The sequence below is a fragment of the Caretta caretta genome, chromosome 2, assembly GCF_965140235.1.
Source record: "Caretta caretta isolate rCarCar2 chromosome 2, rCarCar1.hap1, whole genome shotgun sequence".
NCBI lineage: Eukaryota > Metazoa > Chordata > Testudines > Cheloniidae > Caretta > Caretta caretta.
Window position 1 is genome coordinate 262748792 of NC_134207.1, and position 288358 is coordinate 263037149.

Below are 288358 nucleotides of genomic sequence, written 5' to 3' on the forward strand. Positions count from 1 at the left end.
AGGGGGGCCTGGGCCAGCCCTCACAGGGGGCAGAGAGGGAGTGCAATGCTGAAAATTGTGGGGACCACTGTGATAAGAGGCATATCAGGGCTGCAGCCACGCGTGAGCTTCACAATGCTAGTGTTCCACTGAACTCAAAGGCATAAAAGAGAATGATCCTGCAGGTGCTGAGTGCATCTCCCCTCCGCTGCTTGATGGGGAGCAGACCTTGACCTTAAATGGTGCATAGCCCTAGTATTGGTGTAGGAGCAGGATTTTATAATCGTACTGTGAGAATTAACGTATGATATGATTTCATCCTTCCAGCAACCCTTTTTGAATAGCAGAAAGGAATGACCCTCTGGGACATTGGTAGAAATGCATCTGACAGACTGCCAGTGTCTATACTATGTTAAGGCAGGGACAGACCAGAACAATCCTTATGACTGATTATGGTCACCCTTTTGTTTTAGGATAAGTTATAATGTCTACTATGAAAAGGAGTACTTGTGGCACCTTAGAGACTAACAAATTTATTTGGGCATTAAGGTGCCTAAGAGCATTAAGGCTCTAAGGTGCCACAAGTCCTCCTTTTCTTTTTACGAATACAGACTAACACGGCTGCTACTCTGAAAAATGTCTATGGTTTCCTATATGTATTACAAATTAGGCACTCTAGTTAAATATACATGTCTTGGTTTAGTAAGTAAGAGACAAGATCTTGTATTGTGTCTATGTTAAGGAGATTAGAGGAACGTTGAAGGCCTGGGCCCCTATATGAATTGTTTTGATTATAAGATTTAGGAAGGCTTAATTTACAATGTCTTGCTCAAAAAACTGACACTATGTGTATTCTCAAAGGTCTCTGTAAAAGACTGTTTGTGTGAATGAGGAATGTATGCATCAGGAAAAGATAAGGTGTGAAGGCCATTGTTATAGCCAGATGGTCAAGGAAGGATGAAGAGACTTAACAACACCACAGAACCATCAACGTGCATCCATAATGAAGGAAGGGCAGACTGATGACCCTGAGGTGGAGGCTGGCACCGCTAAAGACAATTGATTAAATCAAAACCAGGTCAGGATGACCCTCTCAGAGGTGTTTTGGAATGTTAACATAGAAAGATACACCAATTAAGATTACAGACCTAAAAGTAAAAAGAAAAGGAGGACTTGTGGCACCTTAGAAACTAACAAATGTATTTGAGTCTCTAAGGTGCCGCAAGTCCTCCTTTTCTTTTTGCGAATACAGACTAACATGGCTGCTACTCTGAGACCTAAAAGTGAAAAGAAAAGGAGTACTTGTGGCACCTAAGAGACAAACAAGCTCACTTCATTGGATGCAATTCTTCAACAAAAAACCTTCAAAAACAGACTCCAACAAGAGACTGCTGAATTGGAATTAATTTGAAAACTGGGTACAATTAACTTAGGCTTGAATAAAGACTGGGAGTGGATGGGTCATTACACAAAGTAAAACTATTTCCCCATGTTTATTTCCCCCCCACTGTTCCTCAGACATTCTTGTTAACTGCTGGAAATGGCCCACCTTGATTATCACTACAAAATGCCCCCCCACCCCCACCCCGCTCTCCTGCTGGTAATAGCTCACCTTACCTGGTCACTCTTGTTACAGTGTGTATGGTAACACCCATTGTTTCATGTTCTCTGTGTATATAAATCTCCCCACTGTATTGTCCATTGAATGCATCCGATGAAGTGAGCTGTAGCTCACAAAAGCTTGTGCTCAAATAAACGTTTTAGTCTGTAAGGTGCCACAAGTCCTCCTGTTCTTTTTGCGGATACAGACTAACACGGCTGCTACTCTGAAACCAATTAAGAAGTAACTGGTCCCAAACTGACACAGCAAAATCCAGACTATCAGAATAGGGTGCTTGGCCATGGGACTTTGGGTTCATCTTGCCACACTCCAGGAGCATCGGAACGCGACCGACAGAGCCCTGCTCCCCTCTGCGACCAATCTGGCTGGCCACTAGATTGATCCAGACTCTGGACTGGTAACTATAAACATCAACTGGCAGGACTGTGTGCATGGTGGGTGGGTGTGATTGAAAAGCATATGCTAACTCTTGTATTCTCAATAAATGCGGCATGCTGCTTTCTCCCCTATAAAGATCCTGTGTGCTTCTTATAAGTATAACATTGGCCCTCTGCAACAGGGGTGAATTTCCCTCTAGAGTAGTTGCCATTGTGTGCCAGCATTAGCAACATAACAGAGCAACATCTTGACCATGACCACAGGCCACAGCTTTCTCTGGCATGCAGCCTTGTCCGGTTGCAACAGATTTGTAGCTATGATGGTTTTGACTCCCTTTTTAAATGGCTAGCCTTGAGCTGCAGCCAGATTCCTCCCATTGCCCATTTTTGAAGAGCATAGCTTTTTCCCTCCCTTTCAATGAAATGTTATCTGGCTTTTAATTCTGGTTAGTGTACGGGCTGTTCCCAGATGAAAGCAGACACTTGTTAGGCAGCTGTGTAAACAGAAAAAAACAATGTTGAGAAGAAAAAAAAACCCAGCCTGCGGATGTGATTTTAGGTGACCTTGGACACTCCAACAGACACATTCTGCTGGGTTATTAGCATGAGTTAGCAAGGTTCTAGCCAATGTGGAAATGCCAGCATTGGTAATGAGGGTGAACACTGGCAAGGAGAGGCAGGATGATGTGTTTAAAGCACAACATGAGAGCTGGACATACATGAGATTTTTTTTTATGTGACTCCTTGCCTCAGTTTCTCCACCTGTAAAATGATGTTCACTGGGGGCATTTTGAGTCTTAACTGAGGGCAAAGATCCAGATCTTCAAAGTTATTTAAGCTCCTAACTTCCAGTTGAGCTGAGCCAAAGTGCTTTGGGATCCTTGAATGGAAGGTGCTAACTATGTACAAAGTGTTATAAATGTTGGCAATTGAAAATAGATGGTTCAATATGACCTTGCATGTACCCTCCCCCTTTCTTCGTAGTGAAATGTGTTATGAGCTGCCTTTCTTTTCAGGGATGAAGCTAGGTCTTTATTTCCTACCTTGCATAGAGCTGGGAGAGGGCTTTCTAAAGATTTCAGCAAGCCATAGGAGGGGGAGGAACCCCCTTCCTACAGTTTGCGTTCTATAGTGATGGTGACTTCTTTGCCACTGCCCACAAGGTGCTTCATCTCCTCCATTGCTTCAAAGCCATCAAACAGCCTAATCCTGCAGGGTGCTGACTCCCTCCACCTATCTCTGTTCTAGAGAATGGCAGGAGCAAATCCTGAGGGACTGCAATTACAATTGACTCTCCAGAAGCCAGGGCAAAGGGGGAATGTCATATACTGTATTTGGAATCACTGTCAGTCTTAAATGCAAGGGGTTTATTGAAGAACACAGCTCTAACTACTGACAAACACATTGTCCTTAGAGGCTAAAATTTATTTGGGCATAAGCTTTCATGGGCTAAAATCCACTTCACCAGATGCATGGAGTGAAAAATACAGTAAGCAGTATATATATCACAGCACATGAAAAGATGGGAGTTGCCTAACCAAGTGGGGGTCACCGCTAACGAGGCCAATGCAATCAAGGTGGATGTCGCCCATTTCCAACAGTTGACAAGAAGGTGTGAGTATCAGCAGAGGAAAAATTACTTTTTGTAGTGACCCATCCACTCCCAGTCTTTATTCAGGCCTAATTTGATAGTGTCCCGTTTGCAAATTAATTCCAGTTCTGCAGTTTCTTGTTGGAGTCTGTTTTGAAGTTTTTTTTCGTGAAGAATGGCCATTTTAAAGTCTGTTATTGAGTATCCAGGGAGGTTGACATGTTCTCCTACTGGTTTTTGAATGTTACAATTCTTGATGTCTGATTTGTGTCCATTTATTCTTTTGCGTAGAGACTGTCCGGTTTGGCCAATATACATGGCAATGTACATGGCCGGGGTGCTGAGTCAGGGCCACACCTTGTGGCTTGGCCCCACTCCAGCGCTCCGGACTGGGCTTAGGGTCAGGGGCTGCACCACGCGGCTCCCAGAAGCCACAGCATGGCCCCGCTCCGGCTCCTATGCGCTCCAATGGCCCCCTCTGGCGCTCCAGTGGGAGCTGAAGGGGCAACACCTGTGGACGGGGCAGCATGCAAAAGAGCCGCCTGGCTGTGCTTCCACCTAGGAGCCTGAGAAGGGACATGCAGTTGCTTCTGGGAGCTGCTTGAGGTAAGCACCACTCAGAGCCTGCACCCCTGAGCCTCTCCCCATGCTCCTGGCCCAGCCCTGATCCCCCTCCCGCTCTCCGAACCCCTCGATCCCAGCACAGAGCACATTCCTGCACCCCAAACCTCTCATCTCCAGCCCCACTCCGGAGCCAGCACCCCCAGCTGGAGCCTCCAATTTTGTGAGCATTCATGGCCAGCCATACAATTTCTATTCCCCGATGTGGCCCTCGGGCCGAAAAGTTTGCCCACTTCTGCCCTAAAGGCTCAATCCTGTTAGGTACTGAGTGCCCTCAACTCTGACTGAGATCACTGGGGACTAAGAGCACCCACTCCCTCGCAAAACTGTCCTCTAAAAGTGAGTTGGTTAAAGCAAAAACTGATCTAATCTTGAGACACAAGTGCCAAAAAACTTTATTGCTGGGGTTACTCCAGTGATTTCAGTGGGATTAATCTGGCAGAAATTGGATTAGTGTAGGTGAGAATCTGCCTTTCAGTATTCTCTCTCTCCTGTCCATGTGCATAAACCCTAATTCAACCCTGCATTGCTCCACTTGGTTTTAATGGCGTAATGCAGTGGTGAATCAAGCCCACAGATTTTTCCCAGCCATCTCTCTTTTCCATCACCTCTCCAGAACACTAGAGAGCTAATGGGGGAATTATGGTAAGCAACGGGCTAGGATTTTCAGCCAAGTAAGCTGATGGCATTTGATTTACTCAAATGCAAAACCTACTTGCTGCACCGACACTTATCGTCTGTTACCACTTTGATCGTTCCTCCTTCTCGGCTAGGAGTGACAGGAGAGCGCAGTCCTTCCCTGCTGGGGCACTTTCCTGTCAGTGCTTGCCATCAGCTCTCATTTTTCATCCTGCAGCACGTGCCTCAGCCTTCCAGTTCTTGGGGACTTAAAAAAAAAATGGATTCACCTTTTTTTTTCTCTCGGGTCTCAGCCAGCTCTGAGCTCAGAGAGAATCATGCTTTGCTAGGGAGCTGTTCTGCTGAACACTGATGTTTCTTGGGCTAGATACTGCCACCCTTACTCACGCAAAGTAATACCTGACTCTGCAAGTACGCCATCTGATAATAATATACTACACTAGGCCAGGTTTTGCCATCAATGTAGAGTTTAGGCCTGATCCTTTATGCTTCAAGCAATAAGCACGGCATTATATAGCCTTAAAGGGGGTCACTTCCTTCCATGTATGAAACAAACCCATTGAAACTATTTCCAATCCTTTCTCTTTTGCTGCCTTTGAATTCACTGGTTTAATGCAACATGTACAGAACACATGCCTGATTGACAGAAATGCCTGACTGTCCCTATGTAGCTATAGTGTCTGGTAGTGTTCACCAAGTTAACAATATTATTTGTTTAAAAGACCGCTGTCATTGTCCTGTGCTTAGTGTGTGTGGGAAAATGAAATGTACCAGTTGTTGGAATCATACTGGCTAAGCCATGTCTTCCCGTCGTCTGTCACTTTATACGCATCTCTTTAATAAAAGACAACTGGCCAAATCCATCTCTCGTGTAATTCACTGAAGTCAAGGCAAATGCATTGGGGTGAATTTGAACAGTTAGTTACCATTTAAAAATTAAAAAATGGTGGAAATACTCCACTTTTTATAACTCCAAACCAAAGCAAATACTATAAATGCTGCAGGCTGCCTGTCCTACTAGGGATTATATTGCTTTGATGGCAGCCAACCTTTCACAATTCTGTATTCGGGATATAATGGCTTCCAGGCTTGTAATGCCAGCACAACCGCCTGTAGCTTCAACCACCAGGGGTTCAGCCTCCAGGTTTGGTCCTACTAAAGGGGCATCTCAACACTGGGCTCTTGGCAAACCACCCTCCAAGTTTTCCGCAGGCAGTAGGGTAATCTCCAGATGTGTTTGTTCTGTTAGTAAATTCGTCTCAGGATTTGCCACCTCAAACATGTGGCTGCTAGTTTAGACTGGAGAAGAAGGGGGTCTACAAGAGTGTGGAAGAGGCCCACCATCTATGTTTTAGGCAAATTCTGCTTAGTTACACTGGTGTAAATCAAGGATAACTCTGCCTTAACAGAGCTACCCACTTCTTAATTAGCTGGAGGACAGTGCAGTGACTGAATGATGGGAATTTGCAGCAGCATAAAGCAGCCTGGAAAGCAATGTCTCTCTAACTGGGGAATAGTGCCTGTGTGAGAAGGTTCCCTATCTGTGCTCAGGCTGGCAGAAATGCTCTGGAGTGCTGGGGATCAGAGTCAGGTCACCTGTTGACTCTCTCCCAGGCACGGTACTTTGGCTGCATTGCTGTCAACAGCAGTGATTTCCTCTTTAGCCCTAATCTGAACCATGACACGGGCAAAGTTTATTTTGGTCGGGTCTGTTTGCACTGTAGACTGCAGTAGACCGAGCAAAATGCAACAAGTACCTATATGTCGCCCCAGAAAGTTACATAATGATTTTTGAAAGAGCACACAAGCCGGTCATTAGCTGCAAACAGCTCCTAAAGTGACCATAGCCAAGGGAAGGAGCAATGGGAGCTATTCCCATTGGGAGGGAGAGTTTTGTACCTAGAAAAGATTTGTAAATGGAAGTAATTCAAGGACCAGATTCTTGGCATAGATCAACATTGATCCATTTGCTTCAGGAGATCAGTGCTGCTTTACCCCCAACAGAAGATCTGGTCCTTAGCAAATATCTTCATTGTAGTTTTAGCCTGCCATAATCTTGGGAAGAAGAGATTTAGTGTTACTCATCACGCATTAGTTCCCCTCCACTGTGATGTCATTTCTGTGAAGAGCAACACAGTGTAGCTTTGTTTCACCTCTGGTAACTTGCCACTGCCCAGATGTGAGACAAAGATCCCAAATGAGCATCAGTGTGGGATTATAGCCCTTAATGTGGCATACAGGACACTCCCTAAAGGATTAATTTGTAAAGGCTATAGCTAATGACAGCATCAAGGATATGCAGCCACTGAAGGTTGGTTCTGATAATGTATCACTTGTAACTTGATGCCCTGCTGGTGACCTTAGTTGACCACTGGACTTTTTATCTCTTAGGTTTTCCTGTACCACCCATCACTGTTGTAAATCAGTGTTGAATGAGTAAATGCTGATGTGCACAGTGAACTTCATAAAATATTCTTTCCTGGTTCTAGGAAGGTTTACCTGATGGGCTTATTTTGTTGTTCGGGTTGGAAGAGTGAGAAAGTAACACTACAGCTGGTCAAAAAATGGAGAAAATAGTGGATTTTTCCACCATGTTTTTCATCAAAATTTTCCAGTCAGCTATAGAACTGATCAAAGTTTGTGAGGAATCATTGGAGGTTTCCAGGATACAGTTTGCGGGTGATCATCATTTTAATGGGAAGGGCAAAGGTAGTAAATGTTTAACAAAGACAATATTCCTCCCAAGTGTTTTCCATGGATTTGAGTTCAACCAGAGGGTCACAAATAACTAAGAGTTTTAAGCAGCCTGAATAAATATAAATTTCCCTGTAATGTCGCTAGATTCTGCTCACTCAGTACCTCCGAAGTCCTATCTCCTCCTAGTTGGCCAGCTGAGGAAAAACAGGAAGGACAAGATCTGAATTTCTAATATAAAACATAAGCAGAAACATTTATATGAAGGAAGGGGGGAAGTTGTTAACTTAAGCTTTTCTCCCCCTTTACTGGTCACCTTTATGCTAAATCAACATTTGGCTTAATGTACTCCTCTATTCCTTTTCTATAACCTGCAAAAAATTGTATTTCTGGCTACACAGAAGATCCATCCAGTGGCTTAACTTTTCAAAAGTGATTTGTATGCATCAGTTTTTGGTTGCTGAACTTGAGCCACCTTGAATGGGTCCAATTTCTAAATCAGGCCCCTTTAATATGTCCCAAGTTAGGTCCCCAAAATCACTAGTCACTTTAGAAAATTTAGGCACATTCCACATTACTTCAGCTCAATGCCTAAAGGAGTTGTAGGAAATGCCTCTTCGCACAAAGAGAGAGAGAGAGAGAGAGAGAGAGAGAGCAGAATCCAGATAACCAGAAGGTCACAGTAAGGCAAAAGTACTTTGCAGGTAATGCACAGTTGGAAAATAATAATCCCAACAATAAATACAAAATGACGGGGTCTAAATTACCTGTTACCACTCAAAAAGTGAGCTTGGTGTCATCGTGAACAGTTCTCTGAAAACATCCGATCAGCGTGAGGTGGGGCAGACAAAAAAGCTAACGTTAGGAACTATTAGGAAAGGGATAGATAATAAAACAAAATATCTCCTAATCCCTCTGTATAAATCCACAGTAAGCCCACACCTTCAATACTGCATGCAGTTCTAGTTGCCCTGTCTCAGAAAAAGATCTGTTGGAATTGGAAAAGGTACAGAAAAGGGCAACAGAAATGATTGGGGTACGGGACAGCTTCCAGATGAGGAGAGAGTAAAAAAGAGTGGGCCTGCTCAGTTTAGAAGAGAGACGACTGAGGGGGGTGTGCTAGAGGTCAATACAATCACGAAGGGGGGGGGGAGGAGAAAGTAAAGAGGGAAGTGTTATTTACCCCTTCACTTAACACACAAACTAGAAGTCAAATGATGAAATTAACGGGCAGCAGATTAAAAAAAAAAAGTTCTTCACACAACACACAGTCAACCTGTGAAAACTCGTTGCCATTGGGATGTTGTGATGACCAAAAGTATAACTAGGTTCAAAAAAGAATGAGATAAGTTCATGGAGGATAGGTCCATCAATGGCTATGAGTCAAGACAGCCAGGGTCACAACCTCCAAATGCCAGAAGCTGGGGATCACAGGGGATGGATCACTCGCAATTGCTCTGTTCTGTTCATTCCCTTTGAAATACCTGGCACTGGCCACTGTCAGAAGGATACTGGGTTGGATGGACTATTGTTCTGGACCCGTGTGTGTTCTTATGTATTTACAGCCATGAAAATATATGGTTGAATTGGCTACCAAATTAGATTTAAAAGTCTCCGCCATGTCTCCCCACCAACATCTTCCAAGTGATCCTTGCCATATAAATATACCACACACTTTGCATACTGTAAACAATATATGGTTTATTCCATTTTATTAGTATTGGAAATTGAATATCCAAAGAGCTGGGGTTTGTTTTGTTGACAAATATGTGTAACATTCTAACTACATTCCAGATGTAACATTTACACTGAAAAATATTTACAGGTTCAATTTCATACACAAAAAGTTTCAAATACAAATACAGTTAATACAAACCCCCCCAGAAACTCTGTGACCGCACAGATTTGTTATGGCCTTTAGTTAAGTTCAAGTATTTTCCAGTGGAATGGAATGCAAGCAACAAGGTAATTTGGCTTCTACCTGGGACATTCCAGGCCCTGAATAAAAAAGATGAGCACTTTATCTGACATGGTTTAGTGAATATATTCAGCATTTAGGATTAAACAAACTACACAACTCAACCCATCTGCTCTGTAAATGAAATGACTAACCGGTAAAAGAAGCGAAGCATTAAACACATACCATATAGTGATCTCTTTCAGGAAGGATGCTGCATGTGAATTAGTTACAATTGTATGAGCAGTCAGACGGTTAGCTCCTGATGGATTTTTACCTAATCTGGGACCCGACTTTTTGCCATATTGCTTAAGATGGTTATGTTTATTGTGCCTCCTAATATTTCTCCTTCCCATAAAAAAATGGGATTTCTTTTTTGAGAGCGGCACAGATTCATTTACGAGGCAGTATTAAATCCCGATAGCCTGGTGCAATGATGACCTCTGAAGGCCTTAGAGGGTATAACCAACAAAAGAGGGAGAACTGCTTGGGACGGCCCCGAGGGATCTGAAAGGAGTAATGGGAGGGCATTCAGCAACATAACATAATAATACTAATGTACATTTCTCCGGGTCAATTCTGTCCCTTGCTTTGGATCCTGCATGCTGCTCCCATGGCAAATAAGGGCTGTAATTGAGTCAAAGGGGCTGGGGAAGAATTCCCCTAGTGTAAGAGCAGCTATAAGTGTGCCTAGGCTACCCAGTGTGGGACTCTTGCTGTGCTGGTTGAGAGTTGAAAGGGAATCCTCCATAGCACTGAGTGCCACAGAGATTTTTGGGTCACGGGTCATCCCAAAGGCTGCTGGAGGGTAGAGAAGCTCTGCAGAGGTGCAACACAGAGCGGGTCTTCTCACCTGCAGGTCTCAAGGTGCTTTACCAAGGGGGGTAAACGTTATCAGCCCCATGTTACAGATAAGGAAACAGAGGGTAAGTGACTCAACCAAGGTCACAGAGATTATCAGTACCATGGTGGGGAACAGAACACAGGTCTCTTGATTCAGTTTTATCACCAACCACTCGGTCACGCCTGCCTTACAGGCTGAATAGCAGGAAAAAAAAATCTCCTAATCACGAATGCTCTAAGACAGTGACATATTCTCTCAAGGGAAGTGGTGGAAGCCCCATGCCCGGGTCTTTGATAAGTTAACATGAGACTGGACAGAGCCCTGGACAATATGCTGCAAGAAATGAGCTAGTACTGGCCCCTGTGGGGCTGGACCAGATGTGACTTCATAGCTCTTTCCCGACTCTAACTTTTATGGGTGAAATGCTCCGCCGTTGAAGTCACTGGCAAGACTCCTATTGACTTGAATGGGGCCAGGATTCTGCAGTCTACTATTATCACATTGCCACTGCCTAGCCATGCAGGCATGCTGTTCAACACTGCAATGCAGATGCATTGGGGTATATGGAAAACATTGGGTTACGTTCTGCCCCATCTTATGTCCCATGCAATTTTGCTGATCGTATGGGTTCACTTGACTGGGGTAGCGAATTAATCAGGACAGAATTTGGACTATTGTGTACAACCCTGACATGCTCGCAACCATCATCTGACCCGTTAAGCTCACGTTGTAGAATGTGGGGTAAGGAGAATCACACAATGAGACATTCAATAGGTACCGAGTGCCCAACTTCCCTACAGTTTGGGTGTTAATTTGGTGTCCCTCCAGCAGAAATACAGATCATTAATCACCCATGGTAACACTAAGAACCTGGCATAGGCTACCTAGAAGGGTCAGGAAATTCAGAGAGGCTTCTGAAATCCCATCTTTAACTCACTCCCTTTTTAACAAGGCATCACAAGCAAGTCCTCATTCATGGCTCTCAAGTCATCTGCTTTTCACCACAGCAAGTGACACCAGGAAACCAAACCAAACGCCCGACACAATCATCTTGGAACAGAAAATGTTTCTACATGGAAAACCTGTATGCCACATATTGGGCTGCCTAAAACAGTGAACTGGAGTCAAGAGGTTGAACATGGGGCTTGAACTGCTGCAGTCTAATCCTCTCTCTGACACTGACCCGCTGGATGCCTTGGGTAAGTGTCTTAACCATGCTGGATAAAGTGGGGTTAATAATAGGTGTGTTGCGGGTTAGTTATCTCTTTGTACAGCATTAGGAGTGGGTGATAAGAGATTATAACTATAGACCACTCAGAAAGGAGGTTATACTAGAACCAACGAGAGAGTATTAACAGCAAAATCCTGCAATCGCTGACAGTCCTTAGCCCCAGGGATGGTGGCTGCAATGGCCCTCACAGACCCAAAGAGGTTGTGCATCCCTTCCTAATATAATAAACAATAAGGGCCGATTATACATTTATTAGACCGAGCTCATGTGATGGACTCTGAGATGTCTGATTTAAAGCTTGTTTCTCTGCCTCCTGGGCAAATGCTCAGCATTAGCCACACTTACAAATAAAGTCAGAGCCAAGGGGCTGGCTCTGTTTCTCCAGCTGGCTATTCTTGGTGCAGCAACAGCAATCAAAGCAGGATTGAATTAAACAACAGCAACCGAGGCACACAGAGCACTCCCTGAAGATTAATGACTAGCTGATGAGGCCAATGGAAACCTGGGGTCAATTACAATCCATCAGGAGTTACACAGGAAATGCTGAGGGATGGAGGCTGTTGTGTGTTTATCCTGGTTATAACAGCAACAATCCAAACTCCCCCTTGCAGCGGAGAGTCACTGCTCTGCTCCAGGGGGACACGTTTCAATGGGCCTGCTGCATTGTGAGTCATCTCTAAGGAAAAAAACATGCAGCATCCGACCCTCAGTCTACTCAGAGCTTCCATCAGAGTCATCATGGGGGGCACAGGGTCAAAGCTAAACCAGGGAGATTCACATAGATGTGAAATATAAACGTCCACCCTGGGCAGCATAATACGTAAACCAATAGCCAGCTGTGGGCCTGACTTCACCACGGCATCTCTCCTCTTCAGAATATGCACCAGAGTCAAGGGATCGGCAGCACACTGAATTTTTAATGGAATCCACCATTATCAAACAACCCCTCTTAGATTTTAGGTATGGCCCAAGTTTAACAGGAATAATTTAACTCCATGCAAAATGCAAAGTCGTTCCATGGAGTAAAGAGAAAGGGCTCAGCCATGAGGAGCAGACAGATATGTTTCTTCCACCCTCACCATGTTGTAAATATTAGGAGCCTTTTGTGCAAAACTCACAGCTAAAGTGAGTTCTTCCCTAAGACAGACACATGGAGTAATCCTGACCTATCCTGTTGAGGAAATCCACTACACCTGCCCTTTAAGAATAAAGCTGCATTCCTTTAAACCAGAGGTGGGCAAACTACGGCCCATGAGCCACATCTGGCTTGTGGGACCCTCCTGCCTGGCCCCTGAGCTCCTGACCCGGGAGGCTAGCCCCTGGCCCCTCCCCTGCTGTTCCCCCTCCCCCTCAGCACGCCATGCCACGCTCTGGGGAGCTGGGCAGCGCAGTTGCAGAGCCACAGACTGACCTGGTACTCTGGGCGGCACGGCTGCAGCACCGCCAGCCACCGGTGCTCCAGGCAGCATGGTAAGGGGGCGGGGGGGTTGGATAGAGGGCAGGGGAGTTTGGGGGTGTGGTCAGGGGTGGCGGTTGGATAGGGGTCAGGGGAGTCAGAGGGTGGGGAACAGGGGGGTTGGATGGGGCAGGGGTCCCAGAGGGGCAGTCAGGAATGGGGGGGGTTGGATGCGGTGGCGGGTCCAGGGGACAGGGAGCAGGGGGTGGTAGATGGGGCAGGAGTTCCAGGGGGGTCATCAGCGGGCAGGGAACAGGGGGGGTTGGATGGGGCAGGAGTCCCCGGGGAGCCGTCAGGGGGTGAGACGCGGGGGGTCAGATAGGAGGCAGGGGCCGGGCCACACCTGGCTATTTGGGGAGACACAGCCTCCCCTAACCGGCCCGCCATACAATTTTGGAAACCCAGTGTGGACCTCAGGCCAAAAAGTTTGCCCACCCCTGCTTTAAACAGAACTGATGGTTTGTGATCAGTCCCTTCGAGTCACTCATTCATTTTCAAAAATCGTACAGAGTAGATTCTGCTTCCAGGAGATGTCCTCCAATGGGAACAGGATCAAACTCTAAATTACGTCATAGATGGCTAAGCAAAATATATTAAATATTTTTGCCAGAAGCTCTCACAAGCTGCTCATTGTATTCCTTTTCAAGCAATCATTTGCTCAGTCACGATCACTGATGATGTTGTAGGGCTTTGGAAAGTGCATTATTAGGTCCTGCCTGAATACAGCACTTCAGCACGAGTTGGCCCATAGGGCTACTTACTTGCTTAAAGTTAAGCACATTTTTAAGTGCTCTGCTCATTCAGAGTCTTTAGAGGTTTATCATGGACTGAGATTTATGGGTCTAATCCTGGAAGCTCTTGAATGCACCCTGCAAAGTCACAGTAGGAATTGAGGACATCTAGGCACCTGGCAGGAACAGGCTCTCCGCGAGAGCAACAGAGCAGAAAATGGGGCAGTTATTCATTTACTTTTTTACTTTAGCTGGTCCAGTGACACCTAGGCCGATAAATCACTCAGCCATGTTCCCAGGGGTCAGGATTACATTTCTGCTCCTTGTTACCAGAGTTCATTCCCAACAAAGCCACTGACACACTCAGTTTTGTACAAGTCAGATACATGATGAAAAAAACACATTGCCAACGTATTTCTTACACAGAGTGTTTGAAAAAGAGAAACCCTTCTGGTTGGAGCCACACTGTGTTTAGGGTCCTAGCCCGGCTTGCCTCACTGACATGAATAGCCTCATGGAAGTCAATGGTGATGTCTAGCCCGGGCTTCTTTTCTTAAGATTTCCCCACTTCTCCCACCATCGGTTCACTTTCTCCCGCAGAACTAGAGCAGACAAGGTGCCAGCGGCCACTGGCATTGTTAAGCACCATGTTGCATAGACTTGGTCTGCATTAGCATTGCATTGTGGGTATCTCCAGTGGTAAACTTTAGCCAAAATAACCTGGTGTAGACAAGTCCAGTGGAACTAGTCGTGTGAGCAAGGCAAGGGGATTTGGTCCTTAAACTGCCTTTTTGTGAATGGTCCCTCTCCTGTCCCCATTAAAGTCAAGCGGGCAGATTCTCAGCTTGGGTCAGATGAAGTAAATGAAGCTGAACCAAGTGACACCAGCTGAGGATCTGGCCCAAGGGCTGGCGATTTGACTTCCAATAGAGGAAGATCAGCCACCATTCTGAGTTGGTGGGTTTTTTGGTGGGGGTGGGAAGTTGTAAAAATCATCGTGTGGTTGATATTACATTATATATATCTGTAGCTCACACAATATTTGTATGTGTGTGTATATATACTTAAATATACATCTCCACACACACGCCGTACACACTATGCATTGATCTATTTGTCTGCAACTATTTCTAAGCTTTTGATTAAAACAAAAGTACTTGATAACAAAAGTTGTCAGCACTGGTCTTCTGATCTCTACCAAGAGTTAACACAGACATTAGAAACTTTGAATTTCATTTTACTGGTTGCTTAAAGGCACTTTTGCTTAAGATGTGCAGTAGCAGTGTTAAAAAACGTCTAACTGCTGCAATTCCCACCAGCTCTGGAACGAATGCTACACTGTAGCATCATTACAATGCAAATTTACTGCAAATGCTATGTAGCAATTGATCCCGGTTGCTTTGCAGTTCAACACTGATTGGGGGAAAGAAAGGATACAACATTTACCTCAACGCTAATCACTCAGGGTGGTGTACATTCTTTAAAATATGGCTACTGTGCTTCTGACTGTCTTCATGTTCTGTTAATGCATGGTTAGAGCTCCTGGCTGCAACCTCTGTTGAGTTCATCTCCAATGACTGCTTGTTAGTGCATGTAAGAATCCAGGCAGGAAACGAGCCAGGCCAGTGGATCGTGGCCATTTATGTAACATCTCACCATTTTCCCCTTTAACAGAGGAATTCAAATTAATTGGAGGAAGGACATTTAGTAATTAAACAGTTCTCAACACAAGTACAGTACTATAGCCTCATGATGCAGGACAGGAGCAGCTCAGGGTAGTCAAGACGATTCTTCTGAATGATCAGCAGAGTCCCCTTCCCACCAGCCAGCTCGCTTGTCAGTCCAGTCTCTGTCGCAGAGAGCTGGCAGTGGATCATCCTGGGCAAACAGCTAGCGAGTGACATAAGAAGAAAGGCTGTTACTCCTGCCCCTAAGCAGTGCCGGGGACGGGGAGGCGGGGAGGGCGGCACCATACAGTGTAGCTCGATGGAGGTTCCCAGAGAGAATATGGACTAGGCAAGAAAGGGAATGTTTTTGTTAACACACCAGAAGACATTATTCAAATGTAATGTTTGAAACAACTCATCCTTCATCTATGTTGACTCCCACATACAAATTGTGCCTGTGCTCTGTGAATTGAATTCTAGACAATGCTGGAAAAAACCATGCCCCTACTTACGTTGCCCTGTCTGTGAGCTACGGTCAAGCACCTAATTATATCCATACAGAAGTCTTTCCATCTTTGCTGCTAGAACTGCCTTTTTCTGAACTGGCTTTGGGCTTAGCACCTTGTTTCTCATGGGCAGTATTGACCCTGTTCTGTTCTACCACAGTCCCACCTGAAGGTGGGCTACTGGTTCTGGAAGGCTGCATGTTGGCCTGAGTAGCATTGTAGCTCTGGAATGCTATGTCTAACTGCTCCTGGGCCACCCTCAAGTGTTTATGAAGGGTGGACAGATCTGGTGGGATGTTCTCGTCTGGGCTTGTGCACTGTTGTTCTTGAGCAACATTAGCCAAGTTCTGCTCATGGGCCAACAAGCTATTTGGAACCTTTGCAGGCTTCTCCGATTTCACGACCAGGTTATACTCGGGAGGACAGGAGATATTCTTCGAGTAGGAATAGTTGTATGGAGGCTGCCTGAAACTATTAATCTTTCTGTTGCGAATGGCATCTCTAATGGTCCCAAATCCCAAGTGGAACATTTCACACATGTTGAGCAACAGACACAGGCAGCTCACAACATACATCACCAGGAGGAAGATGGTCTTCTCTGTTGGCCTTGACACAAAGCAGTCCACAGTGTGAGGGCAAGGGGCTCTGTTGCAGACGAAATACGCTTCCACCTCAAAGCCATAGAGAAAATACTGCCCAACCAAGAAACAAACTTCAAATGAAGCTCTGGCAAGGAGCTGGAAGACGTAAATCTTCATCAGCCCTTCTTGCTGGATGCGTCTCCTACCATCGTGCTTCTGCTGCTCCTTGCTCTTCTTGTTTGCTTTTGCTTTCTCCTCATTTTCCACCGTGTTATCGGAGATCATGGGCTCCTCTTCGTCTGCTTCCAAAGGGTCTTCCAAGTTACGGACAGCCTGCCAGTTCAAAGCAAACTGCTTCTTCTTTTTCTTGAGTACCTTAAGCCTCTTCTCCTCCTCGGAGGACCTAGCGATCCTGTGGATGGCATAGCCCAGGTACATGATGGAAGGGGTTGAGATCATGATGATCTGGAAGACCCAGAACCTGACATGTGACAGCGGTGCAAAGGCATCGTAGCAGACATTGTCACAGCCTGGCTGCTTGGTGTTACATGTGAACTTGCTCTGTTCATCTGAGTATATGGACTCCCCTCCGACAGCTGTCAGGACAATACGGAAGACGATCAGTACGGTGAGCCAGACCTTCCCCACAAAAGTGGAGTGATTGTGAATTTCTTCTAGCAGGCGGGTGAGAAAACTCCAGCTCATGTTGGTCATAAGGGCTAATCATTTATAACCTGCAAGAAAAGCAGGAAGAAAAAACATAACATATAAGTTCATGTAGCTCTATTTGTTCATGGCAACAGACCTCATTATAATAGTGGCATTGGTACGTAGCAGGATGATATCAGAGTGAAGTCATTTTATTCCAGAGATCAGCATCACTATTATGAGAGGCTCAGCATAAGTGAAAAGAAAAGGAGTACTTGTGGCACCTTAGAGACTAACCAATTTATTTGAGCATGAGCTTTCGTGAGCTACAGCTCACTTCATCAGATGTTTACCGTGGAAACTGCAGCAGACTTTATATACACACAGAGAATATGAAACAATACCTCCTCCCACCCCACTGTCCTGCTGGTAATAGCTTATCTAAAGTCATCAACAGGTGGGCCATTTCCAGCACAAATCCAGGTTTTCTCACCCTCCACCCCCCACACAAATTCACTCTCCTGCTGGTGCTAGCCCATCCAAAGTGACAACTCTTTACATAATCAAGTAGGGCTATTTCCTGCATAGATCAAGGTTTTCTCACATCCCCCCCACCCCCATACACACACAAACTCACTCTCCTGCTGGTAATAGCTCATCTAAACTGACCACTCTCCAAGTTTAAATCCAAGTTAAACCAGAACATCTGGGGGGGGGGGGGTAGGAAAAAACAAGAAGAAACAGGCTACCTTGCATAATGACTTAGCCACTCCCAGTCTCTATTTAAGCCTAAATTAATAGTATCCAATTTGCAAATGAATTCCAATTCAGCAGTTTCTCGCTGGAGTCTGGATTTGAAGTTTTTTTGTTTTAAGATAGCGACCTTCATGTCTGTGATTGCGTGACCAGAGAGATTGAAGTGTTCTCCGACTGGTTTATGAATGTTATAATTCTTGACATCTGATTTGTGTCCATTTATTCTTTTACGTAGAGACTGTCCAGATATCTATTCAGGGGACACCATCACAGGGCCTAATAACATCAGCCACGCTATCAGAGGCTCGTTCACCTGCACATCCACCAATGTGATATATGCCATCATGTGCCAGCAATGCCCCTCTGCCATGTACATTGGTCAAACTGGACAGTCTCTACGTAAAAGAATAAATGGACACAAATCAGATGTCAAGAATTATAACATTCATAAACCAGTCGGAGAACACTTCAATCTCTCTGGTCACGCAATCACAGACATGAAGGTCGCTATCTTAAAACAAAAAAACTTCAAATCCAGACTCCAGCGAGAAACTGCTGAATTGGAATTCATTTGCAAATTGGATACTATTAATTTAGGCTTAAATAGAGACTGGGAGTGGCTAAGTCATTATGCAAGGTAGCCTGTTTCTTCTTGTTTTTTCCTACCCCCCCCCCCCCCAGATGTTCTGGTTTAACTTGGATTTAAACTTGGAGAGTGGTCAGTTTAGATGAGCTATTACCAGCAGGAGAGTGAGTTTGTGTGTGTATGGGGGTGGGGGGGATGTGAGAAAACCTTGATCTATGCAGGAAATAGCCCTACTTGATTATGTAAAGAGTTGTCACTTTGGATGGGCTAGCACCAGCAGGAGAGTGAATTTGTGTGGGGGGTGGAGGGTGAGAAAACCTGGATTTGTGCTGGAAATGGCCCACCTGTTGATGACTTTAGATAAGCTATTACCAGCAGGACAGTGGGGTGGGAGGAGGTATTGTTTCATATTCTCTGTGTGTATATAAAGTCTGCTGCAGTTTCCACGGTAAACATCTGATGAAGTGAGCTGTAGCTCACGAAAGCTCATGCTCAAATAAATTGGTTAGTCTCTAAGGTGCCACAAGTACTCCTTTTCTTTTTGCGAATACAGACTAACACGGCTGTTCCTCTGAAATCAGCATAAGTGGAATTTTAATTTGTACATTGCAAGGGACTGAAACAATTAAGAGTTTTACTTTACATCACTATATCCAAGCTCATTGTAAGTAGTTTCCATTATTTGCACAAAGAAGTACAGTACGCTGGATATGTTTAGGCCATGATCTTATAGTGATCTCCCATGGACAAACCCCTTCAGTCAATGGGACTCCGTGTGGGTTGAGAGGTCTGTCCATTCATTGCAGGATCAGGGCCTTATACTATAAACAAACTGATGGCCATTTAGGAATCTCACAATTGTCACTATGCTGCCACCAGTACTTTGAACTTGATGACGTAGGGACAGAGATCTGATTCTCCTACTCCAATAACACAGGTCCCCCTACCACTGGAGCTAAATGCTAACTGAGACTCTCTGTTAGCAATACAGATCCTATGACACAGCTGAAGAGCTATGATTCTATCAGTGGAGTGCCTAACATGCTAGTAGTCAATTACAATATATAAGAGATAGTCAATAGGTGCATAAACACTGAAAGCAGGTATCTGTACACATTACACACACAAAAGCTACACTAAAAGAACATCATTAAGGTTGACAAAAACAATGAGGAGTCTGGTGGCACCTTAAAGACTAACAGATTTATCTGGGCATAAGCTTTGGTGGGTAAGGGTTTTTTACCCATGAAAGCTTATGCCCCAAAAAATCTGTTAGTCTTTAAGGCGCCACTGTACTCCTCGTTGTTTTTGTGGATACAGACTAACATGGCTACCCCCCTGATTATTAAAGTCGCAAAGTCAAGCAGTCAAAGGTAAGGAGATGCCAGAATTAAGGTCGCCTGTGTAACCTTAACGTGGCCCTCTTGTGCATATGCATTAAGACACAGGCTTTAATCAAAAGATCTCATACTATATTTTCCACAGAACCAGGGGTGGTGCTGGGGGCAGGGGGCTTACCAAGGAAATACTGTTTGAATGTAACCAGAGCAATCTATCTATGGCACCTGTAGCAACTGCCATTCTCTGAGTGCCTCATTCTGAAGGCAGAGCAGAGAGAGCAGCAGCTGCTGCCCTGCCCGGGCTGGGGGCAGAGGTGCCCAAGAGCAGTCCCTGGCCTGTCCCCGCCCACTGGGGCATACTGCCCAAGGCAGCTCCCTGAAGGCTCTGTCAGCCCCAGAGTTGGGTCCCCCACCACTTGGGTGGCTCTTACCCATAGTGGCTGTGAGCACTGCGCGGCTCTGGCTTCCAATGGGCCAGGGGACAAGGCCATGGATGGTCTCTACTTGTGTGTTCCTCATTTTCTGGAAGCCCAGTTTGAGACCCTGGAGTCTGATTTGCAGAAGTGCTGAGCACTCACAGTTGCAACTGAAGTCAATGGGCGCGGTGCCTTGAACAAATAAACTGCTGTATAATGCTGAAAAATCAAGTCCTCATCGTCTCACCCAAATTTACATTTTTAATCTGAATCTCTCTGTGCCTCAGCCCTCCATCTGTAAAATGGGGATATCACCACTGCCACACCTCCCAGAGGTGTTGTGAAGATAAATTAATTAATGTTTATGAAGCACTGGATACTACAGTGATGAGCACCATAGAAAATCCCACAAGGAAATTAATAAGAGCAGGATTTGAATAGTGTGTGGTAAATAAGTCATGGGGCTGCACACTGAACAACGAGGCTAAAACAAAATACTGAATAGCGCTGCTCACTAAGTGGGCACTGTCCAGGCTGTTCACTGAATGAGGCAGATGTCCTGTGGAAAAAACAGTATGTGATCATGTCATTAAAGACGGTATCATAATGTGTGCATATGCGGGAACTGAAATAAGGTTGCACAGGCAACCTTAACTCTGGCAGTTCCCGACCTTTGCGTGCTTGACTTTACAACCCTAATAATGTTCTTTTGACAGGTTTTGTTTTTTAAAATGCAAACTGAAAAAAACAGAAATGTCATTATGTGGCGTCATATTGACACCCACCAGCCCTCCGCAGGGTTGGAACCTTTAGATCCATCGCACAGAGCTCTGCCATGTGAGCTAAGGGCGTAGTAGGTTGTCATGCGCTGTGTGGACCAGGCTCACAGAGGGACGAGATGCACACTTTGCCGGTGGGTTTCACAGGTATTGCTGACAGCAGAGGAATGGGGAGACTCAGGAACCTGGGTTCCAGTCCAGGCTCTGGAAGGGCATGTGCTCTAGTGGCTCAGACTCTTCTGTCCGTTCCCCACAAACCTGACCCCTTCTGCCCTGTTCCTCCCACCTGCCCCATCCCTGGCTCCTTGCCCCAGACTCATTCTCCTTGTCTACCCAGTCCCAATCTCTCCCTCTGGGCTAGCTATCCAAGTCCCTGTATCTCCTCCTCCCCACACACCCCTCAAATGTCCCCTATCACTGCAGTACCTGAGCATGCAAGAATTGTTATCCTCACAACACCCCCATGAGGCAGAACAGTGTTCTCATCCCCATTTTACAGATGGGGAACTGAGGCATTGAGAGGCTAAGTGACGTGCCAAAGGTCATGCAGGAAGCCTGTGAAGCAGCAGGGAATTGAACATGGCTCTCCCAAGTCCTAGTCAAGTACCTTAACCACTGGATTGTCTTTCCTTCTCTCCCACATTTCTATCACTGGTTCCCAGACCCAGTCTCTCCCAGCCTGCAGTCCCAGTCTCCTTCCCCAAGCTGTTCCAGCCTCCCCTCCCCACAACTACCAGTCCCAGCCTCCCCACCCAACTAATTCCAGATGCCTCTCCCTCCCCCGCTCTGTCTCAATCTCCTTTCCATTCCAGTCCCAGCCTCCTCTCTCCTCCCCACTCCAGCTCCCAGTCCCAGTCTCCCCTCCATCCTATGGTCCCCAGTCTCCTTGCCCAGCCAGTCCCAGTTTCTCTCCCATCCAGTCCCAATCTCCCCCCCAAATCCCAGCTGCAGTACCATAGATAGATTTCTCTGGTTACATTCAAACAGTATTTCCTTGGTAAACAACCACTGCAAATCCCTCAGGGCAGGGACCCTCTTTGTGTTCTATATTTGTACAGCCCCGAGAGTAGTTGGCTCCTGGTTCACAACTAGGGCACCTAGGCACTGCTGGAATATAAACAATAATCATGGTTGGATGCATGCATCAAACGATGCAAGTACTCAGAACCAGCTGCAGTGAGCTTGGGGACGTCAGTTTATGGTGGTGGCATGCCTGTTGGTTTTAACTTCACTTGCATCAGACCAGTGTCTTGAAACAGGCTGCAAGGTAACAGCGAGTTTTGGGATCCTATATGTAAGCAGAGTCAGGATGAGCTCCACCCTGACATCTGGTGGTGAGGTGTGGCAACTGAAGTTGTGGAAAAGAACTTCAGGGGCTGATCTCATTTGCATAGGCACACCCACCCTGCCTAGAATGAGGCCATAGTTGCCCAAATGGTCACTTTGGCTGCTGTGGGATCCCCCTGTTATCGGGGCAGGAAGAATAAATTGTTATTACCCCGATTATGGGAATCAAGGACAGTGGAACTGTACTTGGCCTTTTGTTATGATGGAGGGACTGGCCATCAACTAAGTAGCACTCGCTAGGCAAAGGACTTGGGTTCCAAAACTCTGTGAATTGAGAGAGAGAGGTAGGCTAGGGATAGGTATTAATAGTTGGTGGTATAGGCCCCCTGGTGAGGGCCTTACATGTTAATTGCACTTCCTTCTCTCCACTGTGGACTATCAGAGCTAATTTTGATTCCATTAGGAGTCTAGTTACAGGCTGCTGAGCTGAATTCACTTTGGGCTAATGGTGCACCAGCACTGAGGCTCCCCTACTACAAGCTGAAATCACAAAAGAGCTAAACTTACTAAGAGCTGAAATCACAGAGCATTGTGTTAAGTAGTGGAGGAGCCTGAAGATATATGGTGGAGCAGTTTGCGGGACGGCGAGCGGAGCGGCTTGAGGAGCAGAGCAGTTTGCAGGATGGCTGGCAGAGCATTGCAGTTTGCGGGACGGCGAGCAGAGCGGCTTGTGGAGCAGAGCAGTTTGTCAGATGCCTAGAGCAGCTCATGGGGCGGCTGGCAGAGCGGAGCTCCATGGAGAGGTGGGGCCATCAGCTTTGGACCACGTAAGGTGCCCCTTAACCCTCCCCCCCCAATCTCCACCCAGGTTGGGAGGTAAAGCTCTGCAGATAAACTTTCGAACTCTGGGGCTGCCCTGACCAGGGACAGAGACTTTTGGGTCATTGGACTTTTGAGACTTTGGGTGATTTTGGGTTGCTGGACTCAAGAACCAAAGGGAAAGGACACGCCCCAGTTTGCTTGGGGTGGGTTTTTTGCTCATGGGTTGTGTTATGAATCCTGTTGGTGGTGTTTCCCCAACATAATGCCACATTGTTCCTCTCTGTTATTAAAAGGCTTTTTGCTACACTCAGACTATGTGCTTGCGAGAGGGGAAGTATTGCCCCTTGGAGGCGCCCAGCGGGGGTGGTATATACTTGTCCCAGGTCACTGGGTTGGGGCTTGAGCCGGTTTTGCATTGTGTTATTGGAATGGATCCCCTAGATAGCGAACCCGGCCCTTGTTGCTGCCAATTCTGACAGGCAGAAGGGTTACATTTTCATTACTATAGGGCAGTGGAGAAAGTGGGTGTGTCAGAGTTCCCCGTATTCTGAACGGACAGCGATCCTACACTATCCTGCTCGCCCGTGCCACTCAGTCAGCAGTTGATACAGGAAAGAATGAATTATGGACCTGATCCCAAGTGGTGCTGCAGGGCTAGAGGATGTTCAACATCCTGCAGAATCCAGCTCTGATTCCTGAAGCCCGTTTTGTAAGCAAGCCAAGAAACATAAAACCAAGCAAACAAGAGCAGGATTATTTTTTCCCCCAGAGTAATGGAGCTTTTGAAAACCCTTTGAAAACCAGGTGCTTAAGAAAGTTTAAATCAAATACAAGCCCTTTAAAGAATCACACATAAAGCAATCACACATAAAGCATGTGAGTATTGTAAGAGGCAGACGACTGGGAAGGAACAATATATTATTATTATACAGATTTGGGGTTAGCATTAGCTTTCTTTTTAATAGGGCTTCCCCACTTTCCCTTTTCAGGGCACAGCTACTCAGACACACAGATAAAGGCAAGTAGACATTACTGCCTGATTTGCAAGCACACCTCATTAGGGTAAGCTCCGGACCTCTACAAGAGTAGTGCCCACAGCATCCACTTTGCTGTGCCCTGCTATTCACACCCCCTTGGTCTGAACTGTGAGGCAGTGTAGATGTCATTTGGTCCGGCACTTTGTGTCCCCCCTTCCCCCCCTGGGTGTTTGGGCCAGAGACAGAGATTGATGAGCCAGCTAGAGCCTCAGTTATCAGCGATGGGTTTCTTAGCTCAGGCAGGAGCAGCCCATGCATCTCAAACCAGAGATTCAATACATTCCGCTGACGACCCACCCAGGGGAGCGGCATAACATCTACATGCCTTCATTGGTGCCTGCAAATAATTGCTCCATAATTATAGTGCAAAATTATTGACAGGCCCAAATTGCAGATGCAACATGGGAAGCTGTTTGTTCTGTTTGCTTTTTATAAATCAGGATCTTCTGAACCTGCTTTTAAAAAAAAAAAATTGAGAGCAAAATGAGATTGCTGTTTTCAGACTCCCAACTACATTACTGCCATTTACAGAAATGTGCTTTGCAAGGAATCCAGTTTGTATGAATTACTCTTGCTCTGCACCAAGCCCCATCAGCATGCTTGGTACCGTCTGCGAACCAAAGGAAGACACTGTCCCTGACCCATGTAGTTTGCATTCTAAAGCAGGGCAGCTATACACATCACACACATTGGGCCTGGCTCGACATCACAGATGTCCAGAGGTGAAAGTAAGCTGGTCTGGTCTGGTACGGCGTACTGGCAAGAGCCAGTATGCCGTGCCGGACCGGACTGGCTTCCCCGGCGGTGATTTAAAGGGCCCGGTGCTCCTGCCACTGCAGGGAGCCCCGGGCCCTTTAAATCACCTCCGGAGCTCCGGCAGTGGGGCTCGGGCGGGGTCTCCCCGCAGTGGCCAGAGCACCGGGCCCTTTAAATCTCCACCTGAGCCTGGCTGTTGGAGCCCCGGGGCTCGGGCAGCTGGGCCCCAGCAGGGATTTAAAATGCTTGGAGCTCTGCGGTCACTCCTGAGCTCCCAGCTGCCTCTGCAGCGGGGTGATTTAAAGGCCCCAGATCTCCCAGCCAGAGCCCCGGGGCTTTTAAATCGCCTCTTCCGGTTGAGGCCACGCCCCCATTCAGGACTCCAGCTACCAGTAAAAAGAAAAGGAGTACTTGTGGCACCTTAGAGACTAGCCAATTTATTTGAGCATGAGCTTTCGTGAGCTACAGCTCACTTCATCGGATGCATACTGTGGAAACTGCAGAAGACATTATATACACAGAGACCATGAAACGATACCTCCTCCCACCCCACTCTCCTGCTGGTAATAGCTTATCTAAAGTGATCACTCTCCTTACAATGTGTATGATAATCAAGGTGGGCCATTTCCAGCACAAATCCAGGTTTTCTCACACCCCCCCTTTTTTTTTTCCAAAAACCACACACACAAACTCACTCTCCTGCTGGTAATAGCTTATCCAAAGTGACCACTCTCCTTACAATGTGTATGAAAATCAAGGTGGGCCATTTCCAGGACAAATCCAGGTTTTCTCACCCCCACCCCCATACACACACAAACTCACTCTCCTGCTGGTAATAGTTCATCCAAAGTGACCACTCTCCCTACAATGTGCATGATAATCAAGGTGAGCCATTTCCAGCACAAATCCAGGTTTTCTCACCCCCCCCCCCCCCAGACTCACTCTCCTGCTGGTAATAGCTCATCCAAACTGACCACTCTCCTTACAATGTGTATGATAATCAAGGTGGGCCATTTCCAGCATAAATCCAAGTTTAACCAGAACGTCGGGGGGGGGGGTAGGAAAAAACAAGGGGAAATAGGCTACCTTGCATAATGACTTAGCCACTCCCAGTCTCTATTTAAGCCTAAATTAATAGTATCCAATTTGCAAATGAATTCCAATTCAGCAGTTTCTCGCTGGAGTCTGGATGTGAAGTTTTTTTGTTTTAAGATAGCGACCTTCATGTCTGTAATTACGTGACCAGAGAGATTGAAGTGTTCTCCGACTTGTTTATGAATGTTATAATTCTTGACATCTGATTTGTGTCCATTTATTCTTTTACGTAGAGACTGTCCAGTTTGACCAATGTACATGGCAGAGGGGCATTGCTGGCACATGATGGCATATATCACATTGGTGGATGTGCAGGTGAACGAGCCTCTGATAGTGTGGCTGATGTTATTAGGCCCTGTGATGGTGTCCCCTGAATAGATATGTGGACACAGTTGGCAACGGGCTTTGTTGCAAGGATAGGTTCCTGGGTTAGTGGTTCTGTTGTGTGGTATGTGGTTGTTGGTGAGTATTTGCTTCAGGTTGGGGGGCTGTCTGTAGGCAAGGACTGGCCTGTCTCCCAAGATTTGTGAGAGTGTTGGGTCATCCTTCAGGGTAGGTTGTAGATCCTTAATAATGCGTTGGAGGGGTTTTAGTTGGGGGCTGAAGGTGACGGCTAGTGGCGTTCTGTTATTTTCTTTGTTAGGCCTCTCCTGTAGTAGGTGATTTCTGGGAACTCTTCTGGCTCTATCAATCTGTTTCTTCACTTCTGCAGGTGGGTATTGTAGTTGTAAGAATGCTTGATAGAGATCTTGTAGGTATTTGTCTCTGTCTGAGGGGTTGGAGCAAATGCGGTTGTATCGCAGAGCTTGGCTGTAGACGATGGATCGTGTGGTGTGGTCAGGGTGAAAGCTGGAGACATGTAGGTAGGAATAGTGGTCAGTAGGTTTCTGGTATAGGGTGGTGTTTATGTGACCATTGTTTATTAGCACTGTAGTGTCCAGGAAGTGGATCTCTTGTGTGGACTGGACCAGGCTGAGGTTGATGGTGAGATGGAAATTGTTGAAATCATGGTGGAATTCCTCAAGGGCTTCTTTTCCATGGGTCTAGATGATGAAGATGTCATCAATATAGCACAAGTAGAGTAGGGGCGTTAGGGGACGAGAGCTGAGGAAGCGTTGTTCTAATTCAGCCATAAAAATGTTGGCATACTGTGGGGCCATGCGGGTACCCATAGCAGTGCTGCTGATCTGAAGGTATACATTGTCCCCAAATGTAAAATAGTTATGGGTAAGGACAAAGTCACAAAGTTCAGCCACCAGGTTGGCCGTGACATTATTGGGGATAGTGTTCCTGACGGCTTGTAGTCCATCTTTGTGTGGAATGTTGGCGTAGAGGGCTTCTACATCCATAGTGGCCAGGATGGTGTTATCAGGAAGATCACCGATGGATTGTAGTTTCCTCAGGAAGTCAGTGGTGTCTCGAAGGTAGCTGGGAGTGCTGGTAGCGTAGGGCCTGAGGAGGGAGTCTACATAGCCAGACAATCCTGCTGTCAGGGTGCCAATGCCTGAGATGATGGGGCGCCCAGGATTTCCAGGTTTATGGATCTTAGGTAGTAGATAGAATATCCCAGGTCAGGGTTCCAGGGGTGTGTCTGTGCGGATTTGTTCTTGTGCTTTTTCAGGAAGTTTCTTGAGCAAATGCTGTAGTTGCTTTTGGTAACTCTCAGTGGGATCATAGGGTAATGGCTTGTAGAAAGTGGTTTTGGAGAGCTGCCGAGCAGCCTCTTGTTCATATTCCGACCTATTCATGATGACAACAGCACCTCCTTTTTCAGCCTTTTTGATTATGTCAGAGTTGTTTCTGAGGCTGTGGATGGGATTGTGTTCTGCACGGCTGAGGTTATGGGGCAAGTGATGCTGCTTTTCCACAATTTCAGCCCGTGCATGTCGGCGGAAGCACTCTATGTAGAAGTCCAGTCTGCTGTTTCGACCTTCAGGAGGAGTCCACCTAGAATCCTGCTTTTTGTCATGTTGGTAGGGAGACCTCTGTGGATTAGTATGTTGTTCAGAGGTATTTTGGAAATATTTCTTGAGTCGGAGACGTCGAAAATAGGATTCTAGGTCACCACAGAACTGTATCATGTTCGTGGGGGTGGAGGGGCAGAAGGAGAGGCCCCGAGATAGGACAGCTTCTTCTGCTGGGCTGAGAGTATAGCTATTAGCAGCAGGAGAGTGAGTTTTTGTGTGTGGTTTTTGGGGAAAAAAAGGGGGGGGGGCGAGAAAACCTGGATTTGTGCTGGAAATGGCCCACCTTGATTATCATACACATTGTAAGGAGAGTGATCACTTTAGATAAGCTATTACCAGCAGGAGAGTGGGGTGGGAGGAGGTATTGTTTCATGGTCTCTGTTTATATAATGTCTGCTGCAGTTTCCACAGTATGCATCCGATGAAGTGAGCTGTAGCTCACGAAAGCTTATGCTCAAATAAATTGGTTAGTCTCTAAGGTGCCACAAGTCCTCCTTTTCTTTTTGCGCATACAGACTAACACGGCTGTTACTCTGAAAGCTACCAGTAAGTCCTTTACGTTACTTTCACCCCTGCAGATGTCACAGATGCACTTCCATCCGTGCAGGTTCTGGCCCCTCAAGCACGAGGAGTGAAATAAATCCTAGCTCCACTGAGCAGTGTGTGCATGTTAATAAAAACACAAAAAGCCCAACCAAGGCAGAACACTCCACCACTTCTCCTGGGGAGATGATGAGAGAAAGAACGAACCCATTTGTAAGAGATGGGAGTTATGTCACTTAAAGCATGACTGGAAGGTGCTCAGAGGTGCGATGAGGAGGGCAGTATAAGAAACTATGCCAAACAGAAGTCAATGGCAAAACTCCCATTGACTTGAAGGGCGCCAGGTAGGTTATCAGAAGATTGTCTAATCCAGAGCTCCCCAACCTGTGAGACATGCCCCCTGTGGGAGGGAGGGGGGCAGCCTTCACAGGGGGCAGAGAGGGATCTCTACCCAAACCCAGTCCACTCCCAGTTCTGCTCTGGTCCCGCCCCCAGCCGAGGCCCCGAAACCTGGCCCCAGCCGAGGCCTCTGGCTGCAGCTCTGTTCCCAGCCCCAGCCCCAGCCCTGCTCCCGCCCCCAGCTGCAGTCCTAGCCTCAGTCTCCTTACCCCTGGCCGTGTCCCCACCTCCCCCCCAAGAGCCGCGGCCCCGCTCCCAGTCCCAACTCGGGGGTGGGGAGGGCATGGACAGGCAAGGGGAGGGGCGCAACCCTTATAAGTCTGGGGACCACTGTTCTAATCTCTTAGCAGAACACATGTCCTTCTGCCCTTCCCCCTGACTCTCGCACACACATTTCTTTTGGAGGACTCTTGTGTTTTTAAAGCCACCAGCTGCCTTCTCATTTCTGCTAAAGACCATATTGGTCTTGAAAGAGTCCAGGACAAAGCGCCAACTACCTGCAAAGCCTATTGAAGGCAATGGGAGCTGCCGGGGCTCAGAAGCATGCAGGATTTTGGTCCTATTTGGATACCCCCATTCAGCCAGCAATACCCCTTAGGCAGAGCTCCCCCATGTAGATCGTTCACACTCCTGGCCAGGAACCATCTGCCTGGAGGGGGCAGTGTATGCAGCTGCTGCTGGCTGTAATGTAGGGCACATTAATGCTGCTGGTCAATGGAATTATGCGAGGGATGAATCCAGCCCATTTCGTTTACTCACCTATTGTATTTAAGGGCCAAATCCTGAGTGTTTTCCTGCAGTAGAACACAATGCATTTTCATGCCTTGCCCCATGCATTTTCAACCAAAGATGACCAAGCGATCCTGCTATACATGATACAAGTAAAACTGATGGACCCAGTTCTGATCTCATGCACACTAGGTTTGCCGTCGAAAGCAGAATCAGGCCCCATTGGTTTTGGTTATTCCTTTCTAGCCAGAGGGATGGCTTGAAATTCTCATCCCCTACCCTGTACATAGATCTGGGCTAGAATCAGCTTTCCAAAAGCTCTTATCATTTTATCTGAATTACTGATGTTTTCCTATAGTCTTCCTTTCTAAGGACCCAGTTCTGGATCATTGAAGTCAATGAGAGCTTTCCCTGAACCATTTGAAATCAGTGCATGTCGGATTGGGACCAATGTGACGTTTTGGGTTTTTTTTTGTTTTTGTTTTTTTGACATCTAAATTCTGTCTCTTTGCAAAGACTCCTCCATTTTTTCTACTGATGTTTCTTAGGATATGAGCCAAATACAACACTGCTGCTCGCTCAACAAACAGCCTTGATTCTACCACAGAAGATAACAATCAGATCCAGGTCTTGAAATATAGTGAAAATTCTTTTACTGTCCAGAGGTCTGGTGTAAAGTCAAATGGAAATTTCCAGTGCTACTATTTTTATACATAATAAGCCCTTTATAAACACAGACCCACCAGTCTTTAAAATCCTACTGGCTGCAAGACTCCTAATAATAATCATCATCTAGCACTTTCCATCAACAGAGCTTTACAAAGGAGGAGAGTGTTGTTATCCTCATTTTCCAGATTGGGGAAACTGAGGCAAAGAGGCAAAACAGTTACCCATGTTTACAAAACAGGTCAGGGGCAGAGACGGGAGTGGAACCCATGTCTCCTGTCTCCCACACCACAAGTCTAGCTGTTGAATCCCAAAGTCTCTCAAAAGCCTTCTTGGTCAAATTGTGCATTTCCAGCCATGAACGTGAACCAACCTAAAAGGGTAGATTGTAAGCTCTTCGGGGCAGGGACCGCCTTTTTGTTCTGTGCTTATACAACACCTAGCCCAATGGAATTCCGATCCATGATTAGGGCTCCAAGACACTCCACTAATACAAGTGTGCACAGGTAGGGGACAGAGCTCTGTTGTGAGTTACTGTGAAATGGTGCTTTATAAGGACTAAGCAGTGGTAATTACATAGTGCTTTTGTTGGACACAAGCGTAATTAAGCTGTAACTCAAGAAAATGCTATCACATTATCCTGTGATAAGAAAAGGAGGACTTGTGGCACCTTAGAGACTAACAAATTTATTTGAGCGTAAGCTTTCGTGAGCTACAGCTCACTTCATCGGATGCATTCAGTGGAAAATACAGTGGGGAGATTTATATACATAGAGAACATGAAACAATGGGTGTTACCATACACACTGTAACCAGAGTGACCAGGTAAGGTGAGCTATTACCAGCAGGAGAGTGGGGGCGGGGCAGGGGAAACCTTTTGTAGTGATAATCAAGGTGGGCCATTTCCAGCAGTTGACAAGTATGTCTGAGGAACAGTGGGGGGGTGGGGAGGGGATAAACATGGGGAAATAGTTTTACTTTGTGTAATGACCCATCCACTCCCAGTCTCTATTCAAGCCTAAGTTAATTGTATCCAGTTTGCAAATTAATTCCAATTCAGCAGTCTCTCGTTGGAGTCTGTTTCTGAAGTTTTTTTGTTGAAGAATTGCCACTTTTAGGTCTGTAATCGTGTGACCAGAGAGATTGAAGTGTTCTCCAACTGGTTTTTGAATGTTATAATTCTTGACGTCTGATTTGTGTCCATTTATTCTTTTATGTAGAGACTGTCCGGTTTGACCAATGTACCTGGCAGAGGGGCATTGCTGGCACATGATGGCATATATCACATTGGTAGATGTGCAGGTGAACGAGCCCCTGATGGGGTGGTTGATGTGATTAGGCCAAATGATGGTGTCCCCTGAATAGATATGTGGACACAGTTGGCAACGGGCTTTGTTGCAAGGATAGGTTCCTGGGTTAGTGGTTCTGTTGTGTGGTGTGTGGTTGCTGGTGAGTATTTGCTTCAGGTTGGGGGGGTGTCTGTAAGCAAGGACTGGCCTGTCTCCCAAGATCTGTGAGAGTGATGGGTCGTCCTTCAGGATAGGTTGTAGATCCTTGATGATACGTTGGACAGGTTTTAGTTGGGGGCTGAAGGTGATGGCTAGTGGCGTTCTGTGTCTCCAACAAGAGACTGCTGAATTGGGCTTAATTTGCAAACTGGATACCATTAATTTAGGCTTGAATAGAGACTGGGAGTGGGGGTCATTACACAAAGTAAAACTATTTCCCTATGTCCCGTCCACCCCTCCCCCCTCAGACGTTCTTGTCAACTGCTGGAAATGGCCCACCTTGATTATCACTACAAAAGTTCTCCCCCCCCCCCCCGCCCACTCTCCTGCTGGTAATAGCTCACCTTAAGTGATCACTCTGGTTACAGTGTGCATGGTAACACCCATTGTTTCATGTTCTCTATGTATATAAAACTCCCCACTGTATTTTCAACTGAATGTATCTGATGAAGTGAGCTGTAGCTCACGAAAGCTTATGCTCAAATAAATTTGTTCGTCTCTAAGGTGCCACAAGTCCTGTTCTTTTTGCAGATACAGACTAACACGGCTGCTACTCTGAAAATTATCCTGTGACAATGCAGAAAGCAACTCATGCCACTTCTGGATTTCCTGAGTTGAACAACAAGAGCAAGAAGGAAAAACACCCCAAATTCATTACATAATTTTTGTTTGCAGCATTGTTGTAGCCATGTCAGTCCCAGGATATTAGAGGGACAAGGTGGGTGAGATAATATCTTTTATAGGGCCAACTTCTGTTGGTGGAAGAGACAAGCTTTTGAGTTTAAACAGAACTCTTGTTCTGGTCTGGTCCGGGAAGGGTACACAGATGTACTCCCCTAGAATATATGTTAACTACTTATGTGTAACAATCTGTTCCACCTTGTATTTAGCTGTAAAACTCTGAGTACCTTTCCCAGACCCAAAGAAGACCTCTGTTGAGCTTGAAAGCTTGTCTCTTCCACCAACAGAAGTTGGTCCAATAAAAGATATCACCTCACCCACCTTATCTCTCTTATATGATTTTTGTCTGCTCTTTAAACTCTAATGGTTAAAATTTTAAGGGCTCTTTAACACAGCATCTAGTTTGGGGTCAATTGTGGGCAAAATTACAAGCTCAGTTATTTGCAGGCATAAATTCCGCGTATTCAGTCAACCTTTAATGGAGGGAGGGTAGGAAGAAACTTCCCTTCTGAGCAGGCTATGTTATAATTGACCACTTCAGGCTTTCTTGCATCTTCCTTCAAAGTACTTAGTGCTGCCCACTGGTGGTGACAGGATACCGAACTAGATGGAGCAGTGGTCTGATCCAGCTCATACTTAGACATTATTTACCTCTGCAATTCATTGCAAGCACAAAATTAGAGGCTACTTCAAAAATCGGGCCCCAGTTTGGATGGTCCAACCTCTTCAGTGACGTGGGCTGCATGCACAGTTGTGTGGCACCTCCGCGGGCCATATACAGAAACAAAACGGCGTCCTCCATGCGGTGTATCCTCGTACGCACCATACATGAGAGGTCACGCCGTGCGGAGGACACCATTTTGTGGTACGGGTCTCTGGCACGTGCCACATTTCACTGCGATGCTCCCTATATTCCAGGTAGCTGCTGCTGTGGGAGCAGATGCCTTGAGGACTGGAGTGAATTGTCCTGTGGGCTGGATGCGGCTGCTGGGCTGCCAGTGGGACTATAGAGTATTGCCTTTTAATTCACTGTTCATTAAATGGGATTCAGACTTTCAGTCAACTGTGGTTTACCATCAAAAATATTCCTCGTGCCCTTCCTCAGTCAAATATACACCCTTCCTAGCAGGGCTGGCTCCAGGCACCAGCTTTCCAAGCAGGTGCTTGGGGTGGCAATTAAAATGGGGTGGCAGCAATTTGGTGGCAGGATTCGACCAATATGGTTACAAGGTCAGACTGCAGAGCAAGGATTTAAGGAATTGATTCTGTTCTCTCTGAAGTCATTGGCAAACTTCCCATTAATGCCAGTGGAAGCAGATTTGGGAGACTTAAACTCTTTTAAATGTTCATAAGCCAAATGGTGTATGTGTGTGTGTGTGGGGGGGGAGATTGCAAAGTAATTGAATTAATTAAGGAATAATGGTTTCTGACCACAGGCAATTAACCCTCTTATTTGATTCCTATAATAGTCAATGTAAACTTTTAACAAACTATTCGGTTATCAGCAAAAATTGAGCCCCGTGTATTTTAAAGCTCCTGCAAACCCTTAACTCCGTATGTAAATGTATGCGGGATTAGGGACTAATTTTGCATGTAGTAGCTTCTTTAATTCCCAGTGCAATACTTTTGCCTCCATCATGCTGGAAGAACCAGGCAAATTCATACATCCCAACAGCCATGTTATAATGCTATGAGTCCACCCACCTTTCCAGGCAAAATAGCTGTGAGTAATATAACCAGCCCAGGAGACAATGAGAAGAGACACTTGGAACATTTGATCTCCAGTTGTAATGCTCAGTTTAATTTGGGGGCGCTTTTTGCAACTGTTCAACCGAGGAAACTATACAGCTGCCAAATATAATTGCGAAGGCTTTAATCATAAGGTTGTTTCTTTAAATATTCCCTTTACATTTTCAAAGAACTTATAAGATAAAACCCAGTTTCCATCGTAGGATATGATCACATCAATTTAGCTTAACAAACAGGACAACAGTCTGAAAATGTCATGTACCATCTTCCAGTGATGCATGCTGTCAAAAAAGAAAAACAGTACGTATTTTCCATATAGGCACCTATGTATCTTCACTGTACAATATAAGAGCCTACGTAGTCCACTCACACTGGACAAAAAGAGTAAGGAACAATTCTGCACTGGTGGGTAGGAGGAATAGATTACATACCTTCCCTACTATTGAACTCAGACTAGATCATCGAATGGTCCCTTCTGGATTTAAAATCTATGAATCAAAAATCAAATTCAGCCTACAAAATGCACACAGAGTAACTGTTTCATTCCTAGATAACTAAACACAGACTGGGGGTCAGATTTTACTCCTTTAGGGCCTAATCAAAACCCATTACAATCAATGGGAATCTTTTCACCAACTTCAATGGACTTTGGATCAAGCCCTTATGTGGGTGAAAAAGTAACTGAGAGCAAGGGCTGGCTTGAGGGTTCAGATTCTCCTCTCGTTTACATCAGTGCAGGCTACACTGTGGGGTCATACAGTGTAACCAAGAAGAGAATTTGGAACTAAAGGGGAACTCTTAAAATAGATGCTAAAATAAGTGAAATAAGACAAATGTTTCTGCTAGCCAGAGTTCTCTCCTGATTTTCCAAGCCAATCTTTTCACCCTCTTGCTCTTTTCCCGTACACAAAGCATTGTACAGTCGTTTAAACTGAAGGGAAAGTGCTATGGAAAAGCTACTCACGGAGACATTGTGTTTCTTGCTGAGGGCTCTCCCAGCAACCAAGGATCAGAAAGTTTCCTGCTATCCGTGTCCTTTTCCTTTCCTTAGACAAACGTACTGACGTCTCCCCAAACCTATACCCTGCCAGTTTGGAAGGAGACTTTATGGTAAGTATTTAAACATCCTGTCGGTCTCCGCCTCTCTGACAGCTAAGCGCCCATCCCCCGAGAATCCTGCCTGTACGAGTCAGGAAAACAGCTAAAAGCAATGTCTCATTTTCCCTCCTCCCCCTTCTCTGATATCTATAGGAAGGTCTCTGAACAAAGACTGAATAGAGCATGTAGGAATGAATTCCAGTGTCCTCATTCACAAGGGACTCCAACGGTGCGAGGAGGTGGAACATGCTACACAAGCAGGAGTAAAAACATTTTAAAAAATCCATTGCCCAGTGCTTTCCTCGGGATACTGCCTGGAATTTCGCTGTGTTTTTCTTAAGCAAGTTAATTGCATAAGTTCATGGCATCAGTAACAGATTTGTGAGATAGAAAGCATGACTAATAAGGAACATATGGAAAACATATGTCGATGAAAGATCCATGTGTGGAAAACAAAAAGACACCTTAATAAGAAAAAACCATTTCAGGCCATTCTGCACTGTGCTAATGACTTAGGCTTCCTCTGAAGTGAGCACTGCATTTGTCTAAAAGCTCACGCTGTTTGAGATCTCAGTATTCAAGCAGAATGCAGACTTTTGCCATTCCCTTTGTAGGCAGTACCAAGGATTCTAGGAGACTTTGAAAACTATGCCTGGCTTCTTGGCTTATTCTCAGAAGTGGGTGGGTGGGGGGAAGGTGGGAAATCAGAGTTTATATGAAATCCAACGCAAAGCTCCAAATTAAAAAGAAACCAAGCACTGTAATCCATCATACTGCCCATCTCAGGGCTACATCCTTTCCCCACTGAAGTCAATGGGACTTTTGCCATTTTGTCTTCAATGGGATCAGGATTTGGTTTCACTATAGTAGCTAAGAATAGACGGAAAGGTAAGGCAGAAAGTTTGCATAGAAGGAGTACTTGTGGCACCTTAGAGACTAACCAATTTATTTAAGCATAAGCTTTCGTGAGCTACAGCTCACTTTATCGGATGCATCCGATGAAGTGAGCTGTAGCTCACGAAAGCTTATGCTCAAATAAATCGGTTAGTCTCTAAGGTGCCACAAGTACTCCTTTTCTTTTTGCAAATACAGACTAACACGGCTGCTACTCTGAAACGTTGCATAGAAGGTAATTCCTGTGCAGAAGACAGGAAGCAACAGTGAGAGTCAACAAAGAATTAGAGAGGGGAAAAGACACTCCAAAATGCAATGCTAGCCAGAGAGGGAGATAAGTAACTATGGGTACGACACAGCTTTGTAAATCCAAGCCTGTGAGATCCAGGCTTGTGGACTCAGTGTTTCCAAGCCTGTGCTTGAGTGTCCACACTGCAACATTACAAAACCCCCAAAGAGATATGAAGGTTCCATTTATGTTAACACATTCTTTAAAAGTAAGAGCACCTTTTGGAACAGTTCAAGGAGATGGCATAGTGGTTTCAACTGATAATATTAACAGTATAATGCACTGTCTAGCATATACGTGCACCACCATCCTCTACTGGATGGTGTTGGAAATTATTGTCTGTTTGTCATAAGCCCTCTACTGCTACCAGGGATTCTCCTTTAGCTCTTCTCAGCACCTGTGGTTTTGCAGCGGGAGGATGCAAAGTCTTACAGCATCTTACTGTGATTTTCATGCAGAAGGTCTCAGAGTCTTTACAGTTAAAATAATATACACACGACACACAGGGATCATTTAACCCATCTCTCAAATGCAGCCATCTCCAGGGACAGGAAGTGAAAAAGAACTCTATATCCAATTGACAATACAGGGGAAATGTGAGGTGCATGAATGTAAATATGACCAGGCCACTGGGGTAAACACACTTAAGTCTGAGAAAAAGTCCATGGGATCTTTCATGATCTTAAGTAGTCATGGCCTTGGGTTTAGGTCTCATCTGGAAGGCAGCACCCCTAGAAGCACATTGTCCCGAAGCATCGTGCTGGGGTATTGGGTCAGTTTCAGAAGGAAGTGGGCCACATACTGAGTCAACCCCCCAAAGCACCTCATGGCTCCTTGGATCACTCATCCAAGTACTTATCAGGCCAGCCGTGCTTAGCTAATGAAACCTAACTGGTGCACAGACCAAGGCTGTAATGGCTACCAGAATCCAGTCTGGATCCCAAAAGAGCCCATGGTCTTGTCTGCAGTTACCTGAATACAGGAGTCTGTGGGCTGATAAATGCTGCAAATCATTGGTGATATGGCCAGTGGTGCCCCCAATAGCTAAGTTGCCAGGGAACAGAAATGAAACAGGCCTAAGCAGCTAGAACAGAATGCTGCTTTGATTCGACAGCCACCGCACTCTTTCTTACAGAGGCAGAAGTGGGGCTACATTCTTTGTACTGAATAGCAATGCTTCAAACAATATAATGACACCTCATGTCTCAACAGGCTCCAAATGGAACCTTTTGTGACAGATCTGACATGCCTGGATAGGAGCTCAGCTGAAAGCAAGAACACGAACAACACGACAAACCCACTTTGCAACATGCCTACAGCCAAATTCTGCCCTTGAGTGCACATGCCTGGTTCCCAATGAAGGCAACATGGGCAACAGCAGAGTGAACTCCCCCCTGCCCTGGGATGACTTGTGTGTGTGTGTGCGTGGACGCGTTTGGCCTGTTATTATGTTTGCTCAGACTGTTGCTGACTTAGCCGTTTCATGGTTATTATATGTTTTGATTGACCACCTCCCAGCGCATCTTGCTTCGATTTCCTTGTGTTTGGGGATTGTGCATCAGACCGTAACATGTCCCCACTGCTCTCCGAATGAGCCTCAGTCCTGAGCTGGAGGGACCAGCTCTAGGGATGAGATGGGAGTTCAGTCCTTGGCCCACATCTTCTGGCACAGCCAGCCAATGTGCTGATCATTGGTAATAATGGTGGCGTTGTGGTACAGTTATAATGGGACACCTATCCACTGGCAGCTGAACAGAAACCCCAAACTCATTTCACACAGACCATCCAATATCTCTCTTCATTTAGTGCTTTGAGATCCTCAGATGAAAGGTATGATTGGCATGCTCCCACTCCCACTAAAGACAATGGCAAAGTGGCCATTAACTCCACTGGGGGCAAGACCCGAGCTGTACACAAGCAAAAAGTATTATTAGTTATTTATTAATAGCCACCAGCTGAGTATGACTTCCAGTCACTACAGATCCTGTTGGAGTTGAAGCAGTGACCTAGAGATGAAAGGCCTAATAGCCTGGCACCAGTCTCCTGTCTTTTCACCAGACTAATAGTGCTCCATCAATTTATACTAAGGGTATATCTACACTAGGAAATTAGGCCGCTTTTATAAAAGTCGATTTTTAGAAACCCATTTTATACAGTCGATTGCGTATGTCCACACTAAGCGCATTAAGTCGGTGGAGTGTGTCCTCACTACCGTGACTAGCATCGACTTACAGAGCGGTGCACTGTGGGTAGCTATCCCACAGTTCCCACAGTCGCCGCTGCCCACTGGAATTCTGGGTTAAGCTCACAATACCTGATGGGGCAAAAACATTGTCACGGGTGGTTTTGGGTACATGTCGTCAGGCCCCCCTCCCTCCCTCCTTCTGTGAAAGGAACGGCAGACAATTGTTTCACGCATTTTTTCCTGGGTTACCCGTGCAGATACCATACCACGGCAAGCATGGAGCCCGCTCAGCTCACTGTATGTCTCCTGGGTGCTGCTGGCAGACGTGGTACTGCATTGCTACATAGCAGCAGCTCCTTGCCTTCGCAGCAGACGGTGCAGTGGGACTGATAGCCGTTGTACGTCTCCTGGGTGCTCCTGGCAGACCTTGGTGAGGTCGATCAGGGGCGCCTGGACAGACATGGCTATCCTCCTCTTAGATCACCAAATGGGAGCCAAAGACTCCAGGTCATTCTCTTCTTTAAGTTTCATCTCATGGAGATTCAGTCCTGCCTGGAATATCATACGAGCTGGAGGCTTCTGCCTCAGGCTGCTCTCTCAGCCAGCAGCACCGCGCGGTCGCACCTACCCCAGCCTACCCCTTGCTCCCATGGCTCATGAAGCCTGGACAGTAGTAAGGAGCAGTTCAGCTATAGGCTGAGCAAGTGCAGAATGGTGATAGAATGTGCCTTTGGATGTTTAAAAGCCCGCTGGTGCTGCTTGCTGACTATGTCAGACCTCAGAGCAACCAACATTCCCATTGTTATTGCTGCTTGCTGTGTGCTCCATAAGATCTGTGAGAATAAGGAGGAGATGTTTATGGTGGGGTGGGAGGTTGAGGCAAATCGCCTGGTGTCCGATTTTGAGCATCCAGACACCAGGGCAATTAGAAGAGCACAGCAAGGTGCGCTGTGCATCAGAGAGGCTTTGAAAGCCAGTTTCATGACTGACCAGGCTTTGGTGTGACAATTGTGTGTGTTTCTCCTTGATGCAAACCCACCCCCTTTGATTATTTTAATTCCCTGTAAGCCAACCACCCTCCCCTCTTCGAAATAAAGTAACTATTGTTTTGAAACCATGCATTCTTTCTTTATTAATTAAAAAAAATGAGATAATGGACAAGGAAGTCCGGATGGGGTTGGGGAGGAGGAAAGGACAAGGCCACATTGCTTACTGAAGCCACACTAAAAATCAAACTCTTTGAATGACAGCCTTCTGTCATTTGGGCCATCCTCTGGAGTGGAGTGGCTGGGTGCCCGGAGTCTCCTGCCCCACATTCTTGGGCCTCTGGGTGAGGAGGCTATGGAACATGGGGAGGAGGGTAGGCAGTTTGTGGTGGGGCAGTGCCCCACCCCCATGTCAGATTGGGCTACAACAGGCCAGAGCGGCTGCACAAGGCGGCAGCCAATCAGGGAGGGCCTGTTAGAGAGCCAATCAGGGCCAGTATTACAGCCAGCCAATCAGGGCTAGGCTAGGCCCTATATAAAGGCTGCCCAGGAAGGGCGCAGGTAGTCTCTCCTAGGCCTTTAGTGTTTGAAGGTCTGTCTCCTGCTGGAGGAAACTAGCAGGCTGGGCTGGGCTGGGCTGGGCTGGGCTGGGCTGGGCTGGGCTGGGCTGGGCTGGGCTGTGCTGTGCTGTGCTGTGCTGTGGGCCCTGGGCCCTGCGAAAAAGGGCCTAGCTGGTGCAAAGGGGCTGTAGGGGAAATGGCCCAGGGAGAGAGATGGACAAAGGGAGAGAAGGAGGGCAGGCAGGAAGGCTGCTGCCAAAGGGTCCCTGGGTCAGGATCCAAAGTAGAGGGTGGGCCTTGGTCCGCCCCTTGCACTTCCACCTGGCCGTTAGGAGTGGCCATCACGGACTGCACCAGACCCCTGCCAAAAGGGGTTAGACTTTGGGGATGTGGTTGGCCATTGTGGCTGGGGTGAAGAGAAGGACTGCTGATAACACCAAACCCCTGGAAGTAGGTGAGTCCAGAGTAGTGGGCACTGCCGGAGGGCAGTATCCTGAAGAGGGTGCTGGGAGCAACGCGGGTCGAGACGCCAATCTAGGGTGAGAGACGGATGGGACACCACCGGCAGAGGGCGCTCTGCATGAACTGAGCTAATTCCCGGAGTCAACAGCAGGAGTGAGTGAGTCCCAACCCCGTCACACTGAATACAGTGGGGGTCTGTGCTCTTGTTGGCTTTCCTGAAGCTCCAACAGATGCTTCATCATGTTCGTTTGCTCCCCCATTAGCCTCAGCATCTCGTCCTGCCTCCGCTCTTAACGCTCACTTAATTCTTTCCTGGCCTCTGCCACTGAATGCCTCCATGCATTAAGCTGTGCCCTATCAGTGCAGGAGGACTGCATGAGCTCGGAAAACATGTCATCGTGAGTGCGGTTTTTTCGCCTTCTAATCTGCGATAACCTCAGGGATGGAGATGATGGGGGGGAGCGTAGAAACATTCTACGTGCTACGATTCGGGGGGGACTGCATGGTCACCTGTGCTGCTGAGTTCGCCATGCTGACCAAACAGGAAATGAAATTCAAAAGTTCCCGGGGGTTTTCCTGTGTACCTGGCTAGTGCATCGGAGTTCAAAGTGCTGTCCAGAGTGGTCACAATGAAGCACTCTCGGATAGCTCCTGGAGGCCAATACCGTCGATTTGTGTCTGCACTACCCCATATTCGACCCAGCAAGGTCCGTTTTAGCACTACTCCCCTTGCCGGGGAGGAGTATAGAAGTCAATTTTAAGAGCCCTTTAAGTTGACGGAAAGGGGTTGGTTGTGTAGACATGTTCACTTTAAAATCAACCTAACGCAGCTAAATTTGACCTAACCCTGTAGTGTAGACCAGGGCTTAGTCTTTCTGTGCAGTACGTGTTGCCATTTACATCTGTGCAAATTGAGTGCAAGATAGGTGTAAAACAAATCAAAATGACAGTGTTTTATAGCCATTTTGTAGTCACATGGCACAAGAATACATGACTACCCAAGGTGCAAGGCAATGGGAAAATCAAGTCGTCATGCTTTCGCTCGATTCATATCACCAAAAGCAACAGGTCTTATGGATACCAGTGATTTTCTGCTTATATCCAGAGATAAGAACTGAGAATGCCAGAAATATGCATACTGCTGTAAACAGTTTGTGTCGTCTTTCGTTCACGGCAGAAAGTAAACACAAAACAATGCAGACCTGATGCCACAAGGCGTCGCTTTTCTAGCCATGAATAAAATGCACAAAGACCGAAACAGTAATAGGCACCTTTTGTCTGTTCAATTCTTCCATGTTCTGGGCTGTAATTAAAGCTTGGAATTAAATAAAAAGGAAAAATAAAAAAGGGACAATGAATGTACTGAAAGAGTGGCTGTCATCTGTCCATCCATCCCGCCACTGTATTTCTAAAGCACCAATCTATAGGTATTTATTTTAGGGTATGTCTTCTATGGGGAAAAAAACAAAGGTGTGTTCTTAGCATGGGTTAGCTAACTCGGGTTAAAATAGCAGTGAAGACACAGCAACTCGGCTTTTAACTCAGGCTGGCAGCTGGAGTTCAACCCCGGTCTGCCTTGGGCTTTAACTCAAGTTGCTAACACAAGTTACAGGTTGAGTTGCCATGTCTTCACTGCTATTTTAACCCATGTTAAGAACACACTTTCTTGCTTGGCAATGAAGAAATACCTTTAGATAACTAAGCACCTTACCTGCTATGGATAACACATAAAAATGGCCATATTGGGTCAGACCAGTGGCTCACCTAGCCAAGTATCCTGTCTTCTGACAGTGGCCAGCGCCAGAGGGAATGAACAGAACAGGGCAACGATTGAATGATCCATCCTCTGTCATCCAGTCCCAGCTTCTGGGAGTCAGAGGTTTAGAGACGCCCAGAGCATGGTGTCAAATCCCTGACCATCTTGGCTAATAGCCATTGGTGGACCTATCCTCCATGAATTTATCCAGTTCTTTATTGAGCCCTTTTATACGTTTGGCTTTCACAACATCCCCTGGCAATGAGTTTCACAGGTTGACTGTGCATTGTATGAAGAACTATTTCCTTACATTTGTTTTAAATTTGCTGCCTATTATTTAATTGGGTGATCCCTGGTCCGTGCGTTATGTGAAGGGGTAAATAACACTTCCCTATTCACTTTCTCCACACCATTCATGATTTTGTAGTCCTCTATAGAATTCCAATTAAACACTAATAGTAATTCAATTACTATTCTCTATGGGAGAAGAATAAAACTAATTCTCTGTCCTGGTATTATGCTAGAGGTCAGAATAATGATCATAATAATCCACTCTGGCCTGAAAATCTATGAATCTCTATATCACGTAGCTCACATTAGAAAAATATATTAATTTTTATAATCTTCTTCTGGATTTTCATTCATTCCAGTTACATGTGTTAAGGACCCTTTCATCAAATCTTCACTCAAATAACAATCCTACTTATCAACTGAAAGCCCATGAAATTTCACCTGTTTGGGGGGGAGTGGGGGAAATTGGATCAGTTTCACAAAATCAAAATGAAATATGAAAAACTCAAGTGTGAAGGTTTGTTTTAATTTAATTTTGACCAAGGCTTAGGTGACAATGGAATTTTATGGCAGTGGAACAGGTATTCTTGAATTCAAACAATTGAGACAAATGGAAAAAATTGCCTAAGATTAGAAATTTCCCTACAGGCATTTTATTCTATCACTGGCCTTTACAGGTATGTCTACACTAACCCCAACTTCTGACTCAGGTTTCAGCCCAAGCTTCCCTTCTGTCCATACACACAGCCTGACTCAGGTCAGCAAGCACTCAGGACCCAAGCTCTAGCACCCTGCTAGGGGGATGGATAAGAGCCCAAGTCCCACTGTGAGTCAAGCCCCGCCATTCTGCAGCCTGGATGAAGGGCATTTTATCTGCCTGGAGAGAGAGACAAGAGAAACTGGTGTTTTTATCGTAACATGCTCTTTGGAAGACTCCCTTGGCAGAGCAAATGTTCTGCACAGAGGCGGCTACTGTCCCTTCCAGGTGCAAAAAGAGGCTAATATTCTGAGGTGTATTAATAGGGGTGTCATATGTAAGATGGGAGGTAATTGTCCTGCTCTACTCAACCCTCGTGAGGCCTCGGCTGCAGTACTGTGTCCAGTTCTGGGTGTCACACTTTAGGGAAGATGTGGACAAATTGGAGAGAGTCCAGAGGAGAGCAACAAAAATGATCAAAGGTTTAGAAAACTTGACCTATGAGGAAAGATTTTTTTTTTATAAAAAGGACATTTTAATCTAGAGAAAAGGAGACTGAGCAAATATGTAAAGGGCTGTTATAATGAGGGCTTGGGTTCAATTGTTCTCCATCTCCAGTGATGGTAGTATAACACCAACAGATCCTGGCGGGATCGAACCGGGGACGTCTGGAGCTTAGTGCGTGAGCCTCTACTGCATGAGCTAAAAGCCAACAGCCTGTTAGCTAAGGCTGTACAGCAGACTCATTTTCTCTCTCTCTCTCTCTCTCTCTCAGTGGTCTCAGTCCCACTAGATGGGACAGAACCCCACACCCAGAAGGTGTGTGGGTTACAAGTAGGACAAGAAGTAATTGGATTAATCTGCAGCAAGGAAGATGGAGGTTGGATATTAGGAAAAACTTTCTAACTCTAAGGGTAGCTAAGATCCAGAACAGGCTTCCAAGACAGATTGTGGAATCCCTGTCATTGGAGGTTTTTAAGGACACTTGGTCCTAGGGGCTGGATATAATGACTTCTTGAGGTCCCTTCCAGCCTTACGTTTCTATGATTCTGTGGTGTACAGTGCCTAGCACAATGACGCCTCGAGGAACTCCCGGAATAGACACAGTAATAATGATATCACAGCACTGACTCATTGTACATGGTGAACATAAATAAATCAAGCACATATTGAGCTAGTCGGACTTCAGCCATAGTCTTGTAAATTTCATGTCCCTCTTTGAAACTGCGGACATGCAGTGCCTTAGTTGAACTCAGGAAACCACAGCTGTTTCTTGGAGGCATTGCTGTTCCAAAAATGGCTTTTCAACAGAGATTTTCTTCGGATGTAAACATGTGCTTTAGGGAACTGCAGTATCTTCCTGAAATACTTCCTACTTTTCCTGAACTCATCTCTTCCTGGCAGTATCCTTATTGTTTCAAGAACTGCTTCTCATGCAAACACAAAGGGGTGTGAATGATTCATAGAGTTTAAGGCCAAAAGGGACTATCGCCAGGGTGGGCAAACTACGGCCCATGGGCCATATCCAGCCCGTCAGACCATTTAATCTGGCCCTCAGCTCCAGCTGGGGAGCGGGGTTGGGGGTTTGCCCCACTCCGGCGCTCCAGCCGGGGAGTGGGGTTGGGGGCTTGCCCCGCTCCACTTGGCTCCCAGGAAGCAGCCGGCATGACCCCCCTCCAGCTCCTGCGTAGTACATGGAGGAGTTGCCAGGCAGCTCTGCGCACTGTCCCGTCTGCAGGCGCCACCCCCAAAGCTCCCATTGGCTGCAGTTCCTGGCCAATGGGAGCTGCAGGGGTGGCGCCTGCGGACGGGACAGTGCGCAGAGCTGCCTGGCTGAGCCTTGGAGCTGGAGGGGGGACATGCTTCCAGAAGCTGCTTGCGGTAAGCACTGCCTGGAGCCGGCACCCCTGATCCTGCCCCCCCATGCCCCAATCCCCTGCCACATTCCTGATCCCCCTCCCACCCTCCGAACCCCTCGATCCCAGCCCAAAGCCCCCTCTTGTACCCCAAACCCTCATCCCCAGCCCCACCCCAGAGCCCTCACTGCCCCCCACACCCCAACCCAGAGCCCCCTCCCACACGATGAACTCCTCATTTCTGCCCCCACCCCAAAAGCCTGCACCCCCAGCCGGAGCCCTCACCCCCTCCCGCACTCCTACCCCCAATTTTGTGAGCATTCATGGCCCGCCATACAATTTCCATACCCCGACGTGCCCCTCAGGCCAAAAAGTTTACCCACTGCTGGACTAACGGGTCTTCTAGTCTGACCTCTTGCATATGACAGGCCATAGAATTTCACCCTGTTACATTTGCATTGAGCCCAATAGCTTGTGTTTGGTATCTTCCAGAGAGGCATCCAGTCTTGTTGTGAAGACATCAAGAGATGGAACATCCACCACTTCCCTTGGTAGTTTCTTCCAGTGGTTAACAATCTGTGCCTAATTTCTCCTTTGAATTTGTCTATCTTTAATTTCCAGCCATTGGTTCTTGTTCTGCCTTGTTTGCTAGATTAAAAAACCCTTTAGTATCCAGTACTTTCTCTTTGGAGGTATTCATACACTAATCAATTCTACTCTTGATCTTCTGATTCATAAGATAGACTGAGCTCCTTAAATCTCTCATTGTAAGACTTTTTTGTGGGTCCTGTATCTCCAGTTTTTAAATATCCTTTAGAAAATGCGGACATCAGAACCGTACACAGTATCCTAGTATTGGTCTGTCCAACGCCACACACACAGGCAAAATCACTACCCTGCCCCTACTCACTACTCCCTTCCTTATACATCCAAGCATAGGTGCTGGAACTAGGGGCGCTGCTGCATCCCCTGGCTTGAAGTGGTTTCCATCATATGCAGGGTTTACAGTTTGGTTCAATGGCTCTCAGCACCCCCCACTATACAAATTGTTCCAGCACCCCTGCATCCAAGGGTTACATTAGCTTTTTGCCACAGCATGGTTCTGGGAACTTATATTCAGTTGCTTGTCTACTCTGACCCATAAGTCCTTTTCAGAGTCCCTGCTTTCCAGGATACAGCCCCCCATTCTGTAGGTCTGGCCTGCAGTCCTCATTCCTAGATGGATGAAACTTGCATTAGGTTTTATTAAAATGCAGTTTGGCCCATCTTGCCAACTGATCCAGATCGCTCTCTGTGCGATTGCCCTGTCCTCATTTATTTACCACTCTGCCAACCTTTATGTCGTTCTCAACTTTTGCCATCAGTTGTTTTATCTTTACTTCCATCTGGCTGGTGACAATGTTGAATAGTATCGGGCATAGCACCAGACCCTGTGGAACCGCACTAGAAACACCCCACTACGGGATTATTCCACATGGACAGCTACTTTTTGAGACTGGCAGTTAGTTTTAAACCATTTAACATGTGGTCTGTTGATACTGTACCGTGCTACTTTTTAATCAGAATGTCATGCGGTACTAAAGTCAAACGCCTTACAAAAGCCTAAATATATTACTTCCATGCAGCTACCTTTGTCAACCAAACTTGTAATCTCATCAGATCTCATGATCTCGTTTACATGTATCTATTAATGATTGCATGCAGAGAGGGAGGGGAAAATATGTTGTGGCAACATAATAAAGAAAAGGTTTTTGTTTGCTGCATAAGATTTGGAGGAGGTTTTGTATTAAGGACTTCTCGGAATGCAGGCCATGGCAACATATGCTCAGTGATGTGTAAGGTGGTAGCCTACAGAGTCTAACTGAATCAGAGCTGGTATGACTTACCTGTCTGGAGGAGAGATGGGTAGTGGAAAAAGCAACTAATAAGTGGTTGGAAAAGAGGCATATGTTAAATTAGGCAACTCCTCCCTCCCCCACTAAGGCCATGTCTACACGTACAGCGTGTCTGGTGAAGACGCTCGATGCCGACAGGAGAGAGCTCTCCAATCGGTATAATAAAACCACCTCCGCCAACAGCAGAAGCGATGACAGCTCTCCCACCGCCATAGCGGTGTGCACACGGTCACTTAGGTGGCTGACACTTATGTCGCTCAGGGTGGTGGTTTATTCACAACCCATAGCGACATAAGCTGTAGCCGCAACCTGAAGCAAATACTCACCAACAACCACATACCACACAACAGAACCACTAACCCAGGAACTTATCCTTGCAACAAAGCCCGTTGCCAATTGTGCCCACATATCTATTCAGGGGACACCATCACAGGGCCTAATAACATCAGCCACACTATCAGAGGCTCGTTCACCTGCACATCCACCAATGTGATATATGCCATCATGTGCCAGTAATGCCCCTCTGCCATGTACATTGGTCAAACTGGACAGTCTCTACGTAAAAGAATAAATGGACACAAATCAGATGTCAAGAATTATAACATTCATAAACCAGTCGGAGAACACTTCAATCTCTCTGGTCACGCAATCACAGACATGAAGGTCGCTATCTTAAAACAAAAAAACTTCAAATCCAGACTCCAGCGAGAAACTTCTGAATTGGAATTCATTTGCAAATTGGATACTATTAATTTAGGCTTAAATAGAGACTGGGAGTGGCTAAGTCATTATGCAAGGTAGCCTGTTTCCTCTTGTTTTTTCCTACCCCCCCCCCCCCCCAGATGTTCTGGTTTAACTTGGATTTAAACTTGGAGAGTGGTCAGTTTAGATGAGCTATTACCAGCAGGAGAGTGAGTTTGTGTGTGTATGGGGGTGGGGGGGATGTGAGAAAACCTGGATCTATGCAGGAAATAGCCCGACTTGATTATGTAAAGAGTTGTCACTTTGGATGGGCTAGCACCAGCAGGAGAGTGAATTTGTGTGGGGGGGTGGAGGGTGAGAAAACCTGGATTTGTGCTGGAAATGGCCCACCTGTTGATCACTTTAGATAAGCTATTACCAGCAGGACAGTGGGGTGGGAGGAGGTATTGTTTCATATTCTCTGTGTGTATATAAAGTCTGCTGCAGTTTCCACGGTATACATCTGATGAAGTAAGCTGTAGCTCACGAAAGCTCATGCTCAAATAAATTGGTTAGTCTCTAAGGTGCCACAAGTACTCCTTTTCTTTTTGCGAATACAGACTAACACGGCTGTTCCTCTGAAACCTGTCATAAGCTGTAGTGTAGACATGGCCTAACGTACAACTTCTTCTGGCCCCCTGATGTGTCAATTACACCAGTTTAAACCACCACAGACCGATTCATTGATGTCTATTTTACACCGCCTCCCATGTCACCTCTGAATCTGGCTCTATGGGCCAGGCTCTCAGTGGGTATCAATCAGTGCACCTCCACTGACTTCAATGAAGTGATGCTGATTTACACCAGCTGAGGATCTGGCCCATTTCTGTCCCTACACCAAGGTAACTCTTTGGTTGATTTTATTTCACTTCCTTCTGTTGGCAACTGCCATTGTAATAAGTTGTCATGATTTTTACATTAGTATGTAGTTCACTTACAAAAATTTGCACTGGAGTTAAACTTGGCAAGCAAAGCCTCCAGCAGGAATGTTTGGAACTTGGCAGGGGAAAATAAAGAAGTGGCGCAGACAAGATCCTGGATTTTAAAAGGAACTTGATGTGCTCTCTGAACGCTGCCTCGGGACAAAGCTATTTAGACAGAGCAAGATACCATCTTGCTGTTACCTAACTGGCCTCCACTGGGCCCTGTTGCTGGGACAAGTTTTCTTGCATTTGCCAGTTTGCCACATAACCTTAAAATGTTCACTCGCTACCCTTGTGAACAACCAGAAAGGGCGCCTAGTCATACAGGTGTAAATGCAGAGTAATTCCCACTGACATCCATAGATTTAGACTAGTGTGTACGAGATCAGAATCAGGCCCAGGTTGTTTAAGCAAAGCGAAGTTTTAGTCTGGGTTAGGCTCTGCCATGTGGACAATTTTATTGACACCGGTGATCACAATTCCTTGCTATAAAATATAAATACTGTGTTATCATGAAGAGGATCATCCAGACACCACTATAAGCAGCAATCGCGTTTGTGAAGAGGGTTATACATTGCATTGGCACTCAGTGCTTAATAGACAGTGCTGCAACCAATTCTGGAGCAGACTATTGTGTGCAGATGTTGCTAAAGCAGCTAACTGACACAAAATTAGGTCAGATTCTTGCTCCCTGTGCAGGTGGGAAGGCACTATGCCACTGGAATTGGTACAGTTCTGCCGCCCGGGGCAGGAGGGCAGGCTGCAGAGAGTGTCCAGGGAAAAGGATTTGACTCCCTGGTGTAGCTCTGTGTAGTTGTGGAGTTTAGCAGGCGCGGACGGGGGTGAGCATGTTTCCGGGGTAGTGACAGTAAGTGCTAATGTAGACAAGGTGCCGACAGCCCCTGGGTGTAGTGAGCACTGAGTAGACCTGCTCTGAGCGGGGCTAGATGACGTGATGGTTAAAACACCGGTGGCTGCCTCTAGCCCCGGCTCCCCTAGCACTCCCAGCAGTGAAGCTGCACCAGTGATAGCAACGGTGGGAAATATTGGACAAAAAGCCTAGTGTAGAGACAGTAACGTCGCCCAAATTCAGGGTAACCCCTGCATATCTTAGCTCCATCCTAAGCCTATCCTTGGGATGACAATCATGATCCCACCCCATCTTGATGGCAGGCTTCTTCGGGGTTCCCAGCTTCAGAAAAGGGGAGCCTTTTTAATCTATGACAGTGGAAAGGAACTTTTCCGCCTTAGCAGTGGTTGCCTTCCCTTCCCAAGGGCCTGGAACTTCACTTGTATAACTGGGCCTTGTGCTGTCAAATCCAATGTGAAAGTCTCCTGCAAGAGTCGTTAAGAGCCAGATTCTCTACTTACTTTCTGCCACTTTGTGCCAGTCATGCAGTGCAAAGGGGCCAGGAACAGTTGGATCTGGCCAGCTGACTTGGGGTAGTTTGCGGAGCCAACACAACTTGCCTCTGACACTCCTCAGACCCAGACCTGGCAAAATTGGTGTGCTGGGGGCAGGAAGGGGTGTGGCTGGAGTGCAGTGTGTTAGCTCCCAGCTGGGAAAAGGTCCTTTGGGGACAACCACCAGCTGGTGCAAATCAGAGCAGCCCCTTATATTGCGAAAGAAGGTGCTGAGAGCTGTTAACTCCCATTGACCTCCTATCAACCTCCTCAATGCAAGTGCAGGGCACTCAGCACCATCCAGGAGGTGCTTGCAACTCACAGGATCAGCCCCTTAGGCCCAGACTGTGCAAGTGGCTCTGTGCAGCAGTCCCCTGAAGTCATTGGGGCTCAGTAGTGGGTGCAGGAGTCTGCCCCATTGCAGGACTGGGGCCTCAGTCATTTATTTTGCCAGTGATTTGGGTATTTCTGAGGAGCACTATCCTGCAGCCTTCAAACTCATGTCAATCCCAGTGAGATCAATTGCTGCTATGGCTGTAGGATCAGCTGCCAATGTAACCCACACACCTTCTGGGTGTGGTGTTCTATCCCATTTAGTGGCACCAAGACCACTTAGAGAGAGAGAGATAAAATGAGTCTGCTCTACAGTCTTTGCTAAGAGGCAGTTGGCTTTTAGCTCATGCAGTAGAGGCTCATGCAATAAGCTCCAGAAGTCCCAGGTTCGATCCTGCCCTCCGACGACCGGGGTCTGTCCGTGTTACACTAAGACTCTGGAGTTCAAGGTATTGTCTATGGAACAAAAATCCCTACCAAGGGATAATGAACCAAAACACTTTACAAGTATTTTGTCTGGCACACAGCTAAACATATATTGTAGGAGAAGCTCAGAAGCCTCCCTGGATAAACAATAATTAGCTATGGTGCATTAAGCTGTCAGGAAGATTTTATACACAGAAGTCTTCTCCCAGCAGGACATACACAATCTGAGGGAGGGTGCTATAGGGTTCATGCTGTGGAATTAAAAGAACAGAACCCCAAAGCGCCAGCAGCATGGCTCCACCGACGCCCGCCCCACCAGCCACATGACCCCACCTGTGCCAGCAGCTGGATGAGTGGAGGGGGTACATGGGGATCATAGAATATCAGGGTTGGAAGGGATCTCAGGAGGTCGTCTAGTCCAACCCCCTGCTCAAAGCAGGACCAATCCCCAACTAAATCGGGGATGGAGGAGGGTGGCACAGGGACACATGGGGACAGGGGCAGATCTGTCCGACTGAATGGGAAAGGCTAGGGATCAGCCAGGGTCTGTATGGGGGAGGCTCCCTAACAGTCCCTCCCGCCCGTCCCCCCAACCCCCCGCAAAAACCCCTGATCCATACTTCTCCCACCCACAGCCAGCAACCCTCCAGGTTCACTGCCAGGCTCCTTCCAGCAATTATTTCCCTCCCCCTCAGCTCTTCCATTACCCCTGACTCCTTCAAGCCTTTGCACTGCTTCTGAGGGGTGCAGGAAATACTTTTCTGTATTGTCGTTTAAATGAATTATTACTCAAGGTTCTGTATTAATACACCTAGTAAGGCATCTATTTGTCAGAAAACATTTCCTGAATCTTTTTGGTTGTCTGTTTCGTTACAGACATACTTGTTGATAGCTATTTTGAAATAAATTACCAAAATAATTGAAACTGGTGTGATTATGTAGTGTTATTTTGACAAATAAAATATGCAGAATTGTGCAGAATTTTAAAATACCGTGCACAGGATTTTTAATGTTTTGGTGCAGAATTCCCCCAGGAGTAGTATGTGCAGTGCCTAGCACAATGGACCCACTGAGCCATTGTGTGACACACGTGAATAGTAATAGTGACCCTCCAAAGGGGACTTGACTAGCTTAGGGGATTGGTGATGGACTGCAGCACCTTATACCTCTATCGTACTGGTCTGAATCCAGTCCAAACTGAAAATAACCAAAAGTCATGGCTATCTGTGGGCTGTTCAATGGCATGTGTCTCAGTTATCAGCCTTTGCTGACTGTCTCAGCAGTGACTACAGCCTGAATGATTCTCTTGTTTCTAGATGTGGTCCATCCATCCCAGGGTGGAAGTGCACCGGAGGAGTAGTACATTGAAACTTGCATTATTTCTGTACCTCAGCCGTACAGATGAGGTGTAGATGTAGCTGTGCTGGTCCCAGGATATTAGAGAGACAAGGTAGGTGAGGTGATATCTTTGATTGGCCCAACGTCTGTTGGGGAGCGAGAGACGCTGACGAAGAGCTCTGTGTGGCTTGCAAAGCTTGTCTCTCTCACCAGCAGACGTTGGGCCAATCAAAGATATTACCTCACCCGCCTTGTCTTCTGTAGATAAACAGAGGACAGCAGCCCCCAGGCCTGTGAATCCCACACCTTCTACTAGCACTGAACTCATTCAAACCCCGAAGTCACCATCAGCTAAACCAAACAGTTTGCGGAATGTGGAGGGGCCCTGGACAGGGCTTTCCCGCTGCCTTTGCAGTGAAGGATAATCAATCACTCCACACGTGCCTAAGAGGAGGTGTCCTTGGAGGGGTTCTAGCCCTCCCTGAGATCTCTTGTCACTGCCCCTGTCACTGCCGTCATCAGAGCACCCTCACTGCTGCCTCTGAATTCCGCAGGGGATCTGGCCTACAGAGATGGCTGTGCTTTGCCATGCGGGAGATCCTCCGTCTGATGACAGCACAAGAGGGCTGGCGTTTGGAGGTGCTGCCCTGAATTTCTGAATGTCACACGGGGCTTTAGCATCAAGCCTGCCCCTCACTTTCAATCTCCCCGCTCAGCATTCTCTCTAGCTTACGTCCCACTCTGTCTCCCCAGGGCTTTGCAATGAGGTTTGCTATGTACAAATAGACTGTATCATGCTAGGGCAGTTCACACTGCTCCTCATCCATGCTGAACAGGTGCTGTTGGAGGGAAGTTAGGATGCCCCTCAGGGATTCAGGGCTGCCTGGGATACACTGAGAAAACCTGCATGTCAGCTCCAAACCCACCAAGAGGCTGCGATACAAGCCCTAGAAAACAGCCATAATATTTGGGGCTGTTTGTTCGTGCTAATACCACACCGTCGACCAGTCTGAGTAATGGGAAAGACTGATGCAGCCTTAAGTAATGATTCTCTTTGACTGCTTGGAAAACTCTTGATTTTGTGGCCATTTGGGTGAGAAACCACTGGGTTTGGCCTTAAAGTCAGAAGACGAAAAGTCAGAGAAAGTGCCATTTTTAAAAAAGTGCTTTACTTAGGAACTCCTTTAGCATTGGTGAGCATCCCTCAAGGGAGTGTGAGGCTCTTAGAGAAGGTAAAATTTCCGTTCTCGCAGAGATAATAATTAAAGATGTATTTGAGCTGCAAAGGGAGGGTGTGAATCCAGACTTCTCCAAAGTGGACGGTGCTGGGAATTTGACTCTGGCCCATCTCCGATAATGATACATACCCACCTCGTGGGCGCATGGTGAGTGATAGTTCATTCATATCGGTAATGTGTAGGGCCCTACCAAATTCACGGCCATGAAAAATATGTCATGGACCATTAAATCAGATCTTCCCTGTGGAGTCTAGCTATTGGAGGGCAGGGGAAGGGGCAGGGCTGGGGGCATCCCAGCCAGGGGCTCCTACCGGGCACTGGGCTCCAGCTGCTAGTCCCGGGCTGGGGAAGGATGGGACGACTTCTTCCCCTGCACGGCTGCTCTTGGCAGGAGATCAGACCCACCTCTGGGTACCTAATTGGCTGCAGGAAGCTCCGTGGCTGCGGCTTTCAGCCCAGCTCTGAAGGCGGCGCAGAAGTGAGGGTGGCAATCCTGTGACACCCTCCTCCCCCATGACTCCCTTTTGGGTTAGGACCCCCCACAGTTACTACACTGTGAAATTTCAGATGTGAACACCTGAAATGGTGAAATTGGCTAATTTTAAAGTCCTATGACTGTGAAATTGACCAAAATGGACCGTGAATTTGGTAGGGCCCTAGTAATGTGCTTTGAGATCCACTGATGAAAGGTGCCTTGGAAATGCAAAGCATTATTATTATTAGAGCAGCAACCTCTCTGGATGCTATGTATTCCTCACCCTTTGTACCTAGCCCAGGGGTGATTTATTGGGTGATGAATCAGACCAGCAGGGGAGATTTTTGGAACCACAGCAGCAGGAGGTGCAGAAATAGCATTTTGCATAGTTTAACTTTGGGGGCACCGTTCCTGCACTGACAATGACTGAAACCTAATTAACTGAAACACCAGATTAACAGGATGCTGGTAATGTCCTCTGTGATAGTAGGATCCAGCGCAATGTAAGAGCTTTAGTTTCGGGCCGGTGGTACACAGCTGCAGCTCCCAGTTATCCAAACTACCCATTATCCAAATGTCTGGATGTTCTTCAAGGCTCTGGGATAATGAGGATTCATGCTAAGAGAACATGATTCAAAGTCCTTAGTCAAAACTTCAAGATCATCTGAATTTAAAAAATCCACAACATAAAAGTTTACCCCATTTTGGGATCCACTTTCTCATGATATCTTTTCACAGTGCAAAAGAGGAAGAGGGTAGAGCAATTAACTCTTTTTAACTAGAGAGAGTGGCCCAAATCAAACCCCCATATCTGCACAGCACCAGTCAACACCACATCATTTGTTGTTTTCAAGTCACTACCTTGCACCCATCAGTACTCTTTCGATGAAACTGAGGAAAGTTTTACTCAGCTCAGAACTCTGTAATTGGCCGCTGGTTCTTTAAAGGGCCCAACCAAAAATCCTGGACCCAAAAATTTTCATAAGTGACTCATGATTTTGGGTGCCCAACTGGAGAACACACAACAGGGGCATGTGTCTGAAAACCAGGCCCCTTTAAAGGTGTATCAAGTTGTACATCCAAAAGCACTCTGAAAACGTGGACCCTAGATCTGGATTTCCTGAACTCTGGGCAAGTTCCCATCAGGATCAGAACCTTGTGTCTCTATTAGAGCTGGTTGGAAAAAGGAATTTCCATTCTGCAGGAGAATCCAACGTGTCTCCATTTGGTTCGTTTTACAATGAAAAGCTGGAATTTCTAAATTTTCCACAGAATGAAAATTCTGAAAAACTTCAATTCAGAACCAACTAAAACATTTCGCTTGGATAATGCCAAAACAAGAAATATTAAATATACTATGTATATGTTATATTGACAATATTTTTAATATTAACTGTCTATACACAATTAACCAAAATGATAAAGTCAAAATGAAACGTTTCAATATTATCAAAACAAGATAGTCAAAATGATTCATTTAGCCTTTTTCCTACCAATAATTTCATCCAAATCATTACAGTCCCATGAAATGTTTCAATTTAGACAAAACTGTATTTTCTGACAGAAAACTGATCCATTGACAATTTTCTGATCAGCTCTAGTCTCTAATGATAACGGCTAGTTTAATCAAAGTTAGTGAAAACTGGTCTCCAGGTGAGAGACATGAAATTCTGAGGTCCCTTAAGAGGGAACATTGTGCACATGGGTGACATACGGAGGGCCTCCAGCAGTTCAGCATAATTGTTCACTCCATTTCTCTCTTTGTCTGTTCCCACTCCAAAGAAAGCACAGTAAAGACAGAGAGAGGCAAAGGCCAAATAAAGTAATTAGTTGCTTTTCAATTTGTTTCCTTTTTCTGAGGCGGCCAAAGAAGGAAAGAGAAAAAATATATGGATACATTCTGTCCCTCCCAAGCACTTTGGTGCAGTCCCTGGAATTAGGGCTGACCTTGGTTCCTCCCGAACAACCCACCATGGCTCCCTGAACCCTCATAACAGGAAATAATAAAATTTCCATCCAGTTTTTCCAGCACTGGCTTTTTTAAAGAATGCTTCTATGAAGTGAGTCCAGAGCCTGAATTGCCGCAGACCTTCCTGAGCTTCATACAAAATCAAAGAAAGCGGATGCTCAACAACAGGGATCATGTAAGATGCGTTTGCTGCACACCTCTTGCTGCTACTCCATGCTCCACTCCCAGTGTAGCAGTAAACATGGCAGAGGCACATTAACGCAAAGGAAGGCAGAGGAGAAGATCGAAGGGCATGGGAAAGAATCGGGAACATTGAAAGGTCAAGCGGCATTGTGAAGAGCCAGACCCCTGGCTGCTCCACAGAGGTGTTTTTCTAACACCTGCAAATGGCCAGCTCTGACACATGGAGCAGAAGATTGGACGAGCACCAAGAAAATGGAGCAGAAACAAAAAGATGGAGAGCAAAGGGATGGAAAGATTCTAAGGTCAACCACAAGCTATGGGCTTGATGTGGGAATCACCGGGTGAGGTTCTGTGGTCAGTGTTATGCAAGAGGTCAGACTAGATCATCAGAATGGTTCCTTCTGGATGTGAAAATGTATGACGAACCGATTCACAGTGTCAGAGGGGAACCAACAAATCAGTAAGATTCCAAGAACCAAAATCAAGGACATCTTGATGACTTTGCATAAATGGTATGATCTACATTTGGCCCAAATCTCGTGTGTCAGGATGTAAGGGGAATTGGTAAGGATCAGCTATGTACAGGATTGCATATCTGGTCAGATGTATTATGGGTTTCCCCACAACCTTCCTCAGAAGCAGGCATTGGGCCACTGACTACCAGCAAGCATTGGCCACTGGTCTGGGCAGACCAGTAACCAGAGCTGATGCTTGTTTATTTGGATTTATACAAGACATTTGTATATGGGCCCTCATCCATATGCTTTGGACACTCTAATTTCAAGATACAGCCAGGGTAACACTCCAGCAGGATTATAATTCAGTATAACCCAGGAAATTTAATAGCTCCAAACACCTCCTTCCCCACCTTCCAATCCCAACCACACTCCTGTTTTCATATGCCTGGGAACACATATATGCCTTGCTGTGGTATGGAAAACTCTCTGTTCCAGGACTGGGAGATATGCGATTCCAAGGGAGCGAGGGAGTGAGTTTACTCTTGCAGTGGATCTAATAAGAGGAGCAGTGGTGATGACACAGGCATTATGCACATTGTCCATCAACAACAGATGGATTAAAGCAGCTGGATGGTCAGACCTGTCTACACACACAAGTTGCACCAGCTAACAATGCGATGTTAAACTGATTTTGTTACACTGATGGGCCAGAGTGAGCTAAACTGAATTAACTTATATTGGTTTAAAACTGGCTAATTCACACAGGATTTAACTAAACTGGTTTAACTAAACCAGGGCACAGAATCATAGGACTGGAAGGGACCTCGAGAGGCCATCTAGTCCAGTCCTCTGCACTTATGGCAGAACTAGGTATTATCTAGACCATCCCAGACAGGTGTTTGTCTAAGTTGCTCTTAAAAATCGCAATGATGGAGATTCCACAACCTCCTGAGGCAATTTATTCCAGTGCTTAACCACCCTGACAGTTAGGAAGTTTTTCCTAATGCCCAACCTAAACTGCCCTTGCTGCAATTTAAGCCCATTGCTTCTTGTCCTATCCTCAGAGGTAAAGGAGAATTTTTTTTTCCTTCTTGTAACGACCTTTTATGTACCTGAAAATTGCTTTCATGTCCCCTCTCAGCCTTCTCTTCTCCAGACCAAACAAACCCAATGTTTTCAATCTTTCCGCATAGGTAGGGTGACCAGACAGCAACTGTGAAAAAACGGGACAAGAGGTGGGGGGGTAATAGGTGCCTATATAAGAAAAAGTCCCAAAAGACGGGACTGTCTCTTTAAAAATGGGACAGCTGCTCACCCTACTCATAGGTTATGTTTTCTAGAAGAGCAACAAAAATGATTAAAGGTCAAGAAAACATGACTATCCTCATCACACAGAAACTGAGTCAGTTTAACATCACACCTTCAGTTAATACACTGGGGTGCAGCTCTGTGTGTTTAGACCTGATCTAACTTTAAGCACCTGCAATATCCATGGTTGCAATTAAGCTAACTAAGCTCTTCGGATCTCTCTGTGCTGCATCTGAGCAGCTCCCAGCACACTGGGGTTGTAGTCTCCTGGTGCTACTGCAATGCACAAGTAAACAAGAAGAATTCAAGAGGGACTTCACAGATAAGGTCCATACTCTTTCCTCAGGTGTGGGCGAACAACTCCCACTGACTCTGCTGGTCCTGGCCCCACCCTCCCAGCCCGTATGTGGGAGACGGGATTCTGGCTGGGCGCAGACCTACCCCTTCCTGCTCGCAAAAGGCGGTTTCTGCTGCCTACAGAGCACCATCCTCCTCGCCCCGGAGTAAGAGGGCACTCGCAAGGTTGAGAGCCAGGCACAGGAAGTGGCAAGGTCTAGTCATGGACAGAGGCCCAGATGCACATCATTCCCCACGCCACTAGCCCTGCACAAGGCGATACAACCTCACCCCTTCTGCACAAGGCCCCACTGCATTCCCCCGTGGCGCAGCCCTGAGGCCCCTCTGCCCCCCCTTCTGCAGCTGCAGAAGCATCGGGCCCACTGGAATCCAACTCCCCACCCCGCTGCTGGAGGAGCCCCGGGCTGGCCCCAGCAGCCCCAGCCTGAGCAGCCCCGGGCTGGCCCCAGCAGCCCCAGCCTGAGCAGCCCCAGGCCGGCCCGAGCAGCCCTGGCCCAGGGTTGGCCCAAGCAGGGCTAGCCCCAGCTGCCCAGGGCCTGGCCTGAGCCATGCCAGTCGACCGACCCAAGCCCCGGGCCAGCCCCAGCCACACCAGCCCGAGCAACCCCGGCCCGGGCTGGCCCCAGCAGCCCGAGCCCTGAGCTGGCCCCAGCCGCACCAGTCCGAGCAGCCCCGGCCCAGCCACGCCAGCCCCAACAGTGCAGGCCTCGGGCTGGCCTGAGCTGCGCTGGACGGAGAATGGGAAAGGCAGCACGCCTCCCCCAGCTGCCCAGGGGAAGAATGCTGAGCTTTTGATATGCGCCATGCAGGTTCCGGGGCGGCTGAGGAGGCGGTATCTGCTACTCCGCTTCCCGGGTTCATCAGCCATGAACCCAGGAAGCTGAGTAGCAGATACCTCAGCTGCCCCGGAACCTGCATGGTGCATAATAATAAACACACACCCACAAATGGCCTCCCGTGGCAGCAGCTGTGCCAGGGAAAACTGAGCCTTCCCTGTCCTATTATACCCGCCGCCTATGGGGATATGGATCCATTACAGCCCCACCCGCGGAGCCTTGGCTCTAGCTCAAGCTATAGCAGCTCATGTTTTCAGCTCTGGAAGTCCCTGGTTTAATCCCCAGTGTCAGCTAAGACGGCGGCCAACACGTGGCACAAGGCATAGCGAATAGGGCCCTCCGTGCGGGGAACCTCACAGAGATTTCCTGGGGTGTACTGTGGGAGGGGGCAACATGAGAATCTGGAATCAAGATTTCAGTCTCTTTTCTCATTCCCAAATTAATCCTAGATATGCCCGCAAACATAAAAATGGGCAGACTACAACAGCCACATCCCAACCCCGGCAAAATCGTCACAGAGGGACAAGGAAGATTTCCAGTGGGAAAATCCCCTGCAAATCAGCACAGACCAGCTTCCTGATGGGAAAAGTCTGTGCATTCCCGGGGTGATGATGGGAGTCTGAGCAGCATGGCCCTGTGCTGGTTTGCTTGTATAAGCAACACGCTGTACTGGCCTTAAGATATGCTAAAGATATGCTAAAGTTTGCTAAAGTTGGCACACCAGGAAGACTTTTTAGCTACTATAAAGTCCATGCCTGCATGGGACCTTCGGTGAACAGGATCAGTGCCTCACACAAAGAAATGCATATTTCAAGAGACTGTTTTGTTAAAAGCCAGGTGTGTTTAGTTCAGATGCCTCGCTCTGTTTGAAAAGAGATTTGAAGAGCAGATAAAGGAGGAACAAGAGAAAGCTCTTGCTGATACATTCTCTGGTACCTTTTCAAACCATCTTCTTCCGTTTAGTTCCCCTCTTAAATGCAGCCAGCTACAGATGACGAGGCGGGAAGATGGAGTAACTATAATGACAACCAATTTACACCTGACAGCATCAAATCTTGAAGTCTTCATTCAGCCGTTGCCCCGGGCAGAACGCTCATTGACGTTAATGGCAATTTCGCTTGAACAAGGACCAAATGGAAACTTAGGCAAGACTTGCAAAAACAGGAATCTAGAGTTAGGCTCCAACATCCATATTCAGGCACCTGAATAAGTGGCCTGAGTTTTAGACGTGCTGTGCGCCCCGTGACCCCAGTGTCAGCGGCTGGGTGGTTGGCATTTTAGAAATCAGGCTGTTTACTCACGTGCCTAAAGTTAGACTCCTGGGCAGGATTTACAGAAGTGCCTAAGTGACCTAGAAGCCAAACTCCAATTGATTGTCAATGAGACTTGTGCTCCCAACTCACTTAGACGCTTTTAAAAATTCCACCCCTCAGGCCGTAGTTAGGCACCTGCTTTCGAAAGCCTCGACTTCAGAGAAGACGTCAGCATTTGGACCACTGTGCACTTCTCACACTAGGGACCCAAACCTGCAGTCTCAATCTGGAAAAATGACCACTGAAGCCAATGGGAGTTTTGGCTGACTGCAGGATCAAGCGCTTCATTTCATAGAGCATCCTGGAAAGGCAGCCACCTCTGAGGTACAATGCAACAGCCAACTGGTTCAGAGAAGGGGACAGAACAGTGGTGGGTGGGGGAAGGCAGGGAGAAAACACTGCACTATCCAGCATCATGATTTATCTAATTATTATTGTCTGGTGCTATATGCTTACATTATAGTCTGATCCCAAGAGACAATTCTTAATGTCATATTAGCAGCGGCAACAACATATGGACATAATTATCAAAGCCGCTAATGTAAGCCTGATTTCAGAAAGGTTAATGTGGCAAGGAAAGGCAGAAAGGAAAGAAGAGCCTTTGCGGAAGAACCTGCCAGTTGACAAGGGTGAACACCAGACATCGTATTTCAGGAGTCCCAAACCAGCTAAATAAGAATGCCAGAGACACAAAGGCAACAGCCAACATGAAATTGCCAGATGCTTAAATCCAACTTCATGCCTTGTTTTTCCACTACTAATAAGGCCTGAATATAGGAAAAAGAAAACCAGAATGTGATAAATGAGGAAACAAATGGGTTGAATGTGCCTTTGCCAACTGCTCTTAAATCTACAAACAACTAAAAATTAAAATAAAAGGAAACATTTACTACAAGCTGCTTCTTATTCTGCAGGCCAGAATCCCTGCTTGATCTTCATGAGTTTCTTCAGGCAGCTTTATTTTAATACATTAACCAAGATTTAGCATTCTTGTGTAGCTTTTGCTACTAAATATTTAAATAGCCTATATTATATATAGATACACACACACACACACACACCCCCATCTTTATGCACATTCAGACAATTACATGCACAACAGCCCTGACAAGGTACAATACCTTCCCCTTCCAATCAAAGAGAGGAGCAGCGTTGGTGAAAGCTGTGCTGTCACTCAGTACATTTGTTAACGGCTGGATGGCAAGTCTGATTTGAAGGAGAGAGCAGACTGCTGTAGAAAATGAACAGCGGGCTTCCTGAAAGTGTTTACATAGATGGATACTGACCCCTCTGACATTGGATAGGTCAGCTGTTCTCAGGTCAGGGCTTACGTATTTTTTTTTTTTTTTTGCATCACACCTCACATCAAGAAGCTATTGATTCCCAGCACCAAGGAGAGGTACAATAAAAATCAGCACATGGATACTGAACTTTTCATCAGCAGATCTTAAAGCGCTTTATAAAAGGTGGGTAAGTATCAAGGCCTGCTTTACAGATGGGGATACGGATGCAAAGAGGCTGCATAGTACCTCACTGTCCCAGGTAGGAATGGACCCTACCACACCCCCTCACCATGGTCATATTGCTTTGCCCAGATAAGTGTAATGATCACCTTTGGAACATCTTTACTGGTTCAGATCTCAGCAGGGTAGGTTCATCTTTCCAAGACACAGACTGAAATCAGGTCATCCAGTTCCTCTGGTAGAGAGACAGATTAGCTATCAGAGAGTTAGTTTACTCTGTGGACAGTTTTGCAGATGACACGTGGAAATCTCGAGGGCCTGTCTGCTCTGCATGGACACTCTAATTCGCAAGGCAGTTTTCAAACAAGACTTGGCTGGGTATATTGGTCAACGTTCCCCCTCCCCACAATGTGCTGTGCCCAGTAGGCTTCCTTACCCATGGCAAATATACTAAGTAGGCTTGATCAACATTGTTTCACGCAAATATTTTTTTCCCGATGGAAAAAGGCCTTTTTTCGAAAATGGAACTTTTCACAAAATTTTTTGACATCTTTGACATTTCCCAGTTTTTGCAAAAGTTTTGTTGACATTTCAAAATTGAAATTTTCATCAAAATTGTCTTTGAAATAGGTATTGAATGTTTCTGTTGATTGAAAGGGTGAATTTTGGTATATGAAGACTGCTCAATAATGATTTTGAATGCAGTTTTCATTTATGGATAATGCAAATGTTTAAAAATGAATTCAAGCATGATTACACTAAAAATATTATTAATCAATACATTGTGAAACTTTCACCACAGATGGGTCCAATTTGAACCGTGTGAAATGGAAACAGTTTTGAAAATTCCCACTGATCAGCTCTATCGCCAAGGAAGATACTGAACATTATACGCTCTGTAAACTTCCTCCTGAAAATGTATTGAAAATTCTGCTGCAAAGGTTGTCTTCCTCTCCCATTACTCTGTTCATATGAATCCATCCCCATCAGGTTCAACCAATGAACACCAATATAAGAACCTAGAGAGAGATCCCTCCTTCTCTTCCGGGAACTTCTTCCTACCTCCTCTTCCACCAGAAATCTCTCTCTATAAGTGTCCCTTGTTCTGTGTCTTGTAGGTTTTTTTGCTCTTGCATAACTTAGGGCCTGCCTCTGCCCCCTACTGAAATCAATGGGAAATCTGCCCATTGGATAAAGCCCTTATGCGTTTTGTTATGTGTAAACAGAATACAGTCCAAACTAGTAATATAAGCACTTGGTGGTTTAAAAGGATCAATTTCAGAAAACAATTAGGAATCAAATCATATGGGAGACAGAATAGAAACAGAAAAATGTTACTGATTTTACTGGGAATTATTTAATAATGTTTTACTAAATGTCCAAAAAGTCACAACCTCACAATTGAGAAAGAATGCTACACTGGTTTAAAAAAAAAATAGGTGGGCTGAGAGGGGAAGAGAAAGCAGCTATAATTAGATATATGAAAAACAAATGGGAAAAGAGGGATGTTGATAGCAATGAATACAAATTACAAGCTAGAAATTGTAGAAAATCGATAAGGAATGCAAAAGGACACTAGGAGAACTCCATAGCCAGCAGAGTTAAGAAAAATTGAAAGAAGTGTGGGGTTTTATTGGGGGATGGGAGGGGGGAGGTGTTGTTGTTTTAGATATATCAGGAAGAAAGGGAATCCTAATAACGGTACTTGTCAAGTACCAGCTGGAAATGGTAGAACTATCAATAATAATGCAGAAAAGGCAGATATGTTCATTAAATATATCTGTTCTGTATTTGGGGAAAGCCAGATGATGTAGTTACATCATACATTGATGAAAAAATATTTTCCATTCCAAATAATAACTAAAGAGGATGTTAAATAGCAGGTACTAAAGAAAGACATTTTTAAAATCAGCAAGCCTTGGTAACATGGAGAAGAGAAATATGGTAATGGAGGGCTCTCTAATTTAGCAGACAATGGTATAACAAGATCCAATGGCTGGAAGTTGAAGCTCGACAAATTCAGACTGAAAATAAGGCACACATTTTAAACAGTGAAGGTAATTAACCACTGGAACAGCTCCTGAAGGGTTCTGGTGGATTCTCCATCACTGTAAATCTTCAGATCGAGAGTGGATGTTTTTTCTAAGAGATATGTTCAGGTTCAACTGCAGCTACTACACTTGAAGCAGGAATTAATTCATGGGAGTCCTATGTCCTGTGTTATACAGGAGGTCAGACTAGATGATCACAGTGGTCCCTTCTGGCTTTAAAGTCTATGCATCTACGAATCTTAGACTGTAAATTCTTTGGGGCAGGGAATTGCTTCCTCTGGGTTTCTAAAGTGCCATGCAAATCAATGGGTCTATATGAAGGAAATCCATTAATAAGAACATTATGCCTATATATCCCAAAGGGCTTCACTGAGGCCAAACACTTACTGGAGTCAATGGGGACCAAATCTTGATAATTATAGTTCATTACCCTGAGGCCTCAACAGAGATTATGGCCCCATTGTGATACACACTACACAAAAACACAAACATGCCCAAAGAGACTGCCCCTGCCCTGAAGAGTTTACTGTCTAATTAACTAGCCAAGAGAGTTATATAACAGAATATTTTTATCCTTATTTTACAGGCGAGGCATGGGAAAATTAAATGACTTGCCCAAGGTCAAATAGAGTCTGTGGCAGAGGCAGGAATAGAATCCAGGTTTCCTGAGTCTGATGTCAGCACCTTCCCGACACGACCATGCTTCCTCTCTTACTCTGCCTTTACTCAGCCAAACTCCCACTGACTTTAATAGCATTTTGCCTAAGTAGGGACTGAATGCTCATTTAATAAAGACTTCAGGATTTGACCAATCATAATCAATTACCACTGGGAAGAATCCTTGTGTGTGCCCTTTGCTTCATTGAACACAAAGGGCACAGATCTATTTCTGTCATCACCACGGGGCATTATTTTTCTATTTGTTTTTTACAACTGCAAGGCCTTTCAAATACCTGCTTGTGCAGTGAGTTTTTGCTTTGACTCACTGGCTTCCCAGTTCACCCTACTTCAGACAAATTTCAACCTCTTCTGCCTAGCTGGAAGCTGGCAGGGTTTTTTGTTCAAGCATGGAAACACGAGCGCATACACCGCACTAAAACAAGCCATTCCGGAGAATGAGCTGTAATAAAAAGCAGAAAAGAAAAAAAAAATCCAGCTGTGAAAACAAAGATTAAAAATGGAGATCCTACCATGTTCATACCTTGGCCTGAGTGCGGAAATGAAGCAAGAACATCAGTGGAAGCCAGTTTTCCCCCCTTTCAACACTATGGGAATTTTTTCATGAATGAACATTTATAAGGCAGAGGGATGTGGTGTGGAGGAAACCAGTCAGCCCTTCCCAAGCTGTTTAAAATTTGTGATGCTTTTGCAACTCAGTGTGGGACAATGCAATGGGGTAGGGGCACAGGTACTATGGGGCTGGGTGCCAGTGTACAGCTCTAAGACAGACAGACAGACAGACAGAGAGAACAAAAGAAAAGGAGGACTTGTGGCACCTTGGAGACTAACAAATGTATTTGAGCATAAGCTTTCGTGAGCTACAGCTCACTTCATCTGATGCATCCACTGAATGCATCCGATGAAGTGAGCTGTAGCTCACGAAAGCTTATGCTCAAATACATTTGTTAGTCTCTAAGGTGCCACAAGTCCTCCTTTTCTTTTGCGAATACAGACTAACACGGCTGCTACTCTGAAACAGAGAGAACAGAGATTCTCCATCTGTTTCATGCTGTGGACCAGTCCTTAAGGCAGAAATCCTCTCAAGACATATCCAAGTGTGCGCACACACATGGGTGCAGGTTAATAATGTGTTATTAGCAGAGCTTGAGCAGTGAACAGCTTGTGTACCCCAGCATCTCTTGCACTAAACTTCACTACTGACCATGCAGCCTTCCTGGGTTCCAACAGATGCATGATCTTAAAGGGACAAACTGGGCACCTCAGAATCCCCGGCCTCCACACTTCTGCAGCAGCTCTCGGGTGCAAGTTATGTAAAAAAACAGTATTAGTTTGGTGTTATGGAGAAAACTGACCGCCATCTTAGTGAGCACGTGTGTGCATTGCCTAGTGCACTGGGAACCCAATCCTCACTGTGGTCTTCAAGTGCTACTGTAATACAAATAAATCAAATAATCGACTCTCTTTCAGGACAATGGCTGCTCCCTCTTGGTTACATTGTGTATCGGTGCTGATAACTTCCGACCCCTGGGGGATCAGATTTTAGTCCCAAATCCTGCAGGAACCCCCATTCTGATCTCAGGTCCTCTTGCTGATTGTTTTGTCTTCATGCACACTGGCTACCCCCTTTCCAATTTTGGTGTGGTCTGCAAATTTGACCATAGCTGAATTCACACCAAAGAAGCAACAGATAAATAAAAGCCTGAAGAAACTGGTTTTACTTTAGTTTGTTACAAAAAGCTCCGAGGAAACCTAAAACAGCGTGGACTGGGCTACAGCTAGCAGAAAGTGTCTCTGGGCTAGATCCTGAGCTGGTATGACTCAAAAGAGTGCCATTCATTTCAACGGAACAATGTAGATTTACACCAGCTGAGGATCTGACCCTCTGAAGACTGAGGGGTGCTTTGTTGTTACAGAAGCTACACAGAAGTGCTCAGTGGAGAGCTGGGGTTTGAAAACGTCTGCAACAGAGAGATTCACCCTGGGCAGGAAAGGGAAGGGTAAGGATGATGTGGGAGGGAGTTCTTGAAAATCCAGTTTTTCAATCTTTGGTTCATCCTTCCTTTAGCTCGTTTATACAAAAGCCTCAGCATGATCCATGTGCCAGTGGATAGTGAAGAAGTAAGAATGGAAACCCCTACGGGTGTCATGTTTTATCACTCCCCTTAGAGAAAAAAAACCTACAGTAATAATCCAAAATGTGACAATCCATGCAATATTTTGGACCAATAATATAGAACAGCACACTACTTTTCAATGTAAGGCCCGTGGGTAGTTAGAAACAGCAGACACCAAAGGCCCCCAGTAACAAGCATTACACCGAGCAGTGATTGCAGTATATAGTATTGGATATTAATAGCACCTGCATCTTTCATTCACTACTACAGTGAATGCTTCATCTGTCATTCATACACGATGGTAAAAACCACATGGCCGTATTAAAAACCCCCATAATGTAACAGCCTGGCCCTTTTATAGCACTTTCCAAGTGAGGAGCTCAAACACAAACGAATTAAGCCCCAAAATGCTTAATAAAGGGACAGGTAATATTATTCCCATTTTACAGATGAAGAAGCAAAGACAAAGGATGACCCCACTGAAGTCAATGGGAGTTTGGCCACTGACATCAATGGTGCCAGGATTTCATCCAGAGCGTATAAGTGATTTTCCAAAGGTATGGCAGGAAGTCAGGCATAGAACCAGGTATAGAGCCCAGGTCTTCTGAAATGCAGGCTAGCACTTTAACTACTAGGCAATGCTCCCATAACATTACATATTATTGTATATTAAGGTAGCACCAAAAGACTCCAACCAACAGCACAGCCCTATCGTGCTAGACGCTGTACAGGCAAATAGTGAGAGACTGTCCCCGTCCCGAAGAACTTATGATTTACCTGGACATGACAGAAGATAGGTGGGAGGAATAGAGTATTACAGTCCGCATTGTACAGATGGGAAACTGAGGCACAGAGTGGCTAAGTGACTTGCCCAAGGTCACTCTGGAAGTCTGTGGCAGAGAAGTGACTGAATCCAGATTTTCTGACACCCCAGTGCTTAAACCATAAACATTGTTTTTTTTAAAGCAGCTACAGCTAACCCACCTGGTTGTAATGCTGCGTACCATACCGAGACTCTCCATTGTTTATCCCCTGCCCATGGCATAGTTTTGCTCTCTCTGTAAGGGTAGTTTTACTGAATGCCACTTGCAACTGATGTTGCTCTCATGTCCTTTGTCTGGGCATCTCTCCTTGAATCCAGGTCTCCCAAGTCCAAGGCTAGGGCTCTTGGGCCATCCTTCCTTTCTATTTAGCGTACCTCCAAAAAACCGCTTAGCATCCTATTTGGCCCTAATACCAGCTACGCCTAAAGGCAAACCGTGTGAATGAGGCCCAGGGCTTCAGCTCTCCACCCAGTTCTCTTGGTAGCTGAGGCAGAGCAGCATTCAGCACAGTTTGCCACGGGTGGAGGGAGCAGTAAGAGTTGAGCAGGGCGAACGGGCCTGGCGTATCGTGTTGTCTTTGCTCGCCGACGCTGATTCATGTTGACATTTTAATGGGGTCCTTACAGATTTGCCGTTGTTAACAATGCTCTGCCTTTCTACTGCCCCTCCATCTCAGGATCGCAGAGGGCTTTACAGAAACTGATGAATTCAGCCACAGTGCATCCCCACGGAGGTGGTAAACCCCCATTTTATAGATGAGGACCCACAGGGACAGATGTTGAGTGACATGCCTGAGGTCACACACAGCCTGGGCCTACTCTTATTAGTGGTCCCAACAAAGAGCAGAGCCATCCTGTGCTAAAAGCTGTACACACACATGATACAGGACAGGCCCTACCCCAAAATGAACTTATGATCTAAACAGACAAGACACAGGGGTGGGAGGGGAGACACAGGCACAGTGAGGTGAGGAGATGTGCTAACGGAAACAGTGGTCAAGTTGGGAACAGAAGCCAGGTTTCAAGTCCCCAGTCCAGCACCCTGTCCATTAGAGCACCCCGTCCCCTCTTGTAGCTGAAACCAGTTTTTCACCAATGACGTCTGTGGAGTTGTTCCCAGTTCCCACCAGTGTATTTTCTCCATCCTCTTCCTTTTTCTCTACCCTCAGTCCCAAACTCCCCCATCTCCTTTTCCTTCTCCTCTCTTGGGTGAGGAACTTTCATGCTGGCCAGCCTTGCCCTTCCACCTGTGCTCCCCGTGGGCGTTCAGTTCTGCACTGCAGCCCCTCTGGGCCAGCTATATTGGCACAAAAATGCTGCCCAGCCCCCGCCCCTGGTGAATTCTCTTCTCTCGGGCAGGAGACGCCTCCTTGGATGCAGCTGTTTCTTTTGTCCTGTCTCCGTCTTTGACACAGATTTTCCATCTGGTTTTACTTTCCATCCACTGACCATTATCCTGCGCGCTTTGAACTCTCCTCCTCCCAACACCGTGGCACACCGCTCGCGCAGGTCCACCCATGCTAACGCCCTCAGGCTTCTCATCTTGGTTACTGCAGGTCCCTTCCCTGGGTCCTCTCCAAGACTCAGCTCTCCAGACGTCACCTCCTTCCCCAAATACCACACTGGCTCTCCAACCATACCAGGAGCAAGTTCACAGTGAATTATTGTTATTGCCCTTGTTCTTTGCCAAATCTCCCATTTGTTCTCTATTCTGCTCATCTAATTCAGATTCCCGCTGCTCCCCTCCAGACGATGTCACCGTGCCTGGTGCAAGGACTTTCTGATCTGCAGATCCTGCCATCTGGAAAGGCCTCCAGCTCCGCTTTATTCCATCACTTCATCTACACCCCCTTTCAAAATGGAGTTGAAAGCATGTTTTCGCCCTTGGCCAACACAGTTACTTTCTGCTCCTCGTTTAATTGCCCATTTGCAATCTCCAAGAAACATTTTCCAAAGCCTAATGGAAAATTAAAGGATCGGTAGAACAGCACCATTGTCATTGCCTTTGAGAATGCAGATTTCATTTCCTGCCTCCATCTGCCAGCCCCTCCTTCCATGCATCAAGTGAGAAAAACCTAGAGCATTTCAGACACTAAATCACTTTGTTTGACTCACAGTGGGGCAGTTCAACTACACCTAGTTCCAGCTATTGAAATGAGGGCAACCTTCTCCAGCCCATGGGAACTGACCCCTTTATTGTCGCCGATGCCTGGGGAAGTTATGATGACATATGAGTATTATTGTCTGTTATTTCTTTCCAGTATTATTTTGCTGAGACTGGAATTCCAAATTACAGGGAGTGGGGGGTGGAGGAGGGGTGATGGCTCAGGGGATTGGTGATGGGATATGAAGAGTCTCACCTCAGTAGAGAGGCCAAAGATTGGATGGAGAACGAACCACTGTTTCACCTCCAGAGCCACCTCAGCCTGTTACGAGAGTGCTCTGTCTACACATATGTCATTAGTTAATTAATTGGAAGTGTGCTAGTAGAGGGTGCTAAAGAATATGAAGCATTCTTGATGGGTTTTGTTGGACCAATAAAGTTGGTGATTGTGCATTGCAAATGGCTTCCTTTATGCAGCTCTTTACAACAGCTCTGTGAGGGAGCAGAGAAACTGGCGCCTGGCACAGCAGGGGTTGAAGAAAACCGATGGGTTCAGCTAGCCCCGCCCCACTATACCTGCAGCCAATGCCAGGACTGCAGGGGGAAGAAAAGAAGGGAGCCTGGCTCAGTTGGGGGCTGACTGGCAAGGAGGCAGGAGCTCTCTGTGTGCCTGAAGGGACGGATCAGCGACCTGACAGCCAGTGCAGCCACTTGGATATTAGGATATTGGATATTAGGAAAAACTTTTTCACTAGGAGGGTGGTGAAACACTGGAATGCGTTACCTAGGGAGGTGGTAGAATCTCCTTCCTTAGAGGTTTTTAAGGTCAGGCTTGACAAAGCCCTGGCTGGGATGATTTAACTGGGAATTGGTCCTGCTTCGAGCAGGGGGTTGGACTAGACGACCTCCTGGGGTCCCTTCCAACCCTGATATTCTATGATTCTATGGTTCTATGACTTGAGGCAAGTAAGTCTTTCCCTGCCAAGGGGAGTCTGCAGATAAGCCCCAACTGTGGGGCAACTGGACTAGTGAGGCCATGCCCCAAACTAATGAGACATGTAGGAAGTAGCCCAGGGAAACTGGTCTTGACCCCCGCCCCAGCCCCTGCCAGAAGGAGACCCATCCCCTCTATTTAGGGGTTGAACTACACAGGGCCCTGGGCTGGGACCCAGTGGAGAGGGAGGGCCCGGGTCTCCCTACCAGCCCCTTTGGCCTGACCGACCAACGATCTAGCCACTAGGCTGCCCAGCCACGAAAGGCCCTATCACAAGGTCTTAAACAAGGTCTGGATGGCAGCATGTCCCATACATCTGCTTGATTGCTGGTGCACCACCCTGGTGCCCCATCTGACTCTGAAGCCACAAAACCAAGGCAGATTATGAACCACCTAACTGCACTCTCCCTGCTCCGTTTGGAAAGAATTCCGATTTACAATTGCTTAACGTGCATCATCTGCCTTTGCACTAGACCTGGGGATTGTCAGCTCCCTAATCTTTCTTGGACATCCGTGCAAACTACCTCTATTAAACCATGGAAGAAAGAACTCCTGTCCAAAGCAACACTAGACTCTCTAGGGTGCAAAACAGATTAGGCATCCCCGGGTGGGTCTGGTTTTGCAAAATGATTCCCTGCTCCTGTTGCAAAGCTGGCACACAATAAAGTGACTCCTGAATTCCTTTCAATGAATGAGTTCAGGGTCTTGTCCCACACAAGGTTATGTCACCTTCCTGGCTGCCGGCAGAGGCACATTCCTGCATCCTCCAACCCCCTTCAGACAATCCCTGCCTATGCTGAAAATATTTATTTTGGCCTGTTCCTTGGAAGCCTCCCATTCTGGGGAGCCATGAGAGGGTGGACTCTTCAACTGTTGCACCCGTCTCCACCCTAGTGCATTACTCAGACGAAGTCACGCCAGCCAAAACCCCACCTTACTGCATGTAGCAGCAATGGCTATTTTCTCCTTTGCAAACTAGAGCGAAACCAGCTCAGAGGTGGATCAGTAAAACCCAACTCCCCTTAAAGCGAGGGTCAGCTTCTCCACTACACCAGCATAAACCTGGACTCACTCCATTGCTGGCAATAAAGTGATTCTGGGTGAGAGCTGGGTGGGAAATGGTTTTCCCGCCCCATGAGATTTCAAAACTTTCCCCGTTCTGCATTGGGACAAAAACCAAGAGCTTTCAAAAAAATGTCACAAAAAGCCGGGAAAAGAGAGACCCATCCCAGAATAGCCTGGTGGTTACAGCACTCACGTGGGATGTGGGAGACACACGTTCCAGTCCCTGTGTCTCCCACATCTCAGGATGGCCTAAAGCCTCAGGCTAGAGGGTCAGTCTCTTTCTCTCTAGCCCAATGGATATGTAAATTATTTATACAAAATGGAACAGCTCCAACAGGGAAGACTGAGAGATGCCCACCCACAATAGCCCATCGCTTGGTGATTGGGGCACTCACCAGGATTGTAATACCTGAGTACCCTTCACTTATGAATCACAATGAACTCAATGCACACTAATAAATGGGACCTCACAACAATCTCTCTGAGTCTTGCCTTCCAGAAGCAACATAGCCCACTGGGGAGGGCATAGAGAGACCCAGGTCATGTCTTTCCTCTGAAGCAGGGACTTGCTCCTGAATCTCCCATATCCCAGGTAAGTGAGCTAACCGCCAGCTTATTGGCTTTTTCTAAAAGAGCTGCTCTAGGAATTATTTCAGGGAAATTCCACAGCCTGTGTTATGCAGGACATCAGACTACATGGTCACAGTGGTCTCTTCTAGCCTTGGAATCTAGCTATTCTGGGGTTTTTCTGTCTCGTCGTCTCTTTCTGGTTTTGACTGTAAATTCTACCCCTGGATCTGAGAACCCTGCCAAGTGAAATTTTTGTCATAACTGCCCCTTTCCCGTGAAAAGTTATGGTTTTGACGCATCAGCATTTTCTGACCCAAAAAAAAAAAATTGTCGAAAAATTCCCAACCAATTTCACTCTGGATTTATATCTGTGTAACCTAGATCAGAACCTGACCTGTAAACTCAAAACAAAACCGGCCCAACAAAAGAACCAAAGAGGAGCCATTCCCCAGCCGGCCACCCAGCCCAACACCAGAGAGCACTCTCGCCTCATCTGTCCAAACAGAGCCTGTGAGCTGTCTCACCTGCCATCACTGCTGCTAGCAGAGATCTCAGAACAACCCACCTGCCCAGATAATGCTGCAAGAAACAGCTGCCGAGAGGGGAATCTCAATGGCGGTTTTGAGGAGAAGCCTAGAGGTACCAGTGAGGAAGGATGATGGACGTGGGAGTGGGGAAGAGCATGGAACCGATGGGTTTTTTGGCAGGAAAAGAACTGGAATGATTCAGTTTTAGGGGGAAGGAGGGAAAACAAGGCTATTTGACCCAGGCAACGCTGTACTCATCACTGACTTAAGCCAAAAAAATTTGAGGGAGCCCCTGGTTACAATGTTGGTGGCATATCACGGCTCAGGGTCCTTTCAGAGCTCTACTCTGCTTCCCAGTTGTTCTATTTCTAGGGTACTAACACCGAGGGGTCTACGTGTGCGGTGCCTGAAATGAGTTTGGCTGACAGAAGTCCACAAATGGACAGGCATTTATACTACTACAGCTACAATGTCCCCCTCCCCAGTTAGACTGAACAGGCCTGTATCTATTGTGTCCTGGTTGCCCAGCTCAGAGTAGAGACCCTCTGGTGGGGCAACATGCATTGCTGCTATTCCTACTATCGCTCTCCTGTAGCTAGACGCCTTCACCCTACAGGATGTTGACTGCAATGGCCGACATCAATGGGCATTGAGGGCGATCTGCACTTCCCAAAATTGGGCCAAAACAGTCTCAAGGGCTGTCTAGGTTGGTACTTCTATTCATCACTGTAGTATCTGAACACCTCGCACTCATTAGTGTGTTTTATCTTCACCACATCCCTGTTAGGTAATGAGCCATTCTCTCATTTTTAAAGATGGAAAAGTGAGGCCTGGCGTAGATTCAGTGATTTGTGTAAGGTCACCCAGGGAGTGTGTGGCTGAGCCAGGAACTGAACTAAACTGAGGTCTCCAATATCTCAGCCCCGTTCCCTGGCCACTAGACCATCCTCTCTCTTAATGCAGGGGATTCCACCACTGCTAAATTATTTTAAAATTCATGATTTAAGGGAAAGTTTAGAATTTAAGACAAACTATTTACACTCTTATGTAAACACATTAAACATTTTGATACAAGTCATAGAATATTGATCTGCACTGTTTTCATTCTCTGGAACAGGGGAATTGCTAAGAAATGGGAATACTGAGGACAGCAATTAAGCTGCTAAGGACATGAGACCACAGAAAGGAGGAGAAAAAGACTGATCTAAATCCTGTTCCAAGCCAACACCTTGGGTTGTGATGTTTACATCTTTGGTCATTTTAGCGCTCCCAGAACATGCACAGCCCAAGCAGCATTAATTTAATTCATCCATACATAAAGTGTTTGAAATTCTGTTCATACACATCTGGGACCCAACAGCTCCGAGAGAAAACCCTCTGCCTCTTCCAGCTCAGTTCTAGCCATGAGCTGACCATCTGGAGAACCCTTCCATTCACAAATGCTTAAATATATATACACACACACACACGCACGCACAGGTGTACACACCAGAAATGTCAGATGCTTTTCAGAGAAGCTGTCTCAGAACTCATAGTAGCACATCAGCAAATCTCAGGTGGTTGAGTTCACGAGAGCAGCAAACTAAAGAGCGAGGACACGAGAGTGTGGGGAGAGCCCCTAGTTAGTGCTCACCATTTGGGTTAGTCACTGCACATCGTTCCAGGCAGAACCTTCCGTTTCCCTTCGGTAGGTCCCATTTGACAGCCTTCGAAGCAGCAGGTTTTAGAAAGCCTTAGTCAGCTCCCACCACATCTGGAAAGTCCAACTCAGCCTTGAACTCCCACTCTAATTCCTTGTGTTTACACTTTGAATCAGTTGGTTACTTATGGAAACTTTAAACTCCATAGCCAGGTCCTTCTGCTCTGGGTCTGGTGGAGACAATTTCAATGATGCACATCTAAAATATGTCTCTGCACCGCACCCCAAAACCTTCCAGTACCAGGCAATGAATCAGTCCCTCTCTTGAATTTGCCTCGATCAGTTAGACCAGTCTGGTCACCAAGACCACATCTAACCTTTAAGTAACGTCTTTTCCCCAGATCTGACAGAGCAGCAATGATCCAGCAGCCTATGTTTAGTGCAGCATCCACACGCTTCCGCCCACCATCCGTATTTCAGAGCCCCTGATTTAGTTGAGGGTGGCTCAGCCGGGCTGCAGCCTCACACTTACACATGCCTTTGGCTCTCCCTTTCGCCCCTTTGTTTAGAAAATGCTTTATGCCGGAGGGTTGTGGTCCGACTGTAGGCACCTCTAGCTGTAGCCAATCAGGGTGCAGCGCCTTGTTTTAATGCAACAATGCTTCATTGAAACTCAGTCTCCCAGCCTTGTGCGTCTTGCACGTTATTCTCAGCACTAGACGCCCTTGGAGAAATAGTTACATCAGGGGGAGAGAAGATACTCTCTTGAACAGCAAGCGAGCAGCACACTGCTGATAAGTGAATCGCTGTGTGTGCCCATTGTCTTCTAAATACAAGCCCTTAACCCTGACATCGCCATCAGATCCACCGTGGATTTGCTTCTTCAGTACAGACAGCTGTAAGATTTCACAACTGAGGAGCACTCTCTGTGTCCTGAATGCCACTGTTCAGACAACATAATGGGTTGTGTGAATTTGCACTATACATCACAGCATGGGACAACACAAAGCTGAAATTCCTCTGCCCATAATAATTATTTCAGGGATAAAGAGGTTCACTTTCTTTTCAGGGGACTAGGAGTTAGAATGACCATCCTGGAAAATGACAGCCACCATTTATCTGCTGGTCGGGTACCCCTCAAGCAACAACAATGTTGGATTGCCCACACTGTCCTCCGCTTCATCGGAGGAAAGGAGAGTTGTGTTGCCAGGCCTATTCCATCCTTGGCCAACAAAGGAGCTGATTGGTTCAACTGTACTAGTGGTTTCAGTAATGCTTGTCCATTAGGAAATGAAATGAAGCTCTCAGACTCATTTCACATCAACCCAGAAATCCGTCATTGGATGGATCACTATCATCCTGCGTTGGATTCTAACCAATGTCCTAGAAAAGTGCTACAACCTGGCAGCTGTAAGGAATGATGCTTATCCCCTCTATAGAGTTTTTCTCCCCTGGATCTTAAAGCGCTCTACAGATGTGGGCAAACACTATGTCACCCCGCACTATGCAGATGGGGAAGCTGTGGGATTGAGAGGTGAAGTGACTTGCTCAGTTCACACAAAAAGGATGTGGCAGAATTGGGAACTGGTGTATATAGCTTGGTATTCTATGTACCTGAGCACATTGCCTTCCTAGAGATCACATGCAGAAGGGCTCAGACAGTGGCAGACAGCCCTTGGAAAGTCATGTTGACGATGGGTACATGAGCCCTGTGGACTAGAGCAGAGGGGGGGGCTAGTAATAAGGCTACACAGAGCTGACAAGGCCTTGCTCCCATGAGGGGAACCTCATGCACTTTTCCAACCTCTCTGGCCCTGTGGCTGGTTCTTGCTATCAGGGGGTGACCTGGTTCATTGCTACACTGACCTACTGTGCAATGCTATTTAAGAAATACATGAGTTCAAGAAGGCTGGTTAAGGCATGGGACAGGGACTCAGGAGAGCTGGGTTCAAGCTCTGGTTCTGCCACCGGCTTCCTGTCTGACCTTGGGTAGCTCACTTCATCTCTTTGTGCCTCAATTCTCCATTTTTTTTCTGGCTTATGTATTTAGACTGGAAACTCTACAGAGCAGGTGGAGGGTGAAGAACCCTGGTGGGACAGTCTGTACAGCGCCTAGCACAATGGGGCCCAGATTTCAGTGGGGGCCTCTAGGCGCTACTATAATAGAAATAGTAATAACTGGAAAACAAACAATTCCGCGGTTGAAGGCCGTGGATGCTATGGCAATGAGTGGAATCACGTAGATTAGCCAGACAAACGAGTCACAAACCTCCCGTACAAATTAGTGCCCCAGCACTACGGCAAATTGACCACACATCCTCCACACCCTCAAAACTTGGGGAGCTCACTTCAGCAATCTGTAAGCACTTCGGGGTGGGGGGGGGGAAAGAACAGTTGCAGCAGAAAGGAAATTGGAACTTTAACATGTGCAGGGGACTTGGTTAACTAGCGCTGTCTGCAGTAAGCTGAGGAAATAGCTGGGCAAAACAACAAGCAATAGCATTGTCCTGGACAGGAAAGAGATGACAATAAAAGTGTGTCTGAGAGGGGTCTGTTTAAATTCAAATTTGATCAGGCATCAGTGTTTTGAAATGTAAACTCTTCTGGTAGCCCACAGATGGGAAGCTTTGGAAAAACACCTAAGCCCAATTGAAGTCAATGGAAAGACTCTTTGGACTTCAGTGGGCATTGGATCAGGTCTTTATTGTCTCTGGTTGTTTAGAAGATGCTTTTCCCTCCCTTTATCTGAAGTAGACACTTGTAAAACTCGGAACTCAGAAAAAGTTGACATGGATTTTAAGACTAACACAGACAAAAGTTTTTTTTTTAAATCTACCCTCAGGCTTTAAGTAAAAGTTCCTTAGTTCTAACTAGCAATAACCAGCCACAGGGCTCAGTTCTAACTGTCTCAAGCAACAGATTAAAACCTGACTGTACAAGTTTAATCGTATATATTAGTACCTAGATACTATGTCAATGAGTGCAGTGAAAATGCATATAACTTCATCTAATTTCTCATATATATTATATATAAGATACATATAACAAATTAGGTTTTTAGACTTGGGGTTCTGGCAGCAAGGACTTCCCCAAGGACCTTAATTGTTGTGTCAGGATCCACAGCAGAATTCGGAGACAACTGAAAAAAGCATCTGTGAACATTTGTTCAAATGAAAACCATGGGCCAGATCTGCAGCTGGTACAAACTGGCAGAGATCCATTGGCATTAATGGAGCTATGCTGCTCACATCATCAGAGGAACTGGCCCCAAGACCTCAGTTTGGAAGGATGTGCTATCCCCCTTTTATGAGTTTTCCATGGCAAGTAATATTTTTGGTTCAGGATTCGCACTGGAAGCACTCAGCAGCCCACGTGGAAATCTCCCCTTTTTCCTTCTCCCATTTGTAAAAGTTTCAGTCTTCAAATCTTGGAGAAAAAAATACCAGCTGATACCAGTGGTCAATTACACACTGCGAAGAGCCAGCAGTCAAAGGGAATAGATCACCGTGTACGGCGAGATGCATGCTGGGCTGAAAAATTCCAAAGGAGCAAGAAAGTAAGGAAAATCACAGCCTGCCCGAGGGTAATTTATGAACAGAAAAAAAAGAGCTAAATTCATTGAGGGCCAGATTTACATGTGTAAGAACAAGGAGAGACGCTGAGTGCTAGTTGCTGAAAATCAGATGCATTCTCTTAATGGGTAACTGAGAGTCAAAGGCTTTTGAAAATCTGCCCACTTATATATGTACCTACATGGGAGCTCTTGGGAGCAGAGTTATTTTGAACATCTGGCCTTGAATATATTATTCAGTAGTCCACCTCTCCTCAAATTAAGAATAGACACACAGACTGGTTGGTTATCTATTCCCTCAGTTTTCCATCTTTTTGAAAACCACCTAAGAAAGCATTTTCTAAAAGTAAATTTGGTGGCTTGCAGAATTATAAAGCACAGTTGCCATGCCCCTTTCCCTAAAATGCCCCTTTCCCTCCATGACTCACCCCAGCCCTATTAAATTGGATTTACTGAAGTAGCTTTGCACAAGGGAAGTTTTTTAACCGTGCTCCTCTTTTCAGGGGAGGACAGTGCCCCATCTAGTGGTAATTTGGGGTTAAATGAGAATAAAGCCTTCGCTCTGGCACTCTGGAACAGCACACATCTACCTAGGAATCTCAGGGAGGGCTCCTTTGCTTCCCTTTGTTTGGGCAGTGGTGTCATTTTACTTCCTCGCTGCTCTAGGCTCTGGGGTGGTTTTGACCACAGTGAGTGAAGAGCCCATTTCTGCATCCCGGAATGGACACTGGAGAGTCGAATCACACCCCTGCTATCCGTCTCTGGTCGGAGCAGAACCTGCATCTCCCTATTTTGTTCAGCTAGCAGGAGAATTTGTGAGTTTGCCAGAAGAGTTAAGACTCTTTGCATATCTCACCCCAGTGCCTGCTGTTATAAAGTCTGTGGTCTTCTCTGACCAGTCCCCATGCCCTCTTCACTTGTATTCCTGGCATGCCAGCTGGGTGGTTTCTTTGCACCCTAGAGGCCATTGCATTCACTTGGCAATAGAGGGGTGTCAGTGGCATGCAGAAGCTTGCAGGGAGAGCTGTCCATGTGGGGCAGGTCAGACAGGGCCCTGCATTGGAATGGAAGGAGCAACTGTAGTTTGCATAGTGCCCCAGTGCACAGCCTGAGCCAGTGACCAACCCCTTCATCTCCTCCCACGTGCCTTCTTCCGTACTGCTCCCTGGGACTGACTCACTCTGCTGTGGCCCCTTGCTAGGCCCTGCTACTCCCTCCCTAACCACCACCCCAGCATTTCAGTTACTCGTCCTCACCGGTGGGTGCCAATTTCGACTCCACTTAGACCACAGCAGCAACTCTGGGAAAGGTTTGTGTTTTCCCCCCACCAAGCTCCCAGCTCCACAAAGCACTTAAGTGTGCACTTAATTTTAAACGCATGCTTAAGGCCATCTCTATTCAGCACAGCTCATAAGTATGCGCTTAAGCCCTGAATAGTGAGGGACTCAAACAGGCACTTAAATAAGCACAAACTTGATTACAGTGCAGGTGATTAACCATTGAGCAGACTACCAAGGGAAGTGGTGGCTTCTCCATCTCTTGATGCCTTCAGATCAAGACTGGATGCCTTGCTGGGAGATATAATTTGGTGAAACACAAGTTATTGGGCTCGACATAGGAGTAACTGGATCCAACTCTCTGGCCTGTGTTATGCAGGAGGACAGACTAGAGGTTCTAACGGTCCCTGCTGTCCCGCAAATCTATGAATTTGTTTATGTAAGTGCTGGGCTGAATCAAGGCCCATGTCAGCTGAGCTTCAGACTATAACCTTCAAGCATCACAATCACAGTACTTCACTTCACCAGAGTACTGCCTTCTTCATCTTCAAAAGTGCTTGACAAACGTCTAATAACAGCTACCACACCTGTGAGGCAGACACCTCTCACTATATTCCTTTTGCCAGCTGCTCGGTTCAAGACTGAGCATTGTAAGATAGGACCTGAGATCTCCACAGGCAGCCCTTCCCCATTAAAGAGGAGAGCTGCCATCTGGCTCTAGACTTCATGCAAACGGTATGCGGGCCTCAGGCTCCTGGCAAGTTGCCATGGCCACAATCTGCAGGGCAAAGTGTGGACTGCAGTGAAATGGGCTGGCTGCCTGTTCTCAAGACGTAGCAAAAAGCTAATACAAGACTGGAGCAGTGTATCACCGAAGTGCTCCGGAAAGAATGCCTCAGTGCTTCCAAGGTTATAATGGCTAGGAAGGAGGTAGATTACTCACTTGGATTATCTGGGAGCAGTGAAAGGAGGAGGAGAAATGCCTATGCATGGAAAGAATCCAGATTCACTCTATGGAAATACCTACGAGCTCTCATTGCTAAGACACCGGCAGAGATTACTACGGTTCAAAAAATGTGGAAATGACCCAGGGAAATACACTGCAAGAGGCAGGAAGCCTGGCTGTCTGGAGGACCCAAGAAGTCATTTCTGGCAACTACAATCGCTGGACTCGATGCAAATCCAGCTTCTGGCCCTAATGTACATATGCACACACCTCCCATCAGGCCAGAGTTGTCCTGGAGGCATGTGTCTAAGACAACCATTTGGTCCACATTTAGATTTCTCTCATTTTCTCCTCAAAGTGAATTCATAGCACCGGGGAGAGATGCTGGACTGATGGCCCTGAGGCGTCGAGAACACGTACAGAACCAGAGATAGCACTGTAATTTTCACCCCGATGCCCTGCCAAAGTGTCTCAACTCTGACCTGCATGGATCCTCTCTCGGGATCAGGGTAGTCTAGGCTCAGTCAGGATGGGAGGGGAGACACTTAAAGCTAGCTGTGGAAGTGCTCATTACACAAGGATTGCGAGAGGCTCAGACACTACATTAATAGGGGCCACATACACACCTATAAGCATCTGCAACTTCCACTTTACTTTTCTTCATGTCACCGCCCTGTGCCTCGGTTTCCCCATCTATAAATGAGGATAACAAAATTTAACTCCACTACAAAGTGCTCTGAGATCTACTGAAGAAAAGTGCTATGTAAAAAAACTAGTACAATCAAAAAAAAAAAACCTTATGGAAAAGGTATTTTTTTCTATTAAATTCTGTCGGTCTTTTCCATGAGGGTTAAAGAGACCAGTACGGAAGTGGTATTTCCTGCTGTAATAAGGTGCATGAGCTCTCATCTCTAAGACCTGCACGGAGCCCGGGGGAGCCAGAGGGTTTAGAAGATAGCTAGCTATTCGTCTGCCAGAAACCGAATAGAGGTCCATCATCTCATTGAACAGTAGTCAATGAACACCCTTCGGCTGGAGACAGACTTCAATTACTGCCAATGCAAACTGGGTTTGCACCAGTGACCTAGAGATTAATTAAATGCTTTGAAAACCCATAATTTGTCTCCCTGAGCAATTCATTCCCTTACACGGTGCCCCGTTTAGCAGTGATCACATATTACAAGGAAAGAAGCACATGATACCTGTTCTGTGCACAACAGGACCGCACGACTTCTTTAAATGTAGGTCACTAGAATCTGACCCAAAGCTCATTAAACTCCTGGATCAGGTCCCTAATACATAACTGAAAAGTCACATTGTTCCTTCCAAAGACAATGTCTGCTAATAAAGGATTTCTTTCCTTAAAGGAAGTTTTAATTGGCATGTAACCAATAGGATTCTACAGAAATGTAGTAGGGTCTATAGAATCAACTCTAAACTCCTACAGAACTGAATAGAGAATGAAAAATATAATAAAGAATAAGATTCCTTCTATAGATTTTGGGAGCCATCCTAAAGAATCCTATAGCTGGGATAGAATTTTCTTTGAATCCTATACAATGTTTTTTAAAAAGGAGGCAGTGTGATCTCGTGGATAGAGCACTGGACTGGGACTCAGCAGATCTGGGGTGTATTCCCGCCTCTGCCACTAGCCTGCTGGGTGACTTGGGCAAGTCACATCACTGCCCTGTGCCTCAGTTTCCTCATCTGTAAATGGGAATAACAATACTTAACTCCAAGGCAAAGTGCTTTGACATCTACTGATGAAAAATGCTATATAAAAACTTTATTAATAAAAGAAACCTTTTGCAAAAAGGTATTATTTTCTATTAAATTCTATAGGTCTTTTCCATGAGGGTTAGAGGAACAAGCTAGGAAGTGGTATCTCCTACTGTAACAGATTGCATGATCTCTGATCTCTGGATTCTTTACAGATGACAGTTTCTAACGTGCATTCCTTACTGCTTAAAAATGCAAAGCGTAAGCTGAGTCCCACAAGGAAAAAATTTCATGACTGAAGGGAAAAAAAGCATTGTAGCTTTAGGAAACGTCATGGTTACCACTCCATAAACCTGGGCATCTTTGGGCTGAGTTTTTCCACCATCTCACATTAGAGAAGATAACATTGGACACTTGCGGGTAGCATGGGCTTATTTTACTTTATGATATGCATGTTTGTATATGTGCGTGCTTACCACTTCTCCAGAGAGCAAATGAACCTAGCACCCAAAGGCACAGATGGGGCGGATTCCAAGGGGCTGGTTTTGAGAGTTGCTCACCATTCAGAGTTCTCATGGTCTTGTGACTGCTCAGCACATCTCAAGATCAAGCCCTAAATACATTCATTGGTCCTGATCTCACGTTGGATGCATGTGGGTCACCCCCGGTGTCTGGACAGAGCCCCAGTGAAGTCAGTGGGGCAGATCTGCAGGTGGTGTAACTCAGCGCAACTCCACAGAGTTACACCAGTTCATACACCAGCTGGGGATCTGGCCCATTGCTTTCAATGGGGCTCAGAATGGGGAAAGGGATCCACTCGTGGATCCAACTCCAGGATCTGTGGCTGATTCTGACCTCCCCTGGGTTTTGCCTCAGAGCAGCTCAATTCGACTGAGTTTCCTCTGCCTTACCCTAGTGCGAGGGAGATGACAAGTTTGTGAGCGATCACACTCACTGGGGCACTTCGATTCCCTCCCCCACATTGATTGGAAAGTGCAGAATTCTTAACAATATCTCGCTGGGGGGAATGAAATCCACAGGGGTTTCTGGGTGGGCTTTGTGCTGCTAGCTCACATGGCCTGCGGCATCTCACCATTTCCACAGGAGAGCCTCTTTTAACACGTTACCCTGCCCAACCCTTTCAGCACTAGGTCCGCTTGCCAATGGCTGTTCTGATGGCCTGAGGCTCCAGGACCTCCCGACCTCTAATCAGAGCTCCAGACACGGACACCCGTGGGCAAAATGGGGCCCACTGAAAGCAGCGGCAGTGGTGGGTCCCCCGCAGTGGGAGGCGGAGGAGGCTGGAGCGGGGGGCACCATAACTGCACTGTGGCAGAGCTGGAGGGTCCAAGGAGCCGGCGGTCAGGCACAAAGCTTCTGCATGGTGGGAGCCGCAAGGTCTGCACAGAACACGGGGAGGGATCCCCAGGGTTTAGAAGCTGAATGTCCAGCTTCGTCCATGGTGTGGGAGAGAGGAAGGGTCTGATGCTAGGATTCAAAGGCCCTCCTTGCAGGGTCCCCCAGGCCCAGATGCCACAAGTGGATTTTCCCTCCATCTCATCCACTTTCCCTCTCAACTCTCTTCCCCCCTGAATAAACCTCTTCCCCACCCCCACCAACGTCTGCGCCTCTGAAATCCCCTCTCCCACTGAGCTCTGTCACTGCATTCTGTGGTGCACCCCCTCCACACACGCACTGCTCTGGGATACCAGCTCTGGCAACACCCCCAACACACGACACTCCCAGCAGAAATGGGATGTGCAGAGGGCTAGGCCCATCCCTGCGCCTGGAAGATGTTATGCGGCACACCCGGACTGGGCCAGCTTCTTGCCTGGGGTAAATCAGCATCGCGCCATGGAAGTCAGTGGAACAATGTCAATTTACGCCAGCTGTCCATCTGGCCCATTGTCTTTAAGGCCACATTGGAGGGATCTGTCCACCACTTTCAAACACAGGAGCGGCCAGTTTTCAGGGGCTGCTTCTTTCAAGCCGTCCAGTCACAGCTGCACTTTGTTATCTCACAGGACCCACAAGGAACAGTTCTTTGTACAGGAAGAGGTGAAACTGTGCAGAGCAGCCACCACATGAATCATGTTATTCAAGGAGGAAAACAAGCTGCTTCTTTAAGCAGCCATTTAGGCTTCTCTGCCAGGGACAATTACGGGCCCTAGTTCAGCAAAACACTTAAGGGCATGCTTAACTTTTATAATAAATAATAATACCTAGCTCAGTTTGCCCAGGGATCTCCAAGTGCTTTACAAAGGAGAGTTGTATCATTATCCCCATTTTACAGATGGGGAAACTGAGGCATAGAACAGTGCAGTGACTTGCCCAGGGTCAGCCATCAGGGCAGTGGCAGAACTGGGAATAGAGCCCAGCTTCTCTGAATCCCAGGCCAGTGCTCTGTCCACCAGACCCCCTGTGCTTAAGTCCCAAGGACTTAAAAGTTAAGCAGATGCTTACGTGTTTTGCTGCACAGGGATGGGCTGCTTGACTGGAGGCAGCAGTGCATGCCAGTGACTCAGGACATTCGGACTCACAAGGACCAGCAGAAAGCTCCTCTAAGGCCCTGTCTGCACAGGGACACTCAGGAAAGTTATGGTGATTCAAAGTGTGCTGGACTCCAGGGGGATGATCTCATTCTAGAGAAGGTGTCCTTTTCTGACTATAACTTATTTTTAACCCTCCCCACTCCAATCCCAGTGCTCTGGGCAGCCCCTGCAGAGCTGGGATCAACAGCATGCAGGGGGCACCGAGCCCCTTGGTAGCTTCTCAGAGTCTCCTCCCACCTACCCCAGCAGCGCTAAAAGCCAGTTCTCTCTCCCTTTGCCAGCAATGCGGGACGCTCTGCTCCTCAGACTGAAGCATTTCAAACCCAACAAGCCGTTACCAGCTAACAGAAAAAGACCTTTGAAAGCTAAGTGCTTCCAGATGCATTTCTAGGTGCGGAAATCTAACGTTACAGAGCTGCTGGGGCCTCTTCCCGGGACCATTCTGTTAACAGACAATTCTGTGGCGAGAGGGTGCTTTCTGTCTGCCTCTCCTCCTGTTTGGTAATAGTTCAGAATTAACTGATCCGCCCTCCTGACCACTCCTGCGGCTTCATTGTCCCTTGCAATCAGTGAAGTCACAATCTGCATTTGTGTCTGAAGTCACTGGAGGTCGTTACTTCTAGCAGGAAAAAAAGACCCAATTTTATAGGGACAGTCCCGACATTTGGGGCTTTTTCTTATACAGTCTCCTATTCCCCCCTCCCCCGCCCCCAATCCTGATTTTTCACACTTGCTCTAAGCAGGGAACAAGTACCAGGCCCAGGGCCTGATCCAAAATCCCTTGAAGTCAATAGGAGTCTTTCCATTGACTTCAGAAAATGCCAGATCAGACCCCAAACACTCAAGGGCTATGGGAGTTGGGGACACTCAGCACTTGCACCTGGAGGACCCACTATACAGCAAAGAAATGGGCCACATTTCTCATGCCCTGCACCTTGTGGAGGTGATTATACCAGGGCAAACTGCGTATAAAATGCTACCAAATTGGAATGGTTGCATTTTGCACTGGTGTAATTGATGGCACAAGGTGCAGAGCAATGGAGAATTGGGCCCTCCGTTCCCATGCAGATGTCCCAATGAGAGATAAAAGGAAGTAAAATAAAGACAGAAGATAGGAGATGTCTGAGCACTGGCAGATCTGGCTCAAGAGGGGGATCGTTTTCAAAGCTCCTGTAGAAGAATCAGCAGCACTTTCAGGCTAAAAGCAGCATAAGAAAAGAAAATCAACATACTGAGAATTCTTGGACTCAGCGCTCTGCAAAACCGTCCCATCCTTCTTGGCTTTGGTATCTTCATTCCCAGCAGGGAAAGAATCACACACTTTCCACGGCTTGTTCCCACTCCCTGCCCACTTCATTGACTCTGCCGGCCCGGGAATTTAGGCAGGAACAGCCGGCAAAGGCAGAGCTTCAAACCGTTTCTTTTCCTCCCCTCCTTCAAATCAATCTCTCTTCCCGCTACACAAGCCTGGAGACTCTAATGCTGGAGCTTGGCTGGGGAAAGTTTCCTGAGAGAGATGGTCCCTCCAATGGGAGCGGGGCATGGGAAGGCTGACTCATGGACTGAGTAAACATCAAGAAGACGTGCTGCAGATTCCTTTCCGGGGGGGGGGACGACGACAAAGGAGTCTTTTTTTCCTTTGCCAATTCCCCCCAAGAGTTTTATTCTGGTCTGAAATTCATCCAGAAAAATGACAACATGACGACTCCAATTACAGCACAGAGCCCTCTGTACCTCAGAAAAAATCAGGCCACTTATCTAGGTGTTGCACTAAGGAAGTAGGGCCAAGTTATTTTAAAAAAAACCCAACAGCGGGGACCTGAAGTTAGGCTCCTACATGCACATTCAAGCACCCAACTAAGGTCTCTGATTTTCCAGAGCCCTCAATGCACAGCAGCTCCTGTTGTGCAGGAACCGGATTTTTCATTTGTGGAGGAATTTTACTATTTTGAAATTTCTTCCATTCTGGAATGGAAACAAAAAACGTCAACATTTTCCCTGAACCAAAATTCCACACGCACAAAAAAAGTTGTATTTGGGTCCATCAGAATGTTTCATTCTGATTTGACACTGGTTTTGTTTTACACCGCCAGATGTCAAATGAAAAATCGAAATGAAAAGCCATTTAGAGAGGGAAAAATCGAAACGGCCCCATTCTTAAATGGGCAAAATGGAACCTAGCGCCCTGATTGAAAGGCTGGTTTTCATTTCCAAATGCGTCATGGTCAAAGGTGACACGTTTCTGTGAAACTTTTCACTTTTATCCAATCAGCATTTTCCGATGGAGAGACATGCCACCCAAAAGTGACCAGCCAGCTCTAGCTCCCACCGAGGCCCCATTCACTTTCCCATGGCTCCATTTTGCACTGTGCAATAGCCAGGGGTTCCCGGCTCCGCTGTTGGCAGACAAGACCTGAGCATTGGAGCCAGGGTAGCCAGTATCTGGAGAGGGAGCATGGAGCCCCAGAGCTGGTGAAGAGGAACAACTCCCCATTGGTTCTACAGCAGGAACCCTGCCCCTTTTCCCCTGTAGCTTTCCATAAGGGGAAAACAAACTTTACATTCCTGTCAGGTCCTGCCTGTGTGGCTGCCTCATGCCATGTGGCAATTGGCCATCTCTGCAAGGAGCAGGGCAGATTTTATCCTCTTGGCATTGACAGAGAGGGATCTCGGTGCTTCACCCTTGCAGCCAGCACTGGGATCACCACAAATTATCAATCACAGCCAATTGTAATGACAGAAACTTTGTCTCTTGGCTCCTAAAACATGCATCTGTACCATCTGGGCTAAAGGAGAATCTCCATCAGCTGTCTGTAGTACTAAGGTTTATATCCTTTCCATGGGCCAGCCTCTCTAGGGCCCACATAATCACCTATGAACTATGGCCCTAATCCTGCAAATGTATCCCAATGGTTAGATCCTTACATCTGCACAGCATCCAACTAACTTCCACGGACCCTGAGTAAGCATAAAGCTCTCTCTGTGTGGATCCTGTTGCAGGATCAGGAACTCAGCCAATACATGATAGCATCCTTGAGCTCTAGCATGTGTTTCCATCCCAGATAACATCAGACAAAGGAAGTCTGTACTGAAAAGCAGGGCCAATGTTGCAGAGATAGTGGATTCTCCATTCCCAGGCACTGTAGTGTCATCATTTACCTCAGAGCAAAGTAGATGTAAAACACTGACTAATCGCTGAACACCCACTCTGCCCAAGTGTAAGTGACTACACAAGTTTCAAGGTGGTGAAGAATCAGTCCCTGCACTCTCAACCGATCTCCCATTGGTTTGTTTGTTCTCTACACAGCAGGAGTCCAAGGATTTTACAGTGCTTTTGACAGCTGCTGGATGACAAATTAGATCTGCTTCTGCCGGAAGCCAAGCCTTGAAGCAGTTGTAAGAACTGACTGCCTTCCTGGCTGCATTCAAACAAAAATATCTTTAGCTTTTGGAAGCTGTTGCACTGCGGAAGGAACCACAGCTGTCATGAAGAGAAAGCAGACACTGTGCGCTACCAAATGTAGCGATGCCAATTACACTGCTCAGTGGGTGCGACCTGGAGAAACTGAGCTAATGTGTTTTCAACAATAGTCACTACATTTGGGGGGCTTCAAATTCTGAGTGCCCAGCTTTTTAAGGGGCCGAATATAGAGAGGTACAAAGCACCTGCAGCTCCCATTGACTTGAACTGGAATTGTGGCCCGTGGTGTTAAAATGAGCTCCCAGTGCTCACAATTAGTAGCTGCATTTGAAAATTTGGGCCTACATATATTTGCAAGAGGTATATAATGATCTGATGACCGCACCCTCATTTCTAGGGTCCATGTCACCAAAAAGCTCCTTTTGGCCACAAATCCTATTTGGCAACACAGATGCTGCAGCTCTCCTAGGGACAGTAACACACACAGTTGTAAGAAGAAATTACGTGGCTTGATCCAGTTGTAAGCAACAAGCATTTGTAATCTGGATGCATCATTTTCCATTTGCACTGCGCGTGGGCTGTGGGCAGCGAACCTCGGACCTCTGGATCTGAATCCATGAGCCTCTACTGCCTGAGTTCCAAGACCCACCTGGGTTAGCCAACGCGATACAGGGCTGTGTAGTGGAATGCTAATCCATATTATGCCACTCAGCCACTAGGAGGCACTGTGTGTAAAATACCTCATTTAAACGAACTTCAGCTATACCTGGCAGAGCACTAAAGGATCTTATGGTGAACACATCTGGTGTGTATAAGCAACGACTGGAGTTAGTCTTATATCTGATACAGAAGCATTTCAGACTCAGCAACTTCTCTGTGGCCTAGCCATCACCAGAGGGGTTAAAGAAGATAGAGTCTCATGGATCACAGGGGCCCTTTTTGGGTTTGTGTACACAGCATTGTAACCCAGGGTCTGTGGGACCCAGGCTCATGAACTCAATGTTTCCAAGCTTGTGCTAGTGCGTCCACACCACACTGGGTTTAAACTGCTGGACCTGGATTTCAGAGGCACAGCGGAACTCAAGGTCTGTCCCCCTGTAGGAGCAGAATTTTATAATTGTACTATGAGAAGTAATGTATGATTTGATTTCATCCTGCCAGCCACCCTTTTTAAATAGCAAAAAGGAATGACCCTCTGGGACTTGGTCCTGCTTCGAGCAGGGGGTTGGACTAGATGACCTTCTGGGGTCCCTTCCAACCCTGATATTCTATGATTCTATGATTCTATGACTATGGGATTCTGTTTCCCATATGCATTACAAATTGGGCCCTTTTAGTTTTTTGTTTTAAGGTTTAGATAGTAAGAGAATCCTGTATTGTGTCTATGTTAAGTAAATTAAAGAAACGTTGAAGGCCTGGGCCTCAATATGAATTGTTTTGGTTATAAAATTTAGCAAGGTTTAATTTACAATATCTTTTCGCTCGATATAAAATACTGCTGTGTGTATTCTCAAAGGTCTCTGTAAAAGATTGTTTGTGTACATAAGAAATGCGTGCATCCAAAAAAAAAAAAAAAAAAAAAAAAAGGTGTAAAGGCCATTGTTAACTAAATGGTCCAAAAAAAAACACTTATCAAAACTTATTAATGCCAAAGAACCATCAACGCACACCCATAATTAAGAAATGGCAGATTGACGACCCTGAGGTGGAAGCTGGCACCCCTAAACACAATTGACTAAATCAAATCCAGGACAGAATGACCCTCTCAGCGGTGTTTTAAAATGTTAACATCAAAAAATAACACCAATTAAGGAGTAACCGGTCGTAAACTGAAACAGCAAAATCCATAAACTTCAACAGCAACAAAACCCTATAAAAACAGGGTGCTTGGCCATGGGACTTTGGGTTCGTCTTGCCACTACTCCAAAAGCATCGGATTGTGACCAACAAAGCCCGGCTCCCCTCTGCGACCAATCTGGCTGGCCACTAAATTAATCCAGACTCTGGACTGGTAACTATAAACATCGACTGGCGGGATTGTGTGCATGGTGGGTGGGTGTGATTGAAAAGCATATGCTAACTGCTGTATTCTCAATAAATGCAGCATGTTGCCTCTCCCCTATAAAAGATCTCGTGTGCTTTGTTTAAGCATAACATTTTTGGTGGAGAATGCAGGCAGTAGGAGGAGGACTTAGAGATCCTTGCTCCAAACCGAAAAATCCTAGGGACATACACCCTCAGCCGTAGCAAGACTGAGCTCAAGAGGAGAACTTAATGTTTCTTGCTCTAATCCTGGGAGGGATTTTTATATTTAGTGTATGAAGCCTCGGTGGTAGTAGTCTGAGTAATACAGAGGGAGGCTAAGCGTCTCTCCCTCTGGCCCAGAGAGGGTTAAAATTGTAAGTCCCAGCACTTTGACGGGTAACAGAAATAAAAAAAAGAAGTTATAAGCCCCGGCACTGGCACGGGCAAACACAAAATCTTAAAATAATTAAAAAATAACAATTGAATATCTTAAATACAAAATATTCAAACGAAAAGAGTCCCCTATGGACAATACGCTGGCAGAGCTAAAAAAGCTGCCGTGTGTGCAAAAGATCACCCCTTTTAAACAGATCTTGCAAAAATTTGGCCACAGCCCATGGACAGAACAAGCAATAGCCAATGTCCACACAATAGCCGATTTAGAAGACAAATTGGCAAAATATTTGTTGATTTATAAACCTTCAAACCCATCAAAAAGGGATCTGGCTGCACTCTGGCTATTATGGGAAGCCTGTAACGAGGCATTCCTCCAGCTGGCCAATTGCCAAGCAAAAAACACCACACTGCGTGAAAAGCTCAGCACAAAAAAGCAAAACGCAAAAAACTGGAAAGCAGTAAGTACGGGAATCCATGGCCAATTAAACGTGCTTAAAAATACTATAAAAACATTAAAAACAAAACAAAAAAATCATAAAACAAATTTAAAAAATTATAAAAAAAACCCCAGGTCCTACAAAGCATAATAAAAAGCCTAATATTAGAGCAGGGTAGAGCTCCTGCAAGCCATAATCGCTGCGAATCAATTATTAAGCAGCCTAGCAGAAGTTAGGGTTTGCAACCCATCAGGTTGCAGCAGTTACAGCAAAAAAATGGAATCAAACACTGTTCAAAAACATCCCAACTTTAAAAAAAAGATAAACACCCCCCAAAAAACAAAAACACCCCTATTTAAAATAATCCGCAAAAAATGTCTACACTACGGGTGCACTCCCACTCCCATAGCCCTGACAGCAGCTATCCAAAGATGCATGGTGACAACCCCCGTAGATGGTGGGGGTAGCACGACCGTTACCACAGTCCCAGTGTCAGCCACTGATTTAAAAGCAATGGCTAATTATTTGGGGACCCTGAACCAAAACACCTTTTCTAAATGGTGCAACAATGCAGTTTTACTGGCAGGCAAAGAAGGGCTAACTACCCCAGAAGTCTATCGATTCATGGGGGTATGTGCAGCCCCGGAAATTAGAGCCACCCTGGATAAAATAGCAGTCATCAATGCCGATGGCCTCCTGGCCCTGATGGAGACATTTGGGAAACAAATAGGCAGGCGTAACTTTATAGCACAAGCTGTAGCCTCCACTCAAAAGCCTAACAAGGACCCTGAAAATTACTTAATCCGATGGGCTCTAATGCAAATAACGGCTGGCCTGGTGGCAATCGAGGGTACCACCTTGATAAATGAGTTAGCATTCAGTGTCCGGTCCTTAAGGGATTGCGCTGCCTCTTTGGCCCTGTATTACTCTGGTAAACTTGCAGTTTGGCAAAATAATCACCCAGCTAACCTGGGGGAACAAATAACCACTCACTCTGGACCGCGACCCACCATTAAAAAAAAAAAGGGTCTCTTATATGGCGGCAATAAAACCTGCAGTTACATATACAGATGAGAGCGCTACAAAAGGGACCATCGGGAACCAGGAAGGATATGCTAGGGGTCGCTCCCAAGGACGAGGGAATAGGGGTAGGCAAAGGGGTTGGGCATACCCAAATCTCCGGCAATATTAGGCCAATGCCTCAAAACAAAAAAACAAACAAACAAAAAAAGCGCTAACTAATAATAAGATCTGCCGACTAGCCTGGTGAACCCTGATGCAGTACGGAGCAAACCGTACACAGTGGAATGGGGGGCAAACATCTGACTTGGTTAAAAAAGCTACAAGGTTACAAAATACCCATAAGGGAGTAGCCTATGTAACCCTCAGTGCACTCCCACCATCAGCACCCCTGCAGCTTCTCCCCGACGCATACCCCCGTCCTGCGGACGAATAGAGAGGCCCGCTAAACAATGAACTTCCACTGTCTGTAGGGGCTAGTCTCTGCCCCAAAGAGTTCTTAGTCTAAACAGACTAGACAGACAAAGGGTGGGAAAACAGCTGCAAAGTGATTTGCCCAGAGTGACACAGTAGGTGAGTAGCAGAGCCAGAAACAGAAGCCAGGCCTTGTGACTTCCAGGCCAGTGCTCCTAACCATTAGAACACACTGCCTGCTGCCTGTATGAGAGACAGCAGATTTCTGAGAGTGCCTGAGTCTAGCAGACTCAAATTTGATAATCTTTAAAGCATAATCTCTTTTTTTCAGCATTATAAGAAAGGATGGAGAGGGACCCACTTGTGAGACAGTCCTGCCCCAACCCAATCTTGGTTAAAGACAAACCCAGTGGATGAAATGGACAAATGGGTGAAAAGGGTATGCCTGGCTAAGGGAGAGTGAAGGACTAGTTGTTTTAGGGACTGTCCTTCTCTCTTTTGCCTCTGAACAGGTACAGATTTGCAAGTGTGTTTAATCAGTTCTGTTACTATGCCCTTAGCCACAGGGCGGAATTTTAGAAATTTGAAATAAATAACGGAAAACCAAGCATATACAGGCATGACCCAACACCGTGATTGAAATGGGAGGCTGAATGTTCAAAGAACACAGGATCTGGCCCTATCCACAGCACGCCCTTCACTGCTCATGATTTGATGCAGCAGAAACTTGGTCCGTTGGAACAGAAGCCATGGGCCAGGGCACGTCTTTTTTTCATTTCTGCTTTGGAGAGAGAGCTGACAAAGCCACAAACACCCCCTAATGCAGGGTTTTCCCAACCAATGCATGAGCACTCGCATTAGAGACCTTTAGTTTTATTTTCACAGTACTGCAAGACAAGCTAAGACCAAATGAATACAATCACCCTCTACTTTTTCCCTTTTGCAGCCACGGCTTATGCAGCCACGGTTGGTCCAAGGAGAACTGGGGAAGGGAGGAGAGGAAAAGAGAATGGGTTTTTGTCTGGGAGAAGGATGATCCAGTGATTAGGGAACTGGTCTTGGGAGACCTGGGTTCAACTCCTGCTCTGCCACTGGTTTCCTGTGTGACCACATGGGCAAGTCACTTAGGCTTGCTGTGCCTCAGTTTCCCATTTGTAAAACTGGGATAATAGCACTGCCCTACCACACTATGCTGTGGATAAACACATTAAAGACCATGAGGTGCTCAGATATGACAGTAATAGGGGCCAGATAGGAACTTTAAATAGATTTAGTTGGAGATTGGTCCTGCTTTGAGCAGGGGGTTGGACTGGATGACCTCCTGGGGTCCCTTCAAGCCCTGATATTCTATGATTCTATGATTTCCAAAAAGCCATTGAGTAATTGACTGAGCACCTGAAATTCTCTTTTTTAAAAATACCCCTAGGCTGGTAGAGTTATTCTGCACCTTGACATTACAACAAATGCAGACTGAATAACTGGTACAACTAATATGCCGTAACCTCGTGGTTATCATCATCTATGCAGTGTTGCCAGTCCACCTCGTAATTTTATTGCTGGTCTCATGAGAATTAATGTTTCTCTTAAAGCTTCAGCTCCTGGAGTCATGTGGTTACATGAGACTCTCAGCTTGCATGTTTTTAAAAACAGTAAATTTCTAGCCCTCATGACAGTGGGGAAAAGCTTATAAATGCAAACCAAGTGCACCCTGAAGGCTCAAAAACCTCAAGGTAAACACAAACTACCCAAAATAGATGATTAAACAGCCCAAGTGATTTTTAAACCAATGCCATGATTTTTGTGGGGCCTGACTCGTGATTCCTGACTGAGGTTGGCAATGCCATATCGATATCACAGTAGCACCTAGGGTATGTCTACACCCTACTGGCAGTGACCTTCCCAGCCCAGGGAGACAGATCATGCTAGCTCCGCTCGAGCGTGCTAAAAATAGCTAGTGGGAATGTTACCGCACAGGTGGTAGTTCAGACTAGCCAGCCAAGCACAGACCCAGGGGTTAGTCGGGCTTGGACTCGAGTGGCTAGTGCTGCAACGGCCACACTGCTACGTTTAGCGCACTCGCACGAGTGAAGCTAGTGCTGGTTTGTCTACCCGGGCTGGGAGGCTGTAAACATATCTCTAGTGCCCCAACCAGGCCAGGTATGTGCGGTACAGGTACATTTACATTCCAGGCCCTGGTGAACTTACTGTCCTAAAGATGTGATACAACAGGTGAGTCTCTCTCTCTCACACACACACTCACACGCAGTTTCTTTGTGCTCTGCAGCTCAACTTCAACAAAGTTACTGAAACCTCCAAGTTTCAAAAGGACATTTTCAAAACCGTTTAATTTTCAAAATTCCTTTCGTTTATAAATGGCACCATTGATATGAAGCCTCGTCAACCGAACAAGAGGAGTTAAAAATAGTTTCACGCACCTGCCCCTGTGGTTTTGCAATCCAGCTTTCCTGCTTTTAAAACTTTGTTTCTTGCCCCAGCTGACGCGTGGGAGAGAGAAAATGGAAAACGTACTGACTATACAGGGTAGGGGAGCCAGACCCGTGATCTTTTTCCATAGAAAATTGCTTGTCATGTTTGAAAGCCAAATTTAGATCCAGATCTCAATTTTGCAAACAGACTTCAGTAAAAAATGTGTAAAGCTTTAAGTTTCAAGCAGAATTAGGCTACTAAATTACTCAGGCACTTTTGAAAATCTTACCCACGTTCTATTTCAGATCTGGATCAAGTTCCCACCCACCCTCATCTTTTTAATGGGCTGAACAAATACAGCAGATCCAAATTTGGGGGTATTCAAAATACAGACTGGCATCTCAATTCTACAGCTGAAGCTCATCTTTAACATAAAGACTTTGAAAGTTGGCATAAGGGAAACCAGAAGGTAAGCCGAGTTTCACTCTTCCCAATCTTGTCCATATCACAAGGGTCAACACCTTGGAATCCCGCAAAGGCAAAGGTTAAAGTGTGAAGTGACCCCTTGCTGTGAAAATCGTATTTTATTCCTGCCTGAGATGCACATTGAGCTGTATATTATTAACCGAATTATGAGGAGTTCCCTACCTTTCACGGAGAGGAAAAAAAAAAAGCTGCTTCGTAGCTGCAGATCTTCACTGCATAGCCGGAAAGTTTGGACAAAATCGCTGCTGCTGGTGGCTTCAGTACTAAAAACAAAAAAAAGGAAAGAAAGACAATTCATCATTCTTTGGGTTCAGGCAGGCAGCTCTCCCCACCAAGCACTATGAGGCATCATTTCAGATTCTGCTCTCAAGGGTCTCATTGTTCCATCTGCAGAACTGCCAAGAATAGTACACATTTTTCAATCAAAGGTTTTGCCCCTTGCTTCATTCACTTCTTCCTGACAGAAATACCACCCCATGGGCATGTGATCATGGGCAGCTACTACAAAGGCACCATAACAAAACACAAAGGCTGGGCACCAGTAAAAGAATATCCTTCTTGCACTTCTGTCAAATGACCTGCAGAGAATGTTATAAAAACACAATATACGTATTGTGGAGCAAAGACAAAGGAGAAGGACAGGAGATCTGGTTTGGTAGGAGTCAGATTCTGAAACCCATACTCCCATTCAGAAGAAGAGAGCAGCTAGACAACTCCAGACTAGAAATAAGGTGCACGTTTTTAAGTGAGGGTAATTAACCATTGAATCAATTTAACTAGGGGTGTGGTGGATTCTCTGTCACTAGGTCTTTAACTCAAGACTGGATGTTTTTCTAAAAGACATATTCTAGCTCATATAGAAGTTATGGGCTTGACTAGGGATTACTGGGTGAGATTCTGGGGACAGTATGTGACAGACTGTACCCTTATGTTCACCAGTTTTACAAGACTATGATAAATTGTATACAGAGTAGGCATTGTGAGGTATCATTTGAAAATTCATAATTTGCTGATCATTATTGTCCTGGTAAAACATGTGTGGCAACATTGTATGTAAAGTTATAAGATTCTATAACATTACTAAGACATGCTCCATGTTTAGAAAAGCTGGCACAAACCAGTTCCTCAGAGAAAAGAGCAAACTGATGCCTCAGCCAGGTGGCAACAAAATCAATTGGACAATCACCCAGTTAAGCAGCCTTTGGCAGGAAGAAGGGTGTGAGTGAGAAAGTTACACCTTGGCAGACAGACTTGCTGTCACCTGACCCCCAGCCTGGAGATGATTCTCAGAGAGGAGAGAAAGATATAAAAATGAGGAACAGAGGATACAAATCACCTCTTTCCCTTCATCTCTACTCATGGCATCAACAACATTTGAAAGATAAAAGGAGCATCGTCAAATTGGGGGAGAGGTCTTGCCTGAAATATCCAGCCAGACTGCTGTGAGACCAGTGGTGAGACCAGTGGTGAGCCAGACCTGTGGTGAGAAAAACCTTTTTGCTTTAAGTCCACTTAGCTTGATAAGTTAGGTATTAATTTGTGTTTTACCTTTTACTTCTTTGTAACCAATTCTGACTTTCATGCCTCATTACTTGTAGTCACTTAAAATCTATCTCTCTGTAGTTAATAAACTTGTTTTATCTAAACTAGTGTGTGTTTGGACTGAAGTGTCTGGAACTTCCATTTGAGATAACAGGGTTTGTGCATATAATTTTCTATTAATGAAACAATGGACTTTCTATGAGCTTTTAGTGCAGGAAAACAGAAGGAAAGAGCTAGGCAGTACAAGATGCACTCTTCTGGGGATATGTCTGGGACTGGGAATTTGCTGGTGTCACTCTGCAGTATAATTCAGGAGCGGGTGGCTAGAAGCAGTTATATAATTCAGGTAGGAGTGATTTTGCATGCTACAGGCGGTGTGCAAACAGACCAAGAGTGGTTATTCTCACAGTGAAGCAGTGTGAAAGGCACCCCAGGTTGAAGGGCTGAGAGGACACAGCTGTTCAACAGTCCAGATTGTACCCTGGGGACTGTCACACTGTGTTATGCAGGTGCTTACATCAGATGGTCAGAATGGCCCCTGCTGGTTTTATAATCTAGGAATATTTTACTCCAATCACTGGGACTCAGTGGTGGTTTTAGAGTTAGTGGGGCCCTGTGTGCAGCTTCATTTTCGTGCCCTCCCGCTCCCCCCAGGACCCAGCCAAGAAAAATAAAGTCAGATCCTTGTCCACCCCAGGTGCAGGTCCAGACCTGGACACAGGCCGTGGGGTGGCAGCTGGGACCATAGGCAAGGGAACTAGGGGTGCTGGCAGGGTTCCAACAGAATTGCCGGCCCCTGGGCAAGGTGTGGGGGCTGGCTCTGGGCCCCTGGAAGAGGTGGGGCCTCGGCCAGAAGAAGCAGGGTGGAGGCTAGCCTCCCCCAGCCAGGGCTTCAGTGCTGGCCGGGCTGCACCCCCGGGGCTCTGGCAGTGATTTAAAGGACCCAGGGCTCCAGCCACTGCTGCCGCCGCAATGGCAGGGGCCAGGTCGCAATGGCAGGGGCCAGGAGCCCTGGGCCATTTTAAATCGCCAGGCCCTGGGGCAGCTGCCCCTTTTGCTTCCCGCACCCCCAACAGCGGCCCTGGGTGCAGGAGGTGCTGCAGCACCCCCACGTTTTATGCAGGGCTCTGCTGCCACCCTGCACCACTTATGTTAAAACATATTGTTAGAAGCACAGAACCTCCCGGGCTCCTGGGGAGACAAGGAGGTGCCCAAGCTCAGCCACAGGGGCTGCAGCCGCCTGCTTCGCAAGGACCCAGCGGCCAGGGGAGGCGAGCAGAGATTAGCCCGTGGAGGCAGCTGGGCACTCACGTGGGTGTTCAGCCCAGGTGGGTCTCTGCCCACTTCTTCAGGGCAGCAGCGGAGCCCGCAGAGCCCCGGGCACCCCAGAGGCAGCGCATGAGCGGAGCCGCCATGGGGCTGGAGAAGGAGACAGGAGACACCAAGATCTTCATGGCCGAGGACAGCTTCGGGTGCCCGCTGGCCAGCCCAGAGAAGCAGGTAGAGACCCATGTGGGCTAAACACCCACCTGAAGGTGTGGGGGGAGGGGGGAATGGCTCCATCGGCGGCCCCCAAGGTAAACCAAGTCCCAAACCATTTAGGGCTTCATCGGTTAAAGCCAACACCTGGCATCCCATTTGGTGGTGCTCAGAACAGATTATGGAGCACCGGAGCTGGGTGCTCTTCGGATAATGTCCTACTCAACAAGCAGCCCGACTCATGCCACAGCAATAACTGTCCATGTTCTAAGGCAGTGTCAATAACACAAGACCCTTAAAACCACAGATCTCAGCACGTCTAGTACAAGGGTGGAAATCTGTTTGACTGTATCCAAGTCAGAGGGAACAGCATTGGTCTTGTGATCTATTCTGGCCGAGTCCAGCCTGTTTATTTGTACTTAGCAATCTTGGTATTTTTGCCTCATGTATTTTTTTCTTGGAGCCCTGCAGTAACTTTTTGCCCTTTTCACCCCTTTTCTCCAAATTCTGCCTAAAACAAACATGACTAGGCTGAACGTGTGCCGAAACATTTAACACTTTGTTTCCCTTAACCCAGCCAGATCAGCACTAGCTCCATGACTTCCTGAAGAGCTGTTTCAATTCTCCCATGTCACACTTCAAAGCTCCCGCTGCGCCAGGTCCTGTCCCACACAGAAAGTCCTGGCCCAGCCTTCCAGTGCCCAAATTCTGGCCAGCAGCTGATAGCATTCAGGTCTCATCAGCACTTCGGTCACTTAAGCAGACGATTGGCTTCATACCTGTGGCTCTGCAGTGTAAAGACAGATTAATCCTCAAGCCACAGGAGCAGCAGCAGCCCTAGGAGAACCAAAGTGAGTGGGCTCTAAATGGCCATGGCAGCAGCTCTGGGGCTGATGTTTCTCTTCCAGGGGAACGGAAAGAAAAACTTAGAGAAACGACAGTTCCACATGAAGATGTGTCCCAAGTGTACCCAGCTTCCAAGGAGACAAGGAGCGCTTGCCATGCTCTTTAATTCAGGCGTAGGCTGGCTATCCTCAACACTGTTCACCTGCCTCTTTTCACATCTGTGGGACTCAGTGAAGCTGCATAGCTCAGTTCGCCCTTTCGATTTCCTTTGTTTCAATGCAAACAGGGTCTTGCGTCATTAGAATTAGCAGATCAGCCACTGCACGAAGCATTTCACACTCCCATTCTAGAGCAAAGGAAATCCTCCATTTCTCCCCAGGACACAATGCAAGCTTCCCCTGTATGCTTCCAATCGCGTGCCTCAGGCCTGACCTGAAAGCACAGCCTCTATGAGTAAGAAGGTAGCTTGCTCTATTGCCCGATCAGTCCATGGCCTCCCAGCTGAGACTCCAGCAAGTGCCAGCTGGCTGGTGAATGTTTTCAGAGATGTGGGAACACTGCTTAATGAAGACTCGGCAATGGTAACTAAGCTGAGTGCATATAAACCCCTGAACAGCAACGAAATGTTAACAGCCTTGGCTCATCACTCTCTTGGGATGGATTTTCAATCAGTGGCTTGAAAGACTCTGTCCTATTAATAAACCCCATTGCAGTGGGTTAGGCTAAACATTGTTATGGATCAGGTCAGTATCAGAGATACTGAACAAGCTGAAGGAAGGCAGACTGGGAGAGATGTGGGGACAGCCTGAACAAGCCCAGTGCATGAGCCTGCAGAAGCTAGAGAAAGGACTTCGGGGTCAGGTGCTGGCTAAAGAGGCTGTAAGCAAAGACATTCACCTCTGTTTTGATTTCTGCAGCATTCAGAGAAGCAGGACTTGGTACATTCCTTGTAAGTCGACAAGATTGCATCAAAGAAAATACCAGGCTCCATTGTCAATTTCTATTCCCAACTGGAATGCTGTTGGGACCACAGACTTTGGCTAGCTGTTCGGGTCAGAAAGCGGTGATAATATTTTAAGTGTCCACTTCTGTCTTGATCAGAGCAGCATTAACAAGGGCTAGTTCTAGTGCCAAGGCATCAGACAGGCGCACATCAAAATACCCTCCAGGGCTGGTCATATTTTGATAAACCTGCTGGTTTTTCTACTAAACAATTTGACTAACCAACTTGGGCGTTTTTTGAGAAAAGTGTCTGTTCTCCACAGAAAGTTTTGATTTTTTGTTGAAAAAACAAATGCCCAAGAAAGAACTAGCCACCTCCATTCAAAGTGACGATAGCCTTGGCTTATAACAAATACACGTATAATGCACACGTAAGGACAAAAAACTGCAAAGGGGGTTTTCTGTATATAGCAGCGCTGGCTGACATTTGAATGTTAATAAAGAAACTAGCAACAATCCAGCACAAATTCCAGTTTGAGCCATCCCATTGGGCTTGGCTGCTCCTAGGGTTTCTTTCTCCAGACTGTTCAGCCCAAACCCACCATCTTCTCTCTGGGGAGTCACTCCCACCTCCCTCACAGCAAGGCTGGAGTGAGTGAGTTATTTTCAACAGCAAGTCAGCAAGGCTCAATCACCAGAGCCAACACCTATTGCCAGGGTGGGTGCGTCAGGCACTGATCCAAATCCCTGCTTCGTGTTGTAATCTATTTCCACTCTTCTCCATAGGTGCAGGGATCTCTTCGCTAACATGAATGGCAGGTTCTGACCATAGAATCATAGAATCATAGAATATCAGGGTTGGAAGGGACTCCTGAAGGTCATCTAGTCCAACCCCCTGCTCGAAGCAGGACCAATTCCCAGTTAAATCATCCCAGCCAGGGCTTTGTCAAGCCTGACCTTAAAAACCTCTAAGGAAGGAGATTCTACCACCTCCCTAGGTAACGCATTCCAGTGTTTCACCACCCTCTTAGTGAAAAAGTTTTTCCTAATATCCAATCTAAACCTCCCCCACTGCAACTTGAGACCATTACTCCTCGTTCTGTCATCTGCTACCATTGAGAACAGTCTAGAGCCATCCTCTTTGGAACCCCCTTTCAGGTAGTTGAAAGCAGCTATCAAATCCCCCCTCATTCTTCTCTTCTGCTGGCTAAACAATCCCAGCTCCCTCAGCCTCTCCTCATAAGTCATGTGTTCTAGACCCCTAATAATTTTTGTTGCCCTTCGCTGGACTCTCTCCAATTTATCCACATCCTTCTTGTAGTGTGGGGCCCAAAACTGGACACAGTACTCCAGATGAGGCCTCACCAATGTCGAATAGAGGGGAACGATCACGTCCCTCGATCTGCTCGCTATGCCCCTACTTATACATCCCAAAATGCCATCGGCCTTCTTGGCAACAAGGGCACACTGCTGACTCATATCCAGCTTCTCGTCCACTGTCACCCCTAGGTCCTTTTCCGCAGAACTGCTGCCTAGCCATTCGGTCCCTAGTCTGTAGCGGTGCATTGGATTCTTCCATCCTAAGTGGAGGACCCTGCACTTATCCTTATTGAACCTCATCAGATTTCTTTTGGCCCAATCCTCCAATTTGTCTAGGTCCTTCTGTATCCTATCCCTCCCCTCCAGCGTATCTACCACTCCTCCCAGTTTAGTATCATCCGCAAATTTGCTGAGAGTGCAATCCACACCATCCTCCAGATGGCGCCTTGACCCCACAATTGCTTATACCCAGTGTTTTCCATCCATTCTTTGTGAATGGTGGTTTGCCAATATGGTTGATACCAATAAACATCCATGAACTATTTTCCAGTGCAAAACTCACAAAGTCCAAGTCTTCAAGTGGCCGGGGTTGTCTCCCTTGAAGTCAAGGATGCAGAGGGGGTTTCTGAAGAGTGCTTTCTGAGGGAGGCTGTCAAGGTTCCTTCCCCACTCTGAACTTTAGGGTACAGATGTGGGGACCTGCATGAAGACCCCCTAAGCTTATTATTATCAGCTTAGGTTAAAAACTTCCCCCAGGTACAAACTTTGCCTTGTCCTTGAACCGTATGCTGCCACCACCAAGCGTCTTACACAAAGACCAGGGAAAGAGCCCACTTGGAGACGTCTTCCCCCAAAATATCCCCCCAAGCCCTACACCCCCTTTCCTGGGGAAGGCTTGATAAGAATCCTCACCAATTTGTACAGGTGAACACAGACCCAAACCCTTGGATCTTAAGAACAATGAAAAAGCAATCAGGTTCTTAAAAGAAGAATTTTAATTAAAGAAAAGGTAAAAGAATCACCTCTGTAAAATCAGGATGGTAAATACCTTACAGGGTAATCAGATTCAAAACATAGAGAATCTCTCTAGGCAAAACCTTAAGTTACAAAAATACACAAAAACAGGAATATACATTCCATCCAGCACAGCTTATTTTACCAGCCATTAAACAAAAGGAAATCTAACACATTTCTAGCTAGATTACTTACTAACTAACAGTTGTAAGGCTGCATTCCAGATCTGTTCCCGGCAAAAGCATCACACAGACAGACAAACGCTTTTTTCCCCCCAGATTTGAAAGTATCTTGTCTCCTCATTGATCATTTTGGTCAGGTGCCAGCGAGGTTATCTTAGCTTCTTAACCCTTTACAGGTGAAAGGGTTTTGCCTCTGGCCAGGAGGGATTTTATAGCACTGTATACAGAAAGGTGGTTACCCTTCCCTTTTTATTTATGACAGAGGCCTTTCTACAATAAAGGGGTGGGATTGTCACCTTGCATCTGCTTCTTCCTGGACCCGCTTCTAATCCTAGGGAGCTGTATGGGAGGAAGGATGCACAAAGACAGAGCCAGAGGTGACATACACTGTGCCACAAGGTTGCATTACCTTTACATCATTTTCTCCTCCAGCTCACCCCCCCATGGGACCTCCTGTAAGAGCAGGGCAGCTGCCAACAGTACACTAGAGCCATGCTGCCTCGGAAGGGGAGATGATGGGGAGGAGGTAACATCAGAGCTGGTCCAGGGCCATGGGGTGGATAGTCCTGCCATCTGCAAGGTGCAACCCCTTTCCAACCATGGACATGCTCCTTCCAGACGAACATTCAAGATGTGGCTGCCATGTGAATGAATTGCAGCTCATGTCACTTTTCATTTACAGACACCACTAGCATAAGCCAAGCTCTCCCCCCGATCCCCAGCACTGGATTAAACCCAACACAAGCGAAGGTCACGTCTACCGAGTGTTTAAATAAATCAGTGCATACGCACTGGGTCAGATCACTGGAAGTATAATTGCTTGCTGACCTCTGCAGGGCAGCCTACCATGTCACAACATAATTAGCAATCCGATATCAAATCGATAAAATATGTTAGATCATACTCCTGGCCAAAGGGAAATGTCCCCAGTGCACACTCTGGATAGCTTTAAAATGATCCCCTTCTACACAATGAAACAACGCAGTCATGGAATTTAGCCACTGTGAACAGCGCTGTTGGATTATTTTGCCATTAACCAGCCTTAAAGATGTGGCCTGCCACCAAAAAGGTACCCAGCAAAATAGACAGAGGACCAATACATACTTAGCTATTTGGTTACCATTTATTCAATATGTTGTTTGCAGAAAAATGATAAACGACAAAAACACCAGATCGTTCATGGGCAAACACTTTTCACAAAGTGATCACTCCATATCTGATCTTTCCATACTTGTCCTCAGGGGAAACCTGCACAACACCTTCAGAGAAGGCAAGCCTGGGAACTTAAATGTATAACTCTGCCATGGACATAACAGAGACACTGGTTTTATGGCTCATTACAACAATTTGTAACATGCCCCAAAGCCTGCTACCTTTAACTATCCACTTCAGACCCTTTATGCATAACAATCTAACCCCCAATTACCCATTTCATTTCAAGTGACCACCTCCCACGTTACCGCTTCTGCTTAACAATCTGTCCCAACCTGTATTTATCTCAAGACTCGTGTACACTAGGAAATTAGGTCGGCATCACTACGTTGCTCAGGAGTGTGAAAAATCCATACCCCTGAGTGGCGTAGTTAATCTGATCTAAGGCCTGGTCTACACTAGGACATTTGGTCAATATAGTTACAGCGCTCAGGGGTGTGAAAAAATCAACACCTCTGAGCAATGCAGTTAAACTGGCCTAACCCCTGGTATAGACAGCACTAGGTCGATGAAAGAATTCTCCCATCAACCTAGCTACCGCCTCTTGGAGAGGTGGAATACGTACACGGATGAGAGACTCCCTCCCCTCGGTGCAGGTAATGTCGACACTGAAGCATTTCAGCTGCGCAGCTATGCCACTGTTGTGTTTTAAGTGTAGACAAGCACTCAGACACTCTGCTTTCTTCCCCAGATCTGAAGAAGAGCTCTCAGTAGCTTGAAAGCTTGTACCTTCAACCAACAGCTGTTGGTCCAATAATTATCTTGCCTACCTTGTATCTCATTTATTCAACACTCAGACAGAGAATATTCACCTGCAAACAAACCAACCAGCACACCTGTCCAATTTTTGTGAATACTAGCATTTGATACACATGCCTGGCCTATTAAATATGTGTAATTAAAGAGTTCACTCAGTTTAACAAAATCACCAAGAACAACATGTCGTGGGTGTTGTAATGATGCTTATACTGTAATAGGGTAACACCATGTTAAACAGAGAGATGATGACTATATTATTGTATAATGTCTTTAAACAAAACCTCATTGTTGTAATGATTCTTTTGTTCCTGATATATATATTGCAAGGATTTGTAACCCCATAAAGACTTCCTAACTAAACAAATCGTATAAAAAAGGTGTCCTGATTAGAATCGCTGCACAGCTGGTGGACACAGCACATGCCAGGCTGTGAAAGAAATTGCAAATGATCTTTAATTATCCGATGAAGGGCCTGGCAGCTAGGGGTAGTCGCCATGGGGGGCCAGGATCAATTTGGTGCAGCACTGCCTGCTAATCAAGATTACTAGGTTTTCCACCACTGCCAAAAATAAATAACACTAAATCCACATGAAGAGCTCAATCCTGAACTGAGGGGAAAACTCCTGTTGATTTGAAATGTGTCCCCAAAACAGACACAGCCGAGGCCGGAAAACACAAATGTACAGACCAGATTCTGAGAGCTTTACTCAGCCTGTTACGAAAACTCCACTGAAGTCAAGGTCCCATCCTGCTCTTGTTTACACTGATGTAAACTCCATGAATTCAGTGAGAGTTTTGCCTGCATCAGGACTGAACAGAAACTTTAGATTAGCACCTGACGGCAGCTTGTAGACAGAGACGGGTTAAGATTTATTGGGGCCCTGGGCACAAAGGACATTGGGGAGACCCCCACACCCCCCACATGGCCCCACCCCCTGCTCCTCTCTTTCCCCCCATGGCCCTGCCTCCTGGCCTGGCCGGAAGTCGGCCTGTGGTAAGAGCTGCCTGGGGAGCCGGGGCTGCTGTGGGGAGCCCTGAACCCTCCACCTGTCCTGGACGACTTGCCCTGGAGGGCAGGGACATGGGCGAGGGGCTGGTCTCGGGCACCCTGGCTCCTCGCCCAGGACAGGTGGAGTGTCCGGGGCTCCCCACAGCTGCCCAGAAGGCACAGAAATAAATATCAGTGAAAATAAATGGTTCAATGCACTAAAAATGTGGCTATCTTAAAGTTTCGTCTTGTCGATAAATTGTTTGGTTTTGAATTAATAACCCTGCTGATCCTTGTGACAGTAGTTTTGGAGCCTGTAGTTTCAGGTGACTGAGTGTAGACAGCTGCAGCTGTCTGTGCACATAACACAGCGTTATGCCAGAGAACTCTGCCTAAGGGCCAAATATTGTAATAGCTGAGACATGAGGTTTTCTATTAAAACAGTGTTGTCTATTGGCAAGTGTTGGAGACTGGGAGTCAGGACTCTTGAGTTCTCTAACTAGCAGTGATACTTGATTCACTTTGTGCTTGGCTGTAGGCAATTCACTTAACCGCTGTGTGTTTCACTATACCCATGTGTAAAACGGGGGGAAGGAGAGGGGCAGTTCTGCATGGGAGAGAGAGGGAAGCAGAGGGGCTGGGGGGGGACCCAGCTCCGTGAGGCAGAGGGAAGGAGAGGGGCTGGAGGGGGGCAGCTCCACCCAGGAGGGAGGGGGAAGGAGAGGGGCTTGGAGGGCAGCTTCACATGGGAGGAATATGCTCAGTGCTCAGCCTACCACAGCTCCCCTCCGGCCTGGCCAGGGCCTGAAGTGGGTGGCGGGACCCCAGGGGGAGGGAGAGGAGGAGCGAGTGTGCAGGGCTGGAGTTCCGACCTACGGGGGGGCCCAATTGGCCGGGGCCCCTGGGCACAGCCCCATGGGCCTGTACGGTAATCTGCCACTGATTGCAGAGGGAGAGGGGAGCCAACTGGTGAGGGTGCTAGTTTGGGACTTAAGAAACCCAGGTTCAATTCTCTGTTCCACCAGTCTTCCCTGGGGCAGGTCACGAAGGGCTTGTCTACACTTAAAATGCCACAGTGGAACAGCTGTTGTATTGTTTCAGTGTAGACGTTACCTACACCATCACTATTAGACGGACACCTGTCACAGATGATCTAGCCTCAGTGTGGGAGGGCTGAACTAGCTGACCTCTCGAGGTCCTTTCCAGCCCTACATTGCTATGATTCTGTGTGCTAGATACAAAGAGTGGGAGTGGAGACCCAGGCACAGAAAGGGAACTAGAATTGGGGTCTCCAGCTGGCAGCCTTATTCATTATTGTGACGTAGAGTGGAATGCTTGGAATGCTTGTGTTGAGGATAAACCCGACCATGATGTGCGTTAGTCAAACACCAGCTATCGGGCCCAATACAGGGGTAACGGGGTAAAATGTAATGGGCTCAGGGATACAAGAAGTCAGACTAGATGATCTAATGGTCCCCTCTGTCCTTAGAAATCCAAGAAAAGTCCAAGGCCAAGCAAACAACATGAAAGGGAAGAGTCGCTGCTCTTAAGGAAGATCCTGGCTTTTGGTCCTGTTGACCTGGGCAGTGGATGCTCCATGACCTGCCTGCTTTTTTATCCCACATTTCTCAGAGATGACCTGGGTCGGACGTAGAGGGAAATTAAACACCAGCAAAACATCCTGCTCCTCGTTCTCTTTGTGTCCCTGGGAGAGAAGGGAAGGGAAATCAACTGAAGGGTTTTTTTGTTCCAGATCTCACAGACGTCCTGCCGTACCAGTTACTGCTGCCGAGAATCTGAACTGCAGACAGCTCATGGCCAGCTGCAGCATTTACAAAGGTGCGGACAAGTGCCAGACAAAGGGAGTCACGGGAGCCTGGATGTGCTGCACGTCTGCCCCTGAGATTCAGGCCTAATACACCAGTCCAACAACATGACTATTGTTAGGGGAAGTACAGGCTGAGCTTCTGGTGTCTTATCCCCTTTAAAAAGAAAAGGAGTACTTGTGGCACCTTAGAGACTAACCAATTTATTTGAGCATAAGCTTTCATGAGCTACAGCTCACTTCATCGGATGCATACTGTGGAAAGTACAGAAGATCTTTTTATACACACAAACCATGAAAAAATGGGTGTTTACCACTACAAAAGGTTTTCTCTCCCCCCACCCCACTCTCCTGCTGGTAATAGCTTATCTAAAGTGATCACTCTCCTTACAATGTATATGATAATCAAGTTGGGCCATTTCCAGCACAAATCCAGGTTTTCTCACCCCCCGCCCCCCAAACCCACTCTCCTGTTGGTAATAGCTTATCTAAAGTGACAAGAACGTCTGGGGGGGCGGGGGGTAGGAAAAAACAAGGGGAAATAGGTTACCTTGCATAATGACTTAGCCACTCCCAGTCTCTATTCAAGCCTAAGTTAATTGTATCCAATTTGCAAATGAATTCCAATTCAACAGTCTCGCTGGAGTCTGGATTTGAAGTTTTTCTGTTGTAATATCGCAACTTTCATGTCTGTAATCACGTGACCAGAGAGATTGAAGTGTTCTCCGACTGGTTTATGAATGTTATAATTCTTGACATCTGATTTGTGTCCATTTATTCTTTTACATAGAGACTGTCCAGTTTGACCAATGTACATGGCAGAGGGGCATTGCTGGCACATGATGGCATATATCACATTGGTGGATGTGCAGGTGAACGAGCCTCTGATAGTGTGGCTGATGTTATTAGGCCCTGTGATGGTGTCCCCTGAATAGATATGTGGGCACAGTTGGCAACGGGCTTTGTTGCAAGGATAGGTTCCTGGGTTAGTGGTTCTGTTGTGTGGTGTATGGTTGTTGGTGAGTATTTGCTTCAGGTTGGGGGGCTGTCCGTAGGCAAGGACAAGTACTCCTTTTCTTTTTGCGAATACAGACTAACACGGCTGTTACTCTGAAACTTATCCCCTTTAGGGACTGCAGTCAAAGCTGAACTCACTGGGTCTACACAGCAGCTACCAATAAAAGGCTAACCAGTTGGTACTTCATGGTGCTGTCTGAGACTCTCAACCATGTCCTTTATCCTTACAGTAGCAAATAGCTGCCCTTGTGTTCTTGTACTATGTGCTGTCCCAGAAATCTCTTGGGGTGGTTGTGCGCCGTTAGCTCTTCAGCAGCAAACAGAATTATTCCAAGATTTGAGCAGACATGGTAACTGTAACTCATTCAAACGCAGATGTAAGCAGGGTCTGAATGAACTCTCCCCTGATAGCTATCTGGGTGGGGAAAGAGACTTCAGGAGCAAATTGTATTTACATGAACACACCTACTCTGCTTAGATAGCCAGGAAATAGAGCACTGTGTTGCTTAAAGTGATCAACTTTGGCTGGTGTTGGGTTACAAATCACTTTAGTACTGAATGCAGGGGCAGTGAAATCTGTTATCAATGTTGTTGTCTTTATTGTATGAGTAAAGGGGAGCAGAATTGTGCTTAATCTATCCCAAATGAGGGGGTTACCCTCAGCTGAAAGGACCTCATTAAGCCAGGGGCTCAAATGCCAGACCCCTGTGAAAGTAAGAGGTGTGAGGACGGTGTCCCAGCCAGAAGATGTGGACTCCCCCTAAGGGTCCCTGGTCTGGTTTAGCCTGTTTCTCCCCATTGTTCAAAGATAGAATTAAACAGACTTCATTAGGAGCCTTTTTGTTATGTTAAGTACTCACGAAGAGCTGAAATCACTTGTAGTGGGGCAGTGTTTCTGTCCAGCCTGCAAAGAGCTAAAAATCACTAAGAGACTGACCTATAGAGGTCACAGCAGAGAGGTAGGTGGCAGTAGAAGGTGACTGACAGGTGGCCAGCGGACACGACCAGCAAAAGTGGTGAATAATCAGCTGGCGGGAGGCAGCGAGAAACAGCAGCTGGCATGGCAGCCAGGCTGCAAGGAGCAGTGGCTGGCAGGGCGGCCAGCAGAGAGGAACAACACCTAGCGGGGTGGTCAGCCAGAGCAAGTGCTCAGATGGCACAGTAAGCCAGGTGTCTTCTTCCTCGGGTGGGAGATGCAGTGACACAGATGCACCTCTGAACCCTGAGTCCTCACTGACTAAGGAAAACCGCTGTGTGTGGGGTATGGTGAGGGACCAGAGGGAGGCACTGTAAAGGAACTTTTGGTTGTAGAACTCAAGAACATGAGGCAGAAGACTCTGCCCCTCACACTCCGGGGTGGGTGTCCTGCTCATAGTTTTAGGTTTATGAATCTTGCTTGCAGCATTTTCCCTAATTAATGTCGGGTGACTTCCCTCCTTTCATTAAAAGTTTCTTTCCTACACTCAGACTCTGTGCTTACCAGTGGGGAAGTATTGCCTCTCAGAGGCGCCCAGGAGTGGTGTGTAATTTTCCCAGGTTACTGGGTGGGGTCTCAAGCCCATTCTGTGTTGTATGGTTGAAAAGGAACCCCTAGATATTGAACCCACCCCAGCTGCTGCCAGCACCATCTGGCAGAATGGTTACACAAACCAAGGCTCTGTCCAATTCAATGAGACTTTACTAGCATGGCAAGTTACACTACTGTTAAAAAGAGACAGACCCCCTTCAGGTATTTGTCAGAGGTGTGCAAGAGCTGCCCAAGGTAGGGTTACATGCTGTGTCTGGGTCTGATCTCCTGCATTCGTGTGTCATCCGCATCCATTCTTCATTTGGTTGCTACATAACGTAACTCTGATGCTTCCTGTGTCTCCCCTTCCTCCCAGCATCAGGCAATATTTTTTCTGATCACTTTCTCATGAGAAGTCTTTCACAATTCCCAGTGTATTGGGTCCACTTATACTATCTGACACCATCTCCTAGTGGTCTTCATTTTAAAGTCATCAACATCTAAATAATCAACTTTCCTAGAAAGTCAATTGTAACTGATGCTGACGCCAAGCAAGCCAATACAAATGTTTATAACCATCCCTGGCATTGGGCTGGCAATTCCGAAACTCCAGGGATCATAACAAACCTGTCCAAGTACGACCTGTCTACATAACAAACCAAGGGCAGATAAAACTGCCGCATGACCTGCTTCAAGCAGAATACGCTACTTACTTCCATCTCCTCCTCTTCTGAACTTTTTAAGCCTATGGATTTACAGGTGAATATATCCATAGACCTTTCTTCGTGCTGCTGTACCTCTTGGCCTTATCGCAGCAGCTCCTACATACTGCAAAGGGCTGATAGCTCTGTCTGTCGCAGATGAAGGTTGGCCAAGAACTGGAGCAGCATGATCATCCCTTGTTCTTCACTCCTTAAGTTTCCTGGGTCTTGATATTCAGATGATTTTGGCCTCACTGCCATTGCTCCATTCTCATAGCACCCTGTGCCCTGCTCCTGCACAGAATCACATGGAAGGCTAAGCGCAGGCTAACAGAATTCCACATATGGATTCAATGCAGGAACCACTGGGAGAAATTCCCTGGCCTATGTTAAGCAGGAAATCAGATGAGATGATCACAGTGTTTCTTCTGGCCTTAAAGCCTATGGCTATGTGTATTTGGCAACACTACCAGTGTGCCACAATCTCTCGCATGGCTTGGCGCACAAAAGAGGAGAGCAAGCGTACTGTTACTGGTGGGGGAGGTGTCAAAGGGGACATTTATTCCACCCTCCTCCAAAACTCACCTTTAAGGGGCTCCAAATTATTGCCAGAAAGGCCAGGATCTGTACAAAGTTATCCAGCATTAAGCAGTGGAACGGCAGCAGATTGCAGCATCTCCATCCTTTATGATAGGTTTCAGAGTAGCAGCCGTGTTAGTCTGTATCCACATGTACTCCTTTTCTTTTTCCATCCTTTATGTAAATCATAAATCACAGCACAATACTGACCCAATAGCCAAATATTACGTGTTTTAACTCTCAGAAGCGGAGATTTTTCCAGGGGTCCAACTAGTCCCTGGACTTCTGGAAGGTCGGTGGTTTTTTAAGTCGTGACATCCAGGGCCTGCCCACTAATCACCCCCTAAATAATGGGACCCGAGAACTGGCTCTGGAGGAGACAGCTGGGCCATAACTGGCTGTGGTGTTGGAAAATCCATGGTAACCACCAGGGCAGACTCTTCCCTTTGCCTCTCTTTGCACCTTCGGCATCCCTCCCCCAAGAACTCCAGTGCAGCGCAGAGTTGCCCTGGGTGGTTGACTCACTTTCTCAGCTGCTGCAGTATAGACCTAGCCTAAGCCTCATCTCCTCAAATCCTGCTCCCATAGCCATGGGTGCTTCCCATGTAGGGTGACCATATTTCCCAAAGGTAAAATGGGACGCCACGTGGGGCTAGCCCCATTTCCCCCACCCCTCGCTTCCCTATACGGGGCTGGCCCGAGCCCTGCCCCTCCCTCCCCATGCAGGTCTGGTGTCTTTGCTTGCCTGAGCCCTGCCTGCCCCCCGCCCGAGCCCTGCCTCCCCCACCAGTGCGGGGCTGGCATCACTGCTCACCCCCCCTTCCCCCACATGTTACTCTGCACTGATCAAGTTGGCAAGAGCAAATGGGACAAAGGCCCACTTTTGCCAAAAAAGTCGGGAGGGCCTGCACAGGGCTTAAAAAAGGGACTGTTCCAACCAAAACGGGACATAGCATCATCCTACTCCAATAAGACTGATCCACTGCCAGCTTTCACAAGTGTCACCATGGGCTTGCCAGCTACATTGTCTCAGAGAGCTGCAGACAGAGAGGCCGTGCAGTGGAGGCCTTGAAAACTAGTATCCCGTACACTGTTCTCTCTCTGTGTGAGAGTGAAACCATGGAAAATGGCTGTTGAAAAGCAGCCAAGGGCAGTAAACCAAAGCTAGTGCAGAATCAGTGAACTGTTATGGGGCTCCATCTCAAATTGATCCCTTGCGACTAAGGGAATCTGGACACGCTATCTGAAGAGCCTGGCTCTCTGTCCTGAAGAGCAGGACCATTTCCCCAAGTCATTGCTTACCAATGATCGTTCACGTGTTGCAGGAGGAGCCAGGAGAGTGGCTGGTCCACTGTGCATGACATGCGCTCGCTCCCTGAGGGGCAGACAGGGGCGGAGGAGGAGAACCAAAGCCAATCACACAGCGGGGAGATTCACTGCCTCCTTCCCCTGCTCCCCCAGGCTCTGCCAAGCTGAGTGGGTGGGGAGCACGAACAGCACTCAGCCCTGGGGCGAGCAGAGGCCCCTGCACTTATGCTGTGATCAATCCTTGGCTGGATAACAGGGAGAGAGCATAGTTAGCAGAGTTTCAATACAGTGTTTAGCCATGGTAACCGTCTGATGCTGGCAGCTTATTGCATGGCATTGGAGAACCACTGAGACCTAGCGGGGCTCGCTGACACCACCAAAAATATCCAGGAAGCACTCAGCAAAGCTCGCTTCCTCTCCGCCCTCCAGAAAAGGTTGTTTCAGGCTCTGCCGCGGCTGGGCTTCACTCTGACTTATAGATCGGTGTCCTGCTGGGCCAAGGTCAGAGGCACTTTGGCTACCCGCGGCACTAACAGGAAACATGACTGCTGTACGGGAGAGGGCTCTCCCAGCCCGGCCATGCCACAGCTCTGAGCCACCGTTCTAATTGGTCAGCAGCCTGGCTGGCTCCAAGCATAGTGTAATGCCACACACCACGTTTGACACCTGAGCCAAAGCCCACACTCATCGGGGGAGAGCCTTTCCATTGATTTCAGTCAGCTCTGGAGCGGGCCCTTGGGTAGTAACCACGGCTGCCAGCCATGCCTCACCCCTGCTAAAGGCCTAGGCTGGGCCACGAGGGCCTTTCTGTAAACTGGCATGCGGCATTTTGCCACATGGGCAGGCTCCCCTGGCTGTGCCCATGGCATCAGGTTGGCAGAGCCTCCTTCCTCTGTGCAACTGGAGACTCCAGAGCAGGGATACTCACACTGAGGCTCGCGAGTCCCAAGTGGCTCTGTAATGCGTCTCCTGCAGCTCTGTGCAGCACATGATATTAAAATGCTCTCTGTGATTGTTCCATCCACTATAGTGCTATATAGTCAATCCATGCACACGCCTCTGGCTCTGTTGGGTAATGCGGATTGCTAATTCGGCTCCTGAACCCTTGAGGTCTGAGTATCATGGCTCTAGTGTGTATGCACCTCACCCCGCTATACACACGCCGCTGGCTCCAGGCTCTCTGTCGGCCGCTAGTGCACTATGGGAGAACTGACCAGCTTTTCCCACAATGCATTGGCGCAGCTGCCCTGTAGCAGCTGAGCTGCTCGTGGATACACACAGTCAGGAGGCGGAAAGACTGTGGGATGGACACAACTCACCATGTGTTTGCTGTAACCAGCTTGGGTGACAGAGGGTCATGGAAAGGTTACAGAAAGACAGCTGGACAGGCAGCGTGGAGCGCCCTTTTGTCCTTGCTGAATGAGAACGCGTGCTGGAGCCATCACCATGACGGGCTCCTCACTCAGACAGCCCACAACAGGAAATGACAAGTGTCCTCAGCAAACAAACAAAAAGCCGGCAAGGAGCTTGGATGGCTTGGGGAGGGGTTGATAATGGGGTCTAGTACCCCTCTAGTCTGGCAGGTTGCTAACTACACTGAAGGCAGTTACCATCCAAAGGCTTTTTGGTACCCTACAAGAAACAGGCAGAGTCATTTCAGTCTGGTTCACAAGGAACAGGTGCCCACAGGATGCCTCAGCAGAGATGCAAAGGATTAAATAGAGGCTAACCTATCCTCTCAGCCCATAGGGCTAGCTTAACAGAGCTAGGCTTTTCCCGCATCCACGTGGGTCCCTGTCCTGCTGACAGACGGGAGGCTTTAGTGTCCAGGCTGGCAATCCGGCACCCTTCACTAGTGGCGCTGGATGCTAGAAAAAGATCTTAAAGACAACAACAATGGTGTTGGGGCAACATAGTCGCTTTCCAAAGACTTTTGCTATACTGGCAATTGAGCTGATTGGGAATTTTTCGACTAAGCTTTTTTTCATCCGAAAATGCAGATTTAATTGAAACTGAAAACGTTTCTGAGAATGTATCAGTTCCAACTGAAAGGTGTCTCAGGTCGAGGATGGAATTTCTGGTCAAAACAAGAGCAAACCTGCCTTAGGATACCAAATAGCCCAGTGGTTAGACCACTCTGCTGGGATTTGGGAGACCCAGGTTTCAATCTGCACTCTGCCTGATTTGGGCCAGGCATTTGAATCTAGATCTCCCAAGTACCAGGTGAATGTCCTAACTAATTGGCCATTCTGGGGTGGGTCTCCCTTGTTTTTTCCATGAAAAGTTTCAGAAGTTTTCATTCTGATGAGAAATGAAACCCAGATGCGGATACCTTGATATTTTTCATGAAACAGAGCTCTTGTTTTAGTCCTCATTGACAGATTACAAATAAATCCCCAGCAAATATTTCCAGCCCCAGCATGCCCTGCTTTTTATGGCACAAGTGCCTCCACACAGCTATGCATATTGCCCTTGCCTAGTAACAACCTAACCCATGCACACGCCTCCATTGGGAAAAAGTGTGATGGTCACCATTTTGGCTGACACCCTGGCAATTTACCTGTGGACCCCCAAAGCTAAAAAGCACAGGCTGCTACAGCTTGAGACCCAGGCTCTCTAACTGGCCCAGCAGCAGCCCCCTATCCTCTGCAGATTGGGCACAGAAGAAACCTTGTATCACACACACATCGGGGGAGGTGGGGTGTCACACGAGCACAAACCGCCATGATCATGTGGCCCGTAGCGCTAGTCAAAAAGTTTTTCATTCAAATGATTTTCTGATGAAAAATGCTCTTCTCACAAAACAAAAAATTTTCAGGGGAAAACTTTAGTTTTGCTGGAAAATTTTCATCAGAAAAACCATAATGATGTTCCCAGCTGACCGCCAGGAAGGTTCACCTCCCGTAAGGGAAATTGACAAAAACTTTCCTGGCCCAGGTTGATCACAGAGACACTCTGCAGCTTAGCCTTCCACCGAGCTCCAGGAGCTGTAAAGGCAGAGAGCTGGAGCTCTCAGCCTTGCTCACTCCTCCGCAGCTTGCGGAGCCAGAGTCTCTGCCTCTCCATCTCTAGAGATTAGAGGGACGGGAAGGGGGAAATGGGGAGATTAGCACCCCACCTCTTTGGCTCCTGGAGCTGCAGGGGAAGGGAAGGGAAGGGAGGCTGAGTAGCCAGGCACTCTGGCCAGGGAAGGTTCTGGTCAGTTTCAGAACTGACATCGACAAGAGCCTTCCAGGAGAAAGGATGAGAAATTCCATTTGGTTCTTCTGAAATGGAATTTCTCTTTAAAATTTCCCACAAAAAATCTCACCTCTGACTTTTCGTCCTAATTCAAAACAATTTTTTTAAGTGAAGTTTTTCCGGAAAAGGGATTTCCTTCTTCCAGCTCGTCCAAAAAGCCCTAAATTAAACACATGCTATAAAGGACAACAATACTGGATGTTTACAGAGCGACTTCCGATCCCAAAGATTCCAACGTGCGTAACAAACTGCGCTTCCCCTACCAATGAAATGCAGCCACCTCTGAGGTGGCATGTGGCAGCATTCAGCTTCAACAACCAGGAAAAGTAATTAGGAGTCCCTGGTTTTGACAAAGCTTACCAAATATGGCATTAAAAAGCAGCTACTCACACCAATGTCTCAGTTCTTAGGCACTTGCAAGGAATTGACTGTTTCTCCTAAGCAGTCTGCTACGAGTGATATTCCCAAGAGTTCTAATGTACCTGGAAAAGTCTGTTCACTGTGGATTCAATTTCTCTTTTCATTAAACACTACAACTGTATAAAGAGCTGCATTATGTAAGATAAAGGATGTTAAGCAAGCCAGATGCAAATTAAACTGACATGTCTGTCATTGGGTGGACTGATATAACGTGGCAGCTGCTTCCCCAACATTCAGGCCCCATCTCTGTCTCCAGCAGGATTCTTCTGCCCCTGATTTTCCTCACTGTGATTAAATGTTGGAGTGTTTTTGTGTGTGTGTGCATGAGAAAGAGCATGCAGGTGTGTGATGTGGGTGTGCATGTAAGTCTGTGGAGTGTTCTGAGTGTGGGTGTGTACACACTGCTGTGCATGCATGGTGTTTGTCAGCAGGAGTGCTGCAGAGAGTGTGTGTGGTGTTCGTGCGGCACACGTGTGGTGCTGAGAGCGCACAGGAGTAGTTTGTAAGCATGACTGTTGTGGTGTGGTAACACAACCTGCTGAATTTGTGTATGCAAGGTGTACTTAGAGCATCCGTGTGGAGTTCACATGCACTAAATGGGGTGCGTATGGTGTTTGTGACAGCATTGTGTAAATGCTTGAATGTTTTGTCTATTAACCCCGCTCAAAAACAGTTTTTCACCCTCGATCTTATGCCAACTTCCCATGTCTCTGCATGGGCCGGCAGAACAGCGGAGGAGAGATTTTGTTAACAATCTACAGTTCCAAGAGAAAATGAGCGAGATCAAACAAGCTGAGAAGTAGTATCTGTCAGAAAACCTGTTCTTTTTGCAGGCAGGCTAGAAGAGGCAGGTTCTTTGGCCAGCTGGAGTGCTGCTTTATGTGCCAATGTGAATACTACTAGCTTGGTGTGGGTCTCTCTCGGCTATAGACACTGCAACTCAATCTCCATCATCATCATCATCATCTTATTCAGGCACTCTCAGCCACGAGTGATGCTGCCATATTTCTGTAGGATTTCCAGAGTCTCAGCTCCTGGAATGTGCTCAGTACCTCTCCCAGAGCCTCTGCTGTACTGTAATGTAACTAATACGGCGCGTTTGAGAGAGAAATCAATTCTCCCCTGGCACCTCGCTTCCCTGTGACTGAGCTTCCCCCTAAAATAGCCATTGACAATGAAGACATCATGAGCCAGTCTCGTCCATGCCCCTGCTGGGTGGTAAAAGTTAGCTGCTATGGCTTGGATCTGTCCCTAGGTTCCATTAGGACTGGGTCGTCCCCATGTTCCTCCCTTAGGGCATGTTACAAATCTGGTCTATTTCAGATGGATTATTCTTACGGTCCTTGTGCCGGTATTTGACCCTCCCTTTGGTTTTTCCCATTCCTCCCTCTGGAGTTGGGAACTGGTCCCTTTGTGGGTAAAGTGCTGGCTACTGGCTTTGTGCCAGTTCTTCTTTTAAAGGCTGACGGCCCGTGGCTGGCTGTTTCATTTGGGGCTTGCATTATACAATCATTGTAATATCGGGCCTAACATTTCACACAGCCCCACAAGGGGGATGGCTCTGGCTTCTCTCACTCCCTGAGCTGAGTACATGGCAGACTCAGTCCCTCTGTGGAGGCTGCAGCATCCTGCGTGGTAGAAAACAGACAGGACTCTGTTATGCTGAATATACAAAGGATTCTTTACTGAAGCTGCGGGACATTGACACTAACTGTTGTCCTCCCTGGCTCTCTACCTCCCAGCCTGACTGACAGAACCTGTGCTACCTACCATTATCACATTCGTTCTCACTAAGTCCCAGCTTGGATCTTGCAATCACAGAAGGGACTGCCACACCACATTAGACTCCTGCCCACCCCGGCACATATTGGACACTACAGAGAGAGGGCCAAGGACTGCACGCTGCTGTCAGACTACGAGAGGTGCTGGTGGGACCTCCATCTTTGGGACAAGGCAGGGTGTAGTGATGTGGGGCGTTGCTGACTTTGGGCCTGACTGAGATGTCCCAGCATGCAACGGATTGGCGACATCACCGCTGACCAGTGCTGGAGCAGGGGGCAATCTGGCAGTGGAGCACGGAAAGTCAGTTTGATTTTTATTCAGTAATGGGCTGCTCTTTTAGGGTCTGAAATGTTCTCAGAGGACAAAGCAAGAGGAATATGAAGTTGAGAGAACAGATGGATAGTGACTAAAACAACTTCCTTTGGGGAAGACTCTCTGCTCCAGGACAGAGCAGGGGTACCAGACTCTGCTAGCACAGTATGCACTGGGATATCTCAGCACAAGGAAATGTCAGCCATCATGGTGCATTATCTGTGTGTGCCTGGAAAAATACAAAATGTGACATTTTAAACAATCATTAAGAAGGCTGCCATAAGTCTAGCTCCCTGGGAGTATGGACGGATCCTTTCTTTGTGCCTCTCTGCAGAGACCAAGAACAATGCCTCTAGGAACAGCTGACAATGCACAACCCCACCACAGCCCACCACACAAATAAATAAATGGCTTAAAGCTACAATTAGATTAAGGTCAATCTGCATAACTAATGGTTTATTCAAACACATTCCGCCCCTTCTGTTCCTAAATTGTCCATGAAGAGATTGCACTTTGTTCAAACTTATTTCTCAAACAAGCACTTTGGAAAATTTTACTCAGAAGCTAAGCAACTTAATATGACGATCTGGGGACTGCGTCTTTACAGTCTGCGGTGTACTGAAAACTGTGTACAAATTGTAGAGCTATCACTTTAAATTTCTAAGGCATTTCCTTGCATTTCCTTTGCAGGCTAGGTGGCTCTTTAACGAACCCAAAGGCAGCACTGTTAAATGCCATTCTCCATTCACCATACAGTGAAACGTTTCTCTTGCCTCATCTAAAAGACCTTTCAGCTCAGCAAGTCGTTCTGTTTCTCTGGTATTTGCAGTACCTGTATATAAAGTGCAGTGAAAAAGTTAGTATGAATTTTCCTGGCATGCGCTCTCCAACCATAAACCAGATTATGGACTGGATGTGCCTGTTACTAGATGCTCATTTTACAGTTGTCGTGACGCTACCAGAAGCAAAAGGATTACTTTTTAGCTGTGATCAGAGTCAGCCTGAAGACAGACAGCCTTGAGTAAGGTGGGGTGAATTGTGCCTGTGTCTGTCTGTCTCTCTTAGCCCTGGTCTACACTAGGACTTTAGGTCGAATTTAGCAGCGTTAAATCGATGTAAACCTGCACCCGTCCACACAATGAAGCCCTTTATTTCGACTTAAAGGGCTCTTAAAATCGATTTCCTTACTCCACCCCTGACAAGTGGATTAGCGCTTAAATCGACGTTGCCGGCTCGAATTTGGGGTACTGTGGACACAATTCGATGGTATTGGCCTCCGGGAGCTATCCCAGAGTGCTCCATTCTGACCGCTCTGGACAGCACTCTCAACTCAGATGCACTGGCCAGGTAGACAGGAAAAGAACCGCGAACTTTTGAATCTCATTTCCTGTTTGGCCAGCGTGGCAAGCTGCAGGTGACCATGCAGACCTCATCAGCACAGGTGACCATGATGGAGTCCCAGAATCGCAAAAGAGCTCCAGCATGGACCGAACGGGAGGTACGGGATCTGATCGCTGTATGGGGAGAGGAATCCGTGCTATCAGAACTCCGTTCCAGTTTTCGAAATGCCAAAACCTTTGTGAAAATCTCCCAGGGCATGAAGGACAGAGGCCATAACAGGGACCCGAAGCAGTGCCGCGTGAAACTGAAGGAGCTGAGGCAAGCCTACCAGAAAACCAGAGAGGCGAACAGCCGCTCTGGGTCAGAGCCCCAAACATGCCGCTTCTATGATGAGCTGCATGCCATTTTAGGGGGTTCAGCCACCACTACCCCAGCCGTGTTGTTTGACTCCTTCAATGGAGATGGAGGCAATACGGAAGCAGGTTTTGGGGACGAAGATGATGATGATGATGAGGAGGTTGTAGATAGCTCACAGCAAGCAAGCGGAGAAACCGGTTTTCCCGACAGCCAGGAACTGTTTCTCACCCTAGACCTGGAGCCAGTACCCCCCAAACCCACCCAAGGCTGCCTCCTGGACCCAGCAGGCGGAGAAGGGACCTCTGGTGAGTGTACCTTTTAAAATACTATACATGGTTTAAAAGCAAGCATGTGAAAGGATTACTTTGCCCTGGCATTTGCGGTTCTCCTAGATGTAGTCCTAAAGCCTTTGCAAAAGGTTTCTGGGGAGGGCAGCCTTATTGCGTCCTTCATGGTTGGACACTTTACCACTCCAGGCCAGTAACACGTACTCGGGAATCATTGTAGAACAAAGCATTGCAGTGTATGTTTGCTGGCATTCAAACAACATCCGTTCTTTATCTCTCTGTGTTATCCTCAGGAGAGTGAGATATAATTCATGGTCACCTGGTTGAAATAGAGTGCTTTTCTTCAGGGGACACTCAGAGGAGCCCATTCCTGCTGGGCTGTTTGCCTGTGGCTAAACAGAAATGTTCCCCGCTGTTAGCCACAGGGAGGGGGGAAGGTTGAGGGGGTAGTCACGCGGTGGGAGGAGGCAAAATGCGACCTTGTAACGAAAGCACATGTGCTATGTATGTAATGTTAACAGCAAGGTTTACCCTGAAAGAGTGTAGCCACTGTTTTATAAAATGTGTCTTTTTAAATACCGCTGTCCCTTTTTTTTTCTCCACCAGCTGCATGTGTTTCAATGATCACAGGATCTTCTCCTTCCCAGAGGCTAGTGAAGCTTAGAAAGAAAAAAAAACGCACTCGCGATGAAATGTTCTCCGAGCTCATGCTGTCCTCCCACACTGACAGAGCACAGACGAATGCGTGGAGGCAAATAATGTCAGAGTGCAGGAAAGCACAAAATGACCGGGAGGAGAGGTGGCGGGCTGAAGAGAGTAAGTGGCGGGCTGAAGAGAGTAAGTGGCGGGCTGAAGACAGGGCTGAAGCTCAAATGTGGCGGCAGCGTGATGAGAGGAGGCAGGATTCAATGCTGAGGCTGCTGCAGGACCAAACCAGTATGCTCCAGTGTATGGTTGAGCTGCAGCAAAGGCAGCTGGAGCACAGACTGCCACTGCAGCCCCTCTGTAACCAACCGCCCTCCTCCCCAAGTTCCATAGCCTCCACACCCAGACGCCCAAGAACGCGGTGGGGGGGCCTCCGGCCAACCAGCCACTCCACCACAGAGGATTGCCCAAAAAAAAAGGAGGCTGTCATTCAATAAATTTTAAAGTTGTAAACTTTTAAAGTGCTGTGCTTAAAGTGCTGTGTGGCATTTTCCTTCCCTCCTCCACCACCCCTCCTGGGCTACCTTGGTAGTCATCCCCCTATTTGTGTGATGAATGAATAAAGAATGCATGAATGTGAAGCAACAATGACTTTATTGCCTCTGCAAGCGGTGATTGAAGGGAGGAGGGGCGGGTGGTTAGCTTACAGGGAAGTAGAGTGAACCAAGGGGCAGGGGGTTTCATCAAGGAGAAACAAACAGAACTTTCACAACGTAGCCTGGCCAGTCATGAAACTGGTTTTCAAAGCTTCTCTGATGCGTACCGCGCCCTCCTGTGCTCTTCTAACCGCCCTGGTGTCTGGCTGCGCGTAACCAGCAGCCACGCAATTTGCCTCAACCTCCCACCCCGCCATAAACGTCTCCCCCTTACTCTCACAGATATTGTGGAGCACACAGCAAGCAGTAATAACAGTGGGAATATTGGTTTCGCTGAGGTCTAAGCGAGTCAGTAAACTGCGCCAGCGCGCCTTTAAACGTCCAAATGCACATTCTACCACCATTCTGCACTTGCTCAGCCTGTAGTTGAACAGCTCCTGACTACTGTCCAGGCTGCCTGTGTACGGCTTCATGAGCCATGGCATTAAGGGGTAGGCTGGGTCCCCAAGGATACATATAGGCATTTCAACATCCCCAACAGTTATTTTCTGGTCTGGGAATAAAGTCCCTTCCTGCAGCTTTTGAAACAGACCAGAGTTCCTGAAGATGCGAGCATCATGCACCTTTCCCGGCCATCCCACGTTGATGTTGGTGAAACGTCCCTTGTGATCCACCAGAGCTTGCAGCACTATTGAAAAGTACCCCTTGCGGTTTATGTACTCGGCGGCTTGGTGCTCCGGTGCCAAGATAGGGATATGGGTTCCGTCTATAGCCCCACCACAGTTAGGGAATCCCATTGCAGCAAAGCCATCCACTATGACCTGCACATTTCCCAGGGTCACTACCCTTGATATCAGCAGATCTTTGATTGCGTGGGCTACTTGCATCACAGCAGCCCCCACAGTAGATTTGCCCACTCCAAATTGATTCCCAACTGACCGGTAGCTGTCTGGCGTTGCAAGCTTCCACAGGGCTATCGCCACTCGCTTCTCAACTGTGAGGGCTGCTCTCATCTTGGTATTCATGCGCCTCAGGGCAGGGGAAAGCAAGTCACAAAGTTCCATGAAAGTGCCCTTACGCATGCGAAAGTTTCGCAGCCACTGGGAATCGTCCCAGACCTGCAACACTATGCGGTCCCACCAGTCTGTGCTTGTTTCCCGAGCCCAGAATCGGCGTTCCACAGCATGAACCTGCCCCATTAGCACCATGATGCATGCATTGGCAGGGCCCATGCTTTCAGAGAAATCTGTGTCCATGTCCTGATCACTCACGTGACCGCGCTGATGTCGCCTCCTCGCCCGGTATCGCTTTGCCAGGTTCTGGTGCTGCATATACTGCTGGATAATGCATGTGGTGTTTAATGTGCTCCGAATTGCCAAAGTGAGCTGAGCGGCCTCCATGCTTGCCTTGGTATGGCGTCCGCACAGAAAAAAGGCATGGAACGATTGTCTGCCGTTGCTCTGACGGAGGGAGGGGCGACTGACGACACGGCTTACAGGGTTGGCTTCAGGGAGCTAAAATCAACAAAGGGGGTGTCTTTACATCAAGGAATATTTCAGGCAGGACTTCACTGAGGGTTCCAATAAGAAATGGTGCACCTAAGTTATCGTTCTTATTGGAACAAGGAGGTTAGCCTGGCCTCTGATTGATACATGGCTAGATTTACCTCGCTGCACCTTCTCTGTGAGTGACTGCAGTGTGACCTAGAGGAATGAGTCCCCTAGACAGGGGAGGAGGCAAATGAGTACAAAACAAATCTGGTCTATTTCTTGTTTTGACCCACTCCATCTATCTTTTACATCTTTGGCTGGCAGCAGACGGTGCAGAAGGACTGCATGCCATCCACATCTCATGGCTGCTCGGCAGAAGATGGTACAGTACAACTGCTAGCCATCCTCATCTCTTGCCTGCCTGGCAGAAGATGGTACAATACGACTACTAGCAATCCTCATCTCTTGCCTGCCTGGCAGAAGATGGTACAGTACGACTGCTAGCAGTCCGTATCGCCTGCCCGCTCACCATAAGACGGTTCAATAGGACTGACTGCAGGACTAAAGAGAATGACCTGGTCAAGTACTCCAAATTTAGTCCCTGCGCCCATGTCTGCCCAGGCGCTCCCAGCTGACGTGGCCAGGAGCACCTCGGACACGACGAGGACGACTACCAATCGTATTGCACCGTCTGCTGCCAGAAGGCAATGGGTTGCTGCTACTGTGCAGCAAAGCCGTACCGCGTCTGCCAGCACCCAGGAGACATAGGGTGACGGTTACCTGAGCGGGCTCCATGCTTGCCGTGGTATGGCGTCTGCACAGGTAACTCAGGAAAAAAGGCGCGAAACGATTGTCTGCCCTTGCTTTCACGGAGGGAGGGAGGGAACGGGGGGCCTGACAATATGTACCCAGAACCACCCGCGACAATGTTTTAGCCCCATCAGGCATTGGGATCTCAACCCAGAATTCCAATGGGCAGCGGAGACTGCGGGAACTGTGGGATAGCTACCCACAGTGCAACGCTCCGGAAGTCGACTCTAGCCTCGGTACTGTGGAAGCGCTCCGCCGAGTTAATGCACTTAGAGCATTTTCTGTGGGGACACACACACTCGAATATATAAAACCGATTTCTAAAAAACCGACTTCTATAAATTCGACCTAATTCCGTAGTGTAGACATACCCTAAGAGAGCAGCCTGCTTTGTCTCTCTTTGGTTTTGGTTCTTGTGTTATTGTTCTGAATTCTAAGAAATAAAGTTATATTTCACTGCAACCTTCCAGTATTTTATGTTTTATCTAATTTCTCTGTGTGTGCGTGGTGAAAATAACACTGTTTATGAGTTGCGTGTGAGATCATGGTCTCTGTATGTATCTTTGCCAAGCTGCAATCTCCATTTTGAAAGTATAAGCCTCCTGTCTTCTTTATTATCCTTTCACTTCCATGTTGGACTGAAACTCTAACTGGGGAACTGGCAAAGGCCTAACAAAAGTGGACTGTTAAATCTGGATGGAACTCTATTAAAAAAGAAAGCACCCTAGACGAACAGCTGGCACCTACCTTTACGGTTGCTACCTTTCTAATTGCTGGTAACTGGACCCCCAAGGCTCCCCCACTCTGCCCCTTCCCCCAAGGCCCCGTTCCCATCACTTGCTCCTCTCCCCCTGCACCCACCTCCGTCACTCGCTGGATTGTCTGCACCTCCCTCGCCCCCTCAGCTGGGCTCCCTCTGCTTCAGGGCTGGGATGGGACCTATTGCGGCCTGACAAGGAGCCTGCCTGCAGGTAGGAGGCAGCCCTGGCTGAGTGGGGCTGGCACAGGTTAATGACCCAGCACCTTTCCCCACCCTGCGGTCACCAGACTTTTGGTATCTGGTCAGTACCAACTGGATGCTGCCAGGTCCCCTTTTTGACCAGACTTTCTGGTCAAAAACCGGGCATCTGGCAACCCTAAATGGCACCCATGCACAGAAGCCAAAACCCGGATGGCTGCAACCCTACCTACCCTGGAGAACTGATTTGTCAGGGAAGAGGTCACCTAGCAATGAGGTGACCTGCCAGAACTCTGGTCAGCTGTTGAGGCCAACCAGGGAGTCACCTGACAGAGCAGGCCGGAAGATTAAAGAGGACCAGAGTGGCTTTAGATGATGGCTCCTCAGCCATTTTTACTCCTTAAGATGAGGGAAGCAACTGCAGGAGCCAGATGAGGCAAGGGAGGTGCAGGACACCCTGCCTCCCTGAACACAGGGGAAGGGTCAGCTGGAGAGGGGAAATGCATGTATGGGGTATTATTTTTGTAACAATCTGTACATTTCTCATACAAGTAAGTAAAGAGCACTAATGTATTAGATGCCTGTACAAAGTAACTGTATATGCCATATGCCCCATGAGACAGCTGAACTGTGTCCCAGAAGACTCATACCTTCGGTGGGATTGTGGGAGAGAGTATGTTTAAATTACAGGAAAAAGAACGAGGAAAAAGAACTTGTGGCACTTTAGAGACTAACAAATTATTCCCCTTGCTTATTTCCCCTCCCCCCCCCCACTGTTACTCACACCTTCTTGTAAACTCTTGGAAATGGGCCATCCTGATTATCACTACAAACATTTTTTTCTCCTGCTGATAATAGGTCACCTTAATTGATCACTCTCGTTATAGTGTGTGTAGCAACACCCATTGTTTCATGTTCTCTGTGTGTGTATATATATATCTTCCTACTTTATTTTTCACTCCATGCATCCAATGAAGTGGGTTTTAGCCCAGGAAAGCTTATGCTATAATAAATTTGTTATAGTCTCTAAGGTGCCACAAGTACGCCTCGTTCTTTTTGCTGATACAGACTAACATGGCTACCACTCTAAATTACAGGAGCAGCACTGGTTCCAGGGGCAGGATAGGGATTGCATGGATGCAACTCTTGGGAGTGGGAAGGTGCTAGACAGAGAGTCTGCACCCAAGCAGTGTGTCTATGACCCCTATGACTGGGCCAGTACCTGGGCTGTGTTCAGACTCCAGAGGCTTGGTCGCCTTCCAACAGTCTGGTGGGTTGCCAGCAGGGGAATTCCGGTTCAGACTTTAGGAACCTAAAGTCCCACTGAAAGTCAAGGGGACTTAGACTTCTAAGGCCAGGAGTACACAAGCAAAGGTTGCTGGCTATACTGGTGAAAGCCATAGCAGTGCACCCTCTTAGTGCAGATGCAGTTTGTACTGGTAAATGGTTCTTTTGCCGGTATAACTTATGCTGGTTCCTGGAGCAAAATAACCCACACCACCAAAAGCATTTTTATGGCCGTAAAACTGTCTCTAGACTAGGGCTTTTGCAAGGCTATAAAAATGTCACAAACACAGATCACACCTCTAAATGTTACTGCTGTATCAGCAAAAGTTTTTACCATACCCTTGGCCTTAGTCACTTAAGTGCTTTTGAAAATGTGGCCCTCTATGAACAATTCTTAGTCAGTAGTTTGATTGCAGACAGCTTGTGACAGGAATTCAGAATTCAAGATGTTTTAACTGGACACAGGTCCCATGACGTTGCGGTTTGCTGAGTGGATGGAGCGTAACGTAACTCTTCGGATCAAGTTGCTAGTGCAAATACTTATGATCACCAATCTGAAATTGGCTCTCTGCATTTCTGCACTATTGACTTGAAAATCTGTTTCTGCAAACATTCCTGCCAGTGAACCCATTCACTAGAATGGTCACGGACAGCAAACACGAATGGAGTATGGACACTGCTAAATCAATTTACATAAGCATTCAAATCAACATTTTTTGAGGAGTTTTTCAGTAGTATACACCCAGCTGTAGCTGCAGTCTTGCCCAATATGTATCCTTAAGTTCTGTGCATAGGCGCGGGAACTAGCAGTGCGGGGGGTGCTGCAGCACCCCCAGGTTTTACACGGGGCTCTGCTCCTGGCCCCATGACCAGGGTCCCGACTGCTGGCCTCACGGTAAGGGCTCTGTGCCTGCCCCTAGCTGTGGCCTCAGCCTGGGCCCCCTTCCCATCCTGTCCGCGTCCTCCCATCCTGAAGCCATGGCCCTGCTCCCGGCCCCAGCTCTAGGGGCGGCAGGGAGCTTAGCCGGGGGCAGTGTGGGGATGCAGCACCTCTACTTTAAAAAGTCTTCCAGAGTCACTGTGTTCTGTGCATCATGATTGGGGCACGTTGGTTCTGACTTACATGCTTTTCACATCTGAAGAGATAAACTTACTGCGTTATCGTCTGACTATTTTCAGTCAATTATACCCCCCAAAATCCTGGCATATAATGGTCTTTTTTCTGTCCTTTTTAAAATCTCTCAGTGGATGCTAAAGTCACCATGTGGTCCACAGTAAAACCCTAAATGTTTGTGGTGTCAAATAAACAATGATCAAAAGTAGACAAATGAAAAACAAAGTTTAAGAGAGATTATATAATGCAGCCTATGATCCGGAGAGAGAAAGTCAGATTGAAAGGAGTGAAGCAAGCATTTGGTGGAAATACACACGGGTTTACAACGGAAGTGCAGATTTTTGCTGAAGGCACAATGTATGCAACCACTTGAAGAATTTTAATTGTGGCTTATTTTGTACATGGGTCTAAGCAGGAGCCAGGAGCTTTTAATACCAAGAAAGCAATTTTGTATGCAATGCCAGCTCAAACAGGAAGCCATCAGAGGGGCCATAATTAGGCAATAAGACACTCCCAGGCAATGGATTTTAGGGGATCTGTTGGACGCCTTGAGTGGTGTTCAGGGACATGAGGCCGAAGGGCATGGGACTTTCAGAGAGCAAGAAGTGCAATTATTTCCAAGGACTACGCTGGCCCAGAGTGCCTGCTTCCTCTTAGCAAGACAGCATAGAAAGAACTCTAAAAGAAATAAAAAACGTTAGAGCTGCCCATTTTAGAGGGGCTAGAAATATAGCTCTCCAACTCACGAATCATGGCAAACCAACTAGAATGTGGCACACCCATTCTCCCACCTCCATATGTGGAACAGTGTCCTGCTTTCAGACTAAAATGCAGTGTAAGTCAAAAGGCATCTTCCAGCTTTCCATTTGCCTGTGTAGATCTGCTGCACTGCTGTCCTGGGTAAAGGACTTCCACAGTGGCATCCGATGCATCATGCACCAAGGGCAGACAATTGTAACCCTGTCCGCTCATCACACTGTCTCACATACAGTTTGGTGGCCTGGGACGGGTTCACGGGGTACAGAAGTGGTTGGGGGAAGGAGGAGTTGCTGGGCACTGCACAGCGGGATTGGAGCAGGATCCAATTTCTCATAGTGGGAGGTAAGAAGCCAATCAAAAACATGCTGCTCCCTCCACATTGTCACACCAAGGGTTACCCTGGGCCCAGCTCTTCTTTGACGGGGGCAGTCTCCTTTTCCAGTCAGTGGCTAGTCAAAGCAGCGTGACTCTGGGGAACCACAGTTACTCTCAGCCAGCTGGATGAGAGTTCAGACCTGCTCCATTTGTGTGTCAGGAGAGGATGGGCCAAATACAGAGAGGAGTCTAAGTTGGCAGAATTCACCCCGCAGACCTTGCCAAGAACGATTTTGCTCTCACAGTGGTGTAGGTCAGGGTAACATCATAAAAGCCAGCGGTGTAACTGGCACCAGGACCTCGGTACACACCTTACCGCAACTTAGACATCACCCCCCTGCCCGCCAACACATTCATCTCTGCATTTGTCCCAGTAAGCCAGCCCAACTCAGCATGACTCGCAGAGAGGGGTGTAGTAGGAAAGGCAGCTAACCGGAGAGTGTAAGAGTACGTGAGGGAGGCCACCCCCTATTGTAACTTACCTGTTCTCTTGCCCCATCCAGTCCATAGAGAATGCAGCCACTCAGCTCAGCTCCCCTGCCCTTGGCTCCCACTGCGTCACTTCTTTTTCAAATCCTTCCTTCGGCTCGCCTGGCTCCACTGCACCAAATTCAAGCCCTCTGCAGTTGCCTTCAGTGCCCTACATAATTCTGCCCCTCGCTACGCCCTGCCGGGCTTACTGCATGGGCCTGCATCCCCATCCGGTCTGCCAGCAATGCCCACTCCAGCGCACTGTCGGTCCACCTCTCCCCTGCCCTTCCTTCCACATCACCCTCTGACCCATGAAACTCCCTTCTCAAGCTGGCCCACAAGGTCGCTGCCCTGCACTCATTAAATCTCTCCCAAAGACCCACCGCCTCCAAGAAATGAGCCGATGATGGGCCGGAGCCAAAGCCCTCTGCAGGCCACGAGAGGCCTTCCATTAACTCCAGTGGGCTTTGGATAAGGCTCTAAGGCATCTGTTTATCTGTTTCATCTCTTCACACTCCAGGGAGCTGACCATTTAGGGACTGAATGCTGACAAGGAGAGGCCTAGAAGCACCAGCAATAAGTCTGGGGGCCGCTGTCGGGGGAGAGGAGCGGGTGATTGCGGAAAGAAGATAGGCACTTACTGACTGTTGACATTCCAGCCTTAATGTTAACTCGAGGTTATTTTTGTACCTACACACAGTGCTGCAGAGCATGCACATTACGAGACAGGCAGACACCCGTATTTACCGCTAATCTTGGCTCAACGAAGCTTCCTGTCGGGGAGACGAGGAACATCTGTGCGGGATCTTGAAGGCAGCACAGCACATCTGTCAAGGTGGTGGCAGCTCCCGGCGGGTTTGCAGCCGGTTTTGCACAGATAAGTACTAACTGATGTTACAAAGTTGCTCCGTTCACCGGGACCGTTTCAATCTGGGCGAACCCTCTTTAACCCTTGTTCTACTCATCACCCTCAGAGACTGCAGTGGTGATCCAGTTGGCAGAGGGGATGTCACACTCACAGCAGAACTCAGCCCTCCCTGCCCTGCAGCCTTGGATAATCATCGCACATCACAGCAGGAGGTGCAACCTGGAGGGGGAAAGACATTGGACATGGGTCTGCTGGACCACTGCACAACACTAGGGGCCAGATTCTTTTCTCCTGTACCCTGGCCTTACTTCAAACAGTCACTCCAGATTTACACCAGTTTAAGTGAGGCTTGGTCTACACTGAAGATTGGCCCCAGTTATAGCCCAGAGGTGTGGCTGCACAAATGCAAGCTACAGAATAGACAGACTACTGTATATTGGACGCTGTGATTTGCACCTGCTTGAAATCAGGATGAGATGCACTGGCTTATATTGGCTTTGCCTGCCTACATCAGAGCAGCCACACTAGTGGCTGAAACCCCCAAGGTGGACAAGGCCTGAGCTCTAGATCTGGACCCATCTCTCTCTGCTCAGGGGCCTGCCAAAATGCTCCTCGTCTAACTCAGTGCTTACGTAATGCTTTGCTGCTTCTCGTATTTTACTGCTGGAGGCAAAGGCCGAACCAGCCAGACAAGTGCAGGATGTACCCCCGGCTCCAGTTTGGCAGGCAGAGTGAGCATGAATAGGTCTGAATGAATGCTTCCCAGACAGCTAGCTGGGAGGGAGGAAGAGACCCTGGGTGTGATTATGTAAATACAGTTTGCTCCTATTTTGCTTAGGTTTGCTATATATTCAGCTGATGGAGCGGTGTTTTGCTCACTGTAATCAACTTGGCTGGTGTTGGATCACAAATTGTCTTAGAACTGGATGCCGGGGTAGTGACATTGTGGTCACCAATGCCCCCCACCCAGGGTGGGAGGTGAACTCTGCAGATGCACCTCTGAACTCTGGGTCTACACTGACCAGGGACAGCAACTGTGAGTGGGGTGTAAAGAAGGGTCGGGCACATGAAGGCTCGGGCACATGAAGGCACATTTTGGGTTGCTGAACTTAAGAACCTGAGGGGAAAAGGGCACTGCCCAACCTACTTGGGGGTGGGTTTTTACTCATGGTTTATGTTTATGAACCCTGTTTGTGGTGTTTTCCCAAATTAATGCCAAGTTACTTCCCTCCTTTTAATAAAAGTTTCTTTTCTACACTCAGACTCTGTGCATGTGAGTGGGGAAGTTTTGCCTCTTAGAGGCACCCAGGGGTGATGTATAAATTTCCCAGATTACTGGGTGGGGGTTTGAGCCGGTTCTGTGTTGGAACGATGGAGAGGAACCCCTAGATATTGAACCCGGCCCTGGTTGCTGCTGGCTCCACCTGGCAGAAGGGTTACAGACCATTTACTGTGAGTCAGTGAGGTGGGAGGAGGAAATCATTCGCCGCACTGTGCATCAGGTCAAAGCCGAGTCTGCGAGAGGGGAGTGATCTAAGCTGGGCTCCTGCGCTCCCGTCGCTGGTCACAGGAGCGACTCTCTGCCACATTCCCGTGCCCAGCCAGCCTTTGAAAAGCAAGGCAGGGACGCAGCCCTTGTGGTTAGCGAGAGCTGCCTTCTCACCCTGGCGCAGGGACACCAGTCGGCATCCTGGCTGAGCCGGGAAAATCCTGACGAGAGGCAGAGCCCAGTGCTCTGAACTCCTGCCCTTTCCACAGCTCTTAGACCAGTCCTGTTCCTTTCCAGCCTCACAGCCACACCTCTCAAACAGGCCCCCACGAGATCCCCCCTCAGCCACAACAGCCTCCTCTCCGTTCTCCCAGTGCACACACACAGACGTTGCCTCCCTTCAACCCATACAAAATACAGCCACTCAGGTCATCTCCCCAGCTCAACCAATTGACCAGGTCCTTCACCACTCCCAGTCCCTCCACTGGCTCCGCATCTGTTAGCCCAGCAATTTTAAGCTTCTGGTCACCCCCACCCTTACAGGTGTGTCCCTCCCTTATCCTTTAACCACCAGCCCACAATGCCGCCGAGCCATATCCCCTAGCGCTCCACCCCCTCTGCACCCCCTGCATTCTCACTCTTGTCGTCTCGCTCGTCATCTTCTCCCACAACTGCCTCTGCAGTCTCGTGTGCATGGTGCAGGCTCACCGCGCTCAGCCACAGAGCCCGTACCCTGCCCACACGCCACGCCCTCTTACAGACCCACTCGTCCTGTGCAGCCCCAGTGAACCTAACTTCTAAAATAACCATCCGATGGAGCGAGCTGTAGCTCACGAAAGCTCATGCTCAGATAAATTGGTTAGTCTCTAAGGTGCCGCAAGTCCTCCTTTTCATCTCGCTTCTCCTTCCCGTACCCTCTGCCTTATACCGTGAGCTCTTCAAGGTGGGACTGTCCCTGCTTCGCTGCCTGGAAAGCACTAGTACACAGTGTACACTATCTCACAAAGCGTGACAACATTTCCTATTTGTGTAACACTAGCACATAGGGGGCCCAGCGAAAATCAGAGCCCCTTGGGGCTAGTGCTGTCCAGACACACAATAAGAGAGAGCTCCTGTCTCAAGAGCTAACACTTAGCGCTTAAGCAATGCTTTTCATCTGTAGGGCTCCAAGTGCTTTACAGAGGTGGAGATCACTAGAGCTGGTTGAAAAAAAAATGCCTGTTATAGGTCAGGGAAATTTTTTGAAAGAATTGTTTTGCCAGATTTCCCCAGGATACGTTTTCCAGGTTTTAACTGGAACTGAAACCTAAACATTTTTTGTTTTTTGAAAACTATTTTGGTAAAAAATAAATGAATACAAAAAAAAAAAACATGGCACCTTAGAGACTAACAAATTTATTTGGGCGTTCAGGGCCCCAGTTCCGAAAACCAACAAAACAGAACCAAATAGCACTCCGGTTCTATTTTGCTGGTTTTCGGAACTGGGGCCCTGAACGCCCAAATAAATTTGTTAGTCTCTAAGGTGCCACGAGTACGCCTCGGTTTTTTTTTTTTTTTTTTGGCTGATGCAGCCTAACACGGCTACCACTCTAAATGAATACAGTTTAGTTTTCAATAAAATACATTGGTCACATTTTTCCCAGTTTTTTAAAAAATAAACTAAAGTGAAAAATATTCCAAGACAATTTTGGTGTAGGTTGAAAACCCATTTTGTGTCAGAAAAATTTCAGGTAGGTCTATTCAATTCTCCCCATTGTACACATGGGGGGACAAGGAAGCAGGGTCAAATGACCCCTTACTGGCCTTGGCTGAGACCTAACCTCTCTGGACCTGATTCTCCGTTACTCTGTGCCTGCATTTGGAAAAGATATCACTCTTGGGGCAGCCATGGACCGACCCAAAAGGCAGCCATGGGGCTGCTCTAGCTTATGCTCCAGCTGCAATAGTTTTCTAGGGATTGTCTGCCACTTTACACTAGCGGAAGCAAAATCTTTCCCTGTCACGTCTCATCTCTTCTCTTCCCCAGCTCAGTCCCTTCACCAGGGGAACTGAGAGAGAGACCGGACTAGCATAGATCTGTTCTGGGAGCCCTACACCAACAGATAGAGCAATAGGTATTACCTGGGAGCCTCTTCCCCGCCTTTATGGCCTCATTACAATGACAGAGCAAAGAGACAGAGTACAAGGGAGAATCGGGTCCTCAGTCTCGGTTACCCAGTCTGTACAATGGGTTTATCAGCCCCAATTAGGCCCCAAGGGCCACAGGTTGAGGGGATCCTCAATTCACTAATTTCCCTGAAGCTCACAGGAAGGGGCAGGAAGATCAGCCATCTCCATGGCACTGCAGCTTGCCACGCTCAGATCGAGGACATTTTAAATACCCTTCCTTACACCCTCCAGAAGTCTGTGCAGCAGATTTAAATGATCCGTAGATCACTCCAGTAGTTAAGAGGACTCTGTCAGGTCACCCTCCCTCCTTTTGTTCGACCCATTTGTCCTAGATGCATAGATTCCAAAGCCAGAAGGGTCCATTGTGATCATCTAGTCCAGTGTTTTTCAAACTTTTTAGGCTGCCTACCTCTTTCCAAATAATGTAGCCCGTTGTGTACCCACATCTGAGATAGGGTCAAATATACCTATGATTAGATTACCAAGTCTTAGTAAATAAAGTGCATTGTCCGCCATCACAGGATTTTTCTCGTGTACCCTGTGACGACAGCTTGCGTACCACTAGGGTCCGTGTACCCCAGTTTGAAAACGACCGATCTAGTCTGACCTCCTGTCTAACACAGGCCAGAGAACTTCCCCCAAAGTAATTGCCAAAGCAGATATTTTAGAAAAACATCCAATCTTGATTTTAAAACGATCAGTGATGCAGAATCCACCATGATGCTTGGTAAATTGTTCCACTGGTTAACTACCCTCACTGTTAAAAATTTACACCTTATTTCCAGTGTGAATATGTTTACCTTCCACCTCCAGCTATTGGATCATATTAGACCTTTCTCTGCTAGATGGAAAAGCCCATTACTAAATATCTGTTCCCCGTGTATATACTTACAAACTGTAATTGAGTCACCCCTTAGCTTTCTATTTGTTACGCTAAACAGTTGTGTCTCATCTTCAGTTTGACTGTACACTCCACTGTCACACTCTGAGCACACAGCACCCCGAGCAAGGAGAGACAATGCTTATATACAGACTGTTAGTAGGGGTAGGCCTCCCTCACCCTCTCTACCCCATGAATCTACATTTAAAAGTTTGGGTTAAACCTGGACCCCTTCCTTGCCCTCCAAATGTCCCCATGTGAGCGCCAATCAATTTAACCTGGGGTCTTCGTTGCCCACATCGTGCCACGGGCTGTTAGCCAACCTGTAAATTAAAGGCCTCCAGCTAGCACCCCATCATCCTAATGAGACAGTGCCACTTCAGTACCACCTGCCTTTGCTGGAGGACCCACGCCTTATGCTCAAGCAACTTCCTCCGTGCTGTGCCTGCTACTGTCACCCACATTAACACAGTGTGGCTCTGTCCCCCTCTGCTGTGTGACCCTACCAGGGCACTGCTCCCTGCTCTGTGCGAACAGCCCTCTGGGTCAATTAGTGCTGATCCTAAACACAGCAACGTGATGAAATCCACATTGAAGATGCAACATGAAGTGAGCATCAGTTCACTCAGGTTAGGAATAGATTTTCTTCCTTTCCTTCTCCTCTGTCCTCCCCCAGCTCAAAAGAAAAATTATCAGCCTCTGCCTAGAGGTTACCAGCTTTCATACAACATCCCCTGCTCCCCCAACCCCACTCCAAATCACCTTCAAATTGCTACTGCATTATTCCACTCATTTTTAAAAACTCTAATTAAAGACACACTCAAATCAGAGAGCCTATTTTTAGAATAATGGCCTGGGACCAGCTCTGCCACAGAGACATGCTGTGTGACTTTAAACACCAGACTGATCCTCTCTGTGCCTCAGTTTACCTACCTGCAGGCAGTCATACTAACGCACCTCAGAGGGATGCTATGCAAGTTGATTTATGTCCATAGAGTGTTTTAAAGTTTTCTGTTGAAAAATGCTTGTTAGATTAGACTGTATTGCTTCTTCACTTCCTACATTCTGTGTCCCACAGAAGCCAAAGAGAAACAGTGTTTGCAGTAATACTGCTCCCTGGTTTTGCATGTCGTTCACATTAATTTCCAGCACGACATACAGTGTCCATAGACTATCTACACATAATGCAAAACCCAGCAGAAATCTTAAGGGACACATGCACTCTCTTCTCCGTCTCCCACACATGGAGACACCCCATGCACAGATATTACATTGTCACACGCATGGTGCACAAGTCTCAGACTGCCCTCCCAGTACGTACACACACACACACACACACAACTGACCCACATACACCGCACGGACGCTACACACAGATATTATGCATGCAAACAAACCCCAACAAATACCTACACCTCACACGCGTGTGCTCACACACAGATACACACAGAAAAAAATACCAAGACACACCACATAGTGCACACTCACAAACTGCGCTTCAGAGTCACATACACCACTGAGACCATTCTGGGTCAGTCACTGCTTCCCACACTCACCAAGCCAGATCCACTGTACATCAGGCAAAACTGTCAGCAGCTACTCACCCCTCATGGCCCGTTCCTTTTGCTACCAGCCGCGATGGACCGTCCTCTGCTCAGACAGCATCACAAAAGGCCACACACACGCACAAAACCGTGGAAGGGACCAAAAAGAATCCCACCTAGCTACACAACTGTATTTGTCTGGCTCTTCACAGGAGAGGAACAGAGTCATGGGTCAAAGCTGGTGCCTGACAGGAGCAAAGCACACAGCTTCGGCTACTGTATAAGGACTGCAACAGTAAAGAGCTCAGAGAAGAGGAGGGTTTGTCCAGGCTATTCACTCTATGCAGAGTTCCTCGGCTTACCCAGCGCTGGGCTCCAGCCATGCACTCACTAATACATCCCAGACGTCAGGGGCAGGGGGTGGGCTCTGCTTGTTCTCTCTGGCTGAGCAAAAATGCAGAGACATTGGGTGAGTGCATAGAACACACATCTCTGGCAGGCTCGAGGGTCTGCTTTATGTTACCGGACTTGTAACTTAAGTGTAGACATACGCTTACATAGCATCATTAGCATAAAATGCGTCATCATATTTTCACTTTTTATTTGCCTTGCTGATAACCTCTTCAAAAGTTTTACAGACTCTCTTAAGTATATTTGCATAGCTACATATATTATTTTAAATGCAAAAAAAAAAAAAAAAAAAAAAACATTGAGGCAATACTAGTTTTCAAATTTAGAAGTCAGGAAATGCAATAGCTAATGTTTCCATAACATTAGTTCACCCACATTGTACATGTGTAGTATTTCAGAGGACTAGTTAAGGTGCATTATACATCTTAACATAAAATTATTGCAATATTTTTATTAAAATTTACCAAGTGAGCCATGAAGTCTATGTATTCTCATCATGACATTAAATATAATTGGGGAAAAGTGATATTCACTGATTAAAACAAAACCAAAACCATACACCTTTTCCTAGATAAGTGTTTATGTAAATATTGGCTATGTTGCTTTAGATCTATAGATAGGGCCCTACCAAATGCATGGTCCATTTTTGTAAATTTCACGTCCATAGCATTTTAAAAATCTTGAATTTCACCGTTTCAGATATTTAAAGTTTAAGTTTCATGGTGGTGTAACAGACCATGAATATGTATTTGAAAATGGCAAAATATAAACATGTAAAGCCCTTAAGACTCAACGTTTCTCAGACTGGAGGTCTCAACCCAAAAGGGTGGCGCAAGGCTATTGTAAGGGGGTCACGGTATTGCCACCCTCACTTCTGCGCTGCCGTCAGAGCTGGGCGGCTGGAGAGCGGTGGCTGCTGGCCGGTGCCCAGCTCTAAAGGCAGTGCTGCCACCAGCCGCAGCACAGAAGTAAGGGTGGCAACACCGTGACCCCCTACAATAGCCTTGAGATGTTCTTTTGGGTCGGGACCTCCAGTTTGAGAAACCCTGTGTACTTTTGAAAACTTCTAACCCTATAGTATAGGGTAAAAGTACATAAAAGACCAGATTTCACAGTCCGTGACGCATTTTTCACGGCCATGAATTTGGTAGGGTCCTGTCTATAGAGTATTAAGTGCAATGTGGCTCAGCTAAGCCAAGCTAATATGTCATGAGCATGTTTCCTCAGCAAAAGTTAATAACTATTATATTGAAAACAATTATACCGAAGACTCAATGGGCCTATGGTGACAAGTTGTTACAATAGAGTTGGAGATGAAATTCAATCAAGTCCAGCCCCAAGTGGGAAACAGAGATTTTTAGTCCTGCCTTAATTGCAAACCTTATGCAATCTTAACTACAGAGTCCTTACTGAGACTTCCAAATTATTATTACTTATTTTTATTACCCTAGTGCCTAGGAGCCTTAGTCAAGGACCAGACCCCTCCCCCCCACTCCTCCCACTGTGCTAGGCACTCTACAAACACAGAACAAAAAGCAGGGGATCTGCCCCCAGAGAGCTTACAATAATGGTGTTATTATATTACCAGTATTATTTTCTATCCTATTCTTTATACACCCCATATTTTGTTTGCTTTCTTAACCACTGCTGCACCTTGAGCAAAGGTTAAGCAGAGTGGGATCCTGGGCAAATCTGCAAACTATCGCAATGCAAATAATAAATTAATTAATAAATACTAATAGAGCCCTCCACAGTGATGCCACGGCAAAGATTTTATTCCCTGATTTGGTTGCAGTTCATTCTGAACACAATTCCACGGAGCAGTTCAAGCTGTTCTTTCCACTAGGTATTCCTAAGGCATTTGTCGACTCAATTGATATCCACGCTCCTAGCTTTGTTAAATCCCTCACAGCCATCTCTGGTCTAAATAACATTGGGTCCATCTGCAATATCTGCCAGTTTGCTGTTGACCACCTCCTTTCCAGCTCGTTAATAAACCTAACACCAGAACTCTTATGGATCCTTGTGGCTGTTAGCCTTTTGCCATGCTGAGGATGGACTGTTCGTTTCCACTCTTTGTTTTCAGTCTCTCACAGACAGGAAGGATTGCCCAGTGTTTAAGGCACTAGGGTTAGAGAACCAAGATTCCCTCCTCTGTCATAGGCTTCCTTGGACCTGGGGCAGATCACTTGGGCCTGGTCTACACTAAAAAATTAGGTCAGTTTAACTATATCAGTCAAGGGTGTGAAAAATCTACACCCCTAAGTGGTGTAGTTAAGCCGACCTAAGTCTCTCCGTAGACAGCACTAGGTCGATGGAAGAATTCTGCTGTTGACCTAGCTACCGCTTCTCAGGGAGGCAGATTACCTACCCCGGTGGGAGAATCCCTTCCATTGGCATAGGCAGTTTAGTGCTTCCATGTAGACAGCAGCACGGCTCTGCCACAGTAGCATTTCAAGGGTAGACTAGCCCTTAGGGTGTGTCTTCACAGCACAGTTAGCTTGAGGTATAAGCCAAATGTTAACCATAACCCAACTCAGTCCACACACACAAGTCTCTAGCTCCAGTCAAATGGGGTTTAAACTCAACATAGGTGGCCTCTCAGGGACTGCTGGTTGGCGCTCAAATGCCACTGAAGCGGAAGCCAGTAATGCAGTGGGGACTCAGCTATGTCTGTGCCTCAGTTCCCCATCTGTATAATATCCCTGCCTGCCTCGTAGGAGTCTTGAGGATAAAAGACTCTGAAGATTGTGAGGTGCTCAAGTACCAGTGATGAGGGCCCGATAAGTACCTTAAATCAGTGGTTCTTAACCCGGGGTATGCATGCCCCTGGAGGTACGCAGAGGTCTTCCAGGGGGTACATCAACTCATCTAAATATTTGCCTAGTTTTACAATAGGCTACATAAAAAGCACTAGCAAAGTCAACACAAACTAAAATATCATACAGACAATGACATGAGCCACAGTCTCACTCTTCCAACACAGAGCCAAGGAGAAGCCATTCCGACCTCACTTAAATAAGAAACAAAATCATGCAGCAATCAACAGCGTGAGGGAGTTGGAAGAAAGAGATGAGAGAAGGGTGCCTTACACCATCTCATGGACCTTCTCCAGAGCTTGCCCTGACCTGTTCCTGGGCTAATTGTATCCGTCCTTCGTGGGAGAGGTTTACATCAGTGCACTGACATGTGAAATTAAGACACAAGCTGAGCTTTACGGAACCACTGGCATTGCCTGGGTATTCGCACCACATTGACGAAGTACCCGACATGCAGTCTAAGAGTTCCTGGGATCTCTTCACAGACTCTGTCTCATGCAGAGCTTTGCAAAAGTAGCTGACAAGCAATGCCGTCCAGCACCATCCTTGGGGGAGAAATAGACCCTTCCTCTAAAGGGACTTCTTCATCAGCAGTCAAGGAGGCTGAAGCTGCTCTGGAGGACAGCTTCAAAACCTGCATTCCCTGCCTCTGTACAAATGTTCAAATAATAATTTTGTATTCTTCACATAGGTCATGTATCTAAGTCTTTGGAGATTAATGTGCAAGGACTTGGTCACCATTGATGTTAATAAGAGTCACATGGAACACTTCAGTGAAGCTACACTGAAGACAGAATGACTATTTTCACGTACGACTAATCGCTTCACCACTGGGCCCTGCTGCCGATTCTGGGCCAGGGCAACAGAACACAGTGTGGGCTCTCGGAAGTATCACCATTCCACTGGGATGTACCATTCCAAAGGGGACATGCAGTGTGCTCGATGTTGCCCTCTAGGGGTTGGTGGAGAGAAGATAAGGGACATCTTTCTGCGGCCAGTCAGAGCAGGTCTCCTCTAGCACAGATACCAGAAGCCTGAGGTTTCGGAGCCAAAGGACCAAGGTTCTCCTCCCAGCTCCCTCAGCTACGCCCCTCTCTGTGATTTACATGGTGTAACTGTGTCTGTAGCACATGGATCTGGCACTGTACTGGAGACAGGGCTAGTGGGCTGTGTTGCCGGATGAGTACTCGGGGAGCACAAGAGGTGCATTTTGGCCCAGGCACAAAGTACTTCAGGCACCAAGGAAGCTGTTAATTAGCAAAGCAGAATGTGGCTATTTTTAATTCTGGTTTAAAAAAAAAAATCAAAAGCACAGTTGCAAGGAAAGTTACTCATTAGAACCCTGCCTGTCTTTACAGCAGAGGCCAGGGGGAAAGTTACATGAGCCCCAAGGCTTCCATCTGCCCCCGACATAAACTAACATTCTTGTTTTCAGTTGATTCCCCAAATGCTCTCCAAGCGCTGCCACCCTCACTACCCGGGCCAAACAACTTGCTTTTCACCTGCTGGTGTCCCACCCGCATCACAAGAGCTCCAGAAAACTCCAGCGGGGCTCTTTTAAAGGGGCCAAACCCTGAAGGACTGAGTGTTTACTTAGTCTGTACTCGGGCTAGGTGTGTCGAAGTAAGATACCGCTCTCCCCGAGGAGCAGAATCCTGCTTGTAGGGGCTATCTGGGGACACAGCAACGTAGGTCAGAATCAGAAGAGAGAAACTGCTCCGGTGGAAAGAGACCACCCTGAGCAGGGCTCATTTTCCACCCCATTTAGAACTGCCAGACTGTCTAGACATCAGAGTCGTGTAAGGAGCAGATGGGGCTGTGCTCTGTTGTTTTCACTCACAGGTAGAGCCGCCCAACTGTCTCACCAGCTGGAAATACGGATGAAGAGTTCGAGCTTGTTAGGAGCAGCAAGCTGCAGGGAATGGGGGTGGCTCTGTGGAGCCCACTGCTCTGCTTTGGAAAAGCCCGGGAAATGACAAGAATGGGGAACTCTGGCTGGATAAAGAAACTCCCTCTTTCTGGGGGAGCTGTTCAGGGAAAACAGACTGACATGCAGGACTTGCGAGGGTGTCTGAAGCTGCTAGGCCTGTGTAGGTTACCATCAGAGCATGGTAAGCCGTTAGGTAGAACAGACTGTTTGATGTTTTAAAATCCTTTTTCTCTTACCTTTTAACCGTAGGAACAAAGCAAACACTTCAGTTTAAGAAAGGCCATGCTTGCTCGCTATATTCAGCGACCTGCTGGGTAAGCACGGTAACACACCGGCTGCTGTAGTCCAGGTCTAGCTAAGAGTAGGAGAATTGTGGAATTCCACCCTGGGACAGAGAAAGGCACGAGTCCTGAGCGGGCGCACTCAGAGACACTGCAAAGGAGACAGAGGTGCAACTCGCCCTGAAACCGTGACATTCAGATTCCGGTTCAGTGTTACAGAGCATTGGTTTTGGCCTGGACCGATCTCTAGGGTTAAGTGATGCATTTAGGAACAGAGGATGGGCCAGATTGGATCATCAAACCCAGCCCTTAGCTTTCAGCAATAATTGTACAGGATGGGTAAGGGACCAGTGAAATGCCACATCCCTTTTGCCCCTCCCCCCCCCTTTTTTTTAAATTAAGCTAGATATAGAGAAGAAATTCCTTCCTGGCCCTGGTAGACACACCGGTCAGCACAAGATCCAATGGCCTTATTTTAACATGCATCTTGTTACATGGGTCTTGTTATGGACCATATATGTCTCCAGCCCATTGCACGTGTCCAGCCAGAGTAACTATTGCCATCTGCAGCTGTGAATTCCACACAGCCTCTACAACATATTGGCGTGGATCCCACTTCTGAGTTCATTTCCTCCTGCGTTCCATCCCACTCCCTAGGCTCTGAATAAGCTACTCTCCATTTGCCGCCTCTTCTTCCTCCTCATGACTTTGTACCTGGATCAGCCTCCCTCTTAGCGTTCCCCCAGGTCTCTGCCTCTCCTCCTTCTGATCAGTGCTGGATACCTGCCGTATGCTGCATCTCTGGCTGTAGCACTCAACCAAACACCAAAGGGCGAGATTCTGCCAACCTTCCTCCGGTTGCACGGCTCTTCACTGCACAAGTAGTGCTATTGGGTTCAGTGAAGCTACATGCAGAGAAGGTACAAGTCTGCGTCAGTAATGTTAGCCGAATCTGGCCCCAAATAAGCAGGACGGGTACCCAGCCAAAGCAGAATTTGGCCCCAGTTCAGCAAAGCTCTGAAGCACGTGCTTCATTCTGAACAGGTGAGTAGCCCACTGAAGTCAATGGGATGACCCACATACTTATGTACCCACCAGAGAGACTGTTTTAGAGGTGTCCTGCACCTGATCTGCGGAGCATTTGAGCATGCTACAGTTCTTTAGCTCAAGCTTTAACAGCTCATGCTTTTAGCTCTGGAGGTCCCCAGTTCAATTCTGGTGCAGACAACAGGCCCCCCCTCACACACACACACTTACACATACTTATGTGTTGAAGGGCTCTGCTGGACCGGGCTCTGTCATGGACCCGCCCCATTGAATTCACGTGATAGAATTACAGAAAATGGCTACAGTGCAATCAGAGGTGCGACTGCAGCACATGTAGACCTACTTGAGCAAGCTACAGTACCTCAAATAACAACAACAGCCAAGGTGGGGTAGCAAAGACAGGTACATACCCATACTTTGTACAGCCCCTGCTGCTGCAGCTTCACCACCATTGTTATTCAAGCTAGCTAGATTAGAACTAGCTGGGATATGGCTACACACACATGGTACAACAGCTGTGACTGCAGTGTCGACATGCCCACAGCAAAGTTAACGGAACATCTAGAGGCAGAACACCCTTTTGAGACCCAAATAATGCTTCTCATTTGAGCTGTGCTTTAATACAGTCTCTGGCAGGGAATCTCTAACATAGAGCATCTAGTTCTGAAGCATTGTTTTGACGTTTGTGACCATAAGAACAAAGACATATATAGATACTGTGGGGGGAGATGCTGTAGAAATGGTTGTCCATAGCTATGCAGACATAGGATTAAATAATAATGACTCTTACCAAAGAATCCCAGGGTCACCATAACCAGCAAGTTTCAGAGTAACAGCCGTGTTAGTCTGTATTCACAAAAAGAAAAGGAGTACTTGTGGCACCTTAGAGACTAACCAATTTATTTGAGCATAAGCTTTCGTGAGCTACAGCTCACTTCATCGGATGAAGTGAGCTGTAGCTCACGAAAGCTTATGCTCAAATAAATTGGTTAGTCTCTAAGGTGCCACAAGTACTCCTTTTCTTTTCATAACCAGCAAGTTTTTGTCCTAGGGAATGATTCCACTGTGTTCCTGCAGCTAAATGCCAATAGCCAAGCACGGTCTACTGTGCTGATTATCACACAGCTGGGTGCTTTCTTGCAGCTTGGTACTAAAAAAAGTAATAATAATAGTCATTGTACTGGAAAGGACTGTGAAAGCTTTGTGAAGATGGGCCATTTGCTTCAATATTCCTATCGCAGGCCTGGATGGAACCACAGTGCTGCACTCAGAGCAGTTTTTAAAAACCCTGATGGAATTTTTGTGATCAAAATCTGAACACATTCCGGCCCAAGGAGTAGGGCAGAAAAATACAGCCCACTATTTTTACGTATATATAATGTATTCTAAAAGGTTTATCAAGCACAGTATTGTCCAGCTTCCATCCCTGTAGTATCTAAGCACCTAATGAATACAAGTGGACCAGGTTCATTCACTTCTCTCTGTACTAGCAGGGTAAAGCACATCATGTACATAAGCAAGACAGAACTGACATTAAGCACTTCTGTACCTGACTGCTGACTCTACATGATTATTGCTACTGGGTAAGTTGCTTTAGTGGTACTTGAAGGTCAAGGGTAAACCGAAGAAAGAAATGGAGACCTGGGTGAAAAGCAGAGGATAAGAGGAGAAAATAGATAAGGAAGTGGATAACTAGGTTAATAAATAAATAATAATAATCACTTTACACATTAAAGCTCTGGCTAAAGCCAAGGCCGTGGTTAAGTACCTTTCTTAAGTGCATGCTTCACTATCTCACTGAACTAAGGCCTAAATCAGATGTTCATATTAAAGGAAAGCCACAGGTGCACATTTTGTAAAAAAAATGCAAATCAGCATCACGTGGCTTCCTCCTTAGAAATGGATCTGCTGGATTCATGGGAATACATTGTTCTGGTCTTAAATGTATTGAGTAAATTCCATCTTCACTCACACTGTTGTGCAAATCCACATAAGTCACCAGGCTTAGAGAAACTCCCAAAGATTTTACAAAAGGTCCTAGACTTGGACAAGGTGAGACACTGAATGAGCAACCTTTGCAGACAATACCACTTTGTTTTACTTCCAGTGTAGTGAACTAATGATAGACCAACTATAGTCAGACCTGATGACTTTTAGGTCCATTAATGTTTTATTTAGATTGTAGAGTGCTGGGAAAGTGGCCAAGCTGTTGCTTTTGTTATTGTACGCTCCTGATACATCATTGGTGTTCAGACTCTATGGTAACGGGAGTCTCACACATACTTACCTACATACAATTAGTAGTTTACATAGAATGGTGCCATGCACTGCCAAGAGGAAAAAATGCATTGTTTACACAATTGACATTTCCCAGTTATATTATTTTTCCCATTATTTTACATTGATAGAGCAGCTAAAGGACTGAAGTGCCTCATGAAAAATGTACAGACACCATCACTGAAAATGCAACTGTTTCTGGGGTAGGGAACATTTGTACAAGCACACTGGACAACAGTGAAAGGGAGGGAAAGTTTTTTTGTGGTCAGGTAGGCCAGAGCTAACATCTCTGCTCCTGGGAAGGCCATGAGATCCTGAATGGACACAAGCACTCAGTTCCTTGGGTTTACACCTCATCCAAATGGAGAGATCAATGCCTCAGATTAGGCCTGACCTAAGACCCATTGAAGTCAGTAGAGAACTCCCATTGGCTGACTCCGGAAGGTCCTCAACAGGGCATTAATTCAGTGGGTGTAGCGGGAGCTCAGTGCCCCATCAGAGTGACTCCAGATCAGCTCGGGATAGTCTGGTATTTAGCGTGGATTTCCTCAAACAGCAAAAAGTTTCTCATGTGTCCCCAAGTCTTCTCTAGTTTCTTCCAAGCTCTGCATGGAAGGAGGTTTAAACTGGACCACAATGCTGGACCATAGAGATAGAGGGAAGGGGATAGACAGTATTCCCAGGGATGTTCCAGAGATGGATTTCCAGTTGAGGAGAGGTCAGCTCTGCCTGTTTCCCTAGGAAGGTTAAACTGGCAGCGAATGGCAGTAATTTGATCATATAGGCAAGTGACTAATAGATCCTGTGGTGAGCCATTCTCTGCATTCAGACTGGCTCAGAGTGATTGCTGCTGACAGGGCTGCAGAGCACTGTTAATATATATTCTAGCTCCGTTAACATGCCATTAACTATCTCAAATAGCATCCCCCCTGAGGTTCTTCTTCACCACATTAACAGCCACTATCAGTGGATAACTCTCCCGCCCCAGTCTTTCCTATTCCGCTTCTGCTCCACCAATCACAGCCATGACCCAGCCTTGGTTTCTTTCTCCAATGCCCATTTTTTGGGCCTTCGTTCATGCTACTCCCTAAGCATGGAGTCCAATTTCCAAGCCACCTCCCTCTCCCGATTCAGTGTCCTGCTAAACACTCACATCCGGAGTTGCTGCCAAGGAATGAATTAAAAAGAAAAATCTAACAGCACCACGGAGGGGAGTACATGCCTTACTAAGGGATGGTGTGTGATGTTATTGTAACTCTTTTCCTTCCTCCTTACATCTTCCCTGTCTCCCTTATTCTTGTCTGTTATCCTCGCTTGTTGCATCCTGTCTGCATTGAGGCCTTGATCCTGCACCAAGACCTTGATGCCCAAACAAAACCCAATGACGTCAGTCGGGCTCTGCACAGGGACAGGAGTCTGCCCGTGCAGTTCTGGGTGCAAGATCCAGGATGCAGGCCCCAATCCTGCAAAGACCACACACTATGTCTAACATTTCCAAAGGGGTCCACACTTCCATTCACATTTTTTTTTAGGGGTCTGCAAATGAAAAAAGGTTGAAACCACTGCATTAAAGTCTATATGCTTGAGGGTGCTAACCAATATTTTGGTATATTTCTTGTCCACTAAAGTACAATTCAGTGTGTTGTCCCATTCAGATTGAACTCTGCTTCCATTTAAAGGAGAAATGTACTCACTTCTAAAATATTTATTATAGAAGCAGGTGCTTTCTTTTGGAAACAGGATTGATTGCCCTTTAGAACAAAAATCTTCCCTTTCTGCTACGCAGTGTTAATAGCTCCACAGAACTGGGATATGTTGAGAGGGGTGAACAAGCTTAATTTAGTTTTGCTTCCACTGTTAAAAATTAGATTCTCCCAGTTAAGAACCAAAAACCTTTGACTTAAATTGTACATGCTCCAGTAAACTAACCACTAAGACATAAATAGACACAGATGTGTCCTGATTTGACAGCTAGTGTCACAACTGGAACGTTGTTCTTTAGCACATTCGCCGTTTAACCTTCTTTCACAACTTTGCGTTATTTGCAATATTGAGTAATAAGCAATGCAAACAGGGACAGCAACGTTGAAAGTGAGTCATTTGTAAAGCAGGCAGGACGTCTTCCATTCAGCACGTCCATTCTTTGGGGGCACGTTCTGTTAAACTAGTGAGCTACACAGCTGGCAGGTTACTCGGTTGGATTGGCAGATCAATCCACCTGACGTGGTGGTTAGGGTGCTGTACAGTCACATTGACTCAGCTGTCGCTCACGATAAAGAAGGGCTGCAACAGTCTGTAGGTCAGAGCTTGTGGGAAGCCGTATCAAGAGGTGTAGCCTGGTACGTCAGTCTCCAACGCTATTTTTCATTGAGGCACAGCAACAACTGTTCTCATCTAATCTGCTTTAATAATTAAGGGTTTGAGGACCACAATAAATACCAGGAGATATTCTGAATGCAGAAGAAAACAGTGTGATGAGTCTAGCAGGAAGCACAACCAGCAGACATTTAATGGGGAGGGGTACTGCTTCGTGACAGCTCTGACTTCTGACGCTTACGCCCCTGGCATATTTGTGTCTGTCAACATACAAAATGCACAGTATAGTCAGCAATCACACGGCTGAGTCCCAGACAGCAGGGGCCAGCACTTACGGGCACCCAAACAGGATAGCGATAAGTGCCCTAGAAACACACATACACAGGAGACAAAACCAATTGTGTACTGTGCCCGCTAGGAAGATCGAGCAGTTTATGAATCCTAGCTTCAAGCTACCACAGAAGGATATTGCTAAATACAAAGAGTGAAATTCTGGCTCCACTGAAATTAATTGGAGTTGGACCATGGACTTCAGTAGAGCAGGATTTCACTCCAAACATGGAGAGAAATGTTTGGATTAACAGAACCACATCAAGTATGTTGGTACCAACCTATGAACCGCCTTAAAAAAGTGTGATGTTATTAGCCTTTAGCTTCTGAAATCTTTCTGGCTTTGTTATCCACACATTGCTGAGATTCTCGTGTTAAAAAGTCAGTAGCCATGATTAGAAAGCGACCCTACAATTATTCCCCAGGTGCTGCTGCTGTGGAGGCAGAGGGAGCACAAGTTGCACCCTCTCCTGCATTGCCCAGACATCAGGGAAGACGCAGACTTAAGAGAAAAAGAGTACTTGAGGCACCACTCTGAGACTTAAGAGAGACGTTAAACCTGTGACTTGCAAAGCCTCGGTGAGAAACCCACAATGGAAGCCTCCCCAATTTTTGTTAAGATACCTAGAGCAAATGGAATTGGTTTGAAATTAGCGGGAAAGGAAGGAAGTGGGGGAAAGGTATTGTAAGAAGAGTACTGGGATGAGCAATGTACCTAGCTGAAGAAAATGGAGAAATAATGAAGCTATAGAGCAGCTATATAATACTAATACCTACATAGCTCTTTTTGTCAATCGATCTCAAAGTGCTTTACAAAGAAGGTCAGTATCACTATCCCCATTTTACAGATGGGAAAACTGAGGCACGGAGCAGTAACATGACTTGCCCAAGGTCACCCAGCAGGGCAGGGAAAAAGAACCATGCTCTCCCAAGTGCCAGGGTAGCACACTATCCACTAGGCTGCACTGCCTCCCACCTGTGCCACCCCATTGACATCAATCATAGTATTAATATACAACCTGAATCTAAAAAATGAAGGTGGTACTTTAGAAAAAGACCCTGTAAATGAGGAGTAAGCGATGACCACTCTCCCCGCCAGCCACAACAGAATCAAACTCCCAACAGACTTAGATTCTTCTTCTTCCAACCTGAGTCCCATCTTCAAGTCCTCCTCCTCCTCCTCCATTCCAGACCATCTTGAAACAATTCCTCCGAAACACCACAGCTCATCAAATCCTTTTGTTTGACATCCATCTGTCTAGTTTGGGGGCTTCCAACCCTTCTCTTACACTCCACTTCTAAAATTAACACCCTGCTTCCATCTTATTTTCTGGACTCTCTTTCTGACCACAGACATTCACAATGATGCAGTAGCTCTCATAGAAGGTTGATAAGCTTCCCTTGCAAGAAACGCTGTATTTCATGGAGGGAGCTATTATTTTCTGTATGCTCATTTAGACCCCGCAACGGGGGAGGGCTCAGAATCTAGGCTCTAGCCCAAGTGCCAACATCTGTACTGCAATTTTACAGCCCCACAGCCTGAGCCAGCTAACCTGGGCTCAGAGACTCAGTGCCCCGGGCTTTCTAGTGCGGGAGTGTTGAGCACCTAATGGCTCCTATTAAGGTCACTGGGAGTTTTGGCTGAGTAGAGATGGAGTAAGAATGGAGTGGAAACGGCAGAGCTCTCGGCCTTTTGTTTTGAAATGTAATTTTTCCACTTTGAAATGTAATGCACATAAGCGTAGATGTATTAATGTAAAAAAAAAAAACCCACAGGTGCAGGGGTTGTCTATTTAGGATTTTTACTGGTGGCTTTAAGCATATTTCCCCCCCAAAGTCTGTTTAATTTTCACTCCAGCTCAGGGCCTCAAGCTTTCCGCTTTAGTGCGGGGTCACTGCTTAGCTGAGCCTTGAAGTGGGTCTTTTATGCCACAGCAAACATGAGAAAAGGAACAATAGTATTGACAGAAAGGTTCTTTTCCAGGAACTACCCAGCTTCCCTTTTCCAGCCTGGAAAATGTTTCCTTTTGAATATTTGACTCTTTCCACACCCCTGCTCTCTTCCCACAGCAGCTCCAAGCAAATGCCCAAGTACATCTCAGGCCCCTGCTACATTTTATTATTTAACTACCAGTTCCCTTCAGTGCTCTCAGCCCTCTTTCCTGGCTGCTCCCTGCAGGCTGATCTCTCTTCTGTCGAGGATGAGCTGCACACACATGAACTGTGCCTTCTCAGTCTGCAGCCTAATCAGGCCAAGGTGACTTGCCTTTTCCCCCCTTGGTTGCTGAGGTAACTGGGCCCTCTGGCCCAACCCCAGAAGTTCACCCCTTCTGAGGTAATCAAAGTCCAGCAGGAGGTGCCTTTCTTCCACCCCAGCCCCATGCCAGGCACACAACAATCCCTTCTTCCTCCCTTTCATATCAAGAGTCACTACTTCCCCTTCCCAAGTGGCAACACAGGGGGACCCTACAGCCTCCTTCTTCTAAGGGTTCCTGGCCCTGTAAGCCCTAAAGATTTGGACACCCTACCACCAGAGCCAAACCTGGGGGAAAAGAGGGAGCTGAGTCTCTTCCCCAGCACATCCTCCTGTACGACCTGACTGGTTTCATGCTCTTTGAAGAGCACCTGCTCCTAGGACTCCTCCCCTTCTACAGCAGCCCCTCCATCTTGCTGCTGTCTCTTCTCCCTCCTTTGACCCCAAAAGCAGTGCTCCCCCACAGCCCTCCTCCAGTAGCTGTGCACCCACCCAGCTATGCCCTATACTGTCCCAGACCCACCTCCTGGTTGCCTGACTCCTTCTCAGCTGACATCCCCCATTGCCTCCAGCTGAGCCATCATCAACCCTCTGAAAGGGCCAGCTCACCCTGTGAGAGCCTGCAATGAAGTCCATAGCCTGGGTTTATGACACCATGCGGCACGGTTATGGAAGTGACTGTGACATCACTTATGTGGAATTAGGACTCCACTGAGAGCCAATTCCTGCTGCTCACCTCTCTCATGCAGAGCCCTGTTGGCCATAATGGAATTGCTCACATCAGTAAGGTGAGCAGGACTCCACCTTGACAGAATGAAGGCCTCTTCAATTGACTGTAGACCCAATCCTGCAACTGGATCTGCCTGGATGGAGCCTCTCCCCATGTGGAGCACTAGTGACCTCGGTAGGACCCCACACCAGAGCCAGGGTCTGCCTGCATGTATCTGTTTACAAGATTAGGGCTCTGATGGCAAAACACTCAGCCCCACATCCACAAAGATATTCAGGCACCTAAACCCCAGACTTAGGTGATCCACAATACTCCCTTGTGGCTGCCGCCTAATCTTGTAGGTGCCTAAACTTACTTGGTGCCTAATTTGTCAGGGTAGAAGTTCCCTAGGTACCTAAGTTTCTGCCTCTGGACATGCACATTTCAGAGACATCAACAGGATCAGGCCCTTAACATCCAGTCTCAAGGCCCTTCCTAGGTTGGAATTAGGCCGTACCATGGCAAATGGCCATTGGTAACATTGCTGTGTTAGTTAATGGTTGCACATGCCTCTTTACATTTTCACAGTGCTGCACAAGTGCCAAGTTTCTTTCCCCTCCATCTCTCTCCAGCCTCACTTCTGTAGCACATAGCTGCCAGGCTCATAACTGAGCCATTTCCATCCCAGCAGAATCTAAGATGGTCAGGGAGGCCTAAGCCTGGAACACACATTTTGGATATTTCTGCTAAAATGATCCGTGGTGAAATAGTTATCTATGTTAGCATTGGAAATGTCATCTGTAGGCTTCAGAGTCAATACCCCATTGAGATGCACATCTAAACTCTTGTTTAAGGCTGTCTGCAGACTCAGGAAGATGCTGCAGTGGTTTACACTCGGAAAGTTAATTTCTTTTAATGAAAGCGGAGATGCTAAAGAATCTGAATACTTTCCACAGGCCCCATAAATACATTAAAACAGGCCAGATCCAACCCACAAACCAGGTGTTTGACATCCCTGCTCTGAATAGCCAGTTTCTCCAGAACTTCTTCAGCATTTTAAAGGCACAAAACACGTACTCTGTCTGTTGGGTTTATTTCTCCTGTTCAGCTGTGTCACCTCCATACAGTGGCTGCCAGCAGCTCAAGAGGTTGGAAAGAGACACTGGGCTTTAATTTGACAATCACGATATAGAGGCATACGAAAATCCTGTGCTCTTACATTAGGGTTTCTGTCTACAGCATCCATGTCTCTTTCGTAATGAAATACAGTCCACCGCCTAGAGACGCAAGAGCAATCTAAGCTCGTTTTCTTTTTCTTCACGCATCATAATCCTGACACCGAGCATGTCATTTTCCATTAGCATGAGAGAATGAAGTGTTCATTCTTTTAGTCCACCACACAAAGAGATGGAACTATAAATAACATGCTTACCAATTTATTTCATTGGGGTCATTTAAAGAGCCCATGGCACGGATTTAAGGGTGGGCTGTTGGGGCAGAATCTGAGATTATTTTAATTCCCTTTGTTCTTTCATTAGTCTTCTCTGCTCCCTTTTCTAAGATGTTCTATAGTGTCACTATGAAGTGTTAAATAACTGCTGCCTTCCACCCCAGAGACAGTTGCATGTCAATGCTGAATGAAGCAATCCCTATCTGCCACTTATCTAGCCCAGGGGGACTTTCTGAGGATTCAGTAATGCTTGTATGTCACACTGGCTGCAGTGCCTTCCAGAAGTCAAGGGAGCCCAGAGGAACGTCTGAGGATAGAGCTTGCTAAAGGACAGTCACAGGTGCAGCTTGGTGCATTTTCAGCTGGTAATGGGCACAGAATCTTAACTGGTACAAAGAACGATCCCGAGAAACACCAGTTCATCCAGTGTACTACACAGCTCTGTTTCTCTGTGTTGGGGCAGAAGGGTCCCCATGAATTTTCTTAGGGTCATGGGCCCCCTCTAGTGCTCCACTACCTGGACTGCAACTAACCCTTTCTAAAATTAAATTGCAACTGAGCACTAGGGGCCTGACTTGTAAAGGTACTTAGGCACCTAACTCCCAGAGGGAGCCTAAATACCTTGAAATATCTGGCGCCTAAGTTTAGTGCGGTTAGGTGCATAAGTCCCAGTTTGGGCTCCACTGAGATCTCCAAAACTCCCATGTAGGCAACTAAACTCACGGGCACCTACATTTTCAAAGGAAAAGGTCGCTCAGTGCCTAAGTTTCTGTCTCGGGGCTTGCGCACTGCTGCCTCAAAGCTAGGTACTTGGATGCCAGTCTCCCAGCTAAGCCCAAAAGTGATGCATCACCCAGAGAAGCTAGGTGTTCTTCCATTGAACTTGCCTGCAGGTCCCATTGTGGTAGGCATGCTTAGAGGCCCCCGAGAGGATTGGTCCCATTCAAAATCTGATTGCTGGAGAAGGGCTGCCACCCACCTTCTTTTAGCCCAGTGGTTAGAGCACTCACCTGGGAGGTGCGGGAGACAGATTCAATTTCCCCCTTCAAGCAGAGGGGGAGAAAGAATTTGAACAAGCGTCTCTCACCACGCAGATGAGGGCTCGAACCACTGAGTCATGGGGCATTCTGATGGGGACTTCCTCATGCTCTCCCGTTAAATAGTCATTGGGCCAGAGAGACAAGAAATGTGAGAATGACACTGTAACTGCAGTGATTAGTGCTCCCATTGGGGAGATGGGAGACGTAGGGGCCAGTCCCCTGCTCCAATCATCAGTTATCCCACAGGGGAACAGTTTCAACAGGAGAGATCGAGGGAGGGCTTCCCACCCCATCAGCATATACCACAGCTCAGTGGTTAGAACACTCAGCTGAGACATGGCAGACCCCTGTTTGAATCCTTTCACCCCTTTTGGAAGAGAGGGGGAACTGAACCCAGCTCTCCTACACCCCAGGTCAGTACTCCAACTACGGGGCTAAAAAATATAAGATGGGTGGTAGCAGCAGCCCCTCCCTCTGCCTTTTGTGCAGAGCGAGGAAGGCACCGAACTCACATCAGAAACTACTTAGGCACCTAAATCACCTGACTCCAGGGGATGGGTTCCCGTTCAGGGAGCATAGCGTTAGACACCCATCTCCCAGACAGGAGCGGAACTTAGCACACACCTCTCTGGTCCGCATCGGCCAGTGGCTAGCTTACAGGGCTCCTGGCTTATCATGCTGGCTTTTGTAGATTGCATTCTAAGATGCCTCTCTCTCCCATGTCATTGCAGAGGGAGCCTAGGTGCCTAACACGGCTTCCTGGATCACAGCACGTTGCTGTGATTTTCCAGGCACTTAACCGTCAGCTGCTAGGACGCTCAGCATGCAATGCCCAAGTCCCTACAGAGAGCTGAGGCCTGGGCACCTAGGCAGCTACCACTCCTTGATTTCCCAATGCAATGAAAGGAGTTAGGTAGAGGGTCTGGCACCATGAGAGTTCAGAGGGCGTTTGAGGGGGAAAAGGAATGGCATCAGATCAGACTCAGCAGAGCTGGGACAGACCTATTAGATCATTAGTCCATCCCCTACCACCACATCCAGGATGATGCCCTATAGGATACAGCCTTGGAATGAGGAACATGCTCAGATGAAAAACAGATATTGCAAGGGTGGGAGGGGGGAATTTCTTACCTGTCTTACTACCACGTTGACTATTAAAAGGGGCTGATAGGGAAGAGAGAGAAGAACATTAATTTTTCATCTTTAGTGCTGTTTGTTGACTCTCTTCGGTACAGTAGCTGGCACACAAACTAGTTTCCTTTCCCCACTCTCTTGCCTGAGGCCAGTGCCATGGCTCGGGCTGGGTTGCAGGGAAACACCTACATCCTGCTCTCTTCACTCAGTTTTCTTCATTTAAGCAACCAGCTTTGTACATCACTTGTTATTTCTGCAGTTCTCTCTTGGCTGGAACATATCAGAACCCTTGACCATATCTCAAGGGCCCCGTTTGGGGAAGCAGTGGAATTTCTGCTTATCAATTAGGGGGATTTGTATAGTGGGGTTAGTGCACGGTTTAGGGTTATCTGAACTGCTTAAGGTCATGGGGGCTTCCTGCTGTGGTGATATAGGTCAGGCACAGAGTAAACTCCCATCAGGCAATCTGATTGCAATAGGGGAAAAGTCTGTAGGATCCCAGCACGGACAGCATGGCCTGAAACACAGGATGGCCTCATGGGAAATATCACTGGTGCAGCTGTTGGTCCTTATATCATGGCTGTAATATCTCCCATAGGACCTTTTAGCATTGGCTTCCAGAATCTTCTTATGCTCACATCTCCCAGGGCACTTTCAAGGAAGAAGGAACCCCAAGGACAGAATAATACACACAGCCAATGAGAGAGTCAGGTTGCATCTGCACAAGCAAAAAAATTAAAGTAAAAAAAACAAAACAAAACCTTTAATTCACCACTAGTAGGAGCATTAGGGTAGTCAGGGCTCACATGTTCTTACCACCACCCCGCTATCCCTAACCCTCCATGCTTCATTATTTCATAAGTGAGAAATTTCCCTCCTAAGACCCATACAGTTCTGGAATACAGAGGTCACTCAGTTAACACGTAGAGCTCTTCTGGCTGCAGATTCAGGGCAACGACGGGAAAGCAGAATTTCAGTCCTCATTTTTCCATGACATACGCATTTAAGCCTCTTAACACTTGGAGTTGTTAGGGCCCAGCACAGATGATATTGCTAATTCTTTTGGTGCCAAGTGCCATTTAAAATTCCACCCCAATCCATGTTGGGAAGAGCCTGAAAGCAAAAACTTTGGAATTAATGAACAACCTCCCAGAAACCATGCTGCGCCAAGCTTTGGCTTTGAAGGTATTTGTCAGATTATCTGTAGATAATTATCAGATATGATCTGTAGGCAATTTTTGTGAGGAAATGGACATTAAATGAATGTTACTGTTCTACCATTCACCGTATGGGTGTAGGCGGTGGCGGGGAAGGGTGATAATCTGGGAAATGGAGGTGCAACCACGACTCTTCCTTTTGGAAAACCATCAAGGAGAAAAGGTGTAAAATGGTTTGGATGTTTCAGAATTAAACTGGTTCTAAGATGTTCAATTTGAAGGGAAACCCTGAAGTTTCAAAGCCTTCAACTAGAACAGGATGGCAGCAGGCACAGAGATCTCAGAAACTGTTATGTAAAATGCCCCCTTGCATTGTCAGTTCTTCCAGGAATAAAAGCGCTGCACAGCCTGGAAAGAAATTCCCCAGAGAGTTGAACTTGGGAACACCCAAACCTTTCCACCGCTGCATTCATACAGAATAACATATATGACCACACCCCACAGTCTTGCAGGGCAAGCAGGTGCTGAATGATTGCTCCCCTAGGAACTCCTTTTAGCCAGGAGAAGTCAGGACATGATTTTATTTCTTGGTAGATTAAGCGGGTCTCCAGTTTTTTCAAGCAACCCCAGCAGTTCACCTGACTAGGTCCTGGGCACGAGGACTGAGGTTTGGAGCTACCCAAGCTCTGCTGAAAGGAGCCCTAGCCAGCAGCAGCATCAAGATCAAGCAGAAAGACTCGCTGACAATGTTAAACACCTAAAGGAGTGGTGGCTGGAGCCACTGGCCTAATGGGAGGACAAAAGGGAAAGAGTAGGAGCTCTCATTGCTTAGTGGAACATTTACGGGGGACAGGGGAGGGCGGGACACCAGCGTTAGCACCGTCCTCTCTTCTGCTCCACCCTTGTTCTGAGTTGGTCTTCAGCCCCTCTCTTTCCTTTTCAGTTGCATCTCTTCTCTCAGCTGGTCACTTCAGGCCAGCTGATGCCACTGCACACTTTAACCCATTTGAAAGCCAGGTCAGGTCATACTAAGCAATTCCCTTCTGCAGGCGGCATCTGGTGCAGGCAGCCCACGGGTGGGAAGGGAGTATCCACCAAAAAATGCTATGGAGGAGACTACTGCTTAGTTTCACACACTACACGCACGGATTGTATCAGCATGGGGCTGTATCTATGATCAGGCAATACAAATGAATTCAGAATAATTCTTTTCAGGAAATACAGTACAGGGACTTTCAGACTGTTTGCCTGGAACCTCCACGCAAACCTAGAAGAGCATTGGACGCCTTAGCGTGCGCACACAAGTAGCAGAAGCCCTGGCTAATATAAATATAAGGTTGGTTTTGCGTTTGTTTTTTTAATATAAATGTCATAGTAACTCGGAAGGGAATCAGGCTAAAGGGAATGTCTCTCTTGGACCAGAATGCTGTGAAGCACGTGAGGAATGGCAGCCAAGCAGACTGAACTCAGGATTTCTTGGATTCTTGGACCTTCTGAATTTCCTGCAAGCAGATGAAGAAAATGATTTATCGTGTATTGCTCTCTGTAAATAATTCATAGCTTCATAGATTGTAAGGCCACAAAGGATCATTATGATCATCCAGTCTGACCTCTGGCATAGAATAGGCCACAGAATTTCATCAAGTGACCTTTGCATCAAGCCCATATTTTATGGTTGAAATGGACTATTCCTTTTAGCAATACATCCAGTCTGGATTTAAAGAGACTTCACATGATCCAACACATCTCTTGGTAAATTGTTCCAATGGTTCTCTCACCATCAGGGTTAAAAACGCATGCTTTGCTCCCTATCTGAATTTGTCTAGCTTCAGCTTCCAGCCATCAGATCTCATTCCACCTTTGTCTGCTAGGTTAAAACATCTTCAGCTATCCAACATCTTCTCCCATGTACTTCTAGACCGCGATCATATCACCTCTTCACATCCTCTTTGTTAAAATACATAGATAACAGTCTTAAATCTCTCACTATAAAGCAGATTTTTCTGACCTGGCATCATTCTTGTAGCTCTATTCTGGACCCTTTCGAATTCTTCAACATCCTCTTTGAAACGGGGACCACAGAACTCCACAAGAGTCTCATTTAACGCCAGACATTGCGGTAACCCCACTGCCCTGCTGCTACTTGAAACTCTTCTGCTTATACATTCAAGGATCCCATTAGCCCCCTTAGCCACTGCATCACACTGTGAGCTTGTGTTGAACTGGTTATCCACCAGGGCCCCTATGTCCTTTTCAGAGGCCCTGCTTTCCAAGATACAATTCTCCCAGCCTAACTGCAAAGCTTAAAGTTCTGCTCTTCGTTACATCACCCATGTCCAATCTTCAGAAGTAACTGCTTCAGCAGTGACCTTTAGGGCTCACGAAGCCAACAACTGGGTCCTGGCTTTGGGTGCATGAAGGTCACTGCATTTACTGATTATGTTCTGACTAGTGTCACTGTGCTTGGCCCAGTCCAACACAACAGAAGACAAGGCCCCTGCCCTGGGTAAACTTTTGCAAATAATGGTCCCGGACCAGGAGAAAAACCTCTGCATACCAGAGTTCCCTCTTTAAGGCCCTGAGTCAGCAAGGTACTTCAGCAAATGCCTAATGTCAAGCATGGGAGTAGCATCCCATGGAAGCCAATGGGACTACTCATACTTAAAAAGTTAGGTATGTGCTTAGACATCTTACTGAGTCAGGGCTATATGCCTAGCTACAACTTTGCCTTCTCTCAGAAACGGAATGTTTTTCAAGCATTTCCTTCTGATGCTCTCTAACAGTTGACTCTCCATTTACAATGGCTTGCACGGTACCCAAGGCAGAAGAGCCCTAAATGACTTACCTCTGCAAGAATCTCCTTCAGTTCAGAATAGGCTTTTTGTAGATCATTATTGATGATGATCAAGTCAAAAAGGCCAGGTTCATTACCTAGTGAATCAAAACAGGAGTTAGAACACAGGAAAGGAACGCTGGCTCCTTTGCCTCCTTTTTTGGGACTCTAATTCTTGTGGACTCTTAACATTTTCATTTTATTTCAGCCACTGCTAATCATCTCCTCTGTCAAGCTATCCTTGTGAAGTAGTTTTATAGGAGAGCATGCTGCGTTCTACTTAGATCAAGTATAGTCTTAAGACTGCATCAGGCTAAGAGCTGAATGTAGCACAGATTCATAGATTTTAAGGCCAGAAGAGCCGATTATGATCATCCAGTCGGTCTTCCTGCATAATAGCCCATAGAACCTCCCTCAGTAATTTCTGCATCAAGCTCATATCTTCTGGTTGAGCTAGAGCATATACTTTTGAGAGAGAGCACATTCTGCATACACTCCCTACAGAGAAAGCAAAATTTATTGGAGGATTCTAAACAAACAGGAGCTTAGTTGAAACCAAAAAGAAAAGGAAACACATGGCATGGAGAGAGACTCACTTATATGACCTAGAAGGATTCTGAAAATTAAGTTGACGATGAGACATAAGATGTTACGGATGAGACTACGAACATTGCTTTGCTGCTGAACTCATTACAAAACTAAGACCAACATAAATGAAGTCTGAAGGGGCTCAATCCAATAGATTGTGAAACAATCACCAGAGGTAGGAAATAGAGAGGATGAAAACACAAGACTTTGGAAGAGCAGGAGAATGGCCATTACTCTGTTACTGACTGCTATATGGCCCCCAGAATTATTGAAAAACTACACAGGATTCTCCCAGGTAAGAGTGGATGTGGAAGATGGGCTAGAACAAGGAAAGGATCAGCAATTTAAAGGCAGAAATAAAGTTTGTTGAGGCAACTCTAGGATTTTCCTTTTAAACAACTCTATGCAACTAAAGGGAAAGAGGTCCAGTGGGTAGAACACTAGCCTATGACTTGGGAGACCTGGGTTCAAGTCCTAGTTCCGCCACAGACTACCTGTGTGAATTTATTTACCTATAGAATCATAGAATATCAGGGTTGGAAGGGACCTCAGGAGGTCATCTAGTCCAACCCCCTGCTCAAAGCAGGACCAATTCCCAGTTAAATCATCCCAGCCAGGGCTTTGTCAAGCCTGACCTTAAAAACTTCTAAGGAAGGAGATTCCACCACCTCCCTAGGTAACACATTCCAGTGTTTCACCACCCTCCTAGTGAAAAAGTTTTTCCCAATATCCAACCTAAACCTCCCCCACTGCAACTTGAGACCATTACTCCTTGTCCTGTCCTCTTCTACCACTGAGAATAGTCTAGAACCATCCTCTCTGGAACCACCTCTCAGGTAGTTGAAAGCAGCTATCAAATCCCCCCTCATTCTTCTTTTCTGCAGACTAAACAATCCCAGTTCCCTCAGCCTCTCCTCATAAGTCATGTGTTCCAGACCCCTAATCATTTTTGGTTGCCCTTCGCTGGAATCTCTCCAATTTATCCACATCCTTCTTGTAGTGTGGGGCCCAAAACTGGACACAGTACTCCAGATGAGGCCTCACCAATGTCGAATAGAGGGGGATGATTACGTCCCTCGATCTGCTGGCTATGCCCCTACTTATACATCCCAAAATGCCACTGGCCTTCTTGGCAACAAGGGCACACTGCTGACTCATATCCAGCTTCTCGTCCACTGTCACCCCTAGGTCCTTTTCCGCAGAACCTAGGAGCCCTAGTTATGGACTGGGACCCGCATCGTGCGAGGTGCTGTACAAACAGAACAAAAAACAAACAAAAAAACCAGACTGTCAACTTGGGCAAGTCATTCACCTCACCATGTCTCTGTTCTCCCATCTGTCACATGGGGATAGCTTCTCTTCCCTACCTCACAGGGGTGTTGTGAGAATAAATACATTAAAGATTATGAGGCACTCGGATACTACCCTGATGGGGGGGCCACAAAAGGACCTAAGATAGAAATAAGGGAAGCTGTTAAAAAGTGAAATTCACTTTACTTCATAATAAATTAAAATCTTGAAACTTAACTTAGTGCTCCCAGCCATCCTGGAGCGCATTAACAGCTGTCAAAGTATTTTCATGGTGTGGTTGGTACCATTAAAAAAAAACCAACAAAAAAGACCCCATCAAGCCCAACTCACTCTACACAAACCCTGAAGCACTAAGAACAGTCTAATGCTGAACAGTACATCAGTGGCCCTAGTACCTGGTAGCATCTTTGAGACTGAACTGCCCCATCCCCCTCATGCCTGGGACTGGGGGCAGGGAGGATGTAACAGGAGTGGAAGCCAGGGATGGGAAGAACTGGTCTGGAGGAGTGAGGGGAGGTGGGAAGGGGCTAGGTGGTCCTACCCGTTTGTAAGGGGGAGGGGATCTTTCCCATGGTGCTGTGCCAAGGGGTGAGGGAAGGGAATCAGGGCTCCTGTTCTTTCAGAGGGAGGGGGAAGGGAACGGAGAGGAGGATTTTTGCTTCTAGTGCCTAAGGTTATACGCAGACAATGGAAGGCTGAGGTGTTCTCTCTCACAAACACACCCGGAGCCTGTGAGGTCTTTACAGCTGTGATTTCCATGCTAGTTTAAGTGGTGACATGGCCCCGCTCCTCCTCGTCAGTCCAGGACAGTGAATCCCCTCTTCCCCCTACAATTAGCTCCCAGCTCCCAAATAGTCATGGTCAGTTCATCTGGCCAGATCTTCCATAAACCCCTGAGACAGGGAGCCAGACATCTGTGTATGACAAGGCGCCAAAAACTCTGACGTGCCTTCCCCCGCCCCCTGCCCCCAGTCCCCGCTGAGGTTGTGTCTGTGCGAGCTTCCTGTACTTACTAAGTTCCATGTCTACACGAGCTGCGTTCAGCCGCTTCTGGAGACTCTCTTCGGACTCTGTCTGTCTGTCACGCAGTCTCTTTTCCTACAGCCCAAAGACGACAAGTGTAAATGCACATTCCAAGCGCCGTTTGGAGGAGAACAGTCGGCTCCGGCCCCCAAGTCCCATTACTGCCATCACAACCACCCTCATAAGGCTCCAAGTCACAGACCTCATATTTATGGCCAGAAAGGACCACCCAACTGTCTAGCCTGACCTCCTGTAGATCACAGGCCACCAACGCCACCCAGCACCCATACACTAAACCCAACAACTGGAATGAGACCAAAGGGTCACAGCCCACAGAAGACTAGACCGTCATGTGCCACAGGCAGAGAACAGGAAGTCATTTTAAACACCCTCTCCCCTGGCACATGGCTGTTTCTGGAGCCAGGTGACACCGTGCTGTCCATTGGCCAGAAGGAATAGATCAAGAGGCCGGCTGTGGGTACTGGCCTTGACCAATAAAGCCTCACATATACCATGGGATGTAAGGAAGTATATCCCCACTTTAGCAAACCATTAAGTGACTTGCCCCAGGCCACGATGCAAATCTGTCCAAACTGGGATTTGACCTCAGGAGCTCCCGGCTTCCAGCCCTGTGCTCAGGCCACTGGACTATGCTGCTTCTTGCAATACTACTGCCAAAGGAACAGCCATGGAGGTATAAATGGCAGCTGTTAGGCAACACTTTGGAGCTGATTTTGCGACAGCAGCTCATTGCCTGGCCTTTCTTCTTCTTAAGGAGGAACACCACTCACATAATGGACTTAGGGTAACAAAACAGAAGAAAAAGTCTGGGAAGGATGATTTGTCGGAGTCACTGGACTGGGACTCAGGAGATCTGGGTTCAATCTTTGACTCTCTCATAGACTCCCCGTGTGACCTTGGGCGAGTCACTTTTATCCCCGTCTCAGTTCCCCATCTACAAAATTGGGGTGACAACACTTCTCAACCTCACAGGGAAGCTATGGGGATACATTCATTAATATATGGGGACACGTGAGACCACAGATAAGAGTTCCATGGTGTTACCCCATGATACCAGCCTCACTAGGATTTACTGTAATAGATGGATACTGAAGTCCTCATAACCCCAGAGAGCATCATAAACACAAAGCTTTCCTAAACATGGACCGACGAAGGCCATGCCCTAGGGATCTTGCAAACTAACATGAACACAGCTTCAAGCACAACAGGTGCTGAGACACATGGCAGATGGGAAGATCAGACGATGAAGAGGATCCGAGAGACGCAAGGGAAGGAGCATGGGAGATGGAGCCTTTTAAAGAGAAGGATGAGCATGCACAAAGCCAAGAGGAGGAGTATGAGACACAAGGAGCAGGGAGGAGAGAGGATAGGCAGAGGTTTGATCAAAAGCCATTACCTGTTTTGTGGGTTATATAGTAAATTGATCAATGGAGAAGAGGCAGGAAATTCTCATCGCCTCACTGAATTCATCCATTAATTGGATCATCTTCTGCTATTGCTGGAAAGACCCCAAGGTAACTTTCCCCTAGTAAGAGCACAGTGAGGACATGGGAAAGGAGGCTCACTCACCAAGACTTCGATGGACGGAGTCTGGACAGAGATGTAGATTGGTTTCAGGTCAGTTTTCTTAATGTTCTTGACGCCCTGCAAGTCGATATCCAGGATGCAGATCTGGTTCCGTGCCTGCACGGCCTGCACCGCAGCTTTACTGGGGGGAAGGGAGAGAAGAAGTTGGTTACTGGACACACTGGGGTGGGGATGCCGTGCAGGGAGAGCCAGGGAATCTTAGCTATCTACTCCTCGTGCATTAAGAACCGTTCACAAGCTATGCTGCACCACTTACGTTCTCTTTTGCATTGATATTTCCCAGCCCCCGTCCCTAGAGGTGCCATATGGTCAAAAGAGGGAGGTGAGTGAACTAGAAGTGGAAAGTTCAGAAACGGAGGCAGTGTAGCCTAGTGGATAGGGCACTATACGGGGGACTCAGGAGGCCTGCGTTCAATTCCTAGCTTACCCTGCTAGGAGACCTTGGGCATGTCACTTTCCCTCTCTGCCTCAGCTTCCCCAGCTGTAAAATTGGGATGATGATACTGACCGCCTTTGGAAAGCAGTTTGAGATCTACAGATAGAAGTGCTATATAACAACCAGGCATTATTATCTGTATACATTTCGTTAATCGTTGCCTCTATCTCCTCATGGGAAACTGTAGCAGCTCTAATTTGCCACGGCACTTGGTCACAGCTCCTTGGATTCAACAGGAGGGGGCGGATAGCAGGACTGTCTCCGTGACTGGCCCACAACTCTAGATTTCCTCCACCCCCTTTTCCAAGAGGGCCCACATATGTTGGCCTACAGGGCAAGCTGGAAGGCATCACTATTCTCTCCCAGGCTCGCCCTAAAAGCGGGGCTGAGGGAAGAAATTGCTCACAAGGGGCTGGCAAAGAGGGAGGAGTTTTATGGTGGGCTCTGGAGAATTAGATTTTGTGGGCTGAGACCACAGAATTTGACATATTCTTACAAAATCATATAGGTGCCTAGAGCTTCCTACAAGTGCATATTGCTACTTCAAGAGAAATTAAGTGTGTGGAAATGGCTAACGAGATGGCATTGCATTCCACTGAGGTGAACACAGAGCATCTTAGTTACAGGCTAGCAATGACATCATTCCTTTGGAGAGGCTCAAACACCAAAGCCCATATAAATCCCGAAGGACTAGAAGGGTGACAACATCAAAAGTAAGGTAGAACATGATCCAATGGCTGGAAGTTGAAACTAAACAAATTCAGAATGTAAATAAGACATACATTTTTACCAGTGAAAATAATTAACTGGTGGGACCATTTACCAAGGGTTTTTATGGATTGTTCACCACTGACCATTTTTAAACAATGACAATGCTTTTTCTAAAAAATTTGCTCTAGGAATTCTTTGGGGGGGGGGGGGGGGGAGAAGACGAGTTCTCTGGCCTGTGTTATACAGGAGATCAGACTAGATGATCACAGCGGTCTTCTTCTGGCCCTGGAATCTTATGAATCACAGATGCTTGGACTAAGGAGGAAAAGCCACAGAACAAGGTTACTTCTCTATAAGAGGTCACAAGTTTCCATACTAATAAATTCTCTTGAAGAGTGCAGTACCCTTCATAGGATTTGCCAGTCTTGGAAGATACCAAGTTAAGAAGGTGAGTATTAAAATATTTTTCCTTTGGACTGGCAAAGATAATCATATGCTTTCCACACTGTGGGCTGCATCTGATATGCTTTGACCTTCCCTCCAAACTCTCTCTATGATCCTCTTAGAACAAACTAACATCTAAAGAGCAGTGACTCCAAATATCTGAATGCATAAAGAAAAACTAATCTGAATCCTATAATAAATGGGTGTTAGCTGTTTGGGGCAGGGACCATCTGTGTTTGTACAGCACCTAGCGCCATGGGGTTCTGGTCCGTGGCTGGGGCTCCTAGGCACTCATGTACTACAAATGATAAAGAATAAGAGGAGAAAACCTGAGAAAATGTTTTGAGGTGGTTACGGAGGGTTTAAATTAGTTAAATTGAATGGCCACATGGTGGCAACAGAGGATAAGAGAAAGAGCAGCTCTTTAGAGAAGGCCTCCATACTCTCCCGCAGAGGTTACGCTGTAGCTCCTCTTGTGAACCTTCGCCCCACCCAACCCTGATCCCAGGCCCTCCCTACAGGTGCTCATAGAATCAGAGAGATGTAGGGCTGGAAGGGACCTCAAGAAGTCCACTAGTCCAGTCCGCTATCTGATTACAAGCTGAGTGTGGACTGTCATATACTCTGCTAATATGAGAGAGAGAGAGAGTGTGTGACCAAGCATTCCTTTTGTCAGTATCTGCCCGTACAGCATGCCCTTTTTATGTAAAAGTGACCAATCCTAACAAGATGTGTGCTAGAATGCAGCATATATACTCCTAAATTGTTATAGTAAGAATAATTCTCCCAGTTCTAACCAGTAACACACTTACTGCGTATGAACTTCATGACTTAAACAGAACCTGACTGAAAAAAATCCAACTGACCTTTCAGTAGACGGGTGACCTGGCTAACGTTCTGTCCATATTTTGATTCTTAGTTACATGGCCAAACTGTCAGGATAGCACTTCAGAGACAAGATAAGACTAAACAACCTCTAGGGGATGGGTGTGGCTGTTTGGTTTTGTCCCGCCATTGTCTATGTACAGCTCACGTCCTCTCCCTGGGTGTATGGTTTGGATGCGAATGATCATACTCTTCCTTACCTGGGTTACTGCTACCATGGATTGCCAGCCCATCTGTCCACTCCTCCTACCAATGTGTGTGCCTCCTACACATGGGTCATCTCCCTGAACGGATCTGCTCAGTCCCTATCACCTCCTCCTCTCCCAAGACCCTCTTCTGCCACAACACCTGAAGGATAGCAGCCAATTAGGACAGTGAAGCCATGGCTGCCCACAGCAGGATTGATGAGGTGAGCTCACTCCAGCCAGGTGTGGGGCATGATTCCTAGGGAATCCTGTTTCCTGAGCTGGGGTGTCCCCCTAAGCCAAGGATATCGTGGTGGAAGCAAGGTCTCCCTAGATGAGCTCTGATTCCACCAGGAGCAGTGAAACCCATTAGCACTGTGGTTCCAAACTTGCTTTGATTGGAGGACCCCACCTCTAACCAATCTGCACCTGGGATTCTCCACCACGGTGTTCCCTACCTGTCAGCGTGCTGGCTATGGCTAGAGCACTAGAGTGGGACTCGGAAGTCTTGGGTTCTTCACTGAGCTCTGACACGGACCTGCGGGGTGACTGTCAGGAACACATTTCTTCCCTCTACACCTCAGTTTCCCCATCATCAAAATGGGGATAATGATTCTAATCTTCTTGGGACTGCTCTTTGAGATCTATGGATGGAAGAGTGCTATATAAGAGCACTTTTTTTTAAATCATCATCTGTTTCCTGTTTGTTTTCCCCTTGCTCTCCCCCCAACCCTTTCCACCTCCTCTTCCTGCGTCTCATTTTACTTGGGTATTATATTTCTCCTTTGCCCTGTTCATTTCTCCCACTAACTCCCACCCAGTTCTCTCCCCCACTTCTTCTTTCAGTTCTCTTTCCCCCAGCACTTTCCAGTCATACCTGCCCCACGTCACAGAGATGGAGGGAGCAGCACTGTATAGCTCCACCTAAGCTTAAGCCTGGAGGACAAACCCCATCTCAGGCTGAAGGAACCGTGAGGTGTTGTACCAGCTGGGGAATGGTGGAAAAGAGGAGAGAGAGAGTTAACTGTTTCCTTTTAACAGGTTTGCAGTGATTACTGCCATGATTTCAGAATGACAGACCTCATATCCAGAAGTCTAACTTCAAGCCACACGTACCAATCACAGACACACACGCAAAACAAGCTCCTGTTCGGTAAATGGAGAGGAAGAATGGCCCAGTGGTGAGGGTGCTAACCTGGGACTTGCAAGACCTGGGTTCAACTCCCTGCTGCAACACAGACTTCTTGTGTGACCTTGGGCAAGCCATCTGGCCCCTCTGCGCCTCAGTTCCCTACCTGCAAAATAGGGATAATAGCCAGGGGTGCAATGAGGATACATTAAAGATGGTGAGGTGCTGCGGTGATGGGGGCCAGACAAATACCTAGGACAGATGGAAAAGGAGGACACTTTCTCTTCCCAGAATTGTTTTAACAAATTGGAGCAGAAAGCTGGAGTTAGGAACGGATTTAACAAGACCCATCCTGCAGCAGCAGGTGACGCGAGCAAGACCCATCCTGCAGCAGCAGGTGACGCGAGCAAGACCCATCCTGCAGCAGCAGGTGACGCGAGCAAGACCCATCCTGCAGCAGCAGGTGACGCGAGTCCCGGCTTTCAAAGTTATTCTTGGGATTTCCACATTAATCCTGTCCTAAAGCCTTTAAACCCACCTTATCATCATTGCTGCACACTATACAAACACGGAGATCTACGAGCTTGCCTTGCATGTTGATCTCACTGACTGTGCTGGATTGCAGCTCTCCTTTCTTCCTCCCCAAACTGCGGAAGATGTTAGCAACTAGAGCTATGGCTTAGACCGCTTTCTGTCACAAATCCACAAAAATTGCTCTAACGCTAACCATGCAGAGTTGCTTTCCCCCCTCATCCTCAGATTTAAGCACACGAGATGCCTAAGGTACTGTCTCTTCCACTCCTAGTGATTTCTCAGCACCTCACATTACTGGACCCTAGAGTGGCATGCACACACTCAGCAAAGATCTTGATCAAGGTTCTCCAAAGGGACTACTGAGTTTGGGTGCCTACCTTGAGGCATCTAATAGGGGCCCGATTCTCAGAGAGTGGGTGCTCAGCACTTTCTGGAACACAGGCTCCTTTAAGTGGTCTCCAATTAAGCATCCAGAACCATTAGTCTGAAAAATCTTAGCCCTTCTGATCAGAGAAGCGGTGTTTGTGGATGAGTTTGTTTTTCAAAATGACTGACACCTCCTGGAGTAAGTTAATTTCTCTTCGGTTCAGGTTCTTACATCTTTCCCATCACCAAAATGTCTTGGAAAAAGCTTTCAGTCATGAAAGGATTAGATCTCTTGGATATGGCCTTAAATCCTCTGTTTTCTTCTACCACACTTTTTAGTAAGCCTTGAGGTTTTTCCTGATTTCCTCAGTTAACATTTCCTTTCCCTGCCAGCATGGTGAATGCACCAGCTGGCTGCAGCTCAAAGAAGGCTGCGTTTCAGTATTGATTTTATTGCTTTGGGATTAAAGGTGTTCTAGAAATGTACAATATTGTATGAAGAATGGCATCAGCATGTTTCAGGGCATAAGCCAGTAGGACATGGGGCAGGAAGAAACTTGTATCCCCAGCACAGCATTAGCAGTTGTTGGAGATAGACTAATCACCAGACTAGGTGAGGTAAGTATAGTCACCTATTTCAGTACTGGGCAATCCTTGCATTCATAAGATGGCCAAAGGTGTGCAGTAGAAATGAACCTACAAATATCTGGTGAAGCAAAGCAGCTGTCGGACTTAAAATATCTTCTCCTTAATGTATACAGATGGGCAAAGCAGAGTGCATAAAGGGTGGCGATATCTAGGGAGAAAAGATGAAGGGGAAAATTCAGATTCTGCATAAGCAGCTCAGTGGATGAAATCAACAAAGTTGCACTCGCTTCCACCAGGCTTGAATTTGGCCCTAGGTCTGCACTGAAGCCTGAGCTGTTTCTGAAGGGATGGGAATAGTTTGGAAATAAGTTTATGTCTATACAAAGGTTGCCACTAGATGATTTTAAATCTCCAAGAAAACTAGCGGGAGGGAATGGAAGTATTCTAGAGAAGGAGGTGGCCCTTACATTGCTCTTGGTCAAGTTTAATGATCCCAGGACTGAGTCACATTCAAAGTCATTGGATGAAAAGGCCTGTGCTCAACCCAGCTGTGAACAGCACCATTCTGCAGTAGCAGTTCCTGGTATACCGTCATTCAGATATCAGACACAGGCTTTGCCGGAGTTATATTCTGTATTTGTACAGCACCTAATACAACAGGGTCCTGCTCCAGGACTGGGGTTCCTAGATGATCCTGCAGCACAACAACGAACAGTAACATCGCTTAGCACTTCTAGGACATGCCGGGTTCTGAGCAACGGTAACTGCACTGACAACTGTGGATGCTCAGTACCGCTTAGGACCCAGCCCTAAATAGTCTGATGGATCATGTCTGGAGCATTTTGGGGGGAAATGGAGAAAACAAACCTTCGTCTCTATGCTGGGAAAACCTGAGGGGAAATGTGTTACTACTACAAAGCACCTTTAATTCTGAAGTGTGCCTAAACACACACCGATATAGCGCACATACAGGACATACTTCCCCAGTGCTAAGATGCAGTTGCCTCTGGGGTGCACCATGACAGCTGTATAGTAGGGCATATTAACATGATGTAAACAGATTAGGACAGGAAGGGAAGAATACTTAGTTTATCTCAGGGTTTCTTAACCTGTCAGTCCAGACCCAAAATTGGATCATCAGAATGTTTCAAAGGGTCGCATGGCAGCTCCTGTCCCACGGGGCTGGTTGGGCTTGCCTCCCTGATCCAGGTATTGCAACCTCTGGCGTCCCAGCACCACTCAGCCATCATGACAACGGGAGTCCAGGTGGGCTAACTTTGAGTGAGTGGCACCGCAACCCCATGAGCCAGGTCACAGCTCCATTTCCACATATTTGGTCCAGTCAAGAAGGGCGAGGCCAAACCTGAGCGATGCTGCAACCCCATAAGTTGCAACACCCGAAGATGACAGCCATGCCTTGCCAGCCTCATAGCACAGGAGCCACCACTGTGGGGTGAGTGACCGACAGGACCCAACCACTCCTTGACCTCCCCCCGCAGGGGCAGGATCCGACCAAAACCACCCCTGGACCTCCACCCCCAGACTATTTACTGGGTCGTGACAGGCCATAAACATTTACAAATGGGTCCTGAGCCCAAAAAGATGGAGAACCACTGATCTAACTGAAACTGCAGGGGACACAAAAGTAGCCAAGATGTGTTACCAGAGTGGGAATTCAGCCAGAGACCCACCTCTAACCATAGAAAAAAATGCCTTGAGATCATTAAGAACCACAAACAGAAAGGCCCTCCATTTTGTTTCAGCACAGCACCCCTATCATTGGGCTGGGGCTCGGACTCAGAGGGAAGTCACCTCTTCACCTGGCCACTGAATTCTTCCAGAAACGCACTGAATGTGCAACTGCGCTCGTGCTGGAGATCGAAACGGGATGGCAGAACACGGTGGCACAGTCAGATCTCTTCACAACCACCTCCTCCACAGAGGGGAGGAAACAGAACTCCTGTTTCACTGGCTTCTCCTGCTCTTCTTGCCATCCCAGTTCAACTCACTATCTTTTCCCCAGTTCTTTCTCCACTGTTCCCCTTCTCCTTCCTATTTTATTCAGAAAAGAGTTAAACTGACATAAAAGAGCAAAAAGTAAACTCTGCATTTCACTCTGTGATGACATTTGTCTTTTAATCTTTAGTTGGTAACTCATGTATGAGCAGATAGGGTCCTAAAAGTTGACACCGATCACACCCAACTGAGTGCCACATCTTTGTCTGGCCCATGCCCAATGCCTCCCCAGGCAGAGGAGTTAGCGTTATAATCTCCTGACCAAACAGCAGCCATTGCCATTTGGGGCTGGTAAGCTCAACTTGCCCCCTGAGAGATATCCCAGAAGAGGGGCTTCCTGGATTAAAGAGAAAATCCTGTTCAAAAGCAAACTCTCCTTAGCAGATTGAATCCATGGATTCAAGAGGCTTGAAATTGGTTTCTCCTTCAAGGTGAGTTGGAAGGTTTCTAACGGCTGAGATCGAAGGTCAAGATTACGTGTTCCTCCTGTGCAAGCCAATGACATCAGAAAAGCTAGAGTAAAGCAGGAAGCTGCCTTCCTTATGTTGCTTTAGGGAAATAATGTCTAATCTTTCAAGAGACACAGAAACTAGAACTGAAGTGTAGGCAGATACTGTAAAGTGAGAGAAAATCGTTTTCATTTGTTTTGTTTTAAAATGTATTGATCTGTAATTTTATATTCTGATAATGCAGTCTGATCACTCAGAATCTTAAGACTAATTTTTAAAAGGGATGTGTGATTTTGGTTGCCCCAATTATTGAGACACCTTAAAGGGGCCTGATTTTCAGAACATGCTGAATACCAATCTCTAGAAGGCAGGTCTCCTTAAACTGTCAAGTTCAGCCCTCCAAATCACTAGTCATTTGGAAATTTAGACTTTTTTTGCATTTATTTTTAAAGCATTTCAGTTCACCCTTAAAAGGTATTTCAATTTTAAAATCAACTCATTCTATTATTGATTTGGTATCTTAGTAACCAATTGAACGTATTTTACTTTTGCCATTCGGATCTAATCTGTGCTGTAATAATTGTCAGAGATTTTGTATTATGTAAGATATCTGACTTTTAAATTTATATTGCAGCTTAATTAGTGTTTCACTGATGATCACTTTTATGCCAGTAGCAATGCTATTTTAAAATCCACTTTACACTTTAATACAAATCACAGGGTGCCAACACCAGAGAGAATTTATTAATTTGTAAGTGTTACCGTACCAGACTGAGGCATGTGTCACTTCCTTTCGCCACTGATCTGATCACACTCAGGCCACTGGATAACACAGGGAGTGAATGCAGAATCTAAGTCCCACTTTGTTTAATTAATCTTTGTAGAGCACTTTGAAGATGGAGAGCACTGTAAACATTCTGTATGAGTGAAATTTCACCTCTGTGAAGGGCCAGCATGAGCACTATGAACCACCTTGCACTCACATCTTGGGGCTTAAGCAAAATGTGAGTGTTGCACACGCCCGATACTCACCTTTTGCACAAGGGTGAATGTCACCAATTACTAGTGACAGAATAAAATTAATAGCAGACATGCTGCCAGAGTGAAAAGCTTAGACTAGGGAGAGAATAGTGTCATGGCATGTTAAAATATTTCCCCATCATCTCAGGGCAGAACACAAGTAGCCAGTAAACGTCAATCTGCAGCCCACATGAGCTATTGGATACAGTGTAACAGTTACATACCTTGTTCCATACATGTTTCCAGAGAACTCCGCATGCTCAATGAATTCGCCAGCATCAATTTCTTTCTGCATTTGTTCTCTGGTCACAAAGTGGTACTCTAGATCCAGCAATATTGAAAAACAAATCTATATCAATGTGCAGCTTTCATCTGACTTAGAACAAGATAAAGGCTCAGGGCCAAGTGTGCACATTTGGGGACTTAAAATGTACTGAAGCACCTAAATGCCTATGTTAGGCAACTAAGTGCTTATTTAGGTGCCTAGTTTTCAGGCACTCAAATTTAAAAATTTGGCTCTTGGTTACCACAATCAGAAACACAATGGATCCCCGAACCCGGCTCATAGTATGTAGTTATTTCCAATACATCTTTAATAACTGGCCAGATATACTGTCGCTGCTGTTTACGTTGCCTCTTCTATTCTCCAGATCTCCAGTGTCCCCTCTCATTACGGTGCCCTGCTTACAACACACTACAGTAGTAGATGAGAAGTCATTTCAGGCTAAGTGCCTATTTTTAGAGGCTTATTGTGTCCCCCAGTCCCCCACCCCGGCTGAAATTTCTTATTCTCAGTTGAAAGGTAAGCTTTCCTTTGGGAAAGTAGGTACAAATCTCATGTGGACCTTTTTGAGCTATCCAGGCATAAAGGCACCAGTAAGACATTTCAGATGCTTTTTGGTGCTGGGTTGACTCTAATGTCACTGTATTTAAGCCTCAGTTGCTCTGGCACTTGAATTAAATTACACGGTTCCCCCCAAGTCAGTAGTAAAACAATGGCCCTAGAATGCTTTTTGGGAGGGGCTCCGGGTTCTATTCTGTGCTACTGGAGGCAAGGTCTCTTGGATCAGGGATGAAATCCAGAGCCTTACTATTAGTAGTGGCCTTTAAGATCTATGGCACCTCTAGACTAACAGACGTATTAGAGCATAAGCTTTTGTGGGTGAATACCCACTTCTTTAGATGCATGCACAAAAGCTTATGTTCCAATACGTCTGTTAGTCTAGACGGTGCCACAGGACTCTTTGCCGCTTTCACAGATCCAGACTAACACAGCTACCCCTCTGATACTTTAAGATCTAGATTTTCAAAACTGGGTGTCTAGAGTTTCACTCTTAAATCCACTGGTAGGTACCTAAATTAAGTGGCCTAATTTTCAAAAGTAACTCCCACTGAAGTTAATCAGAGCTGCTGAGTACTCAGCACTTCGGCACATCCTGTCCTAAACTGTTGTGTAAGGTTGCTGTGTGCTATTACAGAGCTGCTACCTCCTACAACAGTGGCAGCTGCATTTCATTTGAAGGTGAAGTGATCCCTGTGTATAGTTTGTATCTTCAGTTTATAAGACCCTTTGGGATCATTCAGAATGAAAGGTCCTATGTAAGTGTAAAACACTGTTACTGGACACGTACTAAGTAAATACACTCCATAAATGCTAAGTAAATAAGGTCTGACTTCCCCACAACTGACTTTCACACAACGTGCCCATAAACAACAAAACTTGCTCAAACATGTACTTATCTATTGGTTACAAGCCTTGTTTGCTCTTCATTGTCTACCAGCAAAACTGGCTACTCCTCTCAGGTTCTGCAAGCTTTTATATAGCAGGAAACGCCGTCCAGAATTCTCAGAGCAGTAGCCCTGCCTAATCTGACAATACACACAAGTGCAATACACTGACCTTTGCCATTCACTTCTCCGACTCTTGGCTGCCTTGTGGTATCTGTAAGCAAACACAATCTTTGTAATTTTGTAGTTCACCCAAGAATAAAATAATGTAAAAGCAATACATAGCCACTTACTCAGCAGCATACACAGGCTTCAATTCGATCACTTGGTAATTTGATTCTCTGTTTAATCTGATCAAAGTTTCTGGACCCAATTTGCATCACTTGTTTCTAGTTGCTTTAAGCAGGTATTATTAGATGATTCAATCATTACTTGTAGAGGGGAAGGATGGTCCAGTGGTTAGGGTGCTAGCTTGGGACTTGTGAGACTCAGATACAATTCCTTGTTCCAGCACAATCACTTAGGGCTTGTCTGTGCAGGGAAAAAGCCTGCATTAGCTACTCTGCTCTGTCTTCCCATGTAAACATTCTTACTGTGCACTAAGAATGCCTTGTGCTCATTAGCTTAATAAACTTCAGCAGTGCATTAAGATAAACTGCCTGAAAGAGTCAGTGTGGAGTAGCTACTGTGCTTTAAATTCACATCCTAGTTAACTGTGCATTAATCTCCTGTGTAGACAAGCCCTTAGGGTATTGTAGTGAGGCCGTATGGTTCCCCGCCGCCCCGGAGAGGGACGAGCCCCTCTTGACACCAGAGTGGGCGGAGGACAGGAAGTCCCCCAGAGGTCAAGGCGCAGGACAGGAAGTATAAAAGCCCGACCCCAGAGCTCATTTGGGAGGCAGCTGGTGGAGAGGCCAGACACCCCTGGCCTACCTCCCAGTTGGGAGACCCCGACGACTTACAGCGGACCCGAGGACTGGCCTGACCTGCCGACTCCCGATGCCAACCAGAGCCTGGAGGAACTGCCCAGCCTGCCCCTCGCCAGTTACCCAGAGGACCCCATGGTGCTTGACCCCCTGGAGGAGCAGCCTGGCCTGCCCTTCGCCAGTTATCCAGAGGAGCCCATGGTGCTGGACCCCCTGGAGGACACCGTCTGGACCCAGGTACCTCCAGAGTGGGAGTTTGGAAGTAGCCCGGGGGCAGCACACCCAGAGCCTATGTCAGTGTGTTGTGGCCAGGATCCCCACTGACTCAACAGCTGGTCTTCTGCCGCTGTTAGAGCCCCGGGCTGGGACACCGTGGAGTGGGTGGGCCTGCGTCCCCCCTGCCACCCAACTCTCCCAGGCCCTTCTGAGCCAAGAGCCTGGGCTGGTTGTTTACCTGCGTTTGCTCAGCCCCCTGAGGGCCTGAGCCGTTGTCTCTCTGCTGCCCGCCCTAACCCAGGCCTGGGCCTGCTAATTGCATAAACTGTTGCTCAGCTCCTGTCTAAGGGCCTGAGCCGTTGGCTCGTAATTGCCTCCAACCACAGGCTGGGCGCAAATGACTGTCTGTATTTGCCTCTATTGCTGCCACGGTGAGAGACTCCTGCAGCCAGGCTAATTCCCTGTCAGCAGCTGGAAGGAAGTAGCGAGGCAGTGTGGCTCCCCGCCACTCCAGAGAGGGACGAGCCCTGGCCAAACCCCTCCACAGTTATGTACATACTACAAGCACTGCTGTAACTACAACACTTATGACAGCAATGGAAGGGGTTTTTCCATCACTGTAGTAAATCCACCCCCTTGAGAAGCAGTACCTAGGTCGACGGAAGACACCTTCGGTTGACCTAACTAAATTGCACAGCTTGTGAAATTTTTCACAGCCCTGAGCGATGTAGCTAGGTTGACTTACGTTTTAGGTTTAAACCAGGCTTAAGTCTTCCTGTGCCCTAGTTCCCCCTCTGTAAAACAGGGATAATTCTACTTCCCTACCCCACAGTATTGGATAAATTCTTTTCAAAAGACTGTGAGGTGCTCATATAGATAGATAGATTTTAATGAATAAGGTCAAATTCTGAATGAGATAAGAGACCAAGTTAGAATCCATATGGAGACCACTATAAATTGTTATTTTGAAGCACTACTATGCAGGGACGCTAGAACAATTTGTATACTGGGGGTACTGAGAGTCATTGAACCAAACTGTAAACTCTGTATATAATGGAAACTACTTCAAGCCAGGGGGTGCAGCAGGACCCCTAGTTCCAGCACCTATGCTATCATGTGCTCTGGAAACTGTGATACACCCTGTGGCAGTCAGCATGGAACACAGTATGAATGACTTATTTCACACTGATTGGAATGGACTTGATCAAAAGAAGGGTGTAGTCTCATCTATAAGCTTCTGTCCACGGATTATAAACTCAGAGGCAGCCTAGGGGACAGACAATAAAGTCTATTTCTGTGCTGAATTTTGTGATGTGAGATTTTGTTGGGTTGCTAGAGACAAACAAAGAAGCATTATACGTGTATCAAAAGGAGACATTTTAAAGTCTTTTAGTCTCAAGCACTTTTAAACCTTTTCTGAAAGTCACAACATTCAGAGAGGAATTTGTGGAAGTCTGGGGCCAGGATTTTGCCAACAGCCTCCAAGCTACTGGTACAGAAAATTCCTACTGCAGTAAAAATCCATTTGATAAGTAGATCTAAAGACACCACCCAAAGTCCCAGCGAAAATAAGCTACCCAGCAGAGCTGGACTTCAACATGAATGTCATTGTTCTCAAAGTCTTGAAGATACTTCTAAGTCGTCAGTTAAGGCAGTGGGTACTAACCGCATGTTTTGCGGTGAACAGGTTGTGTAAAAGAAGACTGGAAATTCAAGCCTAGCCATCCTCTGGAAATTCAGAATGCAATTCACCCAGGTTACAGTCTGAGAATCTGCATCATCATTAACATTCAACAGTCGTTCTTTTAAAAATTACAGAGCACAAAAAAATAGAACCACATTTTCCAAAGACGATTTTTAAAAATTGGTTTAAAGAAAGCAGTTAATGATCCAAGAGAATTGGGCTATACGAATGTGCATTCTAGACTGGAAATTGGCTATGTCTGGTTGCTAATATAGAAGGCCCTCAATCTAGACCTAAAACATGACTTTTCAGGCAAGGAAGATCATTTGGATTATCCTTAGTCTCGATCCTGAGGTTCCATATAAACTGGGCCAAGACAGGGTGTTCATGAGGACCTTGTCTGTGGAACTCCTCTGCCTCTGAGGATGTCCTCTGGAACTCCTCCGTGGCATTTTCAAGGCTCAGCACAAGGCCTTCTTGTAACTACCAGCACATAGTTAGGCATTTGGCTTTCCCCTCTTTCCAATCAACTCCTCCCTTTTCTTTTTTGGATTCATTTTCTTTGGACCAAAGGGTCAGAGATTTGGGTTAACTTTTAAATCTTGCACAAGTTCCTGGATAGCATATCCAGTGATAGAGGCTTTATCAATCAAATACATTTTAATGCCTGTAAATGGGAGGGTTACATTTATCCTGTTCCATTTAAACATTTTTCATTTGAAATTGAATATCACAACTTCAAGTAATACATATCTTTTAGAGACTGTAAACACTTTGGGGCAAAGACTGCCTTCCCGTATGTCTGTATAACACCTACCACTCGGAGAATGCTACTGGAAACAAGCAAATAAACATCATCTTCTTGTTACATCAATAAAGACAAAGCACAGATTATATCACAGGTCATCTACTCAGAGTCCAGTAGCAATGATCCAGCCGTGGGGTATTCATTTATTATCTAACTCCTTATCTTAGGTGAGTGCCAGTCACCTTAGTATCTGGGCACTAGAAAAGTATATATGATAAAGTCAACATTCACAGTTCTCCACATTTTGGAGGTAGATGGGAGGGACAGTAAATTAGCCATATAATAGGGCTATTTACATACTAAAGGCATCCACCACACACTTCTCATATAGAGAAAACAAAGACTGTTGTGTAGCTTACAATTCTAAGCAGGAAAATAAATCAATGAGCCAAAACGATCACTGGCACAAGCGGGTCGGTAACTCGGTGTCAGGATATAAGAATCTGAATAGAAGAGCAGAACTAACTATTCTGCTGACTCACCCTAACAGCCAGACCACGTAAGTCTCATTAAATCCACCCACAGGAAGGTTAAAGCAGATGGGGTCTTGCACAGAGGAATCCTAATCAATTCTCTTGGGGTGTTTACAGGACACAAGTCGTATGTTTGTAAGTACAGTTCTGCTTTAGGGCTTTGTGACTTTAAGACTAAAGACAAACCCCAGGAAGGGATGACTCTGAACAACATCCATTGCATGCTGTGTTAGGGGCAGCATGAAGATACCAATCCCTTAAAAGGTGCAATTCTAATGAAGTTACTGGAGTCATGTCCATTTACACCAGTAGTAAAACGTGGCCCAAGTTATGTAAACATACTTACTAGCACATAAGTTAAGATCGCTGTTGTGGCTTGGGTTAATGGATCTAACATGCAATTTTTATGATTTGGGGGCTAACTATGTGCAAACTGCCACTGAAGTCCTGTAGCAGCTACAAAGTCAGGCCCTTAGCTGTTAAGCAGCTTCGGTTTCGCTTTCCCTGCCCCACCCGGCACAAATACTCACGAGAGACACTGAAGCCGAAGACATTGCCGTAGTCTTTAAGCAGCATTTTTAACAAAGTGCTCTTTCCTGCACCCGATGGGCCACTGAGAACTACTGGTCTTGGTCCTGTCATGGCTGCAGAGGGGGAAAAAAACAAACGCATCTCTTGGTTAGAAACACACAATCATAAGAAATGCCAGCTTTAGATTCCCGCAGATGCCTCATGCAGAGAGAAAGGTTTCTGTTCATTGCCTTCACTTACAAGCGACTGCAGCCAACTAAGCAATCATCAGCAAACAAATGGCACCGCCTAGGGGAGGAAAAGGGGTAGCAGAAGAAACAGTAGCAGTGGAACTGAGATGAAATATGAAATCGGATAAGTATACATACCAACAATGTATGGCTGAAGTAACTAGTTTAGTGCTGGTGGTGAAAAGCGCTGGACTGACAGTCCTAGAGAGCAACATCCTCTATCCAGAGAGCAAACACAAGACGAGCAGCAACAAGACAAGATTTCCTCCTACTGTGCCTCAACCCTGACCTGGAGGGAACATCCCTAGGCCAAAGTGAGCTCAGTCACCAGGATCCAGTCAGTTATGGCCTCTCTACTGAGCCTGCTAACAAGAGGGACAGCTAGTGCCAAGTATAGGGCGAGTTCATTGTGATGTCGGCAAGTGCACTCAAGGAACTGAACCGAAATCAAACTCACTTTATATAAAGAAAAGGAGTACTTGTGGCACCTTAGAGACTAACCAATTTATTTGAGCATAAGCTTTCGTGAGCTACAGCTCACTTCATCGGATATATACTGTGGAAAATACAGTATGCATCCGATGAAGTGAGCTGTAGCTCACGAAAGCATATGCTCAAATAAATTGGTTAGTCTCTAAGGTGCCACAAGTACTCCTTTTCTTTTTGCGAATACAGACTAACACAGCTGTTACTCTGAAACCTGTTACTTTATATAGTCCCAATGAGCAGCAGTCAGACGGATGCTAGTGGCTACTAAGCTGGGCAGGCTTCATCCTGAGAGCATAAGGTTCCCTTTTTCCCATTACCCGGCCCCTGAGCCATTTAGTCCCAAGGGATGGACTTTTCTCTAAACAGAAAAGGGACTAGTAGCAAGTTTGCGGGACATTATAAAGAAACATGTTTACATGGGTATTTGGTTTGTAAGTTGTCAGGGGACCCTTTTATACTCAATACCATGTTATTTTCCCCCAGTGTACTTGCGGTCTATATAAATGTCATCTGTTATCCCAGTATAACACCTTGTACATACACAATGGGATGTTCATTTACCACATGCGTTTAATAAAGGTGAGCAAAAACATCTGCACTGCAAGGTCTCAAGGAAGTAAAATCTGCTCATTTTTTTTCATTTTCACTGATGCCAGTGGAATAACCCTTTCTGTTCTAAGTGACCCACTGATAAGAAACCTAAGTATGATGCAGCTTGGGAGGGATGGGGGAAGAGAATCCAACTCAGCCATAAAAGCTTGAATTACCAGGCCGGAGATGTAAAAGAAGAGCAACTGACCCAGGCACTGTGGATGTTGCCACAGAACTTTCATCGTGAACAAGCTGAAGCGCTTATTTCAAAGAGGAAAAACCCCGGGAGACAGGCCTGTCTTAGGAGACTGGTAACACATTGCAGAGCCCTTCACCTTTACCAAATCCTGGCCAGGCTGGTAGTGACTGAAAACCATTACCCTCTGACAGCTGTTTGGTGGTCTGTCCAGTCTGCTTTGGACAAGAGTCCACCTAACCCCCCTCCACCATAAATAGTTGACAAACTCAGCAGAGGATGGAATGGGTCAGTGTGTCCACCACCACCTCATTGCTAGAGTTGGCCCCTCCAGGTCATACCAGAGGCACTGTGGTGATGGAAGCCACCGTTCCATGGCTAGGTGAGGACTTCCATCCCCATGGCTATCAACCACTGCACTTTCATCAGTATTGAGTTTACATGAAAGTTTACAAGAAAAGTACATTATTATGTTGTAACATTTTGGACCCTGTTATGAGGGTGCAAACATACCCCAACCTTGGAGAGAGTGGGTCTTTGTCTCCCTCTAGTGGTTGAGCCACACAAGTGGATAAGGGTCTACTACAGCTACAAAGTAGCAGAATTACTCAAGCTTGAGCTCCAACAGTAGAAGTTCCTGTACTGAAGGTTACAGGTTCAAACCACAATGAAGTCTTTCCTCAACTAAAAGGTAAGACTCTCACTCCCACTACTCTTTCCCTCCCCGCCTCCCAGCCTTCCCCTAAATAACATCCCAATGTACATTCTGATCTCTGAATGCCCTCTCTCTGCAGACCCGGCCTCTTTTGGCTCAGCATCTGCAGGTGACTCTCAGCAAGGATCTTACTCTCATGCAGAGTAGAGGGAAGAGGGCTGTTTCAGACAGATGACAGAACTGAATAATAAATATATATTTTAAAGTAAATAAAGCCTTTCTGTTGGTGGTCAGTGATAGATGGGCTGTTAGGACACACACACACACAAAACCAGCCTTTTATCACAATTGGCAGGGAGCGAGAATTCCTTCACAATACTGAATTCCCAGTCTCCGTGCCCTTCGTCCCTCCACGGGCGAGCCTAGCTCGGACCCTAAACTGGAAGGTAGGCAGCTCCCCTACTCAATCCCATTGTGAAACTGCCTCACTGCACGACCTTGGGCCAGACACAACCTACCTGCGACTGTTTGCTTACCTGGTAGGGAAGGGGGTAAGGAAAGAGGGAATGTTCACTTGCATAATTTCCTGGGGTGTGAGGTGAGTTAATAATTATCCAATGCTCAAACAGGTGCAGATGAATTGCATCCTGTATTGGCATGCAGAGCACCCCCAAAGGAACAATCCTGCAAAAGTAACCATTGCTGGACTAGAAGATTCAGTAGGTCTCATCTCAAACTCGGAAAGACACAAACAATTAGACACTTACAGAATTAGTTCCAGTCACATATGCACTGTAGGCTTACCTCACGTGACAACTCAGACTCAGGGCAGGTAGAACAGCAGGTGGATTTAATTAAAAATTAATTTTAATTAAAAAAGTTAAATTTAAATTAGAAGTTAATTAAAAGCACTATTCAAATAGGGACTGTACCATTTTACTCTTATTAAAAACATAGCAACTGGAAAACGAAGAGACATTAGATTATTATTTAATTTATTCCCCAGGAATTGGTTCCTACAGCATATTTATTAGTGCTTTATCCTATCTAGTTTTTACCACTTCCCTTGGGATACACATCCATGGTTTAATAAACCTCACAGTTAGAATTTCAACCTACATTGTGTTTCCTTCCAGCCCTCAGTCTTTGGTGGAGTACCCGCTGAATGTCAAAAGTCATGCTAGATTCCAAAGTGGAGGAAATGCATTCCCATCCACTAGCTACTGAAGAGGCAACAGGTTCTTAATGGTTGGAGCAGAGGATGAGGAATAAGAAGTCCCACATTTTATTCCCAGCTCTGTTGCTAACTCGCTGTGTGAACGTGCACAAGTCACTCAGTCTCTCTCTGCCTCAGTGTCCACTTTTCCCATCCATAAAATAAGGAAAACCGCTAAGTGATAGGGTCATGACGTGGCTTAACTAAAATGCTTTTAACAACAAAGAGGCTCTGCAAGTGCAAATTATTATTACTGTTTTGTTCTAGGAAAGCACCAGATATATAAGGCAGCTTTTTCTCCAGCCCTCCAAAAGCTGAATAACAACTAAGGCCACATCTACACTATAGACCTTACAATGGCACAGTTGTACCATTGCAGCTGTGGAGCAGTAAGGTCTCCCAAGTAGCCGCTCTATGCCGAAGGAAGAAAGCTCTCCCGTGGGCATAATTAAGTCAACCCCAACACGCCCTGACACTCAAATGTCAATGTGGCTCTTTGCCGCTTATCTAGGCGTTAATAATTCACTCTTCACCACAGTATCTGACTGCTAACAAGAATTCCTTAGGCTGCCTGAAACATAGAACTCTTTAGTCTCCTACTTGTATATGCCAGTCGGGAGTGCTTGGATACTTTTTATTCTTGCTGTCTCCTCTTTTACATTTTCTTTTCTCTGCTCGCATTTCTTTTCCTATCCGTTAACAGCCACTAACAGGAAAGGGAAATTTAAAGCAAACAACATTTGTTACAGGAACTGCACTCTATTCAAAACTGATCCGGAAAGGAGACAGAGATAATCGTGGTTACTTCAATAGCACTGGCATATTCGCAGCATTCCCCAATTGCATGCCTTACCTTTTACTTTTATGCCCTTTCAGTTGAAGTATAAAATCCAGCTCTTTGTAACAGCAGCAAACTGATAATGTGAGTGAGCAGGCAGTAAGCTGAGCTATTTGTGAACCATCTAAATCCTTAATTACAGATTCTCCATCTTAAAAGAGCCAATGAAAACTCTCCGCTGATCTTTAATCTCCTCCTGTGGTTTCTCCCACTCTCCTACTATTCTTATTGCTAAATCTCCAGGCAAGCCCGGGTAACACTCTGGTAAATGCCAGCATAAGCCTTCCACATCAAAGCATACTCTGGTTTTTAAGAAATACAAAGGACCAACTTAAGTGACTGTTTATATGTAACTGATCTGAAATATTACACATCCATAAAAAGAAACATCTTAGCAGCAAAGACATGATCATCTCTAGAAACAAGTACAAGAGGGAAAGGGTTTGCTATTTAATTCAAGTTAAAAGAAGGAAATTTGGGTCAACTTTGACTGCATTCTATATGCTGAGCTCTCGGGCATAGCTGTAAAAAGACAGTTGGAGGAAAATTTAGTAATCAGATCTTCATTTTATCTATATCTTTGTCCATAGATAGCACAGTGATTGCAGCTGAACTTGGCCAGATCCTGATCTCAGTCACATTCTGGATTTACACCCGCAGCTCCGCTGAGTTTAATTTTATACTGGTATAACACAGACTCGGGATCTACCAATACACAAGAATACAGTATAGACCCACTGCTTAGTGCTGTATAGGCATATGCTAGATTCCATGTCCAGCTCAGTCCTGCAGATAGATGGGGTTATTTTTGTAACCTAGTTTGAGTCATTACCTGGACTCTCACTGTGCCACGACTGATTTTTAAATGTTTCACGTCACTCACCATTTCTAGTTTCACCTTTGTGTAATCATACCAGTCTCCTCTAGCTGCTGTTTCTGCTGCCTGTGTTCCATTGCAAATTTTATAAAGGTCACCATAAATATGCTTGCAAACCAATCATATTGAACAGGGCCTATGCCTATAGCCCAGTCTACACTGGCTGGAGAAATGCGTTCACACAGAGCTGTAGCTAGCACAGTCTGGTGCTACAAAGTGGACTAACAGTTCTTTACGTAAAAGAACAAACTATTCTACCCAAAACACGCCACGTTAAAAAAAAAAAAAAATCTAACAAAACTGGCCTTATGAGGAACTCTACCAGCGTGAGCTTCCGGCATTATTGGGTACCAAGGTTAGGGTTGACGGGGGAATTTGATATCCAACTAGAGGTCAATGCATGTTGGGTATTTGCACAAAATCTGAGAAGGCGCCAACGCAACAGGAACTTGGAATGCACCAAAGTACTGAAGGAACACAGGTAACCTCCCGGGCATTGCTCCTCCTGATATATGCCAGGATGTTGCTAGTAGAGGCAAGCACACAAGGCAATGCACAGATCCACAACATCTGCTATATGATGCAACACTGATGCCGAGTCGACCGAAGTCATGACAAAGTTTTCTTGCCACCATTAAACCCCTAACATTGTCACTGACACACACAAGGGTTCATTTATGGCAACTGAGTGGAGAACAACCCTGTAGCATGTGCGCTCCAGCTCCCACCAGTTGAGCCCCTACCACTCAGTGCAGATCAGCCCAGGGCTACATGGTGTCACCTTAATCGACTCTGCATTGGAGTTGGCTGGTCTAGAGATGCAATGATCAAGTGGAACTACATCACTGGCCCCCTCTGTGACTGCAGCAGAGAGCTTCCAAATAGAAAGCAGGTCCTGGAATGCCAGCTGCCTGAACACAAATGTCTTCCAGTGACTTGGTGGACAGCAATGATCAGGCAATCACACGTGTACGGATGTAGCCGGAAGCAGTATGAGAACACAACAAGAAGATGGGTAACCATTTCTTTTTGCTATGCCCATTCACCATTGTATTTGAGCATTTTAGCTATTTAGAAGGCAGATCTGGGTTTGGGGTGGAGGTGTCATTACCTGCCCAAACTCAGAGGTGCTATTTCAAACAACAATGCATTCAGATGACAATACCCAGGGTCATCTGTACTGGACAGTTTATTAAACTATGCAGCAGGTCCCTCAAGTTATATATCTGGGATTCCCTAAAGCCGCCCCCACTCACTGCCCTCTACCATGACCTGTCCAATCAGTACACTATCCAAGGTGTTATTTATTTTAATATGAAAATGAATCCATTTTACATCGTTCCCAAATTTTCAACATGCCACAGCTTCATTAATAGGAAAGGATGTAGCTGCTTTGCAGAGATGTCAAGGAGAAGCAGAAAGGTTTGCCAGCGGGGTAGGGCAGAGCTGGGCCTTTTGATAGTCAAGAAGGCCAGGCAGGCATTTCTGGTTCATGGTACCCACGAGGCAGTTGAACCTTTCAATACTGGGGGGAAGATGCACCTCCTTTCTCTCTCCTTCTTTTGAGCAAAGATGACTAAGTTAGAGGGAGGGAAGGAGACTTACATTTCTTGTTCCCCCACCCCAGCAACTCTGAAAGCAACACACACAGCTGCTTTTTATTGGTATGGACACATCAGACTCGCATCTCCAACTGGGTGTTGCAGAACAAGACATTGAAGCCATTGCTTTTTATTGGACATATCATTTTGTTTACAGCCTCCATCACTGCCTTTTGATAGGGAAGGGCTATAACTTTAATGCAGAAGCTGCTCAGTTTCTCACCGAGTGGCTATGTAGAAGAGCCAGAAATGTGCCCTGATAATTAAATGGATCCCATCTGAGATTTAAAAAGATGTTTGCATTTGAATGAAAAAAGAAAAATCCTATGGAGCAGGGTAGGATTTTTTTTTAATAAAGAGAGTGATAAAATGTGTAAGATTACATTAAAGGACAGTTTTAGTCACTCAACTAGTTTAGTGACTGTCAGCTAGAACTGTTTAGCTGATTGAATTGCAGGCTGTGTTTTTAAATGGAAGTCATGAGTTATGAACAACACTCAAGATATCTGACATTTATGAGAGGTGCAGGAAATAAGAGTAAATCTGAGAACCAACCAGATAGTATGCACTTGGGCAACAGTTACCTATAGCTTCCTTTAGGAAATCATTGCATAAGAACAGTATGTCCATCTGGAGAGTGTCTTTCAGGAAAGTATCTAAAGTGCTTTATAAATATTAAATCTCATGCCATCAATAGGAGGCAAATATTAGATGAATTTATAGATAGATAAAAGAAATCAATGGAAGTTAGGAGCCTAAATACCTTTGTGGATCTGGGCCAAAAAGATTAAGTGCATAGCCCAAGGTCACAACTAGCCAGTGGGAGAGACAGGAACATATAATCCAGGAGTTCTCTAACTACTACACACAAAACACCCCATCCCAACTAATTCTGAATCTGGATAGTCATTGAACGTTTTCTAACACTAACCCTTCTCTTCGGGAATCAGAATGTAAAAAGGGTCACGCCTATGTTAATATACACATTTTTAAAGGATGCTATTTTATACATTGTGAAGGACTGCCAACTACCCTGGAGGTCATTGCAGGTCTGATTCACAACCCATGCTGCTGAACATCACTACTGGAGTCTGGTTTCAAAAGAGAAAAAATAAATGAAGCAGAAGCAGGGATTTCCGCCCCAATTTGTTCCCACTTCTCCACCTTTGCTGGCAACCATCACAGCAGGCCTGTGCAGACTAAAAAGAGAGGTTGGGGTGGTGGAGGAAGAAGTGATATGTGAATTGCAAATAATGAAGCAATTCCTTCCATAAGATTAGATAGCTGAGGCAGTCAATGTGGGTGGTTGCTACTGAACATTTGTTAGGTCACTGCCACTTGGCAATGGTCACTGCTGGGCCAGTGTTTGCCAAAAATAGCATTTACTGTACCATTTGTGGAAGATGGCCTCCACGAAGTGCACTGCTGCGAAACCACAGGCTTTGTTTGGTCACCAACCCTGCTGAGAAACTGAATGGCATGAAGGTGGCAGTCTGACACCAGAGCGTAGATTTTACCTCAGAGAGGGCAAATCCAAGTTCTCCAAGACACTCATAGCTGCTGGAGTTTTCTAGTTCTTTTGTGTGAGGTCTGATAGTGGCTCTTCAGGCCTCACACTGTGTTTACCTTACGTTTACCCATCACACGAGATTGGAGCCTTTGAAATGTTAAAAATTGCTAACTTCAAAGCATGGGTCATTGTGTTCGACAATGGAAATTCAGACACAATCTGCAGGTGCTATTCACCAAAACCCAAGTAGGTGAAGACGCTGTTCAGATGGTCTTCTGTGAGCAGGATCTATGCTGGTTTAAAGGGAATGACCCTGCATCTCTGAACACTCACAGGGGAGCGCTCCAGATGCAAGACAGAGATCCCCAAAGTTATTTTGGGTAACCCTGACAGACTTATGGAAAACTAGAAGATCACTACATCTCCACTATCATTTTGGACTTACAAACTTTGACTCACCTGTTAATGTATTTTACCTGCTTTAACCTCTCAATAACTTATTTCTTTTCCTTAGCTAATAAATCTTCAGTTAGTTTATTAGAGAAATTGGTTGCCAGCATTGTCTTCAGTGTGAGATCAAGAGAATCCATTGATCTGGGGTAAGTGACTGACCCTTTGGGGTTGGGAGTAACCTAATGTGATGTTGTAGCGATTAACAATACAAAGTCCAGTTTGTCTGGGTGGCACAGTAGGCTGGAGATCCTAAGGGGACTGTTTGTGACTCTGTGGGAAGACTAATGTAGTGATGCAGGAGTGCACATATATTGCTGGCTTGGTGAAATCCAATTATAGAATATACCGCCAATTTGGAGTGTCTGCCCCATTTTCTGACAGTCTGACCTGAGATTGGCACTCATAGTTGTGAGCCACTTCAGACAGCGTGACAGAGTATACAGCTGAGTCCTTCACTGCTGTTGGTATTTTGGAGACATGTGCCTGGCACATGACTGTTCTTTCCCTGCTAGCAAGTATGTTAACCAGTAGCATAAATAAATGTCTCCTAGATGACTGATGAATATTTCACATACATCCAAGCAGACTTCCACTGGGGTACTCTAATATTCCATTGATTTTCATGGGGGAAGTGCACCACAGCAGGTAAGCCAGAGAACAGAAAAAGTTCAGCAAAACTTGTACTGATTAGCAAAGGCTTGAAGAGAGAAGGTAATGAAGCCATTTTAGGAGCAGAAAAGAAGATCAGAGGACAGTTTTTCTATAGCCTCAAGAGAGGTTTGTTGGATTAGACACCTTTAATCTCATTTCCTATTTTTAGCACGTTCTTTATAAGCACTACATCCCCACCCTTCTAAAGCATGGGACAACTGGTAGGGCCTTCAAAGCTCTGAAAGCTAATCTAGTTGAAGTTTTAAGTAATATGATAAAAATTAATAATACTTTGCAATATACACACACAGCATTTTTGGGCTTCAAAGACATCAGAGCATAACATGGTACCTTCCCTTCCGGCCCAGTGCAATAACTTAACTGAATAGTAAAGCATCATAACCTGCTGTTGTCCAGAGGAAGGCTGTTTAGGGTGGGGCATGCTGCAGAACAACTGTAGACAGCAATGTGCAATTGACACCATGCGCTTGGGAAACAGAATTGCTGCGGCCAGCTCACCTGCCAAGACTTGTGTTTAATTAGCATTCTGACAGCAGAATGGCCTGTGTGAAATTTTCATGGTGAACAGACATAAGAGACAAGGAAGTAATCTAAACTGGTATACATTCAATTCTATCCCCCAAAGGGATCAACCTATTCTAGAGCTCCACTTTTCTCGGCCCACTTGAAAGCCAAGAGAGTATTTTCAAGACCTCACTAGGCACAATGCTAATTGATTAAATCACTCCCTCCAGATACAATGATTTTTTGGAACCTGTGATGATAAAGTTAAAGGACCTGTGCAATGCCACTGAGTCAGCTACTCAAGAATAAACCTCCAGCATCAGGATTTTTATAAACATGACTAAAAATTCATTCTGGGTTGGAATTTGGTGTATTATGTCCCAGCAACTTCTTAAAAGCACAATGCCACAAACTTCTTACAGAGGTTTTAGTTTCTTATGTTCCAGAAAAGCAAAAACTAAATCAAACAAGTTCTGTTTTTTTTAAATCATCAGTTACAGATATAATTTTTGGCATTATTTATGTCGAAAATTCCTCGGTGTGGTAGCAATGAAAGTTTGCTGGAAAATGTATTCACTAAAAGGAAAAATCGTTGACATATAAAGTTATATACACATACAGCTGCACACTCACAGAGCGCTTCCTTGCTTCTTTCTTTCTGGTATTATAAAGTGCTCTCATGAGCTGTATGGATGGTATAGACGTTATAAAACACAGACAATCAATTCTTGGAATTCTCCAAACAGCAAAGGAAAAATATCCATAATAGAATGGCTGTGATCACCATTAAAGAATCAACCTGTGTTAAGATAGAGGGAAGCCCTGCTCAAAGTCCTCAGACTGGAGTGAATAAAAAGGAGCGCCAACTCTCTGGGCAGCACAGAGGTTTTTACTGGGGAGCGTGAATATCCACAATATCAATTACTTTAATTTATCCCTAGCTCAATTTTAGAAGCATTTTTACCAATCTATCCAGTCAGCAACCTTGTAGTTTAACCCATATAATTAATACTTTAAAAGTATAAAGAAGTTCAAGCTAAATACTTCTACTGCCTGAACCTTATTGGCTTAGGTTCTTGTTGGACTCAAACTCCTCATTCTGCTATTCCTCTAGAATTGTGCACTCCTCTTTTTCTTTCCCAGTCAGATACCAAAAAATATCTATTTCTGATCTCTGCTCCACGACCAATATCTGCAGGTGTCTGCTGATCCTAAAGAGATTTATTTTTGACTAGTCTCAAAAAATAAATGTTTCTAAGCCATCCCATACTTGGAGATTATTGGACTGTAAGACCAGTGATTTGATTAACTTCTTGCTTTCCACTCCACAGTCTCTCATTGCAACCATGAGTTTAGTGATTGGCTGCTACCCCATGATCAGCTGGAGACAGAAACCACTACTTCATATCACATGAAAGTTTAAAACACCAGCTTTCAATAGATGTACAGTATTCACTGCTAGCCTTATGGGTCACAAGATAATGAACTTTCAGCCTATCACGCGTTCTCTCAGCCTGGCAGTACCTTCTCGGACCCGGTCCAGTAGCAGCACGTGGACCTGTATAATTTTCAATCTTTGCCAAAGAACTCAGTCCTAAAGTAAAAAGAAAAGGAGTACTTTTGGCACCGTAGAGACTAACCAATTTATTTGAGCATAAGCTTTCATGAGCTACAGCTCACTTCATCGGATGCTTACTGTGGAAAATACAGAAGATGTTTGTTTTTATACACACAAATCATGAAAAAATGGATGTTTATCACTACAAAGGGTTTTCTCTCTCCCCACCCCACTCTCCTGCTGGTAATAGCTTATGTAAATCACTTTACATAAGCTATTACCAGCAGGAGAGTGGGGTGGGGGGAGAGAAAACCCTTTGTAGTGATAAACATCCATTTTTTCATGATTTGTGTGTATAAAAACAAACATCTTCTTCTGTATTTTCCACAGTAAGCATCCGATGAAGTGAGCTGTAGCTCACGAAAGCTTATGCTCAAATAAATTGGTTAGTCTCTAAGGTGCCACAAGTACTCCTTTTCTTTTTGCGAATACAGACTAACACGGCTGTTACTCTGAAACCTGTCATTATTCTAGAACAGGACACCCTTCCCATATAGCAATGTGGGAAGGGCAGGCTGGTTGAGAAACCCTGCACAGTAAGCTTGTGTTTTGTTTTCAATATAAATTATTTTCCTGTACCTCTAATCCAAGTGGTTTTAACATCAATAGGCCTTAGGATAGCCTGCTGGCAACAAGCCGAAAGGAAACAAAGGCTTCCGCTGTCTATCTATACGGAAATAATTTAGTAGAAAGGCTTTGCAAAGCTCAACAGAAGAAGTAGTTATCTGAATCCCTATCATCATCAGATTGCAGCATACTTTTTAATTGGATCACCTCATATCCAGCCACACAAAATTTAAATTAGGAAATAAAGAGAGGCTATTTGCCCCATGTTACCATATGGTCTGATTCACAAAGGATACATAGACACATAAATAGCTACAAATGGAGGGTGGCCTGCATTCCTAACTGTACTCCCTGCTGGGCTCTGCAATTAGATATTTTCTGCTTCAATGGTTTCTATGCTGGGCTTAAGTAAATCAATAGGGGGGGAAATTCCTTCCTCTCAACACAAAAGACAAGATAAAAGCTTGATTAAATATCCAATTGCAACTTTAAAATTCCACATCACAGTAATATTACTTGGCACTAATATTAGATATTTCATCTTCAAAGATACTTATAAACAAATGCTCATTAATCCTCAGAACACCTATGTGCAGCAGGCATTATTATTTCCCTTTCACAGATGTGGAAAGCTGTGACAAAGGTTGACTGACTTGCCCAAGGTTACAGAGGAAATCATCGAGGAATTATAATTCCAGTTCACAGTTCAGGTCTGTAGTCATTACATACAAAACCTGCAGGGGTTCAACTAAAATCAATTCTGAAATCAATTTATTTCAACCAGTGAAAACCATTCTGTGGACACAATTTTATAAATTCATAGATTATAAAGCAAGAAGGGACCATTGTGATCAAGTCTGGCTTCCCGTATAATACAGGCCATACATCAAAGAACCATAGAAATGTAGGGTTCAGAAGGGACCTCGAGTGGTCACAAAGTCCAGCCCCCTGTGCTGTGATAGGACCAAGTAAGCCTAGGCCATCCCTGAGAGGCATTTGTCCAACTTCTTTTTAAAAGCTTCCAATGATGGGGACTCCATGACCTCCCTTGGAAACCTATTCCAGATCTTAGGAAAAACTTTCTAACTGTAACGGTAGCTAATATCCAACCTACTTCTTCTCCCTTGCTGCAGATTAAGCCCATTGCTTCTTTTCCTACCTTCAGTGGGCATGGACAACAACTGATTATCATTCTCTTTATAACAACCCTTACCATGTTGGAAGACTGTTATCAGGTCCCCCCTCAGTCTTCTTTTCTCAAGAACACACATCCGGTTTTCTCTCTGAACATACACCCAGTTTTTTAATCTTTCCTCACAGATCAAGCTTTTTCAATGTTTTATTTTTGTTGCTCTACGCTGGATACTCTCCAGTTTGTCCACATCCTTGCTAAATTGTGGTGCCCAGAGTTGGACACAGCACTCCAGCTGGGGCCTCACCAGTACTGAGAAGAGCGGGATAATTACCTCCTGTGTCTTACATACCACTCTCCTGTTTATATGCCACAGAATCATATAAGCCTCTTTTGTAGCTGCTTTACACTGACGACACAGATTCAAAGTTGTGGTCCACTATAATCCCCGGATCCTTTTCAGCTGTACTACCACCTAGACTTTTATTCCCCATTTTGTAGCTGTGCATTTGATTTGTCCTTCCTAAGCAAAGGTACTGTGCATGCGTCTATTGAATTTCATCTTGTTGATTTCAGACCAATTCTCCAATTTCTCAAGGTCACTTTGAATGTTAGACCTGTCCTCCTAAGTGTCTGCAACCCCGCCCAGCTTGGTGTCTTCTGAAAATTTTATAAACATACTCTCCCCTCCATTATCCAAGTTTTTAATGAAAATATTGAATAGTACTGCATCCATGACTGACCCCTGCGGGACCCCACTAGATACACCCTCCCAATTTGACATTGATACCAAATACCCTCCTAATGTCATTGATACAAAATGACAGTGATACCCTACCAAACCACTGATAACTACTCTTTGAGTACAGTCTTTCAACTAGTTGTGCACTCACCTTATAGTAATTTCATATAGACCACATTTTTCTAGTTTGCTTATGAGAATATCATGAAGAATTGTGAAAAGCCTTACTAAAACCAAGGTATATTACATCATCAGCTTCCACCCCCCCATTAGGTCAGTAATCCTATCAAAGAAAGAAATTAAAATTGGTTTGGCATGATTTGTTCTTGTCAGCATGGATCTGTCTATTCCTTATAACCCTATTATCCTCCAGGTGCTTACAAATTGATTGTTTAATAATTTGCTCCAGTATCTTTCCATATATTGAAGTTAGTCTGACTAGTCTATAATTCCCCAGGTCTTCTTTTTTGTTCCCCTTTTTAAAGACAGGTATTATGTTTGCCCTGAATTATTTCCTGTTTGAAATAGAGCACCTATCTTGGAAAAACATCCAATCTTGATTTAAAAATTTCCAGCAATGGAGACTCCAGCATAACCATTAGTAAATTGTTCCAATGGTTAATTACCCTGTCAAAAATGTACTTCTTATTTCTAGTCTGAATTTATCTAGCTTCAACTTCCAGCCATTGGATTGTGTTCGACCTCTTTGGCTAGACTGAAGATCCCTCAATTACCTACTTGGGGAACAAATTTGATACTTATAAACTGTTATAAATCACCCCCTTAATCTACTCTTTGTTAAACTAAAGGGATTGCACTCCTGGAACCTACCCCTATAAGGCATGTTTTCTAATACTTTATTAATTCTTATGGTTCTTCTTTGAATGTTCTCCAATTTGTCAACATCCTTCTTGAAGTGTGGAAACCAGAACAGTACACAGTATTCCAGCAGCTGTCACACCAGTGCCAGATACAAAGGTAATATATCCTTTCTACTCCTACTTGATACTCCTCTGTTTATGCATCCAAGGATCTCATTAGCCCTGTTGGCCACAGCATTGCACTAAGAACTCATGTTTTACTGATTATCCAACACAGAATCATAGAACCGTAAGGTTAGAAGGGACTGCAAGGGTCATTATTCTAACCCCCCGCCCCACACCAAGATGCAGGATTTGTTGCATCTAACCACCCAGAACATGGCAATCCAGACTCCGTTCGAAACCTTTCAGTGAAGAGCTTCCACAAGCTCCCTACGCAGTCTGCTCCATTAGCATGACCCCCCAAGTCCTCTTCATAGTTACTGCTTCGCAGAATAGAGTCCCCCATCCTATATGGTCAACATTCTTTGTTCCTAGATGTATACATTTAGCCATATTACAATGCATATTGTTTGCTTGCACCCAGTTTACAAAGCGGTCCAGATTGTCCTGTAGCAGTGATCTATCCTCTTCATTGTTTACCATTCCCCTGATTTTTGTATCATCTACAAACTTCATCAGTAATGCTTGTGTTTTCTTCCAGGTCATTGATAAAAATGCTAAATAGCATAGGGCAGAGGTTCTCAAACTTTTTTTCGTGGACCACTTGACAATTGCTGAGGGTTGTGGCGGACCACTTAACGATCTTTCCAAAAGTTGTTTGTATCGCTAGCTAACTATTGTAAAGCACTTTGGATAAAAGTGCTATATCTAAAAAAAACCCGAAATAATAAATGTGTTTTTGTTCTACAAATAAAAGCACACAACTCATATTTTAGTCTCTCTCCCGCCATGGCAGCCCCTGAACTGAGCTGGGCTGGGCTGGGCAGGGCAAAGGGGGTGTCTCTTCCTCTCTTCCCCTCCATCGCAGCCCCCGAGCTGGGCTGGGAAGAAAGGGGTTCTCTCCCTGGCAGCCGCAGCGCTGAAGCTGGAGAAAGTCACCTCTTTCTCTGGCCACTACAGCCCTGCACCCCCACCTACCCCCTCCCACCTACCCCCTATCCTCCCCAAAGTCACCACCTCACTTTACATGTGTATCTTCTCCAGGGTCCAAGCACCTAATTAGTGGAGCCACGCAGACTAATTAGGTGGGCAGCCCTTCATTCTCTCATGTGCAGCCGCCCAGGTGCTCACCTTAGAAGGAACTATCCGCGGACCACATGAATGGAGCTCGCAGACCACAGCTGGAGAACCTCTGGCATAGGGCCAATAATTTATACCTGCAGGACCGCACTAGAAACACACCTGGTTAATGAGGATTCCCCAATTACAATTACATTTTGAGACCCATCAGCCAGCCAGTTTTTAATCTGTTTAATGCATGCCAAGTTGATTTTGTATACTTCTCCTTGAACTAAACTGCAGCATGGTACCAAGTCAAATGTCTTACAGAAGTCAAAGGTAATAGTATTTATGTAATATACTTAATCAACAAACTAGTAATCTCTTTTAAAAAAAGATATTAAGTTAGTTTGACAGGATCTATTGTCCATAAACCCATGATGATTGGCATTAATTATACTACCCTCCTTTAATTCTTTATTAATCAAGTCCTGTATCAGCCATTCCACTATCTTGCCGACGATTGATGTCAGTCTGATAAGTCTATAATTACCTGGATCGTCCTGTTTACTGTTTAAATACTGACACATTTACTTTCTTCTAGTGCTCTAGAATTTACCCAGTGTTCTGAGATTTATTGAGAATCAACATTAACAGTGCAGAGAGCTCCATGGCCAGTTCTTTTAAAACTCCTGGATTTAAGTTACCTGAACCTGCTGATTTAAAAGCATCTAGTTTAGTAGCTGCTGTTTAACTTCCTTAAACCAGTTATTTAAACCGGTTCACAAATGGTTTCTCTCTTACTTACTGAATTAGGATAAACCAATATAATTCACTAGTAAACCAATTTAAGCATTATGGAACACTGTTTCATAAGGGCACGCTCCTGAATTTTGTCAGTTCAGGGGAGAAGGAGATGGAAAATCATCTCCACTGACAGCAGGGAAATGGGTTTGTGGAATACATTACGAGAAAAGGCATTAGAGGCAAAGAGCACTAACAAGTGCAAGAGAAATCTACACTGGATGCTGAGGATTAACAAGGAGGGAGGGAGAGAGAGACTAGGATGGGAAGGGCCAGGATTTGATGTGCCATATAAATACCATAAGTCCCCTGTGCATATGCAGGGAACTCAGTGCTATTTACAAAACACTGTATATTGGGACCCTTTTATAACCAAGGCTTTGTCTCTGCTAGAAAAATAGGTCTGTCTACGGTCACTAAGGGAGGGGGTGCGAAAAATCAATACCCTGGAGTGAAGCAGTTAAAGCAACCTAACCCCTGGCGTAGATAGCACTCAAGTCGATGGGAGAATTCTCCTGTTGACCTTGCTACCACCTCTCAGAAAGGAGGAGTACCTATGCCCATGGGAGAATCCCTTCCATCAGGGTAGTGTCTTCAGCTGCAGTGTTTTAAGCACAGACAAGCCCAGAGTTAAGTAATGGCAGAGGGAGAGAAAAACAAAGAGGTACGGATAGGGAGAAAAGGCCAGTCTTCCACAGAGTGTTGAAAAAAAACAGAAAAGTACTAGAAACCTGTTCCAGGCATCCATAAAGTAATGACACAAGAGCCCCAAGGGGCAGAAGAGTTGCAGCAACTAGACACCGAGGATACGTCTACACTGCAGTAAGACACACGCAGCTGGCCCACATCAGCTGACTCAGGCTCGTAGGGCTCGGGCTGCGGGGCTATAAAATTGTAGACATTTGGGCTCAAGCTCCGGCAGGCTCCAGCCAGAGCCCGAACATCTACTTTGCAATTTTATAGCCTTGCAGCCCAAGTCAGAATCCACTTACATGGGCTCAGGCCTTATTGCAGTGTAGACATACCCAGAAGGACTTTCAGAGCAGGTTGGCCTGGCAACAATGCAATCCAATATACAGCTCCCCACTCGCCCCACAAAAATGAAAGGAGGGACAGTCAAAACTCCACCGAGATAATCCCAACCCATTTAATGAGTCTCTCCCTTCACGGGATTGAATGTTTAACATACTCTCTACCATCCCATCGCTAAACCAATCAATCCTGCACAAAACCACAGTTGAGGAGGGGGGAAAAAGTCATCTTCCTCTGCAATAATTCAAAATCCCTTCAAAATTAGAAGATCATTTACTCTCTAGACCTCCTGCCAACGAAGCCAGTTCCTAAATGGGTCAAAACCAAAGGGGTGAGCTCTAAAAAAACCCTCAATATAAGCAGCCTACTTTCTCCAATAGAAATAAACTGGAACAATATTACTCACCCACCCACCCCCCAGTCCCACAACAATACAACCTTCCTCCCCTCAATGTCACAGACAGAGTCAGGACATCTGTTCCATCCCTATATTAAGTCCCCGACATTTTTTGCAATTTATTCAAACAGAGAAACACATGAAGAGTTTAACATGACACAGGGTTTAATGTTTGCTGCAAAAGGATAAAAAGGTTTACAACCCCACTAGGAAATACATTGGTTTCCTCTAAAGCACAAGTCAGTGCCAAGGGACTCATCTTTAAAGCATGCGTTGGTGGCAGATACATTGGGTTATATTAAAATGTCTTATCTGCAGGGGCAGCTCTAGCAATTTTACCGCCCCAAGGAGCTGCCGCCGAATTGCCGCGGCGGGACACGGGACGCCACGGGACACGGGCTGCCGCCGCATTCTAATTGCCGCCCCAAGCACCTGCTTGGAAAGCAGGCGCCTGGAGCCGGCCCTGCTTATCTGGTAAACTATTACGCAGGTCACAAACTCTGTTTTTGAATGCAGAGATCATTAACTCAGTGGGGGCCCCAGGTGCACATTACAGTTCAGTCTCATGGGTTGTACTGGTTAAGGATGTGCTGGGTCCAAGAAAATTTCCTCACATGAATGGCAAGAATGTGAAGGAAAGTTTCTTCAGTGGCCCAAGACGTTTAAGTGGTTTCATTTCTATTCTGAACATGAATGCAACACAAAAACTATAAGCTGGTTCTGTATAACCCTGTAAAAAGGAATTCTCACTCAGAGGGGACACAGAGCTTGCCGGGCCAGGGATTTTGGGCTCCTTATGCTGCAACCGATGACCCTGCTAACAACATACAGGACTTGGTGCAAAGCCAAGTCCCTGACCTCCTGGAGTCATTAAAAGAATCCAGGGCAGTTTTTGTAAGTGCAAGACTGTGATCCTACCATCATGATTCCAGATGGGCATTTCCATTTTGCCTCTCCCTACAGTTTTAATTAGACATGCTGCTGCTTTTCACTCCCTGAGCTGTATTATTGGGTGTTTTTTCTACGTACAGCTAAACAGAGACCAAATTTCCCTTCTAGGGGAGACTGCATTTTGGGGGTTGGAGCATAGGGGATTCTCCTTCACTTCAACACTATTGCTCAGGTGTCAAAAGTGCATCAGCACAGTAGGAAATTGCCATACCAAGTAGAGGGCTGTGGTGGCGACTAGCCCCACACTGAGTTTGGCATCACGCACGCCCAGCATGCAAAGGGCTTTGGGGCAGAAACTGTCAGAGATATTTAAAATGTCATAGCCTGTACTATGACAAATGTGAGAGATAGTTCTCCCTGCAGCCAGAGGGTGGGATAGGAAAGGAGAGGCAGGGAGAGGGGGAGCCTGTGGAAAAGGGGCAGGGGGCTGAGAGGAGCTGGAGTGCATGTGGAAAGGGAGCTCAAGCAGGAAGCTCGGGGAGAAGCACGGAGGATGGGGCTGTATTGTTGGAGGAGAATACGGGGGACTGTGGGAGTGAGGGTGCACGGGTCAGGAAGCTAGGGGCAAATGCTGGGGAGAGGGAGGCATGGGGGGGCTGTGGGAGGGGAACCTGTGCAGGAGAGGGAGTATTACAGATGGATCTATATTGGGGGATGGGAGGGACAGCTAGCGCCAGAAGGAGGCTGTGGGAAGGGGAGCTGGGGGGGGGGGGAGCACTGGGAATGGGCTATTGGGAGACGAGAGGTACAGGGCTGGGGGGAGCGTTGGGATTGGGCTGTATTTGGGGAGGCAAACAGGGGCTCAGGGAAGGGATCTGGGAATGGGGCTGTATTGTGGGAGGGGAAGTATTGGGGCTGAGGGGAGCCCTGGGGAGAGGCCTATATTGAGGGAGGAGAGTTATGGGATTTTATTGATTTTGTTCCGGGTGTCCTGGCTTGTTCCACCATCCTGGCTGATGGTGCTGTGCAAGTATGTGAATGTTTCTACACTGGTGAGAACATAATCCTCTATCCACACTGGTAATGGCGAGGTAAGATCTGTGATCTGTCTTATTACGGATGATTTTCAGTCCAATTTGCTGGCTGAGTGCATTGAGTTGAGTTGTTTTTTCTTGCATATGGCACTGGGTATGTGATAGGAGACCGGCATCATCTGCAAAGTCCAGATCTTCAAGGGATGAGAAGAGTGTCCATTTAATGCCTCTTGGCAGGTCTTCTGTTGTACGCCTCATTACCAAGTCGATGGCAATGTTGAAGAGGATTACAGACATGACACACGCCGACATACTCCTGTTTTGACTTCAAAACTGAGCTCACTGTGATCAACACTGCATATAAAGTTGAAATAGAAGCTTTTGATGACATTGATTATGCGGAAAGGAATTCTATATGCCTGCAGAATACGCCATAGGCTGGTCCTGTGAATGCTATCAAAAGCCTTCTCAAAGTCTATGAAATTTATGTAGAGTTGCCATTGCCATTCTAAGCACTGTTCTATTATGATCTGGTCTGTGCATCCATGCCCTTTCCGAAAACCAGCTTGCTCTTTTTTGAGAACACTATCAACTGCCTCTGATATACGCTGAACTATGATCTTACACAATACTTTTATGTGTGCCAAGCAAAGTGTGATACCATGCCAGTTATTACAATCACAGAGTTCCTTTCTTTGGTATCTTCACTATAACCCCATTGGTCCACTTCTCTGGCACTTTTCCCCTTTCCCAGATTGATGTAAATAGAGGGGCCAGGATAGATGCTGCTACTTTAGGATTTACCTTGAACAATTCTGCATTCAAGTTATCCTTGCCACGAGCTTTCCTGTTTTATAAGGATTTGATGGCTTGAATGATCTCTTCCTTAGTGGGGTGTATGTGTTGATATCAAGATCTTATTCTGCCTCCTGGATGTTTGCTTCCTCTTTAGGTGGCTCCCTGTTCAGCAATTCTTTGAAATGCTATGTCCAGCGCATTTCTTGTTCTTTTTCGGTTGTTAGTAGGTGTCCTTGTTTGTTCCTGATGAGAGTGCTTGTTGGTTGGTGTCTGCTGTTTACCACTGATAAGCTGCATCATTTTATAGATGGTTTCTTGTTCACCACGAGCAGCTGCATCCTCTGCTTGTGTTGCCAGATTATCAATATAATGCTGTTTGTCCACTCTCGCAAGGCATTTGACCTCCCAGTGTGCCTTGCTATATGGCTCATGGTATTTGTCCTTTAGCTTCTGGGATTTTGTGTCTAAAAACTTTTTTCTTCAGGGCTCGTCTGGTTTCCATGGCGTTCCATGTGCTGGGTGTGATTCACTTCTTCCTTTTCTTCTGCCTGTAGCCTAGACAGGCTTCACAGCTCTGTTCATACATTGCTGTTCCTTTGTCCCACTTCTTGTTGATCTCATCTGCACTCCCCTCCTCTTCATCAAGGTCTGCAAGTGCTTGGAACCTGTTCTTTAACTGCAGAACCAAGGCTTTCTGTATTTCAAGGGACTTTAGCTTCTCAATATCATAACATCTATGTCCCTTGTTTGGTGGACTCACAGTTCTCAGTTTTAGCTTCATGGAGGCTGTCACAAGGTGGTTGTCGCTGCCAACAGCTGCACCCCTTCTCACTTTCACATCTGCCAGTGAGCGTTGTCATTTGCCATTGATCATGATATGGTCAATTTTCAGAGTAACAGCCGTGTTAGTCTGTATTCGCAAAAAGAAAAGGAGTACTTGTGGCACCTTAGAGACTAACCAATTTATTTGAGCATAAGCTTTCGTGAGCTACAGCTCACTTCATCGGATGCATACTGCGGAAAGTACAGACGATCTTTTTATACACACAAACCATGAAAAAATGGGTGTTTACCACTACAAAAGGTTCTCTCTCCCCCCACACCACTCTCCTGCTGGTAAACACAAGATCAAAACCGTACAGACACACCCCTAGAACCCCGACCAGGGATATTCTATCTACTACCCAAGATCCATAAACCTGGAAATCCTGGGGGCCCCCATCATCTCAGGCATTGGCACCCTGACAGAAGGATTGTCTGGCTATGTAGACTCCCTCCTCAGGCCGTATGCTACCAGCACTCCCAGCTATCTTCGAGACACCACTGACTTCCTGAGGAAACTACAATCCATCAGTGATCTTCCTGATAACACCTTCCTGGCCACTATGGATGTAGAAGCCCTCTACACCAACATTCCACACAAAGATGGACTACAAGCCGTCAAGAACACTATCCCCGATAATATAACGGCCAACCTGGTGGCTGAACTTTATGACTTTGTCCTCACCCATAACTATTTTACATTTGGGGACAATGTATACCTTCAAATCAGCGGCACTGCTATGGGTACCCGCATGGCCCCACAGTATGCCAACATTTTTATGGCTGACTTAGAACAACGCTTCCTCAGCTCTCGTCCCCTAACACCCCTACTCTACTTGCGCTACATTGATGACATCTTCATCATCTGGACCCATGGAAAAGAAGCCCTTGAGGAATTCCACCATGATTTCAACAATTTCCCTCCCACCATCAACCTCAGCCTGGTCCAGTCCACACAAGAGATCCACTTCCTGGACACTGCGGTGCTAATAAACAATGGTCACAAACACCACCCTATACTGGAAACCTACTGACCGCTATTCCTACCTACATGCCTCCAGCTTTCACCCTGACCACACCACACGTTCCATTGTCTACAGCCAAGCTCTGCGATACAACCGCATTTGCTCCAACCCCTCAGACAGAGACAAACACCTACAAGATCTCTATCAAGCATTCTTACAACTACAGTACCCACCTGCGGAAGTGAAGAAACGGTTTGATAGAGCTAGAAGAGTTCCCAGAAGTCACCTACTATAGGACAGGCCTAACAAAGAAAATAACAGAACGCCACTAGCCATCACCTTCAGCCCCCAACTAAAACCCCTCCAACGCATTATTAAGGATCTACAACCTATCCTGAAGGATGGCCCAACACTCTCACAAATCTTGGGAGACAGGCCAGTCTTTGCCTACAGACAGCCCCCCAACCTGAAGCAAATACTCACCAGCAACCACACACCACACAACAGAACCACTAACCCAGGAACCTATCCTTGCAACAAAGCCCGTTGCCAACTGCGCCCACATATCTATTCAGGGGACACCATCACAGGGCCTAACAACATCAGCCACACTATCAGAGGCTCGTTCACCTGCACATCTACCAATGTGATATATGCCATCATGTGCCAGCAATGCCCCTCTGCCATGTACATTGGTCAAACTGGACAGTCTCTATGTAAAAGAATAAATGGACACAAATCAGATCAAGAATTATAACATTCATAAACCAGTCGGAGAACACTTCAATCTCTCTGGTCACGTGATTACAGACATGAAAGTTGCGATATTACAACAAAAAAACTTCAAAACCAGACTCCAGCGAGAGACTGTTGAATTGGAATTCATTTGCAAATTGGACACAATTAACTTAGGCTTGAATAGAGACTGGGAGTGGCTAAGTCATTATGCAAGGTAACCTATTTCCCCTTGTTTTTTCCTACCCCCCCCCCCAGATGTTCTTGTTAAACCCTAGATTTGTGCTGGAAATGGCCCAACTTGATTATCATACACACTGTAAGGAGAGTGATCACTTTAGATAAGCTATTACCAGCAGGAGAGTGGGGCAGGGGGAGAGAAAACCTTTTGTAGTGGTAAACACCCATTTTTTCATGGTTTGTGTGTATAAAAATATCTTCTGTGCTTTCCACAGTATGCATCCGATGAAGTGAGCTGTAGTTCACGAAAGCTTATGCTCAAATAAATTGGTTAGTCTCTAAGGTGCCACAAGTACTCCTTTTCTTTTTGCGATATGGTCAATCTGATTCTTATCTCTGCCATTTGGAGACCACCACATCAGTTTGTGACTTTCACCATGTTCAAATAGGGCTCCACCGATGACTAGATTGTTCATATTACTGAAATCAATAAGCCTTTCTCCATTTGCATTCATGGTGCCACACCCATGTCTTCCCATTGCTCTGTCATCGTTTGTGCTGTCCTTACCCACACTGGCATTCAGGTCTCCCACGATGATAATTAGGTCGTGGTGTGGTACTCTCTCTAACTCCACCTCTAGCGTAAGGTAGAATTTGTCCTTTACTTCTTCGTCACTGTCATTTGTCAGAGCATAGCACTGAATCAGAGAGATATTATTATGTTTCCTTTCAGTCTGGCTCTCATAAGTCTGCTGCTGATGGATTTCCATTCAAGCAGGGAATGCTTCACTCCCTTCTTCAAAAGGATGGCAACACTCTCATGGTGTTGTCCATCATCCCATCCAGAAAACAGCAAAGTTTCTCACAAGGCTGTTAATCTTTCTGAGCCTGACCATCTGCTCTCGCTGACACCCAGCGTCTCATCTCTGCTGTGACCTGAGCTAGCTTCCCTGTTTCATACATTGTCTGCACATTCCAAAAACCAAGTTTGGTTTTTGTCTTGGTGTTGAGCACTTCAGTCTTCATGCCAGTGGCTTCCTTTCGGCTTTCACCACCGGCAGTCATACAGGTCATTCACTCCTGAAGGCCGTCACACACAGTAATGGTCGATTTCTCCGGTGCTGTTTCCGAAACATATTTTGTTTTTTATGGGGACAGGGTTGTTAGCCCTTTGCCTAATCCCCAACCTAGAGGACCAGGGTGTTGTTTTATTTTTTTGGTCCAGCCCTCCCCCACAGACCAATTCGGCATGGTTGAACCTACCAGGAGCAAAAAGCCCCCACCGACACAGACTCTGGGGATCATTAGAGCACACAAGCTGTCCCACCACAACAAGGCACAGACACCAGAGGTCGGTAGAACAAACCAGGACATCCAGAACAAAATCAATAAAGCCAGGAACATTTTCTGGAGCTAAATAGGAACATGAGGAGGAGGAGGAGGTGGTAGTGGTATGGGGGCTGTGGGAAGGGGAGCTGGGGGGAAGCACTAGGGATGGGACTGTTTTGCGGGATGCACATAGGGGCTGAGCTGTACTGGGGAGGGGAGCACGAGGGATGGGGCTGTATTGCGGGGGCTGGGGGAAGGGAGCTAGGGCTGTAGGGAAGGAGGAAGGCGGGGGAAGGGAGCTGCGTGGGAACTGGGGCTGTAGGGGGGAGGAAGGCGGGGACTGCGGGAAGGGAGCTGCGGGGGCACTGGGGTTGTAGGGGGAGGAAGGCGGGGGTTGGGGGGGCGCTGGGGCTGCATGGGGGGCGCTGGGGCTGTCAGGGAGGAAGGCGGGGGCTGGGGGAAGGGAGCTGGGGGGAGGAAGGCGGGGGCTGGGGGAAGGGAGCTGGGGGGAGGAAGGCGGGGCGGGGGGGCTGGGGCTGTAGAGGAGGAGGAAGGCGGGGGCTGGGGGAAGGGAGCTGGGGGGAGAAAGGCAGGGCGGGGGGGCTGGGGCTGTAGAGGAGGAGGAAGGCGGGGGCTGGGGGAAGGGAGCGGGGGGAGAAAGGCGGGGCGGGGGGGCTGGGGCTGTAGAGGAGGAGGAAGGCGGGGGCTGGGGGAAGGGAGCTGGGGGGAGAAAGGCAGGGCGGGGGGCTGGAGCTGTAGAGGAGGAGGAAGGCGGGGGCTGGGGGAAGGGAGCTGGGGGGAGGAAGACGGGGGCTGGGGCTGTAGAGGGGGAGGAAGGCGGGGGCTGGGGGGGCGCTGGGGCTGCATGGGGGGCGCTGGGGCTGTCAGGGAGGAAGGCGGGGGCTGGGGGAAGGGAGCTGGGGGGAGGAAGGCGGGGCGGGGGGGCTGGGGATGTAGAGGGGGAGGAAGGCGGGGGCTGGGGGAAGGGAGCTGGGGGGAGGAAGGCGGGGGCTGGGGCTGTAGAGGAGAAAGAAGGCGGGGGCTGGGGGGAGGAAGGCGGGGGCTGGGGCTGTAGAGGGGGAGGAAGGCGGGGGCGGGTGGGGCTGGGGCTGTAGAGGGGGAGGAAGGCAGGGGCTGGGGGGGCGCTGGGGCTGTCAGGGAGGAAGGCGGGGGCTGGGGGAAGGGAGCTGGGGGGAGGAAGGCGGGGCGGGGGGGCTGGGGCTGTAGAGGGGGAGGAAGGCGGGGGCTGGGGGAAGGGAGCTGGGGGGAGGAAGGCGGGGGCTGGGGCTGTAGAGGGGGAGGAAGGCGGGGGCTGGGGGGGAGGAAGGCGGGGGCTGGGGGAAGGGAGCTGGGGGGAGGAAGGCGGGGCGGGGGGGCTGGGGCTGTAGAGGGGAAGGAAGGCGGGGGCTGGGGGAAGGGAGCTGGGGGGAGGAAGGCGGGGGCTGGGGCTGTAGAGGGGGAGGAAGGCGGGGGCTGGGGGAAGGGAGCTGGGGGGAGGAAGGCGGGGCGGGGGGGCTGGGGCTGTAGAGGGGGAGGAAGGCGGGGGCTGGGGGAAGGGAGCTGGGGGGAGGAAGGCGGGGGCTGGGGCTGTAGAGGGGGAGGAAGGCGGGGGCTGGGGGGGAGGAAGGCGGGGGCTGGGGGAAGGGAGCTGGGGGGAGGAAGGCGGGGCGGGGGGGCTGGGGCTGTAGAGGGGAAGGAAGGCGGGGGCTGGGGGAAGGGAGCTGGGGGGAGGAAGGCGGGGGCTGGGGCTGTAGAGGGGGAGGAAGGCGGGGGCTGGGGGAAGGGAGCTGGGGGGAGGAAGGCGGGGCGGGGGGGCTGGGGCTGTAGAGGGGGAGGAAGGCGGGGGCTGGGGGAAGGGAGCTGGGGGGAGGAAGGCGGGGGCTGGGGCTGTAGAGGGGGAGGAAGGCGGGGGCTGGGGGAAGGGAGCTGGGGGGAGGAAGGCGGGGCGGGGGGGCTGGGGCTGTAGAGGGGAAGGAAGGCGGGGGCTGGGGGAAGGGAGCTGGGGGGAGGAAGGCGGGGGCTGGGGCTGTAGAGGGGGAGGAAGGCGGGGGCTGGGGGAAGGGAGCTGGGGGGAGGAAGGCGGGGCGGGGGGGCTGGGGCTGTAGAGGGGGAGGAAGGCGGGGGCTGGGGGAAGGGAGCTGGGGGGAGGAAGGCGGGGGCTGGGGGGGAGGAAGGCGGGGGCTGCATGGGGGGCGCTGGGGGGAGGAAGGCGGGGGCTGGGGCTGTAGAGGGGGGAAGAAGGCGGGGCGGGGGGGCTGGGGCTGTAGAGGGGGAGGAAGGCGGGGGCTGGGGGAAGGGAGCTGGGGGGAGGAAGGCGGGGCGGGGGGGCTGGGGCTGTAGAGGGGGAGGAAGGCGGGGGCTGGGGGAAGGGAGCTGGGGGGAGGAAGGCGGGGGCTGGGGCTGTAGAGGGGGAGGAAGGCGGGGGCTGGGGGGGAGGAAGGCGGGGGCTGCATGGGGGGCGCTGGGGGGAGGAAGGCGGGGGGGGCTGGGGGGGAGGAAGGCGGGGGCTGCATGGGGGGCGCTGGGGAGGAGGAACCGGGGCCCTCTCCCCTGAACTCACCCGCCACTGCCACGCCGCACAGGCGGCGCCAACTCATGGGAGAAGCCGGGCCGGGCCGGGCCAGGGGGCCTCCTGCTAGGGGGAAGCCCCCACGAACCTTCTGCGCGCGACCCCGCCCGCCCGCGCTCTCTCTCTCTCTCTCTCTCTCGCTCTCTCTCCCCCCACGTGGGCGGGCCGGCGGCGCGCTCCGCGTCTCTGGAGACGGCGCGTGCTGATGACGGCGGCGGGCGGGTCGGGGAAGGCGGTTGTTGGGGTGGGAGGCCTCGCGCAGGAGACTTCTCCAAGCCCGGGCGTGAGTCACGTGAGGGGGCGCGAGCCTCGCCGAGGGCCGCGGTGCGGAGCGGGGCGCCGGCGGCAGCGAGCGCGGCTGGGGGCGGGCCCGGCGGAGGGAAGGGGCCGCTCGTGTGCCCGCGGGGGGCGCTGCCAGGCCGGCCAGGGAACGGTGGCGGGAAGCGGGCCTCGGGGCCAAGCCCTCAGGCAGGGGGCAGCCGTGAGGGCGGGGGCGTGACGGCGCGGGGCTGGTGGGCGGGCGTCTCCTGGCTGGGGCGCGGGACCTCGCCCCCCCCCCCCCCCAGACCGCAGGCCTCGCCCCTGGGGTTCCCGGGCAGCCTCACAATGGGGTAAGGCCTGTGCCCCCCCGCGCCGGGATACCGCCGCCCCGCTGCGGCCCCTGCACCTGCTGCCTCAGCTTCCCCCCCCCCCCACCGCCCTTGCGCCCAGGACCTCAGCGCCCCCCCCCCCGTGGCGGGGGGCCCTGGGGCGCGGGGGGAGGGGGGCTGCAGGCTGGGGTCACGTGGCCCTGGGGGGAGGGGGGAGCAGGCCGGGGGGCACGGGGCCCTAGGGCGCAGGGGGGAGGGGGGAGCGAGCAGGTTGGGGGCCACGGGGGGGCTGAGGTGCCCCCTGACCTGCTACCTCAGCCCCCTCTGTGCTCCCAGGCCTGTTCCCCCCACCCCCTGCACCCCAGGGCCATGTGCCCCCTGACCTGCTACCTCAGCCCCCTCTGTGCCCTCTGACTTGTTTTTCCCCCACTCTCCCCTGCTATCTTGCATCCTGTGCCCCAGGGCCCTGTGCCTTCTGACCTGCTACCTTAGCCCCCTCTCTGCTCCACAGCCTGTCTCCCCACCCCACTACCCTGCTACATCACCCCCAGGGCCCTATGCCCCCTGCACCTGCTACCTCAGCTTGTCCCCCCCTTGCACCCAGTACCTCAGCCTCCTCTGTGCTCCACAGCTATTCCCCCCCTCCCCTGCCACATCACCCCCTGCCCCCCAGGGCCCTATGCCCCCTATACTTGCTACCTCAGCCCCCTTCTGCATGCAGCTATCTCAGCCCACCCTGTGCTCCATGGCCCGCCCCCTGCACCTGCTGCCTTAGCTTTCTCTATGCCCCATAATCCTGCTACTTCTCTGACCCTGGCCCTATTGCCTCCATGTATGAAATGTGTGCTGGCTATACTGCTCCCCTCCTGTGATTATACCCGTAATCCCACATGACAGACCTGGTGTATAACAGGATCATCAGGAACCCTGCAGGTGCAGTTAGACTGAAATATGGAGCAGAGTGTTAACCCTTGGGATACTGAAGGGAACAGTACATGTTTTGGGTACCTCTCCTTTTCCCCTCACCAGACACATGATACCCCTCCACCATCAAAGATCCCTCCCTGCCAAAGCAATTTCCTCCTGCCATTCATTCTCTCCTCTCAGCTGCCAGTATTGTGTTGCCACACAGAGCTCTGAGCTCTGTACTCATCCTTGGCATATGGGAGTTGTTGGGAACCACCATCAGAGGAGGAGAGCAGGATCAGAGGAGGAGAGGGAGGTTTGGGGGATCAGAGAGGCAGAGCCAGATGGGTTTGCTCCATTGCAGAGTCCCAGTGTGACTCATCTGTTAGCCGTCAGAAAACAGTTCCTTCTCCTTTGGCAAAGCAACTCCAGTGGCTTCTAGAAATTAGCCAGTTTCCAGATGACATGTGTTTGGGAATTACCTTATTTTCCTAAGACTTAATAATAAAATCTGATGAAGAATTAAGTGAACTTGCTAGTGACTATGAGAAATGTTGCTGCAGAAAATTAAATGTCATACATTGGATATCTTCCTTCTGTTTCTGCTTTAATGCAGGTTGCACCATTACTACCTGGAACGATCAAAGAACGCAAAGCACAGATTGGCCTGATTTGAGCCTCCATATGCTATAATTTTGCAGAGAAAGAAGGTGAAATCATCAGTTCTCAGAATCCTCCTTTACACTAATTTGTCATTTTAAAGCACTTTCCAAAATGCTAATTAGCTACCTCAGAATTTCAAGGTGTTTTTTTTTTTTTTTTTTAAAAATGGGCAATTTCAGAAGAGATTTGATTAAAGTCACAAGAAAAGGCTGCTTTGCTTGATCCATCTCTTTTTGGTCCATTTGGTCATTAGGTTACCTACAAAGAGAAGAACGTGTATGGTGCAGAGCTGTGGTGTAAGATTGGATCATTTACCTTGAGGAACTTTATGGAATAGTTTCATGCAGCAATTAAATCCAGTATTCCAGGCACAGCCCTCGTTGAACTGGTTCCTTGGACTTCTGTGGTTTTACCTAAGAGCAGGATGTCAGCAGTAAGCAGGACTCTGGGGTAAGCTTTACATTCAAATACTGTGACTTGCCTAAAGGGCTGGCTGATGTTGGTCCTGGTGTTAATTTTGATTGAATAAATGGGCTATCTCTTCAGTAGGTACTCAGTACCTCAAAAGATCAGACCCTTTATGACCACGAATAAAGTTTGTCGTTATTCTCGTTAAGACAGGATCTGATCCTCCAGCCCTTATTGCCCAGATTGCCCCAGTGAAATCAGGCGTTGACACCCTGTACCCCATGTTCACCATTTGTTATATTTTGTACAAAGTATGCCTTGTGAGGTATCATTTGAAAACTCATAATCTGCTGAATATTATTATCCGGTTGAAATGTTACTCCTGGGGGAATTCTGCGCCATTGTGCAATGCCGAATTTTGCAGAAATTAATGGGTTTTGCGCATAATTTCCTTACCCCAAAGAAATGGATTGCAGTGCTGCTGGCCGCAACTAGAGGCTGCTGGCCGCAACTAGAGGCTGCTGGCCGCAACTAGAGGCTGCTGGCCGCAACTAGAGGCTGCTGGCCGCAACTAGAGGCTGCTGGCCGCAACTAGAGGCTGCTGGCCGCAACTAGAGGCTGCTGGCCGCAACTAGAGGCTGCTGGCCGCAACTAGAGGCTGCTGGCCGCAACTAGAGGCTGCTGGCCGCAACTAGAGGCTGCTGGCCGCAACTAGAGGCTGCTGGCCGCAACTAGAGGCTGCTGGCCGCAACTAGAGGCTGCTGGCCGCAACTAGAGGCTGCTGGCCGCAACTAGAGGCTGCTGGCCGCAACTAGAGGCTGCTGGCCGCAACTAGAGGCTGCTGGCCGCAACTAGAGGCTGCTGGCCGCAACTAGAGGCTGCTGGCCGCAACTAGAGGCTGCTGGCCGCAACTAGAGGCTGCTGGCCGCAACTAGAGGCTGCTGGCCGCAACTAGAGGCTGCTGGCCGCAACTAGAGGCTGCTGGCCGCAACTAGAGGCTGCTGGCCGCAACTAGAGGCTGCTGGCCGCAACTAGAGGCTGCTGGCCGCAACTAGAGGCTGCTGGCCGCAACTAGAGGCTGCTGGCCGCAACTAGAGGCCGCTGGACCTGGCAGAGCCCAGTTTGCACATAGAAGACATGGGGCGGGGAAGGGGGAGAGAGTAGAGGGTTCCGAGCAACTGTAATTTCCTGTATGCCTTGAGGGAAGAAGACAGTGGCGCTCAGAAAACTCCACACAAGCCTGGCTGGGAACCAGCAACAGGCTGTTTCTCTTTCTGGAACGCTGGGTGGTAAGGGGACAGATGGCTGGGCTCTGGGAAGGAGGGAGATGGGGTGTGGGCTGGGGGGACCCTCATGGCTGGGCTCGGGTGGGAGAGGGGGTTTGGGTGTATTGTATTTTCACTCTCTGCATCTGATGAAGTGGGTTTTAGCCCACGAAAGCTTATGCCCAAATAAATTTGTTAGTCGCCAAGGTGCCACAAGGACTCTTCGTTGTTTTTGAGAATCTTAGGTCAGCAAGCCTAGTGCCTAGTCTTCACTCCAACAATGGGTAATGAATATCTATCTATGAGCTTATACTGGCCAGGAGGATCCTGAACAGTATAAGATGCACATTTTTGGGGAGCAAGGTTGGGGCTGAAGGGTATGCATCGTGTCCTCCTCTATGTAATTCATGGATGGCTGGGTATAGCATTCATGTATTCAGCTGGGGGTGACTTTGCATGCTGGTGGCTGAGAGTGAGGAGAGCCTACAGGGGCTGCTGTTCATCAGCAAAACGGTATAAAAGGCATGCCAGGCTGGAGAACTAAGGGAACACAGCAGTCCAGATTGCACTCTGGGGAATGTCACAGTGGTATTGTTCACTTGAGTTAAGAGTTCCATGACCAGGACCAGTGAAACCAAATCTATTGTGCCCCTCATGCTCCTCTTCTCTCTAAACGAAAAAGTCCTGATCTTTACACTTCCTTTTAATGAGGAAGATTTTCCATGGCTCTAACCATTTTCCTTGCCTGTCTGTACTCTCCTATTTTTGCTGTTTACACTATTCCACTTTGCTTTTCTGTGAAGATTGGTGATCCAAGGCCCTGTGAATTCTAGTCACATGATATAAATTAGCCTAGTGCAATCTGTCCTGGAGGCCGATCATCAACAAATGACTTATTTATTTGAAGAAAGAAAAACTGATTTGTTAAAATGCCAGGCTGTACTACAGGACCAAGGATTTGCAGATGAGATCTGTCTGATTGTGGGATATGAAAGAGGGGCTTGGCCTGTTCATCTGTGCACAGAACTTGAGTTCTAATCCTGGCATGGAGTTCTAATCCTCCCAAGCCACTTAAATACTGTGTGGTTCAATTTCCTTGATGGTTGTTTTCTCCATTAAGCATTTGCTTTCCTTTGAAAAATGCCTTAGGTCCTGTGTAAAATTGTTGTATAAGCAAAAATATCGTTGTTGTTAATATAATTACTTAATATTTGTAAACCACTTTGAAGGTAAATGTTATGTAAATGCTCATCATCGTTAATATTACCAGGGTTGTGGTGGAAGCTTCTTTGCTTGGGACATTTAAAAGTATCCTGGCTGGAGGACTATAAATCTCTTCCGTCTCTAGTCCATGTTCTGTGACATGGTGTCATGTATAAGGCCCTACCAGTTTCACAGCTATGAAAAACATGTCAAGGAACAAGAAATAAGCCCTTCCCTGTGAAATCTGATCTTCCCATGCTGCTGGGAGCTCCTAGCTGCTAGTCCGGGCTGAGCTGGGGAAGGACAGGACTCGTCCTTCCCCTGCATGGCCGCTCTTGGTGGGGAGATCAGACCTACCTCCAGTGGCAGCGCAGAAGTGAGGGTTGTACAGAGCCAAGCTTAAGGCTTCTGCCCCTCAGGGTGCCTGGCTGTGGGGCTTCTGCCCCCGGAGTGCCCATGCGTTTATCCGCCACTGGCTGGGGCTAGCAGCTAGGAGCCCCCGGCAGGGCACTCCCAGCAGCACAGGGAGATCAGATTCACCTCCAACTCCGGGAGCCTCTTCCCCCTGCTGTAGGAAGCTCCAGGGCTGCTGCCCAGCTGTGAAGGCATCACAGAAGTGAGGGTGGCAATCCCCTGACACCCTCCCCTCCCCCCGATCATCTTTTGGGTAGGGACCCCCCTAGTTACAAGGCCCTGAAATTTCAGATCTAAACAGCTGAAATAGCGAAATTGACCAATTTTAAACCTTCTGGCCATGCAATTGACCAAAATGGACTGTGAATTTGGTTGGGCCCTAATCATGTATGTTGGTCTACTGAACTTGACTATCTTTTCCTCTGCATCCCTGTGGAATGGAGGGGAAGAATAACTAACCCTGCCCTGTTTTAATTCCTCTTAGTTTGTTGCGTCAGGATGCCATGCACAGGTTACTCCCCATTGCTTGCCATCTGCATACATCCCTCAGCCAATATAACTCCAACAGGACGTCCATTGCCCGCATTCAGAGGCAGACGTACGGCAGGTCCTACCCCGTGCTCTTGGTCAGGCCTGATGGATCTGCTATTCACATCCGCTATAAGGAGCCAAGGCGGATCATTACAGTAAGAAATTGAGCAAAATCTAATTTTTAATAGAACTGCTGGGATGGAGGTTGTATTGAGTATTGCCCAAGTAGGTGCGTAACGAGAGGGGTGGAGTTACAATTTCCTCTGACGCATCCTGTGTCGGTCACTGATGAGTACATAGGATTTGCCATATTGGATCAGACCATTGTGATCAGGGTATTAGACTGGATGGACCACTTTGATGCTGTAGAGAAAGGTGATAAACCTCCAAATGCATTTGTCCGGGGGCAGAGTTGTCTCCTTATCCTGAAACATGAGGTTCAATTAAGTTCCTCCAAGGAGGCAGAGCCACCAGTATTTTTAATGGTCATCTATTTAACAGGACATAAGGCTAGATGGATCATTAGATACTGTTGGGGTGGCTGTTCCAGTGTTCCTACATCATAGACACTTTGTGAAGCTGTAGAAGTAGTACTAATTAGCAATCGCATTGGATTTTTGGAAAGTTGTGTTCAGCTCTATCCCAGTTTCTTCCTAGTTTGCTTCCCCAGACGCTTCCTCCCTCAGACGGCCCAGTTACATTCATTAATCCCTGCTCATTGAGGGCAGTGTGCATCTCCCTTTAGAGCCTGTTAACATTGCTCCAGGTGTTGGCCTGAATGATGAAGTGGGCTCCCTTCCCCGCCTTCCCTTCAGATGGATTACAGAAGATGGAGGGGGCTAATCTTCAGAATTTTTTAATTTCCCCTCACCCCTTTATAAGAATATGGGGCTGAAATCCCCCCTACCCTAGAAATGTAATGGATGTCCTGTCTGGGTGCATTGTGTGGTTATAGTTCAGAAGCCACCTCAAGCTCCAGGCATTTCTCAGGCAACCCCTGACCCCCTCCTTCCTGCTGATCTCAGCCTCCTCTGGCCAAAGACAGGTCTTTGAGATACAGGCCTTTTGGGGGGGAATGTGGTGATTCCAGGAACCAAACCCCTTTACCCCTTGGAAAGTCACTTGAATACAAGAGCAGATGGGTCAGAGTCTGGATGGCTATGGGGATTAATAATGGGATAAAATGCCTTTCACCTTGAGATCACCAGCATAAAACCAGTCCCGTAACTGAAAGTCATTGCCATCTGATGGATCTTACGTACGAGTTTAGTGGGTCTTGGGTCAGCTCCCAGTGGGTAGGTGTCCACAGCACAAAACCCACCACCACAAATGGTTCTTATTGGCCTAGTACTGAATGAGTCAAATTGAATGATCATTGCATGCCTAGACATGGTCCATTCAAGTTGGGGTTGATGCACCATGGCTGGTGTGGTGAGAGGAAGCCAGTGCTGTATCTCTAGTGTGGATAAGCACAGGACTACATTCCACAGAGCTGTTTTCCCAACACTTTTCTCCAGTAATAAATCCACTTAAAAATGCAATCTTCCTAATTGAAAAGAAACCCAATCCCTCCTCCACTTATTATTTTTTTCAGCTTATTTTGCACAGTACTAATAACTGCAACCTCTACATGCCACATTACTTTTGCCATTGCCCAGTCAACCCCTGTTTGGAAGGTTAGATGTTTGTGTTCTGCTGACCTTTCGCTACTACATCATACATCCTCAGAATAACAGATCAATGCAGAATAACTTCTGCATCTGCCCCCAAACCAGTGAAACCCCAGCAGTCAGTAAGAAAATCGTGATCAATAAAATGATTCCTATTTGATTAACCTCTATTGGGATTTTTATTTTGCGGCAAACTCCTCTGCACAACAATATCCCATCTCTCTCCTTTTGAACAGTGAGGCATTTGAATAAGATGCCTTTGTCTGATTATTAATTTTTGTTGCCCTCCAGATGCCTGTAGACATCAACACTCTTTCTGAGGCCGAAAGAAGAGCGAGGTTACGGAAACGCGATCCCAGAAGGCTTAAGAGCAAACAGGAGGAAGTGTTGGATGATGAGTTTAATTTGGACGATTACAGAAAATTTTGGAAGAAGAAATGAGTTTGTTCTGAGGATCTGTGGAAGTGTAAAGGGAAGATTTGGCAACCTGGGCCTGCAGAGAAGGAGATTGTAACTTACTGTTATAACGAGAAAGTTCATAGCTGAGTAAAGATTCTCTCTCTTCTGTGCATCTGTTTCTTTTATATGTATCAGAGTAACAGCCGTGTTAGTCTGTATTCGCAAAAAGAAAAGGAGTACTTGTGGCACCTTAGAGATTAACCACTTTATTTGAGCATAAGCTTTCATGAGCTACAGCTCACTTCATCGGATGCATATTGTGGAAAGTATAGAAGATTTTTTTACACACAGCATGAAAAAATGGGTGTTTACCACTACAAAACATTTTCTCTCCCCCCACCCCACTCTCCTGCTGGTAATAGCTTATCAAAGGTGATCGCTCTCCTTACAATGTGTATGATAATCAAGGTGGGTTATTTCCAGCACAAATCCAGGGTTTAACAAGAACGTCTGGGGGGGGTAGGAAAAAACAAGGGGAAATAGGTTACCTTGCACAATGACTTAGCCACTCCCATTCTCTATTCAAGCCTAAGTTAATTGTATCCAATTTGCAAATGAATTCCAATTCAACAGTCTCTCGCTGGAGTCTGGTTTTGAAGTTTTTTTGTTGTAATATCGCAACTTTCATGTCTGTAATCGCGTGACCAGAGAGATTGAAGTGTTCTCCGACTGGTTTATGAATATTATAATTCTTGACATCTGATTTGTGTCCATTTATACTTTTACGTAGAGACTGTCCAGTTTGACCAATGTACATGGCAGAGGGGCATTGCTGGCACATGATGGCATATATCACATTGGTAGATGTGCAGGAGAACGAGCCTCTGATAGTGTGGCTGATGTTGTTAGGCCCTGTGATGGTGTCCCCTGCATAGATATGTGGACACAGTTGGCAACGGGCTTTGTTGCAAGGATAGGTTCCTGGGTTAGTGGTTCTGTTGTGTGGTATGTGGTTCCTGGTGAGTATATATGAGTATATGTATGAGTGAAGCAAATACTCACCAGCAACCACATATGTATGCGTTGTTTAGTGTTGGTGAAAGCTACTGGATTGACAGTCCTGGAGACTGAAGTTTCTGTTTATCCACTAATCAGATATATTGTGGGCACTGGCCGTGCAAGATCCTCCATTCTGACTCATCAAAATACCTCAACCATGATCATCTCATGGTCTGGATAATACTTAGTTCTGGACTAAGATGACCTCTCGAGGTCTCTTACAGTCTTATGTTTGTATGAACATATGAATGGCCATACTGGGTCAGATCAAAGGTCCATCTAGCCCTGTATCCTGTCTTCCAACAGTGGCCAATGCCAGATGCCCCAGAGGAAACGAACAGAACAAGCAATCCTCAAGTGATCCATTCCCCGTCACCCACTCCCAGCCCCTGGCAAACAGAGGCTAGGGACGCATCCCTGTCCATTCTGGCTAATAACCATTGATGTCCATGTCTATCCCCCATGAATTTATCTAGTTCTTTTTTGAACCCCATTATAGTCTTGGCCTTCACAACATCCTCTGGCAAAGAGTTCCACAGGTTGAGTGTGCATTGTGTGAAGAAATACTTCCTTTTTTTTGTTTTAAACCTGCTGCCTATTATTTTCATTTAGTGACCCCTAGCTCGTGTTATGAGAAGGAGTAAATAACACTTCCCTATTCACTCTTTCCACACCAGTCATGATTTTATAGACATCTATCATATTCCTCCCTTAGTAGTCTCTTTTCAAAGCTGAAAAGTCCCAATCTTATTAACCTTTCCTCATAAGAAAGCTGTTCCATACCCCTAATCATTTTTGTTGCCCTTTTCTAAACCTTTTCCAATTCCAATATACCTTGTTTGAGATGGGGCAACCATATCTGCACACAGTATTCAAGATGTGGGCGTACCATGGATTTATATAGAGGCAATATATTTTCTGTCTTATCTATCCCTTTCTTAATTATTCCCAACATTCTGTTAGCTTTTTTGAACTATCCACAATGACTCCAAGATCTCTTCCTGGAGTGGTAACAGCTAATTTAGACCCCATCATTTTATATGTATAGTTGGGATTATGTTTTCCAATGTGCATTACTTTGCATTTATCAACATTGAATTTCATCTGCCATTTTATTGCTCAGTCACCAAGTTTTGAGAGATCCTTTTGTAACTCTTCGCAGTCTGCTTTGGACTTAACTATCTTTAGTTTTGAATCATCTGCAAATTTTGCCACCTCACTGTTTACCCTTTTTTCCAGATCATTTTTCCAGTTAAATATTCCAGTACAGGCCCCTGGGGGAAACCACTATTTACTTCTCTCCATTCTGAAAACTTACCATTTATACCTACCCTTTGTTTCCTATCTTTTAACCAGTTACCAATCCATGAAAGGACCTTTCCTCTTATCCCATGACATCTTACTTTGCTTAAGAGCTTTTGGTGAGGGACCTTGTGAAGGGTTTCTGAAAATTTAAGTACACTCTATCCACTGGATCCCCCTTGTCCACATACTTGTTGACCCCCTCAAAGAATTCTAGTAGATTGCTGAGGCATGATTTCCCTTTACAAAAACTATGATGACTTTTTCCCAACAAATTATGTTCCTCTGAGTCTGACAATTTTGTTCTTTACTATCATTTCAACCAGTTTGCCCAGGACTGAAGTCAGGCCTACCAGCCTGTAATTGCCGGGATCACCTCTGGAGCCTTTTTTAAAAATTGGCATCATGTTAACTATCCTCCAGCCGTTTGATACAGAAACTGGTTTAAATGATAGGTTACAAACTACAGTTAGTAGTTCTGCAGTTTCACATTTGAGTTCCTTCAGAACACTTGGGTGAATACCATCTGATCCTGGTGACTTATTGCTGTTTAGATTATCAATTTGTTCCAAAACCTCCTCTGACACCTCAGTGTGGAACAGTTCCTCAGATTTGTCACGTAAAAAGAATGGCTCAGGTTTGGGAATTTCCCTCACATCCTCAGCAGTGTTCCCTCTAAATTTTCCCACCCATGTGTGGAATGAATTTTGTTATGAGGACCACTTTGGAGGTGATGTGTGACACATCAAGAACAAATCCGCACAGACACACCCCTGGAACCCTGACCAGGGTATTCTATCTGCTACCCAAGATCCATAAATCTGGAAATCCTGGATGCCCCATCATCTCAGGCAGTGGCACCCTGACAGCAGGATTGTCTGGCTATGTAGACTCCCTCCTCAGGCCCAACGCTACCAGCATTCCCAGCTATCATCGAGACACCACTGACTTCCTGAGGAAACTACAGTCCGTCGGTGATCTTCCTGAAAACATCATCCTGGCCACTATGGATGTAGAAGCCCTCTACGCCAACATTCCACACAAAGATGGACTACAAGCCGTCAGGAACAGTATCTCCGATAATGTCACGGCAAACCTTGTGGCTGAACTTTGTCTCTGTCCTCACCCATAACTATTTCACATTTGGGGACAATGTATACCTTCAAATCAGCGGCACTGCTATGGGTACCTGCATGGCCCCACAGTATGCCAACATTTTTATGGCTGACTTAGAACAATGCTTCCACAGCTCTCGTCCCCTAATGCTCCTACTCTACTTGCGCTACATTGATGACATCATCATCATCTGGACCCATGGAAAAGAAGCCCTTGAGGAATTCCACCATGATTTCAACAATTTCCACCCCACCATCAACCTCAGCCTGGACCAGTCCACACAAGAGATCCACTTCCTGGACACTACAGTGCTAATAAGCGATGGTCACATAAACACCACCCTATACCAGAAACCTACTGACCGCTATACTTACCTACATGCCTCCAGCTTTCATCCAGACCACACCACACGACCCATTGTCTACAGCCAAGCTCTACGATACAACTGCATTTGCTTCAACCCCTCAGACAGAGACAAACACCTACAAGATCTCTATCAAGCATTCTTACAACTACAATACCCACCTGCTGAAGTGAAGAAACAGATTGACAGAGCCAGAAGAGTACCCAGAGGTCACCTACTACAGGACAGGCCCAACAAAGAAAATAACAGAATGCCACTAGCCATCACCTTCAGCCCCCAACTAAAACCTCTCCAACGCATCATCAAGGATCTACAACCTATCCTGAAGGACGACGCATCACTCTCTCAGATCTTGGGAGACAGGCCAGTCCTTGCTTACAGACAGCCCCCTAACCTGAAGCAAATACTCACCAGCAATCACACACCACACAACAGAACCACTAACCCAGGAACCTATCCTTGCAACAAAGCCCGTTGCCAACTGTGTCCACATATCTATTCAGGGGACACCATCATAGGGCCTAATCACATCAGCCACACTATCAGGGGCTCGGTCACCTGCACATCTACCAATGTGATATATGCCATCATGTGCCATCAATGCCCCTCTGCCATGTACATTGGCCAAACTGGACAGTCTCTACGTAAAAGAATAAATGGACACAAATCAGACGTCAAGAATTATAACATTCAAAAATCAGCTGGAGAACACTTCAATCTCTCTGGTTACTTGATCCAGACCTAAAAGTGGCAATGCTTCAACAAAAAAACTTCAAAAACAGACTCCAACGAGAGACTGCTGAATTGGAATTAATTTGCAAACTAGATACAGTTAACTTAGGCTTGAATAGAGACTGGGAGTGGATGGGTCATTACACAAAGTAAAACTATTTCCCTATGTTTATTCTCCCCCCCACACACACACACTGTTCCTCAGACGTTCTTGTTAACTGCTGGAAATGGCCCACCTTGATTATCACTACAAAAGGTTCCCCCCCCCCCCCCCCAGCTCTCCTGCTGGTAATAGTTCACCTTACCTGATCACTCTGGTCATAGTGTGTATGGTAACACCCATTGTTTCAGTTCTCTGTGTATATAAATCTCCCCACTGTATTTTCCACTGAACGCATCCGATGAAGTGAGCTGTAGCTCATGGAAGCTTACGCTCAAACAAATTTGTTAGTCTCTAAGGTGCCACAAGTCCTCCTTTTCTTCTCGCCTCCATAGTGGTGCACATAACAAAGTTCATGGGGGTGAGGCTGAGCGGTTCAGAGTGTGGCAGGAGGCTCAGGGCTGGGGCAGAGGGTTGGGTGCAGGTGGTGCGGGCTCTGGGGTGGGGCTGGGAATGAGGGGTTTCGGGTGCAGGAGGGTTCTCTGGGGCTACAGCAGAGAGAGGACTCCCCACAGCTTGCTCTTCCAGCAGCAGCAGCTGGGCTGGTGGGGAGAATCACCTCTCACCACCACGGCAGCTCTGGGGCTGGGGCTGCAGGATAGACACCCCTCCCCCACAGGTCTGGGCTGGGACTAGATTCAGGCCGGGGGAGGGGCATTGCAGCAGGTCCAGGCCAGGTCCTCAGCTGGTGTTGACGGTTTGTGCCCGTGAGTCAGCGACAGGCCAGGGCCCCCTTCCTACTGGGATGCATACTCTGGCTCTCCCCAGGGAGCTGACCTCCTTGGCTCGTTGAGCATGTTCCCCCACCAGTGACCTGCTGCACTTCCTCTGGAGCCCAGCTGCCTGGTGCCCTCCTTGGCTGGCAATTCGGAGCTGTCGCTGGTGGGCCCCAAAGCAGGGTGAGCTGAGCTCGGGCCAGGCGACCTGTGTAATGGGATGGCTTCACCCAGCAGCCAGGCAGGTCCAGCTCCAAGCCCACAGCCTCCTGCTGCTTCTGCTCTCCACCAGCTCCCAGCTGGCCAAGGGGTCCCAGGGCAAGTGAAAGGCCAGCAGAGACCCATCGTTCCCCAGCAGGGCCAGGATCCAGGGAGATCAGGAGCTGATTGCCCCAGTCTGTAATACAGTGTATAGGACAGACAGGCTGCCATAGCTTCCTCTCTCCCACCCCCGTTGGAAAGAGCCCGATCCTGTGCCACTGAGCCCATCACACTTGGCTGCATGGGAGCAGCTCCTCAAAAGGGGTCTGCCCTGGAGTCCTGCTGAGCCCCACCTGACACTGGAGTGCTCTAGCCTACCTGAGCACTGGTACCGTACCCAGCTGCTGGTGGGGACCTAGGGACTCTCCCCTCCCACCTTTGGGCCCAGCTGTAAACAGAGCAGGAGCAAACTGTATTTACATAAAACACCCATAGTCTCTTCCCCTCCCAGCTAGCTGTCAGGGAAGCATTCATTCAGACCCTGCTTACACTGAGAAATAATGAGCCTGATTCTGAGAAGTGAGAAGGACCCACAGTTTCCATTGACTTCAATGGCAGCTAAGAAAGCACAGCATTTCACGGACTCCAAGCCCGCGGGACTTGTGGTATACCAAGGGCTGGACAATGGTAACATTTGCCAGAAGCTCAAATGGGGACAACATAGTAAAGATCAAATACCGAGAGTGTGTGGGCAGGGAGGGGTACGGTTCATAGCTGGAAGATGGATTCACAAAATAGTTTTGATTTAAATAATAAAGAGTTCTCAATACACACTTTGAGGATGCTACTCTGATACTGTGGTGATAGGCAAGAATATAACATAAGCACTTCTGCAAAAATAAGAGCTGGGACTTGAACCCAGGTCTCCCAAACCAGTATTTAGAGAACAGGAGTACTTGTGGCACCTTAGAGACTAACAAATTTATTAGAGCGTAAGCTTTTGTGGGCTACAGCCCACTTCATCAGATACATAGAATGGAACATATAGGAAGAAGATATATATATATTCATACAGAGAAGGTGGAAGTTGCCATACAAACTGTAAGAGGCTAATTAGTTAAGATGAGCTATTAGCAGCAGGAGTATTTAGAGAGAAGCCCTCTCCTCCTATCCATCCCACAAAACATACAGCAATAGTAAACTGTTCAGCAGATAAGCAGCAAAACTAAAATTGACATGGAGACAGATATGCTGCATCTACGACAATCAATCTTATGATTTTTCATACTGCAGCGCTTGCTCAGCCATCTCCTACCTTCCTCCCTTAGTCAGTTGCTGCTCCTCGTGTTAAAGTGAGGAGTGGATCAAGCAAAAGCTTACACACGTTTAACTTGACTCACATGGTAGTCCTCTCATTGATTTCAATGGGGCTGAGGAAAGTGAAAGGTGTGTGTGTTTGTAGGACTGGGGGCTTCAACTGTAAGGTCCCTGGAGCAGGGTTTGAGCTTTAATATCTGTAAAGATTGCGGTGCTGAATAAAGGATAAATAATATGATGCACACAGTGTGTGCAGGTGTGGATCCATGGGGGCTGTCGCTGCACAAGGTTAAGACTGTAGATCTAATTATCTCTGACAAAACACAGACCTTGCATTCCTTTGGGATGGCATTTAATGCAAATAGACTTTAAACTGAGATTAATGGCCTATGTTAAGATCAGCCCAGAAACGAGTTTTGTGCCTTTGCCATTTAACCCTTTGGCTTCCTTGTAATTTTCACAAGCGCTTTTTAAATGTGTGTGTGTGTGTGGTGGGGGGGAGGTATCCTATTTTCCCCTTCCCTTTAACTTCTCTCCCACTCCCTCACTTTTGGACATGGTACATGAGGCTGAGCAATGCTGGATGAAGTTCTTTCCACACCTAGTCAACACCACCTGTCACAGGGTCCACTCACTGTTGGTGGCACCTTGTCCTGGCCATTAGCTCTGGAAGAGCGTTGCGCTCTCCGATGTCAGCATCTCTCCCATCCTCTCACGCGGCAGATCCCTCTTATTCCAGGAACCGCAGGCTCCTCTTCATGACTCATCCCTCTGGCCAGGTCACAATACATATTCCCCCTTTGCAGGGTATGAAAGTCCCTCCATAGGAAATGGCAGTCTTCCATTTACTGTGTCAACTGCACCACGTTCCCTGTGACTGGTAGGGGAACCTGGGCCAGCCCTCTACTCCAAATGCCAGCTCAGGGGCCCTGTCATAAATATAAAGGGAAGGGTAATCACCTTTAAAATCCTCCTGGCCAGAGGAAAAATCCTTTCACCTGTAAAGGGTTAAGAAGCTAAAGGTAACCTCGCTGGCACCTGACCAAAATGACCAATGAGGAGACAAGATACTTTCAAAAGCTGGGAGGAGGGAGAGAAACAAAGGGTCTGGGTCTGTCTGTATGACGCTTTTGCCAGGGACAGAACAGGAATGGAGTCTTAGAACTTAGTAAGTAATCTAGCTAGATATGCGTTAGATTATGATTTCTTTAAATGGCTGAGAAAATTAAGCTGAACTGAATAGAATGAATATTCCTGTCTGTGTGTCTTTTTTGTAACTTAAGGTTTTGCCTAGAGGGATTCTCTATGTTTTGAACCTAATTACCCTGTAAGGTATTTACCCTCCTGATTTTACAGAGGTGATTCTTTTTTACTTCTATTAAAAGTCTTCTTGTAAGAAAACTGAATGCTTTTTCATTGTTCTTAAGATCCAAGGTTTTGGGTCTGTGGTCACCTATGCAAATTGGTGAGGATTTTTACCAAACCTTCCCCAGGAAGTGGGGTGCAAGGGTTGGGAGGATTTTGGGGGGGAAAGACGTTTCCAAATGATGCTTTCCTAATAAAAATAAACCCAGATAAATGTTTGGTGGTGGCAGTGGAAGTCCAAGGGCAAAGGGTAAAATAGTTTATACCTTGGGGAAGTTTTAACCTAAGCTGGTAAAAGTAAGCGTAGGAGGTTTTCATGCAGGTCCCCACATCTGTACCCTAGAGTTCAGAGTGGGGAAGGAACCTTGACAGGACCTCTGGTCACACTCCTATTCCTTGCTGCTATTCCCCTGAGCCTTCTCCTACCTTCCTGGCTTCTTCCCCTCTCTGGGTTTGCTAGCCTCCCAACTCCCTCCACTTAGGGAGTGACTGCAGCCTACTTCCCTGTACCTTTCTTCTGTTGCCAGCTACCTGGCTTTATACAGACCCCCCCACCTGTTCCTCCCCATCTGAGCCTGTTTCCAGTTAGTTCCCTGCTCCCTGCCTCCTCTTCCTGGTGCAGCCTATGGAGTTAATTGGCCTGGCCGTTTTAACCCCTTCCAGTCCTGTGTGGGGTGGGCACCCCATCACACCAACCCAGAAGTGGTCTCTAATAAGAGGCACTCCCTGACCTGCCCCTGCAGTGCTCTCTGTCACTGAAGGGCATTGTGTGTTCTGCCCATAGACTGGCAGGAACGTGAGCTGGCTCATTGGCGTTCTTTGGCCAGACACAGCGGTATCTGCATGAGCATTCCATGATGGTGGCGAGGAGAACGTTACAAACAACTTCATGGTATAAAAGTTTAGTGAACTTAAATGTTCCCCTGTGGGCAGGATAATTATCCACTAGGAGGCTTCTTGAACCTTCCTCTGCAGCAGTTGGTGCTGGCTACTATTGGAGTCGGGACACTGGACTGGATAGACCACAGGCCTGTTCCAATATGGCAATTCCTCTGTTCCTAAAAACTGCAGAAAGAATGTGTGGACAAAGTGCTGGTTATAACTAAGGCTAAGATTTTGTTACAAGAAGAAAAGGAGTACTTGTGGCACCTTAGAGACTAACCAATTTATTTGAGCATGAGCTTTCGTGAGCTACAGCTCACTCCATCGGATGCATACTGTGGAAACTGCAGAAGACATTATATACACAGAGACCATGAAACAATACCTCCTCCCACCCCACTCTCCTGCTGGTAATAGCTTATCTAAAGTGATCATCAAGTTGGCCCAACTTTTGCTAAACTTTTTTTACTTTTACTAAAAATAACTGTAACAAAATGGGGAGGGAGGAGAGTCCAGCACCCACCAGCCTGCCCTCTTAGCATCTTGAAGCTGTGAGGTCCCCCCACCACCCATGGTAGCTCAAAGCTGGGGGGGTCTCCCTGCCACCCACAGCAGCTGAGAGCTCCAAGGTCCCCCTGCTGGCCCCGGCAGCTGGGAGCAGCAGGGTCTCCCCCGCCACCCACAGTGGCTGGGAGTTGCGGGGTCCCCTGCCACCCACGGCAGCAGGGAGCTGCAGGGGCCCCACTGGGGCTAAAGCGGAAAATGTCATGGAGGTCTTTGGAACTCACGGATTCTGTGACATAATCTTTGCTTTAGTTATAACTGATTGAAAGGGGAGAGATTATGAAGACTGGGACAGTGCATCTTAGAAAAGAGACAACTAAGGGGGGATATGACAGAGGGCTGTACAGTCATGAATGGGGTGGAGAATGTGAATCGGGAAGAGTTACTTACCTCTTCTCATAACGCAAGAACTAGGGTTCACCTGATGAAATTAATAGACAGCAGTTAAAGTACTTCTTCACACAATGCATAGTCAGCCTGGGAAACTCATTGCCGGGGGTGGTTGTGAGGGCCAAAAATATAACTGGGTTCAAAAAAGAGTGAGATAAGTTCATGGAGGATCGGTCCATCAATGGCTATTAGCCAAGATAGTCAGGGATTGCAACCCCGTGCTCTGGGTGTCTCTAAACCTTTGACTGCCAGAGAGCTGGAACTGGACGACAGGGGATAGATCACTTGAAATTGCCCTGGCCGCTGTCAGTGACAGGACCTGGGCTAGGTGGACCATTGGTTTGACCCAGTATGGCTGTTCTTATGAAAATTCCTGGTTAAAGAACATAGGCCCAGATCCTTAAAGGTGTTTAGGCACCTAATTCCCAATTAATAAATGGGGATTAGGTGCCTAAATACCATTAAGGATCTGGGCCATATTACCTACTGGAGGTACATGTTTAAGAAACAAATCTAGGAATTTAAGGGCCCAGATTAACATATCTCAGTCTTTTCTGGTTGGTCAGTCCTTATTCAAATGTAACAATTTTCATGACCCTTTTACCATTACTGTAAAACTAAGAATTAAAACAAAATCAATGATATTATGATGATCAGTTACAGACAGAAGCTTGAAGCAATGGTGTGATGTTGTCTGATTAAAATATGACCATGCAAACCACTGTTAGTACCACTGTTATATAATTGCAACAGCTCTTATACAAGTTTGACACATGGCCAGAAAGGGTTAAGCAGCTTTCAGGTCAAATAACGGAGAGTCAACCTTTAAAGAATGTTAGAAAGTTTGTGAATGGTAATTAGGGCCATTCCATGTTACAAGCAAACAAAAGCACAGAGGAGATCCACAAGCCAAAATAAAAAATAAACCTGATTGTGTCTGTCTAAACATTCCCTATCCAAATAATTTCTTCTAGGTATGGAAGATGAATTTTCGTACCTGGTTCAAGCCTTACAGCATTGCTCCTCTGTATCTCCTTCTCCAGAGAACAACAGACAAAGGGAAAGTTTTTTTTTCCCAAATTTAAAAATTCCAGCCTTCCCATTGACTCTCTTGGTCAGGTGCCCACTACTTTTCTTTTACCTGTGGGCTTGTTAACCCTTTACAGGTAAAGCAAGCAGAGAACAGACACCAAGAGGGATTTTACAGCTAACTGGCTGGCTGGGTGTTCATAAACTGGGGCTTAGCCTGCCCCATTCTTTGCAGTTCATCCTAATTGAGTGACCTCAGTTGGCTCCCTTGGGACCCTGGTCACAAATGGCTTTTGTTCGGATGGTGAAATAAATAAATATAGGAATCTTTTCACTGATTTGATCAGGGAGCTACATCAGACTCCCAGGGACGAGGATGAGATGAGAAGTGTGGAATTAGTAAAGACTCTGATGTTCCAACAAGCATTCAGTAGTGTGCCTTCACAGCCCAATGGCTGTAGGGAGGCATTGTGGTCAAATGGATAGTGCACTGGTCTAGAACTCATGACACTGACCTCCTTTGTAAAGGGCTTTGAGATCTATGGATGACAAGTGTTCTAAAAAAATGTTTTTATTATTAGCAACCACTAACAAGCACATCTATAGCCCACGAAAGCTTATGCCCAAATAAATTTGTTAGTATCTAAGGTGCCATAAGGACTCCTCGTTGGTTTTTCTGATACAGACTAACACGGCTACCCCTCTGAAACCCTTCTCCCCTGAGTCTCTCAAAATGTTTTACAAACACTAAGGAATAACATAACCATTCCTGCCTATGACAGGTTTCAGAGTAGCAGCCGTGTTTTTTCTCCTGCTGATAATAACTCGTCTTAACTAATTAGCCTCTCACAGTTTGTATGGTAACTTCCAACTTATCTGTATGTATGTGTATATATATATATATATCTTACTATATGTTCCATTCTATGCATCCGATGAAGTGGGCCGTAGCCCACAAAAATTTATGCTCTAATAAATTTGTTAGTTTCTAAGGTGCCACAAGTACTCCTGTTCTTATTCCTACCTATATTATACTCCTTATTTTAGCTGTTAGGAAAAGTGAGGTATATGGCATTTAAGGCTCTGACTCAGTAGGGATTAAGCACCTAATTCCCTTAGGCTCCTTTGAAAATCCCAGCCTAAGGGACATGCCTTTGACCACACTGAACCAGGAATAGAAGAGTCCTGATGCTCAGCCTCTTCTGTAAGCATTAGGCAACTCTCCCTTGGAAGAATATCAGAGAGTATGTGGAAGCTCTTTCTTAGGCTGTGTCTACACTGCATACCGCACAATGGCACAGCTGTGCTGCTGTAAGGTCTCCTGTGTAGCCGCTCTTTTCCGGCAGGAGAGAGCTCTCCTGCTAGCAAATTAAAACCACCCCCAACGAGCGGCAGTAGCTTTGTCTGCGGGAGAGCATCTCCCACCAACAAAGCACTGTCCACTCTGGGTGCTTTTCGTCAGTAAAACTTTTGTCAGTCAGGCAAGTGTTTTTTTCACACCCTTGACTGACAAAAGTTTTACCAGCAAAAGTACCGTGTAGTCATAGCCTTACTCCCCAGTCTTATAGAAACAAGTCATCTCAACTAAGTGTGCTTGAGAAGGACTGGTTAGTTCAAACGTATTACACTTCTCCATCTTGGGAAAGGCCTTCTGACCTACCGAAAGCTTCCTCACTTCGTCAATATAAACTCAATTATTTTGACCTGCCTGGCGTTTTGGAGATTTAGAACAGGTGGGGGGTTCTCCCCCTTTTGAAACCCACACAGAGTTGTTCTCATCATACTCTGACACATTTTGTATATATATAAATCTTTAAACAAAAATCCTAAATCTAAAATTTTCAAAAGTGAATTATCTTGCATATGTAACTCTCTGGTTTATTTTATAGGGTCCCATATACTATATATTTCATAGGGCCATTTATATGCACCTAGTTTATTTAATAGGGTCTCATATTGTATATCACATAGGGCCATACATATGCATCTAGTTTATTTTATAGGATCTTATATTCATACATTATATATTTCATACGGCCTTTCGTATACATCCAGTTTATTTTATAGTCTTATATATTAACATATGTTTCATAGGGCCTTTTATATGCATCTGGTTTATTTGTATAGGGTCTTATATATTCATATTTTATAGGGCCTTTCCAATTAATCTGCAAAAACCAAGGAGTGGGGTGCCACCGGACTCCGTGTTGTTTTTGTGGATACACACTTACACAGCTACCTCCTACTAATCTGGTTTATTTTATGAGGGTCTTCCATCGTAAATCAATTAATCCGTTGTGTTTTGCATTTTCTCAGAGCTTTAGGAACATCGTGTAATCCTCACAACAGCCCGGCAAAGGGGAGCGGTGGTTAATAACAACACTGACTTGTCCACGGGGGACTCAGAGCTGTCACCGCTTTGGGGCAATACCTTGCAAATGCAGGGGCTGAAACTCCCCTGGGGGTGTAAATTTACACTCAGCTCCTTACACACCCACCCACCCACCCACGCGCGGCTGCCTTTGCCCACGGAGCAGCCCCCTTGGACTCCAGAGGCACGAAGTCACTTGCGCGCGCGCGCACAGCCCCTGCAGGCTCGCGCGGCCTCCCCGCCCGGACGGGGGCAAGCGCTGTGGGCTCCCTTCTCCACCCGAAGGCGCCGACTTGCTGCCTGCGCACCCCCGCCCCTGCAGCCACTTGGTACAGCTTGCGCTCTCCTCTCCCCCCCCCCCCCCCCGCGCGCGGCTGCCCATCGCAGTGGTAGCTCCCTAGGCACGCTGGTAGCCCTGCTCCTGCTTCCCGCGAGCCGCTGCCCCGGGGGCGGGTCCGGCGCGGGGCGGACCCGCGTTCTGCCGCCTTGCCGCGGGCTGGAAGCGGCTCAGCCCCGCCCCGAGGGGGAGGCACCGGGGGTTTCCCTTTGCTTGCAGTGCCGTCGGGTATTGCAAGGGAGGGCCCCGCTGCAGGGCCCGAGGCACTGGAGGCGCGGAGCCAGGGGCCCAGCCGGGCCGGCGGAGCATGAAGTGGGCACTGAGCCTGCTCGCCTTTGAATGCTGCACGCAGCGTCTTCCGGTAATGAGGCATTGACTTGGAGCGGGGGGTGGCTTGGAGCGGGGGTTGGGATCCGGCATTAGAGCCATGTGTGGTTGGGTTTAAAATCCTGGTGAAAGGAACTCTGCTGCCTGCAGAAAGAAGGCACCAGCCTTATGAGCCCTGTCTAAAGGCCTAAGGGAGAGGATTTGGTTTGCTGCCTCATAAGGAATGTTTGCACGCGGTAGCTGGGTGTAAAAAAAAAAAAAAAAAAAAAAGGGCCGGGCGACGTCCAGGAGCTGTTATAACATCTGTCGATCCCTGTTATGGTTGATGGCTGTGCTGACAACATGCTCTGCAAAAATAAACATCCCCAAAACAGCCCCCCTCCCCTCGACCCCCGTCCTGTAGCTCGGTGTGGCTGAGAGTGCGTGAGCTTGCCGTGTTTGGGCCTAAAGCAGAGATGCAAAGAAAGTGTGCATCCGCTGAAGTGAGCTGTGGCTCACGAAAGCTTCCACTCAGATAGATTTGTTAGTCTCTAAGGTGCCACAAGTCCTCCATTTATTTTTTTGTGAATGCAGACTAACACGGCTGCTACTCTGAAAGAAAGACCTGGATATCCTGGGAAATGTAAAGGAAGGGGTAATTTAGAGCCAGGTTTCTCCACACCCTCCCCGGGGGCATGTTGCTTGGGAGGGAGACTTGGGGGCTGGTCATTGCATGGAAAGAGATGGAAAACCTAGAGGAACTCTGTGTCACAGAGGTTTGTTCCTTGTTACTGTGGGGAAAGCAGGTTGTGTTGCTTCTGTCTCCTGGGAGGCCTCTCCTGGGAGGAACTCGTGTTTCCGGGAGTCTGCAAAATAGTATGTGTGTGTGTTCGTGTTCATGGCGCAGTATAAAAATACCAATAGTTCTACATGCTAAGGTATAGGGTAGATCAAATCTCATGCTTCAGGGCACAAGCTGATTGCCATGGGGGTCAGGAAGAGCTTCTCCTCCTCATATACAACAGTGAAAAATCTGCCGGAGCACTAGGAGGGTGTTTTGCCTTCCTCTGAAGCACTGCACTGCCTCTGTCAGGATGGTGCCCTAAAGAACTGAGAGTCTCCCTTGGCGTGCAACTCCTGTGTTCTGCTAGATGTGACCTGTGTCCTCTTTTGCTCCACATGCCTTGGGATAGCCTGCAAAGGGCATGGATGGCAGAAGGAATCTGCCCCAGGACACCTATTCTTGCTCTTCTCTAGGGCTAGGACGGTGCCACCAAGTACTTTGCGTGGACAGTGGAATGGATTCAACTCAGCTTTCCACCTCTGTCTGCCACTGTAAACCTAGGGGCGGAGGAAGGCTCGCCAGTGGGAAGATCATGCTGGCAGAAAACAGCCTTAGCCTCTCCCTCCCAGCCTTAGCCAAAAAGTGGGGGTGCCCAAAGGATGCACTCTCATTTGATCCTCTGTAGAACCCCAGCCAGACGAGAGCAGGCACCTCCAGCTGAAATGCCACTGTCTGTCTCTGGGGGGGTGAATCCCCACAGAGGTATTGTGGGGGCAGGCTAACACGGGAAGCTGCCATTCACAGCACCCTGTGCCAGCTGCAGGAATTAGTGCAGATTCTAGCAGTCAGTGCCCCCCTAGGAAAATCAGTCCTTTGCCACCGTCCCATCATGGCTCGCGCGCCAGAGGGGGAAGACATGATGTGGGTCTGGCGGAAGCTGGTTGGCTGTCTGATGTGGTCTGTAACCCTCGGGATTGTCCTGCTCTGTTTATTAGATCTGGACGACTCAGGGCAGAGATCTGCGCACCTCGTGGTGATCGATTTCACTTCCAGCTCCGCAGGCTGTTTCTTCCCGCACCATGTTCGGCTCCTCCAGGGGAGGAGTGAGGGGCGGGCAGGACCAGTTCAACTGGGAGGATGTGAAGACGGATAAACAGAGGGAAAATTACCTGGGTAAGAGTTGATCTTATCATTGCATAAAGTGTCTTGTGTGAATTCAGCTCTTGTGAAAGGTGCCTGACAGGCAGCGCTGGAGGCTGATGTCCTTGGTATACTACAGGACGCACACGGCATGGGCACCATGCTTTCACCTTCCCTGCTGCCATTCCCCCGTGAGCACCGATCCCAACCTGAGAGCACCACTTCTGGAGCCAACAGGAGGATTTGGTCTCTCTGCTGAGGCTGCCGACGCAGGGGGGACCAGCTATGACAGTTATTTTATGTCATGTCCATGTGGTAACTAGGAACTGGACGCACGGGAATATTGGTGTTAATATTATAAACGTGGAGATGGTGTTGCTCTTTGCTTTATGTCCTAAGAGCTGTCATGGTGGTGGTCTTAAACACTACTGTGTTTCATTGATTTTTAAGGCCAGAAGGGACCATTCTGACCATCTAATTTGGCCTCCTATGTAACCTTACCAAGTGATTCCTGTGGGAAACCCAATTATTTGGGTTGGAATTAAAGCAGCTTGTTTCTAAAAAGATGGCCAATCTCCATTTATAGAAACAACTTGATGGAGAATTTACCACTTCCCTTAGCAAGCAACCTAGAGGTAGCTGAATTTCACTGCTGGGCAAAGTGAACCCTATTCATACAGTCAGTACTGCTGCTAAATCACTTTGGGATTTGTTGTGATATAAAAACCTGAGGTCCTGTTCACCCTGTATGTTCATTAAATGGAACTTTTGTAGGCTTTGTGGTTTGCCCTGGGGTCTGGCCACCCTCCCTCCCCAAGTTGTACATTGTGCTGTGTGCTGTTTGGCTGCCACCATGCACCCCAGAGGTGGCCGCATTTCAGTACAGCGATGCATACAGAGTTACAAAGCCCTTCTGGATCCCTGAGGATGAAAAGTGCTATAGAAATGTAAGACGTTATTGTTTGCTATTAGTGGAAGCTGAAGGCTGGGACAGATTGGCCCAAATGCTGTCTTTTCGCCTCAGAATAAATAATCAGCCCCTAGACTTATATAGGAGCCCTTGAATCACACCATGGACCTTGTCAAGAATAACGCTTAGATATTACATAGCACTTTTCACCTGTAGATCTCAAAGCACTTTACAGAGGAGTTCAGGATCAGTAGTCCCATTTTACAGATGGATAAACTGAGGAATGGATGGGGAAGTGCCTTGTCCGCAGTCACCCCCCAGGTCAGTGGAAGACCTGGGTGTCCTGACTCCCAGTGCTGTGCCCTATGTGTTGGGCCCTGCGTGATCTATCGTTAGTCCGGTTGCATTGTTTTAGAAGTGATGTTTCATACTGGCCTAACACTTTAGGTCTCTTGAAGGCTTCTCTTGTTCTAAATGGCAGGCAACTCACTGATGGCTCCAGTGGGCAGGTGGCAGAAGGGCAAAGACCTCACCTGGTATGCAAAGGGGAAGCAAGGCGACGTGCAGATCTCCCGAGAAGCCGAGCTGGCTGCAGTCCGGCTGGCCGAGCAGGAGGCCATGATGGCGGCTCTGTAAGTCTGTGGCAAGTGGGTCTAACGGGTGACCTCTCCAAGGCCTATGACATATTGAGAACCACAGTTTAAAAGACACCTTGAAGTTTGGTTCATCTGATCTGAAATCTGCAGGTACAACTGGGCAAGTCACCTCTACTTCCTCTTCCACCATTTTTCTGTTGTGGCTACCTAGCTAATAAGTTCTTTGATCTCTTACTGTGTGTGTTTGTGCAGCAATGGGGCCATGATCTTGGTTAGGGCCTCTGGGAACTGTCATAATGCAAATAATTCATCTAGTGTTGTGGGACTGTAGGCAACCAGCTCTGTCTGATATTTCTAGGATGCCCATCGCCGTGGTGTCTGAGAACCACATAAAAATGCATTTGTGAGCACCAAACAGGTTCGACTGGATAAATGTCCCAACTTCCTGAGCCCCCCTGCAGTCTTGTGGCAATAGCAACTCTGCGTCTAGTGACCTGGTGATCTTCAAACAATTCAACCGATGGAGAAGCAGTCTTGGTGTCTCGCTCCCTTTCTCCCAGCCCCTCTCCCGGAACGGGTGATTCAGCCATCGCTTGCTTTTGTAACTCATCTGGATTTTATTTCTTCCAGGGGCTACAAGAATGTGAAGAAACAGCCCACGGGCCTGAGCAAAGAGGTACGGTAGGCATCTGAGTGTGAGAGGTGGGGTCTTTGTGCGAGAGATTCAGGGGAGGGAGCGGGAAGTGGCGCTCCAGCAGGGCCACAGGCCCTCTCCATACCAAGTTATCTGGGTTTGACTCATGAGCCTACTGACATTTAATACTTTATTTTGGAGCCTGGATTCATGACTGGGGCTCTGAGAAAGTTCACTTGGTCCATAAAGCATTTCTACTGCTGCTTCCAAAATGTTCCCAGCCCTGCTGGGTCATGAAATATCAGTTCTTATTTTTAAAAAAAAAAATCACATCACTCTGATTACCATCGTGCTTCCTTGCCCAATCTAAGGGCTTGTCTACATAGTCTGGAACAGCTATTCCTGATTAACTCCCTCTATGGACACTCGTACTCTGGAAAAAGAGTGTGTTACTTTGAACAGACAAGGATTATTCCAGAATAAGAGCATCCACCTAGGGCGTTAATCAGGTATAGCTATTCAGCTTTAAATTCACACCCTACCGTAAGCCAAATTAATTTCCCTGCTATAGACAAGCCCTTAGTCTGACATGACTTAAATAGCCAGTGTCTCCTGAGCTTTAGTTGAGTTGTGCTTTGTACAAAGCTGCTTCAGTTGGGGTAGCTGGTTCTAGAGACATCCGCTGCTGGACTCAGGTCAGAACTAGGAAGTTGTTAGCAAGATGGTAACCAGAATGAGGTGATTTTTAAAGTTCTGGGTCTTGGGATCTGGCAGAGCTAAAATTGAATGGTGTACACGCCACTGGGGAGCGATTATTTGTAGCTTTATTGGTTTTGCCGGCCAGATGACACCTTAAAACTCTTTTTCTCTCCTCCCCCCCCCCCCCCCCCCCCCCCAGTCTGGCTGTCATTATTGGCACTTAAGTGAGCATACACTGCTGTGAATATACGCTGCACCGGGACTTGCTAACTTTCAAATTCTGCCTCTTTGCAACATTAATGACGAATAAGACGTAAAAAGATGGAAGTGAGGGATTCACTGGAAATGTACTAGGCAGAATTTACCTCTCTCTGTGAACTGCCCATGAATCGCTCTACTGCTATAGTGCTCAGAGGCTGTGCAATCAGGACCTTATTTATTTATAGAACAATATTGTATAATGGCCCCTACTGAGGCCAGGACTCCTCTGCAATAGGCACTGTACAAACACATGGAGAGGCAGACCCGGCCTTGAAGCACTTATAGTCTAAACTGACAAGACAGGCAGAGGATAGGAGAGGCACAGACTTGCCTGGAAGGTCAGAGGCAGAGCCAGGAATAGAACCCAGGTGTCCTGACTCCCACTCTAGTGCTGTTTCCTCCAGACCATGCTCAGTCAGCTGCTCCCTCGGATGATTGCTTGTCCCACAGCAGTTTTGTAGGCTTAGCAGAGTACCAGTGTTACACGCAGCCCCTTGGATCTCAGAGGCTTCCCCAGCTCTTTACAAGCTGTGTACAAGGTACAAACAGTAGTGTTGGAACATAACCACTTCCTGGGCTGAGAGTGACGATCGGCTGGTGCCCAACAGGGAAGGGAAAAGAGGGGGGGCTCCTACTGAAAATGCCATGGGAGGTTGAATTTCCATGTGGCACAGATAAGTCAGTGTGAGTTGCCCTTTCTGAACATACCTGATTCAACCCCACTGGGATCTGTGCCTATGGTCCCAATCATCCCACTGGCAGAATGGGGTGGATTTGCTGCACTTGTGCATTAACTTCAACGAGACCGTTTTGGTCAGCCCTGTTGCTGTCCATTACAGGATCGGGGCCTGTCTTTGCAAAGTGCATTGAGATCTGCTGCTTGAAAAGGGCCATAGAAATGGGGTGGTGATGGTGGGGCCTCATGGTTTAGTCAACTGAAAGCTTGTTCCTATTTCCATTCAGTCTGGGGACATACAGGTCACCTGAGTGCTCCACAAGGGGTGCTCCTGACTATGGAAAATACAGTATTGAATAATTCAGCGCCCCCAGTTCTTCTAATACATGGATGTGGTTAACTGGTCAGGTCCATGGACTTACTGCTCCTTCTAACCTGTTCCTTCCTAGGATCTCGCTGAGGTCTGTAAGCGTGACGGAGCAGAGCGCGATGAGAAGGATACAGACCGTGTCTTGGGGCTGGGGAGTTCCAGGTATGGGGCTATTTTCCACTAGCATAAGAATTCCAGTGCTTTTCCCTGCTCTTTAGAACCTCTGGTGGCTAAAGCAGGAAATCTGATGACCCCAAAACCACAAACGATGTGGAAAAAGGGATAAACTGCGAGGTGGCAAAATGTTCAGATGTTACGAAATTACTCAAGATGGTTAAGTCCAAAGCAGACTGTGAAAAGTTAAAGGGCTCTCCCACAACTGGGTGACTGGGCAACAAAATGGCAGATGAAATTCAGTGTTTATAAGTGCAAAGTAATACACACGAGGAAAAAATAATTCCAACTATACGTAAACATGATGGGGTCTAAATTAGCTGTTATCACTCAAGAAAGAGATCTTGGAACCATCGTGGATAGTTCTCTGCATCTGCTCAGTGCACAGCAGTAGTCAAAAAAGCTAACAGTAATAACAGTAATACTGTGCCCCGGTCTAGCGCATTCATCAGAGAGTTTTCAAAGGCCTTTCCAAACACTGATGAATCCTCATGCCCCAAGAGGAAACTGAGGCAGCACAGAAGTTAAATGACTCTCCCAAGATGACGCAGTCACTCAGTAGCCGAGCGGGGACAGATCTCAGGAATTCTTGACTGCCAGTCCCCTGCTTTAACCAGTAGTGTCATTGCTCCAAAAGTGTCATTGGCTCATCCCTCATGGTGACTAGAGAAAATCCTGCAGTACGCTCGTGTATGTGTGTGTATCTTTACTTTTTATTTTCCCCCCAGTGGTGGTGCTGGCAGAATGATGCTCTCCAAAGAGGACAAAGAGGCTGCCAAACTGGGGCTTTCTGTTTTTACTGTAAGTCTTTCCACCCTGTGCTCGTCATTCTGCATGCTAGGTGCTTTGCAGAGCATAGGAGAGGCTTGATCCCTGCTGCGTCTACACTAATTTTTACCGTCCAAGCGAAACTCCCAGAGTGTAACTTTCTGGGGTTAGTTTCACATTCCCCATTGCTCGTGCAAATTGTGAGGGCTGCATTGGGGTGTGTGTTTTGTTTTGTTTTTTTTAAGGGGTTGATCCTACTCGCATGTCTGTGTAGGTGCTGACGTGGCCCTCCTCGCTAGTATCTGAGTGCCTCCTGATCACTAGTGGATTTTATCCTGATAGCACCCCTGTGAGCTACAGAAGTATTGGCCCTGTTTTATACATGGGAGAACCGAGGCACAGAGAGTAAGTGAGTTGCCCGAGCTCTCACAGGAAGTTTGTGGCAGAGCAGGAATTGAACCCAACTGTCCTCAGCCCCTGGCCAGGGCTTTTACTAGAGACCGTCCTTTCTCCATCTGTTCACATGGATCTGGAATTTTGTCACTGATGTCATGGGAGCAGGATTTTGGGCAGGAGGGATATAGCTTTATTACCTGGATAACAGAAATAAGCCTGAATTGGCTTTCTGGGCCCCTGACCTTCTTGAACTCTGGGAGCATTTCAGACTAACTCTAAAGTTCGCAGCCAGCACCTATCTTTGTAACAGGGCAAATCCCTCGATACGGACACATCCCCCAACTTTCAGGAGAGTTTGGCTTGGGGTCAGCCCAGTTCTGTGGCTGAGAAGCGGGAGCTACAATATCAAATCCCTTTTTGTGAGCATTGGGGGTTTGCTCTTGCGGCCGAGTTGGTGTAGTAACCCTAACCGCCCCATGGGTAGATAGACGTGAGAGCTGGAGGGTAATAGATGTGGGGGGGGGAGTAGAAATGCAAGGAGAAGCTGAGGTCGTGGCTGGGAGGAGCTTGAGGGCGAGAGAGAAGATCCCTAGAGCAAGAGTCTAAGGTGGCGCCACTTTGCCCTCCTGCAGGGGGGCACTGCCGGTCAGCACCAGCTGTCGCCCCAACGCTGTCATGGCTGTGACCTAACTCGCAGGGTGTAACCTTTATGTGCAGTGGACAGCGCCACATAGCAGGGAATTGGCGTCGGAGTGAGAATGAAGGAGCTCCACGCTGCCAGCCCTGCTCCCACTTCCCCCCCCCCCCCCCAGCTACGTTGCCACCTTGTTTAATCTTGGTATTGCTCAGTAATACAGTGGGACCTGCTCTGTGTTGTTAACCATGGGCACGCTCAGCCTGACGGTCTCGTGCATCATTTTGTCTTGTGAAAATCTAGCATCAGAGAGCGGCAAACAGTCCGGAGGCCTCAGGGGCGAAGAGAAAGGTGGGCAAGGAAGAAAAGGCAGAAGAGGCATGGTAAGAGCAACCCACTTATGCTTGACGCACAGCGGGAGCTGCGGTGGGCTATCGTGAGACGCTGTTCACCCACAGCCGGGTGTCTCTGTCAATCAGATTCCCCTCTGACTGCGTCTGCACCCGCTTTCATTTCACAGAGCTCCCTGCCAGCAAAGCCTTTTGCGTGTGGACATCTGCAAAGTTGCAGCTAGCAGCTCGGATTTGTTTAATCCCAAACTAACTTCCTTCCGCGCAGAAGTGGTTTCATAAAGATGAGGCTAACCCAGTGGTTCTCAGTCTATTTACCATGGTGGGCCACACCTGCAGCTCTCTGTGTTATGTGGGCCGCATCCGCACACTATAAATGCTACCTGTATGCCCCTGAGCATGTCACACGGGCTGCAACTGGGCACTGATTGGGCCGCAAACGGCCCGCGGGTTGAGAATCACTGGGCTAACCAATCGTGTGGAAGAAACAATACCATGTGCGTGAATCAACCAGTCACACAGCTAGATTATTAGATAGCTGCAGCAGCTGGTGAGCAGCTTAGGGCTTAATCCGTTCTTGCAAAACTTTCATGGAGTGATCCACAGCAGTGAGCCACTGAGGGCAGGCACTGGGCTGAGACCTGGCAACTTGCCCCTGGTCAGCGAATGCAGCTGCGGTTTCAAAGAAGCGCTGGTGCCGTTAGCATGTCTCCCTGTTTCTTTAACCGTGCAGGCCCGAGAGCAGCAAGAAATCCAAAAAGGAGAAGAAGAAGAAAAAGAAGAAAAAACACAAGAAAGAGAAGGAAAAGGAGAAACATCACAAGAAAGAAGCAGCCACCACCACCTCCTCCCCCTCTCCAGATCATGGGGAAAGGTACCAGAGCTGCTGCTATCTTTCTCTTTCATGGCAGTGTCTAAAATCATAGAAGATTAGGGGTGGAAGAGACCTCAGGAGGTCATCCAGTCCAATCCCCTGCTCAAAGCAGGGCCAACACCAACTAAAGACCCCAGTCAGGGATCAGGACCCCATTTTGCTAGGCACTGTACAAACACAAGGGCAGTCGCAGGCTCCAAGGCCAGAAGGGACCATTAGATCTTCTTGTCTGACCTCCTGTATAACCTGTGAGTGTGTTAGATATTATAGCTCCATGAAGTGTGTTAGGTATTATAGCCCCATTTTGTAGATGGCAAAACTGAGGCACAGAGCTCCAGCTCACAGAGGAAGTTGATATTAGACCTGGGAATTGAAATCATGTCGTCCGAGTCCAGTGTTATAACACCAAGACCAACTTTCTGACGTTCTGCGTGGCTGGAGAATTTCACTCAGTTACTCCTGTATTGAGCCCCTTCCTGACCCTGGAGCTCACAAACTCAGGCTTTGACTACCCTGCACTTTCATCAATAAAACTTTTGTAGTTCAGAGGTGCAAAAAACACCCCCCCCACACACACAGCCCCCAAACAACAAAAGTTTTGCCGACGAGAAGCACCGGTGTGAACAGTTCTTTGTCGGCCGGAGTGCTCTCCTGCTGACAGAGCTATTGCCTCCCGTTGGGGGTGGATTTTGTTTGTCAGAGGGAGAGCTCTTGGCATGTAGCGACACAGCTGTGTCGCTAGAAAGTGCGTAGAAAACAAGCAGCCTGGAAAGCCTCCCTGCCGCAGCCTTTGTGTGGCAAGTGTGTCTGCTGCATTGTGCTCTCTCCTTTCCCCAGACAAGGGAGGTCAGAGTGTGTGTGTCATGGGAGTGGGGGGCGGGAGGGAAACCATTTTCTTCTTTCAGAGTAGCAGCCGCGTTAGTCTGTATCTGCAAAAAGAAAAGGAGGACTTGTGGCACCTTAGAGACTAACCAATTTATTTGAGCATGAGCTTTTGTGAGCTACAGCTCACTTCATTTTCTTCTTGTAACCTAGCTTCACAGATTGGCCGTGGGTGGAGGCGGGGAAGGGGGTGTTGCATTAGCCGTGACTGACTAAAGCTGGGGCTCGACGCACGGTAGTTGGATTTGCTCCCCGGGGTAGGACACTTGTTGTGAAGACTCTCTGACATTAGCAGCATTGGGTCAGGTAGCACCTTGATTTGTGCCACACCTGTACAATGCCGTGAGCCCACGTGTGGCAGCTGCTCCAGATGTGGCTGGACCCCACCACGTGAGAGTCTCTCTGCTAGCTCCCCGGGTAGTAAAAAGGCTCGGGGGGGGGGGGGGGGGCATTGGTGCTGTGGATTGGCATGTCGTACTGAGCCAGCCCCCCTGCCCTCTCCAGTGGGGATTGAAATGCAAACATTCAATGGAGTAACCTGCTGAGCGCTCTTCTGTTGTGGCGGGTAGGTATTTTCTGGGCCTCTTGCCAATCTCAGTGCGTCATCCTCTTCCCCAGCCCTCTGTGTAGCAGCTTTAGATTAACTTCCGTACTAGCTATGCCCCCAAACAAGCACCAGTACAAATCGTCCATCCATTAAGCGCTAAATGACTTCTCTCTCCATGCAGTCCATAGCACGCTGCTCCTTGGACCATTCGACCGAGCGTGCCACATCTCAGACTCCAGAGTCCAGGGCAGAACACCTCTTTGATTTTAATCAGTGGTGTTAGAATGGATTCTTGCTGTAGTACTATGCTACAAACCAGCCTGCATCTCTCCAGTGCTGAACTGAGAACTATGGCTACAGGATGTTGGATCAAGGATAGACAGAGACTTTGGTCTGACTGTAACTTACAGTATAATTGCGGGGTCTAGGTAGTATTTAGCTATTTGCTCATTTAAAAACAAGATCCTGCTCTTAATTTTTTTTTTTTTAAGTATTTCTCTACGCACTGTTTGAAACCTGTACCCCATATGGCAGGAGAGAAGCCACGGTTAGAACATTTTGTTTCAATATTAGTATCTTACAGAATAGTTTGTAAGATCTTTTGGTGGCAGGGATTGTCGTCTTGTTCTGCTTTTGTACAGCTCCTCACACAATGGGGTGTTGGCTCAGGACTAGGACTCGCTAGCCCAGGGGTTCTCAAACTGGGGGTCGTGAGGTTTGTCCATGTGGGGGAGAGGGTCACGAGCTGTCTGCCTCCATCCCAAAACCCGCTTCACCTCCAAGCATTTATAATAGTGTTAAATATATTTTTTTTAAAAAAGTGTTTTTAATTTATAAGGGGGGGTGGCACTCAGAGGCTTGCTGTGTGAAAGGGGTCACCAGGACAAAAGTTTGAGGCCCACTGCCTTAGCCTTCACCTCAATCCACACACACAGTATACGGGAGTCAGTGCGGATAGTTCTTAGCATAAACAAGCCTACATTCTCCTCTCGCTTGTACCAGTGTAATCCAGGAGTAACTCAGTTGAGGATCATGGCATTACCCAGGGGTAACACCTATGTGAGATCAGAACTAGGGGGTCCCAAGGGCTTTTCTCATTTGGCCCATGCTTACCTGGCGTGTGAAGGTTACATTTTAGTGCATTCACGTTTTTTTTTTGACGCATTTGCAAATACTTAACACACGAGGGCGCTGTGAGCCAAGAGCTGCTGCACTCTGTATAAGGGACATGTCCGTGGAATCCCAGAAACAAACCTACCAACCCGGCTGCTTTTCTTTCTTTTTTTTTTTTTTTTTTTAATATTCCTTCCCGTGTAGACTACAGAGTAACTGGCCATGTCCAGAGGGGACCGCCAGCAGTCTGTCTCTTCTCCCGCTGGCTCATTGGGGTCATTTAACACCCCTTACCCATGCCGTGAATGTGGTGACGTGGAGATTGTCCCTTCACCAGTGGTCTGACTCGAGCCCCCATGCTGCCTTTTTCAAAACCAGGTCACCAGGGGCACCTTGCTGGCTTGTACCAGTGGCATGGAGAGCCCTGGCCAATGTCTGGGTGAGGGAGCACGGGGTATTTCAAGGCAGTGCAGCACACCCTTCCCCAGGGGATCTGCCAGTGTAGCTAGTGGTGATGGCTTACGCTAACCCCACGTGTTAATAGCAGTAAACATCCTGGAGTATATTGCGGCAAAAGAAATGAAGTCCCAGGAATAGGCGGCCTCTCCATAGCAGCAGCTGTTAAATCTCAGCTGAGGGGCTCTGTGCTTTGTATGCAAACCATAGGGCATGCTGATGAGCATTGTGCAGATCAGGGAGATTTCCCTGGGTGTCCCCTATGCATCCAGCAGCCCTTGTGACCTACAGTTGATTACAAATGCACTGCTGTCACTCCAGCCTGGAGGCCTGGCCATGGACTGAAATGAACTGGCTTTAACAGAACAGCGAGCGTGAACAGTTTTGCAGGAGAATAACTCCCCCCTGAATGAATTTTTCTAGGGCCAGACTCTGATCTCTGTCAGAGGCGTAAATCCAGGGTTAACTGCATTGACACTGGGCATGGCAGCAGGGTTAGCTGGGTGTAACTGAAAGCAGAACCTGGCCCCTAGTTTGGAAGAACTTTGTTCTCGTTGTCCTAGAATTGGGTCCCCCGTAGCCCAGCCCCAAGACTGGGGGCGGGATCGTGCCCAAGGGAAGGGGAAGATGCAGACAGGGTAGGATTCTTCCCTGGGCTATGTTCCCCTGTGCAGAGCAGTATCTCAGCATTGCCTGCATCATCCTTTCAGCCAGGCTAGAGCATACAGGGACTGGTCCCTTATCACTTGTGTCTCTCCATTCCTGCTCCGAGGGTCTGTTCTCTTCCCCTCTCGGGGGCCGCGGGGTTTGCACCCGCAGGCTCTGACCCATCTTCTCTGTTGCAGGAGGAGGAGGGAAGCCCCACCCTCCAAGGACCATTCATCATCCTCCCGGCGGCTTGCAGACGGCTGGCGTGACAGCCATTCATCACCGGGCCCAGAGGCACAGAAGCAGCCCGGCAGGCGGCGGCACGACATGGACTCCTCCAGCAGCGAGGGCATGGGAGGGAGCCCCCCTCGCCGACATCTCCCAGCCCACAGGAATGACAGGAGTGGCAGCAGGGACCGCCACAGCCGGCACTCCCCCTCCAGGGGCAAGGGGAACGGCAGAGAGTCCCCCCCAGACCGCCGCGCCAAGCGGCGCCACGACACTGACTCAGATGACTGAGCTGCAGGGAGATCCTCAGCTGGTACAAATCAGAGCAGCTGTGAAGTCACTGGATTGAGAGTGCATTGAACTGTACCAGTTCACACCAGCTGAGGATCTGGCCCAGAGGTTGGTGGGTTTTTTTTTTTTTATGCCCTTATCTATGCTACTGATGCCCTAGCATAGATGCCTAGTGTAGACACATTTATACCAGTATATGCACTTTCTTATGCCAGTATAATTGCAGTTACACCGGTAAAGCTTTTTAGAGGAGTCTAGCCCTTAGCTTGGCCAAGGCTGCTCCACTGGCCTATTTCTCTGATTCTGCTGAGCTTGCCCTGCCCCGCTGTGTCTTGTGCCCACAAAGGGTTTAAAGCCAGGTGCACAGATCCCTCCTGTATGTCTGCAGGGGGATAACTGTATGCCGGGGAAGCGAACCTCTTGCAGAATTGAGGCCTTTGTTTGGAAATGTTTATCAGGTCGCTGTCAAGTACTTGTGTGCCCAGAGTTAGATATTTTAGAAAACCAACGTCAACTACAGAACCTCCTGTTGAACCAGAATTTTACTGAAAAGCTTGGGGAGAGAATGTAATAGAAGAGAGATCTTGTTTGGGTTTTGACTATTGCCTGAGGTGAATGTCTTCAACCCGCTGTGTTAGTGCATGAGAACCAGCAAGGTTAAAGCAGCCTGGAACATGATGTCCAACAAAAACGGACAATGGATCTAGTCCGTTTCAAGCAGAGGGTGACGTAGCAAGTAAACAGAGTGTCCCTGAAAACCAGGCAGCTGGAGATGAACAGTTTCTGCTTTAATAGCCTAAAAGACGTTGCTATCCGTGTGTGTTTTTACTGTGCTGAAGGGTTTTGTTGGTTTTTTAAATTTTTTTTTAATCTGACACTTTTTTCTTTTAAATTTCCCCTGTTTTTTTTAAATGTACTTACACAGGAAGTTTTGTAAACTCCCCCCCCCCCCCCCCCCCCCCGGAATAAAATAACTTGAAGTTTAGGAGACTTAAACTTGTATTTGGACAAACAGCTAGTAACCGTGCCGCAACTTCCCTGATTGTGAAGTGAGATCAGAATAGCTGCTATGTAGTCCTGTGGGGTTAAAGTCTCTTCTGTTTGTATATTGGCACAACTCCACTGACTTCCGAAGCCAGGCCGGTTTGCCCCTGCAGCAATTCTGCCCGTGCTCTCCAGAGCTGAGCCCAGGGGCCCTCATGCCTGCGGTAGACAGATGTCCCTGGCCCTCGATAACTTTGTTTGTGCCTGTTAGTGGGCTGGGGTTGGGATTTTCCAGGGGTGGTTGGAGCATCTGCCCCGAATGTGTAAGTTGGTCACTGTATTGCTGACACCATCATCTGCAAGGAAACCAGGGCAGGGTGGGAAATGGGCTGAGTCACGGAACCATCAGTGCAGGCGGCCTCTGGGGTGTCAGTCTAGGCAGGGAGACCAACCGTGAATACCCCTGCTGGCTGCATCATACGGGCGGGGAAAACTTGCATGGCAGCTGCCCTTGCCATGGGTGCAAATAAGGGACGTCCGGCTGCGGAGCCGTCGCTGTGGCGTGCTCTGCCACTAAAGGATAGGCAATCCTCTGAATGGAACTGATGTGGCAGCATCGGCCTGGGAGCTGCCAGGTGCAAATCTAGCTTCCAAAACCTCCTGGCCTCTGGATGGCTGCTCCCCCTGAGGAACTGGTTCCTCCAGCACCAGGAGCCAGTGTCCTAGCTGTTCCTTCCCCTTGCTCGATGGGCTCCTGTGTACGTGTGTGCTTGCTGAGAAGAGGGGCTCTCGGCTGGCAGGACTACGGATGGGATGGGAGAGAAGGGTCAGTGGAGTAAATCAATGGGAAATTGGGAAGGGAGGAATCAACAAAGCTGCTTCACGCTGGGCTGCTGCAATGTGCCTCGCTCTAGTCCCGTCGCTGTGAGCAGCTCCGAGGTGCTGGTTCGACGACAGCTGTTCCCTGCTGTGGTAAATGGGACCCAGCCCTGGTAACCAGCCTGGGCAGCTGCTGCCTTGACTGTCTTGGTAGCCCAGAGGAGACTTGGCCAAGGTCACACAGCAAGTCAGCGGCAGAGGTGGGAACCCAGCTCTGATGTTTAGTCTTGCCAGGTTGCCAAAGACATCGGGAATTGGGACTGGATATTGGTGAAGAGCTCTAGAGAAGACGCTGCACAATAGCCTCCCCCCCCGCGGGGGCTGGAGGCCCCAGGCTAGGCTGTTTAGCGCTAGCCATAGGCCCAAGCCCTGCTTTATACAGGCAGGCCCCATCCTGTACGGACCCCTGGGGCATGGACTAGAGCAATGGTTTTCAAACTTTTGTACTGGTGCCCCCTTTCACAAAGCAAGCCTCTGAGTCTGACCCCGCCCTAGATATTAAAACCACTTTTTTATATATTTAACACCATTATAAATGCTGAGTGCAAAGTGGGGTTTGGGGTGGAGGCTGACAGCTCATGGCCCATCATGTAATAACCTCATGATCACCTGAGGGGTCCCAACCCCCAGTTTGAGAACCCCTGGACTAGAGCCTCTAGTAACTCTGTCTCTCTAACTCCTACAGTTTATCAGTTAAATGTGGGGCCGGCACTTTCCCTTTGGCCCTGAATGGAACTGGAGGGAAGTCTAGGGGGTAGCTCACGAGACTGGGACTTGGCAGACCTGGGTTCTATTCCCTGCTTGGCCACTGCCCTCATGGGTGACCTCAGGCAAGTCATGTCACAGCCCTGTGCCTTGGTTTCCCCACCTGTAAAATGGGATAATGGCACTGACCTCCTTTGTAAAGCATATTGAGACCGACTGCTATCTAAGAGCTGGGTGCCACTGTTACATATGAAACCCTGCTTTAGAGAGGCCAGGCAGGGATCTTAGCATGGGCGCTCTTTCTCCCCCTCGCCCCGATTCAGTCTTGTTCCCACTGAAGGCAGCGGCGAACCCCCCCAGTCCAGGTGCTCCGGGGAGCTGCTGCATCAATGAGCAGTCCTGGCAGCTGGCACCATAGCAAGCCCTCTGGTCGATGTCAGCAGAATACGGCGCTAATCCAGGGAAGAGGATGCATTTCCCGCTGGGAGAGAGGAACCCTGCCACCCTTCTATGCTTTTAACCTTTCCTAGCGGTTGGTATTACCGGCCCAAACGTGGGGCTGGCTCACTCTCAGTACACCAGGGAGCGTTTGAGTTTGGCGGGGCCAGCTGACTTGTGGGATAAATCTGGCTCCCCGCTTCCCCCACCAGTGTCTCCCCCCCGATTCCCCCTCGGCCTCCAGGCTTGTTGTGCAATCCAGGCAGTTTGAGCCCGGGGAGGGGGGTGGGCAGGGGAGGCGCCTGTTGCTGTAAGAATAAGAGGAGGTCAATTAAAGAAGGCGACCCCTTTTCAGGGCAGTGGGGTGGGGGCTGCTGAGGGGGGTGTTGCAAATGAATCCCATTGTTGGGTGGGAAGGGGAGGGGGAGGAAAGGCCACGCTGGGCCCTACCAGTCTGGCTCCAGGGTTTTCCATCTGATTAATAGGCCTCCTCCCAGCAGGGAAGGGGCTTCGCGTGGGAGCCTGGCCCAGCCGGCAAGGGCAGGAAGCCGGGGCAGGGGGAGCCCGATGCCAGCCGCTGGCCCCTCTGGGGTTTGCAGGACCTGGCCGCTCCGCACTTCATCAGTGGCCTAGGGAAAGGGCTGGGCGACAAGTAGGGCTGAACCCTGCAGGGGCCATGTGGTTTATTCGGGCATTGGCCTCAGCTGAGACCACAAACAAAGGAGCCTGTGAATGCCAGTGGGGTGTGTGTGTCTGTCTGTCTCTGGCTGTGTAGGGATTCCCAGGGCCCAGGATTCATTAGCCCTGCACCCCATTGGCAACTGTGGCTCCCCATCACAATCCCCCTCTTGCCCTCTGCCTGCCTTGTCTGTTTGGACTGTTAACTCGTGCGGCAGGGCCTCTCTCTCACCCCGTTTCTGTACAGCACCTAGCAGAGCAGGGCTCTATGCTCAGACTGGGGCCCATAGGCCCTGCTGGGATATGCACAGTGATGGGGGACAACAGCTCACACACGGGGTGAAATAGCAGTGAGGAGCCAATGGCCTTAACAGCCGTGCCGGTTGCGTGGCTGAGACAGACTGTGTTGTATTGCCTGTCAGTGCCTGAGCGGAGGCCCAGCCAGTGCCCGACTTCGGAGTGTTTGCTCTCCTAAGCAAACTAGAAGGCAACTGAAATGCACCCACCTCTAGGGTGGAGCACAGAGGGCACTGCAGAGCAGAACAGGGAGGAGACATTGGGATCAAGCTACAAAAAGTGCCTGGGATGATTAAGGTCCACACTGGCTCCAGGTCTCCTCCCAAGGGCTTGAACACTGAAAACTGCATGCTGCTCAATTTACCTACCTTGAACACACCACAGAGTTGCCTTGACCTTGCTGGGACTTGAACCGCTGGCACCAGTGATTAGGTATTCGCAGCCCAGTGCTTGGAAAGGCGCAGACTGGTTTGCCACCCTCAGTGGTGCCCTCCTTTTGGCTACTGCCACAGCTGCATATCAGCCGGCCCCTCAGCAGGGGCAAAATACTCTTACCTAGGCTAGCTGTGTGTACACATTGCCTGTAGGTGGCCCTGTCACTCCTCGTTTCCCCTCTGCTAGCAGCCCCTGCATGTGTAACCCAACCAGACTAGGTCTGTGCTCTCCTACAGAGGCAGGATGGTCGGTGTCTGTATGTTGGGGTGTAAGGGAATGAGAAGAAGTTGGTTATAAGGCAGGAGGGGGAGGGGGGCGTTTCAGGGCCGCTCACTGCACTGGCTGCCAGTTGTACAGAGAGAACTAGTCACGGTCTTAGTATTTAAAGCTTTTAGATGAGCATCTTGTCTGATATGTATAACGGGCCGCAGTGTCTCATCCAGTTACCCCGATACTGAGCAGGCTAACTTGCGCTTCAGTCACACCCACCTTCCGGGAAGGCAGCCCATCTTGATCTGAAGGCAGCAAGAGCTGGAGAATGCACCACTGCCCTTGGGAGTTTGTCCCCGTGGTTAGTTAAGTTGGTGCCTTATTTCCAGTTTGAATATGTCTGGCTTCAGCTTCCGGCCGTTGGGTCTTCTCCTGTCTGTAGGACCAGCTTACCTTAGAAACAGCCTTCTCGTGCACGGTGGGGGTCCCACGCCACTGTTTTGTGATGGCAGGAGGCAGGGCCTGTTCTTTGCGCAGGGCATGCCTGTCAACGTCTCTCCCTTCGGTGTACAGCAGAATCTGCCGGGGGCACCCGTCAGGGCGAGACATGGGCTGAGTCTCTCAGATGGTGTCAATCAGCAGAACTCCACCAAAGCCAGATGCAGCTGGGACGATGCCAATTTACACCAGCTGAGGTTCTGGCCCAGAGTATCTTTCCTGGAGCACTGTGCCACTTTAATTCAGGGGAAGACTTAAGACAAAGGGCAATTTAAAAAATGGTTAGGAGCTGTAGCGGGCAATCAGCTGTGCAGAACTGACTGACTTTGATGGAAGCAATGAGGTGATCAGGTGTGCCGTTCCTTATGGCTAGGAGGGACCTACCCATTAAAGCACTAGTCTGGGAGCAGGTGTGGTGTGGAATTAGCTCTATACAAAGTGTCTCTAGTCACCTCTTTTGTGGCCTGCCAAGCTCTTTAGTCTGGATGCTGGCAAGGGGCCGTCTCCTCAGTTCCTACACAAAGTGCCCAAGCCTGCCTGGCAGCAGCACTGTCAGACGTGGCTTGATAACGGTGCTGAAAGTCCAACATTTCGCTCCTTTATAGCGTTCCCCATCTATAGATCTCACCATGCTTCACAAGGGACAGTCATTATCTTCACCCCCAAAATGGGGGACAGAGGCACAGAAGTGACTTGCCCAAAGGCGCACAGCTGGCTAGCAGCACAGCTGGGATTGGAGCCCCATCTTCTGACCCCCAAGTTCAGTGCTTGAGCCACGGGGCTGTCAGAGAAGCACAGCAGCAATGGGGAGCCCTGTTCCAGTCCCAGGTGTTTCTATCCCATGGGATAAATCAGTTTTAATGTGGGATTTAAACACAATAAGGAGCAAACATCTAGAAATTCAGGCATATTTGTTGCCATGAGCCTAACTCAATCTATAGCAAGCAAGGATTGCAGTCGAAGTCAGTGGGGGCCAATCCCGCACTCAGCTACACTGCTGTCCTCATGCCAGGCGTCCTCCCTTGTCTCATGACAACCCTGGTGCCAAGGGAAACCAAGTAGGTGGCGTGGCCAGCACAGGGAGTGTAAGATGGAGACAGGCCCCATTCCTTTATTTTACACTCTCGCGTTGGAGTGTAATGTTTCATATCACCTCTGTTCTGCCTCTGGGGGTGGAAGCGGCACTCCTGGGCACGGCTACTGGGCCCCGCTCTGGTGGCACAGAGAAACCAAAATCCAGCATCACTGGCTGGCTGGAGCTTCCCTTGTCAGAAGGGGAATCCGGGGATGGTCTAAAGCCATACAGCAGCTTCTAAGCCACGGCCTCCAGGCCCTGAGCACAGGAGACATTCCCAAGGGAAAAGGTGCGTGGGCAGGCTGTCTCTGTGCTCTAGCTTTCCCCAGCTTCCAAAACTGCCCCTTGGAGTAAAGGCAAACAGCTGTGATTAGAGCAGGCCTCAGACTGATCCCCAGCTGTCCCCAGAATCTAAAGACCATGAAGGTGCCTTAAAGCCATAAGAACATAAGAACAGCCCTCCTGGGTCAGACCAAAGGTCCATCTAGCCCAGTATCCCATCTTCCAGCAGTGGCCAGTGCCAGGTGCCCGAGAGGGAACGAACAGAACAGGGAATCCTCAAGTGATCCATCCCCTGTTGCTCATTCCCAGCTTCAAGAAAATAGAGGCTAGGGACACCATCCCTGCCCATCCTGGCTAATAGCCATTGATGGACCTGTGCTCCGTGAACTTATCAACCAACTTCCCCTCATGGTGTGCAATGCTGGGCTAGCCCAGGGTAGGGACTCGGGCCTACTGAATGGCAAATGTGTGCCAGTTTCACTCCTGTACCACTTATACCCATGTTCTGGCTAAGGTCCAGCCCCAGGGCAACCTGCCTGGCCGCCCCGCAACGCCGCTTAGCTCTAACTACGCTGGTGTAAAGGAGAGTACTTCCCATCTGCGCGGTGACACGTGTGTGAAAATGGGGCTGTGGTTAATGGGAGGCAGGAACCAGGGCTCCAGGCATAAAAAACTCATTGGCACATAAAAGAAAAAAACCTCACTGTCCGCCCGGGACAACAGCCTGACCCGCACCAGGCGCTCAGAGAGTCCAGCAATGAGGGGCATTAGCCAGAGAGCTTCAAACAGGAACCCAGGTGATCTGGGGGCAAACCCTCAGCGGACGTAAAATGCTGTAACTATTGAAATCAGTAGCGCTACATTGAAACACATGGAGCAATGCTGATTTACACCAGCTGAGGATCTGGCCCCATTGCCCTGAGTAGATCTATGCTGATTTACACCAGCTGAGGATCCAGGCCCATTGGCTAGAATGGAGCTGTGCTGGTTTACATCAGCTGAGAATCTGGCCCCACTGGCTTCAGTGGAGCTGTGCTGGTTTACACCAGCTGAAGATCTGGGTTGGAGTGAAGCCGATTTACACTAGCTAAGGGTCTGGCCCTACACTTAGAGATGATTGTTCTAGCATCTGTTTTCTCTATTAGTATCAGTATTTGGCCTCATTTCAATGCCTTCCATGGGAGGTTTTCCAAGGACTTCCCAAAAATGAATGAGTTAAGCCTCACGAAGCCCTTGGGAAGTAGCTCTCACTAGTCCCTCTTGCCCCTTTGTCCGACCACCGCATCCCATCACTAACACCAGCGGCACCCATCTGTGGAGCAGTAGCAGAATTTTGGGGGTTTTCAGATTGGCTTCCTAGGGGAGGAAAAATCAGTGGCATGGAGTTCGAGTATACACTAAGTTGAACTTGTTTTAGGTACACATATATGCCAGTCCTGGCACAGAGACGGTCACAAACAGCATGCAGGAAATCCCTTCCAGCAGAAATCTCAGCCCACACACCAGTGCCCCAGGAAGCTACTCTGGCCAAAGAATTGCCACCAATTATAGAGAATAAAGCAGAGAGCAAACGCAGAGAGCTTCTCTCAAAGGACTACTTCATAACAAAACAACACAATTTTTCTTCCATGGACTGAAAGCTTGCTCGCGCACTAAGGACTTTAAGACCATGTGTAATAGCACCATATAGTACTTCTGCCATGCCATTTCCACTTACAGATGAGGGAAATAAGGTGGCGAGGTGAAGTGATTTACCCAAGGCCATGCAATAAGTCTGTGGCAGAGCCAGGATTCAAATCCTGGTCTCCTGATACCTAGTTAGCTACTCTGCTCTATCTATCTGTTTATGCACCCACTTAATTGATTCATGGGACATCACTATAATTTTTACAGTAACCAAATACGATGTCACTAAGGAGAATAACTTCAAGTGGCAAATACGCACCAGGAGCAGATAGACTTTTAAAAACAAGGGATCTCATCAAGACAGGTGGAAGTGTCTGGACTCCCTGACTGACATGGAGTTGGACCTGTTTACATTAGGTCTGAATTTAACCCAAAGACTCTATTTCCTCCCAAACTCCCTAGTCTGAGGCTCACATTGAACTGCTCAGCGCTGTCAGGCTGTGGTCAGCTTTGCCCATGCCCATTGGCCAAATGTTAGAACATAACATAAGAACGGCCATACTGGGTCAGCCCAAAGGTCCATCTAGCCTAGTACCCTGTCTTCTGACAGTGGCCAATGCCAGGTGCCCCAGAGGGAATGAACAGAACAGGTGATCATCAAGTGATCCATCCCCTGTCACCCATTCCCAGCTTCTAGCAAACAGAGGCTCGGGACACCATCCCTGCCCATCCTGGCTTTCACAACATCCTCTGGCAAAGAGTTCCACAGGTTGACTGTGCGTTGTGTGAAGAAATACTTCCTTTTGTTTGTTTTAAACCTGCTGCCTATTAATTTCGTTTGGTGACCCCTAGTTCTTGTGTTAGGAGGAGTAAATAACACTTCCTTATTCACTTTCTCCACACCAGTCATGATTTTACAGACCTCTATCATATTGCCCCTTAGTCGTCTCTTTTCCCAGCTGAAAAGTCCCAGTCTTATTAATCTCTCCTCACATGGCAGCTGTTCCATACCCCTAACCATTTTTGTTGCCCTTTTCTGAACCTTTTCCAATTCCAATAGATCTTTTATGGGATGGGGCGACCACATCTGCACGCAGTATTCAAGATATGGGCGTACCATGGATTCATATAGAGGCAATATGATATTTTCTGTCTTATTATCTATCCCTTTCTTAATGATTCCCAACATTCTGTTTGTTAGGTGACTTTACTGTCAGAAACGTAGGCACCTAAAGGATTTATGCACATACAGGCTGGTTTTGAGGATCTACATGTTGAACATGGTCACCTAAAAGTGGCAGTTAGGTGCCTAAATCCCTTTGTGGATCTAACCCTTAGTCTCTCTGTGCCTCAGTTTCCCAACTGTGACATGAGGGTAACAGCACTGCTTTAGCTCACAGGAGTGTTGGCAGGGTAAACATATGAAGGCCTGGGAAGTGCTCATGACATGGGTCGTGTAAGCACCTTTTAAATAGTTGTCTATCCAGATTCTTGATCTCTTATTTCACTTGACGTGTTTCCCTGTACGGACTCCTGTGCTTTGCAAGTGCCAAAAATGCTACCCCAAGCACGAGGTGTGGTAGCAGAAACAGACGCAAAGCTCTCTAATTCCCCTCCGGCGATGGCCTGGCAGGTGGACTCTCCACAGGGAACCACCGAGGGGAAAAGCTATACAGCATGCGATCCCCCAAAGCCCCTGCGCTAGCCACGCCCACACTCCCTGAGAGGAAGCTAGGTAAGTCCTGGCTTTGTAATTGTGCTGTGTAGTTATAGGCATCTGGCTAAAGAGGAACATAGCCCTAGATTTCCCCTCCTCTCCTTGGAGATGAGCCATTGCGCTGCTGAGAGATGCTTTGCATCACACGCTGCAGCTGACGGTACCTGTGATGAGAGAAAAGCCACAGAACCCCTAGAGCAAGCCCAGTTGTTTCCATGGAGCCATTCAATCTGAACTGATTCAGTGATCGTAATAGTGACCATAACGTTTTGGCTGCAGCGTTTTTTCCTTGGTCGTTTTACTTTTTCCTCTTCTCAGAAATTCGGAGTGATGGTCAGGCTGGTGGAAGGTGCTGGAGTGACAGCCCCAGAGCTTGGCGGCCTTTGTTTTTCCAGAGAGCAAGCCAGCACAGGCCGCTGTCAATGCAAGAGGCTGCTGCCTGGCCGGCTTGTCTTAGCCATCGCCTGGCAATATAAGAGAGGAGTTTAGGCCCAGATCCTCAAAGGGATTTCGGTGCCTAACTCCCATTGATTTCAAAATACCTAAATACCTTTGAGGATCCGGGACCAGACCTTCATTGTTTGCTTCATCCTTGACCCCCTCAGCTAACATCTCTCTCAATTCCTAGTATGCTGCTGTGTCTACATCCATACTCATCTCATCTACCCTGTCTGTTCTCCTATCTGTCTCAAATATGCCTCTGCTGTGGGTGGCAATCTCTGAGTCCACCCTCTGAGCCCCTGCCTGGCAGTACAGCGACACCTGCCCCTTTGCCAGGTGTTAATCATTTTCTCTGCGGCTGCAGCAGGCCGATGGCCCCTGCATGTTGATTCAGCGCCCAGCCACCTTCCCTCATTCTGCTCAGCAAGGGCCCGATCCTGCTCCCCTTCAAGTCAGAAGTAAATTTGTGACTGGATGGATCTAGCCCTTTGGTCCAGTCTGGTTCCTCTTTCAGCTCAGTTTGAGCTCTTTTTGAATGGTGGGCAAGAAGGAGGAAGTGTCATGACAATAAGAAAAGAGGAGGAACAGGTGTCTCTGCTGAGGGAGAGTTGGCACCTCTGGTTAATTAGGAAAATCACTGGTCAATTTCACTCCCTGCTGAAAATGACAAGATGGGTTTACAGGGAGGAATAAACCCATTTTTATCCCAATGATTGCTACCTACTTCCAGGGGCTGAGGCCAGGTGGTTCTTTGCTGCTGGAGTGAAATGACAGGTCTGGGTGGGGATGCTGCTTTTTTACAAGGGGAGCTGTTTTTAGAGCCCACAATTGCTTTATGATGGACACTTGAAGGGCTGTAAAAGTGTGGGGGTGTTTTTTAGGCGAGCGCCCCTTCTCCGTAGGCCCTGGGTCATGTTTTTAATCTTGATTTCATGCTGCAAGTGAGAAAGGAAGTAGGGAGGAAAATAATGTCCCCTTGAAGCTAAAGTAATGACTGAATAAAAGAGGAATTGCGTGTCCCCACCCCACACACGTAATAAAGTGCAGAGCAGTGAGGGACCTGTCACATATGTGTTAACTGGTACTTAACTATGGGAAATGAAGCTTTATGATCCATTGGGTTCTAGGCCTGGGCCATAAGCGCAGGCCAGAAAGCTTGGGCTAGGAGTTGTAGGAAAGCCACTGTGAAATTTCAGCACCGTAAAAAAGCGGCTTTGAAATCTGACAGCTGCAGCCAATCTGGCATCTTTGCTTTCCAGCTACGGCAAAAGGAAAGCCAGGGGGCCTGATCCAGAGCCGCCCTGCCACTTGTGTTGTCATTTACGGTGCAGCAAATCTAGTGCAGCCTGCTACCCTTCAGATCTGGGCGTGTTTCACAGCCACTGGGCACTGGCCCAAGGTACAGGGCAAAGGAGAATCAGGCCCGAGACCCAGGCAAAGGAGAATCAGGCCCACAAGCATACATTTGCCAATGCACTCTCCCAATGGGGTGCCTCAAATTCTATCAGGGCCTGCCCCCAGTTCTGGGGCGTGGCCAAGCCGACCACAGCATTGGAGCAGAGGTGGTTAGTCCACCATCTTTGCACCTTCAGGACTCTGGGGCTGCCAGTGGCCAGTTTGGACATGCAAGGTCTGATTCCCTTGGGGAAGTTTGCACTGACGCAGCTGCATGGCCCTGGAAAGCAGATGCGCTGCATGCGTGTGAGATGGGGTTCACGGTGGCTCAGCTCATTCTGGTAAATGACTGGAGTACATTACATTGGTGCAAGGCCCACTTTACACCAGTACAGCATGACCACAGGAGAGGTTTGCCCCAGCATAGCTACATCAGTGCCAATGCTGGCAGCCCCTAAGGGCTAGACTTTCCCCTGTGGACCAAAGTCCTTTGCCTGACACCTGATAGATGACATCATGAGGCATTTAGGGTTTGCCAGTCAGCTAGAACCCAAACCAGAGCCTGAAGGTCTTCAGGCTGACTTGCTCAGCAGCAATTCCAGATCAAGTATTCCTTGTGTTGCTCTGGATTTACACTGGTGTAACTCCATTGAAATCAATGGGGTTACGCCAGCACAAAACCAGAGTAACCCAGGGTGAATCGGGCTCCTGAATTGCTAGACATTTATCTGAAGCTTTGATTGTTCATCCCCTGCGACTGTAGTCCCAGCACCCACCTTAGATGATGATGATTTGTATTATCATAGCATCTGGGAACCCCATTGTGCCAGGTGCTGTACAAACACAAAACAAACAGAAGGGCTCCAAAGAGTTTATAATCTAAGTCTATGACAAAAGACAACAGATGGAGCCAGACCAATGGGGCAGGATGAGGAAACAATGAGACAGTATTGGTTAGCAGTGGTCCTGGCCCATCAGCACCCAGAAGATGCCCTCAGATGCCAGAAGCACCCCATTTCCAGGTCCTGTGTGGGGAATCCTGTGACTGTATCATGCCCATGTGAGGAGCCCCAGAGCAGAGAGCCCCATGGCTGGGGGCTTCCCTACCAGGATCAAGTTTTCCTATGGGGAACCTTAGAATCAGAGAATCAGAGAATATCAGGGTTGGAAGAGGGAGGTCATCTAGTCCAACCCCCTGCTCAAAGCAGGACCTAATCCCCAACTAAATCATCCCAGCCAGAGCTTTGTCAAACCTGACCTTGCCAATGCGGTGAGCTGGAATGATGGCCCGGGTTGGTTGGGACACCTTCCTCCCATGCTAGCCCCTTCATTTCCAGATTAAACTGATTTTTACCGAAAAATTTGCAGGTTTTACAAAAAGGGTTATTCAGTTTTTTCCGATTTTCACCCTACTTTTGTATCATTCAAATGTACAACCAATAACATGTTTTAGTCTAGAAGCTACACACAATAAACAAACGCGCACGCCAGCTCTGAAGTGCACGCCCATCTGAACGCGCTGATGACTCTCACGCCCACCACGGACACATTTCAAGCTGTTAGCAGATAATGGTTTAAAGATTTGACACGCGAAAATGGGAAGAAAAAGAAAATCTGTGTCCGAATATGGTTCAGAACACAAGGAAGTATTGGAAAGTTTTAACGAAACAAAACCAGGAGAAAAGGATGAAGTTAGGTGTATGCACTGCAAATGGCGTGGCCCCAATTATTAAATGTAAATATTTGTAGGCTAATAGTTCTAAGTCTACAACAGTAGATTGTAACCTGTTCATTCAGATGAAAAGATTGATTTGGGGATTAGAGATATCTTGTTTTCTTAAACTCAGAGGTGGCGTTGTGTTTTGAGCTCTGTTTTAGTTCCGCAGCAAGCCACGTGGACGAACGGGATTCAAAGCATGAATCTAGGGAATACTCTTCTCCCCCCTGGCATCTTTCCGTCCACTAGAATAAACCCAATATTTACCCAGAAAAAGTGTAAATAATATTTTGCACTGATTTTCACCTGTTTTTGTTGTTGTGGTAATAAACACTGATTCATTCCTGGGGAAATTAAAGAAAAGAAAAACGAAGGGCCCTACTCATGTGGTCTCTGCTGACCTAGCAGCAGGGGGAAGGACAGCTGAAATCCAAGAGGGGCTGGGGTGGGCTCAAGGTGTTCCTCAGACAGATATAATTAATAAAAATATTTGTTACTGTTAATTAGTGCTGCAGCAGCACCTAGAAGCCTCTGGAAAAGGGAAACCTCTTTGAAAGAGCCCCTGATTCTTCCGATTTACCAGTGGGTCCCTGCTAATCCAGCTGACCGTTCCCCTCCCCCCTTGTCCCTTTCACTCAGGAAACACCCTGAGGATGAACTGCCTTCCTTTTCCCCGTGGTTCCCTCCCTCCCTCAGCTCAATAAAGCCTTTAATTACTGCTGTGGAGACAGGTCTAAGCAGGAGCGTTGGTCTCAATCAAGAGGCGAGAGGAAGTGGAGATGACTTCATTAGCCTTCAAAATCTCTGTTAATGGTATAAATCAGGCACAGGTATGTTCCATGGCTCAAAGGTCAGGAAACAACCCTGACAGGATCCTCCTAAGACAAAGGCCTTCCCAGCAGTGATTCAACGTTGCCCTAACCTTTGCATACACCAGACGCCTCCCACCCCGCCTTTCCCCGGCTGCATTGTGAAACAAACCCCTGTGTTGCAGAACAGTAACCAATTACACCAGGCCTAGAACCCAGAGCCGTCAGCTCCAACAGAGATCTCTGCACCTGGAGCTAGAAAAAAACTCCCTAGGAACAGAAGAACTGCCATAGCAGATCAGACCTGGGCTTTATCCCACCCTGGATTCTGTTTCCAACAATAGCCAGCACCCGCTGCTTCAAAGGAAGGTGCAGGAAAGCCTTCAGGAGGCAGGCCAGGGATAAATTGCCCTAATGGAGTGTTACTTCCTGACCTCTGATATTTAGAGCTTGGCTTATGCCCTGAAGCAGGTGGGTTTATAGCCCATCTAAACTTCCTCTGAAAAAGTCCTCTGAATGTTCATATTATTCATAGAAATGCTTCAATCCTACTGAGCTTTCGGACTCAGTGATAGCCAGTGGCAATGAGTTCCACAGGCTCATTGTGCCTTGAGCAAAAAATGGATTTTCCTTTATTATTTGAAATGAGCAGGCTTCCAATTGTTCTGAATGTTCCCTTGTTCATAACCGATAGCAAGGGGTGATTAGTAGCATCTGCTTTGCCTTCTCTGTGTCATTCCTTATTTTGTAAACCTTTATCATCAGGCCTTTCTATCCGTCTCCTCTCAGAATTAAACAGCCCCAATCCTTTCAGCCTCTCTTCATGCCTATGGAAGTTTATGCAGACTGCTAGCCATTTTCATTTTCCAGCTCTGAAACCCCTGGATTTCTCCTCTAGTCTTTCTGAGACACGGTGGCCAGAACTGAACACCCTGCAGGCAAGCCTGGCTCATTTCTTTATAACGTGCTGGTACAGTATTATTATGTCTCATTCTTTACGCAGCCTACACTTGGATCGCTTTATTTCCACTGCGGCTGCAGATTGACGAGAGGCTTTAGTTGAGCTGTCCACACTGATGCCCAGCACACCCAGTCTCCTTAGAGCCCAACTCCAAAATCACAGGCTTTTACCACATGAGCTAAAGGAGAATCCCCATTCGCTGCTTGTAATGTAGAGATTGTGCCACACAGTTGAGCAGTTCTGAGTCTATCCAGTAGAGGGCAGTATTGCCCATACAGACAAGCCATTCCATAACATTGTACTTTGGCTGGATTATTTTTTGGTTTGCAGGTAGCCTGTAGTTTCATTAATTTACCAGGAGAAACACGTTTAGCAGACGCCGTTCATTTCCAGCACAGTAGTATCGGCCCTGGGCTGACCAGTTCCAACAGCGCAACAATAAAAGGCCACTTTATGTCTGGCTTTTCCAACTCAGTTCTCCTCCAGATGTATAAAGAGGATCTATTTTTAGGCCCCTATTTTGGGGCGAGGGAACAGGAAGTGGCACGGTTGCTCAATGAATCACAGAGTTTCAGCGTGGCCAGAATGCATGCAGCACACCCACGAGAAGCTCGTTTGGAAAAAGCCCTCCCGGGCATAGGCCCCGGATGCCAGCTGTGTGGGAGCCTTCATGCACACCGGGTGAGAACCACCCCTGGGCAGGGGGCTATGCACCACTCTGGGCTGGAGGAGGACTTGCCGGGTGCCTAAGCCTTGTGATGGCTGTTTGCCCAGAGGGGTAGATTTCCCCCGCCATGAATGATGTCAGCAGATGATGTACAGTTTCAGGTAATCCCTTTTGGCTGAAGAATGGCCTCTTTTGATAAAGAGAAAAAGGAAATGGAGATAATTATGGGCTGTCGGGAATAAAGGAGAAACGCTGAACTCACTGTCCGGCTGACATGAGAAGGGGAAGCCAGGGCAATGCTGACAAATGGCCCTCAGCTCTGAAAAGGCCTGCCTCCAAAATGCCACTGGGCCTTGATGCAAAGTGCAGTTGGTGATTTAAAGAGAGGGAGGCTGGGACCTAGAACTGGGGTGGGGTGGGGATGCCTACAATGAACCAAGGGAGCAGGCCGTGCATCCTCCAGCCCACGCAAAGCCCCAAGACGCAGCAGAATCGGACCTCAGGTGGCTTAGGGCTTGATCGAGCTCCACTGGAATCAGTGGGAATTACACCTCTTGACTTAGATGGGAACTGGATCAGGCCAACTTAGGGGCCTGATCCTGAGCACTGGAACATGCCATTTAAATCAGTGAGGTCTGGATCCCCTCCCATTCCGCACTGATTGGGGGCCGGGGCGAGAGCCCTGCAGACCTGCAGCTGATCCATTGGCCTTCTAAGAAAGCCTGTACTTCACTCCACAGTGTCATCCCTTCTCCCACTGCCTCTAGAAAGATTTTCTACAATTGAAATACCTCTCCATGATAGGCCGGATGAGTCACATTTCCATGGCACTGGCCATGTTTATAAGAACCTTTCTGCTAGGCGGACCAGCTAGCAAGTGTGAAAAATCAGGACTTTTTTTTTTTTCCAGGGGTGGGAGGATAGAGTTGCATCTATAAGACAAAGCCCCTAATATTGGGACGGTCTGGATAATACCTGGACATCCGGTCACCCTACCTTCTGCCCATCTCTTTGGGCTACTTTAACATGCGGCTCATTTATTCTTCGGGCAATTCCAATTACTGCAACAATGATTCCCCTCCCCATCCCCGACTCCCCAGGGACTGTTGTGTCCTTTGCTCTTTAGAGAATAAAAGCAGTATGTGTAGAAATGCCATGGGAAACGGGGGTGCTAGAGCTGGGACTCAGGGCTTGGACCGGACAGCCCTCAGGCGAGCGGGACTCAGACTCAAATCTTTGCTCAGCCAAGTGCCTTAAAGACAATGATCTTCTCGCTGCTGTTACAACTGACAGCCCCTTGAGAGAGGCAGCAACCATTGCAAGTGACTTGGGAGGCCAGGAGGGGGAGCTCTCTTGCTGTGTCAGGGAAAGACGGGGTCAGCCAGTGGCGGGGTTGAGCTGAGATTTTTGGTCTTCCTACCCTTCTACCTGCCTCGGGATGGCTTTGCTGCAGCTTCGTGGAGCTCGATCCAAAGGTCTGGTTGCTAGGGAGTGACTTGGTTTTGGCTCTGTTATGTGAAGACGCTTGTGCTGCTCGGATCCAGCCCTGGTTTGGGCTGACTTCATTCCAGGGCTGAATTTGCCCCTGCTGGGTGTGCAATAGCTGAAAAAGATGCTTTTGAAAAGCAAAGTGTCCCAAGCGACTTTCCTGCAGCAGCACCCGTACCCCATTTAACAGTGGGGGAAACTGAGGCACGGAGCAATTACGTGGCTTGACCACGGCCACACAGAAAACAAATGGCAGAGATGGGCCTAGAACTCAGCTAGCCCACTTCCCAGGGTTTCACTGCCCTCTTTTCTCAGGCTCAGCCTGTTTTGAATGTAGCTGCTGTCACTGGAGCGTCTGAGCACCACACACAGCATTGCAGAGCTGCCTGGAGCCATCCAAAATAGATTCATCAGAGGATTCTGCCCCGTTCACCAGCTCTCACTTTCCCTGGCACAAACAGGAACTTTTCTACTCCACCTGCTGCCTGCTCGTGCCATGCATTGCTCACTGCCATAAGTACCTCTGAATACATAGCACTGCTCCTGCTACAAAGCCGGAAGTCAGCAGGGCAGTGGCAGTGTTAAAGGGAAGGGTATCTGGCAAGTCAGCTCCCTTGTACGCAACGGAGCTGGGTACTGAAAATCCAGCTGATCACAGCGCTGAAGGAATAGAAGCACAATCCTTCTTAATACGGCAGTCGCTGTTTCTTTTAAGCTTCAAGATAATGATGATATTGTCTCTTCTTAAAACAGGGAGTATGTTTTGTGTCTTGCTGGATGAAGAAGTCTTAGTCTGCGGAAGAGAAGAATGAGGGGGGATTTGATAGCTGCTTTCAACTACCTGAGAGGTGGGTCCAGAGAGGATGGTTCTAGACTATTCTCAGTGGTAGAAGATGACAGGACAAGGAGTAATGGTCTCAAGTTGCAGTGGGGGAGGTTTAGGTTGGATATTAGGAAAAACTTTTTCACTAGGAGGGTGGTGAAACACTGGAATGCGTTGCCTAGGGAGGTGGTGGAATCTCCTTCCTTAGAAGTTTTTAAGGTCAGGCTTGACAAAGCCCTGGCTGGGATGATTTAATTGTGGATGGGTCCTGCTTTTGAGCAGGGGGTTGGACTAGATGACCTCCTGAGATTCCTTCCAACCCTGATATTCTATGATTCTATGAATACTGGGCTGGGGTCAATGATGAGTGTTTGGCAATTACTTGGGCAACCAGATGGATTTCCTAGGTTTTCACAGTCACAAAGCTTCAAAACCGGCCTGCTTGACTGGGTCGAATACACAGTCAATGGATAAGGCAACTAGGGCCCAGCGCCTTGAAGGTAATTAGGCATTTCACTCCTGTGATTGGGGTGTCCACCTCACGCAGGACAGGAAGGGGTTAAGGTGGCCAGGTAGGCCTATTAACTGCCCAGGCTGCAGCTGGAGGAAAAGCCAGGCAAGGCGGGGCCCTAACTGCTGACAGTGCCCAGGTAAGGAGGAACAGGTAACCGAAGGAAGCTGCCCAGAAGCAGGCTGCAGTTGCTCCATTAGAGGAGCGTAGTGGGAAGTTGGTGAATCCTGAAAGGTAGGAGAAGGCTCAGGGGAAAGCAGCAAGGTAGGACAGTGCAGGCCTTGGCTGCTGACTAGAGGGCCCCTGAGCTAGAACCGGAGTGGAGGGCAAGCCCGGGTCCCCCTGCCCGCTGCTGCTGAAGTGGCATTGGTGAGGCAGTGAGCAGGAAGACTGCCTGAGCCCTGTGGTCAAGACGGACTTTGCTACCTCCGGAAGGGGAATACATATGGAGATCTAGCTGGAGGGCTGAGTCACGAAGAGGAGGCTGCAGTTCCTGGAGCGAGAGAGGCCGCAGGGTGAGACAGGACGGGTGAAGACAGCACCAGAGGAGAGTGCAATGCCTGGCAGAACTAATCCCTAGGTTGGCCTGGAGAAGGCGCCACCAGCAGAGAGTGGATCCCATCACACTCCCATGGAGGATTTGGGCACAGGATACTTGTGTAACTAGCTTGGAAGCCTGAATGTCTATATGCCTTGGGCTGCTGTTTGTTTGCTGGAGCTATTCCTTGAACGTTTTCAAATGACAATCAGGTTCCTAACCCATGGGAGTGGTTTGTGCATGTGTCACAAAGCCAAAATAAAGCCCATTGTCACTGATTCAGGAAAGCACTTAAGCACACCCTTCACTTTAAGCATGTGCCTAATTTAGCATGTAAGTCAGCGGGCTTTGCTGAATAGGGACGTGCTTGAGTGTTTTGTTGAATAGTATTTGGCAAATACTGTTGGACTAGGGCCTGTGGGCTAGAGCCAGGGCTGCGTTAAGGGAGCTTTGCACTACTCCGTTGGCACAAAGCTGCCCTAGAGCTGGTGTAACCAGCCACATCCAGATCACTCACGTGTAAGGGGATCCTCTAGGGACACAGAGCCAGTGTAGCTGCTCTGATACCCTCCACTGCAGCCATACAGGGACAGTGGCTGGGGAAAAAGGAGGCATGGCTGGGATATCCCCATGTCTCGAAGATCCCCAGCTGTTAATGGCAACCGGTGCAATTTAGAGCAGCCCCGAGGATACCCTAATTTGTGCCTGGGAAAGACCTAACTCAGATCAGTCCAGACCAGGGGAGCACAGAAGCAGCTTAAAGCTACTTCCTCTCCCACTGAGCTGCACAGAGTTCTCCTTGGCCACAGCTCAGAATCTGGTTCTGCATGGCCTCATACCATTGCCCATATCAAATACAACAAGCTCCATCCGCTTCCAGTTTAAAGGGACTATGCCAAAATGGAGTATTTTAAATACCGTCTTATGAAACCTAATTGACAATCCGCATGGAAATGTCAGGATTTTCAACAAAACCAGGTCTGTCTGTGTTTTTGTTTTTGGTGAGTGGCACAGACTGAAGAGTTAAACCTTCCCCTGCTGTCTTGGAAATCCTAACACAACAGCATTGGCTTAGTAGTGCGTGAGAATGCGCAAGAGAAACTGACTATACATAGGTTTCAGAGTAACAGCTGTGTTAGTCTGTATTCGCAAAAAGAAAAGGAGGACTTGTGGCACCTTAGAGACTAACCAATTTATTTGAGCATAAGCTTTCATGAGCTACAGCTCACTTCATAGAAATCAAAAAGAAACCAAGCTGGCCAGGCTGAGTGAAGTGGAGACAATAGACAAACAAACGGCAGCTACAGCAGAAAAGGAATTCAACTGTGGAACAATCAGAAGTGCTCTCGGTAACCCAGCTGTGGAATTTTTCATATGCATGGAGTGTTTCTTTTGACAGCCCTGGGGAAGACACCATGCTCTTGAACTACGAGGCTGAGTCCTGAAATCTTTACTCAGTTTAATACTTAGTCACTAGGACTCCGGCAAAATGCCATTTGAAATCATGGCGTAAAGATGTCAAGATTTGGCCCAATGCTCCTACACCATTGCTGGTGACCAGATACTACACTGCTGGGCACGTAAAAACACTTATCAATAGACAATATCCTGTTAAATAACCGCTCTCGTCTCTCTGTTACTGCAAACTGAAGGGCGCTTCGTAATAATATTTCTTCTTTTTTTGGTTGGTCTTTAATGTGACTTTATTCTTTCAGTAAAAAGAAGAGTGAACTCTTACGCGACCAGAGCAGAAGCCGTGAATCACTCGTACTTCCAGCTGGGTGGGAGTACTCTCTTGGTCTTGTAGTAACGAGCCAGCCTGTGAATTCTGCTCTCAATCAGAATAGACGAAATTTGGCATCTTTATCCTTTCTGTTTCTCTCAAGATGTTTACGAACAGCAAAAGCTTTCTTGATCAAGTGGTACAGATCCTCTGGAAGGTCTGGGGCAAGTCCCTTGGAATTAAGGATCCCTAAAATTTTGTTGCCAGTGACAAAACGAACTTAGGCAGGTATAAACACCCCCCTTGCCCTAGGGATCATCAGCAGGATTTGAATCCACAATTTGTCAGCACTGGGCTTTACTGCATGAGCTAAAGAACTAGCCTGTGAGCAATAGGAGGTTGCCCAGGTCGTTCTCATTTATCACCATTGCAGCTCACTCGGAATAACGTCTTGAGAAACGTGCCCGTTCCTCCTGGTGCACGTGATGGCAAACGTTTGATCTGCAGCCACTCGGTGGCTTAAACCAGCCTTCAGGGTGGACCCCGCGGCTGCTGTGCTGAGGCGCGCCTGGCTAGACTTCACCTGGCTGGGAACGATCCCTGAGACACCCAAAGCCGACGTTTGAGGATGCCGGGCTGGCTCTTAGCCAGCGAGTTCACCTGGAGCTCACCCACTGGTTTGTGGCAGCAGAGGGAAGAGCTAGAGAGGCCCCTGAGTGAATTATCCCAAGGCTCAGGGCCAGCTACTGAGAGACAGAGTTCAACGATTTGTTCCTCTGCCCTCCTGATTTCCAGGTATTGGCCTTCAGCAAACTGGGCACCTGTGGAGAGACCTCCCTGAGCGGGTTTGTCAGCAAGAGCCATGTGGCCCGAGGTCATTTCTGAGGTGCACGCTACTGAAGAAATGCTGCTGAGCCCTCAGGCCCCAAACCTGCTCGCTTGCCTCCTGAGGCTGGCCCCACTGAGTCAACAGGAGGAAGAGGCACGCAGGGCCAGGCCCCCCAGTGCTCTGCAGAGCCATGTGGGGTTACAGCCAGCAGTCGGTGGTTGGGTGGCCATTTAGGCAGAGGCGGGACCTGCGTAGAATTCCCACGAGCGGGCGTCTGGGCAGAGATCAGCTGAGCTGCTGCTAGGTCCCCAGTGGCTTATCCTGGGAGTTTTTTCCGTAGCAAGTCCCTGGCTATGGGACTCGCTCTCCCTCGTGGGTCCTTCTGAGCCTCATTTTAGGAAGCAGTACAGTACGGTGTCAGGCGTGTCCTGTTGAACAAGCTTTCCCTTGTCCACGCAGGGCATTTATGGCTGGATGGGGCTATGCACGCAGGCGGTGCTACTGTGGTGCACAAGGGGTTCACCTCAGCTCAACCTCCGCTTGCACGGATGGTCAGGGGAAGGGCTATAATGGGCTGCTTGTGGGAGGCAGAGGGCTGAGGCTGCCTTTGAGAAGACAGGGACCCACAGCCCGGCTCCCAGGAATGAGCTGAGTCCCAGGCCAGGGGTTTTGCTTGTGTTAACGTGGTTTGATTTCTGGTGCAAAGGAAAAACCCACGCCGGCTCCACTTGTCTGTGGTTCCTGCTGAGTCATCTGGCCACAGCCTTGTAAGCGGTCAGGGCTGTTCAAATTGTCTGCTATGAACAGATTGATTCAGTGACTGGTTTTTCCAAATGCGGGACATACACGGAGCGGGCAGAGACCCTGCCATCACAGCCATGTGCCTAAGGTGCTGCAGAATTGCCATGCCGAGTGCCAGGGAAGTGCCTGGATAGAGAATAACAGAGCACGGTGGTTTGTTCCTTTCCAAGCGTCCCTGAAGCTCTGCACCATCCGAGAGGGGAAAAAGGCCCGGAAAAAGAAATGAGAACCCAGTTCTGTAAGCCAAGTCCGCGGCTCCCAGACACCTGGCGATCACGGGCTGACTTGGGAACAAAGTGCTAAAGCCAGATCCCCACAAGGATTTAGGCTCCCAACTTCCACTGAAACCAAACCGGGTAGTGATCAATGGCTCCATGTCTAGTTGGCAGCCGGTATCAAGTGGAGTGCCCCAAGGGTCGGTCCTGGGGCTGGTTTTGTTCAATATCTTCATAAATGATCTGGAGGATGGTGTGGATTGCACCCTCAGCAAGTTTGCAGATGACACTAAACTGGGAGGAGAGGTAGAAACGCTGGAGGGTAGGGATAGGATACAGAGGGACCTAGACAAATTGGAGGATTGGGCCAAAAGAAATGTGATGAGGTTCAACAAGGACAAGTGCAGAGTCCTGCACTTAGGACGGAAGAATCCCATGCACCGCTACAGACTAGGGACCGAATGGCTCGGCAGCAGTTCTGCAGAAAAGGACCTAGGGGTTACAATGGACGAGAAGCTGGATATGAGTCAACAGTGTGCCCTTGTAGCCAAGAAGGCCAATGGCATTTTGGGAGGTATAAGTAGGGGCATTGCCAGCAGATCGAGGGACGTGATCGTTCCCCTCTATTCGACACTGGTGAGGCCTCATCTGGAGTACTGTGTCCAGTTTTGGGCCCCATACTACAAGAAGGATGTGGAAAAATTGGAAAGAGTCCAGCGGAGGGCAACAAAAATGATTAGGGGACTGGAACACATGAGTTATGAGGAGAGGCTGAGGGAACTGGGGATGTTTAGTGTACGGAAGAGAAGAAGGAGGGGGGATTTGATAGCTGCTTTCAACTACCTGAGAGATGGTTCCAAAGAGGTTGGATCTAGACTGTTCTCAGTGGTAGAAGAGGACAGAACAAGGAGTAATGGTCTCAAGTTGCAGTGGGGAAGGTTTAGGTTGGATATTAGGAAAATTTTTTTCACTAGGAGGGTGGTGAAACACTGGAATGCGTTACCTAGGGAGGTGGTAGAATCTCCTTCCTTAGAAGTTTTTAAGGTCGGGCTTGACAAATCCCTGGCTGGGATGATTTAATTGGGGATCGGTCCTGCTTTGAGCAGGGGGTTGGACTAGATGACCTCCTGAGATCCCTTCCAACCCTGATATTCTATGATTCTATGAAACACGTATACGAGCACCTGGGCCTAAGTCCTCCGTCCCAGTGATTGTACTGCGGGGGAGGCGGATGCCTTGGGCATATGGCTGAGGGCTGGGTTGTGTTATGTCTCAGCCTTGAAGAGCTCCTGGCTGCACCTTGTAAACAGCTATTCAATCCGAGCTATTGGCATGGCCTCCCGCTGCACTGACGCGCCTTCCATTACAGGGTCGTGGTTTGTGTAACTCTGGCCTCGGCCTTGGGCATCATTTCCACAGACCGGCTGCGACAATCTTTGCCTTGTACCCTCCCAGTCGAGCTGATAGTGTGTGTGTATCTGCTGCGAGCTTCCCTTATATCCGAAGGGAAAGACCCTCGGCTGGTGTAACATGTCCCAGCTCCACTGCAGTCAATGGGGCAGATCCCCACTGGTGTAACATGTCCCAGCCCCCCTGCAGTCAACAGGGCAGAGCCCCACTGGTGTAAAACTTCCCAGCTCCATTGGACTCAGTAGAGCTGTCATAATTTACACCAGCAGAGGCTCAGCCCCCCGGAGCCCTTTTTGCTGATACCGGGAATAATTCGTGCTGCTCCTCGTCTCCGTTGCCTGTTGTCCGAGGCTCTCCGAGGCCTCGATGAACACACAGCTCAGAGCGAAGCTGTCAGGACCGAACGCAGCTGTGGTTGATGCTGTTTCATTCGCCCTGCTCCACCGAGGGAGCATTTACCACGACCCAGACAGATGGAGTGACTCCCCCACAGTCCCACAGCAGCACAGCGGGATCCTGGCTTGGGAATTTTGAAAGGAGTTGAAGGAAGTTAGGTGCCCAACTCCCATGGGAGAATCTAGCTGTCCTGCTCTGTCCTCTTCTCTAGCCCCTCTTGCCTCTCTACTGAACCCTCTTTCTATAGCTCTTGTTAATAATACCTAGCTCTCACCACTTTAATCCCTACATGCCAAAGTGCTTTGCAAAAGGAAGACGGATCATCATCCCCATTTGACATATGGGGAAACTGAGGCACACAGCAGGGGGAAGTGACTTGCCCATGGTCATCCAGCAGGCCAGTGGCAGAGCCAGGAAGAGAACCCAGGTCTCCTGAGTCCCTGTCAGGTGTGCTACCCACGAAGCCATACTGCCCCCCAAGAGCAAAAAGGGGAGCAAACTCTTCCCAGGAGACATATTGTGTCACCCATTTTGTTGTAACCACAGCTGGAAAAAAATGCCACAGCTCTTTCACCGGCACGACCGCGCTGCTTCCCGTGTTGGTCATCGGCTCAGACAAAACAGAGATCCTGTCGCCTTGCGGTCGGCAGAGACTCGATTGCGCTTTTTAACAGGAATCGGGGTGTTCACCCAAAGGTCTTCGCCGAACTCCCCTCTGTGCTACTGCTGCCATGTTAAACTGGGCATGGTGGCTCCTCTTCACTTCCCCTACTAAGCTATGGCCTAATGCTAGCCTGTGCTGTTAAAATGGTGGCCATGTTCCTCCCCAGAGCTGGTTGCTTTTCACTGCTGGATGATACGATCGCTCCTTGGGTAAACCTTAGCTATTTGAATGTGCGGTGGGGCACCCAAATAACTGGCGTTTTAGGTAAATGACATTCATTCCTGTATGAATTTGGCACTCTAGGGACATGCCCAAATTTCAGATAATCAGGATTCTGAGGGCGGGGATGTGAAGGGGAGGGGTTGACCTTGAGATGTTATAAAGGAGCAGCTGTAAAGCCCTTAGCAAAGAAAGAATGGTCTTGTGGTGAAGGCTGTGGGGTCTATTCCTGTGTGACCTTGAGTGTGTCTCTCTTTCCTTAAGTTCCCCTTCTGTAAAATGGAGCTAAATAATCCTTCTTGTGTCTGTCTTGTCTACTTAGATTGCCAGCTCTTTGGAGCAGGGGCTGTCTTACTGTGTGTGTGTACAGCACCTAGCACGCTGATCGTCATCTCGGCGGGAGCCTCTGAAGTCCAGCTGTAATCCAAGTACCAAGGAGTCCTCGGACTGTGAGGCGCCACGTGAGTCCCAACGATCACGACCCAGGTGATGAAGGGGTGTCCCAAAACTTTCCACCCTTGTCTAGGTCATCACATATTAGTATCATTATTCATTTTATAGGTTCGTAGAGTCTAAGGCCAGCAGGGACCACTCTGGTCATCTTGTCTGCCCTCCTGCACCACACAGGCCCTGGGACTTCCCCGGAATGATCCCTGTTTGTGCTGCAGGGAAGCCCAGAGGCCCAGTTGGGGCTCTGGACCCTGCTGGGCTAGGCACTGTCCACACGTCAAATGGTTTCTTAAAGGCTACGCTCTAGCCAAACCCTCTGCAGCCCTCAGTTTCTGCACCCCCAGCAGGGACAGAACGTTCCCGGAGGTCGTTTGCAATCCAGGCCCCCTGGTTCCCAACCTTCCCCTGTTTCCAGGTTGCTCTTTTCACTCTGTTAGTTTACCAAGTTGCCTCTCCCCACCACAATGCTGGGAGAACACCCCACCTGCTTGATTGCAGTTTCCACAATCCGCTTCCATGCCCTGAGCCGTTCCCTTAGTCCTCCCCCGAGCACAGCTCTGCCTTTGTGAAATCCAGCCGGTCTGCTACGCCAGTCGCGCGTCAGCTCTGGGTTTGAGGCCGTGGTGAGATTATTTGGCTCTCTTCCCACACCCCACACCTACTATGCCCTGGAGAACATTCATGAATACACTGAACAGCTGTGAAATATCTCCTGACTCCATAATTCGCTTTTTCCCTTTCAAGTGCATCCCGAACCTTGTGTGGGCTCCTCAGGTCCAGTGTCCTGTTACAGCTTTGTCCTCTTGGTTTTGCAAGTCCTATTAAACTGGTGGTTTGATCGATGCTTGGGACTTCCCGTGCGACAAGGGGAAGGAAGGGACAGAGCATCCCAATGCACAGCAATCAGTCAGCACGGCAGCAGGTTCTCCGTTTTCAGCCCCCGCTGCGTGTAAACGCGCCGGGGTCACCATAGCACAGGGAAGCAGACGGGTGCTCTGCTGTGGTGTGGGTGAAATTTCCTCCGCTTGCGTAATGCTGGAGTTTGTAGCGGCTGTGGGGATGAGGGCCACGTAGATGGGTGGATGGATTACATTGGATAGGGAGGATGGATGGATGGAATGAATTTGGGCTGCATGTGGATGGAGAGGTATCCACCCCCTCCCCAGCCCATGGCTAGGATGGGGGGCTGCCCTCTTCCCCACACCCCCCTAACTCCTCCTCGCTGGCTGCACAAGGGATTTGCTTTGCACAAATGCGCATCCCCAGCCCCTCCCCATGAACTGCCCTAAGGTACCCTTCCTCACCTGCACTAGCTGGTGTGACGACCAGCTCTGCAGCATGCCGGGGCTGGAGCGGGGGGGAGGCCTCATGCTGGGGGGTGAATCTCACCCAGTCTGAGCCCATACAGCAGCACCTTAAACCAACTGAGGTTCCCTTGTATTGATGCAGTTACTCCCTGCGATCTCCTCCCAGCCGCAGGGTGGGATCCCAGGTGCCAGGGAGAAATGGGGCCGTGCATTGCCTGGTGCTGCTGCACAAGTTTGGCAGGGGAAGTGCCTGCAATGGGAACAAATTTCCTTCCTTTCCAGGGGCCGAGGCGGCCTCTGGATTTTCAAACCCCAGTAGGGCCCCTGGGCAGCACTATTTGGCTTATGGTGCTATAAGGGCTAGGGAACAGAATGGGATTAGCTCCCTCAGTACAGACCCCAGACCCCACACGCATCCTGTCCTCAACAGAGGGCATGACTGTCCAGGGAAGGTTTAGGATGTAATTGGCCTCAGGTCCACACCCCATCATGCAGCAGGAGGGATCGTCCTCCTTCCTCCAGTAAGGGACCACGTTACTTAGGAATTCAGAGAGAGTGGGAATAACTGGCTGGCCAGCCTTGAGCCCTGTGCTCCTGCTCACCGGGCATGAGGGGCACTTCCTAGTGTGCAAGGCCTGGAGCCTGAATGCACAAAGGAGCCAGCCTGAAGCCACCACTATGACCCACGCACAGCCCGGCACCCCATCCTGCCCCGCTTCTCAGCCGCATCCCTCCCACAGTTGCAGGGTGTTTAGAGTTCAGCGGTCGCTCACTGCACACGTGGCACCCACCCGTCAGGCCTATTTCCTCGGCAGCCCCTACTGCTCTAACCAAAACGCCAAATCACACTTAAAATGCCTGCCTTCTGCATGCCCATAGCATGCGCCCACAGCCACCGCTGTGTGCTAGAAACATCTCGCAGGGGCTTCAGTATTATTTAATGGGGGCTGGGGGGTGCACCTCTTTATTACTGATGGAACTGAGAGTGAGTTGTGACTAGACCCCTACTTTAGAAGGGTGGGAAAGATAACACTGGGCCAGATCCTCAGCTGGTGGAAATCCACTGTAGCTCCATAGACTTTAGTGGCGTTATGTGGATTTACACCCGTTGAAAATCTGTGCAGCTCTCCACCATCATAACAAGGACTGCGGATAGAGCCTGATAGGACTGTTCCCAGCTAGGCACATCCATATACACCACTATCCAGTTTATACTCCAGGCTGCAAACGCACAGCCTTTGATAGAATAATCTGGGTTGCAGGCAGTTCCCAATTCCTTGGCGTTATAATTTCCCTACACAGTAAGAACGCTAGCAAACTCCATATACAAAGACAGAACAAACAGCGACAGGATGCACACAGTGCTTGCTGGGAGAACTACCTCGGAGACTGACCTTGGAAACGTAGCTTTCCGTAGCGGAGATATTCCTCATATGTGGCATCTCCATTCCTGTAGGTTTGCAATGGTGGGAGCCCATTCTGTACAGTTGTCTGCTCATTTCTTTGTGGCTCAATAGTCCTTCGATCCACCTGGGATACCCCATTGTCCATCCAAGAGTTTCTTTTTCTGCTCCGTGTTCTTCTGCCATCAGCTATCCCTTCCAGCGCCCGTCAACATGCCTGGCCTGCTGAAGTCTTGAAATGTGCCCTGCTACTCAAATGTTTCTCTTCGTAAGATCTCTCACGCATTTGGCTAGCCCATCTGCAGCATGCTGACTTCTGCCCCACAAGCAGGTCACAGCAGCATGGTGGCAGGACGTGAAACATGATTGTGCAATGAATCTAAGCACCGGCTATGCTAAAGATCAAGCGACTGAAATGCGCTTTGCATTCACGGGTTTCAATTTATGCACGCCTAGATTCTGCCCCTACCGAGATTGGTCCCATTGTGCTAGGTGCTGTGCAAAGGCTTGTTATGCGGCAGACCCCGTGCCCTGAAGAGCCTATAATCTAAAGACAAGACAAACAAAAGAGGTGAGAAAGGAAGTATTAATTATCTTCCTTTTACAGCCAGGGACAACACAGAGACCAAGGGTGAACGCTGGGCACAGACTGCCCTACCTGAGCTAGCTGAAATCCAGCTGCTGCAGGTAACAATGCAGGGAAGACAGGGCCATGCAGGTTTCAGCATAGGCTCGGGAGCTGAGTACATACCCAGGGCATGTGCCGGGCTTGTCCTCCCTGCGCCGAAGCCCACACTGCAGCAATGTTAGCTTTGCTATTGGGATTCAAGCCAGCTCGGACAGGCTAACCTGTGCACGCCTTCCGTTGTGTGGATCCATCCTAAGTGACCGACCTAAGGTCACAGTCCACGGCTGTATCCTCCCTCATAAATCACTGAAGTCATGATAGCTGGCAGGACGACGACTCACTGGCTTGTGTGCTGGGGTGACGGCTTTGCTAGAATGACTGCTGGAGTCAGCTCTGCCAATGGTCAGAGCCAGGAGAGCCTTTGCTTGCTGGCTGAGAGTCCCTTCCCAAAGAGCCTGCTCCCGCTGTGACCACCTCAAGCAGCCCTTTACTCCCACTCTACAGGTCTTCAGCCAGCAAGCCACAGCAGAACTGCCAGCCCTCTAGCCAGGCACTGGGAGAAATGACAGGAACGGTCAGCAGGCAGCAACGACACGGACGCTTAGTACGCAGCAGGCCAGCGCAAGGTAGATTTACACCCCAGCTTGCCACAGGCCAACGGCATTTGACAAGCGCAGAGCATAGTAGTCAGTAAATCATCAGTGTTCAGCTGTCTGGAGTCCCACACACTGGCATATTAATGCAGGGGAGAAGCAGCATATGATTAGAGCGAGGGAAGAGAAGAGAAGAGGGGGCAGACATTGCAGCCTTAGCCAATGAGTCACAGCTGGAGCAGAACTGCAGCGAGAGAGCGGAGAGTTTTATGGCCATATTGGATCAGACCAATGGTCCATCTAGCCCAGCATCCTGTCTTCCCACAGTGGCCAATGCCAGGTGCTTCAGAGGGAATGAACAGAACAGGGCAATTTATTGAGTGATCCACCCCATGTCATCCAGCTCCACTTTCTGGCAATCAGAGGTTGAAGAATACCCTGAGCATGGGGTTGTGCCCCTGACCATCCGGGCTGACAGCCACTGATGGACTAATCCTCTGTGAGCTTAATTCTTTTTTAAACTCAGGTATAGTTTTGACCTTCACAGGTTGCCTGTGGATGGTGTAAAGAAGTTTTTTCCTTAGTTTTTTTTTTTAAACCTGCTGCCTATTAATTTCACTGGGGGGACCCGTTTCATGTCTGACAGGAAGGGGGTAAGCAGCACTTCCTTATTCACTTTCTCCACACCATTCATAATTGTATCGATCTCTATCACAGTCCCTCTTTCGTCATCTGTGTTAGAGGGATACAGTGATTCCCTTGGCTTTCATACTTCTGCCCCCAAGATAAAAAAACAAGAAAAACCCACCGAGCCTGCAGGAAAGGGAGAGACTTGTGTGAAGCACTAAAGAGGACTCAGCAGGTAAAGGAGGCTCACTGGCTACTGATGACAGATACCCGGTCACCCCGAGCGTGACTGCAGGGCAAACCTTGCAGGAAGGTACAGATAGTACAGACGGGCTTAATTGTTTTGCAACAGGTGCTCTCTCGAGCGAGGAGAAGGCCACAGCTGGGTTCCACGTTTAAAATCTTTCAGGTAGTTTTTATCTCAGATAATTTTTTCTATTACAAGCACAACCAGTTCAACACCAGCCCTGAAAAGCAAGCTGGGTTCTGCCTGAGGGCACCTTGGGCGATAAAGATCCTGCAACTAGGATAGGATGTTTTGTTGATGAATGTGATGGGGTGCTCTACTCACTGCTAGGATGGCACCTCATCCTGGTCACTGGGAGTGGGCGGGGGGGGGAGAAATAGCTCACAAGTTAGCACCCCTTCCCATGGTTTCACACCATCCTCACCTCTCTCTTAGTCTGCAATCCCGCTTGCTCCCCAAGCTGCTGCTGCTTCTTTGTAACTTGGCCCTCCAGCCAGGTCACCAAATGGTTTCTCCTTTCAGGGTGGAAAGTCTTTCCTCACCAGCAGTCCTAGGCATTCTTCCCAGTAACTACCTCGTAGTGCCACTCCCTAACCTGGGCCCATCCTCTACTCTGGGTTCCAGCTCAGGGGCCCTCTAGCCAGTCAAGGCCTGTTTCCTTCTAGACATTACTGCCTTTCCCTGAGCCTCATCCTACCTTCCTTGCGCCCCAGCCCAAACATACCTCTCTTCCCAAGGAGAGGCTGCACTTTCCCATCAGCCCCCTTCTGCTTCCAATGTCCTGTCTTTATAAATCCAACCCAGCTCCTTCCTCCTGAGCTGGGCTCCCTCACTGTCAGGGGATTGCTTAGCCACCTGATCTCCCTCAGCTGTGGCCTGTGGGGTTAATTAGCACCCTGCTCTCTCTGCATTAATCCTTTCCAGGCAATTGTGGGGGGAAAACAGCCTTATCACAATGAAACAAAACCAAAGTGAATCCAGGTCAGGCCCCAGTATCTCCCCCAGAGCGCTCACAAGCAGAGTAAGAACTTGCTTGTGTCAGCTATGGCTGAATAGGTAGCAGTGCCAGATGGTGCTCATTTTCTTCTTTCCCCATCTTTCTTTGATCATAATTCACAATGGCAAAAGGAAGAGTCTTCCGTCATTAAACTGACACCACAACAGGGCAGGACTGTTCTGTTGTTGCAGAAGTGAAGTCACCTGAAGGTGGGGTTTGGTTTAGAGTTCAGAGATAAGGGGGATATTTTTAACATGGCCCCAATTCCTGTGCGGTTTTCTCCTGCCCACAGACTTGTTTTCCATATGCCCTCTAATCCAATGCTTGTGCTCCCATTTCCTCCTCCTGTTTTCCCCCAGCCCAACCACCTCACCTACAAGTCCATCCACAATCAATTCTCCCACTCCACTTGTGCAAGCCAGCCAACCCCTCCCAGATCAGAATACTGCCCCACCTTAGAAATTGCTCCAGCCCCCAGGCTGGGTACTAGTCTCCTCCCTTGCTCTGAATCCCCTCAGCTCACTGGATTTTTCTCAAGCTCAGACTTCCCTTCCCTCTCTGTTGAAGCAGGAAGCAATTGCAGTGCAGAAGACCCCAGTACCCACAGGAACTAATCTGAAATCAGCTCCTCAGAGGCATTGTTTTGCCTGCTCCGCATCTGCTCTGTCTACTATTAGAAGCCAATGTGCTGCAGTATTTCTGGAGGATATGGGCTTTGCTCCAGCCCACAGCCAGGTTCACTGCAGTCCCCTAGGAACAATTACAGCAGCTACGCTGTAACATGTGGCTGACAGGTGGGACATTTTTAGTGGGATTTCACCCCAGGACTCAACCAAACTCCAGAAGGAGACACTGTTGGGATGCTGAGATTTTATTAACCACCTTGTTCAAACTAAGAGATAAGGCTTATTTTCAGATCTCACATTAAGTTACTGCTTAGAAGTATGACAAGGGGTAGATTAAAATCCAGTGAGCAACCCCTACTGGATATCAGCAAATTTAAGGCCTAACACCTCCCTGAGAGGATTCTTTACTGCTCTGGCAGAAAGGTGACCCGTAGTTACAGGTCAGGCAGTGATGCAACTCGGCATACCACAAATCACTGAATCTTTAAATCAAGAGTAGATGTTTTTCTAGTAGATCTGCTGTAGGAATTATTTTGGGGAGTTCTATGGCGTGCATTATACAGGAGGCCAGACAAGGGGATTCCAAGGCTGGAAGGGATCATTGGGATCTATGAATAATACTAGTGCAAGTTTCAGGAAACATTTTATTCGACAAGTATTTCTTTATGATTCTACGAAGGTGATCAAATAAACAGCAAGACATAAAAACATGAAATAGTTAAGAGATTTTATTCTAATAGCTTTAATTACAGTGCTTGTTTGTCAAAATGAAAACTGAAACAAGTATACAAAACAGTTTGATTACTAATTGTGTATTGAAAGCATAAAGGTTTCCGCAACACTAAACAAACCAGTTCTGATAGTTCCCCAAGTTTAATGTTTTCAACAGCTCCAGCTTCTTCAGTGTTTATCAAAATACAAAAGAAAAAAGTAAAGAGATCTTTTTCTGATGGCAAATCTGAACCTTGCAGTATGAGGGATGCCCAGGGTTTTCACACATATACAGATATGGGATTGTTCCAAAATGGGATTGAATACTTCTAGAATGGAATGATTCTCCAGACTCTCATGCTTTTTTCTAGACACTATACCTAGATGTTTGGTGAATTGTTCATGGCATTTCTTATTTACGTACAGTACTTTCCGACTATAGAGCTTAGGACTGACGTAGGCTGTGCTTTCTGTGGAAAGGTTTTGCCTTCTGGAGTGGTTTACACACAAGAAAAGTACAAAACACTTCACATAGGATGTAAGAGGTTAAAAATGTGACCCTCCCAGAAATTATTCAAGTCTGATGGAAGATCACAATATCAACCTTATCTGAAGCAAAACACAGAGGTTTAAGCTGTATGAACAAATTTTCAAACTGCTCTAAACCAGTTCAAACAAACCTTTGAACACACATGCTATGAACTACAGAAAGATCCAGAGATCTAGCAGTTACATGGATCTGTATTTTAATCAGATGAAGCTTGGTTTCATTTCTGCATGGCCATGTCAAAGGAATTAAAAATCACTGGTATTCAAACTGGAATCACAGAAATTATGTCCAACATACTTCTTATGTGCTCAAGTGTTTTACTTTTCTGTAGCTTTTTAAAAAATAGAGCATTCAGGTTAAAAACCAACCACCAAAATGGATCTCAACACAGATCTCACAACCCAACAGGGACAGTATTCAGCTCTATTGCACATTGACTACTGGCAACCCATATGTTAATCCGCTTAAATCCCTTCCCAGTACTAAACAGTGAGTTGATTCTTTACAATAAAAAAAGCTGAGTAATATTGCATAGGAGTACCAGAAACTGCCTCATTGGAAACAAAAACTATTTACATTAAATAAGAAACCTAACTGTTTTCAGGCTTGTATTTGCCACATTTACAGCATGGTGCAATACACACTGTGACAAAAGTAATGAAAACAGCTTCCGGCACTCAATACCACAAAGTAGCACAGTTTGCCACATTAGAGTAAAGCGAAGGGCGAAGAGGAGGAAATAAAAGGGAGGGGAGGAAAAAGAGGGAAGAGGAAGTTTTATGGTTTCATTTCTGGTTTCGGAGCTGATTGGACAACCAGTCCAGTCCTTCATAGAGACCATCTCCACTCGTGGCACAGGTTGCCTGGATATACCAGCTCCTGTGGCGAAGAGAATGGAGTCCAAGTTTGTCTGTAATTTCTGCTGCATTCATTGCATTAGGGAGGTCCTGAATGTGGGAAAACAAGAAAGTCATTTTCCACTTAGAAAAATCTTTTACATATTTCAGTTCAAGTGTTCACATATGAGAAGGTACGAAACCAAGTAATACTTCAATGAACACCAGAAGTATTTGCATAACACCTTAGTATGTAACTATCCTAACTCAATGTGAGTTTTCAGAAAAATTTAACACAAGTCAATGAAAAGTATTTATTTCATCCTATGAATGAAACTGCCCCAAAGTACTGTATTGTATAAGAAAAAGGAAGCTGGTGATGCAGAACTGAAATGCAGAATTCATTTTATTAAATGGAAAAGCAAGGATATCTAAAGATTTACCTTTTTAATTAAATTAGCAGTTACATTTTAATTTAGTAATTTTAAAGAATTTAAATTACACCTTTGAAAATCTCTGCTCTCCGGTTAAGATTCTGCTTTCTCTCAGCTGTAGATTAAAAGTAACAGCTTTCTGTTTAATCTTTTAACTTTGGTAATGTGCTTTTTAAAAAAGAGAATCTTACAGTCGGATCAAATTAGAAAAAGGGGTGGAACTCTATTCAAGCTGTCTACAATTCTGTAATTGCTGGATGCTTCTGCTAAGAGATCAGCAGCAAAATGGTTAATGCTGACATTTAAACTCACTAAGGGCTTGTCTACACTACCACGCAGGGTTGATCTAAGATATGCAACTTCAGCTATGTGAATAGTATAGCTGAAGTCCATGTACTTAGATCTACTTACCACGGTGTCTTCACTGCGGTAAGTCAATAGCTGACACTCTCCTGTCAACTCCACTTGCGCTCCTCGTTCTGGTGGAGTACCGGAGTTGACAGGACAGTGCTCAGCAGTTGATTTATCGCATCTAGACTAGATGCGATAAATCGACTGCCGGTGGATTGATCGCTGCCCGCCAATCCAGCGAGTAGCATAGACAAGCCCTAAGATTCAGAATTAACATGTACTGAGATAAGACAGCTCACACTTCAGGGCTATTGTTTCAGGCCATCTGGGAGACCTCACAATGTCAGCTCCCATTTAGTCACGAGGTTCTCTTCACAGCTGAGGAAACGGGATTTTTCTGAAAAAACTTGAAGTGCAGTTCTGACGAGCAGGTACATAAATAGCACTCTTAACAGCTCTGCTCCCTGCCTACCTTCAGTCTTGCCTGAAGACTTTAACAATGACTACTTATTGCTTTTAATGGCTGTAGCCAATAAAACTGAGTCAACTGAATTCTATTCTTACACAGAAAAGTTAATTAGTTGCATGTGTTCAAATTTGCAATACAGTTACATGAGTTTTAAGGAGGACCTAATCTAGACCAAGCCATGCACTACTGGTGGTGATGCATGAGACAGAAAACCCAGCTAGACTGAGTCTATGGAGAGTTTGCAGAGCTTGCCATTCAATTTTTTTTTTTTTTAAAGGGATACCACAAAGGCAGTCAACTGACAGAATTTTTGTATCTATTACAAGGGACACCTAAATTTACCATAACTAATGAATTAGATAACCTATCTTCAGGTTACTGTATGCTTTGGCAGTATTTATTTATAGTCAGTTTCCTGACTGCATGGGGAAATTCAGACAGGTGCAATAGCAGAATACTTTTAAATTAACTTAAGTTAAGTTGGCAGCATTCTTTACTAGCAAGCTGAGAATTTGGTATGGAAATTAGTGTGACAAAAATATGAAGATTTATGATGTCACTTTGATGGAGTCAGTTTTCAGAGAAGGACCCACACTTTAAATTCAGCTGAAGCCTGTGGAGCTACAGATCAGTGTCAATATGGTATTCTACTGAGTGCCCTTTCAGTCGCTCACTAAGGAATGTTGAAGACTGCCATATCGCAGTGTACCAAACATTTTTACACAACTATTTCATGACTCTTCAGAATTTTTTTTTTTAAATAGAAGCCTTTAACTCATACCTGTTTGTTAGCAAACACTAGTAAGACAGCATCTCTCAGCTCATCTTCTGCCAACATTCTCATAAGCTCTTCTCTGGCCTCATTCACTCGTTCTCTGTCATTACTGTCAACCACAAAAATCAAACCTATAAAACAAAAACAATCATTACAAAAAACCCAACTAGCTGCACACCAGAAATTCTCCTTTTAAAAAAATCCTAGTTTTTTTCAGGTCAGGGTGGGGGGGAAGGGTTGGGGAACAATCAAGTATTTTGAAGTTTTAACAGAAGATAAAGCAAACAGCTTATCGATACGTACGTACCACTTTGTGTGTCTCTACCTACTAGAACCTCTTTTGTCTGAGATAATGACAAATCCCAGCAAATGCTGACTATGCATAGATTTTCTCCCAATTTTGGACCAAGAACAGATTTCAAATTACACACACAGAGAACTAAAACTACAAAAATATTTTCACACAGTGTAAGTTCTCTTAAAGAATTGTTATAGGGCAGGAGAGTTGCTACAAGACTTGTATTTTACATGCTTTAACATCAATTCCTCAAGTTATCTCATGTCCTTCACGCCTGGTTTTATGTTAGCTCTGTAGTAGATGACAAGTACTTAAAAAGGAGCATATTTTCTCCATTAGTTTAAAAGCAGATTTTCAACTCTTCCAGAGGAAAGAATTCTGAACCCTGGTTTTGACAGGCAAGCAAAACAGCTGATTCTCAAGTGTTTTAAAGGAGCAACTGTTGTCATTTTTACATCTATGTTAATCTAATTTGGGAACTGAAACAAACACACTGAAGTTTTGGATTGGTACCCACTTACCAAACCCTTGAATGGACAGTTTTTTGATGCTTTGGCTTATGTTTTCATGTAGTAAGCAATTCAGGAAAAAAAAAGTTTAACACACACAAGTTTCTTTACTATAGATAGTCATTTAACTGAGGACCCACCTTGTGTATTCTGGAAATAATGGCGCCAGAGAGGTCTGATCTTATCCTGACCACCTACATCCCACACTGTGAAGCTAATGTTCTTGTATTCTACTGTTTCTACATTGAAACCTGAAATAGAAATGGTGACAAAAAAAATTGATCAAGCAGGAAAATACATACTACTGTCTCCAATTCATGCTCAGAAGTAACCATAAAAGACAAGTATATGAAGTTGAATTTAGATGCTTTCACACTTTTCCTCTCAAGACCTCAACATGGTTAAGAGCTGTTTCTCTTACCTTCTGAAGTCCCCTAAAAATAGACAGTAATGAGTGTGTATGAATGACTCCTCAACTGAAACTTCTGCAGCTGGAACTGTAAGAGGAACTAAAAGGACTTTTAAATATATTCCTTCCTACCTTACCTTCAGATTTTATTGATTTGATTCTAACCTCTGACCATTCCATCTCCCCAGAAGAGCCACTCTGTTTTTCCACCCCTACCCCAAATGATTCATGTTTGTGGTGCCCTTAGCATAGAAAAGTTAGACAAACTTCCCCAGCCTATTAAAAGTTGCTCCACACACTGGCCAGAAGGAAGGAATGGAATTAAAAGCAGTCATATGCTAAGTTCTCTGTAAACTGTGCGGCCACATGGCAGGCTATCAAGGGCCATGCAAGTGTGCAACCACAGGGGCCCTAGACTGGAGAGGTGCCTCTCCCCCGGCCCTAGCCCCGGAGCTGCCGCGGCCGGGAAAAGGTGCCTCTCCCCTGGCCTGCTGCAGCAAGATAGGGCATGGGGGCGTGGTGGGGGGAGAGGGAAAGAAAGGTCCTTCCCCTCCACCGCAGCCTGCACCCCAACCCCCTCATCCCTAGCCAGAGCCCCCCTGCACCCCAACTCCCTGCCCCAGACCTGAGCCCTGTTCCACACCCCAACCCTCTGCAACCTGCACCCCAACCCCCAGCCCTCTCCCCACTGCATCCAACCCTCTGCCCCCTCCCACACTCTGAACCACTGGGCCCCACCCCCGCCACACATCACCTCCATATTCTTTGGTGCACACAACAAAATTCATTCCGCACATGGATACAAAAAATTAGAGGGAACATTGGTCATAGGTTCTCTTCTCCTCCCAGGCCTAAAGAGGTAACTGCTTCCACCCCAACCATTCAGAGGTGAAGTGTCACTAGAGCCAAGTCAGGATGCAGCACTGCAACCGAACCACGAAACCAGCAAAGCACATGACGGACTCAAGACACCGAAGTATGGGAACAATGTGCCACAGGGACCAGAATCTCAGAATGGTTAAAAAAGCAAGCAAAATGTAAATATCTTACCTATAGTAGGGATAGTAGTTACTATTTCACCAAGTTTAAGTTTGTACAAAATAGTGGTCTTTCCTGCAGCATCCAGACCAACCATAAGAATACGCATTTCTTTTTTGCCAAAAAGGCCTTTGAAGAGGTTAGCAAAAATATTTCCCATGCTTGAAATATGGTGTTCCCGCACTGGCCAATGAAATCTAGAGAGAAGAAATTCAAGACAATTAAAACATAAGAATGGTTATATTGGGTCAGACCAATGGTCCATTTGGCTCAATATCCTGTCTTCTAACAGTGGCTTCACAGGAAATGAACAGAACAGGGCAGTAATTGAGTGATCAATCCCCTGTTGTTCAGCCCCAGATTCTGCCAGTCGGAGGCTTAGGGACACCCAGAACACGGGGTTGTGTCCCTGACAATCTCAGCTAGTAGCCATTGATGGACCAATCCTCTGTCAACTTATTCAATTCTTTCTGGAACCCAGTTATACTTTTGGCCTCCACAACATCCCCAGCAATGAGTTCCACAGGTTAACTATGCACTGTGTGAAGTAGTACTGCCTTATGTTTTTTTTAAACTTGCTGCATATTAATGTCAGTGGGTGATCCCTGATTTCTTGTGTTCTGTGAAGGGGTAACTAGCACTTCCTAATTCATTTTCTCCACACCAGTCATGATTGTATAAGCCTCTATCATAACCCCCTTAGTCATCTCTTCTAAACTGAACAGTCCCAGTCTTTTAATCTCTCCTCACATAGAAACTAATAATTTTTGTTGCCCTTCTCTGTATCTTTTTTGAAACGGGGTGACCAGAACTGCATGCAGTATTCATGGTGTGGGCGTACCATGAATTCATCTAGTGGCATTATGATATTTTCTGTCTTATTACCTATCCTTCTCCTAATGGTTCCTAATACTGTTCGCTTTTTTGACTATCGTCACACATGGAACAGATGTTTTCAAAGACCAACCTAGGATGACTCCAAGATCTTTGAGTGGTAACAGCTAATTAAAACCCCATTTTATATGTACAGTTGAGATGTTTTCCAAAGTGCATTACTTTGCATTTATTAACACTGAATTTCACCTGCCATTTTGTTGCCCAGTCACTAAGTTTTGTGAGATCCTTTTGTAAATCTTCCCAGTCAGCTTTTGACTTAGCTATCTTGAGTAATTTTTATTGTCTGTAAATCTTTGCCACCTCACTGTTTCTCTTTCCAGAAAGTTTATGTATTGAACAGCACTGGTTCATGTACAGATCCTTGGGGGACTCTGCTATTTACCTCTCTCCACTGTGAAAACCATTTATTCCTAACCTTTGTTTCTTATTTTTAACCAGCTACTGATCCATTAGAAGACCTTTCCTCTTATCCCATGAGTGCTTACTTTGCTTAAAAGCCATGGAGACTGACTTTGTCAAAAGCTTTCTAAAAGTCCCAGTACACCATATTCACTGGCTCACCCTTGATATATTTGCAGACACCCTCAAAGAACTCTAACAGATTGGTGAGACATAATTTCCCGTTATACAAGCCACACAGACTCTTCTCCAGCATACTGAGTCCATTTATGTGTCTGACAATTTTGTTCTTTACTCTATTTTCAACCCATTTGACTGGTACTGAAGTTAGGCTTACCGCCTTGTAATTGCCAGGACTGTCTCTGGAGCCTCTCTTAAAAATTTGCATTATGTTAGTATCCTCCAGTTATCTGGTACAGAAGCTGATTTATGCAAAAGGTTACATACCACAATTAGTAGTTCTGCAATTTCATATTTGAGTTTCTTCAGAACTCTTGGGTGAATACCATCTGGTCTTATGTACAAGTTACTGCATGTATAACTACTGACAACATTCTTCATAGTAACATGGGCTAAGAACAGCTATAGACTAGCAGCTGAACACAAATTCTAACAAAAGCTGTCAGGAGCTCATGGTCTTTTCAGGATTTTAAAAATGCATTGGATACAGATTAGTGGTTTTTTTAAACTGTTTTGCCTAACTACGGAAAATGCAAGGACTATGACAAATGGGGGAAAAGGTAGTCCTAATTATAAGATAGCTACCATAAGTAGTCCTGAATCTTTTGTTAGTGTGCTTATGCTATATCTTTCAATTACTGACATACTCAGCATCACCATCCTTTTCCAATGCTGAAAAGTTATACAAAAGCTAAGTATTAATTTTTAGTGAAAGAAAACATTGAAGTGTACGTGATTTATCAACATGAACAACACACTTGACTACTTCATCGTGCCTCAACGCTTTGTGTGGGTTACTCATAGCACATATATTACCTCAAAATGATAAATATACCATTCACTCTAAGCTGACTAAAAGATGTTAAGACCTGGGCTGCCTTTTTATTTTTATTTTTTTTTTTAAAAAAACACAAACACTACTCTGTACACTAAACAAACACATGGGAAGTGACAAATCCCCGACACAGCCCACCATGCTTCCCTGCTCTTTAACAGTTGCTTCCCTCCTCACCAGCGGATTGATTTATACGAGGAAGCCAATTTGCAGTGTGAACAACATATTGGTTGAGGCTTTGCTAAACACCAAACCCGCATCTTTGAGACAGACAATCTTCTCAAAAGTAGATCAACTGGTTTTATTGAAACTTCCTAGGAGATATCATTGACTGTTGGTCGAGATTGGGTACGCAAAAGTATCAGTCAAAAGGACAATATGAGAAAATGGTGGTGGTGTTAATCATTCTACTCTAATCCTATCTACAAGTGAGCACTGAAGTTGTGATGAAAGCGGAAGACCAAAAAAATAGCTCAGAATATGATTCTTTACGATTTGAGGAAACAAGTGCTCTGAAACTGTTAAAATATAAGACAGTTTTAACAGATATCTGCTTTTCTACTTTTAAGTCCTGACCCACAGGGTTACATTTTCAGCAAAAGCTTTGCAGTTCATCTATGTAACTGACACACTGCTATATTTCCATTAAAAGGTACATTATGTTGCTATCAGCAAATTCAGTACTATACTCTAAGGATATGCAGTGTTGTAGCTGTGTGGGTCCCAGGATATTGGCGAGACAAGGTGGGTGAAGTATTATCTTTTATCGGACCAACCTTGTCTCCCTCAACAACAGAAGTTGGTCCAATAAAAGATATTACCATGTCATTCTAGGGATAGGAATTATTGCCGTTTATGGCAACAAAAAATTATTCTTTTCTAACAAATATCACTGTATGTTGCATTCAATTGAAAACAGCATCCGAGACAAATTTTACCAGAGAGAAAGGGTAAGAACTTAAGGACATTTAAAAACAAAAGCTTAACATTTTTTATGTTCCTTAACTAGTAGATGGTGACACTGCATTACATTGAACTGGTGACATAATTCACTTTGTTTCTGTTTTGCCTGGAAACTGAGGTCTCAAATGTACATTGATATATGCAGAGATGACCATCACGAATGGAAAAGTTAACTTAAAATTAAGGTATACATTTTCGAACAAAAAAGGCAGCAGGAATATATAGTCATAAACGGCATGATTTTTAGAGGATTTCTGTTTACTACAATAAGCCAAATTCTTTATATAATATGATGTGTACTCTTAACACATTACCAATGAATCGGTCATCTGAAAGTTTACTGCACATGTGCAGTAAGCAAGGGAGACTTAAGACTGTCCCTCGAATTTAAGAAACTCTTAAGATAGTCCATGTCACAGAACTCAATTTCCTTTTGATGACTAAAACATGTCAGTTATTACACTTCCCCACCCCCAAAATACTTAGCAATGAGTAATGCAAAGAGACCAGAATCTACCTTGAGTTGTTTAGCAATGTGTTAAGAATAGTATAGTTTCGCTGCAAAACTCACTGAAGGTTCTCAGCAATTATGTTCTTAAAAATGATGTTCTAGTCGATACATTTTTAACCAAAGTTTTAAAAATAATTGTGGAATTACTGAATATTACTGAAGCCAATATATAAATATCTGAAGTTAGACTAAATATGACTCAGTGTAGCGCCCAAAAAAGATTTGAGCATCCCAGTGCCCTCTGTCAAAGGGATCCTTATTTAGTCTCAGAATGATCAAGAAGCTATCACTCTCTTTCACACAGAGATAGACTAAAGTTTAGGATCGGCAGAGTAGAATGCTTCTGTTGCACCACTGTCCATGTTTGTTTTCAGTCTCGAGGGCTGTCATTCTGGAATCTTTCACCAACATTTAATTCACGTAAGTTTAATAAGATGTGGCGTGGAAACTGTCTTTAGTGTTAGGTTTACTTCCAGTTAAAATTTGTTTTATTGTCATAGTTAAAAAGAGATGCTTTCTCTTAAGAAACCTTAATGCTTTCACATTCCTATAAAGCCAAAATATTGAGCTACTGGAGAGAACTGTAGTTCAACTTATGAATGTTGTATCACACAGAAAGATTATGGCATGACTCATTTGCAAAGGAATGCATTTCCTTCTTTCTAGAGCCCCCATTTCCTCAAAACACTGTCACCAGTCTTCCAGACAAGAACAGGAGATGCCTCCTTTCGCAGCAATGTCAATCCTTATTTGGTGAGGGCAGTGAATGACAGGAAGCATTCCACTGGACAGGAGTGTGCTGCCTCCACAGCAGATCCCTATACCAGACTAAAAAAAAAAAAAAAAAGAGATTTGGACTTTGTTTTGTTACATAGGCATTTATAACTACACCCCTGCTGGAGGGCTGAGTACCACCACCATTAGGATACTTTACAAGCCCTGTAAAGAAGTGGAGTAAATTTTTAAAAAATATTTTACATGTTTAAAGACATAACTGAATTTAGGTTATGACTATCTTGACGGCAGCCATTTAAAATTGGATACTCAGTTAACATGTAGTTGAGATTCTTAATGTCTTCCCATGCCTCAAAAGAGGCATACAATCTGTGGTTGTCTTACAGTAACAAGTTTCTATGGGCAGGACTTCACTACCCGCTGATCCGGCGGGTAGTGATTGATCTACTGGGGAATCAATTTATCGCATCTCATCTAGACGTGACAAATCGATCCCCAAACGCGCTCCCTGTCAACTCCGGAACTCCAGCTCGTGAGAGGGGGAAACGGAGTTGACAGGGGAGCGGCAGCAGTCGACTCGCCACCATCCTCACGGCCAGGTAAGTTGACCTAAGATACACCGACTTCAGCTATGCTATTCGTGTAGCTGAAGTTGTGTATCTTAGGTCGACCCCCCACCCCCGTGTAGACCAGGGCTATGTTTACATTTAAATTCCATTGCTACTTCCCCTCCACAAACTATGGAGACAGGAGGATTTTCCTTGAATTCTTTTGGTGGCAGATAAGTTTGTGCTCCCCATTTAAGCCTAAATTAGAACTATCATCCTCCTCAGTAGTTTTATGACATCCACCTTTCTATTCAACTTCAGATTTTTACACTTTTCACTATGTCTCCATTTTAAATGATCTTTTCTAGTGAATATAAACTTAGCTCCTCTCTCTCCTTGGATACAATGCATGCTTTACCACAATTGTTACCCAGTTCTGTGTCTTGTCCAATATTCTCTATAGCAGCACCCAAACTGTACACAATACGTGAGCATATAGCTGTAGTCCTTTTAATGGCATAAAAATATTTACCAATCTAGTTTTCATCTGTGTAAAAGTCAGAACTTGAAACATTTACTAGGCACCCATTAGACAGAAGCAAGACTTACCAGTAGCAATGCTCTATAGAGAAACCCAGCTACAAACCTGCGTTAATTATGCAATTCCTGGTGCTATTCCTGCTTGGGGTTTCTTTTGTATTTGCCTCTGGCTAGATGTCAGATAAACTTACCCCCTACCATGGCTGCTGGAAGGAGGGAAGCTTCTATTATTTTATGCCTCTTCCAGTCTCCAGTTCCTCTTTTGTCTCCTTCCACTAACTCATCTTCCAGTTTGTATCAATCAGCATAACTTCCATTCTCTCACCACCCTCTAATCTCTCTCTCTCTCTCTTTTTTTTTTTTAAAGACAGGCTTTAGTGCTATTTTTACATATTATTGTTAATGGAAGAGATTCAGTCATGCCTTCTGTATCTTCATGTGTCTGTATAGCGCAAAGTATAACAGGGACGTAATTGTGACTGGGGCATCTCGCACTACAGTAATATAAACTGTCTTCTAGTTCTTTCCCCTAGCACATCTACTTATGAAGACCACCAGCCTAACTATTAACACTGAATTTCTGAATAGCTATTCTCCACCCCATATGGCGAGACCCTTACCCAAAAAGGCCCATGAAAAGTATGTTTACATTGCAACTAAATATCCATGGCTGGCCCATGTCAGCTGACTAGGGCTCACTGGGCAGTTTAACTTCAGTATAGATGACTGGGCTGGAGCCCAGATGTCTACACTGCAATTAAACAGCCCTGCAGCCTGAGCTCCTTGAGTCAGTCAGCTGACACGGGCCAGCCACGCATGTATACTGTGTAGACATACCAGTGTCTTCTCATTCTCTTGCCTCTTCCAGATGTCTGGATGTGTGCCATTACGTGTCTTACCTGAGAAAAGGCAAACTATACTAAAGTGAGTCTTAACTACCCAATATATGGCCTATTCTTAAGTAAAGAATCTTCCTTTACTCCGGTTTTCTTTTCCCCTAACTCTAGTAGAGACCCCAAATATTAACTCTGTTAACAGTTTGACAGTCCATGTGAAGCTAGTTTGGTGGTCTCTGTCTAGTTCCCAGTGCACCGGTATAACCTCCACAAGTAGTTCATCCAGGGCTTGTCTTCACGACAAAAGTTACCTTAATGTGGTTTATCCTTGTCTTCATATGCAGCCAAACCACATTCAGCACCACCCACTGTCAGCAATAGGCAGTTTTTGTATATAGGCAAGTCCCCAGCTAGCATCCTCAGAAGAGATGCAAGAGAATTAACAGATTCTGTTGTTCTATCACCTGTAAGGTACGGCCCTCCAGGTCAGGGTTGCTTTTACAGATTGAGCTGCTGCTAAATGTGCCAACCGCATTTTGTAGACATGACTGACATCCATGGAGGCTGAAACCTAGTACCATTCACCAGCTCTGAATATGCCTTTGCTACCCTTACTCCTGTTTTGCTGCTCATTAGGCCCAGTCCTGGACTACATACAAACTTATGTTGGTATAACTACATCCCTTAGGTGAAAATCCACACCCGAGTGATGTAGTTATACGGACTAAACCCCTGGTGTAGACAAAATTATGTCAATGGGAGGGCTCCTCCCGTCAACTTAGCTATTGCCACTCAGGGAAGTGGCATACCTACACCGAAAAAGAGACGCTCTTCTGTGTCGTAGGTAGAGTCTTCACTAAGTGCTACCGGGGCAGCTGCATCGTTGTAAGTGTAGACGAGCCCTGAACACTACAGAGCACACCCTTACTCTGATGTTGCATTCTATAGCACCTCCCATAAGGTTTGCACAGTGGCAGAAACCTGTTATTCAGGTTCAGTTAAGATGTTGCGTGTCACTGGTAAGCAGTAAGAGGAACAAAGACTCATTTCTGGGTAAGACTGCAAATTTATACCAGGAAGCACAATATATCTCAAACTTCAGGTACATTTCTAGCAAGTGATGTATCTTAGGTAAAGTCATAGCAAAGTTAAAATTAGAGTGACTGAGTCTTATAGTAATGCTTTTACTATGCAGAATTCATTTTAGAAGTTTGCTCAAGTGGTATATGGCACCACTGACAAATGTTAACCTTTAAGCATTACATTATCTAAAATAAAAGGGACATGACTAAAAGGTACGTTTAGTAGTGTTCTATACTTTAACATCCATACCAGTTTTAATAGCATTTTATTTTACTTGCGTGCCTTTAGAAATTCAGTATGTTCCTCCTTTTGCTGCTTATATGCTATCCAATAGTTGTTGAATAAAGCCAGTCTACTAATTTTAATTCAAACTATGCTGTAAATAATCTGCCAAGAAAGGTGTGTATTTTTACTGATGTTTTAACTGGGATTTAAGATCTTTGAAAACTGGAATGCAGTCTTTTAGTCTTTCATGGCACAGTTCCATTTGGCCACGTACAACTGATTCAACTTTATTGACTAAATAAAAAAGCAGTTGTGATGTAAGTCGCCATTTCCTGTAATTTCACACTGTTTTAACGAAAAGATATTGTAGAATGCGTTAAGGCAGGGGTTCTCAAACTGGGGGGTGCCAAGGTTATTACATGGGGGGGTCGCAAGCGGTCAACCTCCACCCCAAACCCCACTTTGCCTCCAGCATTTATAATGGCGTTAAATATGTAAAAATGTGTTTTTAATTTATTAGGGGGCGGTCGCACTCAGAGGCTTGCTATGTGAAAGGGGTCACCAGTACAAAAGTTTGAAAACCACTGTGTTAAGGCAATAGGGTGGGGAAAAACCTGGATATCCAACATCCTTCTGCCATTTTCACAATTTGAGTAGTAGAACGTTAAATGCAAAACCAAAATATTTACATCTGTGCTCCTCCATAACCACACTCACATGGAGCTTCAGCAGTAATTAAACTGGTGTTACACACGTCCACTGTTTCAAACCATGGCAAGAAAAGCTACTGGGCAGGAGTATAAGCATCTTGCTCACAAACTGTCTTCTACTACTGATGATGACCAACATAGAAAAGATGGAAAGGCACTGCTAGCAAATAAGACTGACTGCAGAAAAGCTTAATTCCCTACTTCAGAGTACAAACATGCCATGTCTGTTAAAGAGAAAGCAGCTGTAAGGAAGGCATTCTAAAGACTTGCTAAACCCTTAGCCAGCACTAGCAGTTTCAGCTGTTTTTCCTTTAGCTTTTTCTTCCAATAGCTACAACTGGTAAAGAGTATCATTAATGTACACACATTCTTGTGCACCATAACATGCTATTTACAATATAACTAGTTAAAATGCCTCCTTTGTATAAAAGATCTGACCATACTGAAGCCAAAGCACTATCGGTCTGAAATGTAATATTAAACTTGTGATTTCAGATATGTATTTAAAATATTTTTCACAGCAGTCCTTTTCTCCATCCCCAACCACCTATGTTAGCTTTCTTGTCAACAGTATAACCAAAATATAATTCTAGAAACGGCTTCTTGTGTCCAAATGTTTTGCCAGCTACTTAAATGCTTAATGGGCACAAATG

The 288358-nt window shown here is 47.1% G+C and overlaps 6 protein-coding genes across 18 annotated transcripts in view; 3 read left to right on the forward strand and 3 right to left on the reverse strand.

Annotated features, from left to right (window-relative positions):
• Positions 1-9203: 9203 nt before the first annotated feature.
• GJC2 (gap junction protein gamma 2) lies at positions 9204-136054 on the reverse strand. Of its 8 annotated transcripts, XM_075126060.1 has the most exons (4): positions 135788-136054; positions 129525-129864; positions 95415-95515; positions 9204-17229 (listed from the first exon to the last, which is right to left on the reverse strand). In XM_075126060.1, the coding sequence occupies exon 4, from the start codon at positions 17207-17209 to the stop codon at positions 15956-15958; it is 1254 nt and encodes a 417-aa protein (XP_074982161.1). In that variant the 5' UTR covers positions 17210-17229; positions 95415-95515; positions 129525-129864; positions 135788-136054; the 3' UTR covers positions 9204-15955. The 8 variants fall into 8 exon arrangements, with proteins under 8 accessions (XP_074982161.1, XP_048693341.1, XP_074982160.1 ...); XM_048837384.2 differs by lacking the exon at positions 129525-129864; XM_075126059.1 differs by lacking the exons at positions 129525-129864; positions 135788-136054 and adding an exon at positions 128789-129491.
• LOC125631146 (uncharacterized) lies at positions 119588-121503 on the forward strand. Its single transcript, XM_075124810.1, has 2 exons — positions 119588-120230; positions 120819-121503. Exons 1-2 carry the CDS (start codon positions 119648-119650, stop codon positions 121352-121354), a joined length of 1119 nt encoding a protein of 372 aa, XP_074980911.1. The 5' UTR covers positions 119588-119647; the 3' UTR covers positions 121355-121503.
• An 18406-nt stretch (positions 136055-154460) lies between the features above and the next one.
• Positions 154461-205019, reverse strand: GUK1 (guanylate kinase 1). Of its 3 annotated transcripts, none has more exons than XM_048837390.2 (8): positions 204855-205019; positions 177374-177487; positions 172909-172950; positions 171233-171329; positions 162228-162366; positions 160628-160712; positions 157728-157813; positions 154461-156384 (listed from the first exon to the last, which is right to left on the reverse strand). In XM_048837390.2, the coding sequence occupies exons 1-8, from the start codon at positions 204889-204891 to the stop codon at positions 156349-156351; spliced, it is 636 nt and encodes a 211-aa protein (XP_048693347.2). In that variant the 5' UTR covers positions 204892-205019; the 3' UTR covers positions 154461-156348. The 3 variants fall into 3 exon arrangements, 2 of the variants coding, with proteins under 2 accessions (XP_048693347.2, XP_074982164.1); XM_075126063.1 differs by lacking the exon at positions 204855-205019 and adding an exon at positions 181605-181628; XR_007354867.2 differs by lacking the exon at positions 154461-156384 and adding an exon at positions 159621-159753 and having other exon boundaries at positions 157724-157813.
• A 5-nt stretch (positions 205020-205024) lies between these two features.
• MRPL55 (mitochondrial ribosomal protein L55) lies at positions 205025-213082 on the forward strand. Of its 4 annotated transcripts, none has more exons than XM_048837397.2 (5): positions 205025-205146; positions 206976-207162; positions 207276-207472; positions 210797-210998; positions 212805-213082. In XM_048837397.2, exons 3-5 carry the CDS (start codon positions 207447-207449, stop codon positions 212952-212954), a joined length of 378 nt encoding a protein of 125 aa, XP_048693354.1. In that variant the 5' UTR covers positions 205025-205146; positions 206976-207162; positions 207276-207446; the 3' UTR covers positions 212955-213082. The 4 variants fall into 4 exon arrangements, with proteins under 4 accessions (XP_048693354.1, XP_048693350.1, XP_048693352.1 ...); XM_048837393.2 differs by having other exon boundaries at positions 206976-207069; XM_048837395.2 differs by having other exon boundaries at positions 205101-205187; positions 206976-207069.
• A 13797-nt stretch (positions 213083-226879) lies between these two features.
• C2H1orf35 (chromosome 2 C1orf35 homolog) lies at positions 226880-241062 on the forward strand. The gene is made up of 9 exons (XM_048837382.2): positions 226880-227178; positions 228903-229080; positions 230439-230589; positions 231184-231229; positions 233273-233355; positions 234096-234168; positions 235469-235548; positions 236249-236389; positions 240233-241062. Exons 2-9 carry the CDS (start codon positions 228987-228989, stop codon positions 240552-240554), a joined length of 990 nt encoding a protein of 329 aa, XP_048693339.1. The 5' UTR covers positions 226880-227178; positions 228903-228986; the 3' UTR covers positions 240555-241062.
• A 32511-nt stretch (positions 241063-273573) lies between these two features.
• Positions 273574-288358, reverse strand: part of ARF1 (ARF GTPase 1) — a 21761-nt gene continuing 6976 nt past the window's right edge. Inside the window, exons 2-5 of the mRNA XM_048837381.2 lie at positions 279256-279440; positions 277937-278047; positions 276996-277120; positions 273574-275071 (exon numbers count right to left, since the gene is read on the reverse strand). Of these exons, the coding sequence (XP_048693338.1) occupies positions 274910-275071; positions 276996-277120; positions 277937-278047; positions 279256-279403 (546 nt within the window). The 5' untranslated portion in view covers positions 279404-279440 and the 3' untranslated portion in view covers positions 273574-274909. The remainder of the gene's footprint in view (positions 275072-276995; positions 277121-277936; positions 278048-279255; positions 279441-288358) is intronic.

Bases quoted from the DNA above. Each gene is read 5' to 3' on its own strand.
- C2H1orf35 (XM_048837382.2), top strand. From the start codon at position 228,987: ATGTTCGGCTCCTCCAGGGGAGGAGTGAGGGGCGGGCAGGACCAGTTC. The intron at 230,590-231,183 runs GTAAGTCTGTGG...TATTTCTTCCAG, and splicing joins GAGGCCATGATGGCGGCTCT to GGGCTACAAGAATGTGAAGA. The intron at 234,169-235,468 runs GTAAGTCTTTCC...GTGAAAATCTAG, and splicing joins TGGGGCTTTCTGTTTTTACT to CATCAGAGAGCGGCAAACAG.
- GUK1 (XM_048837390.2), bottom strand. From the start codon at position 204,891: ATGAGTTGGCGCCGCCTGTGCGGCGTGGCAGTGGCGG. The intron at 177,488-204,854 runs GTGAGTTCAGGG...CCCCCTCTGCAG, and splicing joins GTGCGGCGTGGCAGTGGCGG to CCATGACAGGACCAAGACCA. The intron at 162,367-171,232 runs GTATGTAACTGT...CCTTCCCCCCAG, and splicing joins GGAAACATGTATGGAACAAG to TAAAGCTGCGGTGCAGGCCG.
- LOC125631146 (XM_075124810.1), top strand. From the start codon at position 119,648: ATGCAGACCTCATCAGCACAGGTGACCATGATGGAGTCCCAGAATCGC. The intron at 120,231-120,818 runs GTGAGTGTACCT...TTTCTCCACCAG, and splicing joins AGGCGGAGAAGGGACCTCTG to CTGCATGTGTTTCAATGATC.
- MRPL55 (XM_048837397.2), top strand. From the start codon at position 207,447: ATGTCAGCAGTAAGCAGGACTCTGGG. The intron at 207,473-210,796 runs GTAAGCTTTACA...AATTCCTCTTAG, and splicing joins GCAGTAAGCAGGACTCTGGG to TTTGTTGCGTCAGGATGCCA. The intron at 210,999-212,804 runs GTAAGAAATTGA...GTTGCCCTCCAG, and splicing joins AGCCAAGGCGGATCATTACA to ATGCCTGTAGACATCAACAC.
- GJC2 (XM_048837384.2), bottom strand. From the start codon at position 17,209: ATGACCAACATGAGCTGGAGTTTTCTCACCCGCCTGCTAGAAGAAATT.